We start from the raw sequence: 288,358 nt of genomic DNA, 5'->3' as shown, positions 1-288,358 counted from the left end.
CTAACGAGTTTATTGTCGTAGTTCCTTACATGCCTTTACCTTAACCGTTCATGTATTATGTTATTCACTAGTCTCATGTCATGGGGCGACTCACACTTGATTTATAACTAGTGGTGGAGCTGCTGATATAAATACACAGTTGATAACGTGCAAGCTACACCCTAAACATGACAGCCATCTTTCACAACAATGTACTGCTATATACTCATACCCTCAGTGCAACTAGCCATGATATACGCACGTTCAGCCTAGCATGCTCAAATATAACACACTTCTGTCTAAAAAAAAAAAATGAATGAATCTAATATGGATGCTGTCCAGGAGGTGGGAGGGTCTGGGAGGGAGGGTCTGCTGCTGATTGGCTGGAATGTGTCTGCTGACTGTGAGGTACAGGGTCAAAGTTTACTCAATGATGACGAATAGGGGGCGGACCGAACATCGCATATGTTCGCCATCCTTGGCGAACGCGAACAAGCTATGTTCGCCAGGAACTATTCGCTGGCGAACTATTCGGGACATCTCTAGTCAGGATAGATGCCTCTGGAATGGGAGGTACGGGTTGAGATGGTACGCATACCAGTGTCTCAGGGGCCAAATAAGCATTTCTGGACAAAAGTGTCTGATGGGCCTGGGCAATCTGGTCCATATGGTGATCCTGTTCTTAAAATCTTGCCTCATAGGAGGCCATTTGCTATCCTAAACCTGCAGGGCCCATGGTCCTATCATAATGTCATGATGTAATACCCCAACACGCAGAGTTTAGGATAGCAAGGGACAAGACTAGGATATAACTTATTACCTGGACTTAGAATGGCCAGACTAAACGTCAGACAGAGATAAAGTGTAATCACAAACGAGACGAGGTCATGGTAACAGAGAGACTACGAAAATGAGAACAAGCCAGAGTCAGGTAGATGGTAATCAGTCACACGGGCAAACAAGACAGGAAAGGGTTAAAGATAAATTCAGAGTCAAGAACAAAGCCATGGTCAATACCAAAATAAACAAAATAGATCAAGGAATGCACTAAAGGGTACTGACACAGAAACCACGATAGGACAAAGTGGATAGGGCTAGGGAAGTTTAAATATCCTTTAACATTTGATTGGCCCACGTCATGCCTACGCCCCCAAAATGTTTGTGTGTGGGGGTGTTTGCATGACGTGGGCCAATGGGAGCCTGGATCAACTTTTGGCTCCCACTGCCCCTTTAAGAGCGAGCTCGTGACTCGAGCCGTGCTCCTAGTGCCAGGTGGGCCACGTGACCCATCACTGCGGTCAGTGCACGCGGCTAAGTCAGAAGAGGAGATCAAGCCGCATGCGGCTCGTGTGGAGGCAGGAGTGATCCAGCCACGTGCGGCTCAAGCTTAGGAGCCAGGTTGGTCCCAGGATAAGGTAAATACAGCCACAACCACTTATCCCAATCACACACCTTTCCTAACGTCCTATCCCATTAAAAGCATATTACCGCGTATTTAATAAAACAGATAGACCCCCTACTTCATCCAGGTTACCGATCGATGGTTCGATATTCTGAGCCCTCTCTGATTTACTGTACACGACTATTCGATATTCCCACAAATTTTATATAGCATTTTAAAAATATTGGATATCGCTAAAAATCATGATCACTATATATTTTCTCTACAAACCTCTAAAACGAACCAAACTACTCATCCATCCGCTATACCACTTTATCCCACCTAGAACTAGTGCCCAGTTAAAATACTTGACTCTTACTTACCCACACTCAGTCATGCCACACACATTTCACCACTACTCTCACTGAATCCCTCTGACTACGGCTAAATTCATCTTCTACATCAGAACACTACTCCTAAGATTGGGTTGTATCCATGTATCGGGTCTTTCATTTAGAATAGGGGAAGCTTCGGTCTCCTTCAACACTGACACTCCAGTGCATATTATTAAAAGATTGGGCAAATGGAAATCTGCAGTCTACAACCGATATATTCCTCATCCCGAGAAAGAAATGAGGAAAGCTTTTAAAAGTTTGGCTTTGTAAATTTGATGCAATAAGTGTGTTTTTCTTTAATACCTTTTCACCCTCTTTGCATGAACCCGATTTACATATATTACTAATATGTTTCTGAACATATATATTATATTATTCACTCACTCACTCACTCTTTGGGCCGGCCTAAGACATCATGCTGCCTAGGTCCAACGATAAATGACTATGGGGGATAATGTATAATAAACACAGGTTACTGGCTATAGGAGGGATAATGTATAATAAACACAGGTTACTGGCTATGGGAGGATAATGTATAATAAGCACAGGTTACTGGCTATGGGAGGATAATGTATAATAAGCACAAGTTACTGGCTATGGGGGGATAATGTATAATAAGCACAGGTAACTGGCTATGGGGGGATAATGTATAATATAACAAGAAAGAGAATGCACACCAAAAAAAGCAACAATAGTCACTTAACCTAGTTTAATAAGCCAATATCAGATACAGGCAAAAACAAACAATTATAATTAAAGTGACAAAATAAGGCACAAAAAATAAACATCTATGCGTCCTAAAAAAGTAAAAAAACGCCATAGAGGATCCTGGCTAAAGCCTCTTAGCCCTAGCAGAGCATGCGCAATGGTGTACTAAATGCATAGAAGGACTCGCGTGTATGCAAAACTCCATAGAGTTCACTGGCAAAAACCTCTTTACTCATGCCGCGCATGCGCAAAAATGCGCTAAGCAGGTTAAATTTCACATGCGTGCGCATCAGCAAGCATAGTTACAAGAACTAAGTGATATATCTACGGAAAGATAACCATTAGCGTAAAAAATGTGTTATACATACCAAACTGACCCACCACAAAGAAATGAATATAAAGCATGCAAAAGTAAAAATGTACCTAAAAAAATTTACCTACAAAAATAATCATAAACTAAAAAGAAAAAAAGAAAAAGAAAAGTGGTGCTTAACATATAGGGTTGCTAATAATACCCAAATATTAGTACTATTGGTAATAATACACCAACACCAATATCTTAAAGTAACACACCTTAAAAAAGTGATAATTATATATAAAAGTGCATCAAATGTTAATTAATTATCCTCAAAGTGAAAACCAACAATATATTGGCAATTCATACAGTTATTTAAATAAATTTACATTAAAGCAATATTGGATCAAACCAATGGTTTCTATCAATATAATACTACATATATAATTCACACAAATATGAAATATGATATAATAAGCATATGACAGTGTATATCTTATAATTTAACAATAACATAAAGTTAAATAAACATTTATACATATATGCTGTAACCTCTAAATTATGTAGAAGCATTAACAAAAAGTATAGAAGCAATAACGCATATATAATTCAACTAGATATAGCTTATAAATAAGCCATATCGTCTATTTTCTCAATCAGCCACGATATGGCTTATTTATATGTGATTGTGAAAATAGACGAAATTAGTCTCTCCATACTTTGTTTATTGTAGGGATAATGTATAATAAGCACAGGTTACTGGCTATGGTAGGGATAATGTATAATAAACACAGGTTACTGGCTATGGGGGGATAATGTATAATAAACACAGGTTACTGGCTATGGAGGATAATGTATAATAAACACAAACACAAAAAAAAGAATAAAAAAAAAAAAAGAATGCAGCTTCAGAATTAATCTAAATTGTATGCTGTCTAGGAGGTGGGAGGGTCTGCTGCTGATTGGCTGGAATGTGTCTGCTGACTGTGAGGTACAGGGTAAAAGTTTACTCAATGATGATGAATAGGGGGCGGACCGAACATCGCATATGTTCGCCAGGAACTTTTCGCCAGCGAACCGTTCGGGACATCACTACCCACCTCCTATAGACTGTAAGCTCGTTTGAGCAGGGTCATCTTCAACCTATTGTTTCTGTATGTTTTCTTACAATTGTCCTATTTGTAGTGCTACGGAAAGAGGTAAGGATTCTGCTGCGCTATATAAATAGCAATAATAATAATAATAATGAATTTGTATAATAAAACTTCAAAAGCCTTTATGTTAATTTTGATATTTCTTTTGTTTAGTAGATAACTCCCTTATTTGCTATCCTTATGTAGGATTGCCATATTTAAGGATACAAAATTAGGTAGCTATCTTCTAAACACATACACATTGTAACTTATCGACGGGCACCCGACTGGGTACCTCTGTTGAAGGATGCTCCTAGCGCTTCCTGAGGACTCCAAGCACTGCAGCAGACACCACAACCACCGAACCGGAGAAGCATACGAATGTTCTCAAGCATGTGAATGCTGTAAACAGCTGAACAGGAAAAGCATACAATCAGCTTACACTCCAGGCAATCAGCATACAATCCAGTTTCCCCAATAAGGAGACAACACGTTGTTTTGAGGTCAAGCAGAACTGACTGTACTGGCACATACAGCCTCTTTTATTCCCAATCCACAAACATAGTACTGCCCACAGGGTTTTACAGAACAACCAATCAATACGTACAATACACACAGACACTCCCACACAAAATCCTCTCCTCTGCCCGTGATATGATTACTGAACACAATGGGTAATATATTTATCACAGACAGAGAAATACAGTTTTATTAAACATATCACAGTGACCCCAAAACATGCAATAACCCCATATAAAGTATATCCCCGACCCGGGGGATCTGGGTGAACCACATATCCAAAATTCACCCAGATCCGTTCAGTAGTTTGAAAGATACAGTTTAATGCAGATTCCGCAGAACATTTACAGATTATATAAAAAATAATTTTATAACATGACAGGAGGCTTCGTATTTGCTTAAGACTTTCTTTACTTAAGCTTCACAGCAGCACTTTTTTACTTAGTAACAGGGTAACCAATCAGAAAAAAAAGGATAACAAGGTATGTCACTTCCTCTTTCTTTGCTGCTTCACACCAGTACAGGTCAGAGTGCCACTGTCCCCTACTTTCTGTGGGTTTCTGTGGTTTATTTTGTTATCTGTCATCTGCTTCTCTCATACTTATTTGTATATATTTTTTATTATGTCCTATACCTTTTAAATTCTTATATACCGACTTCCACTCCTAAGTTTCCTCTCAACTTATATATATATATTTTCCCCATCTAACTCCAACCTTTTTTGGCATTTAATTACATTCTTTTTATTTTCTCATTCCTTCTGTGTCCTTTTCCGTGATTACTGTTTGTTTCTGCCTCATTTTAACCCGGTTAGCGAGCGGCATATTTTGCCCCCGTTTTCCCGGGCTTTCTGGGCCGTGGAGAACGCCTCCAACGGCCCTGTGTGCGCACGGCAGCCATCTTGGATCTCGCGCTCCTCCGCGAGATCCAAACGGCCTTTTCCTCTCCCTGGTGCGCATGCGCGAGCTCGCGGTGGCCATTTTCTTGGAGCCGTGATCTGCAATTTCTCCGGCCGTGCGGCAGCCATTTATGCCGCTTATCGTGCCGGTTTAGTGTCTTTAACACAGACAAATCAAGTTACAGATTTCATGTATATCTATTCAGTTATATATTTCTCATATACCGTATATACTCGAGTATAAGCCGACCCGAATATAAGCCGAGGCCCCTAATTTTACCCCAAAAAACTTGGAAAACGTATTGACTCGAGTATAAGACTAGGGTGAGAAATGCAGCAGCTACTGGTAAATCTCTAAATAAAATTAGATCCTAAAAAAATTATATTAATTGAATATTTATTTACAGTGTGTGTGTATGAGTGCAGTGTGTGTGTATGAGAATGCAGTGTGTGTGTATGAGAATGCAGTGTGTGTGTGTATGAGTGCAGTGTGTGTATGAGTGCAGTGTGTGTATGAGTGCAGTGTGTGTGTATGAGTGCAGTGTGTGTGTAAGAGTGCAGTGTGTGTGTAAGAGTGCAGTGTGTGTGTATGAGTGCAGTGTGTGTGTGTATGAATGCAGTGTGTGTGTAAGAGTGCAGTGTGTGTGTATGAGTGCAGTGTGTGTGTGTATGAGTGCAGTGTGTGTGTATGAGTGCAGTGTGTGTATGAATGCAGTGTGTGTGTATGAGTGCAGTGTGTATGAATGCAGTGTTTGAGTGTGTGATGCAGAGCCTTGGTGGGGGGTGGGCATTTTTATTATTTTTTAATATTTTATTTTAATAGTTTTTTTGTTATATAAATTTTTTTAATTATTATTATTTTATTATTTTTTTATTATTATTAATTATTATTTATTATTTTTTTCGTCTCCCCTCCCTGCTTGATACATGGCAGGGACGGGGGCTCTCACTCCCTGGTGGTCCAGTGGCATTGGCAGTTCAGTGGGGGGAGGGGGGCTGTCAGAGAGTGCTTACCTCTCCTGCAGCTCCTGTCAGCTCCCTTCTCCTCCACGCCGGTCCGTGCAGCTCCTCTGTCAGCTCACAGTGTAAGTCTCGCGGGAGCCGCACTATGATCCCGCTGCTCTCGCGAGACTTACACTGGGAGCTGACAGAGGTGCTGAACGGACCGGCGTGGAAGAGAAGGGAGCTGACAGGAGCTGCAGGAGAGGTAAGCGCTCGCTGCTAGCCCCCAGTCTGTATTATGGCAATGTAAATTGCCATAATACAGACAGTATCTCTAGTATAAGCCGAGTTGGGGTTTTTCAGCACAAAAAATTTGCTGAAAAACTCGGCTTATACTCGAGTATATACGGTATATTAAAGTGGCAGATATAAATGTTTCTTACCTCCCTCCATTCCTTACCAAAGGAGGGATTTAAAATACCAGGACATCAGTCACAACTCTGATGCAGGCTGACTCCCCCTGGTGGGGATTTGTTATACTGCATACAACTTATATTTTTTCAACATTGAATATACAATACATTATTTTAATACTGTTTGATTGGGCATACCCCCAATATCACTCAACCAATGATTTGAGTCTTAATACTTTGGTATTTATATAGGGTAAATTCCCAATTTATGCCTTGTGATTGATACAACCCACGTTTGACTGTGGATGGGTATAGGGAAAAAATCCCTAAATAAGATTTATGATTGCTGTTAACTTATACAGCCCATGATTGGCCCGCTTTGCCTGTGCCACCATACCTCTATACGGGTTTGAATAATTGTTCCCGGAGGTTATTTACACTGGGTGACCCCCAAATTATAGCTTGCACTGTGGAATTATAACATATTGTGATATATGGAGACGGCCTTAAAATACATTCCAAAGCTGGCCTATTCTGCCCCATAGGTACCAACACTGTTGCTATGGATTCTTCAAATCAAGATCAAACTTGCAAGCAATTATAAATACTGCTGTTGCCGTTTCACTAGAAAAGGCCCTGGCTCGGGTGCTGCTCATTGAGCCAAAGGATCCTAAAATTTCTGAAACCCCACTTTCTGACGAAGATGCGGAGGATTCCGATTCCACAAAAAGAAACCCTTCCAAACCCAATAAACGTTATTGGAAAGGAAATGGGCCAGAACCACTCATCGTAAGGGGAAAGAACCGGCGAAACGCCCCAAACAGGCGGACGCTAGAGAGAAACACTCCGTCCAGCCTACTCTGTCGGAAGAGGAGGAAGACTCTTTCGACTTACACCCCTTGGCCATCCTAGATGAATGGCAAGCTGACCACTCCTCAGAAGATGAGGAAGACTGGCCTGAGACATCTTTTAAAGGAGCACCTCTCCCTCCAACTATTATGGGAGACCTCCCAACCGAAGATACGATACCCGGATCGAATCCTTCTGGGGACACTGAATCCTTTATGGATACGCTTGGTCAACCTCTTTTTGACCCGAGACAGATTAGATATCCTCGATCATCTAAATGGTCACTCCCAGACCATCTCTCCCAGTATATCCATTTTTGGATCAGGAGACCCCTAGACCGAGAGGTCCGCAAACGCTTAAGAGCCGAATGTCCTAGACCCACTCTGCCGGACAAGGTCGCTGTGACCCCGGAGTTTGATACGCTGCTCTACATTTATCTGGCCAGATCTGGCCGTGACCCAAAAAAGGGCATTGAACGCAGCCTACGCCTAACCCAGGACAAGATGCTAGATATCCTGGGGCCCCTGGCTAAAATTCTACTACTGGCTGATGAAGCCCTATCAAATGAAGGCACTACGCTCCATTTGCCTGCTGGGCAATGCAAATACATCCCTCTGTACTGAGCGTAGAAAAGCAGTGCTGCTGCACATGGATGCCAAGTTAGCTGACTTGGGAACCAAAGAATTGGGCACAAAGGCCAAGGGTCTGTTATTTGGAGAACAGGTGAGATTTCCTACCTTTCACCTTTCTACTGTTTATCATGCGGGCAGGTTGTCACATTGTGTAGACATGTGGAAGACGCTGTCTTCAGATACCTGGGTCCTAAACACAGTTCAGGATTATTCCATAGAGTTTCATTCTCTCCCTTCTCAAACAGGTTATCCTCACTATCCAACAATGTCAAAGTCTCAGAGTCTTCTTCTAGATTCAGAACTACGTTCTCTACTAACAAAAGGAGCGATGCAACTTGTTCCACTCAACGAAGGCTTCCTCAGTTCCATCTTCTTAGTCAAAAAGAAATCAGGGGAATTCCGCCAAGTAATCAACCTTCGCCAACTGAACACCTTCGTGATTTACAGACATTTCAAAATGGAAGGGATACATCTCCTCAGAGACATTCTCCGACCAGGCGATTGGTTCACCTGACTCGACCTCAAGGATGCTTACCTCTCTGTACCAGTACACCCATCCAGTCGGTGTTTTCTCTGCTTTCATTGGCACCACCGGATTTTCCAATTCACCTGCCTTCCATTCGTCCTGAGTTCCGCCCCGTGGTGCTTCACCAAACTGCTCAAGCCAGTCACCGCACATCTTCGAGAAAGGGGCATTAGTTGCTTAATCTACCTCGACGATCTCTTACTACTCTGCGAGGACGTATCCAGACTGCGTTCACGAACGAACTATGCATCCTCATTGATCGAATCCTTGGGATTTGTCATCAACCAAGAGAAATCATCACTGTCCCCATCCCGAATTGTCCAATTTCTCGGCTTCGAGATCGACTCCTCAACCTGCGTTCTTCAACTACCTCAGTCCAAGTTAACTGCGATCAGGAAGGAACTACGCAAGACGCTTCGACAAGCGGATTTACCTCTCAGAGGTTTAGCTCGAATCGTAGGTGCTATATTTTCTTTTTCCATTACAACCACACTTTTGCATCTTGGAAACATCTGGAGCTACCATAACTACATATCCTGAGACGGGGATTGTACCGTCCAAGCGCATCACAGCCGAGCTCTGTTATAGCTCATCCCAATGTGAGTGGACTGTGTATAGCTTTATTCATTATTCTTTGGATTGATTTACTGTACTGCACTATTATTTTGTATTTATTCTTATTTTGAGGTTACCATCTACTTTTGGAAATATCCGTCAATTATATGTATGTATATTTTTGTATATACTAATCTTTAGGCACGGTCTACACTCTCTTTCTCTTGTTTTTTATCCACATACAAGATCTTGGGAATCCTTGTTTTGTACACTGCTGCCTGTTCACTATAGCGAGCGCCTATTACTCTTCTTTTTTCTCGGTTAGTAGATATAGCCCATTGCCCCATTAACTGGATGACACAAAGTTCTGGGAGTCAACTGGTATTATTCCTGCCATACACGGCTTTTATACATTGCCCCTAGCATCGGGTTTCTCAGTCACAATTACAGGGCTTTTCTTCCCAGGATCCTCTGTGCCTGAGAGATAATTGCGTGAGAAAAAGCTATAACTTGATTATCTCACAGGTACAAAAAAATATACAATATTTTAAAACACCTCAAAAATCATTCAGAACTTCAGAACCCCACAAAAGTCATATCACCGAATAGCTTGCATCTGAGCGCACACTTTGCCAAAATATCACTCAGATCCCTTTGTTGGTTTGGGAACGCCATTTGAATGATGTTTTGACTGGTCATCCATGGGGTGATGCCCCAAAACAGTTCCAGAGAAAACAAGGCAACGACCAGTCATCTTTCGGAGGTTCTCAAATAGTTCCACGCCATCGACGACCATGTATCGCTGCCCTCGCTCTGGAGACAAACTCGGCTCCAATTGTTTGAACACGTGCGTTCTGTTATTCGAACGCTGGCCACACAGGGAAAACATTTGAACTAATAACCAATTAGTGGATAAAACCCAGGATTGGTCAGTGATTATGAAGGTTCGAACAAGGGGTCACACAGTGAGGGGATTCGGTAAACGAACAAAGGGAATAAAAGTATGTTTGGGTTCTCCAGTCCGCTACAAGTTACGCCCATTTAAAAACAATTGCAGAAACAATTGCAGAAATGTTTTGTTGAGTTTTAGTTTGCTTGATAAATATAAAGCATAAATCCTGATTGGGCGGCCAAACCCCTCTCCTCCCTGAGCTCTGATTGGCGCAAATTGGTTTTTAATCCCTGTGTCTGCTGTTCCAGCTTGCAGGGGATGAGGCGGGGAAAGTCCTTGTAAGGACTAAGAGAGCTAGTTCCCCCATCCGTTTCCCAGTTCCAGTCTGCATTAATAATTTCTTCAGAAAATAAAAAACCTGTTTGGCTAAATCGAATTGCATCTATGTTTTGGTACGGTTTGTCCAAATTTTGTTTACATATTTTTCTCTCACTTGTTGCTGGTAAGTGAATGGTTAAAAATGGAAGTGACTTCCTTCTCACCATTACCAAAGGGTTACATTAACAAATAAAAGCCTGTGAGGTTATGATCCCCATATTAGTATAAGGGAGGTTTAAAACCTTGCTCATGCCTTTACCCACAATGCCATGGGTACAAAATGCATATATTAGTAACTGAGCAGAAATTGCTGTCCAGTGGCTGATACATAAAGACTACAAATAAATAATCAAGCATGGCAGACATAGTATTATCTCTCCTGAACTAAAAGCGAACAGTTATTTTAACCCATTTGGGAGTGGATGCAGCTTCTGTTTTAAATGATCTGATTAGAAGGAGGGTGATAGTAGCTTACTGCTTGTAATTAGACAAATGCTAAATGAACAAAGTGTGTGGATGATGATTATTTCCTTAGTCCATGGTATCATGGTTTTTTGGTCATTTCTGCCAAATTGCAATTAGTTCATTGATGTTTCATGAGATGGATGTAAAGATGTCAGAATGTCTTGGAAAGTGCCTGTAGTTTACAAGATCAGCAGTGAGCGGCAGTAACAGCTGTGTGTAATAATGTTCAACTTCTATTCTTGTGCATTTTGACACATCCTTACACTATCTGCCCTTCTAATTTAAGCCATTTCATTTATGCCACTTCCTGGTGATAATGTTTCACACATTTTCTTAATCTAAATTAATGCATGAAAAAAAAGTGCTTAAAAGGTCACTTTAACCAACATATCAACTGTATACCTATGCAGCGATTATACCACCGACCTAGAGAAAAAAAAAGACGATTAATGGACACCCTTTAGCTTCTGGCCTGCTGGTTTCAATACGGTCTGTGATATATTTTGTGTTTTTTACTCTCCCTTTCCCTCCTCTCCTCCAGTCACCAATCGATCTTGGGAGTGTGTCAGTGAATGTATGTTTATGACTTTTATTTGGCACTAATAAATATATTTATTCCCCGGCAGACTAATCCCAATCGGATTAATGTAGAGAGGGCCCAGGTGCAAGAAAATGTTTTGGGACCCTCTCTAGCACAAGAATGGCGAAATGATAGATCCCCATCTGTCATACAACTTACGATGCTATGCCAGCTGGAGATCTACCTGTAGCGGAGCTGCAATCCTGAGACCGAATAACTGGACGATACACAGTTCTGGGAGTCAACTGGTTTATGCAGCTCAAAGCTCAACTTTTTATACACAGACCCCCAGCATGGGGTCTCCATTGAAAATCACATAAACCCCTCCCAGGCATCTCTGTGTCTGGGAGATAATTGAGTCAAAAGGCTAAATCAATTAATTCTCTGTTACAGGAACTAATACTAAATATACAAAATACCCCGAAAATATATCAAAATATTACAGGAACCCCACAAACCTTACATCCCCGAACAGCCGGGATCTGAGCACCCAAGTTGTCCAAACAGCTCTCAGATCCGTTCAGTAGAACACAACCGCCATTCGAGTAAGGTTTTGACCGGCCGGCCACGAGGTGATAGACCAGAATAGTTCCATAAGAAAAGGGTCGACGTCTGGTCTGTTATCGGGGGTTCCTGATAACACCGACGAACGCTCCCCCTGGCTATTAGGTAGCAAATGTTCCCCCTGTAGGGATGTATTTATATGTACTGTTGCTATTGGAATACAGTGGTGTACTTGTATGTAATGACTGCATTTGCATGCAGTGGTGTGTTTGTATGTAGTGTTGCATTTTAAATGCTGATGTACATTGTGTGTAGTATTGGTGTTTTAGTGAAGGTGTGTTTGTATATAATTTTGGAGTTTTAATTCAGATGTGTGTTTGTATGTAATGTTTGTGTTTGCACGGGTGTGTTTGCATGTTGTGTTGATGTTTGATTGCTGGGATGTATGCACATACATACACAGATATACATATACATTGGCAGACACTAAGATAAACACACTGACACACAGATACACATACACACAAACACACACATTGGCACTCACAGATACACACACACACACACACACATCATATCTTTTTTAATTAGCAGCCACCCTCCTGTTAGATATCTTTTCCTGCTGCAGGAAGGTGGCTTTGTTGGGTGAGGCTGATGTGGGTCTGCAGCAGCTCACTCTCAGTTGCTGCCTGTGTTGTCTCCTCTCTCCTTCCCATGCTTTTCTCTAGTTAAGCTAGGAGGAAGTGATTGACTGTCACTTCCTCCCAGCTGGCAGATTCCACAGGGGCCTGGTCGCGCTCTTAAAGAAGCAATAAAGAAATATAAACCATTGGGTGGCCCTAAGTGGGTCCAGGCCACTGTTCCGCCATTGCTACCATAAAGCGGTACAAGCTGTGGGGGGTGCAATGCAGGGGAGTGACAGGAGTGGAGGTGCTCATCACTCCTCCTACCAGTCACTCCATATTCCATGGCCTCGCAGACTGCAGTAGAGGATCTTATCTGCCTTCTACCCAGGAAGCACAGAGGGGCTCGGGGGAAGTAAGAGACACAAAAAGGAGCTAGCTGAAAGTAAGAAACATACAAAGGTTGGGGAGAAGTAGGAGTAGTAGGAAACACACAAGGGCGGGGAGGAAGTAAGAAACATAAATGAGGGCTGGGTAGAAGTAAGAGAAGAGGTGAGGTAAGAAGAAGAGGTGAGGTAAGAAGAAGAGGTGAGGTAAGAAGAAGGGGTGGGGTAAGAAGAAGGGTTGGGGTAAGAAGAAGGGGGGAGTAAGAAGAAGAAGGGGGTAAGAAAATCAAGGGGGTAAGAAGAAGGGGGGTTAAGCAGAAGGGGGAGTAAGAAGAAGGGGGTAAGAAGAACAAGGGGGAGTAAGAAGAACAAGGGGGTAAGAAAATCAAGGGGTAAGAAAATCAAGGGGGGGTAAGATGAATGGGGGGTAAGATGAATGGGGGGTAAGAAGAAGGGGGTTAAGAAGAAGGGGGTTAAGAAGAAGGGGGTAAGAAGAACAAGGGGGAGTAAGAAGAACAAGGGGGTAAGAAGAATGGGGGTAACAAGAATGGGGGGTAAGAAGAACACAGAGAGGAGGGGGAAGAGTAAGGGTGAGGAGAAGCGGAGATGAGGAGAACGGGGGGGGGACTGAGAAGAACACAGGGATGGTGGGTGGTGAGGAGAACACAGGGAGGAGAGGGGGTAAGAAGAACACAGGGGGGGGGGTGAGGAGAAGGGGAGATGAGAACACAGGGAGGGGGAGGTGAGAAGAACACGGGGGGGGTGAGTGAGAAGAACACAGGGGGGTGAGGAGAACACATGGAGGGTGGAGGGGGGGATGAGAAGAGCACAGGGTGGGTGAGTGTGAGAAGAGACCGCTAGGGGAGGGTGGGGGAGAGCTCTAAGGGACAGAACGGACAGCTGTATAGGACAGGGGGCAAGACAGGGAGCTCTTCACACTACGCGCACACGCACACACAATGCATCCCTATACATACACAGAAACACACAATGCATCACTACACACACAGAAACACAACATGCTTCCCCTACACACAGAGAAACAGACAATGCATCCATTACACACACACAATGCAACCCTTACACACAAAGACAATGCATCCTTTGCACACATACACAGAAACACACAATGCAAACCCTTACACACACATGCAAACACACACACTGCTTTTCTTACATACACACAGAAACACAATGCATCTCTTACACACACTCAATGCACACACAGGGAGGGTGGGTGAGTGTGAGAAGAGACCGCTAAGGGAGGGTGGAGGAGAGGAGAGACAACTAAGGGGCAGAGGAGAGCTCTAAGGGACAGAAGGGACAGATCTATAGGACAGGGGGCAAGACAGGGAGCTCTTTCACACTACGCGCACACACACAATGCATCCCTATACATACACAGAACCACACAATGCAACCCTTACACACAAAGACAATGCATCATTTGCACACATACACAGAAACACACAATGCAAACCCTTACACACACATGCAAACACACACACTGCTTTTCTTACATACACACAGAAACACAATGCATCTTTTACACTCAATGCACACACATACAGACACACACCTTGCATCCCTTATGCATACAAACACAGATTCACACAATGCATCCCTTACACACAACCAGAAACACACAATACATCCCTTATACACAAATACACACTGCTTCCACTACACAAAAACACACTGCATCACCTACACAAACTGTATCCCTATACACTAATACCATAAGCACACAAATTATATCCTCTACAATAACACATAACACATCCCCTACACACTCCACTCTCTGTGAGCGAACTCATGGGTGGATGGAACATATAAGTGGACTTATGAATGGGCCTTATGGGCATACTCACCGTCAGGCCCTGGGGCTCAGACCTTGAGCTGTGTAAGGGGCCCCCCAAAAATGGAGCTGCTTCCAATTCTCCCAGAACATTGAATTTTGTGAGCACAGTTGCAAACATCCTCCAGAGATCCTGTTCTACACCAGACCAGTGGAGCCAAACTGCAGCCCATCATCATCCTCATCTGGTTGTAAGTAGGCAATCTAATATGATATTAGTGACACTAATCTATAATTTACCTCACATTAAAGGGACACTATAGTCCCCAAAACCACTTCAGCTTAATGAAGTGGTTCTGGTGTCTATAGCCAGTCCCTGCAGGCTTTTTAATGTAAACACACAATGTGTGCAGCACTGGCATTAGTTCATATGGAAGATCATATGGGTGGGGCATTGTGATGTCACATGGGGGCGGCAAATTTTTATTTTGCCTAGGGCGGCAAAAATCCTTGCACCGGCTCTGGTCCTGGGCAGGTGCACCAGTCTACTGGTGACCCACAGGAAGGGAGTGCACTGATTGCACAGCACTCTCCTCCTGCCCAGATCCGTCTTTACCACAGTGCAAGTGCCCTCTGCCCCTAATTTACAATGGCTCACACTTACAGCAAGCAGTGCCTGGAGACCTTTGCAGAGACGGGAACAAAGAGGTTCTGCGGCAGCTGGCCTTCCTGCAAGCATTACATTAAACAGCTGTTCCCCATGCAGCCACAGGTGGCGCTTTGCTGGGAGATTGTGATTACTCTTTACTTCCTCCCAGCCTACAGAGCAGCGCATGGGAGAGAGAGAGAGGAGGAGGCATGATTTAATCTTACAACAAATCCACTAAGCAAATCTTTATAAATTTGGGGGGGGGGGGGGGGTGATCAGCTCTCCACAGTTTATTGGTGTTTACTCTGATGTGTGTATTAATATTGAGGGATGTCTAAGTAGTAACGTCAGTGTGTGTCAGCAGGGCCAGCCGTTGGGGTGTGCAAGCTGTGCGGTCACGCAGGGTGCCATGACAACAGAGGTGCCCGGCGGCCAACACAGCTCACAAGTTGGGGACACCAGCATATTTAATTTAAACGATTCCCTGATGGTCCATTGGTGTGCACAAGCAGTAGGTGCAGTCAGATTATAGCCTCTCCCTCGTGGTTCTGGCGCTCAGTTAGTGAGTCAGAGCACAGCCTCAGAGATTCTCAGCCTGCGCTCTGACAACATTGAAAGTCAGAGCCGTGAAGGACCGGGTATGGCAAAGAGCTACTGATTGGCATAACATCAATATCCGTTATAAAACCAGGAAAAGGTGGGCATGGATGGTGAACTGATTTGGTGGTGCAATGGGCCACTTGACTGGTTTTGCCCCCTAAGCCTAAGGCTGCCAGCCCTTCCCTGTACATACCTTTATTGCAGCTTGAAATCCAGAATTATGGAACTCTCCTGCAGAATAAAATATAATGAAATATTTAATTAAATGAATATTTGAATAAACTAAACTGAGTGGACAGACATTATAGCTTTCTAATTTAACCTGAATCCTATAATTATATAAAAGTAACATTTCATGATTGCTTTGTGTATGGGGGAATTTATGTTCTTATCAGTTTTGAGAATAATGCGTACTAGTCCGAAACTCTAGTTATTAATTATGAAATTATATCTCTCTCCCACCCCCCGTCTCTCCTTTAGAGTATAGTATAATTCTAGAGGTACATACCTTTATTGCAGCTTGAAATCCAGAATTATTTCAGCTCTGCAGTTGGGATAGATGGAACTCTCCTGCAGCCACGAGAATGAAATGGAAGGGAATATTTAATTAAATGATTATTTGAATAAACTAAACTGAGTGGACAGACATTATGGCTTTCTAACTTAATCTGAATCCTATAATTATTTAAAAGTGAAATTTTCTGATTGCTTTGTGTATGGGGAAATTAATGTTCTTTTCAGTTTTAGTAATAATACGTTCTAGTCTGAGACTTTACTTATTAAAGGACCACTATAGTCACCCAGACCACTTCAGCTCAATGAAGTGGTCTGGGTGCCAGGTCCCCCAGGTTTTAACCCTGCAGCTGTAAACATAGCAGTTTGACAGCTGCTAAGGTGCTTCTGCAACGCTTAATGCTAAAAGCGCATTGAGCACACAGAACGTCCATAGGAAAGCATTGAGAAATGCTTTCCTATGGGCGGTTTGAATGCGTGCGCGGCTCAGCCTGCACATGCGCATTCGGCTCCACTCGGGAGCTGATGTCGGAGGGGGAGGAGAGCTCACCAACGCCGAGGGAGTCCGGCGCTAGATTAAGGTAAGTGGCGGAAGGGAATTTAACCCCTTCAGCCCAGCGGGAGGGGGGCGCTGAGGGTGGGGGGACCTAAGGATTATATAGTGTCAGGAAAACAAGTTTGTTTTCCTGACACTATAGTGGTCCTTTAATTCTGAAATTATATCTCTCTCCCACCCACGCCAACTGTCTATCCTTTAGGGTATAGTATAATTCTAGAGGTACATACCTTTGTTGCAGCTTGAGATTCATTGCCTTTAGGGTATAGTATAATTCTAGAGGTACATACCTTTGTTGCAGCTTGAGATTCATTGCCTTTAGGGTATAGTATAATTCTAGAGGTACATACCTTTATTGCAGCTTCAAATCCAGAATGATTTCCACTCTGCAGTTGAAATAGGTGAAAATCTCCTCCAGCCATATCGGTATGAACTGAGAATGGAACACAATCTGATATTTAATTGGAAGGATTATTTGAATAAACTAAACTAAGTGGACAGACATTTTAACCTGTAATATAGTAACCTATATAAAATCATGATGCATTTATTTATTTCAATAACTCTCTCTATTTCTTCTCTAGGATAAATAGTGTATAGGTATAATTCTAGAAGGTCCATACCTTTTTTGCAGGTTGAAGTCAGATCCAGCAGCCATTTTGCTGAACTTTGTTCATTTAAATTATAACTACTGCCCTGCACATGGGACAGGTGCAATGTCCCTGCAGCCACATCTGTATGCACTCAATATGGAATTTATGACCACAGTGCAACAGCATGATTTCCTCTCCAGGGTCAAACGCACTCAAGCAAATGCTGCATTCATCCTGGTCATCATCTCCCTGGACTTCCTGTGGAATACGTTGGGGAGGGTCCTCATTTTGTGGAAAACGTTGGGGAGGGTCCTCATTTTGTGCAAGAGGAGGCTCATTGTTATCCACATCTTGAGCATTATCAGGTTGAGAAGGTTCTTGAACAGGCACTGGCTGGCGATTTCCTTCATTATTCTCAGCCGGCTGGTTTCCTACATTTTCCTGTGCACCAGCAACATATACGATAGGAGGAGGTGGCACATCATTACGATTTAAGGGAGATCTGCTTCTCCCTGGTCTTTGCCTATCTTCTCCTCCTTCACTTTCAGATCTGTCTCTGCGCCTGCGAGTCCTTAAATACCATCTTCTTGCTCTGTCTGTTACTCTTTCAGTTCCCCGTGTTGGGGAATTTTCTTGCCTTTCTCTGCGTTCCCGTCCTATTCCCTGACTTTGTCTGTTATTTCTGGTGGGGCGTCTTTCCGGGACATGAGGACTCCGGCTTCTCGCACCCCTCCTTGTTTCTTGCCTTGCCAATGGCGTTCGAGATCTGTTTGTTCTGTGATTAGCATGCCTTCCCCGAGACCCTAATGAAAAAAGTATAATTAAAGAGTTACTGCCAAACCATGTTCCCTTCCCCCCCCCCCACCAAGTGTTTTGAAGTGTTTATGGTGCAAGGAGTTTGTATGTGCAGTGTTTCAGTGTGAAATGTCGCTCACATTGAGATACTTGATAACATTTACAGAGGTATAAGTCCACCTGCACCAACAACATTAGCCAGCAAGAACAGGTGGTTGCTAATATTAAAACTGCGCTTAAATAATGTTTGTTGTCAGCATGCTGGAGAAGGATGTCCAAGGGATACATGGTTTGTGTAAGAAAAGTGCAAATGTGTAGCTATCACTTACTTGATCGGGAAGCTGCTTCTTCCTGTCTATTACGGACTCTTTGGCTTCTCCTCCTTTGCCCACCGTCCATAATCAGTCAATAAATCAATAAATGTTCTGTGGCGAAACCAACCTCGCCACTGGGCCCTGGAGAAGCCTGTTTGCCCGCCTCCTACCTGCTGACTATGGCCCCTGGATTATTTGGGGCATATTGTATTTTATTGTGCTGCTACTGGCCCTTTAAAATCAGCGATGGACATATTGGGACTTTTAGGACTACTGTCCCTTTAAGACTGTGGAGCATATTCCAGTATACTGCCTTTAATATTACATATGTATTTATGTGTTGAGTTTAACCTGGGATATGTATGCAGCATTCATCTTATTGTTCGGTAGAATCACTCCATTCATTATATTGAGTGAAACTACCGAACAACCAGACCACCCAGGAATAAGTGTGCCTCCAATTACAGTTTGCAACAATGTTGCAAACGGGTAATTGGCAATCAGTGTAATGTGTTCTTTGTCCTCTGGGTGGCAGCCATTCGGGAAACAAACACGTGGCGGCGGCCATCTTAAACTACTGAACAGCGGTGTTTTGCCGTCGAGTGTCTGGAACTAAAATCGGACACTTGACTAGGCAAACACCGCTGAGACCTCCATACTTCCAGAAATTCGTATAGAAACTACCGAATGACCCGCCGTTCGGTAGAAAGAACCCCACAAACAAGGGAATTCATTCAAACCCTCTCCAGGCTCTATAACACAGGCAATTCGCCTGTTTTCATTCCCTTGTTTGTGACCGACCGCAGGGCCAAAATGCATGGAACTGTTTTCGGATACTTTACCCATGCGGTCGGTCAAATCTTTGGAACCCCATATCTCACGAACCGTTCATCCGAATGACTTGAATTTTGAATATGTTTCCCCCCTGAATAAGGGCTATCCAGCGATGCTGGATTTAAAGGTGTACCTCCGGGTTTTGGGGTACATCCAGAACTTGGCTGGAAAAGTGTGCCGGATAATTGGGTTTAATGTTATCTGAGGGGAGGGGATGTGTGGGCTGAACCATGTATGTGATTGGATATTTTATGCCTCCCCCTGGGTGTGGACTGTATGTGTATTATTGTAATAAAAGCCGGGCTGGATGAGCCAGTCCGGAGTTCCTGTTTTACCCTCAAAGTGATGTGTCGTCTCATTATTGGGGGGAAGGATTTATTGAGTGCTGTTCCAGTTGACTGCTAGGAGTACAAGCCTATTCGTATGGTTCCTATTCAATGGTCTACAGCATTCATATGCTTGGGAGAATTTAAAAGGTTTCTCGGATTCGGTGATTGTGGTGTCTGCCAGAGTGCTTGGAGTCCTCAGGAAGCGCTAGGAGCATCCATTAACGGAGGTACCCAGTCGGGGTGCCAGGTGATCCGTTACATGTTCACTTCAGTTAGGTGCAGTGACAAGCACAGTTCACTATTACAAGCCTATCTGAGCTCTGTGCAGATGGTAACATGCATGGGGTTTGTATAGGTAACAATGATGATGTCACTGGCTGACATCACAGTGAGATAAGTCAGGCTATTTTACTCTGTGTCTGTATATGGCAGGCAGCTCTTGAAAATGGAAATAATAAGTCATAATTCTATAATATTTTCAACAGTTGGACAATATTATTAAAACAATGATGACTTCTTTTTTCAATTATAGAGTTTTATTTCACAAAACTGGGAATTTGTGGAATATCACACATTAGACCACAATAGCCAAATTGGAGAAAATCTCAAATTCATGGTTCCATGTTGGCTAATTTGGCTTAGCATTTTTTAATGCTAAATTGTCCTTTAGACTAGAGAATAACCCTGGATGTTTACATTTTTAGACTACTATCTGACATTACCTGTGATAATAGCAATACTATAAAACGTATGAACATGGTTCACTGAGTGCTTTGTGATATCCTTCGACCTGCTTTGAAATGTCTCAGATCTGGATTGAAGGGAAAGGGATGTGTCAGCAAGGGTTACTCCAAATATTAAAATATGTTATAGGTGGTGGTGGTGGTGGTGTTTAGAGTAACTTTTTACCAACTGTGAATAATAAGACCTACAAAATATAATTGAAATTTTCAATGGTTAACTTAAAATAAACCCTTAAACGGACACTCCACTGCCCCAAGAAAATAAAAACCACCTTGACACAACTGGATAATCCCTAAATCTTGGACTGGTAGGCGTGCCTTGAAGACTGGTTTGGAAACCACAGCTTTAACGCCTGCTGACCATTTTTCACTCTTTTCTGTGAGTAAAAGATTCTATGGCTCAAAACAGTAAATCCTATGGACCTACAATGTGCTGATGACTTGAAAACAGGACATGTTATGACATTTGATCTTAAAGCCTCAGATTTTGGTTATAGCACAGCACAATGTTGGATTTTTAATGAATTTAAGATTGTGCTGTGGTTAAAAGGGGACAAGATCAATGCCTGAAACCTTAGACTCGGTCTCTAACCACATGCCTTTATAAGTAACGTTCCATGTTTATGTTTTCTGTTTTACGTTTTATGTTTTTTGTCTTTAAGCTGGTTGCCAACGACCTTTGGCATATTTATATGTCCTCTCGAAAGCTGTATGTACACACTGCAGTACTACTACCCGTTCTCCCCCCCGATCCCCCCTTTCTATTTCATGAAAAACAGACCTAAGTGCCAGTGAAAGGGGACGCAGGTCTCTCTGATTCACTCCTAGTTTAATAGCCCTAGCTCAATCTAACAACCAAGAGGCGACTGTTGCGTCCTGCTCCATAAAAACCAAGAGTATGCTCACGATGTCACACTTAAGCAGGGGCTGCACGCTAGTCATTTAATTGCTTATAACTTACAATAATCATCCTAACGTTGTAATGTATAACATATAAAAAGTGCTGTTTTATTGAAGCCAACAACTGTATACCTATGCCTGAAAGAAAATACTTGCAACTGCTGTTGTGGCTAGGCAAGAATGCTTGTACCAACTATGCACAAATAAAAATAAAGAATTAAAAAAAAAAAAGGGGGATTGTTTTGGAGTTAGGTCAGTTGTTTTTTTCTTAACTTTCAAGAGAATATTCAATTTATTGGTATTTTATGACATTTTCTGAGGGGAGAAAACAAGTGTGGATGTACTTCACAGAGTTTAACATCAGTCTGAAACACATTCTCCTGAAATATTGTTAAAAGGTTTTGCATGTCTTCTTCGTAGTGCTCTTAAGAATGTTAGGAGAGAGTTATAGCACCTGTGTTCCTTTTACATGAAACGTGTCTGGTGATTATGATACTGTGTGGTGTGTTCAAGCGAGCCTGTGTAATATGTACAAAGGATCAGCGCTAATATACTAGATCTTACAGAGATAAATGTAAGGCAGCACACCTGAAAAATAGGAGTCCCTCACAGGCCCTATATAGTAGACAAAACTAAAAAAGGTGAAGGGGGAGGCGGCGCCACAGGTGAAATAAAATATAAATAAATAAATAAACCTGATTATAAACTATACAAGACACTATATAAAAGAGAAAATACATAGAAGATAAACAACCAAAAAGAGCTTGAAATATGGATAATGAATAATAATCAAGAATCCAAAGATTAAGTCCAAAAGAGTCTATGCCTGAGAAATGCAGTAAAAAAGTCCAAATAAACCCTTGTATAAGAAGTCAATCACAATCTTGTCAGGGGAAGTATTCCTCAGTAACGTATGGACATGGGATATTCATGAAATCCATATGAAAATAATAAAAAGACAGCAAATAATGGTGCAGTATATCCAAACAGGTACTAAGTACTATTTTTAGAGGTCTATATGGTCCTACTCACGTTTTCCAGAGCTAAAAGACTAGAGCTATAAGACTAGCTCTAGGGTGGATGGCATACAGTGGTACAATCCCCACTTATGGGATACGTGAAGTTTTGTAGTAGATTGATATTTTGTTGGTATAAGGACCATATGAAATGTAAAATAAACAATAATAGTGCTTATTTTATAAAAGCCAGAGGTGAAGTAATAAAATACCAAGCGGTTACTCACATTTTATTGAGCAGGCAGACTGCTCAATGGATAAAGCTTGAGTGGTATAATCCCCACCAATGATTCTTTGGAGTAAAATTCTCACTGGAACAATAAAAACTCTGGTGCCAGGTAAAAATAAATAAAAGAGTAAAATGGTTGACTCACAAGTTGAAAGTGGCCAAAGTACCTTTAATAAAATACAGCAATTAAAATACCACAACGCGTTTCTCCCCTTAGGGCTTTCTCAAGTGGATAAAAACATGTACCTGACAACACTGGCTTTATATAGACCTCAGATTACTTGGTTTTGGCGCCAAAAATTAGGCCATGTGCCTTTTTTTTTTTTGTGTGTGTAACTCCCTCAAGTGCTTTAAATATTTAAATGTATATAGAATATAGAATGCACTCCATAACAATCTCAAAAAAATATTTACATTTTATTATGTTCAAAAAATTACCAGAATGAAAACATATAAGAAAAAATGAATATAAACAAAGTAACAGAAGTAAAGGCAGATACAATAAAATAATAGTAATAAATTACCACAAAAATCCTTACAAGCCTCAGACAGAAACACGAGTCACCAAATCCCCCAACCTGTTGGCAACTGGCTGCCTTTATCAAGGGTAGCTGTATGTGATTTTGGAGGTAATTAAACCCAGTAGAGGAGGTATTTCGCAAGTGGTCAGGCTTAAACAACGAGAGGTATATTGGATTTATGAGCTTATATCCTAAGGGTCTGAATGAGGATAAGGATCTATCACCATTTCTATAATCTTGATGAGGTTTTTCTCTGCCTGTGTTTTGTCTGTATCTTTATATTCTGTTTTTATTTTCCTTCATAGATTGATACTGCAGTAGCCAGTTGGACCATGATGTTTGTGTTGATATTAGAGTATCGGAGAATACTGAATCAATTGGAATGCATCATCGTATACGTTGAATGTTCTTGTGCTATGATTATGATGACCCGTCATGTATATATACAATTTTGTATTCAATGATTATGTATGCATTGATTATGATTTAGGATCAGGTGTGTACTTATATGGATAATATGGAATAATGATACCCACGATTATGAGAGCTTTTTTGCCATGACTAGTGTTTTTCTGTGGGGTATGTGTTATTTACCTATGTGAATCCTATGTGGTTGACATGGGTATATATAGTGTTCAGATTGATGAAGTTGATGCAACAATGATTATTTTAACGTAGCATAGATTGATAAAGGATTCTCTAATGATGTTCACCATACTCATAGAATGATATATTTATGATGTAATTTCTGAATATGTGGTTGTATCTTTAAATTGATGATGAATAGCCTCTTCAATATGTGATTCACATTGGATTATATTGCTTTATATATAATATGAAAGATTTTTTTCATTCCTATATGACTGTGTAAATGATTATGGTAATGTAGTCAATGGACAATTATTGTATTGTTATACAGTTAAAATTGCATGGGGAACTGCTAAGTATTATTATTGCCTATCTGGCTTCTGCAGTGATCTAATTATCACACATTGGGTGTTTGTGGAATTAAAAAGACTTTTTTTGCACATCACTTTTTGGTGTTTTTTCTTTTGTGTTTTGTCTTATAAGACTGGTGGGAGTTATTTTTTGTATAAGCTCACAGATCTTCTTTTATTTATAAGGTGGATTTTAGATTATTTATATTATTTCCTTTATCTTTTTTTACTAGTCCCCCTTTTTTGTATGTATATATGCAATATATGGTTAAAGTATTTGTATGTGGAGTGTAGATATTCATGGAGTATGAGTAATGTGGATTATTTACATTCATTGCTTCAATTTGCATGTTAGTTGCCGTCCACTAAGTGTGGGCGGTCTTTTAGAGCAATGAGGTACTGCAGTTCGTTGGCTTAGTATTGCGCATGCGCAAATAGAATGTTACCATGCGCATGCGCGGCAGTTTGCTGTTATGCGCATGCGCGAACGGGAGGTTACTGCACGCATGAGCGGTGCTCATTATAGGGCGCATGCACAGATTATCGTCGCGCGCGGCGGCAACTAGGATGATTGTGGAGTATATCCACTTTTCCATTTTTTTTTTTTCTATTATATTTTTTTGCCAACAAACAAGATGGCGGTTTTGGTCACTTGATAAAGTGTGAGTACACTTATTGCCTTTAGAGGTGGTTTATTTGAATATTGACACCTGTTATTGATACCGGAGAAACTGACGGAAGCCAAGCACAGAGAGATGGACACAGGTTTCTTCAGGAAGGAAGAGATTCTTTATTCGATTCACCGACCGGGACTCAGAGGGACTAATGTCACCAAAAAACAGCAAAGTCTGAGTCCTGATCATACAGTGTAGGTCCCTTATATAGGTATGTAGCTCCTCCCATAATCAGTTCAACCTACACATACTCTTATCTAATCAACCGAATAGAGACTAAAATCCTGTTTGACCACATGGCTTGCCCAGCACAATGGAGGAGGGGAAATACTCGTATATCCTGTATTCCTACTTATGCTCCTTACACTACTGATTGTATCTTAGCTACGTGTAACTGACTTAACTGGTACATCAACATATGTAAGTGCACATACACGTGGCAATCTTGTCCTGTTCTAGATTATTTTAAGTAAACAAATTTGTTTAAATGTCTATCTGTTCCTGTCCAAATCTGAGATGAATAAATTGCGTATACGCAGAAGTAAGTTCACACTGACACACGGAGTTCAGGTTAAAATAACTTCGAGGAAATTTATTGGCATCTGATTAAAAAGCGGGCTCGCAGACCCTTATAAGAGTGAAATTGCATCATCATTGAATATCAAGATAACAACAAATAAACATCATTAATTGGATTAAGTGTTAAGTGGTTATGTCAATGTCCACCCATCAATATTATTAATTGGCTCCAGCACTAAGTGGTTAGCTAGGTGTCCTCCCACCGGGAGGTGGCGTTATTCTAGACACGGGTGTGGACAGATGGCTTAAGCGCCATCTTACCCAGCACGAGGCTTACTCGGTGGGAAGGGGGGCTTGGGCGTCATTTTGGGTAGTTAGTGACGTCAGACTCTAGGTCAGGTTCAGGGTCTTTTTTATGAAAGAACATTTCATACAGGCTGTTTCTCATGGCCTAGCTATAGTATATTTTGTTGCATGTTACAGGAACTTGATAATTCCAGTGTTAGTCATGTCCTTCTAGAAACTACAGTCTCTGTTCATTATTCTAAATGCTGTTAGGAAAATCTGTCATGTAATGTAGACAAAATGGAGTTAGTACAAAAATTCAATACATGATCAATAAAAGGCTTTAATAATTCTACATCAGTCCCCCCTATGAAATGTTAGATTCTAAAAAAGATAAACTTTATTTTGTTAATACCAGAAGACGTGTTAGCCCAAAGGCACAGAAACCCAGTGGCCGCTAGCTAGGTGTTATTGCAAAGTTCAATTCTGTCCCTTAGCTGTCCCTAACAGGCTGCAGCACATCCGTTAATACGGGCAGGAAATCTCTTCACTCCGCTGGTGGCCCGCGGTGGCTTGTCCACCACTTCTCCGCACGGCAGTCAGTTCCATAGAGACGGACGCTGTCCCTAAGCTGGTTCCCTACCTAGAACTCTTGCACTTTATCAGTAAAAGGGATAGTTTGCAGCGGCAGACAGGGTGAGTTGAGATCTTGGAAATCTTGGTCATCAACTGTTAGATGTGTGAAAGTTGGTGCCGCTTGGTCTACAGTCTTCTGTAGGAATTTTCTCAGACAGGGGAGGACACAACAAACGAGAAGAGCAAAGATAAAAAGAGAAATTAGTATTGCCATACCAATATGCATTAAAGCTTTTTGCCATCCTGTCATCCAACCAAACCATCTTTCCCAGGGATCTTTTATCCCAGAATTCCTTTTTAACTCTTCAGAGAGCTTATTTAATTTTTCTATGGCCAAGGTGACTTTACCATTAGGACCTGTGTTTTCTGGGATGTAGGTACAACAGGTCATGGTGTCAGGCAATATTTTACATACGCCCCCTTTTTCTGCTAGAATCATGTCTAAGGCCATTCTATTCTGGAAGGACATTTGAGATGTAGCCTGCAGCTGTTCGGCTAAACCCTGGAGGGCATCCCTGGTGTAGTTAACAAAGCGTTGTTGGTTGTAATAAATGTAATTTATCCAATTTAAATTCTTGTTTGCAGTAACTATGGTAAAAAGTGATTCAAACCCCGCAGCAACTTCATCTCTTGCTTTAAATTCATTAGGCACCCCCCTAGGCACCCCAATGGCATCAATATAAATGTGGGGGTCAAAACTGCCTTTTACTGGGGCTTCACGTTTAACCTTGGCTGGTGTGTGTTTGGACTCATGTGTGTCAGGGTGTGTGTCAGAGATAAAATGTATAGGCATGATGGCTTTAGCCAGAGTACACTCCCCCCACCATTCCTTGTCCATCCTGGATCTTAGCTGACCTAGTATGGAATTGTAATAGGTACATAGGAACAGTTCTGTAGGTGGCACAATACCCTTTGGAGAAGTTACCAAAGAATTTACCAATTCCATCATAATTAGCATAACAGGTGTAATTACCTTTATAAACTGTAACACCGTCTGGGGGTTTGACATCCTTGGCTAGGAGAGGATATTCTACTGTCCATGCTTTGCAGAGGGACCTATTGAAATCGTAGTGGTAGGCAAAAAGACTCAAAACACATTCTTCTATATCTATTGGCAAAGTTAAAGGTACAGTGCCGAGGTGAGGCCGGGCACCACCACACACATAGCATGCAGTTCTGTTATGTTTGTTGGCATTATATTTCATCCATTCCAACCATAAATTAACATCATTAAAACCTGTTTCAGCGGCCATGGTATCTTCAAAGACATGAAGAGTTGTACCAGAAGGTATACCCACTGGCATCTTTAGTAATGGCTACTTGTTGGGCCTTAATTAGACTAATTAAGGAGATGATGTACCAGAGGCACATGGTTGTGCGGTATCTGCTTCCTCTGGGGCAGGAGTCTTCTTGCAATGGGAAGCGTGGATCCAATGTGGCCTGCCGGCCAACTTGACGGAGGTTGAAGTGATCAGGAGAACTTGGAATGGTCCGTCAAATCTTGGTTCCAGGGTGTGTTTCCGCACAAATCTCTTGACCAGAACCCAATCTCCGGGAAGCAGGTTGTGGGTACCCGTATCAAAATCGGGATCTGGAATTGAAGAGAAAACTTGGGCATGTATTTTGTTCAAGGCACTTGCAAGTTCAGTTACATAGTCTACTAAAACATCAGTTTGAAGCTGCAACTGTTGCGGGTAATAACAACCTAGTCTGGGTGCAGTCCCAAATAGAATCTCATATGGGGATAGTGAGTGCTTCCCTCTAGGTGTGTGCCTAACGCTGAATAAAGCTATTGACAGGCTTTCTGGCCAGGGCATCTTTGTTTCTTGTGACATTTTAAACATTCTGGCTTTTAGGGTACCATTCATGCGTTCCACTTTGCCACTACTTTGTGGGTGGTAAGGGGTGTGAAAGGCTAGGGTCACTCCCAGAGCAGTCCAGATTTCTTTAGTCACTGTTGCTGTAAAGGCTGGGCACTTTCAATGACTTCTGGAAGTCCAAATCTACAAACAATATCTGCAAGTAGACGTTTTGCTGTTGTCTTGGCAGTGATATTGGCCACTGGGTAGGCTTCTGGCCAGCCTGAAAACATGTCCACTATTACTAGCGCATATTCATGAGGCCCACTCTTGGGCATTTGTATGTGGTCAATCTGAATTCTCTGGAATGGGTAGATAGGCTTAGCCAGGTGTTTCAAAGGCACTTTGGTTGGTTTTCCTGGGTTGCATTTTGCACAAATGACACAGGCCCTACAGAAGCTGTTGATCAATGTTGTGATTCCAGGTGCTTCGTAATACTTTTGTATGAGGGCAGCCATTAAGTCTTTTGACAGATGTGCAGGTCCATGTGCCCATTGGACAACTGCTGGATATAAGTTCTTAGGAAGGCAGAATCTAAAGTTGTTGTAGTATACTCCATCCTTTAGGACTGCTCCTTTCTTCTTCCATTTCTGTATTTCTTTGGGGGCAGTTGTAGCTTGCTGTTCCCGTAAGATTCTTAGGTCAGTAGGAAGAGTCTGCAAGGTAAAAATAGGAATTTCTTCGTGTCCGGACACTTCTTCATCCACTTCCTGCAGTTTTCTTGCCGCTTGCTTAGCAGCCTGATCAGCCAAATGGTTGCCCTTTGCTTCATCTGTATCCAATTTCCCATGTGCCTTTACTTTCAAAATGGCCACTTCTTCAGGGAGTAGGAGGGCATCCATTAGTTCCTTGATTGCAGAGCTGTGCTTGACTGGTGTAATCCTCTTGTTTTCCAAATTAGTCCGAAGTCATGTGCCACACCCAGAGCGTATCTTGAATCTGTGTAGATGTTGGCACATTTTCCTTCGGAGATCTTGCATGCTGAAGTCAGGGCTTGCAATTCAGCTTCTTGTGCAGACATTGCTGGTGGTAAAGATGATGATTTGATAACTTCATCTGTTGTGGTTACGGCATATCCTGTGTGGTATTTTCCTTCTTCATCAGCATACCTTGAACCGTCCACAAACAGAGTGAGATCAGGATCTGTTAATGGATTCTCATGTACAGTTGGTAGATGTATTGTCTCCATTTTCATCTGTTCAAAACAGTCATGAGGTGTCTCTGGGTCATAATTATTCACTATGACTAGATCTTGAAATTCATTTTCCAGGAAGTGGCGTGGCCATGCTTCAAGATGGTCAGTTGTTGGGTATTTGGCAATGCCATTTTCCTGTAGCTGTAGTTCATCCAAGGTGGCCCATAATTTTGCCATGGGCCCAAGATCATTCCATGATTTTGTTTTCAACTTGGTGACAGGGACATGTGGAGTGGCAGTGTCCCAATGACGGTACAAGTACTTGAGTTCTGAAGGTAGTTGAATCAGGACCATGCTGTTGCATTCAGAGTCACAGTAGAAGTCTTGTGCAGTGAGTTTCACCTCCACCCGATGATAGAGCTCATCTTCATAGCAAGGTTCAGGAGTGATGTTTGGTTTGTACCACATGGTACAGAAGGCATATCCTGCTCCCTCGTAGAGAGGTGTTTGTCCATCATGAAAGGATAAATCAGGATGCATTCTCTTGATGGTACCAGTGAGAAGGTAAATGAAGGTTTCATCCATGATAAACCCATAGTGGATACCCCCCTCAGGGAGTGGAAGAAGAGTGGACGGGTTGAGAACCTGACATCTTTGAATGGTGATGTTGTCAGGTAACAGGAGGTGACATTGGAGGCGTAGGTGTCTTGCAGGAGACACATGCTTGAGTTGAACTTGGTTGATGATGGCAGAAATGTCATGAGGGGCCAAGACAACTAGAGGGTGGCCAAGGACCAGGTCCGCAGTTCTTTCAATCAGTTATCTTGCTGCAAAAACGGCCCGAAGGCAAGACGGGGTCCCTCTGGCCACAATATCCAGCTGGCAGGAGAAAAATCCAATAGGCCTTTGCCGGCCTCTTAAGTCATTTGTTTGAGTAAGGACTCCTGTTGCGTGGCCTTGTCTTTCAGAGACAAATAACTTGAATGGTTTGGTATAGTCTGGTAGGCCTAGAGCAGGAGCAGATGCAATGGCACGTTTTAGTGTGCAGAAGTTGTCTTGTGCTTCATTGGACAGGCAGAATGGGTCTGACTTGAGTGCATCATAGAGTGGTTGCATGAGCAGAGAGGCTTCTGGGATCCATGCTCGGCAGTAGGAAATGAGGCCTAAGAAGGCATGTAGAGATTTTGAAGTCCTTGGAGGTGGAATATCCAGTACTGCTTTGACTCTGTCACGAGTGAGATGTCTGGTACCCTGAGAAAGGCAATGTCCAAGGAAGATTACAGTAGGCTGACAGAATTGAAGCTTGAGAAGTGAAGCTTTGCATCCTTGTTCTGCTAAATAGCAAAGGAGACTAATTGAACATTCTTCAATTGTAGGTATGTCATCTCCACAGAGCAGCAAATCATCCACATACTGGAGCAGGACAACTTGTGGGTGGTCTGATTGCCATGGATCAAGGATAGAGCACATGGCCTTTGCAAATTGACTTGGAGAGTTTTGTGCCCCTTGGGGCATGACAGTCCATGTATACTGTTGCATTTCATGAGTGAAGGCAAACAGGTATTGGCAAATTGGATCCAGGGGTACACTGAAGAAGGCATTGGCCAGATCAATTACTGTGAAGTATTTTGCAGAAGGTGGGACCCCAGAGAGCAGAGTGTGTGGGTTTGGTACAATAGGGGTGTCCAGGACAGTTGCTTCATTCACTGCACGGAGATCCTGGACCATTCTGTATTTCTCTGTTTCACCTTTTGGTGTCTTCTTCTTCACAGGAAACAATGGGGTGTTGCATTTGGATTCACATTTCACGAGAGCACCCTTCTCTAAGAGTGCTTTGATTTGAATTGAAATAGCTGCAGCTTGAGCTGGTTTTAAAGGATATTGTGCTTTCCTTGGTAGTTTTGCTCCTGGAATGAGTTTTACCACCACAGGTGGAACTTTTAGGTGACCTATGTCTTCTGGGCCTGAGGACCACAATTTTGCAGGTACTTGTGTCTTCAGTGAATCAGGGAAATTGGACCTCAGTTCCTTTGCTTCCCCATGGGGTTCTTCTAAATGGAGCATCAGAGGCAGGGAGCACAAGGCTGAAGTGTCTGACACAGATAGAGGGGTGGATAACTCTACTTGTCCATCTGGAGTGAAAGTGATAGATGCCTGCAGGCGTGAGAGGACATCAGCGCCTAACAGGTTAATGGGGCATGTGGAGGAAACCACAAAACGAGCAAGCAAGCTTGGGTAGTTGCCAACACGTAATGGAGTTGTTAAAGGACTGTGTCTTGGTTGGCCATCCACTCCTACACAAGAGACATCAATATTTGATAGGAATGATGGGTCTGGCAGGTCTTGTTCTCGGAGAACACTTCGGGCTGCACCTGTGTCAACAAGAAATGTAGTAGGTTGTCCTTCAATGGGTAGAGTCACAGTTGCAAGTGCCCCCCCCTTATCCCCTAAAGACACTGCCATGACAGGGGTTGGTGACACAGGCTTGCCAATTTCCTAATCTTCTGGTTCTTCAACTATTGGGACAGTTTTTGTGGCCTTGGGGCCAGGAGCAGGCTTGAACACCTTATTTGGTTCTGGGCAATCATTTTTGAAGTGTCCTTTAGCTTTGCAATTAAAGCAATATCCATCCTCAGGTTTGGTGCCTTTTGGGACTGGTCCGGGGCGGGACACCATGAGAGGAGCTGAAGTGGGCCTTCTAGGAGTCTGGGCAGATTCCAGACCTCTAGCAACTAAGAGTAAGGTATCCAGAGGGACTACCTTATATTCAGGGCGTGCAGCAATGATTCCCTTGCGTATGGAGTGTTTAACACCTTGGACAAATGCACCAGACATCATCTGAGAATGGATCTTGTCTGTGAGATCAAATCCCAAATCTGTAAACAATTGAAACAGTCTTGCATGAAACCTTTCCACTGATTCTCCTTTTTCCTGTATAATATCAGTAAGGCCAGCAGCCTGATCTGCAAGTTTGTCCTTAGCCCACTCTTTTAGCTGGTTGCAGAATGCTACTCCGGAGGGGTAATCAATGTCACTTGCAAGCACATCTGTACTGAGGTGGCGGGCAATGCTAGGCCAGTATGCATCTCCGGCTTTGATGGCACAAATGCTCAGTAAATCACGCCATGCAGCGGAATAAGTCTTTTGAATTTGAACTATCCCTCGGTAAAAAGGCATAGGTTGCTTTTCTGGGTCAGGGAGTGATTTCATCAGAGAGCTAGCCTGAGTAGGATTAAAAGAAACATATTTAGGAGGGGCCTGATCCCCTCGGCCGGTATGTCCGAAGGGATCATCAAGGGAACTGCGAGGTGGAGGCCCTGTGGCATCCGGTGAGCCCCGGTATCCACGAGAGCCGGTCTCCTCATACTTATCTTCGTCCGTGACCAAGACCCCTCTGGACAGTGGGGCCACTTGGGGTGTCAGAGCCAGGGGATAGGCAGGGATCCCGGATGCTGGGGTGGCCAGTGGATTATAACCATGGGATGAGTAGTCACCGGGAAGTACCGGCATTAGGGGTGCTGGATGACTGGGGGCCGCCATATTGGAGGCGTGAAAGGAAGCTGCGTTAGGGTTAAGGGAGGAAGTGGCGGCCATGTTGGATGTGGGCACATCCGGGGTAGACTGTGCCGGATTGGGCGTGACCGGGGTCTGGGGAGTGGCTTGGGAGAGGAAGTAGACTTGGTTTGGATAGGGCAGGGCCATGTGGTAAGGGAAGGGGTATGGCCAGGCCATCTGGGCAGGGGCTGAGGTGGAACCTGGGGAGGGCGGGTTAGTTGGGCAGGGGTTAGGGAAGGAGGTGGGACATCCGGGGTAGGGAAATGAAGCTGAAGGGGTGGGAACTTGGGCTGTGGGAAGAGAGGGCAGGAGAGAGGACGGAGAGGGATTAGCAGAGGCGGGTGTAGTAGGAGGAGCCAGAGTGGGTGTAGTGGGATTGACAGTAGCGGGTGAGGAGGGGTTAGAGAACTGGGTGGATGCAGGTGGGAGGGTTGGGTTATTGATGGAGAGAGAGCGTAGAGAAAGAATGGTGGATGAAATGTTTGGGTTAGACAGAGAAGGTAGTGCAGGGATGGATGAGGATGATGGGAATGTTAGGGATGATGAGGGGGAAAATAAAGATCCATCAGAATTCAGGACCGGGCAAACAGGGGAAATGACGGGATGGGTGATGGGAGGATTGGGAGTGGGGAACATGGTCAGCTGGTTGTCACTTATTGCTGACTGAACCTTGGGAATGGACATCCCCTGGGCGCCATTTTGGGGCGCTGGCTGAGGGAATGCCCCAGCAACATAATTATTATGATATACATACAGTTTTACACCTTTGTGATCTATTTCTTCCTCAACCCAACCTTCCTGCTGAATAGCCTTCGCTACTCTATACCATGCTTCTGCAGTACGTCATAAATCATTATCTGTAAGCTTGCCTTTCTTCTCTGTCAGTAATCTACGCCAGCTTTCTGGCTGCAATCTACCACATGAAGGCACAGCAATTTTACACACTTTAGCAATCTTTTCAACTCCCTTAACCATCTCTGCACCCTCTCTGTCTTCAACTAGATCACATGCTAGCCAGCCCTTACCGGGCTTTCCCAATCCCTGTCCCATACCCCCTATAAAAGGCGTCCCAGATATAGGGGAAAGAAGATGAAACAGAGTGTCTACAATGCTCGACTGTCACTCAGAAGGGTGGGTCCCCCCAAGTGCATCTTCCCAAAACGTAGACTAGTCACTAATTCCGCCTACCCGAGGTAGCCACGGATTGGAGCGAGGTGAGAAGTATATGACCAATCACTTCTCTCACAAGAGAAATAGGAGTGGATAGTGTAAATAACACAGGAAGTAGAGTAAAAAGTAAAAGTAAAGTGAAAGCAGAGACAGACACAGGAGTTTGAATGACAACCTCCCTCAACCTCGTAGCTTCCCCGCTCGGAGAACAACTTTCGTAAGTCTCACTACCAGCGGCCAAGGATAACAGCTAACACCGGCCCGAAATCCATATGCCTCCCCCGTTACAGCAGTCCACTAAGTGTGGCCACCACTATCCTCACCCTCGTAGCGCCCCTATGGACCCACCCATAAGTCTCACTACCCCGTGGTGATGGAGACAGCAATGCCTGCCCGAATCCACGCACCACAAATAAAATTGGAATGCCACCAGCCTCAGCGCTCGAAGCTGGAGGGTACCACCTCTCTGCAAGCAGAGCTATGTGCACAATGAGGCTAGCTAGGCTATCAAAGTGACACCATGGGGAATCCCCAGGAAGCAATGAGTCTACACCCCTCCACAGATTCCCCCCTCCTCTTTTTCCTTACTGCTGCAGCTACCCAGCACCTAAAAGAGGTAAACAGGCAAAGAAGACCCCCAGGAAAACTTCCACAGGTCCACCCCCTTTTTCCCTACAGCCACAGCCACATGGCTCCTAAAAGGAGTAAACAGGCAACAGAGGACCCCAGGCACACCCCCGCAGGTCCACCCCCCTTTATCCCAAAAGGGGTAAACAGACAAACAGAGGACCCCCAGGCAAACTACCACAGGTCCACCCCCCTCTTATCCCAAAAAGGGGTACACAGATAAACACTCTACCCGGGCACTTAAGCTAAAGATAGGCCAATACAAACACACCCAGGCAACAGATAGACTAAATGCAGGTAAACAGTGGGTAACAACAATAAGGCACCGGGCAAGATATTACCTGTCTTTGATGTCCTCCCGAGAAGCAGTCACAGACACTTGGACGGGTCAATCAAAGGGGCTGGAACATACCGGCTAGGCTCTGCAGTAGTCTCTACCATGTATTCAGAGGTGATCAGTCTCTTATCCTTCCCCCCGGATTCCTCCGTCCAACAGCGTCTTCCTTAGGACGGCTTACCGGCCAGAGGCCATAGCCCGATGCCCCACGTATGGGCGCCAAATTGTTCTAGATTATTTTAAGTAAACAAATATGTTTAAATGTCTATCTGTTCCTGTCCAAATCTGAGATGAATAAATTGCGTATACGCAGAAGTAAGTTCACACTGACACACGGAGTTCAGGTTAAAATAACTTCGAGGAAATTTATTGGCATCTGATTAAAAAGCGGGCTCGCAGACCCTTATAAGAGCGAAATTGCATCATCATTGAATATCAAGATAACAACAAATAAACATCATTAATTGGATTAAGTGTTAAGTGGTTATGTCAATGTCCACCCATCAATATTATTAATTGGCTCCAGCACTAAGTGGTTAGCTAGGTGTCCTCCCACCGGGAGGTGGCGTTATTCTAGACACGGGTGTGGACAGATGGCTTAAGCGCCATCTTACCCAGCACGAGGCTTACTCGGTGGGAAGGGGGGCTTGGGCATCATTTTGGGTAGTTAGTGACGTCAGACTCTAGGTCAGGTTCAGGGTCTTTTTTATGAAAGAACATTTCATACAGGCTGTTTCTCATGGCCTAGTTATAGTATACTTTGTTGCATGTTACAGGAACTTGATAATTCCAGTGTTAGTCATGTCCTTCTAGAAACTACAGTCTCTGTTCATTATTCTAAATGCTGTTAGGAAAATCTGTCATGTAATGTAGACAAAATGGAGTTAGTACAAAAATTCAATACATGATCAATAAAAGGCTTTAATAATTCTACATCAGTCCTAGTAAATTTATTTTTACTGAGATTCCACTACATTCCCCCCTTTGATGCTTCTGATATTTCACAATTCCAGATGCATCACTTAACCATAGTTTGCTTACACCTCAGGTTGCTATGAACCAGACCAGACTTTGCGACTCCCTAACGATATGAATCCCTCAACATTCCTCTTCCTGTACTAGTTCTCCCTGATTTAGAGCCTCATACCTATATATGGCCATTATCTGTGCAGCAGCCTTTCTCTCTGCTATATTCTCTATAATGCTCTGCACAGACCTAACTACCAAAGGAATCAGACATGGTAGGAGAAGGCACAGCATCAAAATTAGCATGACTCCACCTACCAATGCCTTAAGTCCTCCAAACTGCTCATACCAATTACCAAACCAACTACTTGGATTATACCCTTTCCATACCTGGGTAGGCACATGCGCTAGTTTAACCATATGGCTAGTAAGCTCAGCTATTGCTTGCCCTTCATCATCTATTTGAAGACAACAATTGCTTAGGTTAAACTTCCCACATACACCTCCCTCTACTGCCAATAGGTAATCCAAGGCTAATCTATTTTGGTAAACGTCTGTCCTCATCCTAGTATTATGTTTCGCTAGGAGATTGAGCGCTTGTGATGTCTCATTGGTAATTATCTCAACCACTGCCTGTAACCTTATAATGCGGTTGAGCATATATATTGGGGTTCTATATCCGAAAGTACCATCTTCTGCCCAAGTGGCTGGCCCATAATAATCTATGATACGCTGGGGAGGCCATTCATTATCTTCCCAGGTACCTATCTCTAGGGGTCCCCTTTTCTTCCTATGATTCACATCATATACTTTAACTCCCAAAGTCTCTCCTGTTTCAATAGGCAACAAGAAGAAGGATGGTTTGAGCATACCTAACACACATGCCCCTTCCCAGTCCTGTGGTAACTCCGAATAGGCCTTCTTACCACAGATCCAGTACAAATTTGCTGGGGCTTTCCAACTAGATGTGATAGATAGATCAAACCACACGTCCTTTAAATTGGCATAACTTGCAAACGGGTTAGGTGGTTCTGAGACATTTGAATCCGACCACCAGGTTGTATTATTTGTAGTATCATCATAAGCTTTTTGCCCTAGACAAGTTAGTTCTCCTACAGATGTGTTAAACATTATTCCTTTTCTTGCTATGCAAACATAACCTATAATGGAGGTCTTTAATCGCCACTCAGATTTACCTCTAACACTCATTTGATAATCGCTTGAGAAGATGTTATCTGTTCAATTGTCTCAGAACCAGAATACATTACCTCCCCAGGGCCATTGGTCTCCCATATTAGTACCTCCACACACATAGCAGTTGGTCACATTAAGACTACCAGCAATACTCTCGGCTAGATCAATAAACAGGTTCTTAGCATTATGGGGGATCTTATTTTCTACACTCATCTCTTCATAAAAAGAATGGAAAACCTGATGAGTTTGGGATGCTACGGTATCGGTCTCTATCCCTATCCCTATAAATAATATTGTCCCAGGATCCAAACCCGTCCCATATATCTGGAACCCAAATAAGTTTCCGAACCTATCTATAAACTGTTCAGGATTATTAATAAGTATATGGACTGGGTTACACTCCATAGACTTACAATACGGTTTGGTAGGCAACTTAGTAACAATCATATCCTTATCTACTGTCTGTCCCCAAGTTGCCCACCCCAGCTTTTGACAATGGCCGAGCTTCTATAACCTTGTCTATGGTAGTCACTGCATATCCTGCATAGCGAATCCCTTCTTTCACATAACTACTGCCGTTCGTATAATACTGGACATCAGGGTTCTGGATAGGAAAATCACGAAGGTCCGGTCTACTTGAGAACACTTCATCCATCACCTCCAGGCAATCATGTTGACTCTCAGTAGGTTGTGGCAAAAGGGTAGCTGGATTCAAGGTATTAACAGTCTCTAAATGCACTCTTGAGTTTTCACACAACATAGCTTGATACTTAGTCATGCGGCTATTACTAAACCAATGATTGCCTTTATAGTCTAGCAACGTTTGTACTGCGTGCGGGACTCGCACCGAGTTCCTGACCCAGAGTGAGCTTATCAGCTTCGGCTACCAGCAGGGCGGCGGCAGCTACAGCTCTTAGACAAGGTGGAAGACCACTGGCCACTGCATCCAGTTGTTTGGACATATATGCAACAAGTCTTTGCCATGATCCCAAGTACTGTGTCAATACTCCCACAGCCATTCTTCTTTGCTTGTGTACATATAAGTAGAATGGACGTGTATGATCAGGTAGACCTAATGCGGGGGCACTCATCAAAGCCTTCTTCACATCTTCAAATGCCTTTTGCTGTTCAGGGGTCCACAGGAAGGGATAGTGTTCTGTACCTTTTATAGCTGCATAAAGAGGTTTCGCCAATATCACATAACTGGGAATCCATATCCTACAGAAGCCTGCTGCCCCCAAGAATTCCCGCACTTGTCTTCTATTCTTGGGTATTGGTATTTGGCATACAGCTTCTTTTCTCTCTGGCCCCATTATCCTTTGACCTTCAGAGATATGGAATCCCAGATACTTGACAGTTGGCTGACACAACTGAGCTTTCTTCCTGAACACCTTGTATCCTGCCTTCCAGAGAATGTGTAGTAGATCATGTGTTGCTTGCTGACATATTTCTCTTGTAACTGCCGCTATCAACAAATCATCTACATATTGCAGTAGTACACACTCTCCTGGGATGGACTTGAAATCCAGTAAGTCTTGACTTAAAGCTGATCCAAATAGGGTGGGTGAATTTTTAAACCCTTGGGGCAGTCTTGTCCAAGTCATCTGGCGTTTCGAGCCAGCATTTTCCCATTGGAATGCGAAGATACACTGGCTTTCCGCAGCAATTCGAAGGCAAAAGAAGGCATCTTTGAGATCTAAGACAGTGAAATAGGTAGCCCCGCCCGGAATTAAAGCAAGCAGGTTATATGGATTGGGCACAAATGGGTGTATACTTACGACCGCATCACTGACTGCTCTCAAGTCCTGCACAGGGCGATACTCATCTGTACCGGGGTTTTGAACAGGCAACAATGGGGTGTTCCAGGGGGAAGTACAGAATTTTAGGATACCATACCGTATGAACTTATCTAAATACGATTGTATATTCTTCTTGGCCTTTTGTGGGATATGATATTGCGTTATGCTCACTGGATAGACCCCAAGTTTCAGTTCGATTCGAATTGGTGGGATATTGCGTGCAAGTCCTGGTGGGTTGTTCTCTGCCCCCACTCCTGGTATATTAAACAAGGATTCATCACTCTTAGGGTTTTGGCTAGTCAACGCTGTATAAAGTCGCCACTCTTCTTCCTTTGGTACAGATATTGTCAATATACCTGAAGGTCCATTGAGCTTTAAAGATGTTGTTCCATTTGGTAGAAACGTTATCTGCGCTTGTAGTTTTGACAACAAATCACGTCCTAACAGTTGGACTGGACATTCAGGCATATAAAGGAATTGATGTTTTACCACGTGGCCTCCCAATGTACAGTGTCGACTTTTAAGAACCGGTTTAGCAGCACTCCTTCCAGTTGCTCCTATTACGGTGATAGTTCTTCCGGATGGAGGAGCAACTAGGTCAGTCACCACCGAATGTTCAGCACCAGTATCAATCATGAACGCACTCCTTTTTCCCCCTATTGATACATCGACCATAGGCTCCGCTCGGCCAAGGGGGATGGAGCCCGGTCAGTATCAATCCTACAAAGTCCCTATCTTCTCTATCGCGGGATCTCTGCGCTGCTGGATAATACCTGTCTTCTCTAACACTTCCTCTATTGCTACCATTATTCCCTCCAGGACCTCCTCTACCTCTCGCTCTGCCTCTATAATTACCATATCCTGCCCTAGGTCTGTCTCTCTCATACTGTTCCCTTCGCGGACACTCACTTCTCCAATGCCCTTCTTCCCTACAGTATGCACACTGATTTCTACTCAGGGGTTCCCCATTCCACTTACTATCGCCTCTATCTGTTCCCCTATATACTTCCTTTTCCCTTCTATCTACGCCTGCGATTGCTACCGCTAGCATATCTGCCTTTCTACGCATCTTGCGCTCTTCCTCTTTCCTTGTCTCTGTTTCCCTGTTCATGTACACTTTATTCGCTACCTCCATTAGTTGGGCTATGGACATCCCTACAAACCCTTCTAACTTTTGTAGCTTGCGCTTTATATCTCCATAGGCTTGGCTGACAAAGGCAGAGTTAACCATCCGGGAATTCTCAGGGGCCTCCGGATTAAAGGGGGTATACAAGCGGTATGCCTCCAATAATCGGTCATAAAAGACACTGGGCGATTCATCACATTTCTGCAATACCTCAGCCATCTTAGACATGTTAATCGCCTTCTTTCCTCCAGCTTTCATGCCAGCAATAATAGCGTCCCTGTATGCTTTTAAATGGGCCATATCTGCGCCATTGATATTCCATTCCGGATCAGTGTTTGGATAATGTGCTGCGGCCCATGCTGCCGGATTGGCCTGATTTTGTGTACGGCCACTTCTTCCAGCGCTTTAATTGCCGCTTGGTTTATCCTTGTCCTTTCCTCGTTATTAAACAATGTCATAAGCAGTTGCTGGCAATCAGCCCAAGTGGGATTATGTGTCTGGACTATTGAGGTAAACAAATCCGTCATGGCTTGAGGCTTTTCGGTGTATGAGGAGATATGGGTCTTCCAATTAAATAGATCAGTAGTTGTGAAGGGAACATAAACGAATACTGGATCAGCATATTGTATCTGGCCGTCACCGTTAATGTGTGTCGGGCCAGGTGTCAGTCGAAGTGGCATTTGATAATGTCGGGGTTGTAGGGTACCGGTCAATTGTCGGGTTAGTATGGGGCTTCGTTTAGGAACGTCAGTTAGGGGTTCCGGTCGAGGGGTAGTAAGACAAGGGGATGGGGACGCTTTACTGAGGGGGAGGTCGGTGAGTAAAATATTCCGGGCCGGGCTAGGAGGAGCCTGACCAGGAACTAGAAATGGCGCCAAATCTGGGTAGGTGGAGTTGACAGAGGTAGGTACTGAGAGGGGAGGGTTTAAAACAAGAGGGATGGGCTCTGAGCTAGAGGAGGAAGTAGGTGGGGACAACGGGGCAAGGGGAGGAGCGTTTCCAGCAGCACCTCCTCTTTCTCTTCCGGTGGAGGAGGAGTAAGGGGGCGGGATAGGGATCTCAGACTCAGGAGGCGTGTCCAAAATGGGCGTAATTACGGCCTTAGTGGACAAGCGAGTCCTGGCCACCATGAGGTGACATTGTTCCTCGTGGCATACTCGGATCCATTTTGGCGAGTCTTTTACGGCCTGCCTCCAACAATCAATATATGGAAACTGCCCGTAAAGTTCAGGCCTACCTGATACAGCCACGTGTACACGCTGTACCAGATTAGGATCCAAACTGCCATGTGGCGGCCATGCGGCAACCAAAGTAGGCCATTCCCTACTACACAATGTAAACAAGCGTGCTGGAGACATCTTTACCCCAAAATCACATGCTTTATATCCCTTTTTAAAATTCTTTATCATACATCCTAAGGGATCCAAAATCGTCGAATCCGATGCGTCCATACTTAAAGGACCACTCTAGTGCCAGGAAAACATACTCGTTTTCCTGGCACTAGAGTACCCTGAGGGTGCCCCCACCCTCAGGGACCCCCTCCCGCCGGGCTCTGGAGAGAGGAAGGGGTTAAACTTACCTCTTTTTCCAGCGCCGGGCGGGGAGCTTTCCTCCTCCTCTCCATCTTGATCGCGACGTCATCGGCTGAATGCGCATGCGCGGCAGGAGCCGCGCTCGCATTCAGCCGGTCGCATAGGAAAGCATTTACAATGCTTTCCTATGGACGCTTGCGTGCTCTCACTGTGATTTTCACAGTGAGAAGCACGCAAGCGCCTCTAGCGGCTGTCAATGAGACAGCCACTAGAGGATTTGGAGGCTGGATTAACCCTCATTATAAACATAGCAGTTTCTCTGAAACTGCTATGTTTATAAAAAAAAGGGTTAATCCTAGAGGTACCTGGCACCCAGACCACTTCATTAAGCTGAAGTGGTCTGGGTGCCTAGACTGGTCCTTTAACAATGGAGCGTCGTTTCCAACAGAAACTATACAAACACTCTACCAACGGTCACACCCGTTCCCTCGGCAACAGCACCACGTGGTACAGTTACTAAGTGAAACGCACACAACAAAACACTCAGGGAATTCCCGTACACACACAGCTGTTACACCAGTCACTAAGTAACTAATACTGTGCCCTTTGGCGAAACTATACGGTCACCCACGCTATAATTCCCTATATTTGAATTACCCGTCTATAACATACCCCAGTAACATCGTCTTTACAAACAGTAGTTACAGTACGGTTAGCATAGGTTAAAGTACAATTTAAAGTCACAGTACAATTAGTAGTGGTTATGGTGTTAAAACATGCAACATAGACGACAATTATTAGTACTTATTTACAGTATCAGTAATTATACATGGTTATGGTACCGTGCGCTATAATACAGTTACACACTATTCACACTCTTGCTAGACGGCAGAGCTCACGCTATCTAGCAAGATATACACGCTACTACAACAATCTTTAACACATTTACAATTCCCAACTAATCTATTGGCAAGTACCTTGATGGACTACCTAAAACTATCTACATACGTTTTGGTTAGCCACACTGCCCAAGCACCACATATAGCGAACTAGAGGGCGGAATTTACAACAGCACCCTTTTAGTCTATTTACTCTATCAAAAATCTAGTGGGTTCCAAATTTACACGCCTTCCCACTTAGCCAAGATAGGTTGAGATCTAGCGGACCGAATTTACACAGACGCCGCTAAGTCTCCCGGTCCCTCCGACCTAGCGAACAAAATATACACCCTAGAACGCTAGTCTAGACAAGACACCGGTGTCCGGCTAGGGCTATTTACACCAGAACCCTGCCTGACTCCAAACCAAAATTAAACGGGCTTACTAAAGGGCGTTTAATTGAGCGGTGCGCCTTCGCTCCTTCCCTCCACTGGAGGGGGCAGATTCCAAATAACCCCTTATGGGCCTACCGCACAATCGGTATCCAATACCCCTAGTGGGTCCGCCGTCTAAAACAGCGGTCGTCTTACCTCCTCGTTCCTGAACCTGGGTTCACACTCATCGACGGGGGCACCCCAGCACTTACTACGTAGAGGCCGATGATCTCCTGGACAACAGACCAGTGGCGCCGAGACGAAAGGAGGTCCACGCAGAAGTTCAGGGGTGCAGCCGTAGAGAACGTGGGCAAAGATAGACCGTCTCACGCCTCTGCTTCTCAGCTACCGTTGAACGATGAGCTTCCCGGCCCAATGCACCAAATGATACCGGAGAAACTGACGGAAGCCAAGCACAGAGAGATGGACACAGGTTTCTTCAGGAAGGAAGAGATTCTTTATTCGATTCACCGACCGGGACTCAGAGGGACTAATGTCACCAAAAACAGCAAAGTCTGAGTCCTGATCATACAGTGTTATATAGGCATGTAGCTCCTCCCATAATCAGTTCAACCTACACATACTCTTATCTAATCAACCGAATAGAGACTAAAATCCTGTTTGACCACATGGCTTGCCCAGCACAATGGAGGAGGGGAAATACTCGTATATCCTGTATTCCTACTTATGCTCCTTACACTACTGATTGTATCTTAGCTACGTGTAACTGACTTAACTGGTACATCAACATATGTAAGTGCACATACCACGTGGCAATCTTGTCCTAGTAAATTTATTTTTAATGAGATTCCACCACATTATTACTGTTTAGGTCCCATGACTCTTCACTCCATATATGTTTCCAGTACATTTAATCAGTTTTATTTGATATTGCTATGCTATTATCAGGATATTGTGCCAGCACTTGAGGTGATGATGTCACTTCCTGTGCTGGTAACAATCTTATGCTGATGGCCATCATTTGAACATGGATACAGGTACCCTTGATAAAGGCAGCCAGTTGGTGCCGAAACGTTGGGGGATTGGTGACTCGTGTTTCTGTCTGAGGCTTGTAAGGATTTTTGTGGTAATTTATTACTATTATTTTATTGTATCTGCCTTTACTTCTGTTACTTTGTTTATATTCATTTTTTCTTATATGTTTTCATTCTGGTACTTTTTTGAACATAATAAAATGTAAATTTTTTTTGAGATTGTTATGGTGTGCATTCTATATTCTATATAACTTTATTGTAGAACATGTTTCAGCCATATTAGGGAGGGCAATGAAACGTGTCAGCCATATTAGGGAGGGCAATGAAAAAAGTGGAAGAAAGGAATGAATGAATAAAACATATATGTGACAAGTAGCAAGTGCAAATATGGTTAATCAGACCAGGTGTTTTAGCATACATTTTAAAATATGATAATAGAAAATTATAATAAATATAGATATAAAAAGGTCACAGTAAATTGCAAATGTCACAGAAAAGTATATATGAAGATATAAAAGAACATATGTAAATATAGGGTAAGAATAAAATAAAATAACATTATTATACTTGTATCATATTATAAACAAAACAGAATATGCAAATTTATAAAAAGTTAAAAAGATCAAAATCTATGTTTAAACCTTCAGGGGCAAGCGTTTTTAACTGGAACACACAATACATTTCTTTCTGACCCAAAAGTTTTTTTTAAATCACCTCCCCTCCATGGTATTTTACATTTTGAATTCCAATACATTTTAGATGTTTGGGTTTTTTATCATGTTTAATAAAGTGCTTTGAAACCGAGTGGTTAGGGTGATCTTTTGATGATGTTCCGACAGTGCTCTGCCAGTCTAATTTTTAGGCATCTAGTGGTCATTCCTACATACTGGAGGCCACAAGGGCACTCCAGTAAATATATGACATTTTTTGTGTTGCAACATATTAGGTCTTTTATGGGATATGAGGAGTTAGTATTATTAGAAGTAAAGTGCGTGGTTTTCGTCTTAATGTGTGGGTCCGTGGTTCTGCAAACTACACATCTGTGTCATGGCCGTTACCAGTAATTCCTGTCTCTTCCGGGTTGACGGACTGTAACCACACCCCCTCTCTGACGCGGTCTCAGTGCGCTACATAATGCGACCGCGCCAGACAACAGACGCTGGATTAATGAACAGCGTACCGCGGAATTTAACCAGCTGCAACTCTTCTCTACAATTTAACTGTGTACCGAACCGGACTCGTACTCGACTAACCTCCTTCTCCTTCCCTCGACCACGGCTAGAACTTTGACTCCTCTCGACCTCTCACCAACGGAACTTCCCCGGAGGGGTCTCTGGGACCAACTTCAATCCACTGGAAGCTAAGTTACCTCACTGTGTTATATGAACTTTTCCCTGACTACTGAGCTCTCAAGCGTTAGCCTGCCCGCCCATTCTCCTATCGTTATAGGAGTAATGCATATTCATTAACCCTTCAGTCTCCAGCTGAGATGTTTTCTATCAATTGAGCTAAATCAAATCTCTGCAAGTTAATCTGCATTACCTTTCTTCATTTTATTGCTGCAATTCAATTGTGTAAGATTGTCTAAGAATCCACTCAGCAATCCTGAAGTATTTAAAGATACAGTACCTATGTTTCTTCAATCAAGATAATAAAGACACAGTATCAGTGAATTCTCTGGTGAACTGTCATCTCTTTATTTCCTCAATTTATCACGTTCATATCTAATTAATCTGAAATCTGCAGTTGAGCTCCATCAAACTCTATGTGAACGTGACAATCTGTTGCATTTAAAAAAATCTTTAGATTTCGTTAAAAACGATGAATTAGTGGTAGTGGGATCTTTTGTATAGTTTTTAGTAAGAATAGTTCTAAAATTAGAGGCCCCTTTATAATCATACTGGGTTTGTCTGGGATGAGCGTTTTAAGTATTTCATCCTGTTTTAAGATGTGCCAGTGTTTCTTGATGATTTTTTTTCACAATCTGTTGTTAAAGTTAAAAATGACTGGCAAAGAGGGTGGATCTTTTTTATTATTTGTTTTATATTCTAAAAGATTCTTCCTATCTTTTTGTTTTACAGTATTTAGTATTTTATTGAGGTTTTCTGGTGAATATTTTTTGCTGGTGAATTGTTCTTTGAGGGTTTTAGACTGTTCTTCAAAATCTTTATTGCGGGAGCAGTTCCTGCGAAGGCGCAGGAACTGACTCTTGGGGACCCCATCTAGCCAAGGCTGGTAATGGCAACTAGATTTTTCAATAGCTGTGTTGGTACATACTTTTTTAAAATATGTTTTTAGTGTTAATAGTACCTTCATGGATAAAAATCTGAATGTCTAAAAAGTGAATCAGTTCTTTGCTGAATTCTGTAGATAAAATTATGCCGCTATTATTGATGTTTAAATAATTAAGAAATAGTTTAAAAGAATCTTCAGGCCCCTTCCAAATAAAAAACAGATCATCTATGTATCTAAAATATGTAACTAAGTTTGCTTTCCAGGGGTGGTCACCCCAAATAGCCTTTGACTCCCAGCCATCCATAAAAAGATTTGCATAGCTGGGGGCAAACCTAGTTCCCATAGCTGTACCTTGTCTTTGTATATAAAAAGAGTCTAAAAACCAAAAATAGTTGTTTGTTAAAATTATGTGAATACCTTCTATGATAAAACTGATTTGTTTCTCTGGGATAATATTATCTGCTGTTAGTCGATTAAAAACTGCTTCACATCCTTTATCATGGGGGATAATCGTGTACAGACAGGGCCGGACTGGGACAAAAATTCAGCCCGGGCAATTAAAGGCAGAGCAGCCCACTATTAGGGGCGGGGCCAGAAAGGGGGCATGTCATGTCACCACCATTGACACGCACACCCCCTTCCCCCCCACCAAACGAGTATGTTAATGTGACGCTCCTGCAGAGCATCCAGTGCTCCTGGCTAAAATAAATGCCATGATTTTTTTTTTGTACTGCGTTTGCTGGCGATTTGTCTCTGGTGTCCTCAATAGTGGGATACCAGAGATCAAAACAGGAACCGGACTGTTAAAGAGTGTTGTGCATGTTTGGGGATGTTCCTTGTGTTGTTGTATATGTTTGGACGTTGCATGTGTGTAGAGCAATTGTGTGTGAAGGGGTCTGTTTGTGGCGTACTGCATGTGGCTAGGGGCTGTAGTGTGTGTGTCCCTGGGTTTTAAAGTATGTGTGTTTGTGTGTGCATGTAATGAGCTGTATTGTGTGTTTGTGAGTGTATCTAGGGGCTCTAGTGTGTGTATGCATATAGGAGCTGTAGAGCACATGTGTATAGGGGGTATAATGTATGCATAGGTGGTGTAGTGTGTACAAGGGGTGCAGAATATGTATTTATAGGGGTTATAAATTAGTGTGGGTGGATGCAGGGGGTGTAATGTGTGTGTTTATAGGGGTATAACGTATGAGAGTGCATGGAGTGTAGTGTAGGTTTATGGGGTATAGAGTGTATTTAGTGTGTGTATGTGAGTGTCAGGGGAATAGTGTGTATATAAGGGGTATAGAGTGTGTGTAGTGTGTTTGTGTGTAAGTGCAGGAGGTGCAGTGTGGATATAGGGGTATAGAGTGTGTATTGTGTGTTAATGCAGGGGCTGTAGTGTGTATGTAGGGGTATTGAGTGTATGCAGTGTGTTTGTGTGTTAGTGCAGGGGGTGTAGTGTGTTTGTGTGTTAGTGCAGGGGGTGCTGTGTGTGTAGTGTGTTAGTGCAGGGGAGCAGTATGTTTGTGTGTTAGTGCAGTGTGTGTTTGTGTGTTAGTGCAGTGTGTGTTAGTGCAGGGGAGCAGTATGTTTGTGTGTTAGTGCAGTGTGTGTTAGTGCAGTGTGTGTTTGTGTGTTACTGCAGTGTGTGTTTGTGTGTTAGTGCAGTGTGTGTTAGTGTAGGGGAGCAGAATGTGTGTGTGTTAGCGGTGCAGCGTGTGTTAGTGCAGTGTGTGTTCGTGTGTTAGTGCAGGGGAGCAGGATGTTCGTGTGTTAGTGCAGGGGAGCAGAATGTTTGTGTGTTAGTGCAGGGGAGTAGAATGTGTGTGTGTTAGTGGTGCAGTGTGTGTTAGTGCAGGGGAGCAGAATGTGTGTGTGTTAGTGGTGAAGTGTGTGTTAGTGCAGGGGAGCAGAATGTGTGTGTGTTAGTGGTGCAGTGAGTGTTAGTGCAGGGGTGCAGTGTGTGTAGTTTGTTTGTATGTGTGTAATGTGTTTGTGTGTGTATATGGCCTTAAATTAGTATTATTAAAAAGTAAAAAAAAAAAAATGTCCATTTACTCCCCCTTTTAACTTTGCAGGGGGGGAGGGAGCATTCACATACCTGGTGGTCCAGTGAGGGGGGGGCTACGCCACACACACATCCCTGGCGGTCCAGCGGCAGGTAATGCAGTCTGTACCCCGCAGGGTACAGACAAGGTCTCTCTCCCTCTCGCGAGCGCCGTTTTTTCAGAGCGTTGCCGCGGGTTACCATGGCAACTCTCTGATAATCTCGGAGCTCGCGAGAAGAAAAGAAAGGAAGCTGCTCGCCGTGCGTGGAGGGAGACCGGCTCACTTCCCGATCTCCCCTCCGGCCCATGATGGGATAGAACTCCATCTTGGGGCCAGTGTTGCTGCGCATGGGCCGGCAGGGGAGATCTCTTGATCTTTCCTGCCGGCCTCAGCCCATGGCCATCGCGGTAACTAAAATAAAATCTGGATGCCATGTAAAATTTTCTAAAAAGCGAAGTAGTGTCATCGAGTCTTTGAGGTATGACCTCATGAGTTTGACAGATGGCTGTAGTAAAATGTCTATATATTCGGACAGATTAGATAATATAGAATTTATCCCAGAGACAATAGGTCTACCTGGAGGATTACTTTCATCTTTATGTATTTTGGGTAAAAAGTAGATTACTGGGATTTTGGGATGGGGAATGATACATTCTGATCGTTCAGTTGTCTTAGTGCTTCTATCTATGGTTTTAGAAAGGACAACTAAGCCTCCGCCTTTATCGGCTGGTTTGATAATGATATCATCGTCTTTTTGTAGTTCTATCAGTGCTTTCTGTTCTTGGCATGTTAGATGATATTTGTATTTTTTTTTTTTTGTTCCTTTTGTTTGATTTTGTCTAAATCATGTAGCACTAACTTCTCAAACACCTCTATAGGGCCTGACTTAAAACTGGATGGGAGTGTCTGATATATTAGATTTGCTAATAAAAAATCTTTTTAAAGTTGCTTTTCTCGCAAACTTGTTAATATCTAAAAATGCCTGGAATGGGTTAAAATTATTAGTGGGTGCAAATTTTAGACCTTTACTTAAAACTGAAATTTGTGTTGAAGTTAAAATATTTTGTGATAAGTTAAAAATTCTCTAGTTTTTCTCTCTTGAAATCTTCTACCACTTCTCCTTCCTCTATACTTAAATTTCTCTTTCTTACTCTTTGCGTCGGTTATTATGTTTTTTTATTTGGCCTTTTTGGGGCTGAAAAAAGAAGATTTTAGAAGAAAGAAAACATCGAATGGTAAGTTGTTTTTATCTAATTTTTTTTTTACAGGTTTTTAGTTAAAGGTCCCCCCCTCATTATATTTAGGGTGAGGGGAGTAGGTAGGGGGATATTTATTTTTTGGGGGGCAGGGGGTGACTAGGCCCCCCCCATTTGTATTTAGGGCCCCCACCCACCGCTCAGGGGTGGGGGCCTGGGGGGGACAGTAGGTTTCCCCCTTCTTGCTCTTTTTAGGGCCCCCACCCACCGCTCAGGGGTGGGGGCCGGGGGGGGACAGTAGTTCCCCCCTCATTGTTATTTTTAGGGCCCCCACCCGCCGCTCAGGGGTGGGGGCCTGGGGGGGATAGTAGGTCCCCCCTTATTGTTATTTTTAGGGCCCCCACCCGCCACTCAGGGGTGGGGGCCGGGGGGGGGGATAGTAGGTCCCCCACTTATTGCTATTTTTAGGGCCCCCACCCGCCGCTGAAGGGTGGGGGCCGGGGTGGACAGTAGGTCCCCCCTTATTGGTTTTTTTAGGGCCCCCACCTGCCGCTCAGGGGTGGGGGCCGGGGGGAAGGACAATAGGTCCCCCCCCTATTGGTATTTAGGGTCCCCACCCGCCGCTCAGGGGTGGGGGCCGGGGGGAGGGCAATAGGTCCCCCCCTATTGGTATTTAGGGCCCCCACCCGCCGCTCAGCAGTGGGGGCTGGGAGGGAGGACAATAGGTCCCCCCATTAGTATTTAGGGCCCCCACCAACCGCTCAGGGGTGGGGGCCTGGGGGGACAGTAGGTTTCCCCCTTATTGCTCTTTTTAGGGCCCCCACCCACCGCTCAGGGGTGGGGGCCGGGGGGGGAAGTAGGTCCCCCCTTATTGTTATTTTTAGGGCCCCCACCAGCCGCTCAGGGGTGGGGGCCTGAGGGGGAAAGTAGGTCCCCCTTATTGTTATTTTTAGGGCCCCCACCCACCACTCAGGGGTGGAGGCTTGGGGGGGAAAGTAGGCCCCCCCTTATTTTTTTTTTAGGGCCCCCACCCTTCCTCTTAGGGGTGGGGCCAGGGTGGAGGACAATAGGTCCCCCCCTATTGGTATTTAGGGCCCCACCCGCCGCTCAGGGGTAGGGGCCGGGGGGAGAACAATAGGTCCCCCCCATTGGTATATAGGGCCCCCACCCGCCGCTCAGGGTTGCGGGCCGGGAGGGAGGACAAGAGGTCCCCACCTATTGGTATTTAGGGCCCCCACCCGCCGCTCAGGGGTGGGGGCCGGGGGGAGGACAATAGGTCCCCCTATTGGTATTTAGGGCCCCCACCCACCGCTCAGGGGTGGGGGCCAGGGGGGAGGACATAGACATGCCTCTACTCACGGTATTGCGAGTAGGGGTACAATTTACTAATACTTAGTAATTTTTACTTAGTATTAGTAAATTTGGCTGAAAGACCACAAAAAAAAATAGGGGGCGGACAGAACATCGCATATGTTCGCCGTCTGTGGCGAACGCGAACACACTATGTTCGCCAGGAACTATTAGCCGGCAAACCGTTCGGGACATCACTATACATAGCTGTTCAGTCCCAATCCCTTGAGTCCCCTTCACATTGTGAGTGTGGAAATGCACTTTCACTAATAAACATAGCCCTGAGTTCTACTGTTGTTTTTCTACGATTTGATTTTACCAAACGTTTAAGGGATTGCCGATCACAATCAATCAGGATTTTTTTTCCGACTACATTTCTTCCTCAAAGACGATGGTTCCCCACTATCCTTCGGGTTTTTAATAATGCGTTGAACAGTTCTTAACCCAATTTTAGTAGTTTCTGCAATCTCCTTAGATGTTTTCTCTTCTTGATGCATGCCAATGAGTTGACCCTTCTCAAACAGACTAACATCTTTTCCATGACTATGGGATGTGTCTTTCGACATGGTTGTTTAAGAAATGAGAAGCTACTCATTGAATCAGTTGGGGTTAAATAACTTTTTGCCAGCTGAAAGATAATCGTCCATGCAGTAACTATCCAATAGGAGGCTTTTACCTGTTTGCTTAGTTAAATCCAGGTGGCGACTTTTTTTTTGGCCAGGCAGTGTATAATCATACACCAGACCATTCGAACACTAATGATAGGTATAAAATGGTTTATCTAGTTTGTTTGGATTTTTTTACTTCCATCTATTCCTCCACCACCCCGCACCCTGCCGCCGAGACCAGCTCTAGATTCTGAGAAGTGGTGAGAAAAAATGCAGAGCTTTACTGAGTTTGAGTGTGAAGTGAGGCCTGAAGAACAGAGATGGAGATTGAACAGTTATATGAAGGTATTTACAGCTAGGAGAAGCATAGCAAATAGGGAGACTTTGCTATGCTCCTTCTAGCTGTAGACTAGCCATGTGTTGAATACAATTGGAAAGTTTAGCAACCAAATTCTATCACCCAAAATATTAATAACTGTGTACATGAAATATTGGCCAGAAACATTAAATGACAATAATACAAACTGCATGCACAGAAAATTACAGTGGCAAACTACAGGTATACATGGTAACAATTCTATAGTAACATGATAATATGGTAGCAATCCAAGAATAAATGAAGTGGAGTATCTTCCAAGATTCAGTCAGTACCTGAGAGTGGTATGTTCTAATTCCATAGCAATGGTACTAATTACCATAGCAAGCCCCACTATCTCTGAATCCTTTATTCGAATTGTTGGATAGGGTTGGCTCTCTCTGGATGCAAAATCGAACTACGATAAATCTAGTGCTATTCCATTTAGCATTTCAGCATCAACACTGATTTGGTCTAGATATTGATTGCAAATTAAGTCCTCTTTCTGCTTTTTGGGGATTTGGGTGATTTTGCTTTATGCTTCTCTCTTTTCAGCTAATTATGTACCCTATTACAAACCCTCAAACAGGAACATGAGACATGGGATGCTAAACCCATGTCTTTGAAAGGTAGAATCTATTGTTTTAAAATAAATATTCTGCACAGATTACTATTCCATTTTTAAGATAAAGCCGTTGATTCATATCGATATCGATCTTGATGGGTTCTGATCTTCCCTCTTTCTATATATGGCTTAATAAACTCCAAAGTGCCTTATTTTGTGTCCTGCTATTTTGATTTTTCTAAGCATCTGGAAGTGGTTAAGATCTTGATTTAACTTGGCCCCTAGCCCCTCTCCCCTGTGACTCATTAGGTTATTCCCACCAGGTATGCGACCCAGAGATTTGAAAAAATTGTTGAGGCAGGGTTTTAAATCGATCTTCATCTTTGAGTAAATGGTTCTGTTGTCAATTTTACCAATCTAAAAAAATTAATGCACTTTGACTAAGGATTTTTCAGGTATATCCAAATCCATAAAAAAAAAACAACCCAAAAGGAATGGTGTGGTGTGCTATGTAAACATATGTGAAGATCACCAATCGATTAATATACGTACACTGGTTACAGGTCTCCCGAAATATACTGGTAGTACTCCAGTTAGGAAATAGTAATTTCAGCATTTAATCACTTTAAAAACATAAATATAAAACAAAACATAGTGTAAAACCATAAGATGCAATAACAAAAGATAAGGTAATTACTGCACTCACAAACAATTTGCCACTAATAGTGGCCAGAAAGGCACATCAATAGGTCAAAAGACCGGCCACAGAGGGACTCCAAGAGTGAGTTCTGGATGTAGATGTTCCAAATGGAGTGAGTGGAAAATTCTGAAGGCTCCAAATGTGTCCGACCGGTTTCATCCTCAGGACTTTTTCAAGGTAGAGCTGGATACAGTCCCCGCAATTCAAACTTATAAACCCCACCAATCAATTCTTGCCTTTAAAATAATTTAGGTATAAAAGCGCTAATTGAGTGGCTCTATAGGCAAAAACAGGGTATAAGGGAAAAATGCTATCTAAAAACAGTCCCAAATATACCTCACAAAAATGTATACTACAAATATACAATTCTATCTCCAAATGCAGCTACACATCTGTGAGTACCCAAACCCACACCAATAAACAAACAAAAAATACTTATAAAGGTGGAGCGCAACGTTAGATCCACATCCCCTTAGGTTCCTTTAAGTGGCCTCAGCTCAGATGAGTATATGGAAAAAAAATATAAAGTGCATATAATAGTGAAGCACAGTTACATTCAATTGCACAAATTTATTGTAATACACTAGACATCCAACACTCCTAACACTGTAGAGAAATAGCTAAAAGTCTATTTCAGATAAAATACATAAGTCAGACAATGTGTGCATTGTCTGACTTATGTATTTTATCTGAAATAGACTTTTATCTATTTCTCTACAGTGTTAGGAGTGTTGGATTTCTAGTGTATTACAATAAATTTGTGCAATTCAATGTAACTGTGCTTCACTATTATATGCACTTTATATTTTTTTCCATATACTCATCTGAGCTGAGGCCACTTAAAGGACCCTAAGGGGATGTGGATCTAACGTTGCGCTCCACCTTTATAAGCAATTCTTGCCTTTGTTTTTGCAATACACCATTTTCACTTACTGTATGGAATTGCCACATATTCTAGTGTTTTGTTGCCTCTATTGTAAATCTCTTTAAAAAAAACAAACAACAAAACTTTTTACTGCAAAAAAAGAATATTTTTTTGCCCCTTATTCATGTCTACCAATTGCCACATTTGTTACTCTCCAACCACCCCTCTCTTTCCATTTCACTCCTCCTGCTCTGTCACCCCACTGAGCTCTCTCCCTCTATATCCCACTTGTTTTGTCTTCCTCAGTGTTTAGCTTTGCATTATACCCGTGCTGTGCACTGAAACCCAAAACGCACTAACCTAGCTTAATAAAATCATTGTAGCATTTGTTTGAGCAAAGCTTGTCATTGGTTTATAAACTTGAACAGTAACATGGATAAAGTGAAAGTTCTGCATGCTGTTGCGAGCTGCAGATAGGCTGAGCTTTATAGCGCAGGGAGTATTCTGTATTTTGACAAATTATTTGAATCCCCTGAGAAATAACAGGGGGGGCTGCTCTTACAGTGCACCATCAACACTTCAGTGAACTGTAATGAATTGGAGCATGGAATGGTCTTTTATGTACTGTACAATAATAATACATAGCATAATATCCGTTATATGTTGTTTTTTTTGTATTTTATTTTAATACAAAATTATACTTTAATGAAATACGTGAGTAATTTTTACAATTAATACAATGTTAAAGGGACACTATAGTCACCTGAACAACTTTAGCTTAATGAAGCAGTTTTGGTGTATATAACATGCCCCTGCAGCCTCACTGCTCAATTCTCTGCCATTTAGGAGTTAAATCCCTTTGTTTATGAACCCTAGTCACACCTCCCTGCATGTGACTTGCACAGCCTTCCATAAACACTTCCTGGAAAGAGAGCCCTATTTAGGCTTTCTTTATTGCAAGTTCTGTTTAAGTAAGATTTTCTTATCCCCTGCTATGTTAATAGCTTGCTAGACCCTGCAAGAGCCTCCTGTATGTGATTAAAGTTCAATTTGAAATTGAGATACAATTATTTAAGGTAAATTACGTCTGTTTGAAAGTGAAACCAGTTTTTTTTTTCATGCAGGCTCTGTCAGTCATAGCCAGGGGAGGTGTGGCTAGGGCTGTATAAACAGAAACAAAGTGATTTAACTCCTAAATGACAGTAAATTGAGCAGTAAAATTGCAGGGGAATGATCTATACACTAAAACTGCTTTATTTAGCTAAAGTAATTTAGGTGACTATAGTGTTCCTTTAATCTACATCATTTTCTCCTGTAACGTATCTTGTTTTGTCACTGTTGCATGATGTAACTGTGCACATGGGATAGATCCTGAAAGAAACAAGAAATCAATAAATGAAATGAGAATAAAAACACAATATGTTAACAGGGTACTCCAACCAAAAAACACTGTTTAAGAACTAACAACTAAAGTATCCTTTCTATCCGAACAAGTTCTCTCTCGATGACGTCAATCCCCCTTATTGTAGGAGGAGGAATGTCTGTGAGAACAGACTGCGGGGAGGACTTTGGTGGCACAGGTGTGTCAGACATATTACAATAGAAAATATTAATATTATTGTATTACACACACTGCAGTTCACAATTAAGAAAAACTGTGTTAGCATTTAGTAATTATAAAAAAAACATAGTGAGGAAGACAGAATGATCTATAAGGCTAAGCAGAAAGAGGCTAAGCAAGTTATAAGAGCTTCCAAATCACACACAGAAGAGAAAATAGCACAGTCAGTAAAAAAGGGGGACAAAACTTTTTTTAGATACATAAATGAGAAAAGAAAAGTAAAACAAGGATTAGTTAGTGTGACGAAACCAATCTCGCCACATTGTATTGGAGGAGCCTGGTTGCCCGCCTGCTGCCTTTGGACTACGGCCCCTGGACATATTGCTCTATAAAAACTATATTTGGGCATGTAATAATGTATATGGCTGCTACTGGCCCTTTAAAATCATCTATGAACAGATTGGGACTTTTGGGACTACTGTCCCTTTAAGACTGTGAAGCATATTCTAGTGTACTGCCTGTAATATTGTATATGTATTCATGTGTTAAGTTTAACCTGGGTGATATGTATGCAGCATTCATCTGATTGTTCGGTAGAATCACTCCATTCATTATATTGAGTGAAACTACCGAACCAGACCACCCAGGAATAAGTGTGCCTCCAATTACAGTTTGCAACAATGTTGCAAACGGGTAATTGGCAATCAGTGTAATGTATGCTTTGTCCTCTGGGTGGCCGCCATTCGGGAAACAAACACGTGGCGGCGGCCATCTTAAACTACCGAACAGCGGTGTTTTGCCGTCGAGTGTCTGGAACTAAAATCGGACACTTGACTAGGCAAACACCGCTGAGACCTCCATACTTCCAGAAATTCGTATGGAAACTACCGAATGACCCACCGTTCGGTAGAAAGAACCCCACAAACAAGGGAATTCATTCAAACCCTCTCCAGGCTCTATAACACAGGCAATTCGTCTGTTTTCATTCCCTTGTTTGTGACCGACCGCAGGGCCAAAATGCATGGAACTGTTTTCGGATACTTTACCCATGCGGTCGGTCAAATCTTTGGAAACCCATATCTGCCGAACTGTTCATCCGAATGACTTGAATTTTGGATATGTTTCCCCCCCCGAATAAGGGCTATCCAGCGATGCTGGATTTAAAGGTGTACCCCCTGTTTTTGGGGTACATCCAGAACTTGGCTGGAAAAGTGTACCGGATAATTGGGTTTAATGTTATCTGAGGGGAGGGGATGTGTGGGAGGTAACATCTATGTTATTGGTTATTTTATGCCTCCCCCTGGGTGTGGCCTGTATGTGTACTCATGTAATAAAAACAAGGCTGGGTGCCCCAGCACCTCAGACCACTGCTTGACCCTCAACACGGAGCCTTGTCTCGTTCTTGGGGGGATTCACTGTATGCTGTTGGAGATTGATTGCTAAGGAGTGTAAGCTGATGTCTGCTTTTCCTATTCATCTGCTAGCAGCTATTCGTGAGGTTCCAGCTGGAGTGCTACCTTATTCACCTATATCCAGTTTGTGAGTTTTGATGTTCTGCAGGAGCTGTGCCTTTCTGGGAAAAGGGGATTATCGCCTAAACGGATTTTAACCCCTCATATGCTGAAACGGTCCGTTACAGTTAGATTAAAAACAAAAGAAGGAAGGTATGTACAAGAGGATAAAGGTCTAGCTGACTGCCTCAATTAATATTTTTGTTCAGTATTTACAGATGAAAATGAAGGAAAGGGACCTCAGTTAAGAAAAAGGATAAATGAGTCATTTATTACACGTGAGTTTACAGAGGAAGAGGTTCCATTTCAACTGTCAAAAGTAAAGACAAATAAGTCAATAGGACCTGATGGAATAAACCCAAAGCTATTAAAAGAGCTTAGTGGTGTACTAGCAAAACCATTAACAGGAAATTATTTCAGGGAGATCATGCCAAACTAATCTTATTGATTTTTTTGATTGGGTAACTAAAATTATAGATCAGTGTGGTGCAGTAGACATTGCTTACCTAGATTTCAGTTAGGTTTTTGACACTGTTGCACATAGAAGGCTTATCAATAAACTGCAATCTTTAAGCTTGGATTCCAATATTGTTGAATGGGTAAGGCAGTGACTGAGTGACAGGCAACAGAGGGTTGTAGTCAATGGAGTATATTCGAAGCTTGGGCTTGTCACCAGTGGGGTACCTCAGGGATCTGTACTTGGACCCATTCTCTTTAATATTTTTATTAGTGATATTGCTGAAGGTCTTGATGGTAAAGTATGACTTATTGCTGATGATACTAAGATATGTAACAGGGTTGATGTTCCAGGAGGGATAAGCCAAATGGCTAATGATTTAGGTAAACTAGAAAAATGGTCAGAGTTGTGGCAACTGACATTTAATGTGGATAAGTGCAAGATAATGCATCTTGGACATAAAAACCCAAGGGCAGAGTACAGAATATTTGATAGAGTCCTAACCTCAACATCTGAGGAAAGGGATTTAGGGGTGATTATTTCTGATGACTTAAAGGTAGGCAGACAATGTAATAGAGCAGCAGGAAATGCTAGCAGAATGCTTGGTTGTATAGGGAGAGGTATTAGCAGTAGAAAGAGGGAAGTGCTCATGCCATTGTACAGAACACTGGTGAGACCTCACTTGGAGTATTGTATGCAGTCTGGAGTTCAGAGAAGGGCTACTAAACTGGTTCATGGATTGCAGGATCAAACTTACCAGGAAAGGTTAAAGGATCTTAACATGTACAGCTTGGAGATAAGACGAGATGGGGGGATATGATAGAAACATTTAAATACATAAAGGGAATCAACACAGTAAAGGAGGAGACTATATGCAAAAGAAGAAAAACTACCACAACAAGAGGACATAGTCTTAAATTAGAGGGACAAAGGTTTAAAAATAATATGAGGAAGTATTACTTTACTGAGAGGGTACTGGATGCAGGAATAGCCTTCCAGCTGAAGTGGTAGAGGTTAACACAGTAAAGGAGTTTAAGCATGCGTGGGATAGGCATAAGGCTATCCTAACTATAAGATAAGGTCAGGGACTAATGAAAGTATTTAGAAAATTGGGCAGACTAGATGGGCCGAATGGTTCTTATCTGCCGTCACATTCAATGTTTCTATGTTTCTATGTGTTACTGCCATTTTGTAGCTCTCTGAAATCAAATAGTAGACAATGTTTTTCTGACATTGAGAAATGTTGAGAAAGTAATTTGTTTTGTTAACACCTGAATGTCTTATTAGACAATTTTGTTAAACTAACTGAGCGCCGGAACCACGAGGGAGAGGATATAATCTGACTGCACCTACTGCTGGTTCGCACCAGTGGATCACCAGCGAATCGTTTAAATTGAATATGCTGGTGTCCCCAACTTGTGAGCTCTGTTGGCCGCCGGGCGCCTCTGTTGTCATGGCACCCTGCGTGACCGCACAGCTTGCACACCCCAACGGCTGGCCCTGCTGACACACACTGATGTTACTACTTAGAAATCCCTCAATATAAATACAGACATCAGAGTAAACACCAATAAACAGAGCTGATCCCCCCAAAATTTGTTGTAAGATTAAATCATGCCTCCTCCTCTCTCTCCCCCATGCGCTGCTCTGTAGGCTGGGAGGAAGTGAAGAGTAATCACATTCTCCCAGCACAGCACCACCTGTGGCTGCATGGGGAACAGCTGTTTAATGTAATGCTTGCAGGACGGCCAGCTGCCACAGAACCTCTTTGTTCCCGTTTCTGCAAAGGGCTCCAGGCAGGGCCGGATTAACATAGGGGCTGATGGAGCTGCAGCTCCAGGCCCAGGCCCATGGAATAGGCCCATTTAAAAAAAAAAAAAAAAAACATATTTTTTTTTTTTTTACACACTACTCTTAGGTTTGCCACCTGACTGGTATTTTACTGGCACAGCCGGTATTTGAGGTTGCCTGGCTGTGCCGGTATTGCAGTAATACCAGCAATACAAATGTATGTATTTTTCTCAGAGTAAATGAGAAAATAAATAGATTACTCTGCAATACCAGCACCGGCCAGTAGGGGTCACTGTGTGTGGAGAGAGGCAGGGATAGGAAGTTACAGCATATCCCTGCCTCTCTCTACTACTCATTGATCCGTGGGGGAGCAGCAACACAGCACAGAGTCCAGACAGCAGCTCTACAGCTCAGGTAAGTGAGGGATGGGGGAAAGGCAGCAGGGACACATGGGGACACTGAGACACTAGGGGACATGTGGGGACACTGAGACACTAAGGGACACGGGGACACACACTAGGGGACACAGACACTGGCAGACCTGGGAACACTGAGACACTTGGGGACACTGGAAAACATGGGGACACTGACACTAGGGGACAGTGAGACATATGGGGACACTAGGGGACACATGGTGACACAAACACAAGAGGACACTGAGACACTAGGACACAGACACTGGGAGACCTGGGAACACAGACACTTGGGGACACTGGAAAACATGGGGACACTGAGACACTAGGGGACACTGGGACACATGGGGATGCTGAGACACATGGGGATGCTGAGACACATGGGGATGCTGTAAGACATAGGGACATTGGGAGACACTGAGACATTGGGACACGGAGACACTATGTCCCCATGTCTCCCAGTGTCCCCATGTCCTCCAGCCAGTGTCCCTAGTGTGTGTCCCCAAGTCTCCCAGTGTCTGTGTCCCATGTCTCTCTGTGTACCTAGTGACCCCATGTGTCCCTATATGTCCCAGTGTCCTCATGTCTATGTCCACAACTGTCCCCAAGTGTCTGTCTCCCAGCCAGTGTCCCCTAGTCTCCCAGTGTCTGTGTTCCCATGTCTCTGTGTCCCTAGTGTCTTAGTGTCCACAAATGTTTCAGTGTCCCTATGTCTCCCAGTGTCTGTGTTCCTAGTGTCTCAGTGTGCCTAGTGTCCCCATGTCTCCCAATGTCCCTATATGTCCCAGTGTCCCCATGTCTATGTCCCAACTGTCCCCATGTCTCCCAGTGTCCCCAAGTGCCTGTCTCCCAGCCAGTGTTCCCTAGTCTCCCAGTGTCCCCTAGTCTCCCAGTGTCTGTGTTTCCATGTCTCTGTGTCCCTAGTGTCTTAGTGTCCCCAAATGTTTCAGTGTCCCCATGTCTCCCAGTGTCTGTGTTCCTAATATCTCAGTGTGCCTAGTGTCCCCATGTCTCCCAGTGTCCCTATATGTCCCAGTGTCCCCATGTCTATGTCCCAACTGTCCCCATGTCTCCCAGTGTCCCCAAGTGTCTGTCTCCCAGCCAGTGTCCCCTAGTCTCCCAGTGCCCCCTAGTCTCCCAGTGTCTGTGTTTCCATGTGTCTGTGTGCCTAGTGTCTTAGTGTCCCCAAACAGGCCCGGACTGGCCATCGGGCACACCGGGCAAATGCCCGGTGGGCCGCGATGGCCGTGGGGCCGAGGCCGGCAGGGGAGATCACAGGATCTCCCCTGCCAGTCTCTGCAGGGCCAGCGCTACCCGAGTGCTGGCCCTGCTGTGTGTCTCCATGGGCCGGTGGGGAGATCAAAGATCTCCCTCACCGGCCCACAGGCACTTCTAGGCGGCTGCCGGCAGGAGAGGGAGGCAGGAGAGAGTACCGGCGGAGCTCTAGCCAGCAGCTCCGCCGGGTCCTCTCGCGAGGTCTGAGCGTTGCCGCGGTTACCGCGGCAACGCTCGGATCTCGCGAGAGTGAACTCTAGCCTGCAGGGGCTAGAGTTCACTCTCACCACTGGACCACCAGGGATGGCAGCACGGAACCCCTCCTCCCACTAGGCAACACGGATCCCCCCAGGCAGAACGGAACCCCCCCTCCTCCCAGGCTAAAGGTAAGAGGGAGGGGGGGATATATATTATAATTATATAATTAATAAAAAGAAATATTTAAATTTAAATAAAATATACATTCACACTCACACACACAGCACCCCCAGACACACACAGCACCCCCAAACACACACAGCACCCAGACACACATAGCACCCCCAAACACACACAGCACCCAGACACACACAGCACCCCCAAACACACACAGCACCCAGACACACATAGCACCCCCAAACACACACAGCACCCAGACACACACAGCACCCCCAGACACACACAGCACCCCCAGACACACACAGCACCCAAACACACACAGCACCCCCAAACACACACACAGCACCCCCAAACACACACAGCACCCAGACACACACAGCACCCCCAAACACACACAGCACCCAGACACACATAGCACCCCCAAACACACACAGCACCCAGACACACACAGCACCCCCAGACACACACAGCACCCCCAGACACACACAGCACCCAAACACACACAGCACCCCCAAACACACACAGCACCCCCAAACACACACAGCACCCAGACACACATAGCACCCCAAACACACACAGCACCCAGACACACACAGCACCCCCAGACACACACAGCACCCTCAGACACACACAGCACCCAAACACACACACAGCACCCCCAAACACACACAGCACCCAGACACACACAGCACCCAAACACACAAAGCACCCTCAGACACACACAGCACCCTCAGACACACACAGCACCCCCAAACACACACAGCACCCAGACTCACACAGCACCCCCAAACACACACAGCACCCAGACACACACAGCACCCTCAGACACACACAGCACCCAAACACACACAGCACCCAAACACACACAGCACCCTCAGACACACACAGCACCCTCAGACACACACAGCACCCCCAAACACACACAGCACCCAGACACACACAGCACCCAGACACACACAGCACCCTCAGACACACACAGCACCCTCAGACACACACAGCACCCAAACACACACAGCACCCCCAAACACACACAGCACCCCCAAACACACACAGCACCCAAACACACACAGCACCCTCAGACACACACAGCACCCAGACACACACACAGCACCCAGACACACACACAGCACCCTCAGACACACACACACACAGCACCCTCGCTCACACATATACAGCACACTCCCACACATACACACATATATATATATATATATATATATATATAATATATAAAATAACCCTCAGTGAGTTAACAGACAAAGAAAATTAGAAACCTAGAATGTGACGGCACATAAAAACACCCTCACACACAGCACCCCTCTTACATACACACACACTGCGCCCCTCACACATACAATACGTCCAAATATATATATATACCTACACACACACACACACACACACTACAGCACCCCTCACACTGCACCACTACACACATTACGCTCCAGAAACACGCTAGATCCCTTACCCTATATGCACTCTTAATCCTCTACACACACACACAATCTCCTATACACACTCTGGGTCCTTTACACTGTAGATCTCCTACACACACACACACACACTGCACCACCTACACACACACTACATTCCTTGTCAGCAAACACATACAACATTCTCTAAACACACCCTCTCTACAACCCCTACACACACTACATCACCTATACACACACACTACAGCCTGTATGCACACACTCGCTACATCCCCTGTAACACTATGCCCCCTATACACACACTCTCTACAGCCCCTAGCCACACATATTACACCACAAACACAAATGAAATTGACCTATTTACACAATACCACACCACACTCTACACACACGCAATCCCACAAGCAGGCTCCAAACACATGCACCATACACTTTCCTGGCCCTTTTGTCCTCTGGTATCCCACTTGTGGAGACACCAGAGACAATTTAAAAGCAAACTCAGCGCAAGCATGTTATTAAATTTGTTTGCGCTGCACAGAACGAATTCAGGGCCTTTTTCTAATGCCAGAGCTCTTCAGCGGGGCTCTGCGCATTGAACCAACATGCTCACTTTGAGAGGGGGCGTGCTTGTCATTAGTGATGACAAAAACACACCCTCTCTGGCCCCGCCCCCTTCTTAGAGGGCCGCTCTGATTGAAAAATGCCCGGGCCTAATTTTTTTCCCAGTCCGGCCCTGTCCCCAAATGTTTCAGTGTCCCCATGTCTACCAGTGTCTGTGTCCCTAGTGTCTCAGTGTCCCCATTTCTCCCAGTTTCCCTAAATGTCTCCGTGTCCCCCTGTCTCCCAGTGTCCCCATGTCTCCCTGTCCCCATGTCTCCCAGTTTCCCTGGTTCTCTCAGTGTCCCCATGTCTCTAGTGTCCCAGTCCCCATTTCTCTAGTGTCCCCGGGTCTCTCAGTGTCCCCGGTTCTCATTGTGTCCCCAGTATCCTAGTGACATGGGGACACACTGAGACATTGGGAGAAATGGGGACACAGACACTGGGAAACTAGGGGACTGGGTGACATGGGGACACTGACACTGTGATACATAGGGACACTGAGACACTGGGTGACTTGCGAGACTGAGACACTGAGAGACAGGGAGACACTGGGAGCAATCCATCTATACAGCAGAATCAAACTGTGAGTGATTTTACAGAATTTTCTCTGATGTCACTCCTTGTGACTTACATCATGTGATGTCACGCTTAACTAATTAATTATACAAATGATTAAGGCTGGTATATTTTTCCAAGAAATGTGGCAACCTTAACTACTCTTCATATACTCTTGCTTAAAGGAGCACTATAGGGTCAGGAACACAATCATATATTTCTGACCCTATTATGTTAAAACCACCACCCTGGCCTCTTCTTGCCTCCCTAAATATAATAAAATATTACTTGTATTCAAGTCTGCAGCTGCTGGCTCTGCCTGTGAACAGACTGTCTGCTGACATAATCAGAAGTGGTGGATTGGCTGAGGCTGTCAACTAGGCAGATATGGGGCAGAGCTAGCACAAGTCGAACATAGCCCTGGCCAATCAGCATCTCCTCATAAAGATAAATTGAATCAATGCATCTCTATGAGGAAAGTTCAGTGTCTGCATGCAGAGGGTGGAGACACTGAATGGCAGTGCTGCACACTAGGCAGTACTGCCCCAGGAATCACCTCTAGCAGTCATCTAAGGAGCGGCCAGTGGAGTTATTTTCTCTGAAAAGACAGTGTTTACTGCAAAAAGCTTGAATGGAATGATTCTACTTACCAGAACAAATACAATAAGCTGTAGTTGTTCTGGTGACTATAGTGTCCCTTTATGTTTGGAAGCTTGAGAGGGATGTATAGGAACCAAACTTGTGTGGACTGGCTGACAATAAAATTAGTTTAGGTAATGCAGACGTTGGTCTCTCTAACACTGTGGCATGTCCCCTTTATTCTACACTCACCTTTTCTCTGTCTCAGACTATATACCAGGAACTTCTGCCTGCTAGTAAGAAGGTAAGGAGACTAGTGGACCAGCGAGTGCTAGGGTACAGTCCTTAGAAAGCATGGAGTGAGCGCATCATTAGACACATTTATGTCAAGCTCAGGGTGCTGCCTGCATAGTATGCCCTTAGTTGGACAGCCTGCAGGATTGGCGGGCAGCCTGACATGCATTCATGCCAGGCTGACCTTCCAATTCTTTGGACAAACATGCCCCCTTTTTGGGCATGTTCAACCCTTTTGGCAGGTCTGGTCACGTGATTCGCGCCAGTGGCACACCCTTTTACCGCGCCCATTGATTTCCTGCTTCACTGGACACTGCTGTTAGGGGTTATGGATTTACTTATAAGATGAACGCATAAATTAGAGGGAGATTAGCATAGAGTATGTGTTTTCTTATAGCTGCATCATTTGAGTTTCCCTCCAGCACCATTTCCATCAGATACATGATGCTTGGGAGGTATAACTGTTTTAGTGTTTTTGGTCGATAAGATTCCATAATTAGGCCCATCATAATTGTCAGCTCCAGGCCCACTGGGCCCTTAATCCGGCCCTGGTTCCAGGCACTGCTTGTTGTGAGTGTGAGCCACTGACAAGAGCCTAGACAAGAGAAAAATTTGCCGCCCCCCCATGTGACATCACAATGCCCCACCCATATGATCTGCCATATGAACTAACGCCAGTGCTGCACACAGTGTGTGTTTACATTAAAAATCCTGCAGGGACCGGCTATAGACACCAGAACCACTTCATTAAGCTATAGTGTCCCTATAATGTGAGGTAAATTATAGATTAGTGTCACTAATAATATATTAGATTGCCTACTTACAACCAGATGAGGATGATGATGGGCTGCAGTTTGGCTCCACTGGTCTGGTGTAGAACAGGATCTCTGGAGGCTGTTTGCAACTGTGGTCACAAAATTCAATGTTCTGGGAGAATTGGAAGCAGCTCAATATTTTGGGGGCCCCTTACACAGCTCAAGGTCTGGGCCCCAGGGCCTGACAGTGAGTATGCCCATAAGGCCCACTGTTAAGTCCACTTATATGTTCCACCCACCCATGAGTTCACTCACAGGGAGTGGAGTGTGTAGGGGATGTGTTATGTGTTATTGTAGAGGATATAATATGTGTGCTTATGGTATGTAGTGTATAGGGATACCAGTTTGTGTAGGTGATGCATTGTGTTTATGTGTAGTGGAAGCATTGTGTATTTGTATATAAGGAATGTATTGTGTGTTTCTGGTTGTGTGTAAGGGATGCATTGTGTGAATCTGTGTTTCTATGCATAAGGGATGCAAGGTGTGTGTCTGTATGTGTGTGCATTGAGTGTAAGAGATGCATTTTGTTTCTGTATGTATGTAAGAAAAGCAGTGTGTGTGTTTGCATGTGTGTGTAAGGGTTTGCATTGTGTGTTTCTGTGTATGTGTGCAAATTATGCATTGTCTTTGTGTGTAAGGGTTGCATTGTGTGTTTCTCTGTGTATAAGGGAAGCATGTTTCTGATGCATGTGTTTCTGTGTGTGTAGGGATGCATTGTGTGTTTCTGTGTATGTATAGGGATGCATTGTGTGTGTGTGCGCATAGTGTGAAAGAGCTCCCTGTCTTGCCCCCTGTCCTATAGATCTGTCCCTTCTGTCCCTTAGAGCTCTCCCCTGCCCCTTAGTTGTCTCTCCTCTCCCCCACCCTCCCCTAGCGGTCTCTTCTCACACTCACCCACCCTCCCTGTGCTCTTCTCACCCCCCCCCTCAACCCTCCCTGTGTTCTTCTCACTCACCCTCCATGTGTTCTCCTCACCCCCCGTGTTCTTCTTACCCCCCTCCTCCCTGTGTTCTTCTTACTTCCCCCTTATTCTTCTTAATCCCCCACCTGTTCTTCTTACCCCCTTTTTCTTCTTCTTTCTCCCCCCTTCTTCTTATTACCCCCCTTCTTCTTACCCCCTCCTACTTCTTCTTACTCCCCCCTAATTCTTCTTACTGCCCCTTCTTCTTATTACCCCCTCTTCTTCTTCTTACTCCCCCTTCTTCTTACTCCCCCCTTCAGTGTATACAAACACACTGATATACACTGGCACATACAAACACCCCCCCCCCCCCAATACACATATACTGACAACAGTTAAGAACTATTCAACGCATTATTAAAAACTGGAGGGATAGTGGGGAACCATCGTCTTCGAGGAAGAAATGTAGTCGGAAAAAGATCCTGATTGATTGTGATCGGCAATCCCTTAAACGTTTGGTGAAATCAAATCGTAGAAAAACAACAGTAGAACTCAGGGCTATGTTTATTAGTGAAAGTGCATTTCCACACGCACAATGTGAAGGGAACTCAAGGGATTGGGACTGAACAGCTATGTAGCCTTAAGAAAACCACTAATCAGTGAGGCTAATTATCACAGGTTATGTCAGATAGCCTAAAAATGTAAAAAGCCAGGGTTATTCTCTGGTCTAAAGGATACATTATTGCATTAAGGAAGTTAAAATGCCAAGCCAAATAAACCAAGATGAAACCATGAATTTGAGAATTTTTCCAATTTTACTATTTTGATCTAACTTTTGATATTCCACAATCCACAGTTTTACGGAAAAAAAAATGCAATAATGGAAATAGGACAGTTGGCCAATATTATAAAATGATGACTGCTTATTTTTAATTTTCAAGAGCTGCCTGCCATATTCAGACACACTGTGTAATCACCTGACATATCTCACTTTGATGTCAGCCAGTGACATCATTATTACCTGTAAAAACCCCATGCATGTTACCATCTGCACAGAGCTCAGATAAGCTTGTAATAGTGACCTGTGCTTGTCACTGCACCTAACTGAAGTGAACATTTATTGATTTATTGACTAATTATGGACGGTGGGCAAATGAGGAGAAGCCAAAGAGTCCGTAATAGACAGGAAGAAGCAGCTTCCCGATCAAGTAAGTGATAGCTACACATTTGCACTATTCTTACACAGACACCAAATACACTACAAACAAAGCATAACAGCATTACACAGGCTCGCTTGAACACACTGATATCGGAGAAACTGACGGAAGCCAAGCACAGAGAAATGGACACAGGTTTCTTCAGGAAGGAAGAGATTCTTTATTCGATTCACCGACTGGGGCTCAGATGGACTAGCGTCACCACAACAAACAGTCTGAGCCCAGAACTGACTGTGTAAATGCATGATATAGACCTATAGCTCCTCCTATAGTTAACTCTACCCACATATACTCTTTACCCAATCAGCTGAACAAAGCCTAACTTCCCTTACCTGTTAGACCACATGGCTCACCCAGAACAATGGAGGAGGGGAAGTGTTTTCAGTTTCTGCATTCCTGCACTTGCTCAGTACACTGTTGATTGTATCTTAGCTACGTGCAACTGACTAACTGATACACCAACATACACATATGCCACGTGGCAATCTCGGCCTACTAAATTTTATTTCTACCGAGCTTCCACCACATTCCCCCCTTTGATGCTTCTGATATATATAATAATTCCAGATGCATCACCTAATCATCGCTTACTTACACCTCAAGTTGCCATGAATCAGAACAGACCTCGTAAGCATCTTAGCATCATTACAAATTCCTTCAGCACTCCTCATTCTGAATATATTCTCTCTGGGCTAAGGGTTCATACTTTCAAACAGCCATTACATGCGCAGCTGTTTTCTTTCTGTCGTGCTCTCTATGACACTCTGTATGGACCTAATTACCAATGGAACCAAACATGGTAGAAAGAGACACAACACTATAATCGACATGACTCCTCCTACCAATGTCTTGATCCCTCCAAGCTGCTCGTACCTACTTCCAAACCAACTACTAGAATTGTACCCGTTCCAGGCTTAAGTCGGTACATGCGTCAGTTTAGCCATGTGGCTTGTGAGATCAGCCACTGCCTGCCCTTCATCATCTATGTGCAGACAATAGTTGCTGAGATTGAACTTTCCACATACACCTCCTTCTATTTGCACTGGAAGTGAATAGAGGACTTTATCAACAGCCCAACTGGTTTACCTGGCAAGAAGGCTGTGCTTTACAGAGGAATCCATAATTGCCTAATGGTAGAATGAGGCTTGAATCCCTGTATTAGAATACAATAACACTTCATGGGCATACAGTTTGGCTGTTAACCAGTTCCCTCACATATTACATCCCTCCTATTGGCAATGAAGCGCGCTAAGGTAGCCAGTACCACTCATTATCTTCCCAGCTACCTACATTCAAGGATGCTAGCTTCTTTTTATGATTCACATCATAAACCTTAACTCCCAAGGTCTCTCCTGTTTCAATTGGCAACAAGAAGAAGGATGGTCTGAGCATACCTAAAACACATGCCCCTTCCCAGTCCTGTGGTAACTCCGAATAGGCTTTCTTACCACAGATCCAGTATAAATTTGCTGGAGCTTTCCAACTAGATGTAGCAGATAGGTCAAACCACACATCCTTTAAATTGGTATAAATTGCAAACGGATTAGGTGGTTCTGAGACATTTGAAGCTGACCACCAAGTTGTATCTTTTGTACTATCATTATAAGCTTTTTGCCCTAGACAAGTCAATTCTCCTACAGATGTATTAAACATTATTCATTTCCTTGCTATGCAAACATAACCTATAATGGAGGTCTTTAATCGCCACTCAGATTTACCTCTAACACTCATTTGATAATCAGTTTGAGAATCTATTAATTGTTCAATTGTCTCAGAACCGGAATACATTACCTCCTTTGCTTCCCATAGCCATTGGTCTCCCATATTAGTACCTCCACACACATAGCAGTTGGTTACATTAAGACTACCAGCAATGCTTTCGGCTAAATCAATAAATAAGTTCTTAGCATTATGGGGGATCTTATTTTCCACACTCATCTCCTCATAGAAGGAATGAAAGACCTGATGAGTCTGGGTTGCCACAGTATCGGTCTCTATTCATATAAATAATATTGTCCCAGGATCCAAACTTGTTCCATATATCTGGAACCCAAATAAATTTCCAAACCTATCTATAAATAGTTCTGGGTCATTGATAAGTATATGGACTGGGTTACACTTCATAGACTTACAATATGGTTTGGTAGGCAACTTAGTAACAATCATATCCTTATCTACTGTCTGTCCCCCTACTGTCTGTCCCCCCCTACACAGGACCAATACGGACAATAATTATATCTTTATTTGGGCACTTTGGATCCATATATTTGTACTTACTACTGGGGCAAATATATTTATCATTAGACCCATACGTTCTTTCCCATTTAAGATCACCACATACATTCCACGGTTTTCTACCAACTGATATCGCCTTACATGCATCAAATAGCAGAACACCTGAAGAATGTACGGTTTCTAGTATGGTCTTATTTATCAGGGTCCCCTGTGAGTCTCCATTCCGAATAGTCAACCAAATTGTACGGGGTTGATACTCTGGACTGAAACACTTAGGTTCTCCTGCTCTTAGATGGCATACACTATAATCTATACTCAAGTATCTACACTTAGATACATGTCCTTTACACTCATATTGTGAATGCCTGGGTCTGGGAAATATGATTGCCTGTTTTCGTAGTCTTAATGCAAACCTCACAGCCTGGTGTGTCGGTACCTCTACCTTCCTGAATAATTAAAAACACAAATATACACATTATCAAACACATCACTCCTGACATCTTTGTCCTGACTCTTCGACCGTGCGATGGCACCTCAGCTTCCAGGATGTGAGGGCTGCAGGGAATGGAGTCCTTCCTGATCCTCACTTTTCTTCACAGAGGTTTTTCCACTGGCTTAACGTTGGTAGGAGGTCAGGCTTTATTGTGGCCGTCAAAACACCTACTTGTAGATCTTTGTTGATGTTCCCTTTTAACAATATTCTCTTCGCAAAAAACACTTTTTAATCCAACTGGGTCACACGCTTTAACCGGATCTTGCAAGGATTCTCTGGATCTATGGTAGCTTGTCAGGAATCTGCCGCTGGTTTTTACCCTAGAGTGATGAATCCACTGAGTCACTTCTACAACCTTTACAACTGTTGGGGTAGATAAAAGAACAACATAGGGACCTCTCCACTTGGAACCTAATGGAACAGTGTTCCATTCTTTTATCCACACTTGATCCCCTGGATGGTAAGAATGAACAGGTGGATATATGTTCACAGGTAACCTATCTTGCACCTATTTCTGTACCTTCATCATAGTTTTACTCAACTCAGCCACCTACAGCCGAGTAATTCCATCATCAAACTGACATAAATCTCCTCCTAAATTACTGAGTATGGAAGGTGGATGCCCATACATAATTTTTCAGCAGTAACCCAGAAACAAAAGAAAGCATCTTTGAGGTCTAGGAAGTATAGTAGGTTGCCCCACCTGGTATTAAAGCAAGCAGGTTATAGGGGATGGGTACCACTGGGTGTATATTGACTACTGCATTATTAACTGCTTTTAGATCTTGTACAGGATGATACTCATCTGATCCCGGCTTCTGAACAGGTAATAATGGAGTGTTCCAAGGGGAGGTACAGAATTTTAGGATGTCTTTACACACTTATACACATAGGTTTGTATATTTTCCTTAGCCCTCTATAATATATGGTACTAACTAAGGCTAACAGGATACGCTCCAAGCTTTAATTCAATGTGTATTGGTGGAATATTGCGAGCAAGTCCTGGAGGATTATTCTCTGTCCATATTCTTGAAATGTCAAATAAGGATTCATCACTCTTACGGTCTGTATTTGTTATTATAGAGTAGAAGTGCCATTCTTCTTCCCTTTGCACCAATACTGATATTATGCCTGGTGATCTATTAAACTTCAGAGACGTTGATCCGTTGGGTTTAAAAGTTATCTGGGCTTGAAGCTTTGATAATAGATCTCGTCCTAGAAGCTGAACTGGACACTCCAGCATATATAGGAACTGGTGCTTAACAAAATGGCCTCCTAGAATACAAGTATGACTCCTGAGAATTGGTCTAGCAGCGCTTTTCCCAGTAGCTCCTATCATAGTTATAGTCTTCCTGAAGGAGGAGCAACTAGGTTAGTTACCACAGAGTACTTAGCACCAGTGTCAATCATGAAAGAGCTCCTCTTTCCCTCTATTGATACATCGACCATAGGCTGCACTCGGCTAAAGGGGGATGGAGCCCAGTCGGTATCAATAGTCTTCCATGACAGTGTCAGCCAGACCGACAAAATCTCTATCTTCTCTATCCCTTAATCTCTGGGTAGGGGAATAGTATCTACTTCCCTGAACACCTCCTCTGTTACTACTGTCATTCCCTCCAAGACTTTCTCTAAAGCCACCTCTGTAACCATCTCGTAACCTTCTCTCTTGTCTTATCTATAACTTGCTTTATATTCCCTCTGTGGGCAGTCACTTTTCCAATATCCTTCCTCTCTACAATACGCACAGTGATTCCTACTTCCTCCCTTACTCAGCCTATTCTCAACTCCTCTATTCACCTCCCTTCCCTATCTCTCTACACTTATGATAGCTACAGCTAGCATATCTGCCTTCATCCTCATTTTACGTTCTTCCTCCTCCTTTGTTTCAATCTGCCTGTTCATATACACCTGACTTGCAATTTCCATTAACTGTGAAATGGACATTCCTACAAATCCCTTTAACTTTAGCAATTTTCTTTTGATATCACCTTGGGTCTGGCTGACAAATGCTGAGTTGTTCATTCGAGAGTTCTCAGGGGCCTCTGGATTAAAAGGAGTATATAATCTATATGACTCCAGCAATCTCTCATAGAAAGCACTAGGTGACTCGTCGGCTTTCGTAAAGGAATTATGGGTCTTCCAATTAAACAGATCAGTCATGGTGAAAGGGACATAAACAAATACAGGGTCTGCCAACTGTAATTGACCATTAATATCAATGTGTGGTGGACCAGGGGTAAGCTGCAGTGGCATTTGTAAATGTCAAAGTTGGAGGGCACCGGTCATTTGTCAGGTTAGGGTGGGACTTAGATAGGGTTGTTTAGTCATAGGTTCCGGTCGGGGAGTGGTGAGGTAGGTGGAAATGGATAAATTAATTTTACTGGTCAGTAACTCGGTTAACAAAATGTTTCCGACAGGGCTAGGAGGAGCCTGACCAGTAACCAAAAATGGTAAAAGTGTATTCCAGCGTCCTATACCATTGACCATTTCATCCAGTTGTATTTCAGAACTAATTTACTGTTACTAAAGGCACACAAGGCTCAGTAATTATAGTGTTATGTCAGTGGTTATGGTGTTTTCAGTGGTTATGGTATTATCAGTGGTTATGGTGTTTTCAGTGGTTATGGTATTATCAGTGGTTATGGTGTTTTCAGTGGTTATGGTATTGTCAGTGGTTATGGTATTGTCAGTGGTTATGGTATTGTCAGTGGTTATGGTGTTTTCAGTGATTATGGTATTGTCAGTGGTTATGGTGTTTTCAGTGATTATGGTATTATCAGTGGTTGTGGTATTATCAGTGGTTATGGTATTGTGTAATTGCTGAGAATCATCTGATTCAGTGGACTCAGTTACTGTTATTAAGAATTCTCCTCACAATTTTGACTGCTAATAATAAAACTGAACAATAATAAAAAAACACTAAAATACCCTTCCACCAAAAAGGACCTCAGGGTACAAAGAACCAGTTGGGGGGGTAGGTAGGCACAGAAATAGGAGGGCTTAAAGCATCTGAGAGCCAGGGACAATAGAGCACAGGTGGACATACCAGCTGCACCAGTTCTTGCTAAAGAATTTAGTTGAGGGATGGTCAGATGGGTCAGATTCCATTGGGGATGGACAAAACAGTTTTGGTAACCATCTAGTAACACAAACTGTTTTAACAGTCAAAATATGGAAACTGGTCATAGAATTCAAGCATAATAGATACAGCCACATGTACACGCTGCACTAGATTTAAATCAAGACAGATTACCACAGAGGCCATTCTCTACTACATAAGGTAGTCAGGTGATTTGGAGCCAATTTAACCCAAAAATCACACACATTATATCCCTTTTTAAAATTATTTAGCATACATTCTAAGGGATTATTAATCTTTGAATCCGACGCACCCATACTTAACAACGGAGCGTCGTCTCCAACAGAAGCAAAACAAACACACTTCCAACGGTCACACCCGTTCCCCTTGGCAACAGCACCACGTGGTACAGTTACTAAGCGAAACGCACACAACAAAACACTCAGGGAATTCCCGTACACACACAGCTGTTACACCAGTCACTAAATAACTATTACTGCGCCTCTTGGTGAAACTATACAGTCACCCACGCTATAATTCCCTATATCTGAATTACCCGTCTATAACATACCCCAGTAACATCGTCTTTACAAACAGTAGTTATAGTACGGTTAGCATTGGTTAGAGTACAATTTAAAGTCACAGTTCAATTAGTAGTGGTTATGGTGTTAAACATACAACATAGACGACAGTTATTAGTAGTTATTTACAGTATCAGTAATTATACATGGTTATGGTACCGTGCGCTATAGTACAGTTACACACTATTCACACTCTCGCTAGACGGCAGAGCTCACGCTATCTAGCAAGATATACACGCTACTACAACAATCTTTAACACATTTACAATTCCCAACTAATCTATTGGCCAGTACCTCGATGGACTACCTAAAACTATTTACATCCGTTTTGGTTAGCCACGCTGCCCAAGAACCACATATAGCGAACTAGAAGGCGGAATTTACAACAGCACCCTCTTAGTCTATATACTCTATCAAAAATCTAGTGGGTTCCAAATTTACATGCCTTCCCACTTAGCCAAGATAGGTTCAGATCTAGCGGACCGAATTTACACAGACGCCGCTTAGTCTCACGGTCCCTCCGACCTAGCGAACGTAATATACACCCTAGAACGCTAGTCTAGACAAGACACCAGTGTCCGGCTTGGGTTATTTACACAGAACCCAGCCTGACTCCAAACCAAAATTAAACGGTCTGACTACAGGGCGTTTAATTACGAGCGGTGCGCCTTCGCTCCTTCCCTCCACTGGAGGGGGCCAATTCCATACACATATAACCCCTTATGGGCCTAGCGCGCAATCGGTATCCAATACCCCTAGTGGGTCCACCATCTAAAAACAGTAGTCGTCTTACCTCTTCGTTCCTGAACCTGGGTTCACACTCATCGACGGGGACACCCCAGCACTTACTACGTAGAGGCCGATGATCTCCTGGACAACAGACCAGTGGCGCCGAGACGAAAGGAGGTCCACGCAGAAGTTCAGGGGTGCAGCCGTAGGGAACGTGGGCAAAGATAGACCGTCTCACGCCTCTGCTTCTCAGCTACCGTTGAACGATGAGCTTCCCGGCCAATTGCACCAAATGATACCGGAGAAACTGACGGAAGCCAAGCACAGAGAAGTGGACACAGGTTTCTTCAGGAAGGAAGAGATTCTTTATTCGATTCACCGACCGGGGCTCAGATGGACTAGCGTCACCACAACAAACAGTCTGAGCCCAGAACTGACTGTGTAAATGCATGATATAGACCTATAGCTCCTCCTATAGTTAACTCTACCCACATATACTCTTTACCCAATCAGCTGAACAAAGCCTAACTTCCCTTACCTGTTAGACCACATGGCTCACCCAGAACAATGGAGGAGGGGAAGTGTTTTCAGTTTCTGCATTCCTGCACTTGCTCAGTACACTGTTGATTGTATCTTAGCTACGTGTAACTGACTAACTGATACACCAACATACACATATGCCACGTGGAAATCTCGGCCTACTAAATTAAATTTCTACCGAGCTTCCACCACAACACCACACAGTATCATAATCACCAGACACATTTCATGTAAAAGAAACACTGGTGCTATAACTCTCTCCTATAGAGAACATTCTTAAGAGCACTACGAAGAAGACATGCAAAACCTTTTAACAATATTTCAGGAGAATGTGTTTCTGACTGATGTTAAACTCTGTGAAGTACATCCACACTTGTTTTCTCCCCTCAGAAAATGTCATAAAATTCCAATAAATGGAATATTCTCTTGAAAGTTAAGAAAAAAACAACTGACCTAACTCCAAAACAATCTTGTCCCCATTTTTTTTTGAATTATTTATTTTTATTTGTGCATAGTTGGTACAAGCATTCTTGCCTAGCCACAACAGCAGTTGCAAGTATTTTCTTTCAGGCATAGGTATACAGTTGTTGGCTTCAATAACACAGCACGTTTTATATGTTATACATTAAAATGTTACAATAATCATCCTAAGTTATAAGCAATTAAATGACTAGCGTGCAGCCCCTGCTTAAGTGTGACATCGTGAGCATACTCTTGGTTTTTATGGAGCAGGGCGCAACAGTCGCCTCTTGGTCGTTAGGTTGAGCTAGGGCTATTAAACTAGGAGTGAATCAGAGAGACCTGCGTCCCCTTTCACTGACACTTAGGTCTGTAATATCGGTTGTTTTTCATGAAATAGAAAGGGGGGATCGGGGGGGGAGAACGGGTAGTAGTACTGCAGTGTGTACACACAGCTTTCGAGAGGACATATAAATATGCCAAAGGTAGTTGGCAACCAGCTTAACCCCTTAAGACCGCAGCCAAATGTACAAGTTGTGATCCAAAAAAACGTAAACAAAACCTGGCATTTGCGCTATATGTCTGTCCAACCATAATTCACCTCTTTCATATTAAATGCACCCCCCATTGTTATATATCATTTTATTCAGGGGAAACGGGGCTTTCGTTTAACATCAAATATTTAGGTATGGAACATAATTTAATATGAAAAAAATATTTAAAAAATGGGAGAAAATAAGAATTTTTTAAATTTTTTTAGTTCTACGTGACATTCTAACTGTGAATGTCATAATACTGTTTGCTTTTACTGCAATACAATACACATATTTGTATTCAGCGATGTCTCGTGTGTAAAACAGTACCCCCTATGTACAGGGAAGTTACAGGGTCAAATATAGCGTGTTACATATTTCAGTTTTTTTACATTGAAATTCGCCAGATTGGTTACGTTGCCTTTGAGACCATATGGTAGCCCAGAAATAAGAATTACCCCCATGATGGCATACCATTTGCAAAAGTAGACAACCTAAGGTATTGCAAATTGAGTATGTCCAGTCTTTTTTAGTAGCCACTTGGTCACAAACACTGGCCAAAGTTAGTGTTAATATTTGAAAATGCAAAAAACTAATTTGAACGCAAATTTTGGCCAGTGTTTGTGACTAAGTGGCTACTAAAAAAACTGAACATACCCTATTTGCAATACCCTGGGTTGTCTACTATTGCAAATGGTATGCCATCATGGGGATAATTTTCATTCCTGGGCTACCATACGGTCTCAAAGGCAACCTGGCAAATTTTAATGTGAAAAAACTGAAACGCAAACCTTATATTTGACTCTGTAACTTTTGAAAACACCATAAAACCTGTACATGAGGGGTACTGTTATACTCAGGAGACTTCGCTGAACACAAATATTAGTGTTTCAAAACAGTAAAACGTATCACAACAATTATATCGTCAGTGTAAGTGCCATTTGTGTGTGAAAAATGCAAAAAATGTCACTGTCACTGACGATATCGTCGTTGTAATATATTTTACTGTTTTGAAACACTAATATTTGTGTTCAGCGAAGTCTTCCGAGTAAAACAGTACCCCCCATGTACAGGTTTCATGGTGTCTTGGAAAGTTACAGAGTTAAATATAGTGCTAGACAATGTAATTCCCTGAACTTTTGGCCTGGGTTGGCAGGCAGGTCCTGCAAATTGTAATTAATAAAATGACCTAATTATGTAAAATTATGACATAAATATATGCGTAGAATTATTATATATATATGTGTGTATATATATATGTGTGTATATATATGTATATAATTTTTTTTTATTATTTTTATTTATATATAGGTATATACATAGTGATATATACGTATATACTTATGTATATAGATATATATATTATTTCGTTCTACATGTATTTTGATATCAATATATATATATTAATTTTAAAATACAGTTAGAACGAAATTACGCATGTTTATATATTTTTTATCTTTTTTTTTTATTATTTTTTTATTATTTATTTATTTTTATTTTTAACGTATTTATATATTTATTTATTTTTTATTATATATAAATATATATATAATGAAAATTATATATATATTTAATCAATATCATTGTACGTGTATTTTGATATTAATATATATATATAATTATGTATATATTAATATTAAAATACACGTAGACAGTGTATGCATATTTATGTGTATGTGTGTATATGTGTGTATATATATACTTAGATCATATATATAATAAATATATATATGATCTAAGTATATATAATTTATTTTTAACCAAAAGTCAACAATGAAAACCTACGTTTTCTTGAGTGTAGCGCTGATTGTGATAGAATAATACAACAGTGAATAGTGCTCTTAATTGCACTTACCCTCTTTTACACACTTGTATACATGTAAAAAAAGGGGAAAATAGACAAATAATTGTGCAGTATATTTAAGGTGAATCGAAAAATTTTTTTAGTGAGTTCTGAAGATAGAGTCAAATTCACTCACATTTTTTAGAGCCTTTTATAGATATAGGGCTCTAAACTTCCTGGCATCTGTGTCTTTTAGGGTAGACCACACGACCCCCCTCTCACGATATACGTATACGTGTTCTCCTCCAAGTTTAGATAGAAAAAAGACGCAGGTAATCTGATCTGAGCGTAGTATTTCCAAATACTATAAATATCAATGTAAATGAAATATAGTATTGCTCACCTTTTTTAGAGCCTTTGATAACCGGCTCTAAGTATATTGGCCTAGTGTCAATTTGTGGGGTGCAGCAAAGAAGGTTGAGTATAAAAATATATTTATTATAAAATGAATATTCTAAAATTATGTTAAAATTATGTATACAGTTTACTAGAAAATAATAAAATCTGAAATATCATATATAAAATACAAATATTTGTTGCCAAAACGCGTTTCGCCGTCACACGGCTTCCTCAGTCGGCTCCTGATCTTCTTCTGAATGAAATCGCTTATATGTCTTTAAATCGACCGCCAAAATCTCCTAATTTTCAGTCCGGTGTGTTTCCAGTGGCTCGAGTTGATGTCGTCGCGTCACTTCCGGTCCTCCGTACTACATCTCCCATGGTGCTGTGCGGATCTCGGCGTCACTTCCGGTGTGCGTCAGCGGTGTTATGGGGAATTGAGTCCAAAGTGACATCATTGAATAGTTCGTTTTTAGTCCGTGATTGCATTTCAAGCATATAGATCATATGTTCCGGGTGGAAGTAGAACGAGATAATTGTAACGTTAATATTCAAGAACAATTAACAGCAATGTGTAAATATTAAGATGACAATAAATAGAAATAAAATTAGAAAAAAGTGTGATACATTATAGATTTGTCTATATTTGGTATGTTGGTTACTTAGTTTAGTGTCATATGTCCTCCCCTGCAGGTTTAGCTGTGGGCTGTTTTTTTCCTTAAAGTTAGACAATAAAAGTGGAATACAATAAAGATGCAATAGAAGTAATTGGATCTCCTAATATTTTTAGCAGCATAGATTCTGAAGGTTCTGAGGGTCACAAGTTATTTCTGTTTTAAAGAGTGTAAAATTTGTGATTTGTTCTGACATAAAAAGTCCCCAAGTCTTTTTCAATATGGGTTATGAATATATAGATGTCCTTAATTGTTATTAAGTCAGGGATGGGGATGAAGAGTGGATATTGGTAATACAATATATTAGTAATAAATTTTATAGAGAATACAGTCTATTGAAGGAATATTTAACTTTGGATTGCTCTTTGAGTTTATTTTCAAGAAATTCTTAGTTTGGTTGTGGTGCAATTGCTGTAGGCATAAAATTCTTAGAAGGGTTTGATTTTAAATTTAAAAAATCTTTTGTATAAAAATATGAACTGGACCTCACCTTTTAAAATTAATTAAAAAGTCTAAAAGGTTGAGAGGTTAAAGGAAATGGCAAAGTTCGAAATCCGCATTCAAACCATGGGGGGCTAAGGTGTTCAAATTAAAAATCCACTTTGTCTCGATTTTTCCTAGCTTCCTTATTTCATCCTCCCCTCTCCAATTTAAGGTGATTTTCTGTATAGCTGAAAAACTTAGAAATTGGGGATCGTTGTTGTGTACCTCTTTAAAATGATTTGAAACGCTATGTTTATCATATCCTCTCTTTATATTTCGTATATGTTCATTTATTCTCACGTATAAAGGACGCTTGGTTCTGCCCACATATAGAAGATTGCAGGAACATTGTAGTAGATATATCACTCTCTTTGAAAAACATGTAGTCATTTCTCGTATTTTGTATTTGTTTTCTTTCTTTGAATCCGAAAATTCTATAACGTGTCTTTTCACACTCTTTGTGTTTTTACAGGCTGAGCATAGGCCACAGCCGAAAAAACCTTTCTTTTGAAAGAAAGGGGTGGGTTTTTTGTCTTTTATATGGTTGTGTACCAGTTTTTGTTTCAGATTTGGTGCTCCCCTGTATATAAATCTAGGCTTCTCTGGTAGAATCGAGTACAGCATTGGGTCGTTTCTTAGCATCGGCCAGTGTTTACTAATTATTCGTTTTATTCTGTTGCTCTCTTGATTAAAATTACTAATGAAAGGTAGGATGTTATGTTCTTTTGTGGTTTTTTGTTTATATTTCAATAGAGAGGATCTATCCATTTTTTCTATTTGTTTAATAGTATCCATAAGGGATTTTTCTTCATAACCCTTCTCTATGAACTGTTTTTTTATTTTTATGGCTTGGGTTTCAAACGTGCTTGTGTCTGTGCAGTTTCTGCGGATCCTCATTATCTGTGCTTTTGGGATATTTTTTAACCAGGGTGAAAAGTGACAGCTGTTTAAAAAAATGTAATTGTTCACATCTACTGATTTAAAAAAGGTTTTTGTCTTAATTTGGTCTTCTTCTATAAAAATTGTGAGATCTAAAAAATTTACGCTTACTTTACTGTATTCTGTGGTTAATTTAATTCCCCAGTCATTGGTGCTTAAAAAAGTTAAAAATGACTTTAAAAGATCCTCTGAACCCTTCCAGATAAAAAATATGTCGTCTATGTACCGCTTATAGGAGACCAGGTTCGCCTCCCAGTCCTTGTTGTTATTTATGAATCTCTCCTCCCAGAATGCCATGAAGAGATTTGCATAGCTAGGAGCGAACCTGGTCCCCATAGCAGTACCGACTTTTTGTAAAAAGAATTCGTTGTTAAACCAAAAATAGTTATTATTTAAAATGAGTTCTATTCCCTCTGTTATAAAATTAATTTGTTCATCAGGATAAAAGTCATCATACTTCAGAAAAAATTGTGTGGCCTCTATTCCTCTAGTGTGTGAGATGATTGTGTATAGTGAGCTCACATCTGCGGTGACTAGAATGTAATCTGATTCCCACTGTATTTCTTGTAGAATTTGAATAATATTGAGTGTGTCTTTGAGGTAGTTTTTAGTTTTTTGTACGATTGGTTGTAAGCACTTGTCCAGGTATTCCGATAGTCTACTTGATACCGAGCCTATGCCTGAGACTATCGGTCTACCTGGAGGATTGGTGGCATTTTTGTGGATTTTTGGTAAATGATAAAATACAGGGATTTTTGGTTTCATGATGTTGAGATATTTATATTCTTTTTCATTTAATATCTCTATTTCTCTTCCCCTCTGTAATAAATTTTCAAATTTTGTCTTAATGGTAAATGTCGGGTTTCCTGGTAACTTTTCATATGTGTCTCCATCTCCAACTAGTCTTAGGCCTTCTTGTAGATAATCCTCCGTTCTCATGACTTCAATCCCACCCCCCTTATCGGCTGGTTTAATTACTTTTTCTTTGTTCTTCTGAAGTGCTTTTAACGCTAACCACTCCTCTTTGTTTAAATTCATGTGTCTCTTATTTTTGGGTTTGATTTGATTTATTTCCTGCATGACCGCATTCTCAAACGAAATCATCTCTTTGGATACAAAATTATTTGGGAAGAAAGTGGACTTTTCCTTAAGGTCAGTGTGTATATATTTTGAAGGTGAGGTTTGATATGTTAATTTATCTGTTCTCATAAAACATTTTTTTAGACATAGTTGTCTTTTGTATTTATTCAGATCTATAAAAATGTCGAATTTATTTAGGGGTTGTGTAGGAACAAATTTTAATCCTTTGTTTAGAACCTTTTGTTCGGCCAATGGTAGGGGATTCCCCGTTAGATTAAAAATAATTGATTGTGATTGTGCTGGCGTTTTTCTTATCTTGTTGTGTGTCTTTCCTCCTCGTGTACCCCTCCCCTTAAATTCCTTTGTCTTTTGGGGGGGGGGTATTCTGAGGGGAATTTGTATTTTGTGGAGATTGTGCTGCTTTGTATTTCCCTTTTTGGCGTCCCTCCTGAAAAAAATCATCATCTTCAATGTTTCTGTTTGTTAAAATGTCAAATCTATTGGAAGTGAAATTGTTACTTTTTTGTGTTTCTTTTCTATTTCTCGTGAGGATGGGTGATCTTTCCCTGACTTTTCTATTTGGTTCATATCTTTCCTTCGTAGGAGTTGGTGCAAATTTGTTGATTCTTGGTTGTGGTTGAGGGAATCTTGAATGTGGTGACCTAACTCTAGAGTGGTGTCTCCTATCTTGTGAATTGTTGTGTTCCCATTCAGAACGTGTGGGGTTTGAATTGTAGTTGTTGTCCCTTCTATTTGCATGGGTATGGTTATTTCTGCTCTGTTGTGGGGAGTGGTCTCTTCTAGTGTAATATTTTTGGAATTTAAGGGGAGGGGTACACGAGGAGGAAAGACACACAACAAGATAAGAAAAACGCCAGCACAATCACAATCAATTATTTTTAATCTAACGGGGAATCCCCTACCATTGGCCGAACAAAAGGTTCTAAACAAAGGATTAAAATTTGTTCCTACACAACCCCTAAATAAATTCGACATTTTTATAGATCTGAATAAATACAAAAGACAACTATGTCTAAAAAAATGTTTTATGGGGCGGAGCCAACAGCCGAGGCGAGCGGTCGCAACTTCAGCGAGCTCCGCGCTGTTTAAGCAAAACTACTGCCTAAAGTTACGAAAATCACCCCCAAAATCGACTAAAGTAACTAATTGCTTACCCCGACGATCTAGGGGACAATGGGGAAGAAGACCAAAAAACTTAAATCAGATGGGACTCGCCCAGGTGCAAGTATTGGAGACCTATGGCGGAGGGCATGCGAAGCCCAAGAATCCCACATGGCGGACTACGCGGATTTCGCTGACGACCTCACCAACTCTGATGCCCCAACCTCGGACCAAGAAGAGGCATCCATACCCAGTACCCGACCACAGATACAACCTCGGACGGCCTCAGACGCGTCTCCGGTCACGAAGGCCGAGATGAAAGAGCTGCTGAAGGAGCTACGATTAGGCCTCCAGGCTGACATGGCGGGTATGAAAAAAGACATCCAGGGCCTGTCGGACCGTATGAGTGCAGCCGAGCGTGACTCCAAAAGCCATACCCAACAACTCACCGAGCTACAACGAGAAGTAGCCTCCATACAACGTCAGCAACTACAAGTAGACCAGAAAATGGCGGTGATGGAAGACACGAGGAGAGATCACAACCTCAAAGTAAGAGGAATTGCGGACTCAGTCTCAGACGCTGAAGTGCCCCACCTCATGCGACGCCTGGTGAACACGAGCCTCCCCGCAAAGCAGGCCAAAGGTATCTGCATTGAACACACATTCCGCATACCCAAACCCACAAAGGCCCCGACGGCGGCACCCAGGGACACAATAATTAAATTTCAAAAGCGTCAGGATAAAACTACACTAATGGCCGCCCTTAGAGACCACACTCCTTACGTATTTGAGGATATGTCCCTCACTTTTTATGCAGACCTGTCTAGAGGTACGATGGCATGGCGAGCATCCCTTAGGCCGCTCACCACCTTACTCCGCACACACGGCATGAAGTACCGGTGGCATACACCCCATAAACTACGGGTGCTTAAGGGAGAAGACTCTTACCTGATAGCCGACCTAACAGAGGCGAGCAGACACCTAACGGTCTGGGGCCTCCCCCACGACGCCTTACAACAACCCATCAGGCCCACCGCCACCCACACCTGGAATCCGGCCACCTCAGAGACTTTCATCCCGAGAAGAACCGCTCCAACGATACCATCAATGTGCCAACCTTGATTCTCCTAGTGGTACGAAGGATCCTTTCCACGATTGGACTTCCCACTCCAGGGGGAACTTTCCCAGCCCCATACGCCCCATATGAACTTCCAGGAACCTCCGTTAACTCCGTCATGTTCTTCCCAGTTTTTCACTCTTCTTTTCTTTCAGACCACCGGAGTAGGCCTTGAAATGTAACACGTAGAAATAGATTGCCGTTTAGATTAATGTTTGTCCATAGCATGTACATTCAGCTCGAGTATAACATTAGACTCACATCTGTGGGCACGTGAGGAAGGTATTTTATCACTTGACAAATACATCTCCTATGCCTGTCTGCATGTAATGATATACATAGGCCATAGGGCCGCACCACTTGACACAAGGCCAGTCTACACTTCAAAGAGGCAACCGAGGGATGTATTATGGTAACCCACGAATTGCTAGTATGATCAAAGGGTTGTAGCCATAGAGGCCTCCAGTATAGATGTACTGTACCAGCTTAGATAACTGACTTCCTCACTCACTTGTTTTAATTCAATGCCAAGCTACATATCTGCAAAAACTCTGCTCTGAATTGTGTGTCTTGTTTTATTAGCAGACTAGCATGTTCCAACATCTACCCCACTGCTGTAGAATATAGCGACACAACACCACTATACACACACACTACTATGTCACGCAGTCACACTTCGCCTAGGTTAAGCCTGTAATTAAGCTTGTTTATAATACCATAAAATTGTGCATACACACTAGCCACAGCCAAGTTCATGTGAAGGAATGTTTTTAACACGCTGTTGTGGCGTTTGCCAATGCTATGTACCACCCTGCACAACAAAAAATAAAGAATTTAAAAAAAAAAAAAAAAAAAAAAAAAAATGTTTTATGAGAACAGATAAATTAACATATCAAACCTCACCTTCAAAATATATACACACTGACCTTAAGGAAAAGTCCACTTTCTTCCCAAATAATTTTGTATCCAAAGAGATGATTTCGTTTGAGAATGCGGTCATGCAGGAAATAAATCAAATCAAACCCAAAAATAAGAGACACATGAATTTAAACAAAGAGGAGTGGTTAGCGTTAAAAGCACTTCAGAAGAACAAAGAAAAAGTAATTAAACCAGCCGATAAGGGGGGTGGGATTGTAGTCATGAGAACGGAGGATTATCTACAAGAAGGCCTAAGACTAGTTGGAGATGGAGACACATATGAAAAGTTACCAGGAAACCCGACATTTACCATTAAGACAAAATTTGAAAATTTATTACAGAGGGGAAGAGAAATAGAGATATTAAATGAAAAAGAATATAAATACCTCAACATCATGAAACCAAAAATCCCTGTATTTTATCATTTACCAAAAATCCACAAAAATGCCACCAATCCTCCAGGTAGACCGATAGTCTCAGGCATAGGCTCGGTATCAAGTAGACTATCGGAATACCTGGACAAGTGCTTACAACCAATCGTACAAAAAACTAAAAACTACCTCAAAGACACACTCAATATTATTCAAATTCTACAAGAAATACAGTGGGAATCAGATTACATTCTAGTCACCGCAGATGTGAGCTCACTATACACAATCATCTCACACACTAGAGGAATAGAGGCCACACAATTTTTTCTGAAGTATGATGACTTTTATCCTGATGAACAAATTAATTTTATAACAGAGGGAATAGAACTCATTTTAAATAATAACTATTTTTGGTTTAACAACGAATTCTTTTTACAAAAAGTCGGTACTGCTATGGGGACCAGGTTCGCTCCTAGCTATGCAAATCTCTTCATGGCATTCTGGGAGGAGAGATTCATAAATAACAACAAGGACTGGGAGGCGAACCTGGTCTCCTATAAGCGGTACATAGACGACATATTTTTTATCTGGAAGGGTTCAGAGGATCTTTTAAAGTCATTTTTAACTTTTTTAAGCACCAATGACTGGGGAATTAAATTAACCACAGAATACAGTAAAGTAAGCGTAATTTTTTTAGATCTCACAATTTTTATAGAAGAAGACCAAATTAAGACAAAAACCTTTTTTAAATCAGTAGATGTGAACAATTACATTTTTTTAAACAGCTGTCACTTTTCACCCTGGTTAAAAAATATCCCAAAAGCACAGATAATGAGGATCCGCAGAAACTGCACAGACACAAGCACGTTTGAAACCCAAGCCATAAAAATAAAAAAACAGTTCATAGAGAAGGGTTATGAAGAAAAATCCCTTATGGATACTATTAAACAAATAGAAAAAATGGATAGATCCTCTCTATTGAAATATAAACAAAAAACCACAAAAGAACATAACATCCTACCTTTCATTAGTAATTTTAATCAAGAGAGCAACAGAATAAAACGAATAATTAGTAAACACTGGCCGATGCTAAGAAACGACCCAATGCTGTACTCGATTCTACCAGAGAAGCCTAGATTTATATACAGGGGAGCACCAAATCTGAAACAAAAACTGGTACACAACCATATAAAAGACAAAAAACCCACCCCTTTCTTTCAAAAGAAAGGTTTTTTCGGCTGTGGCCTATGCTCAGCCTGTAAAAACACAAAGAGTGTGAAAAGACACGTTATAGAATTTTCGGATTCAAAGAAAGAAAACAAATACAAAATACGAGAAATGACTACATGTTTTTCAAAGAGAGTGATATATCTACTACAATGTTCCTGCAATCTTCTATATGTGGGCAGAACCAAGCGTCCTTTATACGTGAGAATAAATGAACATATACAAAATATAAAGAGAGGATATGATAAACATAGCGTTTCAAATCATTTTAAAGAGGTACACAACAACGATCCCCAATTTCTAAGTTTTTCAGCTATACAGAAAATCACCTTAAATTGGAGAGGGGAGGATGAAATAAGGAAGCTAGGAAAAATCGAGACAAAGTGGATTTTTAATTTGAACACCTTAGCCCCCCATGGTTTGAATGCGGATTTCGAACTTTGCCATTTCCTTTAACCTCTCAACCTTTTAGACTTTTTAATTAATTTTAAAAGGTGAGGTCCAGTTCATATTTTTATACAAAAGATTTTTTAAATTTAAAATCAAACCCTTCTAAGAATTTTATGCCTACAGCAATTGCACCACAACCAAACTAAGAATTTCTTGAAAATAAACTCAAAGAGCAATCCAAAGTTAAATATTCCTTCAATAGACTGTATTCTCTATAAAATTTATTACTAATATATTGTATTACCAATATCCACTCTTCATCCCCATCCCTGACTTAATAACAATTAAGGACATCTATATATTCATAACCCATATTGAAAAAGACTTGGGGACTTTTTATGTCAGAACAAATCACAAATTTTACACTCTTTAAAACAGAAATAACTTGTGACCCTCAGAACCTTCAGAATCTATGCTGCTAAAAATATTAGGAGATCCAATTACTTCTATTGCATCTTTATTGTATTCCACTTTTATTGTCTAACTTTAAGGAAAAAAACAGCCCACAGCTAAACCTGCAGGGGAGGACATATGACACTAAACTAAGTAACCAACATACCAAATATAGACAAATCTATAATGTATCACACTTTTTTCTAATTTTATTTCTATTTATTGTCATCTTAATATTTACACATTGCTGTTAATTGTTCTTGAATATTAACGTTACAATTATCTCGTTCTACTTCCACCCGGAACATATGATCTATATGCTTGAAATGCAATCACGGACTAAAAACGAACTATTCAATGATGTCACTTTGGACTCAATTTCCCATAACACCGCTGACGCACACCGGAAGTGACGCCGAGATCCGCACAGCACCATGGGAGATGTAGTACGGAGGACCGGAAGTGACGCGACGACATCAACTCGAGCCACTGGAAACACACCGGACTGAAAATTAGGAGATTTTGGCGGTCGATTTAAAGACATATAAGCGATTTCATTCAGAAGAAGATCAGGAGCCGACTGAGGAAGCCGTGTGACGGCGAAACGCGTTTTGGCAACAAATATTTGTATTTTATATATGATATTTCAGATTTTATTATTTTCTAGTAAACTGTATACATAATTTTAACATAATTTTAGAATATTCATTTTATAATAAATATATTTTTATACTCAACCTTCTTTGCTGCATCCTGTTGAAGTGATTCCAGAAAGGGGTAGTGTCACCCCACAAATTGACACTAGGCCAATATACTTAGAGCCGGTTATCAAAGGCTCTAAAAAAGGTGAGCAATACTATATTTAATTTACATTGATATTTATAGTATTTGGAAATACTATGCTCAGATCAGATTACCTGTGTCTTTTTTCTATCTAAACTTGGAGGAGAACACGTATACGTATATCGTGAGAGGGGGGTCGTGTGGTCTACCCTAAAAGACACAGATGCCAGGAAGTTTAGAGCCCTATATCTATAAAAGGCTCTAAAAAATGTGAGTGAATTTGACTCTATCTTCAGAACTCACTAAAAAAATTTTTCGATTCACCTTAAATATACTGCACAATTATTTGTCTATTTTCCCCTTTTTTTACATGTATACAAGTGTGTAAAAGAGGGTAAGTGCAATTAAGAGCACTATTCACTGTTGTATTATTCTATCACAATCAGCGCTACACTCAAGAAAACGTAGGTTTTCATTGTTGACTTTTGGTGATCTTTTATATGTGGTGGGTTTTATAGGAGTACCCACGGAGTGTTTTAGCGGCTATTTTTTCCAATTGTACACGAATACAAAAAGCGCCACCTATTCCACATTTTTGTGTGTTTTGAACTAATAATTTATTTTTACACTGTTTTAACATTTTTTATTTTTTTTTCAGACAGCAGGGGGAGTACCTGTCATTACAGGCACTCCCCCTGCTGGCAATGCCTTGGACGGCTATGCCGTCCATGTGATCGCGGGGTCCTCGCAAGGACCTCGCGATCACATGGCCCTGGGCGGCTGAAGAGGACGCAGGGGGACTCCCTGGGCTCCCAGGTAAGTTCCCCATACCGCGATCGCCGGCGTGGGATCGCTGGCGACCGGGTAAGTACATAAGATCGCAGGACGTACTATGCCGTCCTGCGGCTTTTAGAGCCACCAAAATAAGGACGGCATAGTACGTCCTGCGGTCTTAAGGGGTTAAAGACAAAAAACATAAAACGTAAAACAGAAAACATAAACATGGAACGTTACTAATAAAGGCATGTGGTTAGAGACCGAGTCTAAGGTTTCAGGCATTGATCTTGTCCTCTTTTAACCACAGCACAATCTTAAATTCATTAAAAATCCAACATTGTGCTGTGCTATAACCAAAATCTGAGGCTTTAAGATCAAATGTCATAACATGTCCTGTTTTCAAGTCATCAGCACATTGTAGGTCCATAGGATTTACTGTTTTGAGCCATAGAATCTTTTACTCACTGAAAAGAGTGAAAAATGGTCAGCAGGCGTTAAAGCTGTGGTTTCCAAACCAGCCTTCAAGGCACGCCTACCAGTCCAAGATTTAGGGATTATCCAGTTGTGTCAAGGTGGTTTTTATTTTCTTGGGGCAGTGGAGTGTCCGTTTAAGGGTTAATTTTAAGTTAACCATTGAAAATTTCAATTATATTTTGTAGGTCTTATTATTCACAGTTGGTAAAAAGTTACTCTAAACACCACCACCACCACCACCTATAACATATTTTAATATTTGGAGTATCCCTTGCTGACACATCCCTTCCCCTTTAAAATGTATCCCCTTCAATCCAGATCTGAGACATTTCAAAGCAGGTTGAAGGATATCAAAAAGCACTCAGTGAACCATGTTCATACGTTTTAGTAAACGTATCTTGCTATTATCACAGGTAATGTCAGATAGTAGTCTAAAAATGTAAACATCCAGGGTTATTCTCTAGTCTAAAGGACAATTTAGCATTAAAAAATGCTAAGCCAAATTAGCCAACATGAAACCATGAATTTGAGATTTTCTCCAATTTGGCTATTGTGGTCTAATGTGTGATATTCCACAAATTCCCAGTTTTGTGAAATAAAACTCTATAATTGAAAAAAGAAGTCATCATTTTTTTTAATAATATTGTCCAACTGTTGAAAATATTATAGAATTATGACTTATTATTTCCATTTTCAAGAGCTGCCTGCCATATACAGACACAGAGTAAAATAGCCTGACTTATCTCACTGTGATGTCATCATTGTTACCTATACAAACCCCATGCATGTTACCATCTGCACAGAGCTCAGATAGGCTTGTAATAGTGAACTGTGCTTGTCACTGCACCTAACTGAAGTGAACATTTATTGATTTATTGACTGATAATGGACGGTGGGCAAAGGAGAAGAAGCCAAAGAGTCCGTAATAGACAGGAAGAAGCAGCTTCCCGATCAAGTAAGTGATAGCTACACATTTGCACTTTTCTTACACAAACCATGTATCCCTTGGACATCCTTCTCCAGCATGCTGACAACAAACATTATTTAAGCACAGTTTTAATATTAGCAACCACCTGTTCTTGCTGGCTAATGTTGCTGGTGCAGGTGGACTTATACCTCTGTAAATGTTATCAAGTATCTCAATGTGAGCGACATTTCACACTGAAACACTGCACATACAGACACCTTGCACCATGAACACTTCAAAACACTTGGTGGGGGGGGGGGGGGGGGAGGGAACATGGTTTGGCAGTAACTCTTTAATTATACTTTCTTCATTAGGGTCTCGGGGAAGGCATGCTAATCACAGAACAAACAGATCTCGAACACCATTGGCAAGGCAAGAAACAAGGAGGGGTGGGAGAAGCCGGAGTCCTCATGTCCCGGAAAGACGCCCCACCAGAAATAACAGACAAAGTCAGGGAATAGGACGGGAACGCAGAGAAAGGCAAGAAAATTCCCCAACACGGGGAACTGAAAGAGTAACAGACAGAGCAAGAAGATGGTATTTAAGGACTCGCAGGCGCAGAGACAGATCTGAAAGTGAAGGAGGAGAAGATATGCAAAGACCAGGGAGAAGCAGATCTCCCTTAAATCGTAATGATGTGCCACCTCCTCCTATCGTATATATTGCTGGTGTACAGGAAAATGTAGCAAACCAGCCAGCTGAGAATAATGAAGGAAATCGCCAGCCAGTGCAAGAACCTTCTCAACCTGCTAATGCTCAATTTGAGGATAACAATGAGACTCCTCTTGCACAAAATGAGGACCCTCCCCAACGTATTCCACAAAATGAGGACCCTCCCCAATGTATTCCCCAGGAATCCCAGGGAGATGATGACCAGGATGAATGCAGCATTTGCTTGAGTGCGTTTGACCCTGGAGAGGAAATCATGCTGTTGCACTGTGGTCACAAATTCCATATTGAGTGCATACAGATGTGGCTGCAGGGACATTGCACCTGTCCCATGTGCAGGGCAGTAGTTATAATCTAAATGAATAAAGTTCAGCAAAATGGCTGCTGGATCTGACTTCAACCTGCAAAAAAGGTATGGACCTTCTAGAATTATACCTATACACTATTTACCCTAGAGAAGAAATAGAGAGAGTTATTGAAATAAATAAATACGTCATGATTTTATATAGGTTACTATATTACAGGTTAAAAGGTATAGTGTTTGTTCACTTAGTTTAGTTTATTCAAATAATACTTCCAATTAAATATCAGATTGTGTTCAATTCTCAGTTCATACCGATATGGCTGGAGGAGATTTTCACCTATTTCAACTGCAGAGTGGAAAAAATTATGGATTTCAAGCTGCAATAAAGGTATGTACCTCTAGAATTATACTATATCCTAACGGAGAAACAGGGGTGGGAGAGATATAATTTCATAATTAATAACTAGAGTCTCGGAGTAGGACGCGTTATTCCCAAAACTGATAAGCACATAAATTCCCCCATACACAAAGCAATAATAAAATGTTACTTTTATATAATTATATGATTCAGGTTAAATAAGAAAGCTACAATGTCTGTCCACTCAGTTTAGTTTATTCAAATAATCATTTAATTAAATATTCCATTCCATTTCATTCTCATGGCTGCAGGAGAGTTCCATCTATCCCAACCACAGAGCTGAAATAATTCTGTATTTCAAGCTGCAATAAAGGTATGTACCTCTAGAATTATACTATACTCTAAAGGAGAGACGGGGGGTGGGAGAGAGTTATAATTTCATAATTAATAACTAGAGTTTCGGACTAGGACGCGTTATTCTCAAAACTGATAAGAACATAAATTCCCCCATACACAAAGCAATCATGAAATGTTACTTTTATATAATTATAGGATTCAGGTTAAATTAGAAAGCTACAATGTCTGTCCACTCAGTTTAGTTTATTCAAATAATCATTTATAAATATTCCATTCCATTTCATTCTCATGGCTGCAGGAGAGTTCCATCTATCCCAACTGCAGAGCTGAAATAATTATGGATTTCAAGCTGCAATAAAGGTAAGTACCTCTAGAATTATACTATACCCTTAAGGAGAGACAGGGGCGTGGGTTGGAGATAGATATCATTTCAGAATTAAAGGACCACTATAGTTTCAGGAAAACAAACTTGTTACTATATAATCCTTAGGTCCCCCCCAACCTCAGCGCCCCCCCTCTCGCTGGGCTGAAGGGGTTAAAATCCCTTCCGCCACTTACCTTAATCCAGCGCCGGACTCCCTCGGCGTTGGTGATCTCTCCTCCCCCTCCGACATCAGCTCCCGAGTGGAGCCGAATGCGCATGCGCGGGCTGAGCCGCGCACGCATTCAAACCACCCATGGGAAAGCATTTCTCAATGCTTTCCTATGGACATTCTGCGTGCTCAATGCGATTTTAGCATTAAGCGTCGCAGAAGCGCCTTAGCAGCTGTCAGGAAGACAGCCACTAGAGGCTGGATTAACCCTGCAATGTAAACATAGCAGTTTCTCTGACACTGCTATATTTACAGCTGCAGGGTTAAAACCTAGGGGACCTGGCACCCAGACCACTTCATTGAGCTGAAGTGGTCTGGGTGACTATAGTGGTCCTTTAATAACTAAAGTCTCAGACTAGAACGTATTATTACTAAAACTGAAAAGAACATTAATTTCCCCATACACAAAGCAATCAGAAAATGTCACTTTTATATAATTATGGGATTCAGATTAAGTTAGAAAGCCATAATGTCTGTCCACTAAATTTAGTTTATTCAAATAATCATTTAATTAAATATTGCATTCCATTTCATTCTCGTGGCTGCAGGAGAGTTCCATAAATCCCAACCGCAGACCTGAAATAATTATGGATCACAAGCTGCAATAAAGGTATGTACCTCTAGAATTATGCTATACCCTAAAGGAGAAACAGGGGTGGGAGAGATATAATTTCATAATTAATAACTAGAGTCTCGGACTAGGACGCGTTATTCTCAAAACTGATAAGAACATAAATTCCCCCATACACAAAGCAATCATGAAATGTTACTTTTATATAATTATAGGATTCAGGTTAAATTAGAAAGCTATAATGTCTGTCCACTCAGTTTAGTTTATTCAAATAATCATTTAATTAAATATTTAATTCCATTTTATTCTTGTGGCTGCAGGAGAGTTCCATCTATCCCAACTCCAGAGCTGAAATAATTCTGGATTTCAAGCTGCAATAAAGGTATGTACCTCTGGAATTATACTATACCCTAAAGGAGAGACATGGGCGTGGGTTGGAGAGAAATATAATTTGAGAATTAAAGGACCACTATAGTGTCAGGAAAAAAAACTTGTTTTCCGGAGACTATATAATCCTTAGGTCCCCCTCAGCCTCAAGGCCCCCCTCCCACTGGGCTGAAGGGGTTAAAATCCCTTCAGCCACTTACCTTAATCCAGCGCCGGACTCCCTCGGCGTTGGTGACCTCTCCTCCCCCTTCGACATGGGTGGGAGAGATATAATTTCATAATTAATAACTAGAGTCTCGGACTAGGTCGCGTTATTCTCAAAACTGATAAGAATATAAATCCCCCCATACACAAAGCAATCATGAAATGTTACTTTTATATAAAAATATGACTCAGGTTAAATTAGAAAGCTATAATGTCTGTCCACTCAGTTTAGTTTATTCAAATAACCATTTAATTAAATATTTCATTCCATTTCATTCTCGTGGCTGTAGGAGAGTTCCATCTATCCCAACTGAAGAGCTGAAATAATTATGGATTTCAAGCTGCAATAAAGGGATGTACCTCTAGAATTATACTATACCCTAAAGGAGAGACAGGGGCGTGGGTGGGAGAGAAATATAATTTCAGAATTAAAGGACCACTATAGTGCCAGGAAAAGCTACTCGTTTTCCTTACACTATATAACCCTTAGGTCTCCCCCACCCTCAGGGCCCCCCTCCCGCTGGGCTGTAGGGATTAAAACCCCTTCAGCCACTTACCTTCATCCAGTGCCGGGATTCCTCGGCACTGGTGACCTCTCCTCCCCCTATGACGTCAGCTCCCGAGTGTAGCCGAATGCACGCATTTAAACCTTCCATAGGAAACCATTTCTCAATGCTTTCCTATGGACGTTCTGCGTACTCAATGCGATTTTCTCATTAAGCGTCGCAGAAGCACCTCTAGCGTTTTTTTAGGAAGACAGCCACTAGAGGCTGGATTAACCCTGCAATGTAAACATAGCAGTTTCTCTGAAATTTACCAAAGTTTAACAAAATTGTCTAATAAGACATTTAGGTGTTAACAAAACAAATTACTTTCTCAACATTTCTCAATGTCAGAAAAACATTGTCTACTATTTGATTTCAGAGAGCTACAAAATGGCAGTAACACATAGAAACATAGAAACATAGAATGTGACGGCAGATAAGAACCATTCGGCCCATCTAGTCTGCCCAATTTTCTAAATACTTTCATTCGTCCCTGACCTTATCTTATAGTTAGGATAGCCTTATGCCTATCCCACGCATGCTTAAACTGCTTTACTGTGTTAACCTCTACCACTTCAGCTGGAAGGCTATTCCTGCATCCACTACCCTCTCAGTAAAGTAATACTTCCTGATATTATTTTTAAACCTTTGTCCCTCTAATTTAAGACTATGTCCTCTTGTTGTGATAGTTTTTCTTCTTTTAAATATAGTCTCCTCCTTTACTGTGTTGATTCCCTTTATGTATTTAAATGTTTCTATCATATCCCCCCTATCTCGTCTTTCCTCCAAGCTGTACATGTTAAGATCCTTTAACCTTTCCTGGTAAGTTGTATCCTGCAATCCATGAACCAGTTTAGAAGCCCTTCTCTGAACTCCAGACTGCGTACAATACTCCAAGTGAGGTCTCACCAGTGTTCTGTACAATGGCATGAGCACTTCCCTCTTTCTACTGCTAATACCTCTCCCTATACAACCAAGCATTCTGCTAGCATTTCCTGCTGCTCTATTACATTGTCTGCCTACATTGGAGTCATCAGAAATAATCACCCCTAAATCCCTTTCCTCAGATGTTGAGGTTAGGACTCTATCAAATATTCTGTGCTATGCCCTTGGGTTTTTATGTCCAAGATGCATTATCTTGCACTTATCCACATTAAATGTCAGTTGTCACAACTCTGACCATTTTTCTAGTTTGCCTAAATCATTAGCCATTCGGCTTATCCCTCCTGGAACATCAACCCTGTTACATATCTTAGTATCATCAGCAAAAAGACATACCTTACCATCAAGACCTTCTGCAATATCACTAATAAAAATATTAATGAGAAAATAGTGCAGCGCACTCAGACTACAAAAAAATACAAAAAACAAAGAAGGCTACTAAAATGCCTAACTAAGTATAAATATGGGGATTTGGTTCCACCATATGGCCATATGTTGTTAAGCCCACCACTACTTTCAAAGTACCCCATTATCGGTGGGTCCTACACTACAATGTGGGAGACAAATAAATAGTAATAGTGTCATAAATAAAATAGTGTTAAATACTAGTAAGAGCATAGTGAGTAATTAAAAGCAGTGTTAAAACTAAATAATTAATGTGTTAGTGCTGAAAATGAGTATACTCACTAATGCAGATGACTGTGTTCACTGGAAAAAATAATAAAAGTGACTTGACTAATGACAAACTCCTCCTTAATATACACACCTGTGGCCACCTCTAAAGGAGACTCTGAAGCTGGGGGGGCCTGGGCGGGGTGCTTAACCCCTAAGGAATCTGGTCTGGACTCCAAATATAGTATAAACAGAGAAAGGATAGGGGGCACTCCCGAGACCTGAATTTTGCATGAAAGGTGCTGCCGCTGTGACCAAAATTTCATGAATGAGAAAATAGTGCAGCGCACTCAGACTACAAAACAATACAAAAAACAAAGAAGGCTACTAAAATGCCTAACTAAGTATAAATATGGGGATTTGGTTCCACCATTCAGGTCTCGGGAGTGCCCCCTATCCTTTCTCTGTTTATACTATATTTGGAGTCCAGACCAGATTCCTTAGGGGTTAAGCACCCCGCCCAGGCCCCCCAGCTTCAGAGTCTCCTTTAGAGGTGGCCACAGGTGTGTATATTAAGGAGGAGTTTGTCATTAGTCAAGTCACTTTTATTATTTTTTCCAGTGAACACAGTCATCTGCATTAGTGAGTATACTCATTTTCAGCACTAACACATTCATTATTTAGTTTTAACACTGCTTTTAATTGCTTTCATCACTTTTGTTTGTATACTCACTATGCTCTTACTAGTATTTAACACTATTTTATTTATGACACTATTACTATTTATTTGTCTCCCACATTGTAGTGTAGGACCCACCGATAATGGGGTACTTTGAAAGTAGTGGTGGGCTTAACAACATATGGCCATATGGTGGAACCAAATCCCCATATTTATACTTAGTTAGGCATTTTAGTAGCCTTCTTTGTTTTTTGTATTTTTTTGTAGTCTGAGTGCGCTGCACTATTTTCTCATTCATGAAATTTTGGTCACAGCGGCAGAACCTTTCATGCAAAATTCAGGTCTCGGGAGTGCCCTCTATCCTTTCTCTGTTTATAATAAAAATATTAAAGCGAATGGGTCCAAGTACAGATCCCTGAGGTACCCCACTGGTGACAAACCCAAGCTTCGAATATACTCCATTGACTACAAACCTCTGTTGCCTGTCACTCAGCCACTGCCTTACCCATTCACCCACCAACAGTGTCAAAAGCCTTACTGAAATCTAGGTAAGCAATGTCTACTGCACCACCCTGATCTATAATTTTAGTTACCCAATCAAAAAAATCAATAAGATTAGTTTGGCATGATCTCCCTGAAGTAAACCCATGTTGTCTCTGATCTTGAAATCCATGTGTTTTTAGATGTTCAACAATCCTATCCTTTAACATGGTTTCCATTTTTTTCCCCACTACTGAAGTAAGGCTTACTGGCCTATAGTTGCCCGACTCCTCCCTATTACCTTTCTTGTGAATGGGCACAACATTTGCCAACTTCCAATCTTCTGGGACTACTCCTGTTATCAATGATTGATTAAATAAATCTGGTAATGGTTTTGCTAGTACACCACTAAGCTCTTTTAATAGCTTTGGGTGTATTCCATCAGGTCCCATTGACTTATTTTTACTTTTGACAGCTGAAATAGAACCTCTTCCTCTGTAAACTCACGTGTAATAAATGACTCATTTATCCTTTTTCTTAACTGAGGTCCCTTTCCTTCATTTTCATCTGTAAATACCGAACAAAAATATTCATTGAGGCAGTCAGCTAGACCTTTATCCTCTTCTACATACCTTCCTTCTTTTTTTTTTTTTTTTTTAAATTCTTTATTTTTATCGTGCAAGTGTGTACAGTCAAGCTTCATATGCCACAACAGCACTATCAAGCATTGCAAGACAAACATAGGATATCAGTAACATGGCATTAGTAGGAATTGCACATTTTTTGTAGTGTAATAACAGACAAATCACAATAGTGGAGTAATAGTTGTCAGTAGTTAAGAAAAAAAACTCTATGGCTTAGTACACAGGCTATCTTAACTGACGTATGTGCCCTGGGCACTGAGTGAGTAAACAAGCATAAGTGTTCAAGCTTAAGTGTAATCATAGGTTACGGGAATGCCTCAGGTATAACATTCTATGCAGCTTTACATTAGGGTTAAATATGATAACGCTTTTCATTAGTTGAAGTGGGTGTCTGAGCCCTAAGGTTTGCTAGTGTGGCATTCTTGTTTGAGTTCCTCGCTTAATACAGTGTATAAATGCTGTAGGCACTGTAGGTAGTGTGTCTGGCTGAGCATATTATGATTCAACTCTAGGGCAGATAATAACAGGTTTAAGTCAGAGTCCATGGATGCAGGCTTAGTTACATGAGTCCATCAGGTTGAGCAGGATTTGAGCAGTTCTCCTGTGGTTCTCACTGCAGTGTGTGCTTGGTACGTGCCGCTTGTGCCCTGGTGGTGCTGTGGTGTCATCCTGTGCTGTTCGTTGGCATATGGCGGTGGTTGTAGTAGGCCTGGGCTGGTATGGTGGGCCAGTTCTAGCTGGAGGCAGGGAGGAGGGCTTGGTGTTCTGTCCCTCTGGCTTGTCGTGTCTGGGCTGGCAGCTTTAGGGTCTGGTGGCCCCTGTGGTTCTGTTTTAGAGGGGTGGTCTCGTGGGGTCCCGTTATGTGTATACCCCTTTGCTCCCTGGTATTTGCCTGCAGCCTGTACCTTTTTCTGCTCAGCATGGTCAGCCTAGGGCAGACTTTCATGGTGGTCGTCTGACTGTTCCCTTCAATCAGGTCGGTCGCGCACATGGTTGGCGTGCGGCGGCCATCTTGGTTTGTCGCCCGGTGGATGTTCCTTGCCAGGACGGTTGTTTCCTCACAGGTTGGTATGCTTTTAGGTGCCTTTGCAGACCGGGATGACCCTCCTGGTCCAGAGGGGGGGGGGGGGAAGCGAAACGCCGGCCGGAGACCCAGGAGAGCGGCCGTCTCGTCCCGGCTCAAGCTCCAACGAGCTCCGGGCCCCAGTCGGGTTACTGTCGGTGCCGGACCGGGTCTTAGGCGGTATCCCCGCTTACCCCAGCTTCTGGGGGTCAGTATGGGCACCTGTGTGGTGTTTTAGTCGCGGTTGACCTTCAATTTGCACCGGCTTTCGGGCCCTGAAGCGGGAGCTCAGACAGAGCACGTCTGATCCCGTCGGCGGTCAGGCCCCGCCCCCTTCTTTTGTTTTTAATCTAACTAATCCTTGTTTTACTTTTCTCATTTATGTATCTAAAAAAAGTTGTGTCCCCCTTTTTTACTGACTGTGCTATTTTCTCTTCTGTGTGTGATTTGGAAGCTCTTATAACTTGCTTAGCCTCTTTCTGCTTAATCTTCTAGATCATTCTGTCTTCCTCACCCTGTTTTTTATAATTACTAAATGCTAACACAGTTTTTCTTAATTGTGAACTGTAGTGTGTGTAATACAATAATATTAATATTTTCTATTGTAATATGTCTGACACACCTGTGCCACCTAAGTCCTCCCTGCAGCCTGTTCTCACAGACATTCCTCCTCCTACAATAAGGGGGATTTACGTCATTGAGAATGAACTTGTTCTCTGCAGCGGATAGAAAGGATAGTTTAGCCGCTAGTTCTTAAACAGTGTTTTTTGGTTGGAGTACCCTGTTAACATATTGTGTTTTTATTCTCATTTAATTTATTGATTTCTTGTTTCTTTCAGGATCTATCCCATGTGCACAGTTACATCATGCAACAGCGACAAAACAAGATACGTTACAGGAGAAAATGATTTAGATTAAAGGAACACTATAGTCACCTAAATTACTTTAGCTAAATAAAGCAGTTTTAGTGTATAGATCATTCCCCTGCAATTTCACTGCTTAATTCACTGTCATTTTGGAGTTAGATCACGTTGTTTCTGTTAATGCAGCCCTAGCCACACCTCCCCTGGCTATGATTGACAGAGCCTGCATGAAAAAAAAACTGGTTTCACATTCAAACAGATGTAATTTACCTTAAATAATTGTATCTCAATCTCTAAATTGAACTTTAATCACATACAGGAGGCTCTTGCAGGGTCTAGCAAGCTATTAACATAGCAGGGGATAAGACAATCTTAATTAAACAGAACTTGCAATAAAGAAAGCCTAAATAGGGCTCTCTTTACAGGAAGTGTTTATGGAAGGCTGTGCAAGTCACATGCAGGGAGGTGTGACTAGGGTTCATAAACAAAGGGATTTAACTCCTAAATGGCAGAGGATTGAGCAGTGAGACTGCAGGGGCATGTTCTATACACCAAAACTGCTTCATTAAGCTAAAGGTGTTCAGGGGACTATAGTGTCCCTTTAACATTGTATTAATTGTAAGAATTACTCATATATTTTATCAAAGTATCGTTTTGTATTAAAATAATAAAAAAACAAAAACATATAACGGATATTATGCTATGTATTATTATTGTACAGTACATAAAAGACCATTCCATGCTCCAATTCGTTACAATTTACTGAAGTGTTGATGGTGCACTGTAAGAGCAGTCCCCCTGTTATTTATCAGGGGATTCAAATAATTTGTCAAAATACAGAATACTCCCTGCGCTATAAAGCTCAGCCTATCTGCAGCTCACAACAGCATGCAGAACTTTCACTTTATCCATGTTACTGTTCAAGTTTATAAACCAATGACAAGCTTTGCTCAAACAAATGCTGCAATGATTTTGTTAAGCTAGGTTAGTGCGTTTTGGGTTTCAGTGCACAGCACGGGTATAATGCAAAGCTAAACACTGAGGAAGACAAAACAAGTGGGATATAGAGGGAGAGAGCTCAGTGGGGTGACAGAGCAGGAGGAGGGAAATGGAAAGAGAGGGGTGGTTGGAGAGTAACAAATGTGGCAATTGGTAGACATGAAGAAGGGGCAAAAAAAAATTCTTTTTTTGCAGTAAAAAGTTTTTTTTTTTTTTTTTTTAAGAGATTTACAATAGAGGCAACAAAACACTAAAATGTGTGGCAATTCCATACAGTAAGTGAAAGTGGTGCATTGCAAAAACAAAGGCAAGAATAATAATATCAGTTACTTTTGAATATCATAAAGTTAGAGAGAAAATGATCTCTTATCCCTGTAGTTTGGGCAAAATCATGGATTTGGATATGCAAGACTTTGTTCGCTGTTGTATATTCGTGCGCCCATTTATTGGGGGTCTACGAATGGATCGCCGGTGTAATACCGGCAACTGTTATTGATGTTATTACTATGATGTTTTTAATTATGTTGTGATTTTGTTCTTTCCCTACCTCATGGTCTGTCTGGAGAATGAATTCTATGGTTGGTCACTGGATTGTAAACCCAGAAGGCGTGACCTAATGGCTACCTATCATAGTCGCCATATATGATCCCGGCAGCCATTACTCTGGTGGGAGTCTGATTTCATACACACCTGATTTTGTTCAACCCATGTGGGGAATCCATGTGTACATTGATTGGTGGGGTTTATAAGTTTGAATTGCGGGGACTGTATCCAGCTCTACCTTGAAAAAGTCCTGAGGCTGCGTTATAATATATTATTAGATTAGGCAAACCGAGACTACCAACAGTTTTTGGCATACATAGAACATGTTTGAGGATCTGTGCCTCTTATTTTGCCAAATGAATGAATCAACGGCTTTATCTTAAAAATGGAGTAGTAATTGGTGGAGAATATTTATTTTAAAACAATGGATTCTACCCTTCAAAGACATGGGTTTAGCATCCCATGTCTCATGTTCCTGTTTGAGGGTTTGTAATATGGTACATAATTAGCTGAAAAGAGAGAAGCATAATCCAAAATCACCCAAATCCCCAAAAAGCAGAAAGAGGACCTTATTTGCAATCAATATCTAGACCAAATCAGTGTTGATGCTGAAATGCTAAATGGAATAGCACTAGATTTATCATAGTTCGATTCTGCATCCAGAGAGAGCCAACCCTATCCAACAATTCAAATAAAGGATTCAGAGATAGTGGTGGTTGCTATGGTAATTAGTACCATTGCTATGGTAATTAGACCATAACACTCTCAGGTACTGACTGAAGCTTGGAAGATACTCCACTTCATTTATTCTTGGATTGCTACCATATTATCATGTTACTATAGAATTGTTACCATTTATACCTGTAGTTTGCCACTGTAATTTTCTGTGCATGCAGTTTGTATTATTGTAATTTAATATTTCTGACCAATATTTCATGTACACAGTTATTAATATTTTGGGTGATAGAATTTGGTTGCTAAACTTTCCAATTGTATTCAACACATGGCTAGTCTACAGCTAGGAGGAGCATAGCAAAGTCTCCCTCTTTGCTATGCTTCTCCTAGCGGTAAATAGCTTCATATAACTGTTCAATCTTCATCTCTGTTCTTCAGGCCTCACTTCACACTCAAACTCAGTGAAGCTCTGCATTTTTTTCACCACTTCTGTAAAATCTAGCTTGGAATCGTCAATGTTGAATTTCTTCTTATCTTCAGTTGATTGATATATCGTCTTTTGTATATTTATCGTCTTTTGTATATTTATATTTTGTATATTTATTTGTATACGTCTTTTGTATATTTAGTCTTGGGCCAAATGCTCGCCACAATAATATATGTCTGTATTATTGAAAAGTACGAATACGCAATCTGACTTATGGTTTCTTCAGGTTTATTCTTAGTTACTGATACATAATAAAACAACAAATGATGTTACAGGATAATGGACATTCAACAGCAGATGGTAATTGCTGGACTTCTGATGGGAGAGTTACATCCTTACATCTTTACATCGAGAGAGAGCCAAGAGCCAAGAGACAAGAGAGACCTCGTGTCCCTCTGTTACTATATAGATGTGCCCATACTGACGTCAGACTATAACTCTAGCCATATAAGGACAAGACCCCCAAATCCACATTCCAGAGCTCTCGGACAAAGAAAGCCTTTTGACTTATACCATCTGTTACTTATGTCAATCCACACATCCATATATAATCAATATAAACATAGAATATGCAATATTCTACAACTTCTCAGAATCTAGAGCTGGTCTCGGCGGCAGGGTGCGGGGTGGTGGAGGAATAGATGGAAGTAAAAAAATCCAAACAAACTAGATAAACCATTTTATACCTATCATTAGTGTTCGAATGGTCTGGTGTATGATTATACACTGCCTGGCCAAAAAAAAAAAAAAGTCGCCACCTGGATTTAACTAAGCAAATAGGTAAGAGCCTCCTATTGGATAGTTACTGCATGGACAATTATCTTTCAGCTGGCAACAAGTTATTTAACCCCAACTGATTCAATAAGTAGCTTCTCATTTCTTAAACAACCATGTCGAAAGACACATCCCGTGGTCATGGAAAAGATGTTAGTCTGTTTGAGAAGGGTCAAATCATTGGCATGCATCAAGAAGAGAAAACATCTAAGGAGATTGCAGAAACTACTAAAATTGGGTTAAGAACTGTTCAACGCATTATTAAAAACTGGAGGGATAGTGGGGAACCATTGTCTTCGAGGAAGAAATGTAGTCAGAAAAAAGTCCTGATTGATTGTGATCGGCAATCCCTTAAACGTTTGGTGAAATCAAATCGTAGAAAAACAACAGTAGAACTCAGGGCTATGTTTATTAGTGAAAGTGCATTTCCACATGCACAATGTGAAGGGAACTCAAGGGATTGGGACTGAACAGCTATGTAGCCTTAAGAAAACCACTAATCAGTGAGGCTAATTATCCCAGGTTATGTCAGATAGCCTAAAAATTTAAAAAGCCAGGGTTATTCTCTGGTCTAAAGGATACATTATTGCATCAAGGAAGTTAAAATGCCAAGCCAAATAAACCAAGATGAAACCATGAATTTGAGAATTTTTCCAATGTTACTATTTTGGTCTAACTTGTGATATTCCACAATCCACAGTTTTATGAAAAAAAATGCAATAATGGAAATAGGACAGCTGGACAATATTATAAAATGATGACTGCTTATTTTAAATTTTCAAGAGCTGCCTGCCATATTCAGACACACTGTGTAATCACCTGACATATCTCACTTTGATGTCAGCCAGTGACATCATTATTACCTGTAAAAACCCCATGCATGTTACCATCTGCACAGAGCTCAGATAAGCTTGTAATAGTGGCCTGTGCATGTCACTGCAATAGACAGGAAGAAGCAGCTTCCCGATCAAGTAAGTGATAGCTACACATTTGCACTATTCTTACACAGACACCAAATACACTACAAACAAAGCATACCAGCATTACACAGGCTCGCTTGATCACACCACACAGTATCATAATCACCAGACACATTTCATGTAAAAGGAACACAGGTGCTATAACTCTCTCCTATAGAGAACATTCTTAAGAGCACTACGAAGAAGACATGCAAAACCTTTTAACAATATTTCAGGAGAATGTGTTTCAGACTGATGCAGGGGCGTACCTAGAGCATTTGGCACCAGGGTCGGGTCCTATTTTTGGCACCCCCCCCCTTGCCCCTCCCCCCTCAACTTTAAATATAAAAACAACCCACAATTTTTTTTTAGGTATTTAGCACTAAGCAGTGTTTGTGTGTTTGAATGTATGCATGTTTTTGTATGGAGTATATGTGAGTGAATGTAGCGGTGTGTTTGTATGTAGTGTTGGCGTTTGATTGCAAGCATGCATTTGTGTGTTGTGTGGTATTCGAATGCAGTGGTATGGTTATATATAATGGTGGGGATTGTATGTAGTGTTGACATTGAAATGCATGAGTGTATTTGTGTTTTAGTGTTGGCGAGATTTTGAGATGTCTGCACATATACACATACACGGACATACACACATGCAGATACATATACATATTTAAGGACACCAAATAAGGTGCTATCTGCTAAACAGCACCCTCATTTGGTATCTTTAAATATGGATATCTCACATAAGGGCACCAATTCAGGGAATGATCTACTAAACAGCTAAAGGATAAAAAAAAAGCCCTTTTATTATTTTCAGTTGTTTAGTAGATACATCCCTTATTTGTTATCCTTATGTGGGATTGCAATATTTAAGGACAGGAAATAAGGGAGCTATCTACTAAACACATACGCAGAGATACACACAATCACACACATAATCACAGATATACACAAACACAATCACTGACCCACACACATACAATCACAGACACACAATCACATACACACACAAACATTACATACATACACACATTTAATAATTAAGAGGTCCACCCAGCCTCCCTACCTTGCTCTAGAAGGGCTGAAGTGGATCCTCAGTCCCTGGTGGTCAGTGGTTGCTGCTGAGATCTCTGTGCTCTTTCTGCACAGGTCCATCGCACGCCCTGTAATGACGCAGAGGCCGCGATGACATCATATCCTGGCTTCCGGCTCACTGCAGGGCAAAGACCGTCAGACACAGTCAGATGCACACAGTCCCACACACAGTCACTCACACACAGTTACAGGCAGACAGTCAAACATGCAGGCAATCACACAGGCAGACAGTCACACACACAATCACAGGCAGACCGTCACACACACACAGTTACTCACACATACACCCACAATCACAGGCAGACAGTCACACACACACAGACACACACAGGCAGGCAGTCACACACACACAATCACACACACAGAGTCACACTGACAATCAGAGGCAGACAATCACACACACAGTCAAAGGGGCTGTGAGAAATAAGAGACACACAAAGGGACAGAGGGGGAGTAAGAAACACACACAAAGGGGCTGGACGGAAGTAATAGACACAAAGAAGAGGCTGGGGTATATGAGCTGGTTGGTGCAGTAGTAATATTACTTCTTTAGAACTGGGAATTCCATCACACCACCTTACTAGTAAGTATCCTTGGGCAAGGCACCTAATGATAGTACATCGTCCTATCTCAAATCCTCATAATTATAAACTTGTTTGAGCAGGGCCTTCTATGCGCTTTTATATAATTGTAAAGTACTGGAGAATATGCTGTTACTATATAAATTATAATAATTTGGACTCAAGTATTGCAGACATATACAAGGTGTTGACACAGCCAAACCTAAACCTTTAACAAATGCCAGTTTGCATGGATAAGAAAAACCTGGATCAGGTAAAAATACAATTATAATCCCATCTCATTTATCTCCAACTTAGCTATATTTCAAGTTAGACTATTTTGCTAATTTTCTTCCTCACTTCATTAAATAACCCTAAGTGATCACATTTCCATTAGTAAGATACACAGGTAAAGGTACACCTTGCATCTACTGAAGTCATGTATACATTGATTCCTATGAGTAAAGTGTGACGTTCGAAAAGTTCAAAAATTGATTTTCACTGCTTGCCTGTTCTGAGTAAGTAGCCTTTTCTCTAGGTTAAAGTCACGTCAGAGAGCTTTATTTTGGCAATACTGAAATGGTTTTGGTTACTCTACACAATATCAATTCTCCCAATTGTATTTTAAAAAAGCCACCAGTGTAAAGATATGTTTCATTTAACATGTTATATCTCATATTTGGGAACTGAGTAGGCTTATCAGACATTAAATTGATATTTGATATTACATTGGAAAAATGCAATATAAAAATGAGTTGGAATTTCCTTCTATCATTTCCAGAAGTGGCTGCTCTGCACCTCTAGTAATTTAAAATATACATGAAACTATAATTTTCTCGTTGACTCTTAATGTCTTCAATAGCTAGTCCAGTTCACTGGACATTCCATTCCATGGTTAGGTGAGAGATTCTATTGTTATGTTGCCTTTTGTTATTTTGTTGATGCTGTTGCCTGGCAGCCTAACATTCCATACACTGGCAGGTACCACTGTGAGTATCAGTACATGACAGTGAGATAATGAGTCAAGGAAAGAAAATTGAATTAGTGATGGAGGTGGAGCAAGAAGCTCTTGTGGAGGCCAAAATAAAAGCCATTACAGAAGCTCTGTGAAAGAAGGTGGCAATAAAAAGGCAGAGAGGGATTGTAACTCCGAGTGAGTCATATCACTTTTTCACTTCACAAATTCCTGATGAACCCAAGGCAGAAAACAATGAAATAAATGCTAAAAAACAAACAAACAACAAAAATGTAACAGGAAAATCTCTAAGTGTAAGTGAGAGATGTTAAGCTGAAGACTTAGAGGAAATAGTCCGTTGTTATTTTAATTGCATCTTTGGATGGATTTGGAATAGCAGCAATAAAGCAAAAAGCAAAAAGTCAGGAGAGGGACAAAAGGAATGAAACAGAAAAGTAAGATAAAAGAGAGAGAAAAAGAAGAGTGAAAAAAATAAACAAAAAACAGAGAAAAGATAAAACACAGGAGAGGAAAGAAATGAAAAAAGCAATACAGAAACAGATAAGAGAGAAAAAGGAAAGAGAGAGGGCTGAAAAAAATGCAGGGAAAGAAGTAAAAGCACCTTAAACACCTAGTGCTTGGCAAGGAAGTGACTGTCCTTCCAGAGCAAATGTGGCTTTACATGATAAAATAAGTACTTAAAGGATCACTATAAGGTCAGGAACACAAACATGTATTCCTGACCCTATAGTGTTAAAACCACCATCTAGCCCCCTCCACATGCCTCCATAAATATAGCAAAATCTTACTGTATTCAAGCCTGAAGCTGCATGCTGTTTTGCCTTGATGCAGACTTTTCTTCTTGGAACCGCCACGTGGGCATGGTAATCTTTACTATCTCCTCCCCTTTGCATATGTCTACTCCAGGCATGCATGTCAACAACTCATCCTTTCCATCTATACACCCCACCCCTTTTTGTTATCAGACACATACTCTCACTGATAGACACACATGCTCACTAATTTAACACACACTGACAGACACACACTGACTGACAGACACACTGACACACACTGTCAATGACAGACACACTCTCACTGAATTGAAACACATTCACTGACACTGTTGTGGACATGAAATATTATTCTGATTTCTTTTAGTTAGTAAAATGTCTATGTACTTTATATAGCTTTGATCAGCATTTATCGTTTCACATGATTTACCTAAAAAGGCCGCTAGGGCCAGGGAGTGTCAGGGTGGTGGTCCGGTGCCCGGGAACCAGACACAGTGTCCAGGCGGCGGGGCGTGGACCGGGACCCATTATGCCTGATGTTAAGTGTGAGTCTTCAGCGTGGTTGAGCACCAGCGTTTGTGCAGCCACATACCAAGACCCTGATTCAGCTTATGCGGATAACAGGAACTAGGAGCTTGGAAATTAAGCAGACCTCCCAGGAGCTTAATAGGGAGGCTCTGCAGCAGGATTGTATCCAGTACTAGAAACAAGGCAGACTAGAGATAGGCACCAAACATGAAAACAATACAGAACTAATAGAACCCAGAACCAGAGAAGGATAGTAAGCTAAACCCAGAACATATACGCAAGACATGAGGAAAACATGAACATAACATGGGCATGACTGGACAGGACTATACATGGGCTGGGTATACAAACTAAAACAAGACAAGATAACACAGGCAAAACAAGAGGAGAAATAACTAAGTACTACATATGAAAATCATGGGGATTTAGTCACACTATATGATCATAAATTGCATAAGCCTGCCAATAATGCCAATGTACCCCATATCTGGCAGGTCCTACACTGCCTAATGTATGCTAAAACAACCAAAAGACATATATAGCACTTACCTGCAAGAAAGGGCAGAAGCCTTGAGGAGTTGCCTGCAGGACACTGAAACAGAGTGAATGATGGAAAACAAATGGGTGTGGCAACATAAAACAAACATTTAAATGAATCCAAGAGACTGGGAATCCCAGGGATGGATTACAGGAATGAACCCAGAAATCCCAGCATAAAGAAAACCAGACATAGAATAGAAAACCAAAAAACAAGAAACACTAAACAAGAATTATAACAAGAGTACTGGATACTAGAAGCCAAGGCCAGACATCTCCACAGAAAAGAGCAGGACGTGACATAACGCCCCTCTTAAGGAGCGAACTCCGGACGCTCCAAACAGCTCCCAGGCAGAGACCAGGAATGGTGAGCGGATCCTGCAACGAAGTCCTCGACTTCCACGGAGGCAAGGATCCCCCACCGGAAAGGCCTCCTGCATAGTAACCACCAGCAACGAAAGAAGGTCCACTCAAAAACAGAAGCATTACCAGGAAACAGAATCAGAGCAGGTTGTGACCTAACGCCCCTCTTAAGGAGCGAACTCCAGATGCCCCAAACAGCTCCCAGGCAGAGACCAGGAATGGCGAGCGGATCCTGCAACGAAGTCCTCTTGACTTCCACAAAGGCAAGGATCCACCGCCGGACGAAAGGCCTCCTGCATAGGAACCACCAGAAAAGGAGAACTACTACGAAACAGGAACCAAGCATCACAAGAGAACACCTGAAGCGACCACCGTACAGCTTAGCAGATCGACCTCCTCCACAACAAAAATAAGGAAGCCAACTCCAGCAGACTGGTCCAGATACAGGAACTCTTGCATGCCGAAACAGGAACTAGAACAAGAAGCAGAACAAGATGACACCTGCAGAGACCACTGAACTGCTTAGCAGATCGACCCCCTCCAAGACAGAAATCAGACAGACTGAACAGGAATGAGGAAGTCATCTCCAGCAGACTGGTCCAGATACAGGTACTCTTGTATGCTGCATAATCCAGGCAGGACAGGATACAGACAGAATAGATCAGGAACGCTGCAAAGTCCACTCCACGAACTCCATTGTGCCTATGGCCATATGTCAGGGTGGCGATCCGATGCCTGGGACCCAGACACTGTCCAGGCACGGTGCAGGACCGGGACCCAGTATGCCTGATGTTCAGAGTAGGAGTCACAGTGTGGAGGTGGATTAGCAGGGTCTGGTGCAGGGTAACTGCACGCCCCCTGGTGTTGAGCACCAGTGTTTGAGCAGCCACATACCAAGACCCTGAATCAGCTTCAGCGGATACCAGGAACTAGGAGCTTGGAAATTAAGCAGACCTCCCAGGAGCTTAATAGGGAGGCTCTGCAGCAGGATTGTATCCAGTACTAGAAACAAGGCAGACTAGAGATAGGCACCAAACATGAAAACAAGACAGAACTAATAGAACCCAGAACCAGAGAAGGATAGTAAGCTAAACCCAGAACATATACACAAGACATGAGGAAAACATGAACATAACATGGGCATGACTGGACAGGACTATACATGGGCTGGGTATACAAACTAAAACAAGACAAGATAACACAGACAAAACAAGAGGAGAAATAACTAAGTACGACATATGAAAATCATGGGGATTTAGTCACACTATATGATCATACATTGCATAAGCCTGCCAACAACTCCAATGTACCCCATATCTGGCAGGTCCTACACTGCTTAATGTATGCTTAAACAACCAAAAGACATATATAGCACTTACCTGCAAGATAGGGCAGACGCCTTGAGGAGCTGCCTGCAGGACACTGAAACAGAGTGAATGATGGAAAACAAACGGGTGTGGCAACATAAAACAAACATTTAAATGAAACCTGGAGACTGGGAATCCCAGGGATGGATTACAGGAATGAACCCAGAAATCCCAGCATTAAGAAAACCAGACATAGACTAGAAAACCAAAAACCACTAAAGAAACACTAAACAAGAAGAAACACTAAACAAGAATTGTAACAAGAGTACTGGATACTAGAAGCCAAGGCCAGACATCTCCACAGAACAGAGCAGGACGTGACAGGGAGTTTCCCTTAGTCATCGAATAACACCCTTACTAACAAGATGGCGCTGGAATCTGGGGAGACCCGCAAGGTGCCAGTGACATCACACCCGGTAGGATGAGCAATGAATCATCCACTTAACCCCTAACCAATTATTGATGAATAAATCAATGTTATCTCTGACAATGCTTATGATGTAATTTTGCTTTATAAGGGGCATGCCACCCCCTCTAATAAACATTCCTCAAGTTCTTCATTAACCTGAAACTTGTGTCTTGTGTGAATTACTTCAGGGAGCGTGCACGCACTGTTTCTTTAATTTGGCCAGGGGCAGATACACAAAATAATCAATTTATTGATTGATTTCCACTTCAATTCAAGCCTGAAGCTGCATGCTGTTTTGCCTTGATGCAGACTTTTCTTCTTGGAACCGCCACGTGGGCATGGTAATCTTTACTATCTCCTCCCCTTTGCATATGTCTACTCCAGGCATGCATGTCAACAACTCATCCTTTCCATCTATACACCCCACCCCTTTTTGTTATCAGACACATACTCTCACTGATAGACACACGTGCTCACAAATTTAACACACACTGACAGACACACACTGACTGACAGACACACTGACACACAATGTCAATGACAGACAGACACTCTCACTGAATTGAAACACATTCACTGACAGACACACTCACTGACAGACACACACACACACACACACACACACAATAACAGTTACACACACACTCACTGATTTGAAACACACTGACAGACACACACTCAGTAGTTGATGCTATTGGAGATCCAGCACTCCTAGTGTATAGCGTAGGTGCAAGCTCACAAGGCTACCCTCCAAAAAAGCTTCAGAATGTTCAAAGTAAAATCAAATGAGCCATAGCACTACAAAGTATGCCAAATTAATTTTATTCCACCATTTTGTGTTCACTCTCAATGACAGACACACTCTCACTGATTTGAAACACTTACTGACAGATACACTCACTGGCAGACACACACTCAGTGACACACACACATACACAGTCTCAATGACAGACACACAGTGCCACTGATTTGAAACACACTCACTGTCAGACACAATCTCATACCTAGAACCAAGCAATACTGAATCTTTCCATTTCTCATCTCCCTGCAAGTTTCAGGTATTGACTGAAGCTTGAAAGATACTCCACTTCATTAATCTTACTTTGTTACTGTGATAAAAAGGGGCTTTAATGTGTAACATGGTACAAGAGGCAGAGCCTCCCTCTTCCAGCTGGGAGCAAAAACAGATTGTGTTCAGTCTGTCTTGCTGAGATATCTGCCGGTCCAATCTAGATATGCTGTTGTTGTCAAAGTGGACTTGCACAGGGGGGAAGGGATATGTATAGATAATGGTGCAGTTTGTATATCCTGATGTGAAGTGAAAAACAAAGACCGTTGCTCCTGCTTACATCAAGAAGAAGCTTGCTTGTCTATTTCCTTGCTGTAACTATCTAAGGCCTGCTATAATGCGATCGCTCATAGGAGAATCACTAGCAGTTTTTAGTTAGATAGAATATTCTGCAATACCTTGCAGAATATTCTATCCAAGCCCAGGTCATAGCACTTAGTACAGAGATAGGTAAGCAAGTTAACTCAGGTACCCATGGACGATATTAGGTCTGAACTGTTACACCTTTGGTAACAGAGACACCAGGGCCGTATCATCACAGTTACCATATTATCATTTGTTACTATAGCATTGTTACCATTCATACCTGTAGTTTGTCACTATAATTTTATGTGAATGCAGTTTTTTTATTATTATCATTGAAAATATTCCACCAATATTTAATGTACACGTAGTTATTAATATTTTCGGTGATACAATGTGGTGTCACATCCTGTTCCTGTCTGCGGATAATTTCTGGCAATGGCTTCTGGTATCCAGTACTCTTTTTACAATTCTTGTTTAGTTTTTCTTGGTTTTTCTGGTTCTCTATTCTATGCCTGGTTTTCTTTATGCTGGGTTTTCTGGGTTCATTCCTGTATTCCGTTCCTGGAATTCCCAGTCTCTTGGATTCCTTTAAATGTTTGTTTTATGTTGCCACACCCTTTCCTTTTCCATTAATCCCTTTTGTTTCAGTTGGTTCCTGCAGGCAGTTGCTCCAAGTCATCTGCCCCTTTCTTGCAGGTAAGTGCTGTGTGTGTTTTATTATTGTTTATTTAGTCATGCATATCGAGGCAGTCTAGGACCCACCGTAATTGGAGTACTTTGGCGCAGTGGTGGGCTGCATACATCTTGGCCATTTATGTATGTCTAAATCTCCAATGTTTTACACATATTAGTAATTAGTTATTTCTTCTCTTGTTTTGCCTTGTATTTCTTGTCTTGTTTTATTTTGTCTTGTATTCCCACTTCATGTACAGTCATGTCATGTCCTGCCCTTTCCATGTCCTGTTTCTCTAACCACGTAGTCAAGCTTTTCTTTTTCGCAATGTACTATTAAGCCAGAATTTATGCCTAAAATAGTTAACTCATGTACTTACTTGCAATGTTGAGACCTAGGGGTCACTTCACCTTCACCTTACCATGTATGTATTTGACTAAGCTTGCTTTAATTATTGGTGGCAATCAGTATCAGTGCTTACGATATGTACTCACTATAACGAAACTGGTTTTATTATCACTCATAAGCATATATCACTGTTCTTTCATGTTATAAAAAAAAAAAAAGTGCGGTACTGCTGACATTTCACGACAAACTTGATCTTAACCTCATTGTATTGAACAAAATGTTCTCACTCGAAAATGTCAATGTGAGCTTGTTAACTAAACCATGCACTACAAAAAAAAAGAAAAAAAAAAAAAGAAAAAAATAAAATAAAAATAAAGGTAAAAAAATCACAATATATATATATATATACAAAAACTATAAATATATATATATATATATATAAAAAATGTATATATTTTCTTCCAAATCCCCCCTGCTACCTTTTTACTCAAATCTGCACTATATCCTATAGATTATAAGCTTCCTAAAGAGCTTCAGTGGTTAGATTTCAGCTTACAGGCAGGGCCCTTTTTACCTGTTTGTTAGTGTATACTGTACGTTCTCCCTTATTGTATAGCACTACGGAATATGATGGCGCTTTTTAACCCCTTAAATGCCAGTAATAAATAAATAATAATGATACACAAACACTCACTGATTTGAAACACTCACTGACAGACACACACACTGACAACCACACTCCCTTACAGACACACTCACTAACAGACACTGACAGACACACACACTGACAGACACCATCACACATTTGCATTCACAATTTTTTTTTGTGTTTTTTTAATTTTATTTTTAAGGCCCATCCAGCCTACCTACCTTTGGGAGAGCTGATGTGGATCCTCTCTCCAGGGTCCAGTGGGGGTATTCTCTCTGGGATCCAGTCCCCCCAGCCCCTCTGTGTATTTTCATCCCCCATCAGTCCCTCTCTGTCTTTCTGTCCCTTAGTCCTTCTGTGTGTCTTTGTGCCCCTCAGTGTGTCTCTTTGTGACCCTATGTGTATCTCTTTGACTCTTCTGTGTGCATTCACCCTCCAGCCCCTCTGTTTTATCTCTTTGTCCTCCCAGCCCCTCTGCGTGTCTCTTTGTCCCTCAGCAGTTCTCTGTGTCTGTTTGTCCTCCCCTGACCCTATGTGGGGCTTCTATGTGTCTGTGTTTCCCCCATCAGCTCTCTCTTTGTGCCACACAGCCCCTTTGTGCCCCTTTGTGTGTCTTTGTGACCCTCAGTGTGTCCCTTTGTGCCACCAGCCCCTTTGTGTGTCTATTTATCCCCTCAGCCCCGCTGTGTGTTGTTTTGTCTTCCCTTAGCCCCTCTGTGTCTCCTTTGTGCCCCTCCTGCTGTACCCTTATTTTGCCCCTCTTCCCCTCCCGTGTCTTTTTTTATCCCATACCCTCCAGTGTCCTTCTTTTGTCCCCCTCCTCTCTTGTGCCCTTCTTTTGACCCCACCCCTACAGTGTCCTCGTAAGCCCCTTTCCTAAACAGAATAAAAAAATATTTTTCCAAACAAATCGAATAAACAGTGCCCTAAGTTAGTATACTAAGCAGGGGAATATCACATCAGGGAACCAATTATAGTCTACTAAACAATGCCCTAAAGGGAAAAAAAGATGTCCGAATTACAGAAAATGTCCTAAAATTTTAGGATGAATTTTGAGTCAGTCTCAATTGATAGTTAAAGGGTTACTGTAGTGCCAGGAATACAATGCCATATTCATGGCACTACCGCTCCCCCTGCCTCACCCTCCCTTGCGCGCCCCCTCTGTCACGTCTTGCTCTGTTCTGTGGAAATGTCTGGCCTTGGCTTCTAGTATCCAGTACTCTTGTTTCAATTCTTGTTTAGTTTTTATTGGTTTTTGGTTTTCTATTCTATGTCTGGTTTTCTTTATGCTGGGATTTCTGGGTTCATTCCTGTAATCCATCCCTGGGATTCCCAGTCTACAGGTTTCATTTAAATGTTTGTTTTATGTTGCCACACCCGTTTGTTTTCCATCAGTCACTCTGTTTCAGTGTTCCTGCAGGCAGCTCCTCAAGGCTTCTGCCCTTTCTTGCAGGTAAGTGCTATATATGTCTTTTGGTTGTTTTAGCATACATTAGGCAGTGTAGGACCTGCCAGATATGGGGTACATTGGCGTTGTTGGCAGGCTTATGCAATGTATGATCATATAGTGTGACTAAATCCCCATGATTTTCATATGTAGTACTTAGTTATTTCTCCTCTTGTTATCTTGTCTTGTTTTAGTTTGTATACCCAGCCCATGCACAGTCCTGTCCAGTCATGCCCATGTTATGTTTGTTTTCCTCATGTCTTGTGTATATGTTCTGGGTTTAGCTTACTATCCTTCTCTGGTTCTGGGTTCTATTAGTTCTGTCTTGTTTTCATGTTTGGTGTCTATCTCTAGTCTTGCCTTGTTTCTAGTACTGGATACAATCTTGTCAGTGTGTTTCAAATCAGTGAGTGTGTGTGTAACTGTTATTGTGTGTGTGTGTGTCTGTCAGTGAGTGTGTCTGTCAGTGAATGTGTTTCAATTCAGTGAGAGTGTCTGTCTGTCATTGACATTGTGTGTCAGTGTGTCTGTCAGTCAGTGTGTGTCTGTCAGTGTGTGTTAAATTTGTGAGCACGTGTGTCTATCAGTGAGAGTATGTGTCTGATAACAAAAAGGGGTGGGGTGTATAGATGGAAAGGATGAGTTGTTGACATGCATGCCTGGAGTAGACATATGCAAAGGGGAGGAGATAGTAAAGATTACCATGCCCACGTGGCGGTTCCAAGAAGAAAAGTCTGCATCAAGGCAAAACAGCATGCAGCTTCAGGCTTGAATTGAAGTGGAAATCAATCAATAAATTGATTATTTTGTGTATCTGCCCCTGGCCAAATTAAAGAAACAGTGCGTGCACGCTCCCTGAAGTAATTCACACAAGACACAAGTTTCAGGTTAATGAAGAACTTGAGGAATGTTTATTAGAGGGGGTGGCATGCCCCTTATAAAGCAAAATTACATCATAAGCATTGTCAGAGATAACATTGATTTATTCATCAATAATTGGTTAGGGGTTAAGTGGTTGATTCATTGCTCATCCTACCGGGTGTGATGTCACTGGCACCTTGCGGGTCTCCCCAGATTCCAGCGCCATCTTGTTAGTAAGGGTGTTATTCGATGACTAAGGGAAACTCCCTGTTACGTCCTGCTCTGTTCTGTGGAGATGTCTGGCCTTGGCTTCTAGTATCCAGTACTCTTGTTACAATTCTTGTTTAGTGTTTCTTCTTGTTTAGTGTTTCTTTAGTGGTTTTTGGTTTTCTATTCTATGTCTGGTTTTCTTAATGCTGGGATTTCTGGGTTCATTCCTGTAATCCATCCCTGGGATTCCCAGTCTCCAGGTTTCATTTAAATGTTTGTTTTATGTTGCCACACCCGTTTGTTTTCCATCAGTCACTCTGTTTCAGTGTTCCTGCAGGCAGCTCCTCAAGGCTTCTGCCCTTTCTTGCAGGTAAGTGCTATATATGTCTTTTGGTTGTTTTAGCATACATTAGGCAGTGTAGGACCTGCCAGATATGGGGTACATTGGCGTTGTTGGCAGGCTTATGCAATGTATGATCATATAGTGTGACTAAACCCCCATGATTTCCATATGTAGTACTTAGTTATTTCTCCTCTTGTTTTGCCTATGTTATCTTGTCTTGTTTTAGTTTGTATACCCAGCCCATGCACAGTCCTGTCCAGTCATGCCCATGTTATGTTTGTTTTCCTCATGTCTTGTGTATATGTTCTGGGTTTAGCTTACTATCCTTCTCTGGTTCTGGGTTCTATTAGTTCTGTCTTGTTTTCATGTTTGGTGTCTATCTCTAGTCTTGCCTTGTTTCTAGTACTGGATACAATCTTGCTGCAGAGCTTCCCTATTAAGCTCCTGGGAGGTCTGCTTAATTTCCAAGCTCCTAGTTCCTGGTATCCGCTGAAGCTGATTCAGGGTCTTGGTATGTGGCTGCACAAACGTTGGTGCTCAACACCAGGGGGCGTGTGGTTACCCTGCACCAGACCCTGCTAATGCACCTCCACACTGTGACTCCTACTCTGAACATCAGGCATACTGGGTCCCGGTCCTGCACCGCCGCACAGACAGTGTCTGGGTCCTGGGCATCGGACCGCCACCCTGACACCCTCCCCGGTAAAAAAGGGGTTATAAATCCTTTTGTTTACTTACCCTTTCCCAGCGCTGATGTCCCTCAGTGCTGGGGCAACACTCTGTCCCCTACTCTTTCCCGCAATGAGCGTAGTCTAATGCGCATGTGCAGCAAATGCCGCTCTCGCATTAGACCTCTCCATAGGAAAGCATTGAATCAATCTGCCGCTGCAGAGAGTGAGGATGTCCAGCGTCAGACACCGGACCAAAGGTCCATTTCAATTCAGGAAGCCCTGGTAGACAGCCACTAAGGTCAGACTTAGAACTGCAATGTAAACATTGCAGTTTCTTTGGAACCGCAATGTTTTACATTGCTGCACTAAGTGCAAAAGGGACACTGCACCCAGACCACTTCAATTAGCTCAAGTAGTCTGGGTGCCTACAGTGTTTCTCAAACAATTTTCATAAAAAAAGCTAATAGAGGTAGGGCTGGATTCCTTTAATTTTATAGCATGACAGGAGGCTTCATATTTGCTTAAGTCTCTCTTTACTAGAACTCCACAGCAGCACATTAACATAGAGAGATAAACACCAAAGACAAAAACATAAGGTATCTATATAAGGCTCCTCCTAAGCCACCATTTCCTCTTTCTTTGCTGCTCTGCATCAGTACAGGTCAGAGTACCACTGCCTCCTGCTTCTAGTGGGTGGCTTTGGGATTTAGTGTGATTTATTTATGATTGTTATGAACTATGCTTGGTTGTGAGATTTATGTGCCTTTCTGGCTCTTTTATTTTCTTTGGGGAATGTTTTCCTTTACAATACTGATAATTTTTTCATGTGTTTATTTTTACAGATTACTGATAGTTTGCCATGTGTTTATTTATACAGATTACTGGTAGTTTACCATGTGTTTAGTTATACAGATTACTGGTAGTTTACCATGTGTTTAGTTATACAGATTACTGGTAGTTTACCATGTGTTTAGTTATACAGATTACTGGTAGTTTACCATGTGTTTATTTATACAGATTACTGGAAGTTTACCATGTGTTTATTTATGCAGATTACTGGAAGTTTACCATGTGTTTATTTATACAGATTACTGGAAGTTTACCATGTGTTTATTTATACAGATTACTGGAAGTTTACCATGTGTTTATTTATACAGATTACTGGTAGTTTACCACGTGTTTATTTATACAGATTACTGGTAGTTTACCACGTGTTTATTTATACAGATTACTGGTAGTTTACCATGTGTTTATTTATACAGATTACTGGTAGTTTACCATGTGTTTATTTATACAGATTACTGGTAGTTTACCATGTGTTTATTTATGCAGATTACTGGTAGTTTACCATGTGTTTATTTATGCAGATTACTGGTAGTTTACCATGTGTTTATTTATGCAGATTACTGGTAGTTTACCATGTGTTTATTTATGCAGATTACTGGTAGTTTACCATGTGTTTATTTATGCAGATTACTGGTAGTTTACCATGTGTTTATTTATGCAGATTACTGGTAGTTTACCATGTGTTTATTTATGCAGATTACTGGTAGTTTACCATGTGTTTATTTATGCAGATTACTGGTAGTTTACCATGTGTTTGTTTATGCAGATTACTGGTAGTTTGCCATGTGTTTATTTATGCAGATTACTGGTAGTTTGCCATGTGTTTATTTATACAGATTACTGGTAGTTTACCACGTGTTTATTTCTTTTGTGCCTGTTTTTTCCTTGGGAGTTTTGTTTTACCCTGTTGGCTTTATTGTTTGTTCTGTTTCCTCTGGCTTATTGGCCGTGGTGGTCGCCGAGAAGCGGTCTTCCGACCGCTCCCCGTGCCGACCGCCGGGACCGCGGAGAAAGACTCCTGCGGTCCCTCGTGTGTTGCCTTTGATTCCCGCCCGCCGGCTTCGTCCGCCGAGCGGGAATCCCCGTTTTGTTCTTTACCCTGCCCGCGTCCCCGCTCACTCGCTAACACTTATCAGAGTGGGGACGGAGCAGGGATCGACTCATTTGCCGCGGGAGCCTCCGCTCCCGGTCACCCTCCCCGCGACCGCGTGGTCGGGCAGTGGGTGCGCGGCTCTCTACTGTGTTTGCCACGCGCGTCACTGCCTTATTAAAGGTACAGTGACTAGTTGGTCCAGTGTGTTTCCCCATCTCCTGGGCGGTTTGGGGGTGCGTATTTTTTGGTGACAGCTTTCTTTTCTGTCCATGTGAGGCAGCTCTGTGAGCCCTTGCATCATAAATTATGCCCCATATATGAGGGTCGCAGATTCAATCCCCCTCACCTCCCCAAGTAACTAAGCAATAGACTTTAGTTTTCGATTCTTTGCATGTGTGCTTGCCCTGCATGTTTTTCTATGGACATGGTTTTACGGTTTACTGGTTTTCCTGACTTCCACATGGCACTGCGTGCCTCCTGCAGGTGTCCCTGCCTGGTGTCCTTACCCACTTATTGAACTAGGACTGCTCTGATCAAGCTTCAGTTGCCTGATGGAGGTAGCACTGGCGTCCAAAGCAGGGATTGTGGGTTCAGGCCCCATCTGGGTGGTTGAGCATGGCACTCGTATTTTGTGGCCTAATGGACTAGGCACAACCATATAAAAACTAAAGTGTTTCGCTATCTTGAAGAACCTTGCCTATAAGGACCCAGCTTCGTCTCTACCCTGCACCCTAATAGTCAAGATTCTACTACATGTCTAAAAGGATCTAGGTTTCCGCCTGCATTATACCTCTGGGTCGGTACCGCCCGTACCCTTATACTGGCCTGCCTTGTCTGTGCCTTTATAATTGGCCTGCTTTGTCTGTGCCCCTTGATTGGCCTGCTTTGTCTGTGCCCCTTGATTGGCCTGCTTTGTCTGTGCCCCATGATTGGCCTGCTTTGTCTGTGCCATACTATGCATGCTATTGGACTGGTGGCTCCATATCCTGGATAACGGTTTGTTGAGCCTGCATGCATTATTACTTGCCTCTGCCAACACTAGGGGTGCTGCCCCTTTTGCCTGCTAATGATACCTGTTTTCTAGCTTCGTAGGTATCAAGTATCATAGACTCAGACTTTATGGACGCCTCTGCACAGGAGCAGAATTTGCAGGCTTTACTTAATGCGGCTGTGACCGCATCTGTTGAAAAAGCCCTGGCTAGGGCCCTCCCTCAACTACATATGGACAGGGGTGTGTGTGGAACCCCTCATTTGGCAGAAGACTCGGATGAGTCAGACTCTCAGGTGCGAGAGCAGGCAAGTGCGCGAATGCGCTATTGAAAGGGTGAAGACCCTGAACCACGCTCCCGGACGGGCAAGACTCCGGCGAAGTGACGTGGTTTGAGGTTGACAACCTCGCCGGCCAGGCGCCACCGCCTATCGGGCGCAGGGGAGGAGGCCTCCTTACCCCCCCCACCTTGGCCGCGCTGGATGTGTGGCGGGCAGACCAGCCTCCCTCAGATGGAGAAGATGTTTGGGTTGAGGACCTTGGTGAGGGTCCCGGTGGACGCTGGGAAGAGGAAGACGCGCCACCGACTAGGGTCCCCACGACAATGTTGGGGGACGATACCCTTTTGGGCACTACTGGAGAACCTCTGCTAGAGCCTCAATCTATCCGACGCCCCAGGTCCTCGGACTAGGCACTGCCCGACCACTTGGCACAATTCATGCGCTACTGGGTCCATAGACCCCTTGGAAGTGAGGCCTGCAAGAAGCTGCGGGCGGAATGCCCCAGACCGGTACTGCCGGACAGGGTGGCGGTTACCCCGGATGTTGGCCCTAACAGACGAGGCCTTCACAGAAGGTAGGGCTCTGGACCCAGCCACCATGAGGGACTGGGCACGTCGTTCCATTTGCCTGCTGGGCAATGCCACTGTGGCCCTTTGCACGGAACCCAGGAAGACGGTACTCTTCCATATGGACAACAAGCTGTCGGATTTGGGAGCCGAAGATGTGGGTCCCCTGGCTAAAGGTCTGCTGTTCAGGGAGCCTTTCGTTGAGGAACTGCAGAAACAGGTTATTATGTTTACCTCCCGGGATAAAGAGAAGTCTTCGATCGGGAAGGTCTTCCGCCCACGGTTGCCTTCAGACGTATGGGTCCTTGGGACAATGCGGAGTTATGTCACAGACTTCCACTCTTCCCCTACACAGGTTGGACGCCCGAGGATCCCCGTCATCACAAGAGGCCAACAGCCCTTGTTGGAGGTGGAAGTTCGAGCTCCGCTAGCCAAAGGCGCAGTCCTACAGGCCCCGGATTTGGGGGGTTTCGTCAGCTCGATTTTCTCCTGGTAAGGGAGAAGTCTGTAGAATTCCGTCTAGTGATCAATTTAGGAGAAATGAACGCCTTCGTGGTATACAACCACTTCGAGATGGAGGGCATTCACCTTCTTCGATGCCTTCTCTGGCCAGTAGACTGGGTCACGAGACTGGACCTAGAAGACGCTTACCTCTCCGTCCCGGTGGACGGGGCCTGTCGCAGTCCCCTCTGATTCGTATGGAGAGACTTCCCATGCCTCCCCTTCGGCCTCAGCTCGGCCCCTTGGTGCTTCACCAAGCTCCTGAAACCGGTGGTCACCCTATTCAGATCAGAGGCCGTACGCTGCATCATCTATCTGGACGACTTGCTTATCTTTGCGAGGACCCCGCCGGGCTCAGATTTCGGACGCGCACTGCGTTTTCCTCGTTGGAATGCCTGGGGTTCGTGGTCATTCTGAAGATATCGGCCTTGGAGCCTGTGCAGACGGTGGAATTCTTGGGTTTCGTAGTCGTTGCGCAAGACGGCATTCTCCGCCTGCCTGTGGCGAAGATAACGGCCATTCGGAAGGAGATCAGACGTGTTTTCGACAAGACTGGACTCCCCTCCGGAGGTTGGCTCGCGTGGTGGGTCTCCTCTTGGCCTCGATACAGGCGTTCTACCCGGGCCCACTACATTACAGGGCCATGCAGCGGCTGAAGGCGCACTCTCTACGCAAGAGACCCTCTTAGGACCAGATGATCTCCCTGGCCTCGGACGTGCAGGCCGGATTGAGATGGTGCCTCCTGCATATATCCGCCTGGAACAGCAAGGCGATATTCGGGATGACCCTGGACTCTTTCAGGGGTGCCTGCAATGTCGAGGCGTTATCGCAGTCGGCTAGTGGCCTTCTCTGGGATTCCTGGGCCTCTGGAATGAGGAGGTGTTATCTCTCAACATGGAGCTCCTGGTGTCGCTGGTGCTTGGAACGGGATACCTATCCCTTTACGGGTCCTGTATCTAGCGTGCTGAATTTCTTGTCTCATCTCTTTGACCTGGGTCGGTCATATCGCTCGGTTATCGTGGTTAGATCAGCTATCTCGATGGCACATGTCCCGCTTTGAGTTTTTCCCCATCGGCCAGGATCCGCTAGTCTGCAGGCTCCCGCGTGGAATGAGACTGGTGCGCCCTCCGGCACCCAAGTATTATTCCCTCTGGGACGTGCGTTTGGTTTTGGCGTTCTTTCGGAATTGGTCTGATAACCAGGACCTTTCTCTTCGCCAGCTTTCAGCGAAATTTTCCCTCTTGTTGTGTCTGGCCTCGTTCAGACGTGTTTCAGATGTCCGGGCCTTCGATGTCGGCGCTTTCTCGTTTTTCTCCAGAGGGGGTCTCCGTCAAGGTGCTTAGACGTACCAAGTCGGAATCGACGGATGTATCATGCCCTTACTTCTAGGACTCGCCTAAGCTTCGTGTAGCGAAGGCACTGGCGCGATGGATAAGATGGCTTTTGGCTCTGGCGGGCATGGATGCGACCTTCGGAGCGCTTTTGGTTAGGGGCGCCGCAGCTTCCAGAGCTTTTTTGGCGAGCGCTTCCCTTCAGGACATTTTGCCTTTGGCGGACGGGTCCCGTGTAGAGTTTTTTCGCCTATTTTACTTTAGACCGTCGGAACATGCTTCTTTTGCTTCGCTGTCGGAGCGTTAAAACAGCAAATATGAAGCCTCCTGTCATGCTATAAAATTGTAGATTATACTAGCTTTAGTGTAACTATAATCTTAATTTTATTAATGACAGGAGGCGAATATTTCCCACCCAATTTGATTTCTTCCCCCCCCCTTGTTTTGGATGGATTGCATTGATTGTATTTCTGTTGATTTGTCTGATTATCTGGGCTAGGTTGGTTAGTCTGGGGTGATGTTGTGGGAAGTGCATGTTATACTGTATTGACGGTCATTAGTATGGATTTCGTGTCTTTATTCTATCAGTACTGGATCGTGGGATTTATGTTTTATCAGTACATTTCGTTCACTAATCAGTGTTTCCGATTCTGTTTATTTCGTTTCAGTTTAATGGTTCGACTTCAGTTCATAGGATCGGCCGTTTGGCGGGTTAAAGGTCAAGTTCATCCATTATCCGAAGTTTTAACAGATGACATTCATCGTTATGTTGTGAATTTTTCTTTATTTAGTTATTGTCATTGTTGTGTACGTTACGTTGTCGCAGCGTGAAAGAGGAAATGGTGGCTTAGGAGGAGCCTTATATAGATACCTTATGTTTTTGTCTTTGGTGTTTATCTCTCTGTTAATGTGCTGCTGTGGAGTTCTAGTAAAGAGAGACTTAAGCAAATTTTCGCCTCCTGTCATTAATAAAATTAAGATTATAGTTACACTAAAGCTAGTATAATCTACAATTAAGGGCAACACCAGAACACACATCTTGTTCTGTGCAAGATTGGTGGAAACTACACAGCTGCAGACCAAGGGTTATGCACCAGGGAACCTTTGCTCCTCTGAGATGCCAGACCGATACCCACATTAGTGTATTTGATGCGGTTAATTGTTTTTGTTATATTTTTTAGACCGTGTACAATGAGGTGTACATATAAGGCCACCAATCTGGGGGGACCACAGCAGCCTGTTTTTTTTTTTTTTTTGAATGACTCGTATGGAATAGCAACAGTTATAGACCTAAGAGCAAGCACCATCAGTTAGGATGGTGACACCTTTACCCCAGTGGATATGAACACTCACTAGTTGTAGTTCATATAAAATATATATCTAGTAAGGGCTGCAATCTAGATATCCAGTAGTGTATAGATTCATGGTAAAACACTTGCTCCAAATAAAATTTTGTGAAATAAATTCTAACAAGAATGTTGCATATGCTCTTGGTATCAGGTTACACAGACTCACTTCAGACACAGGTCGTAGGAAAAACAAACAACTTATTCTGCAGAGTCTCAGTCAGACTTGGGTCTGCAAAGTACTGAGCCACGAGTCACTGAGCCATGAGTTAACAAAGCTTATATCACCGATGATGCAGTTCATACGTATAGAGCAGGGGTCCTCAAACTCCGGCCCCCCAGATGTTGCTGAACTACAACTCCCATAATTCTTCGAATTACATAGATAGCCAGAGAATCATGGGAGTTGGGGGGTTGGAGTTTGAGGACCCCTGATATATAGGAAATACAAGGTTTATTAGCAAGCCTATACTTTTCTGAGTGTTGGTACAGCCTTTTAACCCCATATGTTCCAGATGTTTCTGGGGCATCCTGTAGCATCTTGTATCACAGTACTAGTCTGCAGCTTTGTATGATTGCCTCCCCTGCTTCTTGACTGGTGAGAACTTGTCAGGATAGGCTCTGGAAAATATAGTGTGACTAAGCTAGGTTTGGTTAGAGGGTGAAGGCCTGTGGATATTTAACACTCCACGTCCATTATATTATCTGCGTGCAATAGGGATGATTTAGAAAAAGTTTCAGACAGTTTTAAAGTTTTATCTTCAGAGAATCATTAACTGTATTATAACTGCTGGGTTTTTTTTTTTTCATCTGTTGCTTCTTTTGTGCCCTGTCATTTCTGAAGATTTATCAGTCTTTTCCGACATGAAAGTGTTCTGTTCACTTCCTTTTTTTATGCCACTTTTAATTTGTGATATTCTGAAATGGATATTTCTGGAAGTGTAAACTGTCATTTTTCTGATTACTAAAAGATTACTTTAATAAATATGATCTTGCTTGAGTTCTGAGCAGTGACTCTCCAAAGGGCAAGCTACTTGAGCTATTGTCTGTTCTCAGTATTCTCTTGCACCCTGTTTTTTACTCTAATAAATATAATCAAACTACTGATAAAATTGAACTCTTTATCTCTTTTCAGAACACCTTAATAAATAACCCCTTACGAATTTGAGAGTAGGAGGACTCCAGAGTTTCCACCCTAGCTAATGTGGGACCGTCAGGGTAAATGTCACCTGCTTACCCACATCTTGTGACGAGAGATGGGAAGGCCCTGAAGAAAAAAAATGGAAACATTGGTGGGCGGAATCCCAATTTTTACAAAGCTGTTTCTTTTTCTGGAAAATGTGAAAATAAAAAATTGTGGAATAGTTATTTTACAATGATAATGGTGCAGCGGGTATTAATAAATAATAATCTATGTACCTTTATTGTATGAATAATTATTGGTCACTTATGCACCTTAAGTGGTATCAATTTGCATGATATATATCACAAGATAATTGTACACCGTTTTAATTGATATTATACACCAAATTAGTGGTTGACTCATTTGTTTTTATTGGCAAGAAATATATTGCAAGATAATTGTGCACTGTTTTAAATTGATATTGTACACCAATTTATGGGTTATTATATTATTCATTTATTAATTATAATTGGCTGTTCTCCAATGTTCTATATATGTGTATTGTTTATGGTTGTCACCACACCTAGTTCAAAATACAATTTTGGTTGTTAGTTTCTTTTGGAACTGTGTGTCCTGTGTTTATGTTTAGGGATCCCAGTAACGGAGTCTTCGCACCTCTAGCCAGGACAAGTCAAAAAGAGAGCTAGGTCCGAGAGCCGCAAGTGCCTTTATAAAGGCACAAGCTAAAGATTGCTTTGGTCCTTAAGTTAAAAACAAGCAAATTAAGCCTGGTCCTTAATGGGTTAAAGGAGACAAAATAATGTTATGTTGATCTATTCTTATGTAGTGTGGTAGTCTGTTCTTATGTAGTTGTTATGCAGAGAGGAGGTTCTCTATGGTACTTGGGTTATGGAAATAAGTGGGGGTATTACACAATGCCTGCTTGGTTATAATCATCCTCATCAAATTTGGAGCCAATCTGGCTCAGTTCAGATTTTCTTGGTTTGGATGATAACTGAGTTACAGTACATCTACAGGAAACCCAGTGCTTCAAATGATGTTTGGCAAAATATACTATTACACCATCAGAGTTTTGTAAATAACCACCTGTGCAAAAATTGTACACCAATACAATTCTGGACCTTGTAAATATCTTCTTCAAGTTTATATAGCATTACATAGATAAAGAAGGTATGAAAATCTTAAGAAATGAAATAATACAAATAGTATGAACACAATAGGTCAAGGCCATTATGCAACAATCAAATTTGCATTGCTTTTGTAATTCTGGGCTGCTATATTAGCATTATTACATTAGTGAGTCACATTCGGGAACCTGCTCCTACACAACCTGTATAAAAGAATAAAAATGATTACTTCCGAACAATGGAGAAACAGAAATAGTCCAATGTCTGCCAATTGTTACAAGCAGTTGAGAGTGTTTTCAAAATTAGTAAATGTTTCACCCTTCTCACACGCAGCACCTAACAGGCCCCAGGTCTCTGGTGTTTACAGACTTAATGTTGGCAACTGTAACAAAATACCTCACACATCACACTTTGTCACTGAACTCTAATCAAATTTCAATAACAGCCAACCCAAACAGACCAATTAACCTATTAAGTTACCAGGCAACCTACCAAAATAATTATATGAATATGTAACAAAGAATAAGATTTCCTTCTGAGAAATTTCGCAAAACACCACAAGTCTCAAAAGTAGTACATCTGATTTTTGTTAAATATATATCTTTCTTCATGCCGTCATTTTATTTTTTTGGAGAATACCTGCTATTTCTGTGCTAGGTAAATATAATTACATGAAGGGACAAAAGTACAATTTATGTACTATTCCATCCATTATTAATTAGAATTCCTCTTACAAAAAATGAACAGATTTGCGTACACTTACACCCATCCCTACAGATTCTACTATGGCCTCAATTTATTGCTTTTGCGTAAGCTTTTCAAATGATCACAATCTGTTAGAAAAGCCTTTCAACAGAGTTATTTACAGAAGTCAATCTTAAAGTGTGTGTGAATTTTTGTAGATACATCATTTGAAAAGGAGACAATGAAGCACACAGAGAGGCTTGGGAAAGGGACAGTGACACAAACAGAGGGGATAGGGAAGGGGACAATGACAAAGAAGGACTCAGAACTTTGACACACACAGAGAGAGACTGGGGAAGTGGACAATGACACACACACAGGGGCTGGGGAAGGAGACAATGACACACACACACACACGGGCTGGGGGAGGGGACAATGATACACAGAAGAACTGGAGAAGGGAACAATGACACATACATAGGGACTGGTGAAAAAGAGGAAGACATGCAAAAGGTCTGCGGGAAAGACATGCAAAGGGTCTAAGAGACACACAAAGGGGCTGGAGTTAGAGACACGTAAAGGGGTTGGGGAGGGAGAAGAGACACACAAAGAGGCTGGAGGGAAGACACACTCAAAGGGGCTAGGGGTAGAGACCCACAGAGTGTCTGGGGACACACAAAGGAGTTAAAGAGAAGAGACACATAGGGTGGGGTGCAAGTAGTTAGTCTTGCCTAGTGTGAAAAAGAGTCTAGCACTGGCCCAGACTATACTTTTCATCTGGGTGAGAGCTTGCAAAGTCTACAGACAGCAGGTCAGCAGCTTTTGAAACTGTTTTTTTTTTTATATACTCCCAAACAGTAGGCAGAAAACAAACATGCATTAAAAATGCCACACAAGTATTCCTTAAATTGGAAAAATGTTTAAAGCAAATACATTTTGTTCAGTTTTGAGAGGATGATCTATATAATTGTAGAGCAATCTGCCTGTTAAGTAATATGGATTTATACACTGATCAGCCACCTGCCTAATATCATGTAAGTCCCCCTCGTGCTGCAAAAACATCTTTGATGAGTCATGGATTCTACAAGACCTCTACTAAGTCCTGTGGTGTATGGCACATTAGCAGCAGATCCATTAAGTCCTGCAAGTTGCGAGGTGGGGCCTTCATGGATCAGATATGTTGTTCCAGCACATCTCACATAGGGTATATTTTGCTGCAAGAGGCCCCTGTCATCAGGAAAAACCACTGCCATGTAGGGATGTACATGGTCTGTACAATCTCTAGGTAGGTGATATGTATCAAAGTAACATCTACACGAATGCCAGGATTCAAGATTTCCCTGCAGAATATTGCCCAAAGCATAACACTGCTTCCACAGGCTTGCTTTCTTCCCCTAGTGCATACTGCTGCCATCTCCTACTCAGGTAAGCAATGAACACGCAACCGGCCCTCTGCATGATCTAAAAGAAAATGTGATCACCAGACCTTTAGGCAACACCTTCTTCCATTGTCCATGATCCAATTATGACGCACACGTCCCCATTGAAGGTGCTTTTGGCAGTGGACAGGGGTCATCATGGGTACTCTGACCAGTCTGTGGCTACACAGCCCCATATGCAGAAAGCTGTGTGCACTGCACTGTGTGATCCACCACCTTTCTCTCATGGCCAGCTCAAGTTACAGCAGCTCTGCTATGTGATTGGACCAGACGGGCTAGCCTTCACTCCCAGCATGCATGAGTCTTGGGCACCCACGATCTGGCCTCCTGTTCACCATTTGTCCCTCATTGCATCACATTTTGATTTTTGATAGGTACTAAGCATTGCATACCAGTGCCTCCCTACCTTTGGGAGAGCTGGTGTGGATCCTCTCCTATCCCTGGGGTCTAGTGTGGGGCAATTCCTCACCACTCCAGCGCACTGTTTAGAATGCCGGGATGTCATATTCTGGCTCCCGGCACCACAGAGAGCGCACACGGGAGGAGTGAGAAGCTGCAAGAACAGCCTCCCTCATCTGCCTGATTTCTCCCCCCCCCCTCTGGCATTTGTTGGCAGAGCAGCTACCTGCCATCAAGGTAAGCAGGTTCCTGCTCTGCCATACCAATTGGCACAGTTTCGGGGTGCCCTGTGACAGGGCATCTGTCGTGCCCCCACCTTTGGGCGCCTGGAGAATCAATCCAGCACTGGGGGTGCAGCTCAAGAACCTTTTGCAAACTGCTCTGGCCCAAAACAGGGGCAGCTCACTAGAAAACATCCCGGTGGGTGCCTACAACAGGCCAGTGCCCTAGGCAAGTGCCTAATGGGCTTGCAAGTTGCAAAAGAGACAGACCAGGGCTAAAGAGACAGACTGGGGTTTGGTAGAGAGACATCCAGAGGGGCTGGGACACACAAAGAGACACAGAGGGGCTGGGGATGGGGATGGGACAAAAGAGACTAGGGGCAAAAGAGATAGAGGCTTTAACTAAACCCATTATATTTAGTTGTGTTGACTAAAATCTACTGGAGATTTACACTGAACAAAATTATAAATGCAACACTTTTGTTTTTGCCCCCATTTTTCATGAGCTGAACTCAAAGATCTAATACTTTTTCTATGTACACAAGAGGCCAATTTCTCTCAAGTATTGTTCACAAATCTGTCTGAATCTGTGTTAGTGAGCACTTCTCCTTTGCCGAGATAATCCATCCACATCACAGGTGTGGCATATCAAGATGCTGATTAGGCAGCATGATTATTGTATATGTGTGCCTTAAGCTGCCTACAATAAAAGGCCACTCTAAAATGTGCAGTTTTACCACACAGCACAATGCAAAAGATGTCGCAGGTTTTGAGGGACTGCAGGAATGTCCACCAGAGCTGTTGCCCGTGAATTGAATGTTCATTTCTTTACCATAAGCCATCTCCAAAGATGTTTCAGAGAATTTGGCAGTATATCCAACTGGCCTCACAACCGCAGACCACGTGTAACCACACCAGCCCAGGACCTCCACACCCAGCATCTTCACTTCCAAGATCGTCCGAGACCAGCCACCCAGACAGCTGCTGCAATAATTGGTTTGCATAACCAAAGAATTGTTGCACCAGCTGTCAGAAACAGTCTCAGGGAAGCTCATCTGCATGCTCGTTATCCTCATCGGGGTCTCGACCTGACTGCAGTTTGTCGTTGTAGTTGACTTGAGTGGGCAAATGCTCACATTTAATGGTGTTCTCTTCACGGATGAATCCCGGTTTTCACTGTACAGGGCAGATGGCAGACAGCGTGTATGGCATCGTGTGGATGACCGGTTTGCTGATGTCAATGTTGTTGATCGAGTGGCCCATGGTGGCTGTGGACTTATGGTTTGGGCAGGTGTATGTTATGGACAACGAACACAGGTGCATTTTATTGATGGCATTTTAAATGCACAGAGATACCGTGACGAGATCCTGAGACCCATTGTTGTGCCATTCATCCACGACCATCACCTCATGTTGCAGCATGATAATGCACGGCCCCATGTTGCAAAGATCTGTACACAATTCCTGGAAGCTGAAAACATCCCAGTTCTTGCATGGCCAGCATACTCACCGGACATGTCACCCATTGAACATGTTTCCCCCTCATTGACAAGGTGCGTTTGTAGCAATATAATTAATGTTATTCACTTCATCTGTCAGTGGTTTCAATGTTGAGGATGATCAGTGTATTTGCTACATTAAATGCACTGTTTAAGTAAATTTAGCAACATTAATTTTAATTTTAAACCACAGGAAAATATTAACAGAAATCTCAATGTACAGTATTAAAAGTCTGTTAATTTGTATTTATGATAATATATACAAATATGGCACTTCTAAATGAAAACCACTTAAATATAATAACTCTAAGTTACATAAACACAGGGTTATGGTGGCAAGGGTCTCCTGGTCACTTGGTTATTTAGCACTTAGGAGTGGTTTGACTAAGATCCAGAGATGAACCCGTCTCAGCTGCATTGCTAATACACAGTTTTCAATTCTGGCTGTGCAGCACGCGCTTTGTTTATGGCTATACTTACATTGAGATTCCGTAGAGCATCACAGGTCTGCTCTTTACATGTAGAGAATAATCTACACAACTTAGAGAAGCAGGAATATATCATAACATAACCATAACTTCACCGCTCTGTTAGTGTAGGACTTATCAATCTTTCATTTTGGCTTAAGCCCCAGGTATTTTTTTGAAACCCTGCAACTCCCCCAGAAGTACACTTTGTAGCCTTCCTGTAAGAGCATCGGCTGGAATGCTCAGCTATCAAAGCAATTTTTTATCTGGAATAATAGAATAGAGATAAGATGAGTCAAGATGTGAATATAGCACCATGCCTCCTAACAATAGAGAAAGAGGGACACTTTAATTTTAAGTGAGTGGGGATATTACCAAGAGTGCGGGCACTTCTAAGAATATTTAGGTGAAATGTATTGCTGTGAGTTCAGACACTCTAACAATATGGAGCTCCTAGAAAAGAGGGACATTAGGAGAGAAAAAAGGAACAGAGAGATTTGGATAATTTTTCTGTGAGTTGGCCCTGTGCTACATGAACATTAAAAAAATGCTAGAAAAACATAAGGTTATAATAACAAACACCTTAATATTATCACCAGTGTGAATACAAATAAAAAAAAGCAATTACCCTTTTATCTTTGGAAAACCATAGTGAACATAAAATTCTTCCAAATCTTCATCCAAATAATAATAAAAAAAAACCATACCACTCTATACAGAAGAAAAATACAAACTAAGGCACATAGAATAGCACTGCGAAGAGTTGTTGGTTGTATATATGATTGCACTCATAAGATATATAAAAAATAAGTCAAGTCTCCCCGCAAAGGGTAAAATCACCACTCCTAAATCAAGAACCTCTTCTTGTGCATATAAATAAAGAAAAACAAAAAAACATAGTGTATACCTTTTAAAACAAAAATCCCTTTAATAAAAATGCACTTACAAAGTATAAATGCTAACACCTATAACCATGAAAATTGTACAAAATCCTTTCATCAACTCCCCCAATTCTTGCAATATGAGTAGGTTGCCAATGACCATGTGAAGAACCAATAGCCCTATGTCATTCAACCTTTCTGCATGGTCCTCCTCAGAGGCAAGTGATAATAAATGAATGCACTGCAAACAATAATCTCCCAACCAGCGTCTTAAAATATCCCAAATTTGCACTGTAATCTAAAATATCCAAAAACAAAAATTAAAAATATAAAGTTTGAGAAAATAGAAAATATACAAAAATAAAAGGTAAAAATAAAATAATAAAATATAATATATATACAAAAAAAAAGAAAAACTGCCAACTAGTCCACATGAGGCACAAAATGTTGAAGTAATAACGGAAGCATGTCAAAAGTTTTTAATATATCCATATATTTTACATCTGTGAATTAAACAATGTTTCTTTATCTCCGCCTCACTTGCAATGTTTGACCTGACTTTGCCTTGTTCGAATTGGATTATCATATAATTTACTAGATCTTTAAAGGAACACTAAAGCAATAGGAATACAAGTGTCCCAGTCCCTACTTTACATATGTCCCCCCACCCTGTTTGTAATAAAAATTTCAAAAATAAAAGTGTGGTAGAGCTTCAATCCTGAGACCGAATATCCTTGCCAAAATCCTCTCGAGCTGGAACAAAGCGCTGCTTAGTGAATATAGCCCTTTCACACAGTAACTGATTTATATTGAGCTAAAAATTGTCTTTTATGCACAGACTCCAGCATAGGGACTTTATTCAGTTCGTATAGTACCTGCCCAGGCGCCTCTGTGTTTGGGAGATAATTGAGTTGCTGATTGCTAAACTAATTATCTCCTGGATAGAAAGCATCCAACACGTAAAACAGAAAAGCACCCCGAAATACAGTTAAAACACACAAGAACCCCACATGTCATACATCCTCAGATAGCTCTTCTCCAAGCGCCCATGTTGTCTAAATAGCGCCCAGATCCATTAGGAATTGTCCAATCGCCACCGGGGGAAAAGTTTTTACTGACCGCAAACGTGGACGAAGCCCAAAATAATTCCAGAGCGAAAGTGGTCTTGGCCAGTCAAATATCGGAAGTTCCTGTGGTCAAACAAATGGGGGCTCCCCCTGACTCTTAGGGAGCCATTGTTCCTCATAGTCCATAGTATCTTTCTTCCAATTAGCGCTCTCCTGGCTGGTCAGGAAAGGTGGAAATAAAAGGGTTAAAAGTGACCGGGGAAGTGGGGGAAGAGTGGACGATTTCAGTTCCAGGGTGATGCTGGCTAAGTGCCTTGGGCCGTTCGGTTACAGCTTGTTGACGAACAGCTATAAAGGAGAAAGCGCATCGGGTGAGAGGGAAGGTATAGAGCCAGCAGAACACAATTCATTCGGAAAAAAGAGAGCATACGGGGAACTGAATGGGGATAAGACAGGGTTCGACACAAAAAGTTTTACGTACTTTTCCCCGTGCCAACTGTATACGCTAGAAACCTATTACCAATATATTGATTTTTTTCCCAGTTCCTAGGCTCCTCCTCTGCAATGGTCCAATCCAATGCTTCTTTATCTTCCCCATAAAAATAACATTGAATCAATGCTTTCCTATGGGGGCATCTGCACTACGTGACCAAGTTAGGTCAGTGCAGTAGAAGCACCTCTACTGGATGTCAGCCACTAGAGATGTACTTAACCCTAAAAAACTGTAATGTTTTATGCTACAGGGTTAAAAGGATGGGGACATGTCACCCTCTTTATTGTGCCTTTAATATAAATATAAAAGAAAAATTAAGTTAATTTTCAAGGTTTTATTCAATGGTGTAAATTTCAGGGAAGTGACAGCTCCCCCTGTATATATGATTGTCCAACATTTGGTGGTAAGTTCTCATATTTATTTAAGGGATGATTGCACTTGTTGAATCCCGGGATTTGCCATATTAAATTGTTTACAGAATGTTTCCTGCCAACCTCTCTTCATCAGTTTATTCAATCAAGAAAGCCAAGCGAGAAAAGAAATATTAGAAACGATGGCTTGTGATTACCTTTCATGTGATTAGTGATTTCAGTAGCAGAAAACAAAATAAACTTAACTAGCATGGAAGCTCAGGTCAAGGTTTAATAAATCAATGAGATGAGAGGTAATTCCCATGTGGTCTGCATCAAAATGGTTTTCATCTTTATACTGGGTATGTGCTTGCTGATTGACCCCATAACCTGCATCATTATGGCTCTAAATAATTATGTTAACCCTTTCACAGAGAGAGAGAGAGGGGATTATTCATTTAAATTAAAATTGAGTAACAGAGTGTATATTTTTATAACCTGTAGTCAATTGCAAATAATCACTGCATACTGGATAAGAAAAATATGAATAATCAAATTATCAACCTGTGAATAATGTCCTTGGAACTAGAAAAGTTTCAGGTTAATTTTTTTTAGCAGTCTCTGATTTGCTTCAAATCCATTTTTTATATTCAATAAAAATATCTGAAGGTGCATTTATTAAAAAAAAAATTTTTTTTTTTTAATTTGACAATGTTCATTCTATTTATAGAAAACATAAGGATGGGGAAGGGATACAGAAGTCAAAATTGTGAAAGGGGGAAGGGGTAACATCCAAGTTAAATCCATCAGTTTGAAAAGACATAAAAAAAACATAGTTAACCATGGTAATACACAATACTTTAACATATCCTCATAAACCCTCCTAAATCGCAAATTCCAATATACCTAAGTAGTTTCTTTGACTAAAACTTAATTAATGTTAAGATATTGTAAAATCGTCATATGTAAGACAATATAATATGAACTATAGAATACATAATTGCTTCCCCAATCTCCACTTGTCCCATATGTCCCATGTTGCTATAACATTTTGAGTAGAGTAGTATGTGTTAGAAAAACAACTTTCGTAAAGCTTCTGCTCATCCATCTCAGAATATACTTTCTGAATTTTAGGAATATTTGAAGTTTTCCAAGCTCGTGCAATAAGGCATTGAGCTGTCAGTACTATATGAAAAATTAGTTTTTTAAGGTATTTGGGGATATCTGAGGGCATGTACAATAGCAAAAACAAAAGGGGGTCATATGGTAATTTAAGTTTTGTAGGATTTTGTAACAATATATGTACCTCCTCCCAAAATGGTTGGAGGTGTGGGCAGTTCCACCATATGTGAATAACTGATCCAATGTTATTTTGACATCTCCAACAGGTAGGTAAAAAGGAAGGAAACATTTTATGTATCCGTTCTGGGACCATATATCACCTATAAATCATTTTTTTATTTTGTTCAATAAGTAAGGTGGATTTAATAAATTTCTTAATATTTATGGATATATTGATCCATTGTTCCTGGGTAAGTTCCATAGCCAAATCATTTGCCCATTGTTTCCCTGGAGTCTGAAAGTGGTGTATAATCTAATAATAATTGGTAACATATGGAGATGGGTTTACATAATGCAGATGTTTTTTTATAAATACATAATTTTTCTAATATCGTAAGTTGTTCACCAATACAGCGAAGAAGAGGCTGTGTATTTTGTTTTTGTAAAAAGGAATATAATTGTCTATAAGAAAATTGAGAGGTCAATGGAATATCATAAAGTGATTGAAGGGTTTGAAGATCATGTAGGCTAGAATTAGCGTAAAAATAAATTAGATGTGTAAGACCCCTCTCACGCCATGGTTTAGCATGGAAAGTAGGTATACAATATATACGAGCTTCTATAAGATTAGCGGGGGAAATTGGGTATCTGCTTAACTTATGTCTGTGTATATCCCACATTTGTATTAACAAAGCTATTTGGGCAGGGACAACTTTTAAAGGGGGTCGTAATTGTTTAGGGAGCCATAATATATGCGTAATGTCATATGGTGCCATCATGTGCTGTTCAATTCGGACCCACTGAGGAGGATTATGGTTGGACAAATTTGATATGGCGGCTGCCAATATAGATGCATAATAGTAAGTGCGAATATCAGGGACTGCCAATCCTCCTACCCTAGCTGGTGCTCTCAAAAGTTTAATCGATACTCGAGGGCTCCCCTTGTCCCAAATAAACTTAGCAATAGAGATTTTTTTCATGACTTTCTCTATCTAAAGGCATGTTTGGATCCTAGTAGATCAGTGAAAATTACTTTTTCATTCTGGGGCATGCTTGTTTTGATCTCTTCGTACTGATAGCTGGGTGACCTCACCTTAACTAGATTGAGGTCCTCCTGAAAGGTCAGGATGGTGGAACATCTTCTGAGGGCAATGGCAGCTTGTAGATCATGAAACAGTACATGAAGTATATTCTGACCTACACTTTTTTATGTTATAACTGAAAATGCTTTAAAACTTGGCATTTAATCATTAAAAATGGATTCTTGAGGGTTTACCACCAACTCAAGAAATGATTCCATCAAAGCCAATGTAGAGAAAAAAAATCCACAAGTCAGATCCATAGATTGTTTATGATCCTCTTTTTTAACTTAAAAAGTAAATTGTCAACTCAGTCAAGTACATTTTTAATAAATATACTACATCATTTAATGCATGTAATAAATATCTTAAGTAATTAGTAACTTAATATCTTAAGTAATTAATTATCTTAATATTCAGGAGTTAATTTTGCTATACCACTGGGTGTAGCACCACTCTAAAGTCAAAGCTTTTTTTTTTTTTTTTATAAAAAAGGGAGGAAGAGGGAGTGATCCACTCAAATTTTAGATCCCAAATTATACTTTAATTAAATAAAAAAATAAAAAAACAATGTCCAGCACTCCCTAGTTTTCAATGCTGGCAAATATTAGTAGCTAAAATGCACAAGGTTTATTATAACAGAGATTACTAGTTTAATGTATTGAATTTAAATCTGGATTGCAAAATTTGAGACAAAATAACAGGTTTTGAAAAAAATGTCCAACTGTGCCATAATCACAGCTGGCCTTATTAGCCTGAATCTTTGCATTTTGCAAAGTTATTTACTAAGGTGAGAATTGAAAGTGAATTTTTTTGTTTTTCACATTTGACAAATTTGAATGAGGGTAATAAAAGAAGAGAAAAAAGAGAATATAATCATGACTCTGACATATTGAAAGTGTAACTGTAAAAGGCAAAGCACTTGCATGTCACAAAACATAGACCCCAATTTTAGACCCACCTAGAGTATTAACCAACAAGTCAGTCTCTACTGACCCTGTGGTAAAGCTGTTAAGACATATAGCTTGAAAATAGCCTGGGATCCTTTCTGTCACCCAAAAAGCTCAGTGAAGGCAGAGAATAACTAACAAGAATAACTGACACTCAAAGCCCCTATCCCGATGAGCCACAGGGTCGATTTGAATATTAGTGTAGAGAAAGCTAAGTAGATGTGGAATACTAGAGTGGTAAGATAAAGAAAGGTTACAAAAAAGAAAATTATATAACCCAAAATTGATGATCAATGACCGCTCCATTCTCACCCCTGACTAAGACTGTCAATGGCCCCTGCCTGTGCCAATGATGCACATTCCCCCTATCGGTATCATCTCTGAACATGTTTATCACTAACATTTAGGAAAACAGCAATCATAGATTTTACCAGTTTGGTATTGTCAGGATTCCCATAGTCCATTGAAGGGGAATGAGAGATTTGGCTGCATTCAAAAGGAACCGGATAATTGTTTTTAATACTGAGACAGCGAAAGGTTAGAATGATGTAGGAGGACATTCTCCCAGAATTTACTCTATATTAACTAAATATAAACTCTTCTCTACTCTAGTTACTATAGTAACTAAATATAAACTCTTCAAGTAGCCCGGACCCCCTCACAGAATGCTGGTAATGCATAGCAGGACCACCAAATGTAAAGGAGAGTACCAGGTAACTCACCACAACGCCAACACAAATAAAAATGTGTGGGGAAAGGTTTGTGTATGCAAACTGGCATTTGATACCAGAAGGAAATAATTTTACAATTCGTCTTTTTGAAATGTGATACAAGCCTCGCTGCGATGATTAAGAATCAAGATCTTGGACCTTTGTTCATCCTAGAAGAAGATGCCCTAAGCCTCCTCCAACCTCCTGAACACATCTGGGCTGGAACTAGTTTGTGTAAGCAACAATTGGTAAATAACAGAGATGCTTCTTGCTATTGGTTCCTCTTAAATGCATAAGTCCTCAAATGTTGCGACATTCCTGCCCATAGCAGAATTATTTGGTATCGCATCATGAAAATGTTTAATCTGTGCGTATCGAAACACTTCCATGAAGGTAGGTGTTCGTGGAGCCAACAAATATTCCAACTTCTCTAGTCCCGTAGACCCGTAGTCCCAAGCACAACTTTGATAACTATTACTTCTCCAGGGCCCAGTAAAGCCAACCCTCCAGTGGGGATGCTTTCCGCTAGCTCAGGGTTATGTGTGAGTGGTATGATGGGGCTGGGTGATAGTGCAACTAGCTTGTAATTTCTGATCCAAAACCAAATTTCAAAGAGAATTTCAAATTTAAAGCCAGAGTAACTGAACTGAAACCATAGCTGATTTAGAGAATTAGGCTGAAAATGTCCTGGCATGAATTGCAAATTCTAGATTTACTTTTTCAATGGAGAAAAAACTCTCTTAAAACATTGGCAAACTTCCCAATACCCCCTTGGTGTTTTCTAACAAAAAAATAAATAAAATAAAATTGAGTGTTATAAATATAATTTGCATGTTACAATGTTTACCTAAGATGGACATTAAATCTATACCAGCTGTGAGCTATAGAAGATATCATCACTGCATATTTTGCAACTTAATTAAATGAGTTGCAGCGCTAATCTCCCTGCTATGTGGCATATCAGGGGTTATAACAACACAAAGCAGCCAGGAGGAATGGTCTTGCAACAACGCTGTGCGGTTTATTGTTTGTCATGGTCAGCAGAACTTAAAACCACATTGTGGACACATTGTATAAAAGGTGCTGCTGGTATGAGTGTAAGAATGATATGTGATGTCTTATTTAGTAATGTACCTGAATGTTCTAGCCTTATTTCCCACTGGGGATATTATTGTTTAAGACTTGGAGGTAAAATGACCAGAGCTTTAGTAAAACTGATTTAACCCTGGCCTGTGATGTTCACGGTGTTCCATTCACTAAAACTCATGCATCAGGTCGATGCTATTACGGGCAGCCCCAATACCATAGCTTTCAATAGATACCAATGACAATATTGTACATCTAAGCACTTTAAAGGTATATTACAGGGGTTCCCAAAAGGTAGATCCCAAGGTGTTGTAGAACTACAACTCCCATGATGCTTTGCATGCCTTTAGAATGGCAAAGCATCATGGAAGCTGTAGTTTTAAAACATCTGGGGATCTACCTTTTGGGCACCGCTGGTATATTACAAATGTGGATTTCACTCAGTAAATTCACTGCAATTTCTTGCTGCTTTTCTCTCACTCGCCAAAATCATAACAAAGAGAGAGAGAAACAGAACTGAGTTTCATTATTGTGCTGCATGAGCACACTATCTCTATCTCCAAAGCTCCATTTATTTATTTATTTATTTATTTAAATTCTTTATTTTTCCATGCATGTATTGAAACAAAACATACGTTCATGTCTTGCCCCAATGGCAGGGACATGGTAAAATGGAACAGCGCATAACAGTTGTGGCATAGAAAGTAAATGCACAGTTTTTTTTTAAAGGGTATACATCAGGCGTAGCCAAAGTGGTAGTCAGAGATGAGAAAATAGTGCAGGTAATAAGACACAGGTTGTATAGGCTGTCTTTGTGAGTGAGTAGTTCGGTTAGATAAGCTAATGCAGTGCCCCTGTGGTACATTGGTCCATTGAGAGTCCTAACAGTTGACTGATTAATCCTAGTTTGTGCTAGCTAAAATGTGTGTGGTTGGATAGACATAGTGTTTTGTGTTATATATTTGTTTCCTAGCCACCTTAAAATGATATGCAGTGTCAAGAGTTGTCTAAGTCTATTTGCTGATGTTAGTGGGCTGGTGGTCTATAGCACTACAGCTGAAACATCGAGTTACATAAAAGGAAAAGCAAGAAACCAAAGGAAGAAATAAAAATACATAAAAAAAAATACACCAGTTACTCATGTGTTCGCTTTGTTAGGGTTTGCAGTGTTGCCTGTGCGGTTGCTGTTACTGAGATCTTAGGTATTACAGCGGGTATTAAACGCCTGGGTCATGTGGTTGGGCTGCTGCTTAGCAGCTTGAGGTATGGGCTTAGGTAAATAATAGATAAACTACAGGAATTGGAACATCTGCAGTACATATAAGTTGGGTGAATATGTCTAAACATCCGGCATTTGTCACGTGAATCGTAGGCATATTAGGTGATGCATGAGTCAGGCTCAATCAGCTAGACTTGATCGTTGTAGTTTAAACGATAACGTAATAGATTATGTAAAAACCTATCAACTATGCCCTTAAGAAATATACAATTACAGGTATACCAAGCTCTCTAATGGGAGCTGTGGTGTCTATGTCGATGACGAAAAGTAAAGAGCTAACTTAAAAAGAAAAAAAAAAGAAAAAGGGGAGAATGAATCAGCAATAAACATACTGCTTGTGCCTATGCACTGTGGTGCCTGCCTGAGTCCGAGTCCGTATTTGTTTTAGTCTCTGCCGCTGCTTGGCTGCGGCCGGTGTAGGCCTGGGAGAGTAGCGGTCGCCTGTGGAGGATCTCGCTTGGGATGACGGACGTTGTGCGGAATGGCCTGATGTTGGTGGTCGTGTCCGCTTCTTGGTGTTGGGGTAAATCCCAGGGTGAATGTGGGTGTTGGGAGGCCCGGGAGCCTCTTTGGTCGTTGGGAGTTCAAGCGGGAAAGTAGGGCGATTAGGGCCGCTTCTGGCTGACCAGCAGGTGTGGGAAGATGGTCTAGGTTGCTTTTTTTGCAGTTCCGGTGATGGCGGTTGCAACTTGAATTGTGCCCTTTCCCTGTGGGATAAATGGGGTTATCTTGGCCGGGTCCCAGCGGTGCGGTGTCTCAGGGTTCCCCGGGGTTTCCCTCTCATATAACTTCGCTGGAGGCAGGCCCAGTGTGGGCAGGAGTGCCTTTGCGCTCTGGAGGTCTGAGACAAGATGTATGGCGTTCTCGTGCAGCACCTGTAATGCGCGCTGTGAGCGCCAACGGTATGTGATTTGGTGTGTCCGGAGCAAAGCGGTGAATGGTTGAAGGGTCTTACGCCATTGTAATGTTGCCCCCGACAGGTCTGCGTAGAAGGCCAAGTCCATGTTTTCAAATCTATAGGTGGCTGCGAGGAGCGCCATTTTGTCTGCCATGCACCGGAATCTCACCACGTGGTCTCTGGGTGCCGCTTCTGGTGCCCCTCGGGGTTTTGGGATCCGGAAGGCCCCTCCAGGCCGTTGTACTTGGCCTGTTTAGTGGGTATCAGGGTTCCCACGAGCCTCCTCAGAAAGTGTGGGAGTTCTTCAGTAGGGACTTCCTCCGCGACTCCTCTTACTTTCAGGTTGTTGCGTCTCCTGGAGTCTTCTAGCGCTGCAAAGCGGTGTTCAGTTTTGGCTTGCAGTTGTTTAAGGGCTCGTTTCTCTTGTCTGAGCTCAGTTAGTTTGTGCGAGTGTTGTGTGGCCGTTAGTTCTGCTGCGTCTATGCGGCCTACCAGGCCTGTGAGGTCCGCCCTCAGTTGTGCCATATCTGTCTGTAAGGCCTTCCGTAGGTCCCCCAGCATAGTTTTTAGCAGTGATGCCGTGACGGATTCTGAGTCCCCCAGGTTCTTGCTCGGTTGCGGCGGCTTGACCGTGGGTAAGTTGTAGGTGGTGTCTTCTGGGTAGTAGTCCCCAGAGGAGTCAGAGAAATGTTCAAGCTCGACGGCCATATTGGGTCCGCACGCGCCTTTCGCCTGACGGAACAAATCACCTATGGTGGCCCCTGTTTTGGGTCGATCTGGTTTCAGCTTTTTTGTTTTTCTTCCCATTGTCATTATGGGCAGCTGGAGCTTTGGAAATGAGGTCAGTGTCCCCTAAATCCGTTGGATTTCGTCGTTTCGCCTCGGAGCCCCTCTGTTTATTTATTTCAACTCCTTCTGATTTAAGTAAATCTACACTATACCAACAAGTGATAGTATAGATTAAAGGGGTAGCAAACAAATATCATGAAAAATACATCCTGTGTATAAAATAACACAATTCTACAGGAGATCTGAAATATAAAAAAATCACACAATAGTGAAGTATAAACGGAAATGAATAGTTCAGACCCGAAGGTAGATATCTTACAAGACCATGCTGAAGATCTGCGCCTGTCTCCCTTCCATAGGGTATATATATTTAGGACAGCGTCTCCTTCAAGGTGAGTTTGCGGTGTAACACAGCAGCATATATTCAGAACATCCAATCCTCAAAGGAAAAAGATATATAGAGCAGTATTGTAACAAAAAGAGGATTTATTGATACAAAATGCACTTACATCAACGGAAGATTAAAACATCTTGTCTCCACTAACAAGTGGTACCCAGGAGAAAAAAGTCCCTTTGTTGTAAAAACAAACAATAAAAACAATGAAGAGCCAAAAACAAAAAGTTCTAGCTTGTATCCAACGCGTTTCATCTTAAAGACTTCTTCAGGGATATGTCGTACAGTTCAACAGTCCTTTCCTTATATAAGCCTCAGAGGATCTTGAATTTGCCGCAAAAGAAATTCCTACTTCCGGGCTCCGTCTTTGCCAGTTGTTGATTGGCCGAACGTGATGACGTTTTCGGTCATCTGTGAAGGGGAGGGCTACTTCCGCATTTCACTCTGGAACGCATGTCGTCCTTTTACCTGAAAAGACACTTCCGCGTTCCACTGTGGAACGCACGGTAATCTCGGCAACCAATAGGAGAAAACCGAGCGTCACAGAGCAGGACAAAGGAAGGCTATCTATAAAAATACATCAGAACCACACGGACTCTGCCCAAACATATACATAGAGTGAAAAACGTAATTTGAATGAAATAAATGAGACCGCTCCGCTTGAACATAGAGATACTATAGATATATCTGAACGACCTTTGGAAGACTGCCCCAATGTTTTTTCATCCTTGAGAGGAAAGTCCAATTTTTATCCATCTCATGAAAAAGGAAAGTATTTAGAGGTATTTAATGATCCTTCGGGCCTGAACTATTCATTTCCGTATATACTTCACTATTGTGCGATTTTTTTATATTTTAGATCTCCTGGAGAATTGTGTTATTTTATACACAGGTTGTATTTTTCATGATATTTGTTTGCTACCCCTTTAATCTATACTATCACTTGTTGGTATAGTATAGATTTACTTCTTTGTCATATTATATTGGTGTATGTGAGGTACACTTTTGGGTGTTTAGCATTGTTTTCTGGTCTTTTTGGGATATTATACAGTACTTCTTTTTTTCCTTCTGATTTAAGGTTTTGAAGGAGAAGTGCCTTATATGTCTGGGATCTAACATTTTTTTAGATAATGCTAACCTGATGCCAGCTGTACCTCCAACACTATAAAAAACCTACCCCATGCTTACACTAACTCTAACCATATACCTACCCTATCCTTAACCCTACATGTTCCCAAACCCTAAAACAGCATTAACCTTAACCCAACATTAACCATTACCTTACACTAAAACTAACCCCACACCTAACGCTCCCCTATCCTTAAGGAATTCCCTCTGCTAATATCAGTACTGATATCAGTCTGTAACCGCCATATACTGGTTGTTTTCTGCATCAAAGGAAGATCTCCCTGTAATGCTGAACCTCCAGCATGCTTTCCTTTGCGATCACACTGTATTTGGTGCTGAGGAGCTGGGGGATCAGACCATGGGGGTCTCCCTCAGACTGATGGCAACTAGAGAACCACGGCGGCTGAGTGCAATTCATGTCAAAGGATTTAAAAGGCTATCTGCAGCGCTCCGTGTGAACACTGCATACATCCCATTGGTCATGCTGGGGTCACTGAAAGTATATTTTGATACTTTGGTCTTCCTGGGGTGACAATGATTTAACCATGCTCACACTATGTTGTGCAGTGGATCATTTAAATCCCTATTTAAAACACTATATGCAGAACTCACTTTGAGGGCACCATACAGCTCATTGAACAGTCTCAGTCCACTAAATATGACCCAGGTGACAGAGAGGAGCACAGGTATTGATTTATAAGTGGGACTCCTTGGTATGAGCAGGGATCTAACCATACTCACAACAAACCATCAGGACATGTTTTTATGCTCTATCATAAAAGCCCTTCCTTTGTAGTAAGTAAATACACCAATAGGGTCATTACGGGGTTAATTTATTACTATTGATTTTTTTTTCAGATTTTTTTTTTTTAAGGTGTTGGGATTATACTTAAACTTGTTTAACGTCTGTAACCGTCTTTGACTGTTGCCAGTTATCGTCATATCAGTGTAGACATCATAAGTATGTGAAAGAAAGTCCAATTCAATAACTTTACAAGTGATCATTTTCAGTTTTTCTTGTACCACTGTCTTTTTCTATAAAGCCATAATAACAACACCTTAAAGCAATTGTAACCGGGCATCTCATTTTCATAGCCCAGCACAGTTACATCCTAAGACAAGGGTAGGCACCCTGCAGCACGCTAGACGTTGTGGACTAATTCTCCCATAATGTTCTTGCAGTCAAAATGCTGGCAAAGCACCGGGGAATGTAGTCTACAAGATCTGGTGTGCCAAAGGCTGCCTACCCATAGAAGTTACATTTTCAGGAATTTAACAAAGTCTGTGAATTTCTAATGTTACGCAAACAATAGTTCATTTTTTCCCATTTTGGCTATTTTGATCTAAAATTTTAAAATCACTTTCATGGTTATTTACAAAACTCTGGATTTTGCAAATTAAATCCAAATTGCAAAAAATAGTTTATTTGGAAAAATAATCCCACAGGGTTTATTCACTAAAGTGAGACTTGCTTGGTATTCAAAGTGATTTGATAATGATTTTGATATATAAGGCCAAAATTGGCTAGCAGAAAACAGATTAGACTTTTCAGATTTTTCTAATTACGTGGCTATTTTTGAATTCACTCAGAATTTTCAGCAATTCTCACATTAGTAAATAACCAATGCCGTTAGAGAACATTAGTGCATATCTAGAAGTTATTGATGAGTGAGAGAAGAAATATTATTCATTACCACTAGAGGTCACTGAAGCTCCACAATTAGTTTACGTTTTCACTGGGATTTTTTTATGCATTTAATCACATAAATTTATACCGCCCTGGGCTGTTTTCATTGTAAGCGAAAAGTATTACATGAATCCATTGGCCTAACAAAGTCTGCTCAGAACTAGCAGTGAAATTTAGCAGTAATGGGCTTGAAGGCATTTTTGAGAGGTTAAGCCACAAATATGATTGTATGCAGGTTAGCTGACCCTACAGCAGCTAAGGGGGAGGTGAAGTTTAGTACAAAAAAAATCGGTTTCTTCTAATTAATGCAAAATGTTTCTTTTTTCGACATGGAACTTTTTAAAGCAACATGAGCCCAATATTAAGAATACGGAGAAATAGGCAATTGTTCATATCCAGGTACCTAAACTCTCATCACTGTAACACAGATAGTCACTGTGGTCTTCTATAGATCACAGCACCCATCAGGCTCAGCCGCAAGTTGTGGCGGCTATGCTATTTTATAAGGACAATGTTGGCTAGTAGTGATGCAACTCCGATATTGCAGACATAGCTTGCTCTTGTTGGATTCAAAGGGAATTCTGAAATGTTGGACAAAAAAATATCCAAATTAGAAAAAAAAACTCTGTCAATTCTGTTTGTAGTTTGGCTATTTTGGGCTTAAATGTGAATTCAATCTGAATTCCCTGCAATTTTCACTTTACTGAATAATCCTGTAAGTGTTATAAAAAAGTGTATTCCATGTTTTATTAATGTCGCTGAAAGGAATGAAGTGACTGTATAATCTTTTCTGAGTTCTTTAAGAATTCTTTAAGAGACAGTAGTTCCTTGTGTCTGAAGGGTTAATTGAATGCATGTTTCATTTTACTGAAACACACCGTCCCTTGAGTTTCTCTGATGAAGTTAAACCTGGCCAAAATATACATTCCCTTTTATAATATATGGAAATTCCTTTGTTTATAGGCATGCAACTGGTGTGTGACCTGACATTCAAAAGCAAACAAGTAGCAGTGTTATACAAAGGATGCCTCTTTTTAAACTACCTACGTCTTCATGTACATTAGACACATTTAGCTAAACTTACCTTTGTAACAAAATGTTGTGCTCTCATCTAGTGATATAAAGGTATGTTTATTATTTGGCTGAAATAAATGAGGTGGGATAAATCTCCACCACTGAAAAGGAACATTTATTCTAGCTATGCATGATGCAGACCCCCACAAGTCGTTTAGTAATGAAACCCCTTTTCTAACAGGCTGCAGGCTGAAACTCTGGCTATACAAAAACAAATATATATCTTTATATTACATTATCATACCACTACATATTCTATTCTATTGTTATAAGCTCTGACATGAGATTTACAAGTAGTGATGTCCCGAACGGTTCGCTGGCGAATAGTTCCTGGCGAACATAGTGTGTTCGCGTTCGCCACGGATGGCGAACATATACGATGTTCGGGCTGCCCCATTCATCATAATTGAGTAAACTTTGACCCTGTACCTCACAGTCAGCATACACATTCCAGCCAATCAGCAGCAGACCCTCCCTCCCAGACCCTCCCACCTCCTAGACAGCATACAATTTAGATTAATTCTGAAGCTGCATTCATTTTTTTAAATTATTATTATTATTATTTTTTGTGTTTATTATACATTATCCTCCATAGCCAGTAACCTGTGTTTATTATACATTATCTCCCATAGCCAGTAACCTGTGTTTATCATACACTATCCCCCCATAGCCAGTAACCTGTGTTTATTATACATTATCCCCCATAGCCAGTAACCTGTGTTTATTATACATTATCCTCCCATAGCCAGTAACCTGTGCTTATTATACATTTTCTCCCATATAGCCAGTAACCTGTGTTTATTATACATTATCCTCCCATAGCCAGTAACCTGTGTTTTTTATACATTATCCTCCCATAGCCAGTAACCTGTGTTTATTATACATTATCTCCCCATAGCCAGTAACCTGTGTTTATTATACATTATCCCCCCACAACCAGTAACCTATGTTTATTATACATTATCCCCCCCACAACCAGTAACCTGTGTTTATTATACATTATCCTCCACAACCAGTAACCTGTGTTTATTATAGATATTATCCCCCCATAGCCAGTAACCTGTGTTTATTATACATTATCCCCCCATAGCCAGTAACCTGTGTTTATTATACATTATCCCCCCATAGCCAGTAACCTGTGTTTATTATACATTATCTCCCCCATAGCCAGTAACCTGTGTTTATTATACATTATCCCCCCACAACCAGTAACCCGTGTTTATTATACATTATCCTCATATCTGGTGTAACAGTAGTGTACATTAAAAAAAAACTAGAAATTTGACTGTGAAATAATAGAAGTCAGTTTCCTTCACACGTGTGCGTTTCAGGGCCTGCCAGGGCACAGTGTCACACCAGTGCAACTCATATCTGGTGTAACAGTAGTGTACATTTAAAAAACAAATACAGGGGGCTTGTTGTCACCTTTCGGGGACCCTTGGTGTTGTATGTGGCTGGGTGGAGGAAGAGACCTTCAATGATATCAGTGAGGACAAGGAACGGGACATGGCTAGCTTGGTATCCAACCTTGTGCAAATGGGGAGTTTGCGGTTGTGCAAATGGACTGTTTGCGGTTGTGTGCTGTGGGTTAAACGGGGAATTTGGTCTGTCACTGTGAAGCGGGCGTAACCCTTACACTACCTGATCGATACAACATCATACCTGATGTTTTAAAGCACGTTATTCCAAACAATTTAGGAATGTTATGCGATTTATGCCCTTTATGGATTAAAACCAGACTCTGCATCAACTATGTAATTTTCCATGGGAGTTTTGCCATGGATCCCCCTCCGGCATGCCACAGTCCAGGTGTTAGTCCCCTTGAAACAACTTTTCCATCACCATTGTGGCAAGAAAGAGCCCCTGTGGGTTTTAAAATTCGCCTGCCTATTGAAGTCTTTGGCGGTTCACCGGGTTCACCCGTTCGCGAACATTTGCGGAAGTTCGCGTTCGCTGTTTGCGAACGGAAAATGTTATGTTCACAACATCACTATTTACAAGTTGAGTGAAATAACCAGTTTCCAATAAACTGAAAACAAATTGGTTTGAAAGTCATCTTTTGTATTTGACGATTGACACACTCCGCTTCTGTGATTATCAGTCAAGTTAAACACCTGCCGGTAGCATTGCTATAAGGCCAAAAGTGGGAAAAACTTAGAATATATAAAAGGAAAAAATGCATGACGATGTGAAGCCCGGGTAATATTTTTGGGTTCCTCAGCTCCCTTCTAATCAGACTGGAATCACTCTGTTTTTTCTCATTATGCAGGTTGTAGGCTTCGGGTGTGTTAAACTAAGAATTATGATGCCACAGCACAAACAGTTTGTGAGTCCACATCCATCCCGGCTGTCATTCACAGATATACATATAATTAGCCATATGCACATGCACACATGCATAACGTCCCATATACCCAAACCAATACCAATACAGACCAATGCGCATTCGGCGGATGACGTCGGAAGAGGGAGGAGAGTCCCCAGCACCGAGGGAGCCCGGTCCGACCCAAAGACCCTATAGTGCCAGAAAACAAGTTTGTTAGAGTATTTCCAGTAGAGTACAGATTGCTGTGACTGAATTATACAGTTACTGGTCTTTAAGGGGTTAAATGTACTGAACCACAACATGAAGAATTTGGTTCCTTGGGTAAAAACTTCTATTTATATTGTGTCCTTTAATCTGTTTTATTCTCTTTGTTTGAATAAAGTATACAGGACTGCTAAGATGTGTCAGCGATTCACCTACAGAAAATAGTATGTGTCCGTTATAATTTTTATTATGAAGTTTTTATTCGTCACTGGTGGTCAGATTCTTTGTTGGCAGCTAATTTGAAATGATGTTTACAGGTCCAGACACAAAGCTATTATAAGTAGGCCTCATGTTTCCACAGGAGGTATGCAGATCTGGAAAAGTCACTAATTTACTCTCCCAAAATAAATGGAGAATTAGACTTGGCTCGCAGTCATCAGTAGTGGGAGAATTTGTTGGAAGCGGAGCACTCAGCCCCAATCTGTTGTATTAATAACCTTTGTTAGTTAAATGTGTATAATCACTCTATAAAGGAACACCAAGTACCATAACCACTACAGTTCACTATTGTGGTCAGTATGATTTGACAACTTACTGTTGGGGTTGCAGTCCTTGTTTCCTGCCTTCTCTTTGAGGATAATCTGTTTAGCTCTACTGAGTGCTCCCAGCTTATCTCACATCTGTCTTCTCCTGCAGGACAAGTCCGGATGTGAAATTGGCACCTGAGGGATCCAGCTAAGCTATAACAACATGCTAAAATTGGTCTGTAGTGGTTATGGTGCTTGAAGTGTTCCCTTAAGAACTATGGAGATTTGGGAAATGCAATATAACTGACGATATTGAAAGCAGTATTTAGTCCAAAGATATCCCCTGCAGTTTAAGATGAGAATTAAAAACTAAAGTCAAAAATAAATATATGTATATGTTACAGTTAAAGTGCAGAAATCAGTTAATGTGCACATTACCTAGTTAATCTGCATATTAACTAGGTCGATCAGTTAAAGTGAAGAAAATGATTTTGTTTCTCAAATATTTCTCCCGTTACCTAGGTAATCTGCACATTACCTACTAGGCATTTGTTAAAGTGCAAAAAAATAATTCTGTCCTCCATCTCTCTGAGGGGCTCACAGCTCTGGAGGACACCATGGTGTGCACAGGCTGTTGTTCTGTTCTTGTCTGGACCACATAGTCACATACCCCTTCAAACAGTTATCCCGAACTGGTAAGAAACAAGGAGCCCCCACCACCACAAGACAGCGAGCGCTTCCTGCACATTATGCAGCAACACCCTGAAATTATCCCAGCAGATGCTCTCCACTGTTCTCAATATCATCATATATTTGAAGACTATCGGAATCAGTGGTCCATGAGCAGACCTAACCTTGGTCTCATTCTCCTCAATAAGAGAAGTATTTCTCTGACTTACAGAGCAGTATTGTTAGTAGCCAGCCCCCCTTCTGAGAAGCAACAAGCCATGTGTCTATGCTTTGAGAATTTAATAGTGGAGGGCATTAAAAGGAACTTGCTCACAAAAATAAAAGAGACAGGTTCACACAGAATCTTTCTGCCTTCAGACGAGAAGTGAGAAGTGAGACTCTGCAGAGACTGCACTGAATGGGTGAAAGAGGTTCTGCAAAGACGTTTTTGTAATAAATCATTTCCTCTTTTATCGAGGGAAAGAAACAAACTTTTGCACTGAAAGGGTGAAACATGGTTCTGCAAGGACGTTTTTTGTAATAAAGAATTCCTCTTTTTACAGAGGGAAAGAAACAAAAATTTTGCACTTTAACTAGACGGAAGCAGTTAATGTGCACATTACCTAGGTAATCTGCACATTGCCTACTAGGCATTTGTTAAAGTGCAAAAAAATAATTCTGTCCTCCATCTCTCTGAGGGGCTCACAGCTCTGGAGGACACCATGGTGTGCACAGGCTGTTGTTCTGTTCTTGTCTGGACCACATAGTCACATACCCCTTCAAACAGTTATCCCGAACTGGTAAGAAACAAGGAGCCCCCACCACCACAAGACAGCGAGCGCTTCCTGCACATTATGCAGCAACACCCTGAAATTATCCCAGCAGATGCTCTCCACTGTTCTCAATATCATCATATATTTGAAGACTATCGGAATCAGTGGTCCATGAGCAGACCTAACCTTGGTCTCATTCTCCTCAATAAGAGAAGTATTTCTCTGACTTACAGAGCAGTATTGTTAGTAGCCAGCCCCCCTTCTGAGAAGCAACAAGCCATGTGTCTATGCTTTGAGAATTTAATAGTGGAGGGCATTAAAAGGAACTTGCTCACAAAAATAAAAGAGACAGGTTCACACAGAATCTTTCTGCCTTCAGACGAGAAGTGAGAAGTGAGACTCTGCAGAGACTGCACTGAATGGGTGAAAGAGGTTCTGCAAAGACGTTTTTGTAATAAATCATTTCCTCTTTTATCGAGGGAAAGAAACAAACTTTTGCACTGAAAGGGTGAAACATGGTTCTGCAAGGACGTTTTTTGTAATAAAGAATTCCTCTTTTTACAGAGGGAAAGAAACAAAAATTTTGCACTTTAACTAGACGGAAGCAGTTAATGTGCACATTACCTAGGTAAAGTGCGGAAAACTCTTGATTCCGGATTCCGCACTTTAACTGAGCAAATCAGTTAATCTGCACATTACTTTAACTGTAACATATATATATATAAAAAAGGGCAGGTTCACAAAAAATCGAAGTTCTTTAGGTGATAGTGTAGTCCTTACATCCCTTGATATTGTTTGTCAATAGAAATATACACTGCCCCCTGATGTGTTGAGGGCTTACAGTTTAAAAGAACACTATAGTCACCAAACCAAACTTTAATTTAATGAAGCAGTGTTGATGTACAGGTCATGCCTCTGAAGTCTCACTTCTTAATTTACTGCCACACCTCTCGTTGCTGTGACTGACACAGCCTGTGTGAAAACAAAATGGTTTCATTTTCAATAAGATGTAACTTACTTTAAAAGTTTTTATCTCCTGTTCTGTAAATTGAACTTTATTACATACAGGAGTCTCCTGCAAGGTGTAGCAAGCTATTAACAGAGGAGGAGATAAGACATTATAAATAAAGAGAATTTGCAATAAAGGAAGTGTAAACATTAGATGGCTCTTTACAAGTGTTTAGGAAGGCTGTGTAAGTCACATGCAGGGAGGTGTGCCTAGCACTGCACAAACAAAGTGATTTAACTCCTAAATGTTGGAGCATGGAGATTGCAGGGACATGATTTTTACACAAAAACTGCTTCATTAAGCTAAAGTTGTTTTGGTGACTATAGTGTCCCTTTAAAGTTCAATTTATAGTGCATGAGATAAAAATGTCTAAAGTAAGTTAGCATCTGATTGAAAATTTTCTGTGGCTAGAGCTGCATAAACAAAATAAAATTGATTAAACACCCAAATGGCAGAGAATTGAGCAGTGAGGTTTCATTGCTCGTTTATTGCTATGAACACTGAGCGAGCCACTGGTTACTGGTCAATTACTGGTCACCAGGATTGTGCATTGCGTGGAGTATGGGGAGAAAAATGCATTCCTTTATTTTCCGTTTAGCTTTAAACCTTGTGACCCCATTACTTCTTTTTTAATTACTTATCTTTTTTTTTTATTCTTTATTTTTGCAGTGCGGAGATACAGGTATGCCTGCAGTGCCACAACAGTCAGTGCAAGCTTAGTAAATGCAGACATGATATGACAGAGGCAGGGCATTTGAGATATCAGCACAATTTTGGAAATTAAAAAATGTATGTGTAGGAAACCACTTGGTCACGTTTCTCGTTATAGGCACAAACCACAGAAAGGCTTAATATTCTGATAATTTAGGAAAGAAAAGCAAAAAATGTACCTCAGATATATGGTACACAGCTTAAAGGAAAAAATCTCAGTGGAGCAAGACAGATATGAGGGAAACTCCTAAGAGAAGCATGCATGCAGTCTCTGACCACATACTTTAAATTCTTGGATGGTGAGGTTCCTAGTGCTTGTTAGATCCGGGTATGGCAGCTGGTACTTCCTAAACCATAGTCTCCTCTATCTGGCCATAACTAGGTATAGGTCAAGAAAGGGTACAGGGAGGCAGCACCTTCTGAGTGTCCTCAAAGTCGTATGGTGGTGAGTCAGTATGGAAAATATGAAGACAGAAAACAGCATACAGTGTAGTATATTCTATAGGTGCTGAGGTAAAAAAAGAGAAATGCCACTTACAAATTTTCCCACCTGTGTAACACTTTGAAAAAGTCAATTTGGGTGGAACACTTTAGCTACATTATTGCTTTTATTATTTTTGTTTTTAATACAACTAGTATCCTTACCTGGACCTTCCTGATTTTATCCCTGAAGATTTTATCTGGAGGAGCTACACTTTTTACCTCCATGGTGGGGAGGAAACAACCTACAATAAACAATATTGAGCAAAAAACACTTTTTTGCTCTCCTTATGTGAGTATACCTCCTTTTATTTTGCTTTTACAACAACAAAACGGAGAGCACTATTTTTCTGTTTTTATTCTCATTTTATGTATGTATTGTTGAATATCTGTGACAGTGGCGTACACACACTCCATGGGGCCCCGGTGCAAAACTGATCCGTGGGCCCCCGCCCTACCGTGAACCTCTCCCCCCAGACTGTGGGCCTCTCCCCCCCGACACATACATACAGACACAAACACATACACACACCCCCGACAGACACATACATACATACATACACACATGCAGACACATACATACAGAGACACACACGCAGACACATTCATACAGAGACACACACAGAGACACAGACATACATACACACATATACATACAGAGACACAGACATACACACATACAGAGACACAGACATACACACATACAGAGACACAGACATACATACACACATACACACATAGACACAGACATACATACACACATACAGAGACACAGACATACACACATACAGAGACACAGACATATACACATACAGAGACACAGACATGCATACACACATACATACACACATACAGAGACACAGACATACATACACACATACACATATAGACACAGACATACACACATACAGAGACACAGACATACACACATACAGAGACACAGACATACACACATACAGAGACATACATACACACATACAGAGACATACATACACACATACAGAGACACAGACATACATACACACTGTCAGGATCGGGACAGGGATCCAACACGCAGAGTACAAACAGTAGCCAGATACGTATACCGGACCTTAGAATGGCCGGACTAACGTAAGTAGTACAGTAGAGAATGGTCAAAGACAAGCCGAGGTCGAGGATAACAGAAGACAGGTAAGCGGTAGACAAGCCGAATCAAGGGAAACAGAGATAAGCAGAGAAGAGCAAACAAGCCGGGTCAAAACCAAAAGGGATAACTAGAAAACACGAGCACTGAGTGACTAGAACAAGCTAGAACCACGACAGGGCAATGAGCTAATGAAAGAAGCACTGTTAAATGCCCTGTTCAGATAAGTAGACACACCTCCGACGAGTCCTGATTGGTCCTGAACCAATTGAGTGACAGGTCGTTCTGGGTTGACGTCCTGACGTCGACTTCCGGGCGTCATGCTATAAAAGGGAGTCACTCCCTCGCGGCCGGCTTTGCATGACCGGATGGACCGCGAGAAAGAGGGAAATCAGACCGTCCGGATGGATGAACGACTAAGTCTCTACCTCTCTCGGAGGTAGAGACCTCAGGTACCCTGACAGTACCCCCCCTCTCAGATACGCCCACCGGGCGGAAGGAACCAGGACGAGAAGGGAAGCGAGAGTGAAATGCCCTGCGGAGACGGGGAGCATGAACATCCTCCTGAGGTACCCAACTTCTCTCCTCAGGACCATATCCTTTCCAATCGACCAGATATTGTACTCTCCCCCGGGAGATTCGAGAATCGACGATGGAATTGACCTCATACTCCTCCTGACCCTCCACCTGAACAGAGCGAGGAGGGGCGATCGTGGAGGAGAATCTGTTACAAACTAGTGGTTTCAGCAACGAAACATGGAACGAGTTAGGAATGCGTAAGGTAGTAGGCAAAGCTAGACGATACGCAACTGGGTTAATTTGAGCCAACACCCTGTAAAGTCCAATATACCGAGGAGCGAACTTCATGGAAGGCACTTTTAACCGAATGTTTCTAGTACTTAACCATACTCTATCGCCTGGAACAAACACCGGTGCTGCCCTTCTACATTTGTCAGCGTGTTTTTTCACCAGCATAGAATTGTGCAGAAGAATTTGTCGAGTCTGGTCCCACAACTTCCTTAAATTGGCAACATGGACATCAACCGACGGTACCCCTTGGGAAGAAGACTCCGAAGGAAGAATGGAAGGATGAAAGCCATAATTCATGAAGAAGGGGCTAGAATGCGTAGAATCACAAACGAGATTGTTGTGTGCAAACTCCGCCCAAGGAATCAAACCGACCCAATCGTCCTGGTGTTCAGAAACGAAACAACGTAGATATTGTTCAACCTTTTGGTTGGTGCGTTCAGCAGCTCCATTGGACTGAGGATGGTAGGCAGAAGAAAAATTCAATTTGATGCCTAGTTGAGAGCAGAAGGATTTCCAAAAACGGGAAACAAATTGGGAACCTCTGTCAGATACAATTTGGGAAGGTATCCCATGTAAACGGAAGATCTCCCTAGCGAATATCTCTGCTAATTCGGGCGAAGATGGGAGTTTAGGTAAGGGAATGAAGTGAGCCATCTTAGTAAATCTGTCCACCACAGTGAGGATAACAGTCTGCTTTTTAGAGATAGGCAAATCAACAATGAAGTCCATAGCCAAACAGGACCATGGCTTTTCAGGAACCTCTAAAGGGTGCAGAAATCCGCATGGGAGCGAATGAGGTTGCTTATTCTTGGTACAAACTTCACACGCCCCGATTAATTCTTTAATATCTTTACGTAAATCAGGCCACCAGAAATCTTTAGAGATCAAAGCATACGTCTTGCGAATGCCAGGATGCCCAACCACCTTGCTGTTATGGAAACAGCGTAACACTTCTAGTTGGAGAGTGGCGGGAACGAAGTGTCGATCCCCAGGAGTCTGTTTGGGCGCAAGATGCTGTAATTTCATGATCTCAGTAAGCAACGGAGAGTGAATCCTGAGATTCGTGTTAGCGATGATGTTACCCTTAGGAACTATCGAGGAAAGGACTGGCTCAGTTATAGTGAACGGTTCATATTGACGAGACAAAGCATCGGCTTTAGAGTTCTTAGAACCAGGTATATAAGTAAGTACATAATTAAAGTGAGTGAGGAACAAGGACCAACGAGCTTGCCTGGCGGACAGGCGCTTAGCCTCCCCAATATAAGACAAGTTCTTATGATCCGTTAAAACAGTAACAGGGTGTAATGTCCCTTCTAGTAAATGTCTCCACTCCTTTAAAGCCTTAATGACCGCTAACAGTTCCCTATCGCCGATGTCATATCTGCTTTCAGGCCCAGATAATTTCTTAGAGAAGAAACCACAAGGGTGTAACGGTTTGTCCACCCCTAACCTTTGAGACAGAACAGCACCAACTCCCGTCTCAGAGGCATCGACCTCGAGTAAGAACGGCAGAGTCGTATCAGGGTGAACTAGAATGGGAGCAGAAGCAAAAAGTTATTTGAGAGTCTTGAAAGCAACAAGAGCCTCAGTCGACCAAGTCTTAGTATCAGCCCCTTGTTTGGTCATATTGGTAATAGGCGAGATGATAGAAGAGTATCCCTTAATGAAGCGCCTATAATAGTTGGAAAAACCAATAAACCTCTGAATAGCCTTGAGTCCTTTAGGCAACGGCCAATCTAAAATAGATTGGAGTTTGTCAGGGTCCATTTAAAAGCCTTCCCCAGAAATCACGTAACCAAGAAAGTCTATCTGCGACTGGTCAAAGCTGCATTTCTCCAATTTACAGTATAGACCATGTTGCAGAAGTTTGTGTAGTACCTTTCTGACTTGTCTATGGTGAGTCTCAATCTCCCTAGAGTGTATCAGTATGTCGTCCAGGTAGACAATAACACAATCATGTTGAAACTCCCTAAGTACCTCATTAATCAAATCCTGAAATACTGCAGGAGCATTGCAAAGTCCAAATGGCATAACTGTGTATTCATAATGGCCATACCGAGTATTGAACGCCGTCATCCACTCGTGTCCATGCTGGATTCTCACCAAATTATATGCCCCTCTGAGATCTAATTTGGTGAAGATTTTGGAGCCCTTAAGACGATCAAACAACTCGGTAATCAATGGGATAGGATAGGCATTTCTGATAGTTATTTTATTCAAACCTCGTAATCAATACAAGGCCTCAGCGTGCCATCCTTCTTTTTAACGAAAAAAAACCCAGCCCCGGCAGGAGTAGAAGACCTCCTAATGAATCCTTTCTCTAAATTCTCACGAATATATTCCTCTAGAACAGAGTTCTCCTGAACAGATAAAGGATATACATTACCCCTCAGGGGCATAGTACCAGGTAGAAGCTTAATTTTACAATCAAATGACCTGTGTGGAGGTAATGAATCGGCATTCTTCTTGTCGAATACTGCCTTTAAGTCTTGGTACAGGGACGGTATCTGTTTCTCTGTGGACTGAGTAGAACTACCTGGTGTATTAATATTAGCCAATGGAGAAACCTTGCGTAAACACCTCTCCTGGCAGCTCTGACCCCACGAGAGTATCTCCCCTAACTCCCAATCGATAATAGGGTTATGTCTCTTCAACCATGGATACCCCAGAACTATGGGAACAGAAGGGGACGAAATGAGCATAAGAGATAAATTCTCCACGTGTAGGATACCAACATTTAAGTTAATGGGTATGGTCTCACGAAAGATAACGGGGTCCAGTAATGGTCTACCATCTATGGCCTCAACGGCCAAGGGTGTCTCCCTTAACTGGGATGGGATATTGTGTCTAGTGGCAAAGGCTTGGTCGATAAAATTCTCAGCAGCTTCGGAATCTATCAAGGCCATAGCCTTTACTACTTCCTTCTCCCAGGTTAAGGAAACTGGTAGCAGAAGCCTGTGATCTTTATAATTAGAAGTAGAGGACAAAATAGAAACACCCAAGGCCTGTCCTCTAGAGAAACTTAGGTGCAAGCGTTTCCCGGGCGGTTAGGACAGTTCGAGAGTAAATGACCTCTGGCTCCACAGTACCTACATAACCCCTCCCTTCTCCTGTACTGTCTCTCCTCCTCAGAGAGGCGGGTATAGCCTATCTGCATAGGTTCAGGGAGCAATGAGACCGTGGAGTCAGGACTTAGAAATGCGGGAGCTAACCTAAAGGAAGGTCTCCGGTTCCTCTCTCGAGTGTTCTGTCTCTCTCTTAAACGTTCATCTATACGAGAAATGAACGAAATTAAATCCTCTAAATTCTCAGGAAGTTCTCTAGTAGCAACCTCGTCAAGGATTACATCTGATAGCCCATTCAAAAATACGTCCATATACGCCTGCTCATTCCACTTGACCTCTGACGCCAGAGACCTGAACTCTGGTGCATAATCCACAAGTGTTCGGTTCTCCTGTCTCAGGCGTAACAGTAATCTGGCTGCATTAACCTTTCTACCTGGAGGGTCAAAAGTTCTTCTAAAAGCAGCTACAAATGCGTTATAGTTATATACTAACGGGTTATCGTTCTCCCATAGTGGATTGGCCCATCTCAGAGCCTTCTCAATGAGTAAGGTGATAATAAATCCCACCTTTGCCCTATCCGTAGGATAGGAGCGAGGTTGCAATTCAAAGTGGATACTAATTTGGTTTAAAAACCCACGACACTTCTCAGGAAGCACCACCATAACGTACTGGTGGGGTAATGCGAGAAGAAGCACCTACAGTGGCTACCTCTAGGCCTGAACCTACAGGAGAGATAGGAGTAGTACGTAACTCCTCTGGTGGATTATTGGCACGAGATAATAACGCCTGTAGCGCTAGCGCCATCTGATCCATTCTGTGATCCATGGCTTCAAACCTAGGATCAGGAGAACCAAGCTGACTGTTTGTACTTGCAGGATCCATTGGCCCTGTCGTAATGTCAGGATCGGGACAGGGATCCAACACGCAGAGTACAAACAGTAGCCAGATACGTATACCGGACCTTAGAATGGCCGGACTAACGTAAGTAGTACAGTAGAGAATGGTCAAAGACAAGCCGAGGTCGAGGATAACAGAAGACAGGTAAGCGGTAGACAAGCCGAATCAAGGGTAACAGAGATAAGCAGAGAAGAGCAAACAAGCCGGGTCAAAACCAAAAGGGATAACTAGAAAACACGAGCACTGAGTGACTAGAACAAGCTAGAACCACGACAGGGCAATGAGCTAATGAAAGAAGCACTGTTAAATGCCCTGTTCAGATAAGTAGACACACCTCCGACGAGTCCTGATTGGTCCTGAACCAATTGAGTGACAGGTCGTTCCGGGTTGACGTCCTGACGTCGACTTCCGGGCGTCATGCTATAAAAGGGAGTCACTCCCTCGCGGCCGGCTTTGCATGACCGGATGGACCGCGAGAAAGAGGGAAATCAGACCGTCCGGATGGATGAATGACTAAGTCTCTACCTCTCTCGGAGGTAGAGACCTCAGGTACCCTGACACACACATACAGAGACACAGACATACATACACACATACAGAGACACAGACATACACACATACAGAGACACAGACATACATACACACATACACATACACAGACATACATACACACATACAGAGACACAGACATACATACACACATACAGAGACACAGACATACATACACACATACACAGACACAAATACACAAAATGTTTCCTACCATGTGTGGGTCCAGTGGTGGCTCAGCCTGATGGGAGTCAGAGTTCCCACTCTGACTCCCTCCTCCTTTCAGTTTCCTCCCACGTGGGTTCTCAGTATGCTGGGAGGAGTGACGTGCGGTCACTTCCTCCCAGCAGTGATGATGTCATCACAGGGGGCCCGGTCGCGCACTTAAAGCGCTCAGCGCAGACCGGGCCCCTTAAAATCCATGTCCATCGGGTGGCCCTGACAGCATGGGCCACCCGATGGACCCCTTAACATGCGGCCCCGGCGGTTTGCCGCACGGGCCGGGGCCGCAAAGTGTGGCAGCTGCTACCCGGTCGCGGGGGGCCGCAGGGCGGCCGGGCCCCCTGGAGTGCCGGGCCCGGTCGCAGCTGCGACCCCTGCGACCGCGGTACGTACGCCACTGATCTGTGACACTGCAATTTGGAGGGAAATACCTGTCAACGCTCAACACTTTAACTGGCCCTTGACTCTGACCTACCATTTACATGGAACCAAGCTGAGCGACATATCCACAGGCGGGGATCATACCACTCAGACGCATATGTCTGGAGCTGAACATAAGTTTCAGAAAATTCTAAGTGGCATTCTCTTATTTTACCTCACCACCTATAGAATATACTACACTATATGTTGTTTTCTGCCTTTATAATTTGCATACTGACTCACCACATTACGAGTTTGAGGATACCTAGAAGGCGCTGCTCACCTGTACCCTTTCCTGACACATGCAACAGTTTAGCTGATGCCCAATGCAGGAATACACATGTTGCGTTTGTTAGGAGTTTTGGGAATTGCAGTAGGACAGTTTCGATGCAGGGCACCCCTCCAGCTCTGGTTTGCTGGCTGACATCTTTGAGCCATGGACTTGGAGGCTCATGGGGTCCCAGTCATTTCCCTATGCGGTGTAGCAGAAGATCATGGTGGTATAATGTTGCAATCTTCTGCCTGTCCTCTGTCCGTGTGATCGATCCCGAGGGGTCTTAACCCTTGCAGCCAGTGGCGTACATACCAGGGTCGCAGGGGTCGCGGCTGCGACCGGGCCCGGCCCACCAGGGGGCCCGGCCGCCCCTGCGACCCTGTATGTAGCCACTGGGCCAGCCTCTTCTCCTGGGGGGCCCAGGAGCCGGCCACCTCCGGGCCCCCCTCGGCTGGCCCTGCTTACACCCGGCGGGCAGTCAGGCTGGCCGGTGCGCGAGGGAGCACTCTCCCCTGAGTGCTTCCTCTTCAGCTCCCTCGCGCACCGCACTGATACCGGAGCCGGAAGATGACGTCATCTTCCGGCGCCGGTATCATTACGCGGCGCGCGAGGGAGCTGAAGAGGAAGCACTCAGGGGAGAGTGCTCCCTCGCGCACCGGCCAGCCTGACTGCCCGCCGGGTGACCGCCCCCCCAGGAGCCCAGCAGCACCACTGGACCCCAGGGAATCCCCTCAGCACTCCAAAAGGTAAGGAGGCTGGGGGGATTAAATTAAAAAAAAAAACATGTGTAAGTGTGTGTGAGTGTTAGTGTGTGTGTGAGTGTTTGTTAGTGTGTGTGTGAGTGTGAGTGTTAGTGTGTGTGTGAGTGTTAGTGTGTGTGTGAGTGTTAGTGTGTGTGTGTGAGTGTTAGTGTGTGTGTGAGGGTTAGTGTGTGTGTGAGGGTTAGTGTGTGTGTGATGTTAGTGTGTGTGTTAGTGTGTGTGTGAGTGTTAGTGTGTGTGTGAGTGTTAGTGTGTGTGTGTGTTAGTGTGAGTGTGTTAGTGTGAGTGTTGGTGTTTGTGTTAGAGTGTGTGTGTCTGCTAGTGAGTGTCAGTGAGTGTGTTACTGTGTGTCTGTTACTGAGTGTGTTTGTGTGTGTGTGTTAGTGAGTCTGTTTGATGTCTGTTAGTGAGTGTGTGTTTGTCAGTGAGAGTGTATGTTTTGTGAGTGTGTATGTATGTCTGCCGCTGAGTGTGTCTCTGTCAGTAAATGTGTGTGTCTGTTAGCTAGTGTGTATGCATTTGTTCGTGAGAGTGTGTGTCTTCAGCACTTACCTTTCTCCAGCGCCGGACTCCCATGGTGCTGGGGATCTCTCCGCCTTTCAGCTCCGAATGCGCATGCACGTCAAGAGCCGCGCACGCATTCAAACCGCCCATAGGAAAGCATTACTCAATGCTTACCAATGGACGTTCAGTGTCTTAAAATGGCGGAAGCGCCTCTAGCGGCTGTCAGTGAGACAGCCACTAGAGGCTGGATTAACCCTCAGTGAAACATAACAGTTTCTCTGAAACTGCTATGCTTTCAGCTGCAGTGTTAAAACTAGAGGGACCTGACACCCAGACCACTTCATTGAGCTGATGTGATCTGGGTGTCTGTAGTGGTCCTTTAAGTGTGTGTGCATCTGCATGCACTGGCGTAAATACCGCGGTCGCAGCCCTGCAACCCCTGCGACCAGGTGCCCGCCGCCATGTGTTGCTGCCCTGGCCCGCGCAGAGTAAGCGCGAAGGGGGGGGGGGCCCACGGATCAATTTTCGCACCGGGGCCCCATGGGTCATGTGTACGCCACTGCTTGCAGCCCTGGGTTTGGGTAAGCGCACATCAGAAGGAACGCTGTATCTGGAGGTAGGCGCTGTCATCACCCGGCCCCTCGCTCCTCCAGTTTCTTGTTGGAATCTTGTGCGGCATTTGGGCTAGTGCATCCAGTTGCATTAAGAAGTGCTGAACAGAAGCAGGGCATTCCCTCCCCGGCTGTAGAGACTTGGTGCCATTAGAGAGAAGCGTGGATGCCATCTTGTTGGGACAAGCTGCTTTCTGAATTTGGAGAAGGTAATGTACTGACAACTCACTTCAACATGTGTTCTTGCCCAGTGGGGACCGGGATAACCCCCACTGGTGCATTGGGGGGGAGGGAGGAGAAACGGGGCAGCAAGATGTGCCGACAGTAGCTCAGCTTCACTTCAGACAGGGAAGCAGTCGCCTCACCTGTCTGGCGTATCTGCTAGGCCTCACAGGAGCCTCCAATAATTGCACGTTATGCAATCAACCAAAGTGATATGAGGCACCCCGGTCAGCTCCCGGAGCAGGAACGTTTCAGATAAGAGCTTTTTTATGAGCTGGAAATCAATTAATTCACGAAATGTGAAGATCAGGCTTGGAGTTCAAATTATGTGCATCCAGTTGCCATGCAAAGCAGTCCCGCCCCCTTATTTACTTATCTTAAAGCTAGCAGAATGAGTATTTTACAGCACAGTTGGTCATGTTCTGATATCAAGAACATCTGACATAGAACAACCGACCTGGCCATATTTCAGGAGTTAGGTAAATGTTAATGGCTGATTGGCAATATATGTAATAGCAAGTCATTAATTTTTTAACCATAGCCAACTCAAACCAATTTGTAATAAATGTAAGGTGGCTGCATGAGGTGACTTTTCACTCATCTTGGTCTAGTGAAGAGTTGAATTGGAGATTTTTCTTCACATCTTTAGACAAGTTGGCTTAATTCACAGTATTCTAAATAGACTCTCAGTCTTATAAAGAGGTCTTTATCCATTTAGTATAACAAATTTAGAATACATTTAGATTAATGGATTACATTTGATTTGAAAATACAAGAAAGCAGTCTAGTTGCTAATGTCAATCATCCTCTTGTAAATTGAGCATTTCAAGGAATTTAGTAAAATTATCTACCAAAAATTTTTTGAAGTTATTTGAGCATTTTACAGGACTAATCGCTGCAAAAATGATTATTATTACGCAATGCCAAAGTTAGCGTGTCTGATTTTCAGCTATGCCGCCTTTATTTAAACTGCCTCACGTCTGTCAGGAAATAGAGCTGCAGAATATGCAGTATGTGACATTATGAGAGGAAATTGTTCAAGTAATTGTTCAGTTAGAAGCTCCCGTGGCTAATTAGCATTGAATTTTTCTTTATTTTTCCAGACTCACGCTCCCTATCAAATGGATTTACCATGGGCTGTATGGTTTACGTATTGCACTGTACTGTAGATAATCTGATTACCCACTGAATACTACAAAGTTTCAGACATATATATTTTACATGCTAAGTAAATGTTAAATATTATTCTTGTTCCTTGTCTGTGTTGAAATTTATCTTCAACACTGACCTAGACTTAACCCTTTATGATTAGAATAATGTGAGCTACAATTCTATTGTCTTATGTTCTATATTTATCGAAGCTCATTCTTTTATGAAAGCTTTATACACGTATAAGACTAAATTTTAAATTTGCTTCAAATTCACTTTGTATAGATTATCTTTTAATGTTGAAAAAAAAATGAGATGTTTGCAGATATCTAGCGAATGCTTAATTAAGACAAGTAAGAGAATACAATTAATTGTCTTAAATAGAAAATAAATGAAAATCACTGTTAAGTAGATTTACTCCAAATGAAAACTTGCATGTGTTTAATTATGCAGTTTTTTTTTTTTTTTTTACTGGGGATATATCTGAAAACAGCTTGCAAAACCTGCAGTTCTTTTGTCTGCTGCCTTTGCAAACCTAACCTTTCTAAGCCCACCCAGACTTTCTGTGTCTGTCCAATCACAGACTTCCCAATGCAGCTCAATGTGAAGTCTTTGCAAGGCAGGTGCTTTGAGCAATTCCTGCCTCTTGAGTTTAGCTCCACTGAGCTAACAAAACCAGGAAGTAAGATTGCCTGCTGTCTTCTTGAAAGCCAAAGGGGTGTAACCAGGTTATTTTATAAAAGTGTCAATTTCTATTGAAACCTACACTTTTTGCAAAAGGAGAAAACAAGTACACACTTTTTTACACATAAAGCTTTTCAGCAAGCTAAAGTGCTGAAGCGGTCTGAAGTGTCCCTTTAACCCCTTAAGGACACATGACGTGTGTGACACGTCATGATTCCCTTTTATTCCAGAAGTTTGGTCCTTAAGGGGTTAAAAGAATTTGTGTTAAATGGTTATTTTTATTTTTGTTTTATTATTAGTGGGCCAAATGTATGTACTAGTCTTGTGTCTAGCAGGCAAATATGTGATTTAATTGTTTACTAAAAACACCATGCCCACTACAGTGATAGTGGCCTTGGTGCTTGGAGTATGTCAGGGTTATTAACTCAAATTAGAGTTTTGGGGAATTTCAAAGTGAATTTAAAATTTGAGGCCAACATAACTCAATAGATGGATTTTCCCTGTTTGGCTATTTTGGCCATACATTTTATATTCACCTTAAATTCACTCTGAATAAGTGAATAACCATGTGTATGTTGAGCATTTTAGGAGAAAACACTGCAGATACAGAGATAATTTAAGGATTATTCCAACCAAAAAAACTGTGTTTTAATAAAAAAGACAACAACAACAACTCTTCTAAGTTGGAGTAACCCTTACTGGCATGTTCTCTGCCTCAAAAGAAAAAAAAATAATAAAGAAAAAAAGGCAGAATTTGCCTGTAATTCCCATGCCAAGGTTAGGTAGGTTGTCCTGGCAGCCAGATCATCCTTCAGTGACTTCACTCCCCCTCACGTCAAGGAGAGGAATGTCAGGGAAGATGGGTTGAGGAGAGGACTTGGGCAACATGGAGGGTGGGGGTCATGTTGCTAGTGGTTGTCTGTTGCCAGCATGTTGACAATAGATGCCAAATATGCACAGCATTAACATTACCCAGCATTAAACTCATGGACATGGTGCTTGGAATAGCCATTTCATTTTGCTGTAACTCACCTTCTAGTTTCATTATTAGCAGCCTGGAAAAAGAGATCTGTGCATTAAATGCATCCATCTTTAGCATTCATCACATGCTGGTGATGAACATCCAATGGTGGCACACTCTCCTCTTTCTGGTCTCCATAAGCCATTTCGCTCCATAAATTCCTTCACCCTGCAGTGAGGTGGAGTGACGTTAAGGAAGGAGGATAGGGCTGCAAAAGAACTTCTTCCTTTCCTTTCTTTCTTTCTTTCTTCCTCCCTCCCTCCCCCTTTTTTTCTTTTTTTCTTTCTTGGAACAGCTGTTCTTTTGAGAGGATAGAATATTACATATTTGTATTTGGTGCATACACGGTTATTGAATGTATAATTGTCTCAAATCAAAGGCAGTGATGGATAGAATGCATTGCAAGTCATCATATTATTGTCAGTAACCTCCAAATGGCAATAAATTATAAAGCATCATCATTTTATTATATTTATAGAGTGTAAAAATATAATCCACCCATCCATCCACCCATCATCCTTCTATATTACCAAATATGGAGCATGAACTCGAAGTTTATGGAAGAGCCAGGGAAGTAGCAAAATGGCTCAGAAGACATCTTTACTAAATCACAACAATCAACAAGCTTTACGTGATTTTAACCCTTGCTGCACCTATGTAAACACAATCACCATATCCTTGTCATACTTCTGCACTGCAATACTCCATACCTTTTACACAGAAACTTTGTGGCGCCCGTTTTTATAATTCTTTGCAGACATGTAGGCTATAGAGTATAAATCCTGACATCATTAATCATTTGCAACTGAACAGTTTTTTTGCCTGAATGTATACTTTCAGGGCTGGGTCACATTGGGGTTAAAGCTATATGATGCAACATTGCTTCTGAAATCCTAAGAGAGTGTATACAGTAAAACAGCTGCCGCTGGATTTGAGAATAAGAGACAAAGGCAGTATGAATCTAGGAAATCGTTTTTAGAGCAGAGCAGATTAATGTACTTTTATCAAACCTGAGTGCTGTTTCATGCATGCAATTACCCTAAATAGGCACATTGATTTTAATATGATGGTCATTGCTGATTTTTTTAAGCGCTAAACACTGGTCACTCATAATTGACTTTGATGATTGTAAATAGGTCCTAAACAGATACAACAGGACAAGATTTAGTATAATGTATATTGCCTCGTATTCACCAAGTGACCCCTAACTCATAAACCAGACCACGCTCAGACTAAGTCCAACGCAAGGAAAATATCTCATATAACACACTAAATAGGACCATTTGCACTATTTTGGCTGAGCTTGGCTCCTATGTGTCAACGAACAGCTGTGCATCAGAATATTTATAATACTACTTAGAATGAACAAGATACGGTATTCTCTAAAATGCTGCCATTTTTGGTTTTTACAATTATTTACAAATTAAACTTTTTGGAGGGATATGCTATATTTTAGTCATTTTAGTTTTTTCAATGTAAGCTGGCAAGCTGTAAAAATTGTTTACTTTTACGATATTAGTGCTTTTTTATAACTTGCTTATTTAATACCTAAGGCACCCATAGGCAAGTTAGTGGTCAACTAATCTATAACTTGTTGGTTATTGAATACATACAAAGGAAGGCTTTTCATTTCCTTATTTAGATTATGTTTTACCAGGAACCATTTCTCTAGTTACTTAATATGCAAATCCTCAAATGTACACATGTACGCAGATGACACAGTAATATATGCATGCAAATCCAATCTACCACAGCTTGAGGCTGTGCTCCAAGACCAGTTCACAGAGGTAGAAAAGTGGATCGCAAAAAACAAACACTTCCTAAACACTGACAAAACTGTCACAATGATCTTTGGTACAGTACCTACATTACACAAATTACAAAATTCCCATCTATGCATCAAAACAAAATCAAATAGCACACTGACCGCAGTCCACTCTTTCAAATACTTGGATATGTTGTTAGACCCCAATCTATCTTTTGGCCTCCACATAGAAAAACTTGCATCTAAACTTTACCCAAAACTAGGTGCCCTGTACAGAAACAAATCCTGCCTAAGCCCTACAGTAAATGAAAAGATTGTACAGCAAATGCTGATGCCAATCATTGATTATGGGGATGTAGTACATGCACCTGCACCGCAAACTCACCTAAATAAACTCAATACATTGTATAACTCATTCTGCCGCTTTGTGCTACAATGTAATTACACGACCCACCATTGTGACATGCTAAAAGAGCTTAACTGACTGTCGTTGGAATCCAAACGCACCCATCCATAGGCGTGCGCACGGGGTGTGCCGGGTGTGCCTGGGCACACCCTAATCCCCGCGGCACGTCTATGGATTGTCCTGCAGGAACAGCGTTCCTGCACTGTTATTTGCGCAGGAACGCCGTTCCTGCAGGCACTGAGCGCACCTAAATGTCCCCCTTCCTCCCCCTGTGTCCCCCCTGTCCTTATCAGCCTCTCTCTCTATATCAGCCGCGGCGAGGGAGCTGTGAGCTGTGAGCTGTGTGCTCTCTGCTTCCTCTCGCCGTGCGCTGTTTGCTGATGCTGGGAGCCGGAATATGACGTCATATTCCGGCTCCCAGCTACTGTAGACAGCCCGCGCGGCGAGAGGGAGCAGAGAGCACACAGCTCACAGCTCACAGCTCCCTCGCCGCGGCTGATATAGAGAGAGAGGCTGATATGGAGAGAGGCGCCCGCCCCACTGGACCCCAGGGACAAGTCCATGCCAGCACTCCAGGTAGGGAGGCTGGGTGGACATTTTTTTTTTTTTTTTATTACAAAAATAATTTGTGAATGTGTGTCTGTGAATGTGTGTGTGTGTGTGTGTGTGTCTGTATGTGTGTGTGTGTGTGTGTGTGTCTGTATGTGTGAATGTGTGTGTGTCTGTGAATGTGTGTGTGTGTGTCAATGTCTGTGAGTGTATGTGTGTGTGTCTGTGAGTGTATGTGTTTGAAAGTGTGTATGTGTCTGTGAATATATGTGTGTGTCTGTGTGTCTGTGAATGTATGTGTGTGTGTGTGTGTCTGTGAATGTATGTGTGAGTGTATGTAATTGTGTGTATGTGTCTGTGAATATATGTGTGTGTGAGTGTATGTGTGTGTACACGTGTATATATATATATATATATATATATATATACACACACACACACAAGTGTATATTATTTTTTTTGAGGGGGTGGGAATCTTGGGAGAGATCCCACATATTATTCCCCAGGACTTGACCCCTGCCGGCAGGGGAGATCTCCAGATCTCCCCTGTCGGCTCATGCAGAGCTGGCGCTATCTGAGTGCCGGCTCTGCTCTTAGCCTCCATGGGCCGGCGGGGAGATCAACGATGTACCTCACCAGCCACAGCAGCATGGAGGGAGGAAGGAGAGGACCCGGGGAGCTCTAGACAGAAGCTCCGCCAGGTTCCTCTCGCGAGATCTGAGCTTTGCCGCGGCAATGCTCAGATCTCGCGAGAGTGAACTCTAGCCCCGCAGGCTAGAGTTCACTCTCCCTTGGACAGCAAGGATCCCCCCTCCCTACATAAGGTAAGAAGGGAGGGGGGTTATTTACTAATCTGCCCCCACCTTCACAATCCCTGCAAACATACAGCACCCACACACACATATAGCACCCACACACACACACAGCACCTACACACATACAGCACCCTAACACAAACAGCGCGCGCACACGGCACCCTCACATACACAGCACACAAACAGCACCCTCACACACACAGCACACAAACAGCACCCACACACATACAGCACCCACACACACAGCACACATACAGCACCCTCACACACAGAGCATCTTCACACACACACACACACAGCACACTAAGAGCACCCTCACAAACACACACACACACACACACACACACAGCACCCTTACAAACACACAGCACACTAACAGCACCCTCACAAACACATACAGCACCCTCACACAAACAGCACACTCACACACAGCACACTAACAGCACCCTCACAAATACACAACACAAACAGCACCCTCACACACACATATCACACAAACAGCACCCTCACACACAGCACACTACCAGCACCCTCACCCACATAGCACACTACAAACACCCTCTCACACACACACACACACACATCAGTATATGTATGTGTGTGTATGTATATATATATATATATATATATATATACATGCGCCGTGTGTTTGTGCTTTAGGGTGCACACCCTAATGCAATTGGCTGCGCACGCCTATGCACCCATCATCCTTCCAGCCTTGTGTTTAAGAGCTTTTCTGGGAAGCTCCCAGCCTACCTGAGCAGAATGCTCTCCCCGACTGTTCCCACCTCCTATAACCTCCGATCCAGTACCAGCACTTTATTTAGTCTACCTCAATGCAAAAAGAAAGTGGCTCAATCCTCCTTTTCCTACAGAGCGCCACTATTATGAAACACTTTCAAATCTTCCCCAAGTCTAAAATCCTTTAAGAGATCCCTCTCTACATATTTCAAAAAAGTATGCACCTGTTATGGTTGATTATATATTTCTTACCTGTTCTATGTTGAATTTTGTATATATTGTGTATTAATATTGGTTTGTATTTTATTGTACCCTATTGTAGCAACGCAATGTTTTGTGGAACCAGGACATACTTGAAAACAAGAGAAATCTCAATGTATTGTTCCTGGTAAGATATTGTAGAAATAAATAAATAATAAATAAATATATGTTGAAGATTCTTTACTACAAAAATATAAATTACATTTTAAACAGAAACAAGACAATAAAATAACTCAAAATTCTATAAACATTAATTGGTTATGGTACAAACAGTTCCCTGTACCTGTCTTGTTTTGAAAAAAACAAAAAACTATTAATTTATCTGAGCTCTGAAGTTGCTGTTTAGTGAGTTAGTACATAGATATAAGGGCGGGTAAATGATAGCAAAAAGAGGGAAGATGATCATGACTGAAGGAGTTGAAGAGGCAGAAGGTCCAATTGGAGATCATCTACAAGTACCTGGGGATACCACAAACACATGACCAACATGGGGAATAGGCCAGGAGTACAGTCACATCCAAGTACCTCCAGACAGTCAGACAGGTTCTGAAGTCCCAGTTTAATGGCAAGAAGAAGGGTGCTGATTCATGTCATCAACACCCTGTCACCAGATACCCAGCTGGGACAATAGCATGGTCAAGAGAAAAGCTGGACTCCATAGATATCAAGACCCACATTTCAGCAGCACCCAGTTTCTGTACACCAGCCAGAATAAAGATGGTCAGGGTATGATGAGTGTCAAGGCCACAGTCATTGAAGAAACAAATAGCATTCATGTTACTTGCCGAGTAATGTGATGTACTTGATGATGCAAGGACATCAAAGATGAACTGCTAAGGGAATTCCTGAGACAACAACAGGTAGAAGATGCAGACAAAGAGGAGGTTCCATATAAGTCAAACCACTCAATGGAGTCTACCATTGGCAGATAGTGGATGTGACTCACATTATGAAATCCTACCAGTGGCTGCAAAAAACAGGAATAAAAGATAGCACAGAAGCACTAATATTAGGGGCATAGGAAGAGGCACTCAGCACCAGATCAATAGAAGTGGCGGTCTGAAACACCACGCAGGACCCAAGGTGCAGACTAAGCAAAGATACATCTGAGACAATCCAGCACATAGGTGACAGGAGCAATATGTATATATAATTTCAAAGGAATGGTGTGCCATGCTATCAATGTTATATGCCATATATATTATATGATCTTAGTTACATATGTGATTTTAGAGTAAGGAGACAAAATCTGCATTGAACTTTCCAGGTCAGTTAATATACGTAAATTCAACAAACGTATTATACTAAGGTTCCTTTAAAATAGTATCATAAACAATCAGCTTTTTTCTTTGTTTATGTTAGTGGCACTAGTGGTTGGTGGGTTATCTATAACCATCACTTTTATTGTTTATTGCATATGTTTCCAGTTTTATTTATTCTACAGTTCTCTTTTTGTTACGTTAATTTTGTTTATATGTGCGTTCTGGACTCTTGCAACTGGGGTGGTGTTTCTCCTGCTTTTGAGTGCCAAGTCAAGCTTTTGCAATGAGAACTGCATGTTGCGACTTCCAAACAGATAGTTATGGTTGGCCTCAGTACTGTAATGCAAATCCTGTAGAAGGTAACTTGTTTTTTTACTGAAAAATGATACAACAGATGGGACTAGCAATTATATGTTTCCAGTTCATCTAAAATCTGGAATTTTAGGCAAGGTTAGTGATTCTCTACACTGCCCAGACTCCAAAATATATTTCTCAGCCTTTCTCGGTATAATCTAGGCAGTTTAAAGCAGATGTTCCAGTTTATCTTCATCTTCTATACTCAAACTGCTAAGCATTATTGGTACAGACCACATTTTCCAAAGATTGCCCAGTCTTATTATCCCTATTGTCCACCATTTTCCCCTTCTTAAACAATTAAAGAACATTAATTGCATCTTGTCTCAGTATCTTACTAGACTTGTCCTTACCTTATTTACCTATTATTTATTACTTCTATACTCCTCGGTAGTGATGTACCGAACTGTCCGCCGGCGAACAGTTCCCGGCGAAATTAGCGTGTTCGCGTTCGCCGCGGCGGGCGGACACATGCGCAGTTCGATCCACCCCCTATTCGTCATCATTGGGCAAACTTTGACCCTGTGCCTCTTGGTCAGCAGACACATTCCAGCCAATCAGCAGCACTCCCTCCCTTCCACACCCTCCAACCTCCCTCCCAGCATCCATTTTCGATTCATTTGGAAGATGCATGCTTAGTGAGAGGAGGGAAAGTTTAGCTGCTGCTGATTAGATAGGGAAATTGATAGCTAGGCTAGGGTATTCAGTGTCCACTACAATCCTGAAGGACTCATCTGATCTCTGCTGTAAGGACAGCACCCCAAAAAGCCCTTTTTAGGGCTATAACATCAGGCTGCTTTTTTTTTTTTTCCCTGTGTAATGTAATTGCAGGTGCCTGCCTGCCAGCTTCTGTGTGAGGTTCACATTGGATACTGTGCCTACTTGCCCAGTGCCACCACTCATATCTGTTTTAACAATAGGTTAAGCTTTACATTTAAAATAAATATTTCTTTTTCACTGTAATAGAAGAGCAGTTGCCTGCCTGCCAGCTTCTGTGTGAGGTTCACATTGGATACTGTGCCCACTTGCCCAGTGCCACCACTCATATCTGTTTTAACAATTGGTTAAGCTTTAGATTTAAAATAAATAATTTGTTTTCACTGTAATAGAAGAGCAGTTGCCTGCCTGCCAGCTTCTGTGTCAGGTTGGATGCCTTGCCCATTTGCACAGTCAGTGCCACCTCTCATATCTGTTTTAACAATTGGTTAAGCTTTAGATTTTAAATAAATAATTTTTTTCACTGTAATAGAAGAGCAGTTGCCTGCCTGCCAGCTTATGTGTGAGGTTCACATTGGATACTGTGCCCACTTGCCCAGTGCCACCACTCATATCTGTTTTAACAATTGGTTAAGCTTTAGATTTAAAATAAATATTTTTTTTTCACTGTAATAGAAGAGCAGTTGCCTGCCTGCCAGCTTCTGTGTCAGGTTGGATGCCTTGCCCATTTGCACAGTCAGTGCCACCACTCATATCTGTTTTAACAATAGCTTAAGCTTTAGATTTTAAAGAAATCATTTTTTTTCACTGTAATAGAAGATCAGTTAGTTGTCTGCAAGCGCCTGGGTGTCAGGCCTACTTCAGCGTGTGCTCTGCAGACCTGTGCCAGCGTGCTTTGACAGTTGCCAATCATATCTGGTGTCTCTATAGCGTGCTTTTAAAACCAAAATTTGTTTTTCACTGTTATAGATTGAATAGCAGTTACTTGTCTTCAAGCGGCTCTGTCAGTCCTTCCTTCAGCGTGTGCTCTGCAGAACTGTTCCAGTGCACATTGCCAATCATATCTGGTGTCTCTATAGCATGCTTTTAAAACCAAAATTTGTTTTTCACTGTTATAGATTGAATAGCTGTTACTTGTCTTCAAGCGGGTGTCTCAGGCCTACAGTGTGTGCTCTGCAGAATTGTTCCAGTGCACATTGCCAATCATATCTGGTGTCTCTATAGCGTGCTTTTAAAACCAAAATTTGTTTTTCACTGTTATAGATTGAATAGCAGTTACTTGTCTTCAAGCGGGTGTCTCAGGCCTACAGTGTGTGCTCTGCAGAACTGTTCCAGTGCACATTGCCAATCATATTTGGTGTCTCTATAGCGCGCTTTTAAAACCAAAATTTGTTTTTCACTGTTATAGATTGAATAGCAGTTACTTGTCTTCAAGCGGCTCTGTCAGTCCTTCCTTCAGCGTGTGCTCTGCAGAACTGTTCCAGTGCACATTGCCAATCATATCTGGTGTCTCTATAGCGTGCTTTTAAAACCAAAATTTATTTTTCACTGTTATAGATTGAATAGCAGTTACTTGTCTTCAAGCGGGTGTCTTAGGCCTACAGTGTGTGCTCTGCAGAACTGTTACAGTTCACATTGCCAATCATATCTGGTCTCACAGTAGCTTGCACGCATAGTACCACTAATCCCCAAAAAAATGACAGGCAGAAGCAGGCCACCCCGGAGGGGCCGTCGTGGTCGTGGTGCTGTGATTCCCTTTTGCCCTAGAATAATGCCCAGTTTTCAGAAGCCACGTACCCTGAACTTGAAAAGTTCTGAGGACATAGTTGACTGGCTAACACAGGACACCCAATCTTGTACAGCTTCCGCACGGAACCTTGACGCACCATCCTCCTCCAGCTTAGCTTCAGGCACCTCTCAAGATAGCACTCACCCGCCTGCCGCCACCACCAAAACTAGCACCACAGCCGCTTTACTTGGTATGTCAGAGGAGTTATTCACACACCCGTTTGAAGAAATGAGTGATGCGCAACCATTATTGCTAGAGGATGTAGATAACAGGGATATGTCTCAGGCAGGCAGCATTAAACACATGGAGGTACGGTGTGATGATGATGATGTTGTACCCGCTGCTGCTTCCTTTTCTGAGTTGTCAGATACAAGCGAAGCGGTTGATGATGACGATGCGTCCATGGATGTCACGTGGGTGCCCGCTCGGCAAGAAGAAGAACAGGGCGAAAGTTCAGATGGGGAGACAGAGAGGAGGAGGAGACGAGTTGGAAGCAGGGGGGGTCGTCGCAAGGAGCTAGTGGCACAGTCAGACAGCATGCATCGGCACCCGGGGTCAGCCCGACAGCACGCCAATCAACGCATGCTGTGTCCACCACCAGAATGCCGTCATTGCAGAGCTCAGCAGTGTGGCATTTTTTTTGTGTGTCTGCCTCTGACAACAGCGATGCCATTTGCAACCTGTGCCAAAGGAAACTGAGTCGTGGGAGGTCCAACACCCACCTAGGTACAACTGCTTTGCGTAGGCACATGATCTCACATCACAAACGCCTATGGGATCAACACATGAGTACAAGCAGCACGCCTACTCTAAGCCGCCATCCTTCCCCTGGTCCAGCATCTTCAGCCACGTCAACCACTGCTGTCCTTCTTGCCCCCTCTCAACCATCCGCCACTCCGTCTCCCGCCTTGAGCAGTTCCCGCTCATCTGCCCACAGTCATGTGTCTGTCAAGGACATGTTTGAGCGTAAGAAGCCAATGTCACCAAGTCAGCCCCTTGCCCAGCGTCTGATAGCTGGCTTGTCCGAACTATTAGCCCGCCAGCTTTTACCATACAATCTGGTTGAGTCTGAGGCGTTCAAAAAATTTGTAGCTATTGGGACACCGCAGTGGAAGGTACCCGGCCCGAATTTCTTTTCACAAAAGGCAATCCCCAACTTGTACTCGATTGTGCAAAAGGAAGTGATGGCATGTCTGGCACACAGTGTTGGGGCAAGGGTCCATCTGACCACTGATACCTGGTCTGCAAAGCATGGTCAGGGCAGGTATATCACCTACACTGCGCATTGGGTAAACCTGCTGACGGCTGACAAGCAAGGAATGCGTGGCATTGCAGAGGAGTTGGTGACACCGCCACGAATTGCAGGCAGTCCTGCTGCCACCTCCTCTACTCCTCCTACTCCATCCTCTTCCATAACCTCCTCGGCTGAGTCCTCTTGTGCCGCTGCTTCTTGCTCCACATCAACGGCACCCCCCCAGCTCCCCAGGTACTATTCCACATCCCGGATACGGCAGTGTCACGCCGTCTTGGGTTTGACTTGCTTGAAAGCAGAGAGTCACACCGGACAAGCACTCCTGTCCGCCCTGAACGCACAGGTGGAAAAGTGGCTGACTCCGCAGCAACTGGATATCGGCAAAGTGGTGTGTGACAATGGAAATTTTTTTATAGCGGCATTGAAGTTGGGCAAGTTGACACATGTGCCGTGCATGGCACATGTGTGTAATCTGATCGTACAACGCTTTGTGCATAAGTACACAGGCTTACAGGACGTCCTGAAGCAGGCCAGGAAGGTGTGTGGCCATTTCAGGCGTTCCTACACGGCCATGGCTCACTTTGCCGATATCCAGCGGCGAAACAACATGCCAGTGAGGCGCTTGATTTGCGACAGCCCTACACGTTGGAATTCAACACTCCTAATGTTCGACCGCCTGCTCCAACAAGAAAAAGCTGTTAATGAATATTTGTATGACCGGGGTGCTAGGACAGCCTCTGGGGAGCTGGGAATTTTTTTGCCACGTTACTGGACGCTCATGCGCAATGCCTGTAGGCTCATGCGTCCTTTTGAGGAGGTGACAAACCTAGTCAGTCGCAACGAAGGCACCATCAGCGACATCATACCATTTGTTTTCTTCATGGAGCGTGCCCTGCGAAGAGTGCTGGATCAGGCTGTAGATGAGCGTGAAGAGGAAGAGGAAGAGTTGTGGTCACCATCACCACCAGAAACAGCCTTATCAGCATCGCTTGCTGGACCTGCGGCAACGCTGGAAGAGGATTGTGAGGAAGAGGAGTCAGAGGAGGATTGTAGCTTTGAGGAGGAGGAGGAGGAGCAAGACCAAACACAACAGGCATCCCAGGGTGCTCGTTGTCACCTATCTGGTACCCGTGGTGTTGTACGTGCCTGGGGGGAAGAACATACCTTCAATGACATCAGTGAGGAGGAGGAACGGGAAATGAGTAGCTCGGCATCCAACCTTGTGCAAATGTGGTCTTTCATGCTGTCCTGCCTGTTGAGGGACCCTCATATAAAAAGGCTGAAGGAGAACGACCTGTACTGGGTGTCCACGCTACTAGACCCCCGGTATAAGCAGAAAGTGGCGGAAATGTTACCGAATTACAACAAGTCGGAAAGGATGCAGCATTTGCAAAATAAATTAAAAAGTATGCTTTACACAGCGTATAAGGGTGATGTCACAGCACAACGGGAATCTAACAGGGGAAGAGGTGAAAGTCATCCTCCTCCTCCCACGACCATGACGGCAAGGACAGGACGCTTTGCGATAGAACCAATTTGCGATAGAACTTCTGGCCTGCCCCGCTTCAAGTGTCCTGTCAGAAAGAACCTTCAGTGCAGCAGGAGGTATTGTCACTGAGAAGAGAAGTCGCCTAGGTCAAAAAAGTCTAGATTACCTCACCTTTATTAAGATGAATGAGGGATGGATCCCGAAGGGACTGACACTGGGCGATACATTCGCTTAAAAAAGGCCTGATGAGATGAGCTGCCTTGGGCTAAAAATGGTCCACACGCTGCTGTATTTTAGCTCTGAATGACGTTTGACTTGCGTGACTTATCCGCCACCAACTAGGGTTCAAGCCGCCATGTTTTAGGGCACTTTCTGCCTGTGAAACAAACATCAATTTTTCTGGCCGCTGCTACAGCAGCGGCTGCAACAATACCAAATTTTTCAGGCATGTGTACATGCCTAATTTTTAGGCCCACTGGTGCAGCACTGTGGCTTCAAAAACCAAACCAAAAATTAAAATCCTCCAAGATGGCACCAATATACAAGTGGTCTAAGCATCTTCCCACCTTGGCCTAAAAAGGGGAGGTGATTCAACAATTAAAAATCTCTGCCATTTACACGTCCACTGATAGGAGACGCGGAACTGATATGAACAATACTCCACTCCTATCAGTAGGTCCGTCCCATTGTGATTTATGCCCCCCACCCACTGCGCAGGGATGGGGGCCGGGGGGGAGGAAAGTAGGCCCCCCCATTGTGATTTATGGCCCCCACCCACCGCGCAGGGGTTGGGGAGGACAGTAGCTCCCCCCAGTGTGTATCAGGGGCTTTGAGGACAGGTGTCAATCCATACCTGCCAAGTGACCCTATGTAGGGGGAACAGTCTCTATTCTGCTCTGTGTCAGTGTGTATCATGGTCTCTGTGGACGGGGAACAGTCTCTATTCTGCTCTGTGTCAGTGTGTATCATGGTCTCTGTGGACAGGGAACAGTCCCTATTCTGCTCTGTGTCAGTGTGTATCATGGTCTCTGTGGACGGGGAACAGTCTCTATTCTGCTCTGTGTCAGTGTGTATCATGGACTCTGTGGACAGGGAACAGTCCCTATTCTGCTCTGTGTCAGTGTGTATCAGGGGTTTTGAGGACAGGTGTCAATCCATATCTGCCAAGTGACCCTATGTAGGGGGAACAGTCCCTATTCTGCTCTGTGTCAGTGTGTATCAGGGGTTTTGAGGACAGGTGTCAATCCATATCTGCCAAGTGACCCTATGTAGGGGTAACAGTCCCTATTCTGCTCTGTGTCAGTGTGTATCATGGTCTCTGTGGACGGTGAACAGTCTCTATTCTGCTCTGTGTCAGTGTGTATCATGGTCTCTGTGGACAGGGAACAGTCTCTATTCTGCTATGTGTCAGTGTGTATCAGGGGTTTTGAGGACAGGTGTCAATCCATATCTGCCAAGTGACCCTATGTAGGGGGAACAGTCCCTATTCTGCTCTGTGTCAGTGTGTATCAGGGGTTTTGAGGACAGGTGTCAATCCATATCTGCCAAGTGACCCTATGTAGGGGGAACAGTCTCTATTCTGCTCTGTGTCAGTGTGTATCAGGGCTGGGCTTTGAGGACAGGTGTCAATGTTAGGTGATTTCTGCCCTTTATGGATTAAAAGCAGACTCTGCATCAACTGTGCAATTTTCCATGGGAGTTTTGCCATGGATCCCCCTCTGGCATGCCACAGTCCAGGTGTTAGTCCCCTTGAAACAACTTTTCCATCACTATTGTGGCCAGAAAGAGTCCCTGTTGTTTTTAAAATTCGCCTGCCCATTGAAGTCAATGGCGGTTCGCGCGGTTCGCCGGTTCGCGAACATTTGCGGAAGTTCGCGTTCGCCGTTCGCAAACCGAAAATTTCGGGTTCGCAACAACACTACTCCTCGGTAAAATATATTGTACTAGTCCAAAATACAACATCCTCCACTATATTCACTGTGCAATGTCTTTGTTTACCTGTATTTCTGTGTAAAAAATTGCACAGAATGAGACAGCAGGCAACTTAACTCCAAACTTCCCCTTAACCGGTGTCAGGGTACCCTCCTCAAGCTGGCATAATTCTCCCCAGCCTAACGATGCTGTGCACCACCTTCTGCATCAATGTTGATGAGGACTTTCTAACCAATGACATTAATGCATCAATACTGTCGCATTACGTCCTAATCAGTGACATGATAACGACGCCTAGTGCCGTCAAGGAGTTACTAATGGCATGAGATGTTCATCATTGATTCCAAATCTCCATATTGATGCCGTGTGTTGATTTGGCATCAAGAATGTTGCGGTACACTCCATCATTGACTGTATGTTTAGTAAAAAATATGAAAGTGACATTATGATGGCATCCCTGTCCTTTGAAATTTTTGCGCCATAGTGATTATTTCAGACACTAGGCTTATCTATACTCAGTCTTTGCAAAGCTCAGTTCCCTCTCGTGGTCCCTAGTAGCCCAAGAGGACATTCCTGTGTGTTATTGATAAATATCTTTTTTACTTTGGCTTGTACCTTGACTTCACTGATTTTTCCTGTTCTGACCTTAAATTGTTTACCTTGTCCTGTTGTTGCTCTGTACCATTTGACCGTGGCTTGTTATTTGACCATTTTGTATGTTAAGTCAGCTCTAATAGCCAATAATATGTATTTTTTCTGTAAACCAGTGCCTATGTATGTCTGTTTCTCTTCAAAATTTCTCCCATATAAACTGCTTTTATTTTCTCGAGCAGTTACTACATATTTCTAAGTCATTTCTTTTTTGTATAAATTGAAGTTATAACAATTATAGCTGGCTATTTTAGAGCACTTGTTCTCTTTCATTTATTGTATGATTGTATAATATTCACATAATATTGGTTAAATTGTTGAGAATCCAAATGCTAAACTACTGAACTAACAAGGTTCAGTTCATCCTACAGTAACTAGTTACATTCATGATACATTTAGTATGTTATAAAAACCTTTGCTGACATGTTTCCATATGATTTTCAAAGCTAACATTTATCAATGGAATTCTCAAGGACATTGATTTGTTGAGTTTTTATTAATACAGAATGCTAGCAGTTACAAAACATTTTTTCCACCAACGCATGCTTCAGAGTTTAGCTCTTATGAATCTACACTCATACATTACGTTTTATATGTTGTTTTTTTTTCCTGGATCTAGGCTGTTCAAGCTATATGTCACTTTAGAAAAATTGGTATGCATAAGTATGTTATTATATGTAAGTAAAAGGAGGACATTATGTGGTTTTAAATCCATGTGGCAAAGTCAAGTAACAAATGTGATCATTATATTTAGTATAATGTAATTTTTAAAGAAATTACGTTTTGGTGAATTAATTTGCTTCTTTCTGGTTGATGATGTGATTTTTTTGAATTCCCAGTATGTATAGGATGTCAATTAAAATGTTATGCACCAAGGATTTTGAGTATACCTCGTATGCGCTTTCGTGAATCTGAAACTTAAAATTATTTCTCAACCATAAAAGATGGAAATGATTACAGATTGGCATGTAGTGGAATATGAAATTGAGATGGGATGGTGGTGTAAGAGGTGGGCAAACGATCACAAGTGAAAAAATTAGTAATTAAAACAGACAAAAGTAGACATAGAATAAAAAGATGGTAGGCATTAGGATGAGTGAGAAGGACATATGGCATTAAAGTTGATAGTTTTAGGTATAAATGCAAAGTAGTTAGTAATTCTTGTTTGAAAGACTAACAGAAGGAAAACTGAAATAGCGTACTGGATAGAAGAAACTGGATTAGAGAAGCAAAAGCTAAGTGAAGATTTAAGAGATTGTATTTTAAACTAAGACGATCTAGGGACACAAAATTGGTCAAAGAGAAAGACACAAGGAAGAAAATAGAGATAGAAAATAGTTAAAGGAAGAAATGTTAGGAGGCAATGAGAGATAAATAGAAAGCAATGAAGATGGCATGTGGTTAAGCTTTAAAAAAACCTTTTGGGAATTTGGAAAAAGTGTTATATATTATTGTGAGACTTATAGGGTTATTCACTATAAAATCAATCTGACTAACTTCCGACCACATTGGCAACTCGCGGACTTACTAAAGCCAAATGAGGTCAGGATTCAGTGGGTCTAACCAGTTCTGTGTCATTCATTTGGAAGGGTTTTGAAAATCAGCAATATGCGCATGCAAACCAATATGAAGCATAGGAATCGAACATTTATCAAAGACTACATGGCGATTAAATATGAACCCAATGCATTTGGCGGGATGCACATTTGCAAATTATCATTCACTTGCTTTTTGCAAGATAAAAAACATTTAAGGTCTCCATAAACATGGCTTCTTGTTGGAATATACAACGAGGTTAGCCGAAATGTCAGCAAGGCAGCGTCTTTTTTTTTTCTTTCTACAGAACCACAGGAACAGTTATTCTGCAGAGGAAATCGGTCATTCAGTTCATTGATCTTTTTTTTCCCCAGTAACGCTATGCAACACCTGTAGTTAATAATGGGAATCAAAGCTCTATTTAGAAACCTTTGCATTCTCTTCCCAGATCAAAATGGTTCTTGCTGTGACCGAATGCTACAGATTCTTATGAGGGTTTGTTCATGGAACATCTGTCTTATATAGGATTCAGTGTCTATTCAGATTGCTTTAAACCTTGAATGTTTCTCATGGCTGAAACATATTTTGAGTTACTGACCTTCGTTTTCTCTGCTCTGTGATATCTGACCTCATTGTGATTATTTGTATATTCAATGACCAAAGGAATACATCATCAAATGCATTGGGTTATTTCTAAATACTGATAAAAAAGTACTAATACTGAAAAAACAAAGTAAAGAAAATACTGAGAAAGAAATTATGTATATATATATATATATATATTTTAAATGTAAAAAAAAATCTTTTACGTGTGCAAGGGGTATTTTTCTTGTGTCTCATTCTTGGTTCTCTAAAGGTGATCAAGGAGTCTGAGGGTTCTGTGTAGTATCCTAACTCCAAAACAAATAATTTAGGGATGATTGGCGCTAATTTCAAATACAAACCAGTGCAGCTAAAACCACCCAGACCTGTTGTAGGATATGCCAATACTGTCCTACTATTTTCTTATGGACCCCTTCATCCGTTGAAAAATTAAAACTACGGAGAATGTGTTTATTAAAGGGACTCTATAGTCACCATATAAAAGCAAGAAAGACAGGTCCCCCAGCCTTCCTTCTTGCTTTTATATGAACTTTCATTCATTAAATTTTTTTTTTCGGTGTTTTTATATTAAAAACGTACCTCCGTTCCAGCGCCGAGCTCCCCGCTAGCCCGCGCCCCCTTTTTCGTCAAAATGACGAAATCGCGGGGCCCAATGGGACGGCTTCGCGCTGCACCAATCGCGTTCTTCATAGAGCGGCATTGAATGCCGCCCTATGAAGAACCTGAGCGCTTTACCGCGCATGTGCGCGGAATGCGCGTTCGCGAGCTGAGCTGTCTGACTGACAGCTCAGCTCGCTTTCTAAAGGGTGGGGGCCCTAAAATTATCAATGAGGGGGGGGACCTACTGCCCCCCGCGGCCCCCACCCCTGAGCGGTGGGTGGGGGCCCTAAAATTATCAATAAGGGGGGGGGACCTACTGTACACCCCCCGGCCCCCACCCCTGTGCGGCGCGTGGGGGCCCTAAAATTATCAATGAGGGGGGGACCTACTGTCCCCCCCGGCCCCCACCCCTGAGCGGCGGGTGGGGGCCCTACAATTATCAATAAGGGGGGGACCTACTGTCCCCCCCAGCCCCCACCCCTGTGCGGCGGGTGGGGGCCCTAAAATTATCAATGAGGGGGGGGACCTACTGCCCCCCCCGGCCCCCACCCCTGAGCGGCGGGTGGGGGCCCTAAAATGATCAATAAGGGGGGGACCTACTGTCCCCCCCCCGGCCCCCACCCCTGTGCGGCGGGTGGGGGCCCTAAAATTATCAATGAGGGGGGGGACCTACAGTCCCCCCCCGGCCCCCACCCCTGAGCGGCGGGTGGGGGCCCTAAAATTATCAATAAGGGGGGGACCTATTGTCCCCCCCGGCCCCCACCCCTGAGCGGTGGGTGGGGGCCCTAAATACAAAGGGGCGGGGGACCCTAGTTAACCCTCCCCCCCCCAAAAAAAATATATCTCCCTACCTACCCCCCTCACCCTAAAAATAATGAGGGGGGACCATTAACTAAAAAGCTGTAAAAAAGAAAAAATGAGATAAAATCAACTTACCATTCGATGTTTTCTTTCTTCTAAAATCTTCTTTCTTCAGCCCCAAAAAAGGCCAAATAAAAATCCATAATAACCGACGCAATTAAAAAAAACCAAAAAAAAACCATCTTCACCCATGGAGGGCTCCGCGCAGACTGAGCTCCGCAGGGCGGGGGAAGGCTTATAAAGCCTTGCCCCGCCCTGCAATTAGGCTAAGAACACTCTGATTGGTGGGTTTAAGCCAATCAGAGTGCTCTTTGTCATTTTACAAGCGTGGGAAAGTTCTTTGGAATTTTCCCACGCTTGTAAAATGACACAGAGCACTGTGATTGGATGGATTTCAAGCCATCCAATCACAGTGCTCTGTGTCATTTTACAAGCGTGGGAAAGTTCTTTGGAATTTTCCCACGCTTGTAAAATGACACAGAGCACTGTGATTGGATGGATTTCAAGCCATCCAATCACAGTGCTCTTTGTCATTTTACAAGCGTGGGAAAGTTCTTTGGAATTTTCCCACGCTTGTAAAATGACACAGAGCACTGTGATTGGATGGATTTCAAGCCATCCAATCACAGTGCTCTTTGTCATTTTACAAGCGTGGGAAAATTCCAAAGAACTTTCCCACGCTTGTAAAATGACAAAGAGCACTGTGATTGGATGGCTTGAAATCCATCCAATCACAGTGCTCTGTGTCATTTTACAAGCGTGGGAAAATTCCAAAGAACTTTCCCACGCTTGTAAAATGACAAAGAGCACTCTGATTGGCTTAAACCCACCAATCAGAGTGTTCTTAGCCTAATTGCAGGGCGGGGCAAGGCTTTATAAGCCTTCCCCCGCACTGCGGAGCTCAGTCTGCGCGGAGCCCTCCATGGGTGAAGATGGATTATTTTTTTTTTTGCGCTCGTTTTTTTTTTTTTAATTGCGTCGGTTATTATGGATTTTTATTTGGCCTTTTTTGGGCTGAAGAAAGAAGATTTTAGAAGAAAGAAAACATCGAATGGTAAGTTTTTTTTATCTCTTTTTTTTTTTTTTTTTACAGGTTTTTAGTTAATGTTCCCCCCCTCATTATTTTTAGGGTGAGGGGGGTAGGTAGGGAGATAATTTTTTTTTTTTTGGGGGGGGGAGGGTTAACTAGGGTCCCCCCCTTTGTATTTAGGGCCCCCACCCACCGCTCAGGGGTGGGGGCCGGGGGGGACAGTAGGTCCCCCCTTATTGATAATTGTAGGGCCCCCACCCGCCGCACAGGGGTGGGGGCCGGGGGGACAGTAGGTCCCCCCCCCTTATTGATCATTTTAGGGCCCCCACCCACCGCTCAGGGGTGGGGGCCGGGGGGGACAATAGGTCCCCCCCTTATTGATCATTTTAGGGCCCCCACCCGCTGCACAGGGGTGGGGGCCGGGGGGGGGGACAGTAGGTCCCCCCCTCATTGATAATTTTAGGGCCCCCACCCGCCGCACAGGGGTGGGGGCCAGGGGGGGGACAGTAGGTACCCCCCCTTATTGATAATTTTAGGGCCCCCACCCGCCGCACAGGGGTGGGGGCCGGGGGGGGGACAGTAGGTCCCCCCCCTTATCGATAATTTTAGGGCCCCCACCCACCGCTCAGGGGTGGGGGCCGGGGGGGGGGACAATAGGTCCCCCCTTATTGATAATTTTAGGGCCCCCACCCGCCGCACAGGGGTGGGGGCCGGGGGGGGACAGTAGGTCCCCCCCTTATTGATAATTTTAGGGCCCCCACCCGCCGCACAGGGGTGGGGGCCGGGGGGGGGACAGTAGGTCCCCCCCCTTATCGATAATTTTAGGGCCCCCACCCGCCGCTCAGGGGTGGGGGCCGGGGGGGTACAATAGGTCCCCCCTTATTGATAATTTTAGGGCCCCCACCCGCCGCACAGGGGTGGGGGCCGGGAGGGGGGACAGTAGGTCCCCCCCCTTATCGATAATTTTAGGGCCCCCACCCACCGCTCAGGGGTGGGGGCCGGGGGGGGGACAATAGGTCCCCCCTTATTGATAATTTTAGGGCCCCCACCCACCGCTCAGGGGTGGGGGCCGGGGGGGGGGGAGGAGAGTAGGTCTCCCCCCCCCTCAACCACTATTGTGGACAGTAAGCGTCCCTGTGGGTTCGGGCTTCAGCTGTCAGCTGAAGCTGAAGCTGAAGCTGTCAGCTGAAGCCACGCCCACAGCAGTGCTGACAGGCTATCAGCACACAAAGCGCGTTCACAGTGCTTTGTGTGCTGATAGTCCGTCTGATGCATTCACCCAGAATGCATCAGACGAGAGGCCTTTTTAGGGCCTCTGAACTCGGAAGTCCCTCTGGTGGCCGTCTGATTGACTGCAACAAGAGGTGTTCCAAGCTTCCAATGTAAACACTGCATTTTCTCAGAAAATACAGTGCTTACAAGAAAAAGGCTCCGGGTAGCTGTAGCACTCACCTGAACAACCTCATTAAGCTGAAGTTGTTCAGGTGACTATGGTGTCCCTTTAATGTTCTCACCCTTTTTTCTTTGTACTGTAGTAGCTTGGTTCTGTCCATGTAGTGTATCCGATCGTTTTGTAAAATGTTTTCCTCAGATCCTTTCTTTATGTTTACTTATTCTTTATATTTCTCCTTTCTAAACCTTCTCTCCTGTTGTTGGCATTATCATTGATGTAATTATATATGTTGCTTTCATTTTGTTTAGGTTATATTACATTTTATGGATTTAATTGCATTTTATTTATTCCTATCTATTTGCCCTTTTTCAATATGGTGCATATGGACTGTGGTACTGGAGACTTAAAACCAGATATTAAGCTTTTGCTATTCATGATACTGGAAACCAGAGGTATGCATGATCATTGACTGAATGCAGGTGAGCTGGTTGTGGTGGAACCGAAGAGTGGGAGCTGGAAATAGATGCTGGATGTGAACATGCCGCCATCTTGGAAAAGGCATAGGTGGTCCAGCTGTCTGATTAACAGAAATACCATATTAGAAGTGGCAGATACTGGAACTATCATTGGCTGCAATACAGGAAGGGCTAGGAGTGGACCAATTAAACCAGATCTATTTAGTCAGTTAGTTGGCTATAAAACTGCAATGGAAGCAGATGGGCAATATTAACCTGAGGAAGACCAGGCACTATTTTAAATGTATTGTGCTTATTTACTTGCTGTTTTAATACATTTTTTACTTATGTTACATGTTGTAATAAAACTACCGTACCTTGAATTTTATTTCTTGGCTCCTGACTATCTATTTATATAGAAGATTTCCATACTCCAGTGGACCTGCAGGTAAATTGAGCTACTCTACATAGTCTAGTTGATGTGATGCCTACACTGTTTAGAACTGGCTTGTAGTATCTTAACCCCTTAAGGACGGAGGCAATTGTAAAAAAAAAGTTAATCAAAACTTAATCACAACAAAACCTTGAATTTGACTATATGTATGTTCAATCATAATTCACCTCTTTCACCTGAACAAAATGTATCATTTTGTTCAGGTGAAATATGGCTTTCATTTCATTTAGAAACATGGATAAAGCATACGCTGAAAAGACTACTCTGCCTACAGTTCAGCATAGTGGTGACTCTGTGATCCTCTGGGGATGCTTTAGCATTGGAAACCTGTTGCATGTGGAAGGCAAGATGGATTCACTGAGGTATCAGGAAATCCTGGAGAAAAAATAATGTCGTCTATGAGGAAGCTGAAGCTTGGGTGTCATTGGACCTTCCAACAAGACAATGATCACAAGCATACCTTCAATTCCACCTAGGCTTCGTTGCAGTAGAAGTCCTGGAAAATTCTACAGTGGCCATCACAGTATATGGATGTATGTGGAATTTGAAGAACGTGGTTGCAGCACACAAACCCAAGAATATTACTTAACTGGAGGCCATTGCTCATGAGTTATAGGCTAAGATTCCTCAGGAACGCTGCAAGAAGCTGGTGTCTGGCTATGTATCTCGTTTGCAGCAGATCATAACAGCAAAATCGTGCTCTATTAAATACTAAAGATGCTTGACATGAAGAGGTTGAAACATTTTGAGACTGGAGAAGTCATTATAAGTTGCATTTTTAGTTGAATTTGAAGAAAACACATTCATTGTGTTGAGCGATTTCAATAGCTTTTGTTTGATTTGTTCATTGCAAACTGCTAAAAATCTGTAAGTTTTCACTATATACCGTATTTTTCCATGTATAAGACTGTTTTTTCTAATTTCTTTTAGTCTAAAATTGGGTGTCATCTTATACACTGAATGTCACTGCAGGGATTAAAAAAAAAAAAACACCTAAATTGAAAAGAAGGATATAGGGTAGATCCACAGCGTCACAGACATATGTAAAGCCGTGGACTTATCCTATAAATGCCTACCTCAGAGCTACAAGATAGGGGGTAACCCAACTAAAAGAATACAAAAAAAGGGGGAGACCCTTGAAACAAGGGGATCCCAGGATAGTAGCTCTGATCACAGTATAAAGTGCCTAGTTGCCAGATAACAGGAGAGGAAGAGAGAAAGAGTAATTAGCAGTAGGTGGAGGGGAAAGAAAAAAGAGAGACCCCCAATCCCCTATACCACCCTAACCCACAGCTTCCTAAGCTAAGGAAGCTAGGAATCCAACACAAAAAAAATGTGTAGGGAAAACTCTTAACTCTCATAAGGCTGCCTAAGAAAATAAAGTGGGTACCAGAATGGTACTGAGCCCTAGGTAAAGAAAGCCCTTATCACCAGGGATACTAGAGCATATCACAATTAGCAAAGGCTGCCTGTCCTAAGAAACTAAAAAATCTGGTAAACTAGAAAATCACCACATACTAACTACCTAAGTGCTAAGTGCTACCTAAAGTGAAAACAAAAATAATAAAGAGAAGCGCTCGACGCGCGTTTCAGCGTGAATACACACCGTCGTCAGGAGCAAGTTTGGAACTGTGTCTCCAAATGCCGGTTAAATACCTGTATAATCAGGGAAGAGAGACCCTGCAGCTGTTTGAGAGTGTGGAGGGGCGTGGGTAAGTGACGTGTGGTTACCACGCCCACACCTTCCGCATCATAGCCTGTTGAAGCAGGCCATTGGATGGCTTGTGGATCCGTCAACGCAGATCCGCCGATACTCGCCCCGCCCCCCTCCTACCGCGTCACGATCTGTGACGCTAGTCATTGGATACTGAGACAATCAGTCAAAGTGTGTCAAGAGGGAGGGGGGGGTGTGTTTGATGAGTGATTGGATCTTAATCACTCCTCCTTTTTCACCACACGGCCTGGGTCTGAGGGCTAAAGGCAGGTCAGACGCTGTAGGGGGAGGGTGTAATCTCTAACGCCCTACCCCTTAGTAGACCGACTAGTGTGTGATAAGAAGGATCATTCATCAAAACCATTATGGGCTATTATTCATTGTAGAACGTAAGGGTTACTGTATATAGTAGGTAGGTAGATATAGGAACCTGTAACTAGGGGGTTAAGTATTTAAACCCTCTCTAAAAAGCAGGATCTGATTAACCAGCATATTGGCTGTACAAGGTAGAAGTAATAGTAAAGTAGGGAATATTTCTCAAATAACAAGATGTATTCTCAAGGTTTTTGCCTAATAATGCGAGAGACCGAAGTGGTGGAAAATCGGTATTTCCATCAACTGGAATTAGCTCTATGTGAAGAGTACATATGCAGACACATAATAGGAGGTATCTATATTAAGAACTCCTATACAATGTCAGTTTTTAATTAGAAGGCTCTGAATGAGATAAAGCTTGTATTGACCAGTATAGAACAGGAGGAATAAGAAATATTCCCACAATTATTAACTACTACATGATGTAAAGCTAACCATCGTTTTAATGGCAATAAATGTAAGCCCAGGTCAGCTGACTTGATCAGGTAGAACCGGTAGAGATATATACAGTTAAAATCCAAAAAAACATTTTTTTTTATTATTTACATATAAACATATATACAGACAACAACTAAACTATAAGGTTAGTTGAATGAGTGGGTCTATTTACTGTTGATGACACGTACCCTATAATTCTATAGGAATGATGTAAACAAAAATCCTTCGTTTAGTCCCTGTGGAGAAAGTGTTTTTAATTTATAAATCCAGTAGGACTCTCTTTGTTTTAACTTACGGTCCCAATCCCCTTTACGTTGGGTTTGGTTATGAGTTCTATACCCATAAAGCGTATCCCAATGGATGAGTTTGCATGGTGGATTTTTACATGTCTGGAGATGGGGGTTTCCAATTTCCTTCTAACTGAGTTTACATGTTCCCTAATGCGGAGTTTAAAGGGGCGGAAAGTCTTTCCGACGTACTTAATTCCGCAGGAACATGTCAGCAAATAGATTACTCCCTCCGTGCGACAGTTGAAAAAGGACTGTACCGAATGAGAGTCCTGATTCAAACTGTCCGAGAAGGTCTTTGTTTCTTTGGCTATATACTGGCAGGCACTACAGTGTCCACACCTGTACGTGCCTTTGGGAAGATATGGTTTAGGTGAACAACTGAGTGGTCCAAAATGACTAGGTACCAATAGGTCCCTGAAGTTTTTCCCTCTACGTGCTGTGATGGACGGGAAGGGGGAAATCACTGACTTTAACTGGGTGTCTGATGATTGGCCAGTATCTGCCAAGAATTAACTGCATTTTATGCCAGCCTGCATCGAATGTCCCAATGCAACGAATCTGGTGGCTTGACAATGAGTTTTTATCTTTAAGTAAATCCACTCTGTCTGAGTTTAGTGCCCTGGAGTATGCCCTTTTTAACACTCTGTTGGGGTACCCTTTGTCTTTGAAGGACTTCCGTAAGCTAACAGCTTTAATTTTGAAGTCCTCAAGGGTTGAGCAATTTCTGCGCAACCGCAGGTATTGCCCAATCGGGATACCGGCTTTAGAGGGATAAGGATGATGGCTGTGCCAATTGAGGAAACTATTCGTAGCTGTTTTTTTACGATACAGAGTTGTGGATATTTGATTATCTTGTAAAGACAACGTAATGTCCAAAAAATTCAGATGTTTACCCCCAATATCACTTGTAAAATGTAGGTTCAGTTCATTCTCATTCAATAAGCATACAAACTTATTGAAATCCTCTACTGTGCCCCGCCATACTACAAGTATATCGTCGATGTAACGTTTCCAACTATGTACTTGCGTCTGGTATTGGGCTAGGCGTTCATCAGTTAGAAGGTTCCTTTCCCACATGCCCAGGTATAAATTTGCATATGAGGGGGCACATGACGTGCCCATCACTGTGCCCATGACCTGATGGTACACCACACCATTGAACAGAAAGACATTTCCCCCCTCCCTCTTGACACACTTTGACTGATTGTCTCAGTATCCAATGACTAGCGTCACAGATCGTGACGCGGTAGGAGGGGGGAGGGGCGAGTATCGGCGGATCTGCGTTGACGGATCCACAAGCCATCCAATGGCCTGCTTCAACAGGCTATGATGCGGAAGGTGTGGGCGTGGTAACCACACGTCACTTACCCACGCCCCTCCACACTCTCGAACAGCTGCAGGGTCTTTCCTCCCTGATTATACAGGTATTTAACCGGCATTTGGAGACACAGTTCCAAACTTGCTCCTGACGACGGCGTATATTCACGCTGAACCGCGCGTCGAGCGCTTCTCTTTATTATTTTCGTTTTCACTTTAGGTAGCACTTAGCACTTAGGTAGTTAGTATGTGGTGATTTTCTAGTTTACCAGATTTTTTAGTTTCTTAGGACAGGCAGCCTTTGCTAATTGTGGTATGCTCTAGTATCCCTGGTGATAAGGGCTTTCTTTACCTAGGGCTCAGTACCATTCTGGTACCCACTTTATTTTCTTAGGCAGCCTTATGAGAGTTAAGAGTTTTCCCTACACATTTTTTTGTGTTGGATTCCTAGCTTCCTTAGCTTAGGAAGCTGTGGGTTAGGGTGGTATAGGGGATTGGGGGTCTCTCTTTTTTCTTTCCCCTCCACCTACTGCTAATTAATCTTTCTCTCTTCCTCTCCTGTTATCTGGCAACTAGGCACTTTATACTGTGATCAGAGCTACTATCCTGGGATCCCCTTGTTTCAAGGGTCTCCCCCCTTTTTTGTATTTTTTTTTTTAAAACACCTGTGCGCCGGCCTAAGTTAAGATGGCGCCTCCTGTATTTCAGTGTGCCACGGCCCATACACAAACTCGGCCGCCCTCCTGCTGATCGACTTCTGAATGCTGTGGATGCTGTGTGAAGAGGTCCCTATATGTGTGGGTGCTGTAGCAGACATCAGCACTTACCACCAATGGAGCTCCAGAGACATGCCACACCATAAAAGGAGTAGCCATATTAATGTTTGCTTCACCTCAGTTAGGTCTTGCCTTCTGATTTATATTTTTGGGTGAGGAAATTGGGCTCAGGGAGCAGAGAGAATACTATTGTGATGTCCCAGCATGCCCTCACACCACCTGCTCTATTGTGGGAGCTGTATTTCTCCCAGCCTGCACTATAGAGCCATTAACTTCAGAGTACCATAGCACAATGGAGGCATGAAAATCAGAAGTGTGTTGTTCTCCTCAGAAGTCACCTCTAAAATATCAAAGTTGTATTTGATGTTGAAAATATTGATTTCTGACAACAGATTCCGACGAGAATGTAGAAACGCTTTAGTTGCAATTAATGCATGTTGAAACCTCCAACAGATAATTGGTATATACGCTTGAACTGTTTGACTACTGTAAAAAGCACATGTCTGTTATGCGAAACGTACCACAAAACTCTAACTCCCCGGTTTTTCTTCTGTATCCCCACCCCATAAAACAAAAATCTTTCAAAATAAAGAATTTATTAAAAAAAAAATATTGATTTCTTAATTTTGGGTTAAAAAAATAGGGGTCGTCTCATACATGGGAAAGTCTTATACATGGAAAAATATGGTACCTAGTTTTCAATGGGGATTGAAAAATTTTGATTACAAAAATTAAATATATATATATATATATATATATATATGTATCTGTATATATATATATATATATATATATATATATATATATATATATAAACATCCAACAAGAAAGACTGCTCTCCGGACTTAAAATGAAAATTTAAAAATAGCGACCAACGTTTCGGTCCCCAATCGGGACCTTCCTCAGGGTCAAAGATAACAGGACAACAATAAACAGTATGCAAACAGACAATATATACCATTAAAATAAATGAAATAACTCACCCAGGTGTTCTACTCTCACTTCCCGCTGGCACCAAGTGGATTTCCGGGTGTGCGCGCGCACATCAATACGTGCTCCCCCCCCCCCCCCCGTCATACTGTGATGTGTGCCTACGTGTTAGACGGCCATACAAACCGGTCGCCCAGGCACCGCTATATACAAAGACTCCTCCAAAATGAGAGAAGTCTATATCAAACAGAGAAATAGAGGAATAGAAATATAAGTGCCATAGAATAGAAAAGTGATCTATGTGCCAAGTAAGATTGAAATGTGTTATAGAATCATTTCCATACATACAATTCTATCAGTGATAATGAGGACTATTAGAAATAGATAAGTGCCATAATATCAGGATAATAATACCCGATAATTAATTTACTGAAACATGCAAAAAATGTATATGGGACGAATGCAATTTAGTGTCATATTACACAGACTAGTGGTGGACACAAATTCATGCATAAATCTAATATAATGTGCAAAAGATTAAAGTGATAACGTGCATATAATAAAGTGCAACATAAGTGCTTAAAAAAACAGCAACGTGTGTATAATCAACCACATCATATACATACAAAAATAAAAAGTTTAAGTTTTTAAACTGAAACTTACTTTGACAGACAGTGCAAAAAAAGCTTTAACAAAAAACAGCCTTGTCCTGGTGCCAGTGGACATAAGAAGTTATCGGGGTTCTGTTATTTGGCACCTACTTGTTCCCGACCCGCACAGTGTAACAGTCGCCAAACGTTAAGGCCTGGACGGTCGCTCGGATGGGAGAGGTGGCTGATCTCCAACCTAATGTGTGTGCAGCTCCTGACTACAAGCAGCAGTCTTCACTGTGTCCCCGTCCTTCCCCCTTAGACCAGTGGGGGTATCTTGGTCTCCTCTGCCAGGGCCATCCAATTAGCCTCTGAGTTTTGGCAGACTGCAAGGACTTCGGAATTGGTCAGCACAGGCCAATCAAGACACCGCCGCCTGACACATGACAAGGTCTGAGAGGAGTGGGAGACCTCAGTGGACTCTGGCAAACAGCCAGAGAGTATTTGACCAAATTTGTGCCCAATTTTGGGCGAAGCTTGAATATTGAACCTGCCCTGCTACTCCTAGTGGTGGCCTCCAATACCCCCAACCAGTTATCAAGCTCCATTTACAACCAGCAAAGCAACAGCCACATCCTGACCGGGATTCCCTTGAGCAGCAAGCTGATTCAGTGATTCCTGGACAACTGCCTCCTCTCCTAGTCACCAATTGGGAGGATCACACTGGCAAATTGCAGCAGGATACTTATTTGGGCTTGTATTGTGGCCAACTTCTGCAAAATATGACACTGCGTCTGAGTCAGAATGGGGTTTGGGATGTCGTACGATAGCTCCGTGTTCCCTATATTGGTGCCTCCTGTTCTGTTGTAGGTTGACATGGTCCCTGCAGTTGTGTCTCAACCGAGAGCCTGAAAATTGCTTTGTTGATATGTGCCTCGGTAGAGGTTCCTATATTTTTTGTTTTGCATTTCTGTGCTTTCTTTATCTCTTTAACATTGCTGCTTCATAGTACTATATTTTTTGTTATATACCTGAAAAATATGCAGGTCATCTTGACAAGTTTTGCCTCAGTTCATATCTCCATTGCTTCTGTTTATACTATGTCATTATTCACTGTGTAACCACACTGCACTTAAAAAATAAAGAATGACAAAAAAGTACACGTAGAATGAAATTGTGCGTGTATACACATATATGTACTCAAGTTATATATATACATATATATATATAAATATATATATATATATATATAAAAAATAGAAAAAATAGAAAAAATAGAAAAAATAGAAAAATAGAAAAACCTCTACACGGTCATACCCCACACAGAAGGAATAGAGGCCATGCGACAGGTCCTATGTAACTCTCCAGTCTACAATGGCCCACCTATAGAGTTTGTTTTGGAGTTACTATCCCTCATTCTCCATCACAACCATTTCAGATTTGAGGAACAATGGTACCTCCAGGTGGCGGGAACATCCATGGGGTCTTCAGTAGCCCCAATGTATGCTAATGCATACATGTATGTATATGAAATAGAACATATCCTACAGCCATATGGGGACTCCATCATAGGATACTATCGTTACATCGACGATCTGCTTATTATCTGGAGAGGGACACAAGTAGAGGCACAACATATGATATTTACATTGAACCATCTACCATCACCTATAAGGTTTACGGCCAACATAAGTGCGGAAAAGGCACAATACCTTGATTTGGAGTTAACCTGGGGGCAGAACGTTATTGAGTATTCTTTATACTCAAAACCTACCGATAGAAATACCTTACTGCATGCCCATAGCGCTCATCCCATTGCACTCAAAAGATCGATACCCAAAGCACAGTTCCAACGGGTGATCCGCAACAACTCAAACCCGAATATGATGGCAGCACAGTTGGATACTATGACGCAGAAATTTGCAAATAGAGGCTATGAAAGCCGGGTACTCCAGGACGCCCTTACTGTGGCCAAAACAGCTACGAATCAGGATAATGTACAACCGACACAGAGGATGGTGTTCCCCATGACGTTCCACAATTCTTCACATCAGGTTTCCACAATGATTAAAGAAAATTGGAAGATGGTGGCCACTGATGATCAGCTTCCTAAGATTTTCAAAGAACCTCCGATGATTTGCTATAAACGCAACAGAAATCTTCGTGACATATTGATGCACACGGATCCGATCGCCAGTTACTCCAAGACAACCAAGAGCAACATACGAGGATGCATTCGTTGCCTTGGTTGTGTGACATGTGGACATATGATTCCATCAAAAAAATTCAATCATCCACACACCAATAGAGTATATGACATCAAGCACACCATCACTTGTCGAACCACCCACGTCATCTATAAGCTTATATGCCCATGCGGGCTTTATTACGTGGGTAAGACGGAGACGCAATTATGCGAACGTATTAGGGGTCACCGTTCCAGTATCAGGCTAGCCTATAGGGATGGACTCAGTGATAAGCCAGTCGCCAAGCACTTCTTCGACAAAGGACATCCTTTAGCCTCCCTGAAATTTGTGGGTATTGACCACATCCCCCCTCCTAAGAGAGGTGGCAACAGAGGCAAAATGCTAATTCAGAAAGAAGCATATTGGATACATCAGTTAGACACGGTGGCCCCTAGGGGTTTGAATGAAAATATTCCCTATTATTCATTTATTTAGCTCCCTTAATGCAGTACCAGTATTATTTTAGACATACAGGCTATTACCCCCTATTTGGGCGTTGTAGACATGTATTTTAATGATATAATTGATATGTTATGGCTATGACGTTAAGAGTTATGTTCTTTATACACCAGTTTTGCACCATTATTACTGTATGGTTTTCAGCACTATTCTTTGCACTTTAATTACTGCACGTCATCACTTTAATGAATTACTTGCTAAAGTATCTCCTTCAGCACTTTAATAACATATACAGCTTCACTCCTATGAGATGCAGCCTTTGTGTCATATAGTTTGATTTAAATATATTTCATGTCTCTATTAGATACATATTTATTGTTTTCATTAGCTGACCATGTCACATCAAATATTACATCACTTTCATCACATCGTATTCACATGCATTCGTCCTTATAACTGACACACGAGTTTGTTTTTATACAACCGGTGTAACATGCGCACTACGTTGCTTAGCAACGCCCCGCTTGCCGTTTCCGAGACAGCATGCGTCACGTGACGATACCAGTCACGTGCCATATTGGAGGTGGAGTCACGGGTTAGGTGCTCGCGCACACCCGGAAGCATAGCTGAGGCCATACGCACGGTTAATATGCTGCCCACATCCCATTTGAAATACAGAATTTCGGATACGTAGATGAAAGGGGGCAGTGCTGAGCTGACACCTAATGCGCATACCCGGAAGTACACACGGCGGAAACGCCGAGGACACCATGCACCTGGGTGAGTCACTTACAATCATTGTTATGGCTATATATTGACATACATTGCAAGCAATATGTGTTGTCCTATCATTTATTGTCTGACCCTGAGGAAAGTCCCGAGCGGGGACTGAAACGTTGGTCACAGATTTTTAATATGATTAAATAAAACTTTTGAATTTTAAACAAGACCGGTGAGCAGCTATCATTTGGCGTTCTATATATATATATATATATACACACACACACACAACTCATGTAGTACCCCTGCAGGCAGCCATGTGATTAGGATATCATCGCGATCACATGGCCACAGAGGACCTGTCTGGGTTGCCAGGCAGTCCCCCTGAACCACCCCAAAGGGTAAGTATAGGGAGCTGGGGTGGCTGTGTTACGCTGGGAGTTCTATGTTGCACTGCGGCATTAAATCCCACCTTTTCAGGATGGCATAGAATGCTCAGCGGCATTAAGAGTTTAACTGTTCATAGAGCTGCATTCTTCTGGATAGAGCACCAAGTGCTCACATTTCAACTGGGACCACTATTGCCTTCACTTTCCACATCCTTGGTATTTGTCCACCATCTCATAGTCCTTCTTCATGTTATGGTCATTGGCAGTGGCGTACTAAGGGGGGGGCGGGGGGGGCGGTCCGCCCCGGGTGCCATCCAGTAGGGGGGTGCCACACTCTGTCCCTCCTGCTGGTCGTCCTCTCCCTCGCGGCTCCAGCGCTCAGTGAGTGAGTCAGAGCACAGGGAGGGGATTCCCAGCCTGTGTTCTGAGTCATCACTGAGCACCAGGGATGCTGTTATGGAGTGTGCCAGCAGGGGGCGCAGAGCGTGCACTCTGCAAGGTTTCTCCCCTGCGGCCACTCTGCCTGCACCTCCTGCACTGCCTGCACCTCCTGCACAGCCATTGAATCATGGTAAGAAAATATTATTGTAAATTCACTCTCACCCCCCCACTCAGTCACCCTGTCACCCCCCCTCAGTCACCCTATCACCCCCCCTCACCCCCTCCCTCAGTCACCCTGTCACCCCCCCTCAGTCACCCTATCACCCCCCCTCACCCCCTCCCTCAGTCACCCTGTCACCCCCCCTCAGTCACCCTGTCACCCTCCCTCAGTCACCCTGTCACCCCCCCTCACCCCCTCCCTCAATCACCCTGTCACCCCCTCCCTCAGTCACCCTGTCACCCCCACTCACCCTCTCACCCTGTCACCCCCCTCAATCACCCTGTCACCCCCTCCCTCAGTCACCCTCTCACCCCCTCAGTCACCCTGTCACCCCCCCCTCACCCTGTCACCCCCCTCAATCACCCTATCACCCCCTCCCTCAGTCACCCTCTCACCCCCTCAGTCACCCCCCCTCACCCTGTCACCCCGTCACCCCCCTCAATCACCCTGTCACCCCCTCCCTCAGTCACCCTCTCCCTCAGTCACCCTGTCACCCCCCCCTCAGTCACCCTGTCACCAGTCACCCCCCTCAGTCACCCTGTCACCCCCTCCCTCAGTCACTCTGTCACCCCCTCAGTCACCCTGTCACCCCCCCTCACCCAGTCACCAGTCACCCCCCCAGTCACCAGTCACCCCCCCTCAGTCACCCTGTCACCCCCCCTCACCCTGTCACCTCCTCACCCTGTCACCCCCTCACCCTGTCACCCCCCTCAATCACCCTGTCACCCCCTCCCTCAGTCACCCTCTCACCCCCTCCCTCAGTCACCCTGTCACCCCCCCCTCAGTCACCCTGTCACCCCCCCTCAGTCACCCTATCACCCCCCTCACCCCCTCCCTCAGTCACCCTGTCACCCCCCCCAGTCACCCTGTCACCCCCCTCAGTCACCCTGTCACCCCCCCTCACCCCCTCCCTCAATCACCCTGTCACCCCCACCCTCAGTCACCCTGTCACCCCCACTCACCCTCTCACCCTGTCACCCCCCTCAATCACCCTGTCACCCCCTCCCTCAGTCACCCTCTCACCCCCTCCCTCAGTCACCCTGTCACCAGTCACCCCCCTCAGTCACCCTGTCACCCCCTCCCTCAGTCACTCTGTCACCCCCCTCAGTCACCCTGTCACCCCCCCTCACCCTGTCACCCCCTCAGTCACCCTGTCACCAGTCACCCCCCCAGTCATCCTGTCACCCCCCTCAGTCACCCAGTCACCAGTCACCCCCCCCCTCAGTCACCCTGTCACCCCCCCCTCACCCTGTCACCCCCTCACCCTGTCACCCCTTCACCCTGTCACCCCCCTCAATCACCCTGTCACCCCCTCCCTCAGTCACTCTGTCACCCCCTCAGTCACCCTGTCACCAGTCACCCCCCTCAGTCACCCTGTCACCAGTCACCCCCTCCCTCAGTCACCAGTCAACCCCTCTTTCCCTCACTCTGCTACCTGTCACTCCTTCCCACGCTCTGTCAGCCCCTCCCTCCTACGCTCTGCCACCTGTCCCCTCCTCACTCTGCCAACCCTATCCCACAGCACACTATGTGCCTTACAATGCCCTACACACACTACATCCCACCCCCACACTATGTGTCTTACCCATACTACATCCCTATCACCCCTACACCAGGTCTGTCTCCTAAATTACTATCAATAAAGATTTGTATCAGGACAAGTAGATTGTCACGGCAGACAAGTAGATTGGGCAAACACTTTAGTCCCTGGCCCTCTCTGCCATATACACCCCCTCCATATACACCCCTGCCTTGTCATAATATCCTCCCTGCTATAAACCCACTACCTGGTCATAATTCCCACCCTGGCATATACCCCTTTAACATGTCATATAATACCCACACTGCCATAATCCCCTCCCTGCTATATACCTCCACCGTATCATAATACACACCCTGCCATACACCCTGGCCCTGCCTTGACATAATATCCTCTCTTCCATATAACACCCAATCCCATTGTTCCCACCCGTGACATAAAACACCATATACTCACCACCTCACCTGCAGTCACCTCCTTCAATCCACTGTGTGCAGTGGCACACACTGTCATAGTATCCACCACACTGTCCCACCCTGCCATATACCTTTCTCCTGATAGTAATACTCACCCACTTACATATACATCCACGTTGTCACATTCCCCCAGACAGATAGGACAGATATATACTGGAAGGCAGTGAGATTAAACATTTTTATGGACCATATAGGAGTTTGTGTACGCCCTGCAGTAAGCCGGCAGCCGGGGTATGACATCATCCTGGCATCGGCATCACTACTGGTCGTGCAAGTGAGCTGTGAAGGAAGAGCACAGAGATCCCAGCCCAGCAGCAACCGCTTGTCACTCCCAGAGTAAGGTAGGGAGGTTGGTTGGACCTCTTAATAACTAAATGCGTTTGTATATCTGTGGTTGTGTATATGTTTAGTAGATAGCTCCCTAATTTGGTGTCCTTAAATATGTCAATCCCACATAAGGATAACAAATAAGTGAGTTATCTACTAAACAACCTAAAGATTAGAATTAAGAAAAAGGCTTTTTAAATTTTTATCTTTTAGCTATTTAGTAGAGAATTCCCTAAATTGGTGCCCTTATGTGAGATTCCATATGTAAAGATACCAAATTAGGGTGCTGTTTAGCAGATAGCTCCCTTATTTGGTGTCCTTAAATATGGCAATCCCACATCTCAGCATCTTGCCAACACTACACACAAACACATCCCTGCATTCCAGTGCAAACACTACATACAAACACACCTCTGTATTAAAACATCACCATTATATATAACCACACCACTGCATCTCGCCAACACTACACACAAAAGCATGCCTGCATTAAAATGCCAACACTACATACAAACACACCCATTCATTCACTCACACTTACTCCATACAAAAGCATGCTTACATTGAAACATGCAAGCACTGCTCAATGCTACATACATTAAAAAAATGTGGGTGTTTTGTACATTTTAAAGTGCAGGGGGGGTGCCAAAACTAGGACCCGCCCCGGGTGCCATATGCTCTAGGTACGCCCCTGGTCATTGGATATTGCCATGTCTACCACAAGGATGACATGTTGGTCATTGAACATGATCTGAAACAAGATTTTCTTGACCCTGTCATTCTCAACTACCCTCTGTTGTACCTCTCATCTGGACCAGGATATTTTCCACTAACAAAATTCCTGGTGAGAGACTGATGAGGTAGCTGGAACCTCCATATCTCCATAACTTCACATCTGTTCATTCAGGAATAGTAACTCTTGAAAGGAGAATCTCTCATCGATCCTTGTGTCCTTCCAGCTGTCTGTCATTTCAACAGGTGTCATTTCTGACACAGGACACTGTCACTTAATTTATTCATTCCCATGCTTGCCTCATTCTGAAAGTGACCGCTCACCGATGGGCATCTGTTATCAACGCACTCACATGGTTTGGAGAAGCGGCCCTGTTTAGTTCTCTTATATAATCTCGCTCCTGCATAGGTATGATGCCCTTTTGTGGTTTCTGTTTAGCCCAGAAGCCATCTTTTATTTGTGAAGGGTCATTCTACGATTTGTGCTCAGTTCTTCCCTGTGAGAAACATTTGATTGGAACATACTCAACACTAACTAAGGAAGTAAATGCAGGATAAAATAGGGTGGGTCTTCATTAGCAGTGGCCAGTGTTGCAGCTGAGAAAAGGTACATTTTTAAAACTTGTACAATAATTGTATAAACTTAGTAAGTTTATTTTGTATTTCATTTGAAGCAATTAACGTATATGCATTACAAATATATGCATTTTTGCACTTACACATAAATACACTCACTATAAATGTCACACTTTTCATTTCAGTGAATCTTGCACACAGTAAATAAAGATTAAAACATATGTCATATATATTTATATTTAAGTAACATTCTACACACCATAACTACTACAATGGGTTGCCCTGGTGCCCCTCCAATGTAAGAAGTCAAAACATTTACTAACGTTCTGACTTATAATAGGAGATATCTTCATGTCTGACGATGCAAAGCTTATCTTATTGGGTGAGGGCAATCAGCTTACCCTCTAAGTACTTGCTTAGGAGCTTCTGATTTTCCTTCCAATAAAGCAAACGTTTGCAGTGGCACTTGGGTGATTACAGGTCAGAAATCAATCCATTACCAAAAGATTTGACTTCTACATTGGGTGAGGGGGACTCCTGGCACAATAACCACTACAAAATGATCTAATAATTATGGTACTTGTTTTCAAAAGTTTTTTCCTTTTGTTAACAAGATTCTGTTAATCAGTGCATTAATACAACTCTTGCCTCTGAATGCCGATCAAAACTCTGCATAGTGTGCTTCCATTTTAATAATGGGTTCCTCAGAGACTAATGATTGTGTTGGCCATAAGACTCTTCTTTTAATTACCAGTCAATGGGACCAGTAGCTGTTCTAGGTTGTTTTAAAGTGCAAGCTCCAAATTTATATCTGCATGTCCTCACACCAATCATGTACATGAACATTTGATAGTATGTTCATATAATATATTTATTAATCACAATCTATTGAATCTACTGTTAGATCTACAGTGCAAAATATACAGATCAAACTGATTAAGAAAAAGCTTGAAAGAGAGGAATAAAATGTAAGACAAAAAAGCTTTTATATTTGTGTGTTTATAAACTTGATAGGCCGACAGACAGACATATAGACAGACAGAACGATAGATAGATAGATAGATAGATGTGTGCATGTGTTTATATATTTGGTAGATAGGTGTATGTCTATATTTTTGGTAGATAGAGGTGTGTTTACATATATAGGAGACGTGTTGCAAAAAAAAATATTTTTCATAACAAGTCATCTTCTACCTGTTCTGCTGTTCAGAAAATAGAAGAACAGTGTTAGAAAGTAATACTCCATATGAAGTAAACTTTTTTTCTGAACCAGTGATTCAGAATGCATGGTAACCAATTTATTCACCGGGAATAAAGGAGAATTGTCTCATTACTAGCTGAATCACAGTCTATGAATAAATCCTGGCAGAATAGCCCTGATTTATATACACAAAATGTCTGAAATGTATTTAAGCCAATCATAACTTGATGTATGGAATTTCCTCTATGCTGTACTCCCAGGACATATTGAAAGATATATTGATGCAAATATACTACTTCTATTAAGTGAAAAATGAATGAAAACATTAATAGGAGGGAGTTGTGTGCACATTTGAGTTTTTTATTAAATCACATGAAGTGTACTTAGAGTTTAATATCCAATTAATTTAATAGAATGGAGTAGGTTGGAACTGTACATAATTTTAATTTCCTGAACGAATAAAACGTTGAATTTCCTACCTTATTTTATGATGTATCCTGATAGCTCACAATGTAGATGATACTAAAACTTCATGGTTTTTGAAAGAATTGAATACCTGTTAAAATTAATATTACAATTGACATCAACATTTAACATCAACCTTAGGACTTAACAGTTTTCCTAAAAATAAAATCACATCTGTATAAGGTAATTTGCAAAACTAATAATGATAGGACCATGCTATTCCTGAGGGACCAAACAATCCTGTCTAAGCACAAATAATATAGCATATAGTATACTATATGTCCTTTTTAAAAAAAAATCAACTGTTTTTGATGATAAATGATGTTGTCCCAGATAATGGTATATTATGCTAGCTTTAGTGTACCTATAATCTTAATTGTATTGATGATAGGAGGCGAATATTTGCTCAAGTCTCTCTTTACTAGAACTCCACAGCAGCACATTAACACAGAGAAAAACAACCAATCCGAAAATAGTCAGGTACAATAAAACTTCCATCCCCACACTTCACTTCCCCTTTCGAGCTGCAACAAACAGGAACAGAAAACAGAAAAAAACAATGTTGTGAAATCAAAGTCCAAGGGCATAAAGAATACAACGATGTCATCCATCCTAGAAGAAATGTCAAACATGGCACCACGGACGGACTGTAAACTGAAACGAGAGAAACAGAATCGAAAGAGCTGGTTAGATAATAAAATGTACTCTGAAATAATATGCAGACACCCTGTGCAACACCCATTATTACTGTAATATACAGAGATCCCCAACCCTTCTATGTAAAAAGGGGTAACATGAACAAGCAACAGGTAGCAGAAACAACAAGAAGATATACCTGATTACCCCTAACTTCTGACAACTAACCAAACAAGGGAGGGATGAAAAGCGGGAGGGAAATATTTGCCTCCTGTCATTGATAAAATTAAGATAATATGTATGCTAAAACTAGCAAAATCTACAATTTTATAACATGACAGGAGGCTTTATATTTGCTGTTTTAACGCTCAGCCAATAAAGCCAACGATGCTTGATTCGCTGGTAAATAATCCGGGAGATAAATAGATCAATCCCGAATGGACCCTTCAACTACGAGATGTGACGGTAGATTGATCGATGAAGATGCCAGTCTATGGTGTTCCTCAAATCATGGAAAAAAACCAACCCGCTGTTAGCTCCAATGTACTTGGGAAGTTGTGACCTGGTTCCATCAAGACGGTTGATGTACTGTAAAGTCTTCATGTTGTCCATTCTCAGCCACACAATAGTTCTAAGAGCATTGGTGGGCTTGGACCTGTGAAAGAAACTGTCACCAGGTCTCGACCCTTGATGTGGAAGGCGGCTCCTCCGATCGTCCCAGGGTCACCAGCCGATGTGGTCGCGCAAGCAGTTCCCCAACTCCAAGCTTTGCGTCTGAGTCCACAACAAAGTCTGTAACAGGACCGAATGGAGCCTTCTATTAGACCTACGAAGCGTGTGGTCTCATCTGAGAATAGATCTACCACGCAGGCTAGTGTGCGGAGGGGAACCTGGTTGCGCCCTAGATGTCTCCAGTACTCAAAGGGGATTGTGGAACCTGCAACTGTGGCAGTCAAAGTACTCCTAAGGGCGTGTCTATCCAGAATCCCACAATCCCTGTGGGGCGAGATGAGGATCGACTTCCTTGGGAGACTGTGCAGCCTCAAGATACGAACAAGGGGAACATAAATAGAGATTGAGATTTCCTTCTGAAGGCATCATTGCAGAAGAGTGATAAGAAGTCCAGATCCATAAGATAAAAGGAACCTGTATAAACGAAAAGGAGCTGTCACTGATCGTAGCATTTTGGTGGAACACAAAAGAGTCAAATTTGGGTCGAAGGGTAGACAGGCGGATCTGGTGTGGTCGGTTGTCCCACCGGGAGTGTAGCAAACGTTGGTAAATGGAATAGGAGCATACCGAACTTGTGTAGACTTGCCCAACTTCTTTCGAACCAGAAAGATGGAACTGTAGAGAAATCCCCCCAGTGTCGGGACTGTTGACTGTATTGGGAGAGAGTGGAGTAGTCCGAATGGCTGGATGTACTACCCAGCTGTAGTTCAGCCCTGCAAGGGACCCAGTTCTATGAACTCAAGGTCTGAAATCTTGGTATCTGTACAAAGGAATACCACCTTCGTTCAGTGCCCCATGATATTTTAGCATTGTCTAATATGCATATAGAACATAAAGCCCCATCCCTAAAAACAGACGAATCCAGGGAACAGTTTTTGCGAAAAGGGCTTCATCTGCCAGAGGCAGGATCTGTGCCAGGGTTTCAAGAACGTTGGATAGCCTGACCTGAGCCAGACTCAGGCCTTGATCAATACCTTTCGCATCCCGACCTTGCAAAGTCTGTGTAGGTCCTGATGTCGACTCTGGGGTCATTGCGACCTAATCAGGTACACTGCCCGTAATCTTTCAAGTGCTTCCCGGTCTTGTGATCTAAGAGTCCCGTAATGTAAATAATGGGCCTAATGAGCATTAGCCAGCTTTCGACGACCTGAGGTGTCAAACAGAATGTGGGTCGAAGAGATGTTTCCACATCGAGTCCAAGCAGCCATCATTCTCAGTACCTAAATAGGTGGGTGAGCGGAAGATAAATCCAGGATGGCTTCCGTGGGAGATTCGTGTACAGAGGGGGAGTCCTCCACATCCGAATCCTGCTCTCTCTCTTCATTTTCAGAGGTTTAGAGGTCCTCCGGCCATTTATCCCCAAAATACGCAGTGCTGACCCATGACTCCAGTCTTTGCTTGCGCCCAATGCGTACTGTGTACTTTCAGACCGGGGGTTGTGGGTCTTCCCCTGTTCCAGTAGTGCTGGTGACATTTTTGGAGGCATCAGAATCTCCTGCTTCCTCTGATATGATAAACTGCCTGAGGAGGTTGTCCATAATGGCAAAAATAATAATAGGACTGTGCTTAACACAATGTAGCCTAGCATATACATCTGTAACAACTGGGGCTCACCCAGTAAGAGTAAAACCTCCAGAAGTATATCCAGTAGGGAGGTAAAGTGGCACCAACAAAATGGACCAATCATAGGAGCTGTACCAGTGACATATACCCTGTCTGATAAGGCACTAGGGAAAGTGAAAATATGGTGGGAGGTTCTCCCCCAGTAATACCTCAGGGGTATATCCCGAAAGAAGCTATAGTGGCACAGACAAGGCAAGCCAATCATAGGAGCTTCTACAGTGACAGCAAGCTCAAACAGTTCAAAACCCTGCCTGATAAGGTAGCACCTATATAATGGTAATAAACAGTAGATCAGCTGAAATATGTAATGTAGGGGTTCTCTCCAACTTCCTAGCTAGTATGAGGCAGCGTTTCTGAGAGGCTCTGCTAAGGAAACCAGATTATGTACTGTAAGAGTGGAGAAACTACAGTATGCAGTATAAACATCAATATTGGGCTAAGTTCACGAGGGGTCTCGCCCTCCAATAAGGAAATCAGAATCCAGTACTGCAATAAACTGTAACGTAAACAGGAAAACTGACAGAAAAATGTATAAGTATGCAAAATGGGGTGTGCATATGAGAGGGGCTTACCCTCTAATAATACAATTGGCATCAAATCAGCATGGGGCTGAGTTATGAGAGGGGCTCACCCTCTAATAGAGAAATTAGGATCAACATCAGCAGCGAGCTGAGTGTATGAGAGGGCCGCACCCTCTAATGACATAATCAGCATCCATATCAGCATCAGGCTGAGTTTATTAGAGCAGCTCACCCTCAAATAATGTAATTTGTATCAACATCAGCATCAGGCTGAGTTTATGAGAGGGCCGCATCCTCAAATAATATAATCAGTGTCCATATCAGCATCAGGTTGAGTTATGAGAGGGGCTCACCCTCTAATAATGTAATTTGTGTCAATATCAGCATCGGGCTGAGTTCATGAGAGGAGCTCACCCTCTAATAATTAAATTAGTACCGGTATCAGCATCGAGCCAAGTGTATGAGAGGGGCTCACCCTCAAATAATGAAGTCAGTATCCTGTATGGACCTAAACTAAAGATAAACAAAACGGACAGGAGTCGGCATAACAATTCAGCCTTGGGCTGTGTATATGAGTACAATAAGGAAGTCAGTCTTAAAAGCTGCAATAATCCATAAAACAAGAAATCTAAATATGACTGCTGGGATCTTGCGCAAGTGTGCGGGATCCAAGATTGCCGCCGGTATCCTGAAGAAGAGCTGGAGACATTCTGCACGGTCCTCGAGTGCCCAGGAAGTTGGAGGAGGCCAGAGGTGAAGCCTCTCGATGATCCGAGTGGGGGGGATAACCGAAAGACACAAAACAAAGAAATAGACAGAAACTAAAATACAGTTCACATAAAGGAAAAACATATGCCTAAGAGGAAAGGTAATACGATGCAAAAAAAAATGAATGAATTTTTTTTATACATAGTAAATTAATTTGTTGGGAAGACATATATATATTAGGTATGCTTTTGTAAGCTTGAATTTTTGAAATTGTATTTATAATAAATGTATAATAATCTTGTCAACCTCCAAGGCTAGCAAGGGCCAAATATATAAGGTTTACACAAACGTTAAATTTTCACCAACTCTACTAAACCCCAGCCCCCCCTCGTCTACTAAACTCCACCCCCCCGGTCTACAAAATTCCAGCCCCCCCCCCCCGTCTACTAAATCCTACCCTCCCCATGTCTTCTATATCCCAGTCCCCCCCATCTACTAAACCCCTGCTTATGTTTAAAAATAAATAAATGTAAAAAATAAACAGCCAACAAGCAGTGTCTGGAGTCTGGCCTCTGGCATACCCCCAATGACCCCATCTGCACCTTAAAAAAATGGATCCTCCCATTACTTCTTGAAACCCTCACACACACTCACTGAGACACTTTCACTGACAGACATACACACACACTGACAGACACACAGAATCACTCCGGCACACACATACACTCACAGACACACACATTCACTGAAAAACACACAGGCTCCCTCACAGACACTCACACACAGACTTACTGACAGACACACAAACACACAGACAGCCAAACACACACGCACACAGAGACTGCTATACACGCAAGCAGCCATACACGCAGACAGCCATACACACAGACAGCCATACACCTATACACACGTACAGCCATACATCTATACACACAGACAGCCATACACCTATACACACACACAGCCATACACATACACAGCCATACACCTATACACACAGACAGCCACACACACACACACAGCCATACACACATTCACACACACACACACAGCCATACATACACACAGACAGCCATACACATACACAGCCAAACACCTATAGACACAGACAGCCAAACACACACACACACACACACACACACACAGACAGACAGCCATATACCTATACACACAGACAGCCACACACATACACAGCCATACACCTATACACACAGACAACCATACACATACACAGCCATACACCTATACACACAGACAGCCATACACATACACAGCCATACACCTATACACACAGACAACCATACACATACACAGCCATACAACTATACGCACAGACAGCCATACACATACACAGCCATGCACCTATACACACAGACAGCCATACACATACACAGCCATACACCTATACACACAGACAACATACACATACACAGCCATACACCTATACACACACATACATCCATACACACACAGAGACAGCCATACACACAGACTGGGTTGGTTCCTTACCTGGGGTCTACTGGGGCTGCTGGGCAGGCAAGCAGGCACGGGGGCGGACAGGCAGTGAAGGAGTGCTGAGTGTAAGCTCTCCCTGCTCATCTCCCTCGCGCGCCGCAGTGATGCGGGGAGCCGGAGTGAAGTCATATTCTGGCTACCAGCATCACTGCAGGGAGCTGAGCAGGGAGAGCTTACACTCAGAGATCCCTTGCCGCGGCCCGTGGGCCACATAAATATTAGTTGTGGGCTGCATGCTTCCTGCGGGCCACGTGTTTGACATGGCTTCCCTAGAGGAAAACACACTTTATACAGCTGTAGTAGTTTTCGTTTTAGAAAATATCCCCATGGATTCATGTTTAATCAATTGTAAGAATTGAAATACATTTATAGTCATATTTTGGGAAAAGTATTTATACTTATAAATTCAAGTAGTTAATCAAATGAAAGTGTATTCTGCATAAACCAGAAATAATGATATTTCATTTATCACACTCTTTGATACTAGGTCTCATGAAAGGGGCCTTGGTTACAGTAATTGCTAACTCAAGTGAGAAATCTAAATGTCATGCTCTGTAGGATTTAAGAGCTTTTGTAAAAGTTAAACGTTTTTACATAGCAACATTTTTGCAATATATATCTATATATATTTTCTTTAATATGCAATCAAACCTTATATAGAGTAATGTCTTTTCTTAGCTGAAGGTTATTTTTGCAATTAGAGGGAGCCTTTGGCATAAGGATTCCTTTAAATCTGAGTGTTTTATTTATACATAAATCCATCTGCTGCCCTACCTCAGTCTTATAAATGCTTCGGCATGGAACAATGTGAGGAGGAAAACTCAGATCGGAGTCTTTCATTTCATGAAGAACTATTTCTCGGAGTCTTTCATTTCATGAAGAACTATTTATTTGCTCAGACATTTTTATTAATATAATATTGAGTAAATGCATTATTACACTTTGTTCCTTACACAGAATACACTAATATATATTGTTATTTAATAAGAATTTTATAATTTCACTCTCTACATTGCACACACATGGTTATCTAAATTCTCTAATTTAATGGTGTACATAGGAAATCCTGGAAATTGTAGATGTATTTTCTAAATATCCTGCTTAAATATCAGTTTTCCATTTTACTGTACACGGTCCTGTTGGGGACTTTTATCAGTTTATTTAAAGTTGTACAAAAATATGAAAGGAACGAAGTTTTGATAAATCTCCTTTTTTTGAAGGGAAAGGGATAAAGAAAGTTTAAGAAGTAATTAAGCTCTACAAGAAGCTTTTTCATTCCAATGTGATTTCCATTAGTTGACTATGTTCCAACTAATGATTTCCATTAGTTGACTATGTGTATTTGTTATATAAGGTTACAAATAATGGACAGAAAGGCAGAGAGAGAGAGAGAGAGAGAGAGAATGTTTCTTGCCTTCCTGAAAATAGTGGGCTTTTACGGCAGTATTGAACGTCCTTTAGCTTTGGTGCTAGCAGGATTAAATCATTTCATAACTTGGACTCCCCTCTGTCAGCTTTGGCCATATTTAGTGGCCCCAGACCAACAGATGAGCTGTATGCTGTGCTCAACGTGAGCACTGCATACAGCACTTTAAATCCTTTTAAATCACTTTGTGTGAAAGATTGCATTCAGCCTCTTTAATTATTTCAGAATGCTGCAGGAGTCTGAGCTTGGCCCAGACAGAACCCTGATAGGGCCTCCCTGTGTTCAACCAGTGATTGGCTCTGGTTTGTGTCTGCTGCCCAGCACTTATCACTATGCGATTGACAGGGACAGCATGCAGGAGCACACTGTACTGTAAAGGCTGGGAGAGCCATCTTGTCAATTGCTAAGGTTACTTTCAGGGTTAGTGTAGAGTTAGTGTTAGGGAAGGGTTAAGGTTGCTGTAGGGTTAGTGTAGGGTTAGGGCTTATGTAGGGTAAGGGTTAATACTGGAGTATGTTTAATGATAGCGTTGGGTTAGGGATAGTGTTTGATTAAGGTTAGGGGTACAGTTAGGTTGTGTATACAGTTGAGGGCTAGGAGTAAGGTTGGTATAGGGTTAGCATTAACTACCACAACTTCATTTAAATTCTACATGAGGCATTTAACAATCAATATTGATAAGTGAATATATTTGGAGTACTTTTTCTTTAGTTACACGTGATATGTAAACATTTTGTAATCCAAACTGGGGTTTTTAAATATATGTATTTTTACAATTTTTTCCATACTTAATGTTTATATATATATATATATATATATATATATATATATATATATATATATATATATATATAGGCTATTCAAAGAAAGCCACCTCTGTCCTTAAAAAAACAATAGATTATGTGTCTGGGTGCACTCAAAGACAAACTCTTAAATTGAGGTGGAACAAAAACATAGCTATAAAAAAAATAAAAAACAAAAAGCTTAAGGCATCATGTCACTAAACAGTGTAATTAAAAAAATTTTAAAAAAATGCTGGGGTGAAGGCTGAAAATTGAATAATAAGAGCTAGTGGATGGAGCTCTGTTAAGAAAAAATGAGCTATGGGTGGGGTTATTAATATAATAAATGGGAAACCTAGTATCCCTCCAGCTCCAAACCATAAAGGGAGGAGTGGCTATTAATACAAGTCACATATCTTCCCAGGCAACTTTTGTGGAAAATTAGATTCACCTATTGAGGTTCTCTGATTGGTTGGCTTACAAGCCAACCAATCAGAGTGCTGTATGGAAATTTCAATGCATGGGAAAGCGTTTATAAGGTTTTTTTCCCCCTATTGAAACCTCATTCTACGTGAAGCCTCTGCAGGGCTCAGATTGAGCCCTATTGCGTGGCAGGTGGAAGCATAAGGAAGTCATTGTATTTCCAATATACTCATTCTGGGTTCATATTGACCCCCAAAGCTTTTTTGTGAATGGTTTTAAAATATCTAATTTATCCTAATCATTTCCTATAGATGAAGAGATTTGGATGAACCAAAAAAGCAATTGAATAAAATTCGATCTGCAAATTAAAAACATTTTTGGGACAAAAACACTTCTACTAATTATTTTGATAAGAGGTAGAAGAGGTTCCTCTCTATGTGCACTGCTTTACAGAAAATGTAGAGGGAGTAGACCTGTAGTGGAGTTAAACAATGTTAAAGAAATAAAGTGTCTATAACTCAAAACTGCTTGGGATTTATATATAATGATCCAAAAGAGCAAATAAGAACAATTAGATTAAGATTTTGTCATGGGCCAACTTGATTGTCTAATACATTTCCTATAATTTATAATTTCCTATTAATAGTAGTGAGTACAAAATTATTCAGAACGTCATACATAGACCTGTTCAAATGTCAACTGGTCAAAGTATAACAGAAACTGGTTGGTTGAAGGTGGATGCAAAGTAGGTTCTGCTTTTTGCTTTTGTAGCAAGAATTCCCAGGTCTTAAATTGGAACAGACATTCCTTTTTGCGGACCCCTTCTAGGATTCTAAAAAAGGACCGCATTCAGTAGAAACAGTCCTTAAGATTTCATGGTAATAGGTCTTTCTAAAAAAGCAAATCTGTTGCAGTTATAGGCATAGCTACTACCACCTGGAGCCCATGCCACCCTATTATGAATGAGCACATCAAAAGGAATAGTGTTATGGGAGACTGTATGTGCATTAAGTGCGTATTTTCCATTTAACAATGATTTGATTTTTGAACAACCCAGCCAGAGACTTTGTCATGTACCAATTTTGAAAATACTTCACCAAACAAGAAGATAAGTGAGGCCCAACCAAAGTGCATACAATAATACTTTGACATGTAAAAAAAAAACATGATAAAATGCAGGGTAATTGTTTCAGACATTAGTGAAGCCCATGAAAGAGGGTCATTTCAAACCCAAAGCCCTTTGAATTTAGTACAATGAGTTACACATTCACACTTAGCACAAGTACATATGTTGGAACATGCTGCATAATGCCCTATTGTCAGTGTGTTTGCTTAGCAAATTGGCCGGCATATGAATTAATGCAACAAGAGGAGGCTGTTTGCAATGATTTCTGGTGACATTAAATGCGGTGTTCTGGTAAAGTGACTGAAAGTACGTTTTTGGATAGGAAAGGCTTGTGGACACAAAACCTTTGTCTGTATATAATTTAAACTAGATTGCTGAAATGAGGAAGACAATCTAAATGGGAGCAACAATTCCAATACAAACCACATGTTGTATGTACAAACAATGTGCTCACACTCCAGCTGGCCCTGAACAGAAAGGGCTCCGATCTGTATTGTGGTTCCCAAATCCAAAATGTGTAACTCATAAGCAGTCTAACTCTTCCCCAGTCATTGTGTGCTCCTAACATGTGAAAGTGTTCAACTACTTTAAATTGTTCTCGGATAGAAGAACTTAAAGTCAAAGTTCCCATTTTTGCAATAGCATCAAGTTATACCAATGTAGTATAGTGTTTATTTTAAAAGTAGTGTTTATTTAAAAAAAAATATGTGGTACAAAACATAGTTAAAAGGTGAACATTATGCAAAACAAGTTCATACGACGTCATCTTACATAGAATAAGTGTGCAATCTGTAAGGTACAGAACTGTGACTGGAGAGAAGGACTGGAAATTATGGAAGTTCACAGAAGTAGTGGATATAGTGTTTACCCATATGGAATGGAGTGGAGGAGAACTCTGCCTGCATAGGATTAAAAGGACATCAGGAAGAATGGGAAGTGTGCTGTGAAGTAATCCCAGTTCCCAGAGTAATAATTATGCCATATCAATGATCAAGAGGCTGTAGGTAGCCTGGGTGCCCTCATTTTATGAAAATACTCTAAAGTCCCACCCAAAATAGATGCCAGTTTTTCTATTCTTAAAATGTATCAATTATGACAAATAATGAAACTGAAACTGAAGGAAGGCAGTCACCCTACTAAATCTGGCAATCTAGCTGTAGAACACACAAAGGAAACCTATTCTTCACCCATCTCAATTTAATCTATGGAGTGTGATTGAATATGGAAGGTAAAACAAGGATCTATTCTTGGTCCTTTTCTATTCTCTCTTTATACTGCCTCTCTTGGCAAACTCATCAACTCCTTTGGATTCCGCTACCATCTGGAATGCTGCCAAGGAGCTTCTTCATGCTCTGGTAATCTCTTTCACGGATTACTGTAATAATCTCCTAGTTGGTCTCCCCAAAAGTCGAACTGTCCCGCTACAATCGGTAACGAATGCTGTCACCAGGCTAATCTTTCTCACCCGTCGCTCCTCCCATACCTCGCCCCTCTGTCGATCCTTACACTGGCTTCCTGTATCCTATCAGTGTCAATTCAAAATACTAACCCTTACCTATAAAGCTCAAACTAACTCTAGCCCCTCTTACATTTCTTCTCTGATTCATAGATATTCCCTTTCTCGGTCTCTCCGCTCTGCTGGTGACCTTCTCCTGTCTGCTGCTCACACCCTTACTGCTAACTCGTGCTTACAGGACCTCTTGCGAGTGTCTCCCTTCCTTTGGAACAGCCTGCCTACCACCATCAGACTCTCCCCTATTCTTCAATTGTTTAAGAAGTCCCTCAAAACACATCTGTTCAGAAATGCTTATGGACTCCCAGAGTAAAGTATCTATACTTATCCAAATCTGTCTCTTGCTCTCCTAAAGAGCATACTCCACTCTCACCTCTAGCTCTGCTACATTTCCACCTTGTTTGGTAGCTGTCACCCTTGCTGCCCTGTTGTGTATTTGTACACCACTTCCTCTATACTGTAAGCTCGTTTGAGCAGGGTCCTTATCTACCTATTGTTCCTGTGTCACTATATAATTTTCTGATTTATTGTAAACCCCTCCCCCCCTCATAACATTGTAAAGCACTGCAGAATTAGTTGGTGCTATATAAATACCAATAATGATAATAATAATACTTGGCTTTCCATACCTTAAGAATTTGATTCAAGATACTAATTCTCTATGAAGCTCTAAAAAACTCTACTCATGATTACATTTCTTCACTAATTCATATCTAGACCACTACGTGGTGCCTCCGCTCTGCAAATGACCTTTTCTCGCCTGTTCTCTGTTTGCACTTATACTGCTTGTTCTTCCCATTCCCATTAAGTAGCCTGCCTCCACCCATTAGACTGTACCATAGTCTTCGATAGGGCCATCAAATCCTCCTGTTTTGCATTGTCTCAGATGTATTGTACCTTTGTCCTTTTACTTGTACCAATTGTACCCAATGTATAGCACTGCAGAATGTGTTGGTACTTTATAAATACAGTATAATAAGAATAATTAATACGAAGAAACCTTAACACATCTATTCAGGCAAGCTCATTGAGTCTCTGGGTACATTTTGTTCTTTAAATCTATCTGCTCCCTCTCTATTAACATAACTAGTTACTCCGCAGACCGCAGTCCACCTAGCTCTCTCACCTTCTAATTATACTTCTTTCCCACATACTTACCTGGGACTTGCCAATGCCAATAATAATAATACTTATTCTAAATGCAGAGAAATGCATATAAAACCTGAAATTATTTTATAAATCTATGAAATGTATGAATCAGAAAAATAACATCTGATTTATTTTCCAGTGCAAATTTAAACCATGTATACCTTTAGAGACTAATGCATTTACTTGCTACTATGACAACCTGGGTGGACCATGCTCTGGCACAATTTGGAATAAATGACAAAAAGGTAAAATATATATTAAATATTAAATACAGGGGCAAACAAGCAAAGACGCTACATTGAAAAACTGGCAACACAATGCCCAATGTATTGTAAGATGTGGCTATTGCTGCCTTTTCCCTGAAATGGCAGTGTTTACATTAAAATGCCTGTAGGAACATACTATACAAGCCAGAGTATTAAGCTGTAGTTGTTCTGGAGTCTATAGTGTTCCTTTATGCTGTGGCTGTTGTATTCTATTATTTCTTTATAGATAGGGTAAGCCTTCAATTTATTACTTCACAAGTAGTAGGTTATTTAAATGTATGTGCAGCTGTATAGAATACTTTTACAGTATTTCAATCACCATGTCAGAGTAATTTTCAATATTTGTCAGTTATGCCTGAAAACAGATTCCACAGCAGGTCCCCAAATGCATACAGAAGTCAAAGATGTCCAACTCAAACTTTTCATTGAATAATTCATAGATATGTAGACTCTACAACATCCTGTAGCAAATACATGAGCTTCTTTTCAATCCTATGATTAAATAATAAACAATAAATAAATGATAAACACTAAAAAATGAAAACCAATTTTCCATGTGTTAATATTTTACAACCAAGTGAGTATATTAATAAATAAAACTATTGTGCTCGGACAGTAAGTATTCAGTAAGCATTCACAGAAGAGCAGTATCATTAAACATTGTCTAAATATGATGCTGCTGAAAATACAGCATACGTATACGGATAGTGTTTACTTTTGGATTGAGGATGCCATTGATGCCATATTTAGACGTTTTAGAAAGATGAAATAGAGGTAGCAGACTGGATGTCGGGAGGGAACTTATTCCAGTGGGAAAGTTATAAGAGGGAAAATGTGCGGAATTGTAAGGCAGCACATGGGTGTGGAGTTTCGGTAAGAGATGTTGAGTTATGGGAGCAGAGAAACAGTTGGGAGATGAGTAAGAAGAGGTAGGGAGGAGGAAGGTTATCAAATGATTTGAACACGAGAGTAAGACATCTGTAGTGGACACCAGCTGAGCTTTTAAAGAAGGGGTTATACATGAGCAGATTGGGACATATTAAGGAGTATGTGGGCAGCAGCACTTTGGATTTATGGGAAATGAAAAAATGGAGTGTTGTGAACGACCAAGCCAAGGGAGACACAGTAATCAAGTCTTCTGAAGATGATACAGTGGGTAAGAAGTTTTGCATAAGAGTAGATCAGTAGAGGTGGATTTTCTGAATAATAATTAGGCGAAAGCGACAGACAAAAGTGGCCGCAGCTATGTCTTTTTCAAAGTGTAATGAGCAGTTTCAGATGACCCTGAGGTTGCGAGCTGTAGTTGATGGGGAGATAGAAAGAGGAAAGGTGGAGAGTGAGGTTTGGAATGGGAGGTGAGTTGAAGTTTTCAAGGAAAATAATGTGGGATCATATCTTAAGAGTCCTTCTTATATGAGAATACAATGATGGGTCCAAGCCATTTTTTGAGAACAAGAAAATGTAAGTATTAATCAATTTTATTACTTTTTTTTTACTGGAAAAGCTTACGTTTTAGGTATAAATGTTAGGCGTAATCTATTTATATAAGAAATGCCAGGCAACAATAAGTCCAGTATTCTGGTTCTCCTTTTATTTATAATAGTTAAACTCTGGTTAAACTTCAGGAAATCAAAACGTTGGTCTCTACCTCCTTTGCACTCGTCATCCCCACCTGCAATGTATGAAATGAAAGCAAATTAAGGCTGATTAAGTTAATTATTCTGTCAGTAGCCACTTGCTGTGCTGGAAATTCCCATGAAAAACAAAACAATTCATCATATTTTGTCATATTTAGCAATACACAATCGTCAAACACTTTCAACTCAGTTGAGCGATAATTATTTCTTGGCTGTAATATAACAAGCGGGGACACTAATGCTATGGAAACACAAAATAAAGCTTTCACAGGAAATGTTGCTAGCTCAGCTGGCTAGATTTACACCTGACATTATTATATCAATGAAAAAACAATGTATTTGATCGTGGAGGGAAGTATTTACATCTTCTTTTTTTAATTTCAAGTGCCATTTTTAAGGTAACTCATTCTAAGTATCCATTTGCGGGAGGTGACACACTTTGTTCCGCATCCCACTGGGAAGATGACATCTTTAAGTATTTGGTAAGTGTTTATGATGCCTTGGCAGAAGGTAATGTCTTAATGTCTCCAGAGTAATCAAAATGAGATATATTTCCCCTAAAACATTTAGTTCATATGGTTGATTTTTCCAAATTGTCTTCTTTAATAAAAAAGATATAATTTTATTACGAACAAAATGAAACATGAAAATTGGCTGCCAGTTGTACTTTTGAATTTTGAGCTAAATTGATTCACTGGGGAGAGATTTATTTCCTACATGTTGTGCCTATATTAGGAGAGATCTGAAGACACAAAGGCATTTAAAACATGCTTATTGCTCTTACAAAAATAATACGCTCACATTTTTACTATTTTTTTTCAGCTATGTGTGCTATACTATAATTCATTACAGCTATTGAGATATTTAATAAAATAAAGGTAAACATAAAATTGTTCTATGTGTTAGCGTGTTCTTTCAGGTTGCATATATGATCTTGTAGACCACACTCCGGTACCAATATTGCTACTTACTGGTGGGAAACACCTTTGAAGCTTGATTTCGGCCCCCATCTTAATCCCATCTGCATATCTCCACTTTGCAAAAGTAGAGAATTCTTTGTGTTTAAGTCATATTTCTGTTCTATTTAGAAGGTCTGTTTTATCTATCCATTCTATACTTTGTGTTGTCATTAGCAACATAAAGTGTAGCTATAAAATTGCTCTTTTATTGTTCGCATATAAATCTTTGACTATACAAATGCCACTTCAGAACTTAGTTTTAAGTTAAGTTTAGCTTCAGTGTATTATGGTCACAAAACATAGTTCACTCCTTATTCCTGAGTGAATTACTGTATTAGTTTGTCAACGTTCTCCCAAGTACTTCTATATTAAAATAACTTTTCAACATTACCTGAAAATTACATATTTTTAAGAAAACCTATTACTCACAACGCAGTTAACAAATACACTGACTACTTCAAATACATCCTGAAAGCATAACACTAATCCACTCTATACCTCCTTCCCCTCACTTTTTGTCTGAGAACTAGGACTTTCCCTTTCAAAGACAGCAGGCAGCCTCCTCCAACGGATTATTTCTATTTTCACAGCGCTCCCTCCTGCCTGTCACTCAATGTAGCATGGCTGGGGAGCATTTGTTTCCTGTACCCGGGCGCCGGATGGACTGACAGGAAGTACTCCCTCAGTGAGCACTTTCTGTCACTCCGGCTGGGTACAGGAAACAGAAGCCCGGCCGAGGTAGGAGGCACAACAGTCAGGGAGGACCACTAAGGGAGTGGGGGGAGAGTGAGAGGACCACTAAGGGGGAGGAGAGGGAGGGCCACTAAGGGGGGGAGGGAGGACCACTAAGGGGGGGAGAGGGAGGTTCACTAAGGTGGGGGGGAGGGAGGATCACTAAGGGGGTAGAGGGAGGATCACTAAGGGGGGGTGGAGGACCAGTAAGGGTTTAGGGGAGAGGGAGGACCACTGTGGGTGAGAGGGAGGACCACTAAGGGGGGGGGGAGGATCACTAAGGGGGTGAGAGGGAGGACTACTAAGGGGGGGAATGGAGGACAAGTAAGGGTTTGGGGGGAGAGGGAGGACCACTTTGGGGGTGGGGGAGAGGGAGGACCACTAAGGGGTTGGGGAGGAGGACCACTAAGGGGGAGAGGGAGGACTACTAGGGGGGGGAGAGGGAGGACCACTAAGGGGGAGAGGGTGGACCACTAAGGGGTTGGGGGAGAGGGAGTACCACTAAGGGGTTGGGGGAGAAGGAGGACCACTTAGGGGGTGGGAGGAGAGACAGGACCACTAATGGGGGGGGGGGGAAAGCAATGACCATTAGTGGGGAGAGGGAGTACCACTAAGGGAGGGAGAGGGAGGACCACTAAATGGGTGGAGGGGGGACTGGAGAAGACCACTAAGAGGGGGGAGAAGGTAGGACCACTAAGGGGCTGGGGAAGAGGGAGGACCACTAAGAGGAGCAGAGGGAGGGAGAGGGAGGACCACTAAATGGGGAGAGGGGGGACTGGAGAAGACCACTAAGAGGGGGAGAAGGTAGGACCACTAAGGGGCTGGGGAAGAGGGAGGACCACTAAGAGGAGGAGAGGGAGGGAGAGGGAGGACCACTAAATGGGGAGAGGGGGACTGGAGAAGACCACTAAGGGGGGAAGGGAGGACCACTAAAGGGTTGAGGGAGAGGGAGCACCACTAAGAGGGGGAGGAGGACCACTAAGAAGGGGGGAGGACCACTACGGGGGTGGGGGGAAGAGGGAGGACCACTAAGGGGTTGGAGAGAGGGAGGACCACTAAGAGGGGGGGAGATGGAGGACCACTAAGAGGGGGAGAGGGAGGACCACTAAGAAGGAGGAAGTGAGAGAGCCACTAAGGGGGGAGAGGACCACTAAGAGGTGATGAGACCACTAAGGGACAGGTAGGGGAGAGGAACACTGAGGGACAGGAAAGAGAGGGGAGATACCACTAGGGGACAGGGAGCAGGGGAGAGCTCTAAGGATGGAGGGGACAGCTCTAAGGGAGGGGAGGAGAGAGCATTAAGGTACAGAGGAATAGAGGAGATAACTAAGGAACAGTGGAGATCACTAAGGAACAGGGGAGATCACTAAGGGACAGGAGGGGAGGGGAGACCACTGAGGGTCAGGGGAGGGGAGCTCTGAGAGATGGGTGGGGAGAGCACTAATGGACTGGAGGGGAGGGAATATCACTAACTGACAGGGTGGAAAGGGAGAGCACTAAGGGACAGGAGGGGAGGAGAGAGCACTAATGGACAGGAGGGGAAAACACTGAGGGACAGGGGGGGAGAACACTGAGGGACAGGAGGGGAGGGGAGATCCCTAATTGACAGGAGGGGAGGGGAGCACTATAAAAAAATAAAAAAAGAGCTGCTCCCCTCTCAGCAACTATTCTACCCCACAAACCCACTCTTTCAAACTACACACATACACAATGCATCCCTACACACACAGAGAAACATACAATGCACACACACACACACACACACACACACGCACTGCTTTTCTTACACACACAGAAACAAAATGCATCTCTTACACACACTCAATGCACCCCTTACAGACACACCCTGCATTTAATTACATACACAGAAATACACCTTGCATCCCTTACACACACAAACACACACACCCAGAAACATACACTGCATCCCCTATACAAACACTACATCCCTTACACAAATTGGTATCCCTACATACTACATTCCATAAGAACACACACAGTACATCCTCTACAATAACACATAACACATCCCCTTCACACATACACTCCACTCCCTGTGAGTGAACGCATGGGTGGGCAATGTAAGTGGACTTATGGGCAGGCCCTGTAGGCATACTCATGGTCAGGCCCTGGGGGTCCAGACCTTGAGCTGTGTAAGGAGCCCAAAAAAATTGAGCTGCTTCCTGCTTGTTGATTTTTGTGAGCACCTTTACAAACAGTCTCCAGAGATCCTCTTCTACACCAGACCAGTGGAGTCAGACTGCAGTCTGAACCCATCATCACCCTCTTGTCCTCATCTGGTGGTAAGTAGGCAATCCAGAATAGTATTAGTGGCACTAATCTCTAATTTACCTCACAACATTTGCCACTATAGTCACCAGAACCACTACAGCTTAATGTAGTGGTTCTGGTGTCTATAGCCTGTCCCTGCAGGCTTTTTAATGTAAACACACTGCCTTTTCAGATAAAAGACACTTTGTGCAGAACTGGTGTTGGCCCATATGATAGATCATATGGGTGGGGCATTGTGATGTCACATGATGGGCAGAACATATGGGGGAGGGACATTTTTATTTGCCTAGGGCGGCAAAATTCCTTGCACCGGCCCTGCCAACAGACAAGTAAAGACAAAAAGAAATTGGGGACACACCCGGAACAGGCATTTTGCAGGAATGGTCCTGCCGTAGTGACCAAAATTCATACATAATACAGATTAAGAAACAGCACACACATGACAATTCAGTTTTAACCTTTGGCAAACAAATATAGGGATTCAGTTCCAACATATGGCTATGTTGTGTTAAGCCAGGCTTCCCCACACTCCGGCCCTCCAGATGTTGCTGAACTACAACTCCCATGATTCTCAGCCTATCTATTTAATTCATAGAATCATGGGGGTTGTAGTTCAGCAACATCTGGGGGGCTGGAGTTTGAGGACCCATGTGTTAAGCCCACCACTACTTCACAGTACCCCAATATCGGTGGGTTCTACGCTGATTCCAACATGGTAGACAAATGAAATAGTGCTAGTGCTAAAATAAGATAAAGTGGATTAATCTGTTCCTTAATCTGTATTGTGTATGAATTTTGGTCACTACGGAAGCACCATTCCTGCAAAATGCATGTTACCGGATGTGCCCTCAATTCCCTTTTGTCTTTATTATGCAAGTCTGGAATCCAGATCAGATTTCCTTTGGGGCTAAGCAACACATAAAGCCCCCCCCTCCCCCCCCCCCGAGCTTCAGATGCCCCTTTGGAAGTGACCACAGGCATATATTTGATGAGGTTTTGGATAGTAATATCACTTTAATTTTAATTTGCATAGAGTAGATATATAATATGACTTGTGAGTATATACTAGGGATGTTCATGATCCAAAAATTTGGTTCGGTTCGGAAATTTGGGTAAGAAATTTTTTTGGGCACTTCGGTTCAGTTCGGCACTTCCGAAATTCTGTACATCGGCAATTCGGACTTTGGCAATTTGGGACTTCGGCACTTCGGTTGGCACTTTGGCAATTCGGGACTTCAGCACTTCGGGACATCGGCAATTTGGGACTTCAGCAATTTGGAACTTCAGCACTTGGGTTCAGTTCGGCACTTCGGCAATTCGGGACTTCAGCACTTGGGGACTTTGGCAATTCGGGACTTTGGCAATTTTGAAAATCTGTAGGGCACCCTAACCTTAACCCTAAGCCATCCCTACCCTAACTCTAACCCCTAAGCCAACCCTACCCTTAACTCTACCCTAACCTTACCCCTAATCCTACCCTACCCTTAACTCTACCCTAAGCCTTCCCAAACCTAACCCTAACCCTACCCTACCCTTAACCCTAACCCTAACCTACCCCACCCTAACCCTAACTCAACCCTAACACTAACCGTAAGCCATACCTACCCTAACCCTGAACCCTACCCTTACCCTACCCTACCCCTACCCTAACCCAACCCTATCCTAACCTAACCCTAATCTAACCCTTTCTTAACCCTACCTCTAACCCTACCATAACCCTAACCTTACCCTAACCCTATGCTAACCCTACTCTACCCTGTCCCTAACCGTACCCCTGCCCTAACCCTACCCTAAGCATAACCCTACCCTAACCCTACTCTAACCCTGCCCTAACCCTACCCTAACCCTACCTTAACCCTACCCTAACCCAACCCTAACCCTAACCCTAACCCTGTCATCATTCACATAATTTCCCCCCCCCTCTCTTGTTTTGCCACTTTTCAGAAATCCGAAGCACTTCGGCACTTTCGAAATTCGGCACTTTGGCCATTCGATTCAACACTTCGGCAATTCAGTTCGGCACTTCTGAAATTCAGGATGTAACGGACAGTTTCAGCAGACAAGGGGTTAAAATCCGTTTAGGCGATATGCCCCTTTCTGAGAGACAGGCACAGCTACTGCAGAACACCAAACTCCAGAACTGGATACAAAATAGGACTCCAAACTGGAACCTCACGAATAGCTGCTAGCAGACGAACAGGAAAAGCATACATCAGCTTACACTCCTAGCAATCAGTCTCCAAGAGCATACAGTGAATCCCCCAAGAACGAGACAAGGCTCCGTGTTGAGGGTCAAGCAGTGGTCTGAGGTGCTGGCACACCCAGCCTAGTTTTCATTACAGTTGTTGCAAATACAGGACTGCCCACAGGGAGGGATAACACAACCAATCACATCACAGTTACATCCCGCAGATTCCCTCCCCTTATCCTGAGAGGAAACTCAATTATACATACAGTTAAACATACTTTCTATCCAACTTTCATAACTCTAAAACCATACATCACATTCACATAAAAATACATATCCACAATCAATCCATTCAGGGGAACAACATATTAAAAAAATGGCATGAATCAGACCAGGGGTTCAAAAGTTAGTAAAGTATCTTTTAAAAACCCCTGCCAGCATGGCTTTCCGGCTCAGACCGGTTTTACAGAGGCCTCTATCCTGGAGACAATGGGGAAAGTAATCCAATTATCCAGGGATAGAGGCAGACACCATTGAGCACATGGTTGCAAAAAGACATAAAACACTTTAAAATACATAAAGTCACCTTTTACACATAACACACAGACATTTCACATATCCCCAGATAGCTGGGATCTGAGCGCACAAAACTACCGAATAGCGCTCAGATCCTATTTACACAGTTCAATTGCCATGGAGCTAAAGTCTTTCCCATAGTCTTTCATTATATGAATGGGCTCCATGGCATAGCTATCTGGGGTATCACCGCTCACACAGGGCAAGTACTGAATTACCCCACTGTATTTAAAGGGCCAGAATGAGTGACATGCACACTGTTAGGGCCGAATACTGTTTTTAAAGGGCCCAATCTCCCAGGGCCATAGTCCAAAGGCAGCAGATGGGCAGCCAGGCTTCTCCAATGCAATGTGGCGAGATTGCTCTTGTCACATCTCTCCCCTTTTCCAAACAGACTAACAGGGTATCTGACCTCCTGCCGGTCAGTGCCCTTGTTAGTCCAGCAGCCCACCCACAAAACAGAAACAGCTATACAGCGCACCCACAATAACTGGTTACTACACCTGGGTAGAGGAGAAATGTGTCCATGTCCAGGTGCCGCACCATGGCTGTGTGGGGGACTGGTAGGCTGCCTTGGTGGGTTGCTGAGTGGGCAGAGACCAGCAGTACTCTGCCCTGATGCCAGCACTACCACGGGAGTAGTCTGGTTGAAGCCTGGTTGCTGGAGACCGACTGTCTCCCCTTTAAATACACCGCTCTGCTGCTGGAGACCGACTGTCTCCCCTTTAGTTACACAGCTCTGCTGCTGGAAACAGACTGTCTCCCCTTTAGCTGCACCGCTCTGCTGCTGGAGACCGACTGTCTCCCCTTTAGTTACACAGCTCTGCTGCTGGAGACAGACTGTCTCCCCTTTGGCTAAACAGCCCTGTCGTGGGGGGGAGGGGGGGGCAGGACCAACCATCCCTACCCCCTGTGCTGGAAGTGCAGAGACCACGGTCCCATCTGCACAGGTGTGGGGCTTACAGTCTCCCCCTGGTACATTAAGCTGCCGCTGGGGAGAAGTGGTAACAAGCTCCTCTCCCATACATACTTCCATTCTTTGCGGAGGGAGACTGACTGTCTCTCCTCCCAACACAGAGTCCTGCTGTTGGGGAAAGGAGGCTGGGCTCTCTATTCCCTGTTGGATACTCTGCCGCTGGGGAATGGAGACTGGGGTCCCAATTCCCTGCTGTATCTCCCGCTGGGGAATGGAGACTGGGCTCCCAATTCCCAACAAATAACACTGCCGCTGGAGAATGGAGACTGGGCCCCCAATTCCCGGCACATCACTCGGCCGCTGGGGAATGGAGACTGGGCTCCCAATTCCCAAAAAATCATGCTGCTGCTGGGGGGCAGGAACAACTACCTCTGCCCCCTGTAACTCAGCCTGCCGCTGGGGAGGGAGGATGCTGCTCTCCTCTCCCTGCATTTCACACTGACTTCCCGGCATATCACTCTGCTGCTGGGGGGCAGGAACAACTACCTCTGCCCCCTGTAACTCAGTCTGCCGCTGGGGAGGGAGGACGCTGCTCTCCTCTACCTGCATTTCACACTGCCTTCCTGGCATATCACTCTGCTGCTGGGGGGCAGGAACAACTACCTCTGCCCCCTGTAACGCAGTCTGCCGCTGGGGAGGGAGGACGCTGCTCTCCTCTCCCTGCACTTCACACTGCTGCTGGGGAATGGAGACTGGGCTCCCAATTCCCTGCAGGACCGGTGGAGAGACCTCGGCCCCATCTCTACCGGCCACCTGGGGTTCTTCCCAGTAAAGCTCTACAATATCTTCCCAGCTGAAGGGGTCTGTCACGATGCTCTCCTGCTGGGTATCCTCGATGGAGCGGAACAGGTTTTTGTAATCTTGCTCCAGTTCCCACTCCAGGGTTGCGAGGTGTACCAAGTCTGGTCCCACTTCATGGGGGTCATCCCAGTCTTGCATACCCTCCCTCCAGTCAAAGATATCATGGAACCGAATCTCTGCAGGGCTCCCAAAGTCAGGTTCTGTGAACGCCTCCCACAGCAAGCCAGGGCCATTAAACTCTTCTCCCTCTGGGTTATCGTGCTCCACTGTCCAGGGTGTATACCGAACCGTATACCACCAGAGTGCCTGGTAGGCATCCTCTAGCCACAGCTCCTGCCATACCCGGTGCTCGAGCTCCTTTACCCATTGCTCCAGAGGCTGCTCCCCCAGGAAGGGCATCCGCAGTGCCAGTCGTGTCTGCAATCGCTGCTCTTCACTGGGGAGAGTCTTGCCCCGCTGGTACTGTACATTATCCAAGGCCTGGTACCAGACGCCTTTCCTTAATGCATCCCGGCCATCCAGGTCCTCCTCCTCGTATAACACTGCTGGTTCCATTCTGGTGCTGTCAGGGTCGCTGTACTGAGACATGCGTTGCCCTCAAATTGTACAATCCAAAGAGCTGGTGTCTGTAGCTGTCCTTCTGGCTGTAGGAACGATCCTGCCGCTTGCCACCAATTGTAACGGACCGTTTCAGCAGACAAGGGGTTAAAATCCGTTTAGGCGATATGCCCCTTTCTGAGAGACAGGCACAGCTACTGCAGAACACCAAACTCCCGAACTGGATACAAAATAGCACTCCAAACTGGAACCTCATGAATAGCTGCTAGCAGACGAACAGGAAAAGCAATCATCAGCTTCACTCCTAGCAATCAGTCTCCAACAGCATACAGTGAATCCCCCCAAGAATGAGACAAGGCTCCATGTTGAGGGTCAAGCAGTGGTCTGAGGTGCTGGCACACCCAGCCTGGTTTTTATTACAGTTGTTGCAAATACAGGACTGCCCACAGGGAGGGATAAAACAACCAATCACATCACAGTTACATCCCACAGATTCCCTCCCCTTATCCTGAGAGGAAACTCAATTATACATACAGTTAAACATACTTTCTACCCAACTTTCATAACTCAAAACCATACATCACATTCACATAAAAATACATATCCACAATCAATCCATTCAGGGGAACAACATATTAAAAAATGGCATGAATCAGACCAGGGGTTCAAAAGTTAGTAAAGTATCTTTTAAAAACCCCTGCCAGCATGGCTTTCCGGCTCAGACCGGTTTTACAGAGGCCTCTATCCTGGAGACAATGGGGAAAGTAATCCAATTATCCAGGGATAGAGGCAGACACCATTGAGCACATGGTTGCAAAAAGACATAAAACACTTTAAAATACATAAAGTCACCTTTTACACATAACACACAGACATTTCACATATCCCCAGATAGCTGGGATCTGAGCGCACAAAACTACCGAATAGCGCTCAGATCCTATTCACACAGTTCAATTGCCATGGAGCTAAAGTTTTTCCCATAGTCTTTCATTATATGAATGGGCTCCATGGCATAGCTATCTGGGGTATCACCGCTCACACAGGGCAAGTACTGAATTACCCCACTGTATTTAAAGGGCCAGAATGAGTGACATGCACTCTGTTAGGGCCGAATACTGTTTTTAAAGGGCCCAATCTCCCAGGGCCATAGTCCAAAGGCAGCAGGCGGGCAGCCAGGCTTCTCCAATGCAATGTGGCGAGATTGCTCTTGTCACACAGGACTTCTGCAATTCGGCACTTTGGCAATTCAGCACTTTGGCAATTCAGCACTTTGGACATTCGGAAGCAGCCGAATGTCCGAATTGCCAGAAATTCATCCGAATTCACATTCAGACCGAAACAAATTGCACGTCTAGTATATATATATATATCACAGCACTATTACTTTAATTGTTTAGTTTTGACACTGCATTATTTTAATTGCATTTATCACATTAATTTAGCATTATATATTTTCACAATGTTCTTACAACAGATTATTTAAATACACTTTAGCTTAATTTAGCAGGCACTGCTTAATTTGTCTCCCACGTTGGATTTAGTGTATGACCCACCGATATTGGGGTACTGTGAAGTAATGGTGGACTTAATACAATATGGCCATAAGGTGGAATTGAATCCCCATATTTGTTTGCTGAGATAGCCAATTTTAAGTAGCCTTATCAAATTTCAAAATGTATTTTTACATTTGTGCGCTGTTCCTTAATCTGTACCAACAGAAAAGTGACAGATCCTTTTAATAATGAATTCCAAGATCATCATATTCTTTTAAAAAAATCTATTATGATCACAAAAAAGACGACACACATTGGATGTAAAGCAAATGAAATTTACAATGTAATGGCAAGATTAATAAGCATTTTACCAGGGAAACTTATATATTCAAGTGGCAATATATTTGGAAAAGAAGAAAACTAGTGGTAAAATGACATAGGAACAGTCAAGGTGTTTTCCAGAGAAGTGTTTCATTTAAGTAAGATACGTAGCAATTGGCAATAGAGGTAACCGATTCCAACCCCTCCCCCCCCCCCTCAAATAATAATAATAAAAAATAATAAATCCAAGAAACTAGTATGAAACTCTCACTTTTGCACATAATTAGTCAGCCCTTGCTCTCGGTTACATAAAGCCACTCCCTGACACGGATGATGTACTTATAATAAACATGCAGTAATACGCACCACTAAGTTTAAGTGACCCTGGATAACATAGGATTTTTGAAAGCTCTACCTTTTTCCATCTTCTCACAGTGTTCTGTTGTTGCTATGGTGATCCCCACCATAGTCATATTGAGGATTTTTATGCTGTTTAGTTACCTTGTATTATATTTAAAATTTCCAAAATTCTCAAGAAATAATATTTTAAGAGAAATAGACCCTATAGTATATTGATTGGCTTCACCTACCATCTGTTGTTATAAATCATTGTGTTTGGTTAGGTAGATGTTAACTCTCCCTGCAATACAGCCGTCTCTCATGTCTGAAGACTGGGTGGGGGAAAGTCTGTATCATCAGCCTACTTGCCAGGTGAACTTAGAAGACTATGTCCTGCAATCACATTAGTGAAGACTCATGTCTTTCTGGCAGAATAGCGCATGCCTGGGTTGTCATCACTTTGGTATGAACTCATATGTTACATATTAAATTATTTGGGGAAAAACAGGTCAAGTCTTCCTACCTTTGATAAACACAAAAACATCATCCCTGTTGACAAATCTAATTTCACCAAAATGGTTGACATAAGCATATTAGATGATTATTTAAATTTTCATAGCATGTAGGACTTAAAAAAAAAAAAATAGCAAGTGTTAAGATTACCCTCCTAAATAAGGTTTAAGAATTAGGGCCCCCTGAGGCAGCGGCTGCTAATACTGCGGGCGGGTGGTGAGGGAGAGCTGTTCTCTGAGCTCATCCTGCTCGTCTACCTGGCGAACCCCGCAGTGATGCCGAAGATGGAATATGACGTCACGCCAGCTCCCTGCATCACTAAGTGGTGCATAAGGTAGCCAAGCAGGACGATTACAGCTCTCTCACCGCCTCTATTGACCTGCCAGCATGCACTCCAGCAACCCCATTAAGCACAGCAGCAGCATCAAGCCCAGCAGGAGCCCAACTGGATCCCAGAAAAATTATCCATTTTACCTCTCCCAGAGGTAGAGAGGCTGGGGGGATTCAAATTAAAATAAAAAACATAAATAAAAAATAAATAACAATTTGTGAGTGTGTGAGGCAATGTGTGTGAGTGTAAGTCTGTCAGTATCAAGGTGTGTGTGTGTGTGTCAGTGTATGTCTGCTAGTGAGAGAGTGTGACTGTCAGTGTATGTCTGTAAATTAGTGTATGTCTGTGAGTGTGTGCGTATGCCTATCAGTATGCGTTTCTGCCAGTGAGTGAATGTTTGTGTATGTCAGTGTATGTCTGTGTGTGTCTGTCAGTTAAAGTGTGTGTTGGTCTTAAACAGGCAGAGGCATGGCCTTGACAGAAGGCAAATTTAGATTATGGGGGGTGCCCGAGTTCCATCATGCCTATCCAAAATACACCACTGCTTCTACTGACATCAAGTCTGATGCAGGATGCTGTTCCACCATGTCAATGTATTCATTATTTTACTTGTTTCTTGCTTCTGAGGGCCTAGATGACCGTTCCAAGCCGTAATAATTCACCTCTATCTGTTTTAACTTTTATTGGATTAATAACTTTCCTGTTGGATCTTATATTTTTCTCTAACATTTATAAAGCTAGTGAAGTGACCAGGAGACCAGGACCAAGAAGATGATGACAATGCTAAGGAGGGAGATATTCAGCAAACTATCTTCATCCTCTTTAATCAATTGCCATATAAGCAAATATGCAATTTTAGTGACAAAGTAACACCCTTTTATATATAGAGAGGTAATTAGGGGAGTCAGTTAGAAATAATATTTTATTTGTGTCTTGTGATTCAGCAAGGGTTACAGCAGGTATAGCAGGACTTACCACCTATTCATGTGTTTTCCCCTCATTTAGTTTGTTTTACCCTTTTTCCATTCTGGAGTACTTCATTTGACCAATATCCATTTGTCTCCCAAACAAGGTACCCCTGTTCCCAATTAGAATGTTCACACCACCAACTTAAGTGGGAAACCGCAATGGAAATGATTAATGAATGCTTCCCCTGGGTGGCAATCTTGTCTCCTGAATGTGGGCAGCGGTACTTGGTCATCGAGTGCCTGGAACTCTTTTTGACTAGGCACTAGCACTCGCACCAGTAAAACTTAGACTGCTGTCTGTTCTATTTCCTGACCACCTATACGAACGACGTTCAGGAGATATGAACTACCAAACAGGGGGAGCATTTGTATCCTGAAATGAAGAGATTCTCTTGCATGGTGTTCGCACAGGAACCCCACGTACAGAGACCGGCCAGGACACTAATTTTCCTGGAACTGTTTTGGGCTAGCACCTCGTGTCTGGCCCGCCAAAACTTCACCTCGATGGCATTCCCGTTTCACCAAACCGATCTGAGTGATCTTTGGATATGTTATACACACAGATCAGGACTATCTGGGGATGTACTTTTTGTGGGGTTTCTGAATATGGTGGGGACACTTTTGGGGTACTGTATATTTTGTATGGATTTTCTGTGCCTAAGGCATAATTAGATTATATGTTTTTCTCACGCAATTGTCTCTCAGGCACTGAGGATCTTGGGATCGAAACCCCTGTTTTATTGTATTGTAGACCCCATGTAGGGGTCAGTCCATAAAAGCCATGTGTGGCCTGAAATAAATCAGTTGACTCCCAGGACCATATTTCGTCTGGTTACTCGGGGAATGGATGTCTGCTTACTTTAATGGTTCCAGAGTGGCTGAGGGAAGGAATTAGTGGAGGTAACCGGTCGGTTTACCCATGCTCTGCTACAGCAGGCTTTATTAATTAATTGCTTAGACTAATTGCTTAATTGCTTGGATACCCTAGCCACACGGGCATGATAGCCAAGCTTATTAATTTAGTATCAAGAAACTATTCATACATTGTCATGTGTTATGTCCAGGGGACCATGCCTAATGTTTGTTTGGCTTCTTCCAAAATAACACCTGCAAATGTAGAAATAGGATGATAAATGACTCCTCAGATTGTGTTACTTTTCCATCGCACACGGGTCCAACTTTTCTCATACCAGGTTATGTGTGATTTGGCATTGGATACAAGTGGTTTCCGAAAGACAACCTTGACATAAACTCATTAAGCTCACAACATATACCTTTCACTGAAACATGGTCCAGAAGTGGTAATTTAATTCTGCGTTAATTTCTGAAGCTGAAGCTTGTTGCATCTGGCAACTCTGCTGCAAAGTATCTCTCTGTACCTGTCAGTGAACAGTGAGTTTTAGCAAGTTACCATTTTTCCTCTTGGCCAAAGCAGTTTATCCATGCACTAATTATTTTTGGAAGTACTGCTCTTGACACATTAAATAATTTTGCAGGTCTTCTGTTTGATGCACACGTTATTATTTGGGATTATTGTAAATCTCCTACTTGCTTTATGTTCCCTTGAAAACTAACACACCAAAGAGAAAATTGGCCCTTTTTATAGCTGACAATTTATAGCTTTTACTACATTTGTTCTAATGTCTTCAAAGATAATTTTCTTTTGCGTGTTTTGTGTACATTTTTTTTTATCTACCCATTATGTAGACATATATTTACATATGAACCATTTAAGTAATTGGCTTTATGGATCCTTGACTCTAAAAGCTGGACCCTTATAACAGTTCAGTTTACATGCTTTATTGTCACTGTCCTGTTCTAATGTAACAAGAGCACTGAAATTCAGTTTTAGCTTTAAACTCTCCCACGAAGTCTAGCTGCTAACGTATGGATGAAAAAACAGGATCCCACCTCAATCACAGTCTACAGATATGGAGGTAAAAACAACTCTACTAGGTGAGAAAGTTTGGAGAAGAGCTGAGAATACATTGATAAATTGAACTTGTGTAGATAGACTGGACTGGCTAAACCGGGAAAATGGAAGGGGCATAGCAACTATTTTGGTGCCCATGATAAAAGATTTTACCAGACTAACATTAACAATGAATATGTCCCTGTGGTTGTCTTCTACAGTGTATGCATGCTTTATCAATTGCCATTTTGGGCAAAAGCATGAAACTCAGGGTGCAGACTATGACAGAATGTGCTTCAGATTTTTGCAGTGAGAATCTGCTAACAGAATATGAGTCTGATGGGAATATGAGAACTGATGACTACATGCAGAATGCTGATGGTAAATAAAGCTCTGTATCTGAAATAAAATAAAATTATAACATCATTTTGCAAAAATAAAATAACAAAAAAACTCATAACTCATAATGATGACTCCCTCTTGCCCAATCCAGGACACTAGTGAAAAGTCATTAGGACAAAATGCATTCAAACATTACGTACGATTTCAAAAGTGATATTACTCTTAGAAGTACTTCTCTAGATATGGACAGAAGAATCACAATATAATACTCACCTAAAACATTTTGTCTCTTAATCAACCACGGTTGTAAAGCTATCAAAATCCTGATGAAGCATAAGTATGAGAACAAAGTGGGGATGATTTCCCTGTATCTCTCCTTCATGCCAGATGTCACTTACAGCTGATAAAATATATAATAATATGGGTTCAATTGGAGGCTGCAGAGAAGACATGATGCCAAACTTGTATTCATCCACATTTTACTGTCAGGATTTTTAATACAGCGATTTGTAATATTTGTTTTTTCTTTTGCCATAAAAAAAAAGTGTTCGTTTAAGACAAATTTAAATCATTATGTAGTATTGTAAGCTTTCGGGGACAATCACAGATTTGTTATATCCCTGTTTTGATAATGATAACGATCACCCTTGCAGTAATTTCACAGCACTATGATCATTTCTTGCTATTGAAGTAGTCCTGATTATTTAGATATGCCTTCCCAATTGCTCAGATTTATCAGTCAGTATGGTTCATGCTTATAAATATGGAGTCTCAGTTTCTCTTCATTTGAATATATAGTTCCAGAATCCTGACCATTGGGTGTGTCAGTCCCCTGAAGGCTGAGGGAGTGATACCTCAGTAGTTACACCAGGTTGTATTTTCTTAGAATACATGAGGAACATTCTCAGATATTCAGTAAAATATATACTCTGCACCTAAGGTTGGGTCTGATTTTGCATGTGTCCACTAAAAACTCCTTGTTTACCAGAGCACACACTCATTCTTCCTCACCACTATACCATTAGACACTTTCTAGCATCTATACATGACTAGCTACCTTGGGTTACAAGTTACTATTATCCCATAAGTGATTAGCAGATTGTCAGTCTGGTGGACATAATGTAATTAAATTAAATTAAAATGTATCTACCTATCTTGTAAGAAGGGGGAAGTCATCTCCAACATCTGCAGGTCAAACTGCCCCAAATCAATTCCCAACATCACCTCGGATAAATGGAAACTCATGTTTCGATCCATAATTCAACATCTATGTAAAAAGTGAATACTGTTATGCTGTACAGTAGTGAGATCTCAACATTAATGATTTACCCGGTGGTAGTATTAATGAACAAAATCACATCTTTGAATGATATTTCTGAAGAAAGTCTCCACATTTTACGACTTGTACTTCATCTTTAAAACCAGCTTGTTATTCTGGTGTTCTCATATACTCAATTTTCTACTATATTGCATGGGAGTGAGGTTGAGCTCACCATATGCTCAAAATATGTGCCTTATACAGTAATTAAGTAGTTAAACTAAGAATTGAGCTATTAGACGGAGGGTATTTATCTTAGAGTAACACTGAGTATATTGAATATAAAAGTTAGATCTGGAATGTGCATGGTCGAGGCATGTGGGTGGTATTTACAGTGTCTTTACTAATCCTACAAGTAACAAAAGTGACTCCTGATACACTCTTATTCTCTGGGAACTCCCAGTGGACCAATTATCAAAGAAATAGCGGTGATTGATATTTACAATCCGTTAAAGAATTCCACCCCTCCTCAGTACAAACATTGTTTAAATACAAGGGTCACACTTTAAAAGGTTACATTTGACCTTATTATACTTGTGTAGGCTCCTTACAGAAATAACTCTAGAAGTCTATAGGAAAGTGGAAAAAGGCCACTTTGAGTCGATCTGTGACATACTTAGTGAACTGTATAAAATTGTCTTAATACTTTGCCCTAAATCAACCTTTATGTTGTTAATGTGTGTTCTGCTTGATTGTACTCCTGGGGCTGACTGTGTCAGACATTTGTCTGCTCATACTGTGTTTGTATTGCTCACATGAAATCTGTAGACTTTCTTCTTCAAGTTCTTCATCCAAACTAATTTCCTTAAATCAATCAAAGATATTTTTCAACTATATCATATTATGATATTAAAATAGTTTTGCAGGAAAAAGGGTTGATTTAATTTTGAAATACTTGCTTTTTCAGGGCTTTAGAATGCAGCATTTGTAGCTCTGTGCAATCATAGAATGAAGTCAATCATTGCCAGTGAGGTTTGAAACCAGTGGAGAACACTAGTGGCCATTTGATTTAATTTCTTAGTGGCATATGATTATCAAGGGCTGTTAGGATACTATAATATTTGCCTTATCACCTGTCATGAAAGAGTTAAAATTGTAAGTGTAACTTATAGAAGAGGCAATGAAACAAACAAAAAAAGGTGACACTGTGAGATAACTCTTTTTACAGATCATTTTTATATGGTTTTGTAATGAACGAAAAATATGATAAAACATGACAGTAAAATAAATGATCATGTTTATCATAACAAAGAAATGTTCTCTTAAACCATCATGCCCGCTGTCCTTAAGGGGTTAAAAATTGTATATATATATTACCAATTCTCCAAGGGTATGCAAACCTTTGAGCACAACTGTATAAAATCAAGATAAGGATCTGAGAATAAATTATTTTAAGACACAGAGAGTATATTGGATGCTTAGATAGATTACACTGTACCCATATGGTATGAATAAAGTGCTAGACGTGTCTTCTAATGAGTTATATTTCTTAATCTTTGTAAAGGAATTTTCCACCTCGACTGCTCAATCTGTGTAGAGCTCTGATATTTTTATAGGGATTAAATTCCTACATGGCCTAAGCGATTGGTCCTTATTTTATTTATTACTTTACACCCTGTAGTTTATGGGGCAGTTCCCTTTTTACGCTCAGCTTGTAGAACTAATTTCCTTTCACTTTTTCAGTGCCTCAGGAGATAGCTACTCATCACACTACTTTCAAATGTGTCACTGATTAATTTTATTGAAAATGGTAGCTTAGTGAGATGTTACACCTGGTCTTTGAAATAAACCATTCTTGAACAGTCTAACCCTAAAGGTTGCTCTCCAGCCCCAGATCTCCCTTTCCCCAGCAGCATGCGACTTCTACAATCTAGTTTCAAGAAGCATTAAGTGATGCTGGGAAGGGGTGTTGCTGATTAGCTAGATTGGTCAGGTGAAATCCTAAGCCAATCAGTAGTTCCCCATTCTGGTCCTTTAATTGGTGTACCAATTGAAGCAGTGACACAGAATCCATGCTTTCTTATTGGGAACATAGAAAACGTTAGAGGTTGTCATCTATTGAGTGGGGATGTACCACATTGGATAGCGGAGTAAAACTACGCAAGGGATCCTGAAGTTTTACATTGCAGGGTTAAACAGACCACAGGGGCGCTGCACCTAGACCACTTCAATGAGATGAAGTGGTCTGAGTGCCCATTGTGCCCTTTAATAGGGTCCCACTGGAGCGGGAAAAAAATTTAGAAGATACCTTGTGTAGGAGATGAGAATGCTTCCCTTTGATTTAATATAATCATGGATACCCCTGTCACACTTTGAATTTTAGAGGGAAGTCTATTTATAGAGGTTACGCTGAAATAAGGGTTTACCCTAATTCAGAGCAGTTAAGGACACCTGTAAATTATACTAGTAATCAGAGGATTTTCCTGGTAATTAGAGCAAATAAGATATTTTATTTCACGTTTGTATTTGTCCATGTGGAACATTTTTCCATGTGGTTAGGTTTCTTGGGCTTGTGGGCTTTGTGCAGGCAATGTTTATACTGTTTGCTTACAATAATACAGACCACTTAATCATTTAAATTTGCATGGATCCTTGCATATTCATAGCATTCAAAGAGATTTATGTCATCAAAATAAATAACTTTATTTTAATATGCATCAAGCAATTCAATACTATAGAAAGCCTTTGTTATTTACTGGACTTTTTTCTGCGTCGAAATGTTTTATTTCTTGGGAAAGGGGAACAAGTTTCCTATTTTCTCAGACTTTTCCAAAAACAGATTTTGGTGTCATTTGAAATGAAATACTCCTAGAAAATAAATCCTGTTTTTTTACATTGCACTTTGTACGTTTTCTTCTGTCACTGTTTACAAGTGGTACTCCAAAGCCCCAGGCACTTCATAATGCTGAACTGGCAGAATGAGGTTAGCTTCTCGTGCTTATTTTTAATGGCACGTGAACCAAAATGGATATCTAAATATTAGAGGAAAGAAAAAGCAAGTCAGGTGGAAACAGAGGACCACACAATTGAAAGAATAAAATTATGTTTATTTCATGTTTTTCATCAAATTCAATTACCTGTCATTAAAATTGCCAGCGTTCCTTTTTTGAATGAGTCATGCGGTGGAGCTGTGCATAAAAGCACGCCATTCAGTATGTGACTAATTTGTTTGGTATCTCTGTAAAGTGGTTTTATACAGCTTCTTAAGGTGTCTTCCACACCTGCCATCCTCAAATCCCATGCATTACATGTTCCCTTTCAGGTATGCATGTATCTATACACTGTATTCGAATTGTGCTAGAATTATGGGCTGCTGTCATGTGCCTTGCAGATATAAACCCAGCCATTGTGAAACAAATGTTAGTATTCTCTACTGCTAATGTCAATAAGGTCTAAGGGCACATTAATATTTCATGAATATGCCCCCCCCCTCCCCTGATGAACCCTCAAACTGGACAGACATCTGGAAGCTATGACATTAATTTCCATCTGCGTAACACATAAAGAGCAAGCACATACAATGTTATTCAGATGGTACCTTACACCTCGATGCCTAGCTGTCATGCAACAATCTTCTTCCAACCTCTGCTGGAAACAATGTGGAGAAGTTGGAACATTGCTCTCATTGCTGGTGGTCTTGCTTGAAGTGAAAACATCTATGTCTTAGTATCACAGCATTAATATCCAGAATGTAAGATCCTTGGGTTCTATTACTCTCCAAACCAATTGATTTTTTTACAAGAGCAGAGAAACTTATAGCATGCATAGCACAGGCAGCACTATGGGTAATTGCTGAACTATAGTTCACAATCACAGACTGTTGCAGGTAAAACGATACGAGACAATGTAAACATGGACAGCCTCACATCACAGAATCATAGCAGTGTCAAACAATTCACAAAAAATGGGACTCCTGACTTAATGTAGATACATTTTTTTAACGGAATTGAACCTAAATACACAAATGACTCCTAGCGTAATTATAACTCACAGCTCCATGATGTGTCAATTCTCTAACCCATATCATTTTTCTCAAACCCAGTTCAACAGATTACATTTTACTTGAATGAAAAAGCACACCATTTTTCTTTGTGCTCTCTTTTTTATTGCTGGACTATACTAGTTTAATTTCATTATTATTTTAATTTTTTTTTGTCAAGTACTTAGAACATGTTGTGTACTACTTTATTATTTTCTGTGTTTGCGACAACATTCTGAAACTATATAAAAATAAAGAATTAAAAAAAAATATTTAGTGAATATAGTTTTGATTTAATATTGTTGGATAAGCTTTATGTGACAAACACTCCTTTCCACGAATGTTTGCCACAAATTCCTAGTGGAGTGTGGAAGCTGGCCTCCTGCCCAATGACTATGGTCCAGGTCAGAAACCCCATTCAAGAGTTATCCTGCCCAGCCACCATTAGCAGCTTTCCCTTGGTGCCCCTGATTCGGCACTTTCACTTCATTCTAATGGAATTGAGCACTAGCTTCCTGGTGGCCGTTCGCATGAACAAACCCACGAATGGTCCTCAGCAGTACTTAGCCACTACCGCTATGGAACTAATTTTGGCTTCCGGTTACCTTAGCGGTACTTAGCCGTGAATGTTATGGAATGGTTTTCGGCATGAGGTGACCTTGCGGTTCCCGGACAACTTGGTCCGGGGTTTTGAACCACTTTGCGACCCACCAGAAGAACGCTTTTTGGAGTGACGGTGCCTGAGACTAAGGGGAACAAACACTACCTGAAAGCCAGGCAGAGCACCCCGTATTGCAGCTGCAGGAGCTCCCATAAGTTGACAGACCAAAGCACCAAGTGCCCTGACACTATTTTGGGCATAGGACCAAGTGTGTGGCAGGTCAAAACTTTGAGACAGTGGCGTTTCCCCTACACTGCATGGATCTGAGCGCTATTTGGACAACTTGGATGCTCAGATCAGGACTATTTGGGGATGTAGGACATGTGGGGTTATTATATGTTTTTATTATGTTTTGGGGTACTTTTATGTTTTTATGTTTAGTGTTGGGCTCTCTGTTCCTAGTAATTAGTTTACCGGTCTTTAACTCAATTATCTCCCAGGTCCAGAGATTCCTGGGAGGGGCTTGTATTGTATTGTTTGGAGACCCCCTGCTGAGATCTGTGCATAAAAGGCAGAGTTTGTCTCATTAAAATTAGTTGTACTCCCAGAACTATGTGTTGTCTAGTTACTGTGAGGGGAAAGGGCTAATCACTGCTCAGCACCTTGTTCCATCTCATGATGGATTCAGCGGGTAAAGTCCTTGTAAGGACTACAGCTCCCAGGCTTGTGTGTTGTCCAGTCCCTAGGAGGTTATAGAGCCAGTCCCCTATCCTGTTCCAGGATGGAGAGGCTCCAGGAGGACCCCAGTCAAGCCATGGCAACTGGGGCTGAAGTGCTGAGGTTTTCCCTGGTTCCAGCTAGGAAGCGATCCTTGGCGGAGGTAGCCAGCTGGGGTACAGGGAGCTCTGCTAGACTTTACAAATGAGTTCAATATTTTTGAAAAAACTTTGAAAATATTTTTTTCAAACTATTAAAATATCAAAAAAAAATCATGTACAAACATTTGTGTAAAAAAATATAATAATAGTATGCAGTTAAACTATTTAAAAGTTTATGCAAATATATGACATTTGAAATTCTTAACCAACAATATTAAATGAAGGCAATGGACATAAAATATGCACAGAATTCATATTGAGCAGTCCTGGGCATAGTTCCAGGTTGCCTAAGTCATGTGAAAGGCTGCACATACAGACTCCTACAAACAGGACCACTTCTAAAAGCAAACGTGGTTATGGTTGTTGGCTTACATTTTAACTTCTGTTGATGACATATTTTATATGCTACATACTGGTACTGGTCAGGGATCATTGCACAACCTGTCTCTGCATGTTCCAATATATCACACTATAGTAGGATTCTGTATCAACACTGATTAAACTACTTATACGTATATACTGCCAACCATGTGATTATTATAAGTACATATAACTTTGTTGAAGGAAAACAAAATGTTCTCCCAATAATTAAATAAAACAACGTACAACCCAATATCTTGGATATTTTTCCTTTTCTTGAAGTTGCTGCACTCTGTGGACCTGTGGAAAGTAGTTGAGTGCCATTCAGTCTTGTGACCTGACTCACTGGCCATGTTCCAGAAAGTAAATAAATGTTACATGAGGACAGTGTATGTTAATCTGAAAGTGAATATGTAAATGTGACTGGGATCAGGGCTTTTCAGGCGCTGATTCAGCATGCTCAATCCATCTTTGCCACCTGCCACATTGTAATCATTTCCCACTCATCACCAAATTATGCCGTCTGCCTATGATTCTTTGACAAATGGAAGTGGAATGCAGACAGTGGTCATACAGACCACTCTCTTTGAGATAGAAAGCTACAGTGTGAAATCAGTGATGGAATTTCTGCCATCTGGTACAGAGACTTTTAGAGGAACACCCCTTGAAGTGTTTAAAGTCCAGAACTATGCATGATGCAGTTTCATATTTAAACCAAAACTTACTAGAAATCATAAAATAAAATCTCTGTTAAATTGATTTTTTTTTTTAACTTGGTGCTTTGATGATCATTCTGGCAACAGTGAAGAGCAGAATTAGTATGATATCTACTGGATGTCCATCATTCAGCATTTTGTTTCCATGGCTGATTTCCTAATAGTGTACAGTAAGGGAGTTTAGTTCTTTGTGGGTTCTGTGCCAGTACTTCAGCTATGCCTGACGGTATCAGCAGCTGCTAATGTAAGTAACAGGGTATGAAGACATACTTAATACATTTATAGAAGTACAGAGATGTGGCAGTACAGAGCTCCACAATTACATTAATGTCTGTTTTCTGGAATTAAATAATAAATAACATCATGAAAATAGGTGGTGGGGGAGTGAGGGGGTGTTTTATTATTTAATAATTTAATTAGATAAGCCTGGCCACTTACACTATGTGTAGTTATGGTGCTTTCATCAAAACTCCCTGTTACTCAAAAAAAATGTTTAAACTGGATCTGACACTCTTGAGTATCGGGCCACTTTAAATAGCTAACCAAAAGTTAGCTGTTTGTACTGTGGAGTTTTTTTTTTTTCGTTTTTTTAAATCCCAAATGGTGGGGGTGGTGACCTTAGAAGAATAGACTGGGCTGGTAGAGAATGTAGACACTTCCTGTCAGCAGTTTCGTCCAGGAACAGTAGATGCTTGTATAAAAAAGCATGAGGAGATGGTAACCTATAAAAATGTCGGTGCTGATTATATCAAAATTACTCAATCAAGGAAGACTGACTCCCCAGGAGCATACTCTAAGGCGCAATAAATTCCCCTCCTGGCTAAGGGTATATACATATAGTTGGTCCCCTTTGCCCATTAACCAAAAAAAAAACAACAAGTTTTGCTTTATAGGGCATAGGGAACCTCTCGAGTGGGCAAGGATAATTTAGTATGAACCGATAATCGACAAGGAGTTACTGGCTTCTACTAATTAATTCAGGTAATTAATCAGCGGCTCCTAACTCTAATTTTATCACATGACAGGAGGCTTCATATTTGCATATCTCTCTTTACTGAAAACTTCCAGCAGCACAGATATAACAGAATGACCAATCAGAAAGCATTTCATCATTACACAAAAGGCCCTGACACACCAAGCTCCTCCTCTTTCTTTATAGCAAACTAAAATAAAAGTTTCAAACCGAGTTCAAACAGCGAACAATCCATCAGAAATCCAGAAATAATCTTATAATCCACACTACGGTATTGGGAACATCCAAAGTGACCGTATAGTCCAAAAGCAAGGCATAACATGTTGATTACACTGAAAAGAAACAAAAACAAGTGAAAGGCATCTGAAATGATATGTTGTCCATCATCCAACAACTGTCTATCAATTATGTTAAATAGATTCAACGACTATAAGGGTTAACCAAAATTGACAGTCATCGTACAGAACACTAGTCTGATCTAAACTTCATAACAATATTATTGAACATGAGAACATATAATTGCATAGAGTGTGTATACCTGAAGTTAGTTAAGAATCATAAATTAGAAATAGATAAGAGTAAATAGAAAGTACCTAGGGTGGGAAACAAGAAGAAGGACTGGAAATATTCGCCTCCTCTCATTACTAAAATTAAGATTATATGTACACTCCGTTAGCATATTCTACAATTATTTTCTATGGGAGCCACTCACGGCTACTTAGCGACTGATATTTAACAGATTTCCAACCCTGCCACTACTGTTTAATAGTTGCCTCTAGCAGTGGTGTATCCTGGTTTTGTGCTGCCCTAGGCAGGACAAAACTCAGATGCCCCCCTCCCCCCCGCGCCACCCCCACCTAACGCTTTCCCCCGTCCCGCCTTCTTAATACACACACATTCACTGACGCATACACTAGCTAACAGAAACACACACTCACTAACAGACACACACACACACTCACAGGCAAACACACTCACACACACACACACACACACTAACATACACACACTCACTCACTAGCAGACACACACACACACTAACAGGCAAACACACACAGTCAGACACACACACACACACTAACAGACACACACACACACATTAACAGACACACACACACAGTCAGACACACACACACACACACATTCAGACACACACACACTCACACTAACAGGCAAACACACACACACAGTCAGACACACACACACACAGAGTCAGACACACACACATTAACAGACACACACACACAGTCAGACACACTCACTAACAGACACACACACACACACACACTAACAGGCAAACACACAAACTAACATTAACATATATATATATATATATATATATATATATATATATATATTTTTTTATTTAACTTCCCCCCCCAGCCTCCTTACCTTTGGGAATGCTGGGGGGGGGGTCTCTTTCTCCCTGGTGGTCCAGTGCTGCCGGCCGGGTGTGCAGGCTGCTGTGCGCTGGCGGGTAGGTGGCTGGCGAGGGAGCTCTTCCTCTGAGCTCTCTGCTCAGCTCCCTTGCGCGCCACCCGCAGAGTAAGGCTGGGAGGCGGAGCCAGAATATGACGTCATATTCCGGCTCCCAGCCTCACTCTGCGGGCGGCGCGCGAGGGAGCTGAGCAGAGAGCTCAGAGGAAGAGCTCCCTCGCCAGCCGCCTACCCGCCAGCACGCCCGGCCGGCATGTCAGTTAGCCGCAAGGCTAACAAGGCATTTGCCCTGGGCATTTGGGGGCGGCGTTTTTTTGCCGCCCCCTGGAAAATGCCGCCCAAGGCAAATGCCTTGTTTGCCTCGCGGCTAAAACGCCCCTGGCCTCTAGCCCTAAAAACTAAAAGTCAGTCTCTGTCTCTGCAACAAAGTTGCAGCAGCTAAATCCATATACGTCCTATAGGAAAGAATATTTTTGCAAGAAGGCATTACGTGGAAACATAAAGCACAGATCAAAGCATATAAACCATTTCAATATAACTATACTTCCCAGTACAATTCTTTTACACAGATTTCTACTGTTGAGGGAAACAGACCACTTATACAGGGAGACAGACTAGTGATACAGTGTGTTGGAGGGAGAGTTAGCCTGGGTCAATGTTGGTTCTACTGTGAGACAAGCTTTAGCTTTATGCTGTATCTTGCAGCTGGTACTGTACTAGATAAAACATTGAGTGGGAGATAGGTGATTGGGCAATATATAAATAATATATGTGACCAATATATTGTTGCTATATTTTTTAAACTCTTTGGAAGAAAGAAAATCCTTCTTTTGGGAACTGTAGTATTAGGAAAAATATAATTTTGCCTAGCCTGGGTCTAACTTACAAATATACAGTGAAACGTATTTTCTTTTGTTAATATTTTGGAGAAAGGAAGTCCTGTTCTATTTTTTTTTTCTGAATGTGTTCAGTCTAATGTGTGATGAGGAAGTATGTGAGTATAATACAATGTTACAACAGTTAATCCACCAAGGACCTTCACATTGTATAACACAAACCCCTATTGTTTGCTCAATAATCTTGTGGTAGTTTACACGATACACAATCATTCATATACCTGACCTTACAGTAATAATAATAAGAAACCCATCATTATCAATGTCATGTACTACTCCTAAGATGAAATTGAGGGACATTAAGGGAATCCACCATCAGCAGTAATGTCATTGCTTCTGGAAAATGGAACACCTCGGCCATGAGGACAGCTGATACCTGTGCCACAACTGCCACCACCACTGCTATTAGTAGTATTCAGTCTCAGGATAGTGGGACAAACAGCATCTCCTCTAAATTCTGATTTAACACCCAGGCGGCCATTGTTTTTCCCATCCTATTAATGTTGCAACAACTTATGTTGCCTCTTTTACTGGACCTACAGTTCCCACCACAGCTTGTTCTACCGTTATATATTCTTGGTCTACCCCGATAAATCAGCTACTGGGTAGCACAGCACAATCTCCTTTGTGGGGTCATCCAAAGTTCAGTCCCGGATATCTGGTCTTGTTGGTGGCAGTGATAAATTCAGTGAGGATAATTCTGTTCACCACTGCAGATATAGAACTTTTACCTGTGGTCCAGGAGCTACTTGACAGAGAAGTGTGGAGAGGATACAGCCCAATATTTTCTCTGGAAGCTAGTGTGCACTAGCCTCCTTCATCTTGTCCACCGTCTACAAATCCATCTGCATCTGCTTAGAATTCTCTGATTATCTGCACCTGCTACAACTGGCACAAGTATTACCACTGGCATATGTAACTTGCCCACTGTTAATGTTGCCTTCACCATCACCATCACCACAACTATCACCACCATCAACATCACCTGTACTGGCACTATCAACATTTCCATTAACATTAGTCAACCAAGTACTAGCTAGTGTTGCAAAAGCTTCCACTGTATTTGTTTCAACCTGTACTTGCAACAGATGCAAAGCAAATGGTGCAGGCTAATGAATCAAATATAACAGTGCCCTATCAGCTTATACTCACTGAATCTGTCGAAGTAGCAGGCAATGGCATAGTCTCACTGAAAGACTCAGCCAGTCAAGATGAAAAAACACAAAAATGAATGGCATTTGAAAAAAAAAAAAAGGGGGCAGCTGCAGCAGGAATCATTTATTTGAAAACAGGGGATATAAAAAAAGAGAGAATTTAAGGACAAAGTGAGTGGGCAATTAATGACCCACTCACCCTTAATTTGTTTACTCTCCTGCATCCATCTCCCTCTTCCTGTCTACTTTATTGTCCATCTTCTATCCACCTTTTCTAACAGTACAGCTATAAGCGTGAGAATCCCTAAAACATATTTTTGAGATAGAAAAATCTCATCCACCTGCTCACAAAGGTTGGGAATTACTGAACTGGGTTATGTTATATATGTGCGTATTTCTCTGTACTTAAAAGCAAATTAAATAATTTCTGAAACTTCTCTTATCAGTTAGCTAAAAAAATATCAGGAATATCCCATGATGTGTTCTATTTTATAATGGAGAGGTAACAAAAGTTATACATTTTGTATGCATTTGGGGATTTAAGATGTTGAACTTAACTGTACTTTATGTATTATCAGTAGTGTATTATGTAAGTCATTCATCCGCTTTTTTTTTTTTTTTACTATTAAATAGTCACTCGAGGCACCGTAACCATTACAGCTCAATGTAGTGATTATGGACTCAAGAGTTTTTGGCCACCACCTACTCAACCACCGAATGTGTATGAAACCGGGTTTACCAAAAACCGGGACACTCTCACCTGCCTCTTAGCTAATGCAGTGATAAAGTTTGCAATAACCACACAACATCGGATCACTGTAAACCATCATAGCCTTCCAAAGTTACACAGGCTTATGCTAAAAAAAACTCATTAACATATTAGCTGAGCTCAAGCAGAAGGTCAATCTTTAGGTGCTTAAAAAAGTTGACACAACTAACTAGTGTAGACAGGGTCCAAAGAATCATTGCCATGCAAATATTTATTATTATTATTATTATTATTATTTTATTATTTATATAGCGCCAGCAAATTCCGTAGATTGACCTGTCAAACAAGGCTTACAGGGCTTTCATACCAGAAAACATTTACATCACTACTTTTAGTGGAACATGTGTACAGAGCAAGAGTCTGTTTTAGTCCATATTCTACATTTCCTAAACAAATGACACACGTGCTAAGAAAAATAAATTAATATTAAATGAAACATGAATAATCAAAATTTGTTGACAGCCTATCTAACGTAAAATTGTTATTTACATCCAGACATTAAGACATTTATTATAACTCAGTGCTTGATGCGTGATCCATTAATCTGATGAAAGGTAACTAATACCATAGAATTTGATATTTCAGTTGGTACTAACTCACAGACAGTGTAGCACTCAGCAGAAATAACAAATGACTTACTGAATTCTATCCTGGTCTGTCTACTGTCAAATTATATTAAAAACGTACACTTTGTATAATGCCAATAACATTAAAATGGTCACATGGGGACTGCTGGAAAGTATATATTCATCTCCTTTGATATATAAATACACTGACAGAATGTGGCTAACACCCTTCTACACACTTCTAAGTACTGACTGTTTAAAATCCATTGCCAACTGCAATTACTGGACAAGGGATAGAGGTAGGCAAGGTCTCAACATGGGAGATCGTGGACTAACTAATTCTAGGTAGAAAAATATAATGTGTGTTAATGTGTATTGCTGATCAGCAGAGCAAATTTTAACAGTGGGCAGGGTGGTGTAATTAAAAAATAGGGATTTTGTGCAGTTGTTGGTGTCTTGAGATCTTTGTAGAACATAATCACTCTTATGGTTTCACCATAATTTTGGCTAAAGAAAACAGGTAATGATTTCCTATACAGTTAATGTTTTAACGAAAACAGTAAAGAGCAAGAGAAAGAGAAACCTTTGAAAAATGTTGCATGTTCACTTATAAAAGACCTCTATGTGTGGTTGCACTGAGAGTGTAGAAGTGACAAGCCCCTAACCAATTACTTAGAAGTCTCCTCTTTGAACATCAGCTCCAAGAATGATGCCCACAAACAGTTGGCTACATTATACAATTTGGAGGCCAAACCCATTGTCTGAAATAAAATGATTTTTAAAATGTTTATTTACACCACACTAACACATTTTCATTTTTTTTTTTTTGCATTTAATTTAGGAAACCATGCTTGTTTAATTGTACAGAGTTCTCTATTTTCATCCCTTTCTCCCTCGCGATTGTATAATCTCTTAAAATTGGTAAAAAAAGAGGGTTTGGAGCAGGGACTGACTAGTAATATTTGACCCAGTGGGCAATAACAACTCAGAGGCCCATCATTTTAAAAAAAAGTAATTAAAATAAAACCATACATCACATTTTTTTTCAGTAAGGCTATTTTGACATTCACTTTTTTATTGAGGCAGAAGCATAGCACATGTTGTAAAATACAGCAGAGACAAATGCTGACGTTATACGAAAGCACCATGTCATGGTAACGAAGGTTTGACAAAATACAATAAATTATGTAGGAATGCAACACAATGAAATAATATTGAGGGGGTACTACATAGAGACATTAAGAAGGAATTGCGACTAATTGAGGCTTTTAGACCCTTTTTTATATGTATGTGTGGGAAGTAGGATACACCTGTGTCAGGAAGTAGCATGCCCAGGTAAACTGTAACTTGCCCCCTCTGTACCCTATGGGGGATCCAGGGTACATAGATTGCAAAACTAAAATTAAGAACATTATTTTAAAAAAAATGGCCTACAGTTACTGTCGGAGATAAGCTAAAATGGAAATAAAGGGCAAGGAAGTTAGGCTATAAGAGTTATTAAATTACCCAGTGGGGCATATAAGCATGTTGCATAGGTAACTATACGCACAGTAGAGTGCAATGATAGCAAGTTCCTTAACCCCAGAACTCTCGGTGGGTATTTATTAAAGCCTAGATGTGGGTCCAGGTGGCTCCCTTTAACAGGAAAGGCCCAGAGGGTTAGTTATACAATGTGACACTCAGTAGTGCCTATGCAAGAACAAGTGTAAACAGATCTAACACTTCAATGTAAATAACCAGATAAACATAAGAATCAGAAAGAGACTTCAGCACTAGCTATCCTCAGCCAGGAGCAGATGATCCAGCAGGAGTGAATATTGTGACATTAGCAACATCCCATTGGTGAGTGGGCCTGGTTGTGATATTGGAGGTGTCGGGGACTTCCAGTCCCACTGAACGCAGGAACACAGCGGCTTATGATGCTGATATAAGCCTGGAACATTGGCCGTTATTTCGGGTTAACCCCATCAGTAAGGTATGGACACTGCATGCAGTTGTTTTGTCACTCTCTTTAAGGAGGTCTGCCATTGTAGTGTTGGGCAGCTTAAGTCCTGAAAAAAACTCAAGGATTGTTGCTCAAAAATGAAAGGAGCCTGGCCCTTGATTGATTTCTGAAATGCTTCCTTGACTCCCTTGAATATGAAACTCATGAGGAAAACCCTAGGCATGGGGGATCTGTTGTGAGGTTGTCCCAGCAGATGGTACAGTCCATCCAGAATTAGGCCTTTTGCCTACTTAGGTGGCATGGCCGCGGAGATTAGTCTCCTCATGAAATGAGGCAATTCCGCAGAGTTGATTGTGTCATGGACCTTCAGGTTGCGCTGTCTTGATGTGTCTTCAAGTTGCTCGATCTTGCTTGACCCTCAGGTCTTGCTTGTCCCTTATGTCATCTTTCTCCATGGCCTTGATGCGCCTGGTCAAAGCGTTCATCGCCATTTCTGATGCAAAGAAGATCTTGAGCTCCACTACCATGGAGCTCAAATCTGTTTTTGTGGCTGGGAGTGGCTCTGGCCATTATGGGGGTAATGCTTTACTCAGCCATGATAAAGGTAGTGCCTCCTCCACCTCCACCTCCCGGTCCTCTTCCTCAATGCTGACAATGACACTGGAGTTGAGGGTATGTCCCTTGCTTAGCCCCTGAGTTTTCTTGGAGTGCTTCCTCATTACAGCCCTAATCTATAGGTGTTTTTTGGTGTGCCGGTGTACCACCAAACTGCTCCGAAATGAGTGTAGTCATTGGATGTGAGTGGGAGCTCAGGCACCATGAGACTTGTCTGCTCGAAGCTGAGCTCCGCCACCAATACATCACTAGACGTGCAATTCGTTTTGGTCCGAATGTGAATTCTGCCGAATTTCGGGAAATTCGGACATTCGGGTACTTCCGAATGTCTGAATAGATGAATTGCCGAATTGCCGAAGTCCCGAAGTTCCAAAATGACCGAATTTCCAAAGTGTCGAAGTGCCGAAGTGCTAAAGTGACAAAGTTCCGAAGTTGGCGAAGTTCCGAAGTGTCGTAGTGCCGAAGTTCCGAAGCACAGTATTGCTTAAGAACTAATATACTTACCCAGTGGAAGAATGAAGAATGTTTCACTGTATACAATTTTAAATAAAAAGTATACAAACATAGCCAGGACTCAGCTGTAAGCATTTACAACAATCAAGTAACATACATTCATATAAAATGTAAGTTACTTAGCCAGTCAATGTAATAACAGGAATGAATAAGTAGATAACTCCCGAATTCCCACGGTATTAGGGAGCTATATACTAAAAGGCTGAAAGACCTAAATTGATCTTTCAGACAAATTTACTAATACTAAGTAAAGATTATACCTTGAGTAGGGGCATGTCTATTAAACAGTGAGCAGCCCCAACTCTCTGATTGGTGGATTAAAAGTAACCAAAGAGTTATGAGTCAAATTACAGAGCGTGGGGAAATTCCAAAGAACTTTCCCACACTATGTAAAATGACACAGAGCACTCTGATTGGTGGATTTTAAGCCAACCAATCAGAGTGCTGTGACAGGTACATGTAGAGACTTACCTGTCAGGCTCTTCATTTACCTGTCAGAGCACTCTGATTGGATGCTTAAACCCACCAATCAAAGTGCTCTGAGCCTAATTGCAGGGCGGGACAAGGCTTTATAAGCCTTCCCCCGCCCTGCAGAGCTCTCCAGGCCCTCAAGGATTATTTTTTTTGCGCTCGTTTTTTCTTTTCTTTTTTTCTTTTTTTTAAGTGCGTCGGTTATTATGGATTTTTTATTTGGCTTTTTTGGGGGCTGAAAAAAAGAAGATTTTAGTAGAAAGAAAACATCAAATGGTAAGTTTTATTTTATTTTTTTTACAAGTACTTAGTTAATGGTCCCCCTCACTATTTTTAGGGTGAGGGAATAGGTAGGGGTTAGTTTTTTTTGGGAGGGGGTGGGGGCTGAGGGGGAGGACATTAGGTCCCCCCACCTTATTCTAATTTAGGGCCCCCACCCACCGCTCAGGGGTGGGGGCCAGGGGGGAGGACATTATGTCTCCCCCTTATTCTAATTTAGGGCCCCCACCCACCACTCAGGGGTGGGGACCGGGGGGAGGACATTAGGTCCCCCCTTATTATAATTTAGGGCCCCCACCCACCGTTTAGGGGTGGGGGCCAAGGGGGAGGACATTAGGTACCCCCTATTAGTATTTAGGGCCCCACCGCACAGGGGTTGGGGCCAGGGAGGAGGACATTAGGTCTTCCCCCTTATTCTAATTTAGGGCCCTCACCCACCGCTTAGGGGTGGGGGCCAGGAGGGAGGACATTAGGTCCCCCCTCCCTTATTATTATTTAGGGACCCCACCCGCCGCTCATGGGTGGGGGCCAGGGGGAGGACATTAGGTCCCCCCTTATTATAAGGGGGGATGACATTCGGTCCCTCTTTATTATAATTTAGGGCCCCCATCCACCGCTCAGGGGTGGGGTCCAGGGGGGAGGACATTAGGTCCCCCTATTATAATTTAGGGCCCCCACCCACCGCTCGGGGTGGGGACAATAGGTCCCCCCCTTATTCGGATTTATGGCCCCCACCCGCCGCTCGAGGTGGGGGCTGGGGGGAGGACAATAGGTCCCCCGCCATTATTTTACTTTAGAGCCCCCACCCACTGCTCAGGGGTGGGGGCCGTGGGGGCAATAGTTCCCCCTTCCATCATTTTACTTTAGGGCCCCGACCTGCCGCTCAGGAGTGGGGGCCAGGGGGGAGGACATTAGGTCCCCCCTTATTCTAATTTAGGGCCCCCACCCACTGCTCAGGGGTGGGGGCATTAGGTCCCCCCCTTATTCTAACTTAGGGCCCCCACCCACCACTCAGGGGTGGGGGCCAGGGGGGAGGACATTAGGTCCCCCGTTATTATAATTTAGGGCCCCAACCCACCGCTCAGGGGTGGGTACAATAGTTCCCTCACTTATTCTAATTTATGGCCCCCACCCACCGCTCAGGGGTGGGGGCTGGGGGGGGGAGGACAAAAGGTCCCCCCCATTATTTTACTTTAGGGCCCCCACCCACTGCTCAGGGGTGGGGGCCAGGAGGGAAATAGGGATCCTTTTTTTTACCTGTTGTCGCCAAGATTATGGTGAAACCATAAGTGATGTGAGCAGCCACATTACTTATGGTTTCACCATAATTTTGGAGACAACAGGTAATGATTTCCTATACAGATCATAAATCTGTGGTGAAGTGCTCCTTCTAACCTACAGCCTTAGTCAGCTGCTCCTTCAATAGTAGCATGCAGGAATGATATAGCGAGGAACTATCTTCCTATAGAAAGTGAACCCCGGGGGAAATACATATTGCAAAGGTATATATCAGCTGCTTAAAGGGATCCACTTCCATCATGGAAAAGGAAGCTCCCCCTACAATAATAAGCTGGCTAATCAGGAGGGTGATTTTGTTAGCTTGCTTTTCGACATGAACTTGATATGAAATATGCCTGTCTCTGATGCCTAGTGGCACTAGGCTGAACATCCTTGCTGCCTATCCTAGTACTTTCTCTTTCTACTTCTTACTTTATCAATATAGACTTGTGGTGTCTTGGGAGATGTAAAGTCCATCCAAGCACTAGTGAGATGACCCTTCACTCGCCCTCTACTCACTTCCTTACGGTATAATTTACATTTATGATGTAAACAAAAACACAACTTTATTCAGCAAAAATAGTGCTTGGTGAATCTACTACTGAATCTACTACTGTAATGTTAATGTGTTTGACATAAAAAACACTGCATACTGCTCATTCACTTGCACACACAGAACTAAACATATTCATAAATATTTTTTTTTAAAATAGGATATTCTTATATTCTTTCTATAAAGACTTAAAAAAGCTGTCAAACTGTAAACTGTATTTTGCTACAAGTTAGTATCAATCACAAAATGGCCATCTTCTATCTCCCACTCAAAGTAGTTTCAAGTTCCCTTGGAGTAGCTAGCTAGTTACAGCAGCAAACTAAACCTAGTCTTGCATTAAATACACAGACCCAGGCTAGGTAAGATTAACTTTTTTTTCCTGATTAACACATCCCAAATGGAAATTTCTTTCTCTAAATACTTAACAAAAAAAAAAGCAAAAAATACCTTTTAACATTTGTTTATTGGTAACTAATTCTGATACTAGGATCAATGCTAAAATATCAATTTTAAAATTAATTAGGGAGCATCAATGAAAGGAATTCCAATATTAGGTTATTGTACTACAAAATGTTATTGCAGACTTAGAACAGGTGTTTGTTTTTAGAAGATAGAAAGATCATCTCAAATTAGAGGGAAGGATGGATACATTTCACTTAAAGTCCCCATTGCATCGCCTGTTGTTCCTAACCTTAAAATGGCAGTCATTTAAACAGCATAATTACTTTAATATATTTATAGAGTATAAATATTACCTATCCATCCATCCTACACTGGATTCCAGTATAAATTATTTCTGGACCCCTGATCAGTTATTAAATCTTTATTGCCTACCTATATCTCAATGCAACCTTCAGCACTCAGGATGTTGTGGACTACATCTCCCATAATGCTCTTACAACCATAATGCTGGTGAAGTATCAGGGGAAATTAAGTCTACGGTATCTGGAGTGTCGAATGTTGCCTAGCCCTGTCTTAGGATGTGGAACTGACTTTCTTTCCCTAAATATTCAACATTTAACTTGCACTGCAAATACATGATGGAAAATTTGATGTGAGCTTTAAAATGAGTTCTGCATTGACAGTATGTGCTTAAGACTGACTGTCTTGCAAAGTTATTTCTTCATATTAATATGCAATTTAAGTGGCTATCAATTCTAAGCTCGAAGTAATTTGCAGTGATGACAGTAATTTCAAAAAATAACTCTTGCTCTGAAGTTTATCGAGACACGCATGAAACGGATGAAAAAAAAAAGAAAAAGTGATAAAAAGGTTATTTATGTAATTCTTTAGGACTTTCCTTGGTAGTAGCAATACATATTAATTTTTTTTTAACCTTTTCACTACCAAAATCAAGTGTAACATTTTTCATCTTCATATATTTTTCAGTACGAAATTTAGTCTTTAAAACCTCACTCAAAATATTTCTATGCTGGAATCCACTAGTCACTGAAATAATATTGTAAATTTGCGGAAAATGCAAGCTCTCCCCCTGCTTCCAAACAGTACCAGAAGTTTCAATGTTTCATATCATTCCAACAGTCAGGAAAGGGGGAGGAGTGAATCGACACTACCATTTCACTGTTTTCATTACATTAGTTTTAAATACTTTAATTTAGAAATATATTATGTGACTGTATTTAATGGTATTTAGTGTATGTGGGCATTATGCGTAAATGCAGAGTTTATATTTACATTCTTATATCACTTTTTAGTAAGTTCCACCACTAGTAATGCCTTCAGGGTAATTGAAAATAACTTTAAACAGAATATTTGACCCTGTTTATCTATTTTTGCCACACCTACTGTTTGTGAGAGAAACTGATTTTTTTTTTATACTAACATTTCAGACCCTGTGTGAAATATTGCCAGATAAAGTTAAAATTGTATACTGTAAAGGTAAATGTAATACTGTTAACCCGCGGTTCCCAAACTTTGTGCCGTGGCGCCCCAGGACAAGCACACAGGGGCGCCGTGGAATGTGTCCTCAGTGCTATGATTATAGCACCGGGAAACATTACTGCTGAACAGGGGACTGGTCGGGTGCTGCGGTCCTCTAAAACCATGACGTGGCCCCTATAACGTTGACCAACTGGAAGAAATGACAGCCTTTCACTTCCTCCCAGCATCATGCAGGGAGACAGTGCGGGAGGGAGAGCAGGCAGCCGCAGCATGAGGGGAGAGGAGCACTCCATAGTTGCTCCAGACTACTCAGTCCCACCAGCAGCAGCAGCAGGAGCAGGACTCCAAGCCACCCTCCAGGACACATAAGGTAAGCTAACAGGAGGGTGGCTGGAGATATTAAAAATATCACTTGTGTGTGTGTATGAGTGTGTGTGTGTGTGTGTGTGAGAGTGTTTGTTTGTATGAGTGTGTGTGTCAGGGTGTGCATCTGTGTGTGTGTGTGTGTCAGGTTGTGCATCTGTGTGTGTGTGTGTGTGTGTGTTTAAGTTGTGTGTGTGTATATATGTCAATGTGTGCATCTGTGTATGTCAGGGTGTGTATCTCCTGTGTGTGTGTATATGTCAGTGTGCTTCTGTGTCAGTGTGTGTGCACACACATCTGTGTATGTGCATCTGTGTGTCAGAGTGTGTGTTTCTAGTCAGTGTGTGTATCTGCATCATGGTGTGTGCATGTATTAATTTTTTGTGTGTGTCAGCATGCGTTTGTGTGTATATGTCAGTGTATGCATGTGTTAAGGTGTGTGCGTGTGTATGTATTGGTGTGTACCGATGTGTGTGTATGTGTCGGTGTGTATATGGATTTGTGTATACATATCTATGTAAGTATGTATGTAGGTATGTATGTGGTAGTGTATGTGCATACATCCAAGCAGTAATACACCAGCACAACATACAAACACACTCCTGCAATCTAACACAAATATTACATTCAAACACACCCCATGCATTCAAACACCAAATGTTTTTAGAAACAAACCCCTTCACTCAAACAAAATACTTCACACAAATGTACATCCGCATTTAAAATTGAACATTACATTCAAACACACCCGTGCAATCAAACGCAAACATTACAAACAAACACACCCCTGTATTAAAACACTAAAACTATATACCACTTCACACATCAACATTGTACATTACACTATAGCGCTAGTAATTGCCGCAGTACTGTACAGATATACAGTTGCAAGAAAAAGTATGTGAACCCTTTGGAATGATATGGATTTCTGCACAAATTGGTCATAACATGTGATCTGATCTTCATCTAAGTCACAACAATAGACAATCACAGTCTGCTTAAACTAATAACACACAAAGAATGAAATGTTGCCATGTTTTATTGAACACACCATGTAAACATTCACAGTGCAGGTGGGAAAAGTATGTGAACCCTTGGATTTAATAACTGGTTGAACCTCCTTTGGCAGCAATAACTTAAACCAAATGTTTCCTGTAGTTGCAGATCAGACGTGCACAACGGTCAGGAGTAATTCTTGATCATTCCTCTTTACAGAACTGTTGCTTGGGATGTCTGGTGTGAATCGCTTTCTTGAGGTCATGCCACAGAATCTCAATCGGTTAGAGGTCAGGACTCTGAATGGGCCACTTCAGAAGGCAAATTTTATTCTGTTTAAGCCATTCTGTTGTTGATTTACTTCTATGCTTTGGGTCATTGTCCTGTTGCAACACGCATCCTCTGTTGAGCTTCAGCTGGTAGACAGATGGCCTTAAGTTCTCCTGCAAAATGTCTTGATAAACTTGGGAATTAATTTTTCCTTCGATGATAGCAATCTGTCCAGGCCTTGACGCAGCAAAGCAGCCCCAAACTATGATGCCCCCACCACCATACTTCACAGTTGGGATGAGGTTTTGATGTTGGTGTGCTGTGCCTCTTTTAAACCACACATAGTGTGTTTCTTCCAAACAACTCAACTTTGGTTTCATCTGTCCACAGAATATTTTGCCAGTACTGCTGTGGAACATCCAGGTGCTCTTGTGCAAACTGTAAACGTGCAGCAATGTTTTGTTTGGACAGCAGTGGCTTCCTCTGTGGTATCCTCCCATGAAATCCATTCTTGTTTAGTGTTTTATGTATTGCAGATTCGCTAACAGGGATGTTAGCATTTGCCAGTGACTTTTGTAAGTCTTTAGCTGACACTCTAGGATTCTTCTTCACCTCATTGAGCAGTCTGCGCTGTGCTCTTGCAGTCATCTTTACAGGATGGCCACTCCTAGGGAGAGTAGCAGCAGTGCTGAACTTTATTTATAGACAATTTGTCTTACCGTGGACTGATGAACAGCAAGGCTTTTGGAGATACTTTTATAACCCTTTCCAGCTTTATGCAAGTCAACAATTCTTAATCATAGGTCTTCTGAGAGCTCTTTTGTGCAAGGCATCATTCACATCAGGCAATGCTTCTTGTGACAAGCAAACCCAGAACTGGTGTGTGTTTTTTATAGGGCAGGGCAGCTGTAACCAACACCTCCAATCTCATCTCATTGATTGGACTCCATTTGGCTGACATTTCACTCCAATTAGCTCTTGGAGATGTCATTAGTCTAAGGGTTCACATACTTTTTCCACCTGCACTGTGGATGTTTACATGGTGTGTTCAATAAAAACATGGCAACATTTCATTCTTTGTGCAGAAATCCATATCAGTCCAAAGGGTTCACATACTTTTTCTTGCAACTGTACAACCTAAAATTGACTTGGGGTGCCTTAGAAAAATATTGAAATATTAAGGACACCTTGAACCTAAAAGGTTTGTGAACCACTGATGTAAACTGTATACTGTCTAAAGCTTTTAATTGCAAATATATATTCATAAATGATGAATGAATAAATGAAAAAGACAAATTATGTAACTTTACATAATTTACATTTTTTATTTGTTTCCAATGCTATTTATATGATATGTTTATATGCTAGCTAGCATTCCTTACTTCAAATAAATGTTACACTATGAAAAAGTGCTTGTTGTGAAGGGGACAAATGAAAATAACTAGAACAATACATACAGGTATTTTTGCTTAAAAAAAATCCAACAAAAAAAACAGACATAGATTTTATTCAAGTATGTAACATACAAATTATTCTAATTATCTATTTTGTATAGTGCTTTTCAGAGTAGTCAGCTTTTTTGTAGTGCACACACTTTCAATAACCACATTGATATCTAATTAACAAATCACTGTTAACCAAACTAATTGTACTAATTACACGAACTTCAGAAGGATGAAAGACTGGATTGACACTTATAGGAATCAAATTTAGACTTCTAAACAAGTTCTATAATTAGCGGATTAATCAATTACTCTTTCTAAGTAGTTTTTTTATTATTTATAAAGTGAATGTCAAATAACATTGGTAAGAATGTAAAAAAAAAAATTACCTAAAAAGTAGAAATTGAACATGAATAATTTATATACGGGGAAGTTCTTTACATTAAAAGGAGCACTCCACACCCCTAAATCACTTCAACTTGCTTAGGTGGTTTATGTGTGAAAAGTGTTTTCTCTTATTTTTAATTTTATAGATGCATATTCCAATAGATATTGGCAGGGGCGGACTGAGAACCCTCAGGGCCCACGGGCAAAATAAATCAAGGGCCCCCTTACAGGCCCCACCCATGCTCCGTAGCAAGCCCCACCCTTGTCCCGCCTCCAGCCACACCCTACACAATCTTTAGACACAAGGAACAAAAGTGCAATAATCCCCTCAAGGCCCCAGTAGAGACTACAATTGAGGGCTAATGGGCCATGGAGGGGGGTCTTTCTAGCAGAGGCTATCTCAGTGTTATTTAGAGAGTGTTAGAAAGAATCTACTCGAGCCCCATTAGAGACTACAATGGAGTCTAATGGGGGCCTGGAGGGGGGTCTCTCCAACACTCTGGTTCCTATTTACAATATAGCAACAAAACATAGCTTGCTGATACCTAGGCCAAGTTGGCTCCTCCTACCTTAATTACTGTTGCTGGAAGGCTGTGGGCTTGCTGGCTGCGGCTGGCAGGCTGTGGCTTCCCGGCAGGCTGTGGGCTTGCTGGCTACTGCCGGCAGGCTGTGGGCTTGCTGGCTACTGCCAGCAGGCTGTGGGCTTGCTGGCTGTAAGCCTGTGGCTTGTTGTAAGTCTGTGGGCTGGCTACTGGCCTGGCTGGCCTGTGGGCTGGCTAACTGGTGGCTTGGTTGGCTTGTGGGCTGGCTGGCTGGCCTGTGGGCTGGCTACGGGGGCACTTGTAGATTATTTAAAGAAATAATCCATGCACAATAACCACTGCTGCTCTGTGTAGTGGTTATGGTGCCAGGAGGGCCAGGACCCCCTCCCAGAGTAAGTAGTCAAACCGTTTAAGAACAGTTTGAAAACTTACCTGGGGTCTGCTGGGATATGGGGCTGTAGTAGGGTATAGGAGCAGTGGTGCAATGTGTGAGGGGTGCAGTGTGTGTGAAAGGTTCAGTGTGTGTGTGTGAACATATAGGGTGTGTGTGGCAATGTTAGTATGGGGGGCTGTGTATGGGGGTCTGTGTATGTGTGTGTGTGAGGCAATGTGTGTAAATGTGTAGGGTGTGTGTGGGGACAGTGTGTGTGGGGGGGCAGTGTGTGTATGGGGCTAGAGTTCACTCTCACTACTGCGACCACCAGGAATCCCTGGTGGTCGCAGTGTTGAGAGTGAACTCTAGCCCGTAGCTCCAGGGCTAGAGTTCACTCTTGCGAGAGCCGGAGCGTTGCCGTGGTAACTGCGGCAAAGCTCTGTGCTTGCGTGAGAAGGACCCAGAGAAGCTGCAGGCTAAGCTCCCGGGTCCTCTCTTCTTCCCTCCCTGCCAGCTGCCCGCACGGTGCCTGCAGACCGGGGAGAGAGATCGGCTGGGGCGATCCACCAATTATATATACAGCCCTACTGTGTGCCTTTTTGTCTCCCCCAGTCCCTCTGTATGTTTCTTTCTCCCCCTCACTGCTCCTCTGTGTCCATGTCTCCCCTCTCCTTCCCAGTCTCTCTTCCCCCTCTGCCTCTTTCTCCCCCTCCCCTTGTGGGTCTCTCTCCTTTCTCCCTGTGTCTCTCGTCCCCTCTGTCTCTTTCTCCCCCCTTTCTCTGTGTCTCTCTCTACCCCACATCTCTAGTCCCCTCTGTCTCTTTCTCCTCCCTTTCCCTGTGTCTCTCTCTACCCCACATCTCTCGTCCCCTCTGTCTCTTTCTCCCCCCCTTTCCCTGTGTCTCTCTCTACCCCACATCTCTCGTCCCCTCTGTCTCTTTCTCCCCCCTTTCCCTGTGTCTCTCTCTACCCCACATCTCTCGTCCCCTGTCTCTCTCTACCCCACATCTCTCGTCCCCTGTCTCTTTCTCCCCCCCTTTCCCTGTGTCTCTCTACCCCACATCTCTCGTCCCCTGTCTCTTTCTCCCCCTTTCCCTGTGTCTCTCTCTACCCCACATATCTCTTCCCCTCTGTCTCTTTCTCACCCTTTCCCTGTGTCTCTCTCTACCCCACATCTCTCGTCCCCTGTCTCTTTCTCCCCCCTTTCCCTGTGTCTCTCCCTACCCCACATCTCTCTTCCCCTCTGTATCTTTCTCCCCCCTCCACCATCTCTCTATTCCCCTTCTTTCTCCCCCTGTGTCTCACTCTCCCCCCTGTCTATTTCTCCCTCCTTTCCCTGTGTCACTCTCCCCCCCCCCCTCTGTCTCTTTCCTTCCCCTCCCCCTGTATCTCTATTTTCCCACTGTCTGTTTCTTCCCCTGCCTCTATCTTTTCCCCCTCTCTGTTTTATTTTTCCCCCTCCCATTTACCAAGAGAAGACTGAAGGGGCCGGGTACATGCTGGAGCCGCCGGGCCGGGTGGCAGCCTCGCCGGTCCGGCGGCACTCCTGGCAGGCTGTCAGTAACGCTGAGGACGGAAGGAGGGGAGGAGCATGTCTCTCTCACATGCTCCTTTGCGGTTCCCACATCCTGTGCTGGGAATTGTGGGAACCGCAAAGGAGCATGTGAGAGAGACATGCTCCTCCCCTCCTTCCGTCCTCAGCGTTACTGACAGCCTGCCAGGAGTGCCGCCGGACCGGCGAGGCTGCCACCCGGCCCGGCGGCTCCAGCATGTACCACGGCCGGCCCCTTCAGTGTGCCACCGGACCGGCCACCCGGTGGCACTTACATGCACAGATGCCGAGGCCGCGGTGGGGCAATCCGGCCCTGCCGCCGGGCCCCCTGATGGCGGCGGGCCCCCCTCCCAGCCGGGCCCTCGGACCATGTCCGAAGTGCCCGACTGGTCAGTCCGCCCCTGGATATTGGCACTTTTATTACAAACAAACTAACAAGAAAACAAACAACAACAAAAAACTATTACACTAACTACTGTCAACTTCGGTTACTTCCTGGTTTGGTTAGGTCAGTGAAACTAAACTCAATAGACAGGCAATTGCCTAGAGCACCAGCCTTACAAAGATTTCCCATTGAGCTGCAAAACACACAGGTAAGAAAAGGAGGAAATTCATCTGTGGTTGGTCCTGAAATAGTTCAATGAGGCAACCTAACACCCAAATCCTTTGACTCTCTGGTTCGGTCAAGGTAAATTATAGCAGAGGGGTTGGTGTAGCGCCTAGGTGGTCCTTAAGAGATATATACAGGGATAAGAAAGAAAAAAAATACTGGAACTGATAGTGTAGTATGTTATGTTATGGTAAGGAATGAGGTAAGTAATATGTACACTTGCACTTTTATGAAGCTTCAATTCAGTCCCAAATTTAGTGCCTGGGCACAATGATCCCCGCCTCCGAATATTGTGTAGCCTTGGATGTCACTACAAGGACTGTCTGCATGGATCCCGAGGCATGGATCATTCCGCCCAGGAGTGCAGTGTTTCTCGTTTGGGTTTGGTTTCAGACAATCAGCATGGTTGAGAATTATCATCTGAGTAGCAGAGTGACCGAGAAGTGTCATTCTGGGATATACAGTGAATAAAGCCCAAGTGCAGTGCTAATATAATTATTTTTATTTGAAAAGTCACATTTATTACTAACAAATATAAAACGAATACTTTAAACACGCCTTAATATTTTTAAAATTGATGGCCAGATATGAAAGCTTTATACGAGAGTGGGAACAAAAGAAGATTGTGTACATTTTTTGCACTAAAAAGAAAATTTGGTTTAAGTTTGAGTAATGACAGACTCAAATGCAATACAGAAAACTATACATTCTGTGCCAAAGCTACTACTTTCTCTGTAAGAACTTTTTTTGGGTTCAATCATAATTAGTGGTGTTTGCTGTTAACCCGCATATGATCAAACATATTTTCCTTCTGGCAAGAAAATATAAAGAGGCATCATACAAAGCACTCAAAGATTTCCTGTGCTGATTAAATTGAATAAAGGTGCACTTCTAAATTAACATGTGTTTCTTCAATTTTGTTGTCATTCCTATAATGTAGTAGCATAAGTCCTTATGGTTGATAATTCAAAGCTGGTCCTGCTTAGCCAAAATGCTGCTCTATCGATTTGGTACAGATATTTCCAGCGCTGTTGCCAAGCAAATTAAAATTAATTTGTGTGACAATTTTATGGATAATACAACGAGAACTTATTAAGGGAATGGTGGAAACACATTTACTAGTCTTAATAAAATATATTTATAATTCCCCACTTTACTGCAAGTGGGGGAATTGTGAAATAAATAAATAAATAAAACAAATAACTTTATTATGTGAACTTAAGGCATACACTGAGTAATTTAAAGGAATACCCCAAGCACTATAAACAATTCAGTGATTTGATGTGGGCATAGTGCTTAGAGTCTGTATGTGGAGTGTTTCACTTTAAAATACGGCACATTGTAGTTTAACTCCTTTGCTGCTGGAGGTGTATCAAGAGTTCCAGGCTGGGTAATGTAAATTCTGTGCATGCTTCAATGCTCAGAATTGCATTTATTGGCTGAGAGTGGCCAGCTGATGCTCACAGCCAATGAATGTTCTGTGTGATCACCATCCAGCTTCTGCAGCTCTGGATGAAATCACCGCTCACTGAAGGACTCTTGGTGACCCAACAGGGACCCAGTTAAGAGATCAAACCATTCAAACCAGGTTGCCCTGTAGTGGTTATGATATTTGGAGTAACCCTTTATGTGAATAAAAGTTAAGCAAAGACATGTTAATGCCAACAGGAAAGAAACATAATGCCTTCTGCTCTTTGTCTAGTACATTTAACTCTTCTAAAGAAGTTTCCCTTTGTTTTTCTACTCCTCTAAAAAAAAAAAGAAATTCAAAGGTATTCACTGAAACATCTGAAATTAAGGTTAATACAAAGCATCAGGATACGAGCAGTTATAAATAAATTTTATCTTTTTACCAAACTAAGAGCTGATATAAGAAACTAAGCCATTGACACAATGTAAATGCACAAAAGGTGGATTTGCCTGCTAACACTGCTAAACACGAAAGGTGTGTTATTTAACCCCTTAAGGACACATGACATGTGTGACATGTCATGATTCCCTTTTATTCCAGAAGTTTGGTCCTTAAGGGGTTAAAGGAAACTGTCCATAACTTGATAATCCATTAAAACATAACATTTATTTCCAACCCAATAGATTAGCTGTATTTCTGGAGGAAGAAGAATGAAGCATATGCTGAAAAGAACACTCTGCCTACAGTTAAGGTTTGGTTTGATGATGCTCTGGGGTTGCTCTGCATCCTCTGGCACTGGAAACCTGCAGATTGTGGAAGGCAAGGTGGATTCATTGAAATCCTAGGAGAAAATGTCATGCTGTATGTGAGCAAGCTGAAGCTTGGGCGCCATTGGACCTTCAGACAGGCTGTCATAGTCACCTGGCTTGAACCCCATAAACAATCTCTGGTGGGATTTGAAGAAGGTGGCTGCAGCACACAAACCCAAGAATATTACTGAACTGGAGGCCATTGCTCATGAGTTAAGATTTCTCAGGAATGCTGCCAGACGCTGGTGTCTGGCTATACATCTTGTTTGCAGTAGGTCATAACAGCAATGGGGTGCTCAACTAAGTACTAAAGATGCTTGCCACTAGGGGATTGAATAATTTTGAGACTGGAGAAGTCATTATAAGTTACAAGTTGCATTTTCAGTTGAATTTAGGGAAACCACTTGAAGCATTTGTTGTGTTGAGCTATTTCAATTGCATTTGTTAGTTTAGTTTACTGCAAACATCTGAAAGTCTGTACATTTTGACAATAAACCTGATTTTCAAAGGGGGTTGCATAATTTTGATTATAACTGTAAATGAATCATCTTATGCAAGCCTTTCTATCGCAATTACTTATTAATCAATGGTGATCCAATTGACCTGAAATGTAAACATGTTACAATGATGAACAAAACAGAAATATAAGTAACATAAACTCAACTCATTTGTTTTATTTTAATAATCAAAATCATTTTACCTTATTATTCATTGTATCATTGTATTTAATCAAACTATCTCTAAGTAGGAAGTGGTATGCTATACAATAATTCACATAATTTTATTCATTTAGATGTTACGTATTCTATTTTTCAAAGGTCTTGTTGTTCAGCCAACATATTGAATGGAGCAGATCTGACACATTAACAGATATACTGCAAGAGGCATTTTACAATTAAAATTTTGCCTAATTTCATAATGTGACGGATTCCCAGTCCCTGGAATACAATTTGTAAATTTTCTTTTGTTATTTCATACCATGCATAGTTCGCTATATGAACTCACCAAACCTATCTATTTCGTATACTGAACAAACTACCGAACCGCCAGACCACACAGGGCTGCTCATTGACCCTTTTCACTTTTGTTCGGACCTCAGTAACCGCAATTATACCAACATTCTGAGTGGTCGGCTGGGTGGATATCCAATCGTATGGCCGAACACATGGCGGCAGCCATCTTTAGCTGCGAACACATAGAGCAGTGTTTGGTCATCGAGTGCATGGAACTCAAGTCGGGCACTCGACTGCGCGAACACCGCTAGAACTTCCATCTCCATAGAGGTTTGGTAAAATACATAAGAATGGAATGGCACCCAGACAAGGGATAAAGATTGATTGTACGCACGAACCGTTACGTTGGGGTTTCCATGTGTTTTGGGGGTATTTTCTTTTTTTTTGATAATTTTTTTTATTTTTTATTATCAAGTGAATAAAGCAAGTTTAGGGCTCGCAGGCCCTTTCCAACCACAGAATGCAAGATTACAATGAAGGAACAGTATATAAAGACAAAATGGTTAGATACAGAGTCAATTGCACTTCCAATGCCAATTTATAACAGATAACATTGTACATTTATATTTACGTCCCACATCGGTGGTCGCACTATGTTGTTGTGTTGATACTTCACGGAGCTGGATGTGTCTGGTTAGATCTAGAGCGATGTGGACATAGTAACGTGGGGGCGGGGCCTGGCCGCCGGCGGGATCAGACGCGTTCTGTCTGAGCTCCTGCTCCGGGACTGGAAAAACTGCGAAAACCGCTAGAAATAGCTCACCCAGCACTCCGAAACGGCAAGCAAACTGACCCCCAGCTGCAGAGGTACACGGGGACACCCGCCAAGACCACCAGCACCTTCCCGACAAGGGCCTGGGGCACATGGGAGCTTGAGCCGGGACGAGACGGCCGCTCGCCCGGGTCTCCGGCCGGTGCCTGGCCTCCCCCCCCCCCTCTGGACCGGGGGGGTTATCCCGGTCTGCATGGGCAACCGGAGGTGAGGCAAGCAAATGAATACCCTGCCGCAGATCACGGGGCATTCCTCATTAAGATGGCCGCCGCACGCCAGCCATGTGCGCGACCTACCCGCAAACGGAGCAAAGGGGAAGCCTTCCAACACTGCAGCCGGCCCCAGTGATATACCGGCTGACCATCACCAAAGGTACAGTTGACGAGCATAGAAAAAGGGGGCATTAAAAAGTAACACCCTACAGGCTAACCCCTATCACACTAAGCCACAACGACCACCGCACCCCCGATGCCGCGGGGCCAGCAAACACTGACCTGGGGGGCCGAACAAGCTTACCACCCACCCAGCACACTGCCAGAAATAGCCCTACTTAAAAGTCTGGACCAGAGGCACAGCAGCCACTGCCGCCCATTACCAAGACACCGTCTTTTCCCGCCAGAATGCTGACAAATTGGGTTACCACGGCTTGGAGACAGACCACCTACTTACCTCTCACCCAGCTTGCAATAAACTGACCCACGAACCGACGAACAGACGCTAGTGACACCAAGCTCACCACGATGGCTGACCCAGACCCTCAGAGGACCGAGAGGGAAAAATGTATTGGAATGCAGCTGCAGCCTCAGAAAACCCGCGCACAAAAGCATACTGCTTTTATTACTCATGTTTGCCTAGCAATTGTTTAGCTTTGTGTATTAGCCTGCAGTGCTATAAGCCTTACCAATAAGCACTATGATTAGCGATGTATGCGAACTTTATATATATATCTATCTCACTGCAGCCTTGTATGAGAGTCATGTCAGAATAAAAATGTAGATTTCCCTCCTATACTCAGATGACAGTATACCACATACCTAGCGTGTACCCTCCATCTTGACAATTTAGATGTCATACACCACTCTTGACAGGTATACTTTGTGCCACAGTATGCATAGCCTCGCTACACCTAGCCTGCACGCCTCGGTTTGTTAGCACTGTTATGCTTAGGGATACCCATTGTATTTTAATTTATTTTTTTTTGAAACTTGAAGTTTATTGAATTTTCCACGAGTCGTGGTAACGGGGGAAGGGATACAGAAGAGAAGAGGGGAGGGGGGGGGAGGGGAAGGCATACGTTCACTTTACATTGTACGTTACACATTTTACAGTTAGTGATTACATTCCCAGCATAATATTTCAAACCGCTTGCCCTGGTATGTTGTGGTACCCAACCGACAATTACGTGCCTATAGGGATTACGGTGACTTAAGTAATTTCTGCTGAGTCCGCCTTGTCTGTCTCGCTGCTACCTGGCATAGTTTGTTAGGTACCAAGTGGATAGTTGTCTAGTGTCCAACCTATGTCTATGGAACGTCTATGTCTGTTGTGTGTCATTACAAAGCATTGTTAACTCGGGGTAGATCGTGTGTCCGCCCTCCATGATCTCCACATTTCCCATGCGTCTGTGTGTTTATGTTGGTTCGTTTGTGTCGCAGAGTAATGGGTTTCATATATGAGTTGCTTGTCTATGTCTTGTATGAGCTGAAGGGTTTTCGGTGTAGTAGGGGATTTCCAGGCTCTCGCTATGACCCTCTGTGCCGTCAATAGAATGTGATATATCAATTTTTTAGTTGCGGTAGGTAAGTCGGTTGGTATGTCTAGTAGCAAAAAGGTCAGGGGGTCTAAGGCCAGTTCGACCTGGGTGGATTGTTTTATGATTAGTTTTATTTCCTCCCAGTACCTTTCCAGTTTTGGGCATCGCCACCAGATATGGAGGACGGATCCTACGTCTCTGGTGCATCGCCAGCAAGTCGGGGATGTATTGGGGAACAATCTGTGCAGGCGGGTTGGCACCATGTACCACCTATATATTGTTTTAAAATATTGTTCAACCAGTGGGGCTGACTTCACCAGTTTCCTTACTGATGTCACTATGTGTGACCATGTATCGTCTGTGATGTTATTGTTCGTGTCTGCAGCCCATTGTTGTGCCTGAGTGGAGCTGTGGAACGGCTGGTAGGGCTGAATACTTTTGTAGCATTCAGATAGTGGTTTGAGAGTTTGAGGGAGTACCCCTGTGATTCCCGTGTGTTCCCAGATCGTTGTTTTCCCTTTTGGGGGTTGCTCATGTGGTTGTTCTTTAGTCTGTTTGTGGAGAAAGGATTGTAGTTGGATGTATGAATAGTGGGAGGAGGGAGGTATCTCGTATTTGCTGCATAGTGTCGAGAACGGCAAAAATTTACCGCCTTTGCATAAATGCGTCAGGTGAGTGGCTCCCCTGTCTCTCCAAGGTGCTGCGTGGAATGTGGGGATGCAGTACGGGATTGCATCAATAGGGGTAGCTAACGGTAGTGGATGTTGCGATTCGAAGTGCATTCTATATTTGTCCCAGGTTTTAAAGGCTAAGCTGAGCTGTGTCGGCATGGACGGGATTACTGGTCTGAGGGGCTTAGGGAGCCATAGTATTCTAGATACCCGGAAGGGGGTCATGGTTTGGTTCTCCATAAGTACCCATTGGGGTTGGTCTGACCCTTTAAGATGCGTTAGTAGTGATGCCAGTATTGCTGCTTGATAATACGACTTAATGTGGGGGAACGCCATCCCCCCTTTTTTTGCGGGTGCCATTAGTATTTTTTGGGATATTCTCGCCCGTCCCGTTCCCCACACAAATTGTATCAACTTGGTTTGCACATTTTTAAAATAGGAATTTGGCACTTGCCATGGGAGGTTCCTGAACAGATACTGGAGCTTGGGCAATATCGTCATTTTAATTGCTATGATACGCTCTGTCCAGGACAGAAAAAGATTTCCCCAGCCCTTCAGAGTTTCGGTGCAGTCCCTCCAGACCCTAATGTAGTTTGAGGGGAGCATATCTTGAGGGTTTTTAGTAAATGTCAGGCCCAGATATTTTATGTTGTCCGTCCTCCATTCAAATACGTATTCCCTCTTAAGTCTCGCTTGTACATTTGGGTCTAGTCTCAAGCCCAGTGCTTGTGTTTTAGTAGTATTGAGGGAATAGTAGGACAGCGCCCCGTATTCATTAATGAGTTGCATAATATGGGGTAATGATTTTATTGGATTTGTAATGTACAGTAAAATATCGTCCGCAAAGGCACTGATTTTAACCTGCCGTCCGTGCCAGTCCACTCCCTCTATCTCTTGATGGGTTCTAATTGCAGTGAGTAAAGGCTCTAAGGCGAGCACGTAAAGCAGGGGTGACAAAGGGCACCCCTGTCTCGTGCCGTTGGTAATATCGAATGGTGTGGACATGAAGCCAGCCTGCAGGACTTGGGCTGTGGGGCGGGAGTACAAGGCAAATATTTGCTTGATGAATTGCTGCGGGAACCCAAACCTTTCCAATACCCGGCGGAGGAAGAGCCAGCCCAGGCGGTCAAAGGCTTTTTCGGCGTCTAGGGCTAAGAGTAGACCACCGGGACCAGCTCCCCTCATTCTTTCCAGAATTAGGGACAATTTTCTGTTATTATCTGTCCCTTGTCTCCCCAGTACGAACCCAGTTTGGTCGTCATTTAACAGTGTTGGGAGTAGTTTGTTCATCCTGGTGGCTAGTATCTTGGCGTAGATCTTAGCATCAGAATTCAACAGTGATATGGGTCTGAAGTTTTTGCATTGGTCTGGGGGTTTTCCTGGCTTGGGTAGGGTCACTATCGTGGCTAGAAGCATCTCAGGGGGGAGTTGACCCGTGTCTGTTGCCGACCTGAACGTCCGCTCCAGCCACGGAGCCAATATGTCTGCGAATGTTTTATAATACGAATTAGAGAGGCCCACTGGTAGCTGTTGGATTGTGTTTAGAATTTCATTTAGTGTGATCGGTTCAATTAATGTCGAAAGTTGTGCCTGGTCTAGCTGTGGTAAGGGGAGTCTTGCCAGGTACGTTTTAATCAAATTGTCGTCTAGAGGAGCTGTTCCGGGACGTTGTCCTAAGTTATAAAGATCTGCATAGTATTTTGCAAATTCTTGAGAGATATCTAGGGGATTTTGGATCTTTTTGTTGTCTGTGGTGTGTATGAAGGGTATTTTGGATTGGGCTAGCTTTGTTTTTAGCCGATTGGCTAGGTATTTAGTTGCTTTCCCACTGTGATGGTAAGACGTTGCCCTCAGTTTTTGCAAACAGTATGCCGTTTTCGCTGCATTCAGTTCTATGAGTTGGTTATTTAATGTTTGTATTTGTTCTAATAGGGCTGGGGACGGGTTAAGTTTATTTTGGGATGTCGCTATTGCCAGTAGCTTTTGGCATTCTAGTAAGGTTTTCTGTCTGTTCTTTTTGAGGTAAGAGGAGCGCCTAATGAAAATTCCCCTCACGACAGCTTTATGTGCTAGCCATACATGTTGGTCCGACACCTCCCCGTTAGAATTCTCTTTAAAGTAATTCGCCAAGTCTTTATGTACCTGCGACGTGAAAGTGCGGTCGTGTAAGAGCGACTCATTCATTCGCCAAGTTCCTCTTCCTTTAAATTGGAAAGAGTCAAATAGGGTTAGATAAACTGGGCTATGGTCCGACCAAGTTATTTCCCCAATGTTACAGCTAGAGACTTGTGCCAATGTTTGTTGGTCTACGTAGAAGGTGTCGATCCTTGTGTAAGTGTTGTGAACTTTCGAGTGAAACGTGTAGTCACGCTCCCCTGCATGAAGCACCCTCCAGCTGTCGTATATATTGTGTAGTATGATTTTTTTTGAGAGTGATTTACATATGGAGACCATCTGCCCCCGTCTTACACCTTGTGGGAGCGCTGTCGTGTCTTCCTCTGGCGAAGTGATAAAATTAAAGTCGCCGCAGAGGATCAGCCCCCCTAATTTGATCAGTTCAATCTTTTGCATGAGACGATGAAGGAAGGTCTCTGTCCCTGTGTTGGGGAAGTACGCCGAGACCAGGGTGTACTGAGTATTATTAAAGAGACCCACCAGCACGATGAACCTGCCCTGTGGGTCTATTAGTTTTCGTTGCTCAATAAATGCTACATCCTTGTGTATTAAAATGGATGTTCCCTTCGTTTTACTTGCGGACAGCGCATGGTATTGATTGGGGAAGTATTTAGTGTATAATTCAGGTGTCTTAGCGTTTTGGAGATGCGTCTCCTGGATACAAGCGATATCTATCCCTTTAGATCTAAGTTCTTGCAATAAAAGGCGTCTCTTGCCTGGTGTGTTTAGACCTTTTACGTTATAGGTGACCAGTTTCATGTTGGGGTAGAGGTGTTATCTGTGCTAATTTTGTGCCTCCATGGTTTCTTTAAGTGTGCCCTGTGTTTCGTGGCGGTTTTGAGCGCCCAACTTTGGTTTTGAATAGAGGAATGCATTTTCTTGGGGTGTAACAAGTTACTAGTGTGCCGAGAGTGAGGGGTGTAGGGAGGGGTCAGAGCAATCAATGGGTGGTGTACCCAGACGGGCTCCCATACTCGGGGCCGCGATCCGCCACCTAACCAGTAGGTGCGGGTAGTGGGGGGGGTGCAGGTGATGCCTATTAATAACTTAGTCATTCACCTAGGGGCCTCAGAGCAATTTTAACAGTAGAACATACATTTTAACCAAACAATTATTATTCAAAACAAATATTAAGTTTACAGGCCAAGAGCCCACATCTTTTGACCTCGTAATTGAGATAAATGACAAGGTCCCTGTGCACAGTTCATGCCCTTTTGCGAAATCTGTTGTGTGTGGGGCAGAGTCAAAGTCTAACCAGCTGCGATAGCTGCCAATGTCCCGGGCTTAATGGCTATATGACCATAATCAGTCCGAACTTGTGCTGTGCATTGAGGGTAAAAAGTTCTGTTGAAGTTTAGCAGAGTCTAGGGTTGTCATGTTGTTTAGGTGTGCGTGTGTTTGTGTAATATAGTTACGTATATCTCGAGCTCTTCACTGTGAGGACCATTCTGGCGACATTCTTGGAACTTTCGTCGGTTTTTCAGGTCCACCGGGTGGCAGCGGCAGTCCCCAGTCCTTCAGTTTACGAATGCCTTGTGGTAGATCAGCGACCATGTGGACCGCACCTTGATGTGAGATGAGGAGTTTAGCAGGATATCCCCAGCGATAGCTTACATTTTGTTCTCTCAGGGTCGTGGTGATGGGCGACATCGATTTCCTGAAGTGCAGGGTTTCTGCTGACAAGTCCGCAAAGATTTTGATAGCTTTATATTCGTCAGGCATGCCTGCCGTTCTGCTGGCTTTCATGATTCGGTCTTTGGCGTGAAAGAAGTGAATTCTAGCGATCACATCCCTTGCTGCTGTAGGCGGTAGATGTTTAGGCCTGTGCAGTCTGTGCGCTCTATCGATTATAAGTTGATCAGGGTGGATTTCTGGAGTGAGAGCTTGGAACATGTCGGACAGATAGTTATGAAGGTCAGCTGTCTGGACAGATTCTGGGATGCCTCGGAACCTGAGGTTGTTTCTCCTCGCTCTGTCTTCCATATCTGCCAATTTGAGTCTGTGTGCTTCCACAATGTTGTCCAGTTCTTGGAGTTTGTCCGCCAGGCTGTTATGGGCTACAGCATGTTCGTCCAGTTTTGTTTCGATTAATGCGGTGCGGTTACCGATCTCTTGCACCTCTTTATGCAATTCAGCTTTCAGCTCCTGAAGTTGCTTCTTCATATTGTTTTGTATATTGGTAGTGAACTCTTCCATCATCTCCCTTATGCCTCCCATTGTTAGGGGCTGTTCATCTGGTGCACGAGAGGGTGATGTGTGCGGTGAGGGGGAAGTTTCCCGCCTTTCTTGGGCGTCGCCATCTTGTGCAGGCTCCTGATTCTCCCTCAATCTGGAGGCCGCAGTTTTTGTTAAGAAGAATGAAGCTCTGTCGGTTTTACCCGGTTTATTTTTTTGTCTGTGCGACATGGTGGTTGTTTCCCCCGTCAGTATATGTATTTGTAGATGGTTTTGCGCTCAGTGTGCCGTTTATTTTTGCTCTTTTGGTCTCTATAAGTCGGAGCTGATCTTACATGCGTCCGCTCAGCTCCAGCAGCAGGCCACGCCCCTTGTATTTTAATTTTGATTCATAAACTTACACAAATAGGATATGCCACAGTTTATCAAGCTGGTGACACTAGCACCTCAATATAAGTCAGTCAGTTAACCAGAATCCGTACCTTGTTTGCCCTACCTTACAACTGACATGTTGATTTAACTATTGTTGAAACTGCTTTACAATATAAAATGTGCAATGCTCAGATAAGCCATACAATTGTCTGTAAATGTAGACCTAAAAACTGGCAATAGCTGTTGTGGCTTTGCTGGTATCGTTGTATTTTTCATGCACAATAAAATAAAGAATTAAAAAAAAAAAAAGACATAGTAACGTCCACAGATGTCCAGAGGTTGCGGGTCTGCAAGCGGTAAGTATCTACTATTTTCATCGATGAATGTGAGATTGTAATGTGTTGTGTTGGGTTGTGGCCCAACAGAGGGCCGTGTATGTGTAGCGGTACAGTATCAGCATGACACAAAACATTTAATGTAGGGATGAGGAAAACAAGGGGGTATGTTCTGTAAGTACCCAAGCCTTGGCGCAGTCTGTGTCCCTCTATTGAGGGTTACTTAGTTGGACGAGCACATCAAGTTTGCGCCCTTCACTAGTGTGTGAATTCCCTTTTGGTTTGGGTGGTCTAGCTAGTGTCCAGTCTGTTTCCCTGGTTAGATAGTATGTTTCCAGGGTGTGATGTGTCAGGGACGATGGGTGAGGATGGCTGCTAGGTGCATCGCCTGAATCAGTGGGAGCGCGGGTCGAGCGTGTTCCAGGTTTCCTCGGAAGGGGGTAAAGTGTTGCTGCATGTGTATGGGGTGTGGTGTCTTGGGGCTGCCGTACACGTTCGTAGCTCGGTCCATTAGCGTTCTCTCATATTTGTGTTGTGTGTTTCATGTGGGCGTATACCAAACATTCCTCCAGTTGTGACCTCTGAGGGAGTGTGAGCCCCATTCTGTTATGTCCCCCCGTTCCTGTGGAATTATTGAAACCTGTGTCTCGCTTTTGCATTGTGTGGGGGTCTGTGTTTCCATCTGTTTGTCGTGCATCTGTGTAGAGGCCTTTTTTGAGTTCGTGTCAGTTGTTCCTCTTTGTGAACCTCTCCCGCTTGCGTCTATTCATTCGTCTATTCTGTGAATGTCCCCTAGCCGTCGCATGTGTTGTGGGTGGGATGTGAGGTGTAGTGCCTGCATCTGCTAGTGCCAGAGAGCTGGTACGGAGCGTAACTTATTTTACAGGTATGTTACGCGGTTCGCATCGTCCCGCGGCCCCGATCCCCCATCGGCATCCCCCTACGGCCTTACGCGGAAGTTAAACCACGGAGCCCAGGCTTCCGCGCATTTTGCTCCCCTGCCCGTCATTTCTGCCTGCAGTGCTTCAGCAGCCCTGATGTCCTCGACTCGATGGATCCATTCCTCCCGGGTAGGGATGTCCGTTTTCTTCCAGTACACCGTTATGAGTAATTTGGCCGCGTTTAATAAGTGACGTAGGATAGATTTTTTGTATGTGGGCAACGGTTGTGCGGATATGTGTAATAGGGCTAGTTCTACAGACCATTCAATATCATCTCCCAAGATTAGGTGAACGTCAGATTTGGTTTGGTCCCAGTATGGGACAATGTGTTTGCATTCCCACCAGATGTGTAGAAGAGTCCCTCTGTCTTCCTGGCATAACCAAAACGTTGGTGGTGTAGTGGGAAAAATCCTGTGTAGCAGTACTGGTGTTCTATATCACATGGAGAGTAGTTTATAGTTAACCTCTTGATAGTGGAAGCTAGAGGAGCTTTTATGTTGCCATATCAAGGCTTTGTCCCATTGTGCCGGCGTAAATGTTTTATCCATGGCCCATTCCCAGTGTCATTGGAAGGTGTTGTTTTCTGAGGCGGGACTGGTCAGTAAGTATTGGTAGAGATTTGAGATAGATTTTCCAAGTGATGTGCCGTGGGAGCAGAGGTCTTCGAACCCCGTTAGATCTCTTTGTAATTTTTCCCTGTGCGAGAGTGAATTATAATAATGTTTCAATTGCATGTATCGAAAAACTGCCATGTGCGACTGTGGGCGTGCCTCCAATAGTGCGTCCAGGGTCTTCAGGTTGCCATCCTGGGTAACTTTATGTATTGGGATGTAGTCTGCTATGCCTAGGAATGTCCAGGCATCTGGTGGTAGTCCGCCTCCTATGTTGGGGTTGTGTGTGATCGGTAGCAAAGGGCAGGGGGTCGGAGAAACTTGTGGTGTTTCCCTGAGGTTTTCCCATTTGAGAAGCGTTTGTGTTACTGGGTCCTGGCCTCTTCTCCTGGTGCCTCTCGTTGCTCGTCTTCTCCATACCGCCGCAGTATCCCCCTCCCGATCTAGAACCACCCATTGTTTGGTCGTTTCCGACTCGTGCCACTCCATAATTCGTTGCAGCGTTGTCGCTTGGTGATATTTTTTAAAATCGGGCAGAGCTAAGCCCCCCCTATGTCTAGGCATGCATAGTAGTTCATGACGTATTCTGGATCTTTCCCCCCTCCATACATATTTGATGACCGCTGATTTCAGGGTTGTGAAGAATATTGCTGGTAATAAAAATAAATTAAATAAATAGAGAGCCTTTGGGAGTACGTTCATTTTAAGAACCGCTATGCGGCCGTGCCAGGTGATATGTGGGTAGGACCATCTTTTCAAATCTAATTCGATGTTTTGCAGTAGTGTCGTGAAATTACGCCGGTATAATTATTGGGGATTCGTGGTGATCCAGATGCCCAAATATTTCATTGCTCCTGTACACCAACGAAACGGAAAGAGTGGGCCAAGAGATTTGTATTCTGCAGTGGGACTGTTGATGTTCAGTGCTTCAGATTTCGTCAGGTTGAGCTTAAACCCTGATATTCGGCCGAACGTATCCATCTCTGATAGTAAGCAAGGTAGTGTGATCCGAAGCTGGGAAACAAAGAGCAGGAGGTCGTCCGCGTATGCGGCCACCTTATGTTCTGTGTCTTGCCACATGTAGCCATGGATATCTTGACAGTCTCGGATTGCCTGTAGGAGCTTCTCCAGGGATAGTGCAAACAGGAGAGGTGACAGGGGGCATCCCTGTCTGGTTCCATTTGCGATTCCAAAGCTTGTAGTCAGTGCTCCATTAACGCGTACCGCCGCTCTCGGTGCACTGTATAGGGCAGTGATCCACGCCATGGTTCTCTGCCCAATGCCCATAAACCGGAGCGTTTGGAACATGTACTCCCAGTTGACCCGGTCGAATGCCTTCTCTGCATCTGTGGATAATAGTAGGAGGTGTTTCGAATAGGCGTAATGTACTGTCCCGTGCTTCTCGGCCCAGAATAAACCCCGTCTGGTCCACGTGAACAAGGCTCGGTAGTATCCGTTGAAGTCTAGTCGCCAACACTTTCGTCAGGAGCTTTGTGTCCACATTCAGCAGAGAGATCGGGCGGTAGCTGCCGCATTGTTCCGGGTCTTTTCCAGGTTTGAGCAAAACCGTTATAGTTGCCGTCAGGGATTCCATGCCAAAGTGCCCTCCCTCTGTGACTTTGTTGACAGCCTTAGTTAGCCATGGTATTAGTATCGTAGCGAAGTGTTTGTAGTACCCCGTGGAGAACCCATCCGGTCCTAGAGCTCGTCCCGTTTTTGTGCCTTTTAGTGCCGCGGCCAGGTCCTCCGCTTCAATCGGTTCATCAAGCATAGATGCGGCTTCAGGGTTCACCCGTTTCCACACATTATCTTGTAGGTATGTCTGTATATGTAATGAGGAATCTCGTCTTTGTGCTGGGTTCTCCGGTGGGCGAAGGTTATAGAGGGAATTGTTGTACTCCCGGAATTCGTCTGCTATTTCTTCTGGGTATGGAGATATTCTGCCCGATGATAAGCGTAGTTTTCTTACTTGCGTGCGTGGAGTATCCCCTCTTAAGAACCGGGCGAGGAACTTCCCTCCTTTGTTCGCATGGGTGTAGAAAACGTTTTTCGACCTTTAGAGCGAGCGATGGTATCTTTGTGTGAGGAGGGTCTTCAAATTTCGCCTGGCCTCCATCAGTTCACCGTAGGTCTTGGTTAGTTGAGAACGTTTGTGCTGGATTTTGAGGTGTGTAATGGTGTTGTATATGTCTGTCATCGCGCGGGTTGTTTCCTTCCTTTTGCGGGTTGCGATACTGATAAGGGTGCCGCGTATAACGCTCTTGTGTGCTTACCACACTGACACCGGAGAAATTTCTTCCGTTTCGTTTTCAGCAAAGTAAGATTCCAGTGCTTGGGAGACCTCCCCTCTCACCCCAGAGTCCTGGAGCAGGGATTCATTCAGGCGCCATGTCCAAGTTGCCGGTTTAAACAACGGGGATTCCAGTTCAACCTGGACCGAGCCGTGGTCTGACCACATGGCAGGTTCTATAGAAGCCGTCCGCAAGCGGGATAGTCCATCTTGTTTGATGATCACGTAGTCTATTCGGGAGTAGCAATTGTGTATTACTGAGTAGTGTGTGTAGTCCCTGCTGGAGGGGTGAATCGTCCTCCAGCAGTCAACCAACGCCATCTCCCCCAGCGATTTGCGGATGGATCTGATGTGAGATTGCGAGAGGCAGCTGTGGCCAGTGGACGAGTCCATAAGAGCATCTAAAGGGGCGTTGAAGTCTCCTCCCACGATTAGTGCACCCTCCAAGAATCCACGTAGTTTGTTCAGCGTCCCCGTAGAAATTGTGCTTGTTTTGAGTTGGGTTGCAAGAGTGTATACCCTGTCGGCTATCACTCCTTTTAGGAAGAGGAAACGTCCCTGGTCGTCAGCCATTCTATTCAGTTCCCGTAAACCCAAGTCAGCGGCGATCAACATTGTGACTCCCGCTCGGCGGGCCGTTGGGTGGTTATTACAGTAGCTTATTTTATAGTGAGTGCTTTGGAGTTTGGGGGCCACATCGTCCCTGAAGTGGGTTTCCTGGAGCATCGCTATTGATATGTGTTTCTGTCGTAGGACTCTCAGTAGGTGAGAGCGACTTTCTGGTATGTTCAAGCCTCTGTAGTTGAGAGTCATGACGGATAGGGGAGCGCGGTTGTATGCCATAGTCCCTCCCGTGGCCATGCGCGCTCGTCTGCAGGGGATGCGCCTGGGCAGAGCGATGAGCCGAGCCAACGGTGCAAACCAGTGATGATGTACGCACTACTATGAGGTATAATATCTCGTGTGTCCCGCTCAGTTCTATGTATGGTTAGGTGAGTGTCTCGTCGGGCACTGACTACGTCCGGACTACCGTGGGGGCGTTGTCCCTTGTTATCTGTGTCAAGCCTGAACGTGTACTGCAGCCGTGTGGAATGGTGTATGTGTGAGTGAATGCGTGTATGTGTATGTAGGTGAGATATGTGTATAAGGTAGGTACTGTAATTATTTCAGTTACGGTAGGTAAAATAAGGGTGGGCCGGGCGGGCCTCCCCTCTGGGTATCGTCCCCAGTGGGGTGAAAGGTTATCACCCCGGAGTCTCCTGAAGAAGGAGGGTCACTTGCGTCACAGCAGGAGTGGCCAGGTGTCACCCCGATAACCAGATCGTTGTGTGAACGAGCCTGTGGCTCCGCTGAGAGTCTTGCGCAAGTGAAAGTTTAGAGCTGTGGTCGGGGTCTAAGCCAGGATTGGTATAGCCTACGTGTCGTGGATAAGTCAGGTGTCGGTCTGTCTCGCTCCAACCAGTTCCTAGCCTAAGTGTGTTTAGACGTGGGAGGAACAAGTATGCATGAGGTTAAACATTATTATAACAAATTGTAAGTTATAGGCATAAACATAGACAACATTGATAACAACCAGCAATAATACATCCCCTCGTGCGTCTCCCGCCAGCATGTCCTCCCCACCTCCCCTCCCCAGTGCAGACCCTAGGCAGCAATTGTACCTCCAACCTACCCTTCGGGATGTGCTGTGAAAGAGTACAAACCCATGTCTGTGTGGGTAATCTGGTTGGGCCTAACGATTAAGATCAGCCGTCATATCTCTGTCTCTCAATCTACGCGCTATATCTTGGTCCGAGTGTGGGTGAGTCACATTTATTACCTCTATGGGACCCTTGGGAATCGTGAAACTCCCTGATGTCCCTATGTTAGCATCCCTACTTATTTCTTATGTCTCTTTTCCTCCACATCCCTCCCCCATCTTTTCTTCTGTCCCTGCTAGCCTCTAGGTCTCAACCATCATTCCTATCTTACCCCTTGGCGTATATATTCTCCCGTATATATAACATAATATGTGCATCAACAAAACAATCAATTTCTAAACATTACGGTGAGGGGAGATACTTATCAAGGTGAGGATAGTCTCGAAGCCTAGTTTCCTAGGGCGATGTACAATTCGGGTCTCGCATATGCTGTTGGAAAAGTCCCGTCCCACGGCTTTGTTGCGCATGTAAACATAAGAGAACAGCCGTGGTTGTACCATCATAGGGAGAAAATGTTTTCATTGCTCCCCTTGTCCCCACCACCCCAAGGTGACGTCTGTGAACCCCATACCACTTTTCTGGAGGGAGGGTTGGTAGCTCTAAAAACAAAGAGAGACATGTAATGGACACTGATAGTTCTGCAAGGGAGGGAAGCCGGTCCGAGTAGTCCCCTTGTCATGTATGCTCTCCATTTGGATGCGTCGTTCCTCTGTGTGGCCCTGGTAGTGTGGAAATGGTGCTGTGGGTCCCCTTGTAACCTCCCCAAGGTCCATGTATTCGTCACCCATACCTTTCCAGGTTACTGTGGATATCAAGGCTGGTGTAAGCGTCTCAGTGAGGCCGCTCGACCCAATAAAATCAGCGATACAGCGCTAAGTTCAGGGGGTCACCCAGGGATAGGTAGGGCAGTACTTGCTTGGCGGTTCAGCAGTGTCGGAGTGGCGGTTGCTATTCCTGGCCACCTCGTGCATCGCGGCGTCGATAAGGTGGTCCCGGCGGCGACCTTCCCCTGCGTCGACGGGGTGCGCGCTGTGGCCTCTGGCCAGCATCCAGCGGTCCCAGAATCCAATCTGGTACTTGCACGGGTTGTAATCCCAGTTCCTCCAGGAACCTGGGGACCTCCTCCGGCCTGCGGATCGATACCCATCCGTTCTGGTGCCTTGCCGATAGGGCGAATGGGAAGCCCCATTTGTACTCTATATTGTGGTCCGTTAGGAGCAATGTGATGGGTCGCAATGCTCTTCTGGCCTACAGTGTAACCGGAGATAGGTCATTAAACAATGATATATGCGCCCCTCGGTATTCCCATGTAGGCTGGGATCTGGCCGCCTTCATGGTGGCATCTTTTCTGGCAAATGAGTGCAGGCAACAGATTATGTCTCTCGGGCCTTCCTCTAGGGAGCGAGGTCTAAGCGCCCTGTGTGCTCTATCGTACCTGATTTCCAGCGGGGTGTCACCGGGCATGATCAGGCGGAAAAGGGCCGTTAATGCCGTTTCGATGTCCTCCACGCCCTCTGTCTCCGGCATACCGCGTACTCGGATGTTGCATCGGCGCCCGCGGTTGTCAAGGTCGTCGACCGTCCTTCTAAGCTGCAGGAGCAGGTCGCCCTGTCGAGCTACGGCCGTGTCTGTTGACGCCAGTCTGGTAGTTTGGGCCTCATGGGAGCGTTCTAGCTCTTGAACGCGGTTACCCTGCGCTGCCACCTCCGTCCGTATTCCGGCCATTTCAGCCCGCAGGGCATCCTGGATAGTGGTGGTGAGTACCAGGAGGTCTGCCTTCGTGGCCATGGAGGCTGCTATAGTGCGGATTTCTTCCCCGATGCCATCTAGTGTAGAGGTAGAGGAAGCTCCGGGTGCGGAAGAAGTGAGCGCCATCTTGGGGCCACCGGCCTCGTCGTGTGTGTCTGCTTGTGTTTGCAGAAATTCATCCATCGGACCCAGCGACTGATGTGTTTGGGATCCCCTGGGGTTCCTGGTAGGATCACCCCTTCGGTTCCGTCCCATTAGGGCTTATATTAGTGGATTATTAGGGCATTGCAAGGACCGGTGGAGCAGAGCTCACAGCTTAAGCTTCCATCCTGGTCGACGTCCAAGCCACGCCCCTTAGGGATATTTTTAATATATTGTAAAAATTATGTTTTCTGTGCCTGGAGATAATTGAGTTTAGTACAGTGCTTGACTCAATTATCTCCCAGGTACAGATGAGGGATTAGCCTATTTTGTATTGGAGTATCCTGGACCTGAGAGCCAATGTGATTGTGTATATGTTTTTGCTGTAGTTTACTCTCAGTTCCAGAGAGGAGACCAGTGTGGCTACCAATAAATCAGTTCCTGCTTACCCTCAACATTGAGTCTCATCTCATGTTTGTAGGGAACCGCTATACCAGCTATAATCACCATCTCTTATACCAACCTTGGGATTTGTAAAGTATTACTCTGAATAGGGGGAAAGAACATAGGGGGAAAGAACATAGGGGGAAGAAACACCTCATCCTCTCGGGGTGGCCGCCACACATAATTTTTACAAGTTACCAAGCAATTAAATGCAATACCAAGTTTTATCACAGAGCAAGTTCTGAATCTCATAACCCCACACTTAAATTTCCCTGCATAGCAAAGCTAGGTTTATCACACTTGGAATAGTGACAAAGATGGTACTGAAACACCAATGTACTTTTGTTATGGGGAATACAGGAATACAGTGAAGCGACATCTTGTGTCACCCACCAATATGATGAAAACCACTGTACATTGGACATCCTTAATTTGAATTAGGATCAACACAGGACCCCAGGCAAAGGATCCACACTGGACACCAGGGAAAGGATCCACACTGGACCAAAGGGACAGGATCCACACTGGATCCCATGGAGAGGATCCACTCCAGGTCTCCCAAAGGTAAGGAAGCTACATGCACATACATTTAAAAAAAAAATTATAATAATAATAGTTTGTGAGTGTGTGAGAGAATGAGTCTGTGTCTGTCAGTGTGTATCAGTGTGTTTGTCAGTGAGTGTGTCTATCTGTCAGTGTTTGTGTGTCTGTAAGTTTGTGTGTGTTTGTGTGTCGGTCAGTGAAGCATTCTCCCTGCAGATTTGGTAGAAATACAAAAGAAAAATGCATGAAAGCTCATAATCGACAACACTGGTTTTGTTCATTTTTTAAAGTACTGTAGCATGTACTGGCTTTCATTCAAAATTATTCTAACTGTAACGTACAGTAAGTATTATTCCACATTTACTTACTGGCAAAACAAGTTTGCGTTAATATTTTTCTCCCTCAAATCCCTGCTAGCATTTTGGCACAAACTGCGGCCCCTTGCTTAACTTAATTCCTCCTTTATGCTTTTATCTCTCTCCATCATCTCAGTTCCCCTAGCTCTGGATCTCTGTAAAGAAATAGTCATAGGCATACACAAAATATTATACAATGGAAAATAGGTCATATAAAAAAAATATATATATATATTTATTCATGTTATTTATTTCTTATAATTTATTTATTTTCCTTTATTATTAGGTATTCTTTCTTTTACACTGTAGGTAATGCATACAAATCTAAATTAAAATATATAAGTAGTGGCGGAGCCTGACACCAGACCGGAGCAGACGCACTCTCACAGACCTCCTGCATAACTCACCGCAACCCGACATAATCGGGGATACCCTGCAATAATCCTGGCCACAAAATCTGCCACAGTCCCCGGAGAACCCCACTGTTACTGCCGATGCCGTTTTTCCTGACGCCCGGCTCCAAAACTCGACGCCAGGCCTACTGGGCGGGGGGGGGGGGGAAGCCACAGGCCTTAACTGGAGAACACTGGCCCTGGAATAAACCAGACCTGGAGTACTGGCACGCCAACACACAAACATCAGGTGAGATGGGATGCAGGTCACAAAAACCACCCCAAAACACCCCAAAACCGCAGAGTGAAACATCCCTCTGCCCCCAGAGGAAGGAGACCCACAGGACAGACCACACCTCAGTCCCCAACACCCCACACACAGGGATGCCAGAAGCCAGAACACCAGCCTCAAAATAGGACATACAAGTAATGCTGACAGTATGAAAAACAAGATACGCCTAGATAAAATAAAAGCAGAGAACGCTCATAGGGTAACACTGTTTAGTGTGTATGTCCCTGCTGTATATATAATACACTCACAAGATGAAGGAGTATTTCAAGCCCATCAAATTTCTTTAAATCCTGGAATATGATTCCTCAGGAGTACATGTGGAGAAGAAGAACTGGACATAGTGTGAAATCTTAATTAAATAAAAATTCACATTTAATGGAAAAACTTACAGACAGTTAGAAGTAAAAACGCTCATCAAAGATGGTTGCAGGATTTATGAAGCAGCTCTACGCGTTTCGTCTAGATACTAGACTTCATCAGGAGCAACAGCAATCAAATATATAAAACAATTATAAAATACAATTACATCAATAAAAGTCCAGTGTCTTTGAATCTTCTTATATAGGTCCTCGATCCCATTCCGCGCCAAAAAACGCCAATCTGTGAGTCCCATCACAGCTGTTGTGTGTCTTCTCAAAATTCAGGTCCGTCTGTGGACTTCCGTGTTATCACTGTGGAACGCACGTGCGCTCCATCCGTCAGGAAATTATCTTCTCTTTGAGACGCATACACGGATACGTCATCTTTCCGCAGCTGGAACGCACATGCGTTCCACCTCGGCCATAGCCGAGAAATAAAATACCGATGGAGAAAAGAAATTATGTGTCAGTTTACACAGGGTACAATACTTAACATGAATCAACATAAATCAAATGCATAAAACAAATGCATAAATATATGCCCCCTTCATTCAACATTGATAGATATATTTAGTAGGATTATGATGGTTAAATAAAGTATCCATACAGAGTTGATGGAAATATTTAGAGAGAGGGATACTGGAATACACAAACAAAAATAAGGGGTGATAATAATACAAAAATATATTAAAAAATACAAAAAATACAAAAAATAAAAATATAAAAAAATTAAAAATATAAAAAATATACAAATGGGAATTATTCAAAGAAAACAAATTAAATCGAAATCCACATTCAACCCATAGGGTTGAAGTGTTTTAAGTTTGTGAATCCAGTATCCCTCTCTCTGTCTCAGTCTCATGACAATGTCTCCTCCTCTTACACCAAGAGATACTTGTTCTATGACCACCCAGGAGAAGTTGTGTGAATGAAATTGCAAACACCCATTACAGTGTACTGGTACAGAATGATTTTGTACATTTTTCCTGATATTGTTTTTATGTTCCAAAAACCGAGTTTTTGCTGGTCTCCCCGTCCTCCCCACATATTGTGCACCGCATCCACATGAGAGGAGGTACACAACATGCGGGGAGGAACAGGTGACCCGTCCCTGGATTAGAAAAGTCTCTTTGGTAATAAAACTTGTAAAAGAGCGTGTGTGGGATGGTAATCCCCTACACGCTTTACATGAGCCACAGGTGAAAAAACCTCTACCACTCTCTATTTTCTTATTGGTTTTATTATGGAAATGGCTAGGTGTTAAATATGTAGACAAGTTCTTGCCTTTCCTATAAATAATTTGAGGGTGTTCTGGTAGTTGTGGACCTATAAATTCATCAAATTTTAGGATATTCCAATGTTTTTTGAAGATTTTGTTGATGGCAAAAGCCTTAGAGTTATATTGGGTGTGGAATGAAAACTCGAAGCGTTTGTTGGAATTATTTACTGGTTTTATCCTGTCTATCAGGAGATTGCCTCTATTGGTATTTTTAACCCTTTCCACCTCTATATCGAGTATTTCCTTCCTATAGCCTTTTTCAATGAATTTATTAGTCAGAGTGACTGCTTGTTCTAAATAAGCATCTTGGCTGGAGCAGTTTCTTCTTAGTCGGGTGTACTGACTTTTGGGTACTCCTGACAGCCATCTAGGGTGATGCCCACTCGTGGACTCGATATAGCTGTTTGTATCTGTGGGTTTGAAATATGTCTTGGTGGAAATTTGGCCTCCTTGGGCTGATATGGTCAAATCCAGGAAATTGATGTTAGTGGAGCTAAACTCGGGAGAGAAAACGAGGGAGAAGTTGTTGTTATTTAAATATCCAAAGAAGTTTAGCAGGTGTTCTTCAGATCCCTTCCATATTACAAGGATGTCGTCTATATAACGACGCCATAGGACCAGGTCCGCCCCATAGGGATTATTGTTCCAAATAAACTGGCGTTCCCAATAATCCATAAAGATGTTCGCATAACTAGGGGCGAACCTGGTGCCCATGGCAGTACCCTTGATCTGCAGGAAGAATTCATCATTAAACATGAAGGAATTGTGGCTAAGTATAAAATGGATTGCCTCAAGTAGGAACTGGGCAAATCCCTGGTCTAAGTTGGTATCACTGTCAAAGTTGTTCTTAATTGCCATAAGGCCAAGCTGGTGGTCAATGACAGTGTATAGAGAGCCTACATCTAGGGAAGCCCACATATATCCTTCCTGCCACTCAAGGGACTCTAGTTCCTGTAGGAGATGTTTTGTATCCTTGAGATACGATTGGGATGATTGTGCATAAGGTTGCAAATAATAATCAATAAATTGGGACAAATTAGAAGTTAACGAATCAATCCCACTTATTATGGGTCTGCCAGGTGGATTGATTTTGCACTTATGCACTTTAGGTAAAAAGTAAAATGTGGGAGTCCTTGGATTCTCCAAATAGAGAAAGCGATATGACTCCTGGTTAATAACTTCTTGGTGTAAAGCTTGTTCTAATAGAGTCTTCAATTCTTCTTTAAAGATATTGTTTGGATTTCGTGGGAGTCGTTTATATGTATTGGGATCTCCCAATAATCTATAGGACTCTCTTTTATAGAACTCTGTGGTCATGACAACAATCCCCCCCCCCTTATCTGCGTTTTTTATAACAATGTCATCTCTCTTCTTTAATGAATTGAGAGTCTGCATTTCTAGCTTTGACATGTTGTTGCAGTATTCTCTCTTGCTGGTAAGTTTGTCAAGGTCTGCTAAGACCATCTTATGGAATGTGTCTATCTGGCCTCCCTTATCATAAGGGCAAAAAGTCGAACGAGGTCTGAATTGCTTTTTGCAATCCTGATTATAAACAGGCATGGGTACTAATTTTGGGGGATCGTTTAATGATTTTTTCAAAAATAATCTCTTGAGACTCAGTTTTCTAGTGAACTTTAACATGTCAATGTAGATCTGGAATGAGTTCGGAGGGACATGGGGGGCATATTTCATGCCTTTTTTTAAAATCAGACATTCATCTTTTGTAAGGGGTGCGTTAGAAATATTGAAAATCCCCATTTGTTCTTCTATTATTCTTGGATTTAGTAGGGGTTCTCTCTTTCTAGACTCAACCGTCTTTTTTTTGAGACAGAGAGAGGGATACTGGATTCACAAACTTAAAACACTTCAACCCTATGGGTTGAATGTGGATTTCGATTTAATTTGTTTTCTTTGAATAATTCCCATTTGTATATTTTTTATATTTTTAATTTTTTTATATTTTTATTTTTTGTATTTTTTAATATATTTTTGTATTATTATCACCCCTTATTTTTGTTTGTGTATTCCAGTATCCCTCTCTCTAAATATTTCCATCAACTCTGTATGGATACTTTATTTAACCATCATAATCCTACTAAATACATCTATCAATGTTGAATGAAGGGGGCATATATTTATGCATTTGATTTATGCATTTGATTTATGTTGATTCATGTTAAGTATTGTACCCTGTGTAAACTGACACATAATTTCTTTTCTCCATCTGTATTTTATTTCTCGGCTATGGCCGAGGTGGAACGCATGTGCGTTCCAGCTGCGGAAAGATGAAGTATCCGTGTATGCGTCTCAAAGAGAAGATAATTTCCGGACGGATGGAGCGCACGTGCGTTCCACAGCGATAACACGGAAGTCCACAGACGGACCTGAATTTTGAGAAGACACACAACAGCTGTGATGGGACTCACAGATTGGCGTTTTTTGGCGCGGAATGGGATCGAGGACCTATATAAGAAGATTCAAAGACACTGGACTTTTATTGATGTAATTGTATTTTATAATTGTTTTATATATTTGATTGCTGTTGCTCCTGATGAAGTCTAGTATCTAGACGAAACGCGTAGAGCTGCTTCATAAATCCTGCAACCATCTTTGATGAGCGTTTTTACTTCTAACTGTCTGTAAGTTTTTCCATTAAATGTGAATTTTTATTTAATTAAGATTTCACACTATGTCCAGTTCTTCTTCTCCACATGTACTCCTGAGGAATCATATTCCAGGATTTAAAGAAATTTGATGGGCTTGAAATACTCCTTCATCTTGTGAGTGTATTATATATACAGCAGGGACATACACACTAAACAGTGTTACCCTATGAGCGTTCTCTGCTTTTATTTTATCTAGGCTATCTTGTTTTTCATATTGATTTGTGAGGATCCGAGGAATCCTTTGTTACAGCCTAGACCCAAAGGGAAGTAATCCATCCTTCCTTTTTCACTTTATTGCTGCACCTGGGTGGTCTTTTCTGACAGGCCTGCAACAAAACCTGAGACAAATGTGGGAAGCATATCTGGCAGTACTAAAACTAGATGTGCACACTGTATCTACACGCATCCAGGCGATTGAAGAAGACAAGATGATCTCTTGAAAGAAATTTTACCAATACAACCTAAAATCGTTTTTAGAGGTGCACCTAATTTTAGATCCATCTTAACTAATAACTATACTAAAGAAACCAAAAATCCCCAACATACCTTTTTAGATGGAGCTATAGGATTTTACAAGTGCAAAAGATGCATTGTATGTAAGAGCAGCGATCCCTCTACACACTCTAAAGTTACTAGTTTTAAATCTAATATTACCAATAAAAACTATACTATTAAAGATTTTATCGGATGTAATACCACTAACGTTATCTATTTATTGGAGTGCCCTTGTGGCCTCCAATATGTGGGTATGACCACCAGATGTCTTAAAACCAGATTAGCAGAACATTGCCGAAATATAAAAAATGGATACCCCAATCACTCTGTGTCCAAGCATTTTGTCAAACATAATCGAGATCCTAAATTTCTTAAATGTATAGGAATCAAAAAATGTAAACTGCCCTGGAGAGGGGGCAATATAAAAAATATCTTAGGGAGATTAGAAATGGAGTGGGTGTTCAATCTACAAACCTTAACCCCCCAAGGCTTAAACGTTGATTTTGATTTATTTAATTTTTTATAACAATATGATTGTTTTTTTTAATATGAGATTTTATCATTTTTATGCTGTCAGTCTGGGGCTATCCTATTCATAGTTGTTACCTACGGCATTATAGTCTAGGATACCCCCAACCTGACCGCATTGTCATAACTATGTGCATCATTAGGTCACTTGGCAGATATGGATTGACAACTGTCCTCAGGGACCCTGATACACACTGACACAGAGCAGAATAGGGACTGTTCCTCCTACATAGGGTCACTTGGCAGATATGGATTGACACCTATTCTAAGGATCCCTGATACACACTGACACAGAGCAGAATAGGGACTGTTCCCCCTACATAGGGTCACTTGGCAGATATGGATAGGCACCTGTCCTCAGGGACCTTGACACACACTAACACAGAGCAGAATAGGGACTGTTCCCCCTACATAGGGTCACTTGGCATATATGGATTAACACCTGTCCTCAGGGACCCTGATACACACTGACACAGAGCATAATAGGGACTGTTCCTCCTACATAGGGTCACTTGGCAGATATGGATTGACACCTGTCCTCAGAGACCCTGATACACACTGACACAGAGCAGAATAGGGAATGTTCCCCCTACATAGGGTCACACAGCACAGCACCACAGCACCACGACCACGATGGCCCCTGCCGGGTGGCCTGCCTCTGCCTGTCATTTTTTTTTGGATTAGTGGTACTATGCGTGCAAACTACTGTGAGACCAGATATGAGTGGCACTGTGCAGTGGCAGAGGTTGGCAGAGTACACGCTGTAGGCCTGACACACCCGCTTGAAGACAGCTAACTGCTATTCAATCTATAACAGTGAAAAACGTTTTTTGGTTTTAAATGCACTCTATTGTGACACCAGATATTAGTGGCAATGTGCACTGGCAGAGGTTGGCAGAGTACACGCTGTAGGCCTGACACACCCGCTTGAAGACAAGTAACTGCTATTCAATCTATAACAGTGAAAAAAGTTTTTGGGTTTTAAATGCATGCTATTGTGACACCAGATATGAGTGGCAATGTGCACTGGCAGAGGTTGGCAGAGTACACGCTGTTGGCCTGACACACGGACGTTTGCAGACAACTAACTGCTAATTAATCTATTACAGTGAAAACATTTATTTTGTTTTTAAATGCAAGCTATTGTGACACCAGATATGAGTGGTGGCACTGGCCAAGTGGGCACAGTATCCACTGTGAGCCTGACACACAGACGCTTGCAGACAACTGACTGCTATTCAAACTATTACAGTGAAAAAAAAGTTTGTGGGCTTTTAAATGCACACTATTGTGCCACCAGATATGAGTGGCACTGTGCACACTGGCAGAGTACACGCTGTTGGCCTGACACACAGACGCTTGCAGACAACTAACTGCTAATTAATCTATTACAGTGAAAAAAGTTTTTTTATTTTTAGATGCACACTATTGTGACACCAGATATGAGTGGTGGCACTGGGCAAGTGGGCACAGTATCCACTGTGAGCCTGACACACAGACGCTTGCAGACAACTAACTGCTATTCAATCTATTACAGTGAAAAAAAGTTTGTGGGTTTTTAAATGCATGCTATTGTGCCACCAGATATGAGTGGCACTGTGCACACTGGCAGAGTACACGCTGTTGGCCTGACACACAGACGCTTGCAGACAACTAACTGCTAATTAATCTATTACAGTGAAAAAAGTTTTTTTGTTTTTAAATGCAAGCTATTGTGACACCAGATATGAGTGGTGGCACTGGGCAAGTGGGCACAGTATCCACTGTGAGCCTGACACACAGACGCTTGCAGACAACTAACTGCTATTCAATCTATTACAGTGAAAAAAAGTTTGTGGGTTTTTAAATGCATGCTATTGTGCCACCAGATATGAGTGGCACTGTGCACACTGGCAGAGTGCACGCTGTTGGCCTGACACACAGACGCTTGCAGACAACTAACTGCTAATTAATCTATTACAGTGAAAAAAGTTTTTTTGTTTTTAAATGCACGCTATTGTGACACCAGATATGAGTGGTGGCACTGGGCAAGTGGGCACAGTATCCACTGTGAGCCTGACACACAGACGCTTGCAGACAACTAACTGCTATTCAATCTATTACAGTGAAAAAAAATTTGTGGGTTTTTAAATGCACGCTATTGTGCCACCAGATATGAGTGGCACTGTGCACACTAGCAGAGTACATGCTGTTGGCCTGACACACAGACGTTTGCAGACAACTAACTGTTAATTAATCTATTACAGTGAAAAATTTTTTTTGTTTTTAAATGCAAGCTATTGTGACACCAGATATGAGTGGTGGCACTGGGCAAGTGGGCACAGTATCCACTGTGAGCCTGACACACAGACGCTTGCAGACAACTAACTGCTATTCAATCTATTACAGTGAAAAAAAAGTTTGTGGGTTTTTAAATGCACGCTATTGTGCCACCAGATATGAGTGGCACTGTGCACACTGGCAGAGTACACGCTGTTGGCCTGACACACAGACGCTTGCAGACAACTAACTGCTAATAAATCTATTACAGTGAAATTTTTTTTGGGTTTTTAAATGCAAGCTATTGTGACACCAGATATGAGTGGTGGCACTGGG

This window comes from Pelobates fuscus, chromosome 6, assembly GCF_036172605.1.
Source record: "Pelobates fuscus isolate aPelFus1 chromosome 6, aPelFus1.pri, whole genome shotgun sequence".
Taxonomy (NCBI): Eukaryota; Metazoa; Chordata; class Amphibia; order Anura; family Pelobatidae; genus Pelobates; species Pelobates fuscus.
This window is presented reverse-complemented; position numbering follows the sequence as displayed.